Consider the following 246304-nt stretch of genomic DNA (forward strand, 5'->3'; position numbering starts at 1 on the left):
CTATGAAACCAAACTTGTTATTAGCATAACCATAGCGCAATCTAACGTTTCTAATAGAGAAGGAATTTGAGGCTTTTACATATCAACAACATCTTTTTAACCTTTTGTTACCCCCATTTAAGATGGAGATGCAACCTAGGTGTGCGCAGGAAAGAAAACCTCAGGCATGAGAATAATTAGCATAGCCATTGTGCGATCTACCATTTCTAATAGAGAAGGTAATTGAGAGTTTTACATATCAACAAGTCTATTTAACCTTTTGTTACACCCACTTGAGATGGAGACACACCTTAGGTGTGCGCAGGTCTTGTTTAGACCAACTTAGTTAAAATATATTGATTGTTAACTAATTTTTACCTCAGACTTTAAATGAAAGTTAATTTTATCTTTATGAGAATTATGTTGAAAACCTTTTTCATTTAACTTTGCCTAGTAAGAATTTAGCCTTAAAGTTATATTTTTAACCTTAAAGTTATTTTTTACCAAACTTTAAACATACACATAAACATGGTCATTAATACACAAGGAGAGAAACCTTTGTTACGAAGACATGTCATTTCAAACACGAATTTAGATATATACTGTCTTAGTTGTTGGGGGCTCACCATCTGGAGGTGGCCTCTTGCGCAGCTCCACTTTTAGGAATTGTAGGTTGTGATCTCTGGGTGAATCTCTGCGTACTCCAGCTTGTCTGCCTTCAGACCGGGGCTGAGGATCTCGTCCAGTGTGCTCAGTTTTGGCAGGGAGCCCGGGGGGTCCGGGAGGTACGGGATCTGTATAGAATTCATAGCCCGAGGGCGGGCGGGCCAGCCTTGTAGAAGGCACAGGCCAAGGTGCCCAGGGGTGGCGGCCATGATAGGCCACTGTGGCCCTGCCCCATGGCCCTGTCATATCTGCTGCCCTGCTCGCAGTGGCCGAGCACCGTGGAGGGATCCCGCATCTAGTGCCCTGTGCCACGCGGTGGAGAGCTGGCTCCTGTGGGCTGGCCTGCATGCTGGCATTGGGCTCCTGTGTGCTGGCATCGGGTTCCTGCGTGTTGGCATCAGGCTCCAGCGTGTTGGCGTCAGGCTCCTGCGTATTGGCATCGGGCTCCTGTGTGCTGGCGTCGGCCTCTTGAGGGCTGCTGGGCTGCGGGGCTGCGGGCGCGGTGTGTGGGGTTGTCCGGGTGCAGCCAGCTGGTTGGCTGCTCCACCTAGTGGAAACAGCAGCTCCGTGCCTCACCTCTCACCCGCTGGCTCTTCCTGACTCCGCTGGCTGTTCTGAGTGCACCCGAGCGAGTGGAAACCACAGAGTGGTCCAGAGATAAATGTTCCAGAAACAGCAAAACAGTCTCATGAAGAATGAGCAGAGGCCTTTGGAGATCTCTTCACAAGCAGAAGAGAAGGCCATAGTACATAGGTAGCCAAATTGTCTTCACTTATCTGAGAGATGCACAGGTCAGGTCCACATGGGCGCCATTTATTGTTTAAATTTGGAGGCTCCAGTGTGTTGGGTTAGCTTCACGGGCAGGTAACAGAGACTCAAGGACACATGGCTGGGCAGGGAAGCTGTATTTCTTTATTCAGGAACAACAATTCATAAAGTAAACCAAACTAATCACCAAACAGAACTCTGCTGCCTCTTTCCCCCGCAGCGGCAGCAAGCACTCTCCAACTCTGCCACTCTCTCACTCTCCAACTCTGGAACTCTCCAACTCTCTCTGGGTTCCTTGGGGCGGGGACAAGCGGGCCCAAGAAACTAGCAGGATTGAACCAATTTTCTTGGCATGGGGAGAGCTATAACAACCCAATGTAAAGCATACAACACATGGAGGAACTTCTCATAGCTTAATGCCTTACCATATGAGCAGATGTTTCTTCATGTGAAGGCTTTGACACTGTTGTAGTCAATTACTTGTGAGAAAAAATTTTTTGACAAGTTAGAAGCTTACTATAATTGATAATTCAATGATTATAATTGGTTTAAGTATCTTTATAATTTTGTTTAAAGGTTATCTAATGTGACCTCCTGTAGCAGTCTCTACAGCAGGATCTTCAGACCAATTTTAGTTAAAATATATATTTTGATTTTACATATATTTTTAAATGTTTATTTATTCCATTTTGTTGCCCTTGCTGTAGTTATTATTGTTGTTGATGTTGTTGTTGGATAGGACAGAGAGAAATGGAGAGAGATGGGGAAGACAGAGGGGGTAGAGAAAGACAGACACCTGCAGACCTGCTTCACCGCCTATGAAGTGAATCCCCTGCAGGTGGGGAGCCGGGGCTTGAACTGGGATCCTTACTCCAGTCCTTGCACTTTGCATGACCTGTGCTTAACCCACTGCGCTACCACCCCGATTCCCTAGTTAAAATATATATTTTGATTTTTAAACTATTTTTACTTTGGACTATAAACAGACTCAGGTTACATAGAGGGTTAACGCATGTTAGTGACAATGATTTTAACATTTATAGTGTCATATTTATGCCAGATCTGTTGTGGGTTAATTTCCACAAGATTAGCTTACAGGGCACTTTGGGGGGCTGTCCAAAAGTGTCCTGTATAGAGAATTTGTATTTTAATTTTGGGGATGTATTGTCACGTTAAATATTTAGACTTGTGTCTTAAAGAGTCAGTTACTTTTAGCAAATTAGTTTTACCTTGCCTGGTAATAATGTAGTTTCGAGGTTAAACTTTTAACCGTTAATGTTTACCAAGCTTAAAACATACCCATAAGCATTTAGTTATAACACACAGGAGGAGAAAAACTTTTGTTACGAAAACATATCATTTAAAAAACGAATTTAGATCTGTCTTTACTCACACAGTTTAAGACTAAGCACTTTACATTTATACCAAGACTTATATATAAAAAAATCAAAAGAGGAAAAAACAAATTTTCTGGATGTCTCCAGAAACCTTGGCTACATCCAGCATTTTTGTATAAAGTCAATTAAGTTTCAGAGTACTCTGAGCAAAATGGGTCATACAAAAATTTTTGGTTATTTAACACACTCACAAAACACAACTGGCCAGTCATAGCATAAGATATTTGGAGAATGGGTAAGAGAGAGGGCTCTGTGAACCTTCGAGCACCCTGCTGAGACACGGAGATAGAGTGGGGGCAGGCAAGAAGGAGGCAGATTCCACCTAGGACCCCCACCTGGGGCTGCAGGGTGTCATGGGCTCAGCCTGGACACCTGGGGAACCAGCTCTGTACCCTCAGTGCACAGGACCTACCGGGGTGAAGTGGGGTGTAGTGGGGGTGGGGGGAGCAGGAAAGACAGTGCAGCTGGGAAGGCACCTCCTGGGACACTCTGACCCAGCCCCACATGGAGGAAGCATCTGTGTTATGTATTTGTGTGGGGGTGTGTGAGAGGCAGAGGCAGAGACAGAGACAGAGACAGACACTGAGCCCAGAGCAGTGAACCCCTGGCAACAGCAAATAATAATAAGAAATGTCTGTGGATGATAATGTAGGACTCATATACGTAATAAGGACCATATGTGAAGCATCCAGAATGCTGCAAAGGCAGGGACTGCAGTTCCGACTTGTTTCAGGCCCACAACCCCCAAACCAGCCCGCAGACTCAGACAAAACTGCTCTTGGGGTGCAGGGGGACTGGAGAGACACTCACCCCTCTGTGAGGAGGTCAGCTGGCCCAGACAGAGACCTGCGAGACAAGGTGGTGAGGAGAGACGCCCTCCCCCAGGCTGCCCAGCCGCTGCTGGATAGAAATGGGCAGCCCCCCATGACTGCCTCCTCACCAGGCACTGAGCATAATCCTGGGCTCTGCACAATCTCTGTGGCCCTCAACCCCTCCCAGCAGTCCCTCAGCCTCCTCAGTGTGGAGGGACCCTGTGTCCTGAAACCCTCTAGCTGGACCCCTCCCCACTGAGACCTGGGTCTGTCCCAGAGCTGAGGGAAAAGCTGGGGAGAGGGGCATGTGGCTCAGAGTCTCTGGGCAGCAGTCAGGACCCAGCAGGGATCACCCCACCCCAGGCCAGGACTCACCGAGGACCAGGATGATGGGAGGTTGGAGGGCCATGGCCCAGTGCAGACACGGAGCCCAGGACTGTGCTGGGCTCCTCCCGGCAGGGCCTCCCCAGAAGACATGCTGCCCTGCTGCCTGACCATAGAGGGCCCTGAGAAGGTGCCCGCCTGCTGAGCTCTACCCACAGAGCACCCCAGCCCTGTGCCCTGCCCCAGCACCGGTGAGCCCTGGCAAGGGTGGGTGCCTCTGTGGCTCCTGCTGGTGGCTTCTCCTAACTGCTTGGCTTAGGATGGGAAGCGTGCGCCTGTGCAGACAGAGACAGACAGACAGACAGACAGACAGACAGATGTGCAGCTTTTGCAGGCACTGATGAAAGACCTGTGCAAGCCCCAGCCTCAGCCCAGCTTTCTGTCTGGCTGGAAGCAGCCCTGTGGGGGGTTGGGGAGGAGAGGACACCTTCAGCCTTGGGGCATCACCTGGGACATGGCTGGGTGTGGCTGACATGCTCCCCTCAGAGCACAGCAGGCCTCTCAGGACCCTTTGTGCCTGCACTATAAGGACTCCCCTGGCCTCCTCTGTGCCTGTGCCCTGTTGTGACCCTTTGCTTCATTGGAAGCACAGCCTCCCTGTCCTGAAAACCATTTCACAACCGTGAGGCAAGGAGCTTGAGCAGAGGAAACGGAGCAAACTGGATCCGTGTCCTGAGGACTCTGCTGAGTTGCCAAGCACCCCGGGCTGCCTGTGCCTGTGCTTCTAAACATGCAAGAGCAGGCGGCCTGGCTCAGCTACCAGCGTGCCAGTCTAGGTCTGTGGCACAGTCGTGGTGATGCTGCAGGCCCAGCTTACATCCCCAGAGTGTTCCAGGATGGACAGAGAGAAACTGAGAGAAAAGGGGGAGACAGAGGAGGAGATAGACACCTGTGGCCCTCTTTCTCCTATTGTGAAGCTTCCCAACTGCAGCTGGGCACTGGGAAGTGGGGACTGGGGGCCTGAACCCACTTTCTTCCACATGGTGACATGAGTGCTGAACCACATGCACCAGACCTGCCACCTCTTTTTTATTAATAAATTTTTATAGTATTTTAAAAATATTTACTTATTTATTTATTCTCTTTTATTGCTGTTTTTTATATTGTTTTGTTATTGATGTCTTTGTTGTTGGATAGGATAGAGAAATGGAAAGAGGAGGGGAAGACAGATAAGGGTAGAAAAGACAGACACCTGCAGACCTGCTTCACCGCCTGTGAAGTGACTCCTCTGCAGGTGGAGACCGGTGGCTCGAACCAGGATCCTCTCACTGGTCCTTGTGCTTTGGGCCATGTGCACTTAACCTGCTGCACTGCCACCTGACTCCATGATTATTTATTTCTTTTTTGGATACATACATCCAGAAATTGAGAAGAAAGGGGGTTATAGAGAGGGAGAGAGACAGAGACACCTGCAGCACTGCTTCACCACTTGTGAAGCTTTCCCCCTGTAGGTGGGGTCTGGGGTCTAGGAATCTGCCTCCTTGCACTCAGTCAGATGAGCTCTCAACCAGGTGTGCCTCCATCCAGCCCCGAAGCTTCCCCTTTCTTTATCCTTCTAGACATAAGGACCAAAGATGTCTATGGGGCCCAGAAGGCCAGAGGTCTCGCTTTTGTAATTGCTTCTCCACTTGACATGGGCATGGATAGGCTGATCCATAACCCCAGGCTCTCTCTTCCTTTCCTGAGTTGAGTAGATCTCTGAGGAGGTGGAGTTCCAGGGCACAGTGGTGAGGTCTTCTGACCAGGGAAGGCAGGTTGGTGTCATCGTAGCCTTTTTCACCATCTGTCTATGAGTGAAACCATCCTGTATTCCTCCTTCTCTTTCTGACTTATCTCACTCAACATGATTCCTCCAAGCTCCATCCTAGATGATGTGAAGAAAGTGAAATCACCATTCTTTTTCTATTTCTTTATGTGAGGATTTATGGTTTACAGCCAACAGTAAAATATAATAGTTGATACATGTGTGACATTTCTCAGTTCTCCACATAACAATTCAACACCCACTAGGTCCTCCTCTGCCATCTTGATCTGGGACCTGAACCCTCCCCACCCCCTCTCAACAGTCCTTTGCTTTGGTGCATGACACCAGCTCCAGTGTGACTCTGCTTTGTGTTTTCCCTTCTGTTCTTATTTTCCAACTTCTGTCCTTGAGTGAGATCATCCTTTGTTCTTTCTTCTCTTTCTGGAAGATCTCACTTCACAGGATACCTTTAAGCTCCAGCCAAGATGAGGTTAGATTGAGGATGAATTAGAGACAACTATAAAAGAAGTAAGAGATCTCAAAAAGAGATTAAGAGATGCTGAAAACAACAACAGAGACCTATGGGATGACTTCAAAAGAAACAATATACACATTATTGGCTTACCAGAGGAAGAAAGAGAAGGAGAGGAAGAAAGCATTCTTCAGGCCATAATAGCTGAAAACTTCTCTAGTCTAGACAACATCAAAGACATAAAGATTCAAGAAGCCTAGAGGGTCCCAAACAAAATTAACCCAGACTTAAAGACACCAAGACACGTCATATTTAGAATGGAAAGGAATAAGGATAAAGAAAGGATCTTTAAGGCTGCAAGAGGAAAACAAAGAGTCACCTACAAAAGAAAACCCATACGATTAGCAGCAGACTTCTTCATACAAACACTACAGGCCAGAAGAGAATGGCAAGATACCTATCAAGTGCTCAATGAGAAAGGCTTTCAACCAAGAATACTATATCCTGCTAGACTGTCATTCAGACTAGGTGGAGGCATCAAAACCTTCTCAGACAAGCAACAGTTGAAGGAATCAACTATCACCAAGCCTGCCCTGAAAGAAGTTCTGAAAGGTCTTCTATAAACAGTCAGACCATCATAAATAGGACATATATCAGAACACTCTAAAACTCTACAAGAATGGCATTAAAATATCTTCAATCTTTGATATCAATGAATGTCAATGGCCTGAAATCACCTATTAAAAGATACAGAGTAGGAAGATGGATCAGAAAACACAACCCAACAATATGCTGTCTACAGGAAAACCACCTAACTCAACAAGACAAACACAGACTTAAAGTGAAAGGATGGAAAACTATCATACAAGCCAATGGAACAAAAAAAGGGGAGGAACAGCTATTCTCATATCTGACACGATAGACTTTAAAATAGATAAGATTAAAAAAGATAGGAACGGACACTACTTAATGCTCAGAGGATCAGTCAATCAAGAGGACTTAACAATTATTAACATCTATGCACCCAATGAGAAGCCATCTAAATACATCAAACGTCTACTGAAAGAGCTACAGCAATATATTAACAGCAACACAGTCATAGTAGGGGACTTCAACACCCCACTCTCTCAACTTGACAGATCATCCAGGCAGAAAATCAATAAAGACATAAGGGAGCTAAATGAAGAGATAGATAAACTAGAACTATTGGACATTTTCAGAGTCATTCACCCCAAGAAACTAGAATACACATTTTACTCAAATCCACATGGGTCATTCTCAAGGATAGACCATATGTTAGGCCACAAAGACAGCATCAGCCAATTCCAGAGCATTGAAATCATCCCAAGCATATTCTCAGTCCACAGTGGAATTAAACAAACACTTAACAATCAACAAAAGATTAGAAATATTACTAAGCTGTGGAAGCTCAACAGTACACTTCTTAACAACTTCTGGGTCAAAGAGGAAATCAAGGAAGAAATCAAAATGTTTTGATACTTCAATGAAAATGAAGACACAAGCTATCAAAATATTTGGGACACAGCTAAGGCAGTACTGAGAGGGAATTTCATAGCTATATAAGCACCCATTAGGAAACAAGAAAAAGCACAAATAAACAGCCTGGTTGCACATCTTAACGACCTAGAAGAACAACAACAAAGGAACACTAAAGCAACCAGAAGGACAGAAGTCACTAAAGTCAGGGCCGAAATAAATAACATTGAGAATAAGAAAACCATACAAAAGATCAACGAAAGTAAATGTTGGTTCTTCAAAAGTGTGAACAAAATCGACAAACCTTTAGCCAGACTAACAAAACAAAAACAGGAGAAGACACAAATAAATCGCATACTAAATGAAAGAGGAGATATCACAACAGACATCAGAGAAATTCAACATATCATGCAAGGCTTCTATGAACAACTATATACCACCAAGCTAGAGAACCTGGAAGAAATGGACGATTTCCTAGATACCTACCAACTTCCAAAACTAAGTAAAGAGGAAGTGGATAACATGAACAGGCCCATCATAGCTAATGACATTGAAACAGTTATCAAAAATCTCCCCCAAAATAAAAGTCCTGGACCAGATGGTTTTACAAATGAATTCTACAAAACATTCAAAGAAGAACTACTACCTCTACTTTTAAAAGTCTTCCAGAAGATTGAAGACACTCGAATACTCCCTGCCAGCATCTATGAACCCAACAACACTCTGATACCAAAAGCAGACAGGGACACAACCAAAAAAGAAAACTACAGACCAATATCTCTGATGAACATAGATGCTAAAATACTCAACAAAATTCTAGCCAACTAGATACAGCAGTATATCAAATAGATTGTCCATGATGACCAAGTGGGGTTCATCCCCGGCATGCAAGGTTGGTTTAATATACTTAAATCAGTCGATGTGATCCACAACATCAACAAAAGCAAGACCAAAAACCCCATGATAATATCAGTAGATACAGAGAAAGCCTTTGACAAAATTCAACATCTCTTTATGATCAAAACACTACAAAAATGGGAATAGATGGAAAATTCCTGAAGATAGTGGAGTCTGTATATAGCAAACCTACAGCCAACATCATACTCAATGGTGAAAAACTGGAAGCATTTCCACTCAGATCAGGTACTAGACAGGGCTGCCCACTATCACCATTACTATTCACATAGTGTTGGAAGTTCTTATCATAGCAATCAGGCAGGAGCAAGGAATTAAAGGGATACAGATTGGAACAGAAGAAGTCAAACTCTCCCTATTTGCAGATGACATGATAGTATACATGGAAAAACCCAAGGAATCCAGCAAGAAGCTTTTGGAAATCATCAGGCAATACAGTAAGGTGTCAGGATACAAAATTAACATTCAAAAGTCAGTGGCATTCCTCTATGCAAACACTAAGTTAGAAGAAACTGAAATCCATAAATCAATTCCTTTTACTATAGCAACAAAAACAATAATATATCTAGGAGTAAAGCTAACCAAAGAAGTGAAAGACTTGTATACTGAAAATTATGAGTCACTACTCAAGGAAATTGAAAAAGACACAAAGAAGTGGAAAGATATTCCATGTTCATGGGTTGGAAGAATTAATATCATTAAAATGAATATATTACCCAGAGCCATCTACAAATTTAATGCTATCCCCATCAAGATCCCAAGCACATTTTTTAGGAGAATATGCTACAAATGTTTATCTGGAACCAGAAAAGACCTAGAATTGCCAAAACAATCATGAGAAAAAAAGAACAGAACTGGAGGCATCACACTCCCATATCTCAAACTGTATTATAGGGCCATTGTCATCTAAACTGCTTGGTAGTGGAACATGAATAGACACATTGACCAGTGGAATAGAATTGAGAGCCCAGAAGTGAGCCCCCACATCTATGGACATCTAATCTTTGACAAAGGGGCCCAGACTATTACATGGGGGAAAGCAGAGTCTCTTCAACAAATGGTGTTGGAAACAATGGGTTGAAACATGCAGAAGAATGAAACTGAATCACTGTATTTCACCAAATACAAAAGTAAATTCCAAGTGGATCAAGAACTTGGATGTTAGACCACAAACTATCAAATACTTAGAGGAAAATATTGGCAGAACTCTTTTCCACATACATTGTAAAGACATTTTCAATGAAACGAATCCAATTACAAGGAAGACTAAGGCAAGTATAAACCCATGGGACTACATCAAATTAAAAAGCTTCTTCACAGCAAAAGAAACCACTACCAAACCAAGAGACCCCTCACAGAATGGGAGAAGATATTTACATGCCATACATCAGATAAGAGTTTAATAACCAACATATATAAAGAGCTTGCCAGACTCAACAACAAGACAACAAATAACCGAATCCAAAAATGGGAGGAGGACTTGGACAGAATATTCACCACAGAAGAGATCCAAAAGGCAGAGAAACACATGAAAAAATGCTCCAAGTCTCTTACTGTCATAGAAATGCAAATCAAGACAACAATGAGATATCACTTCACTCCTGTGAGAATGTCATACATCAGAAAAGGTAACAGCAGCAAATGCTGGAGAGGGTGTGGGGTCAAAGGAACCCTCTTGCACGGCTGGTGGGAATGGCAATTGATCCAACCTCTGTGGAGAACTCTCAGAAGGCTAGAAATGGATCTACCCTATGACCCTGCAATTCCTCTCGTGGGTATATATCCTAAGGAACCCATCACACCCATCCAAAAAGATCTGTGTACACATATGTTCTTGGCAGCACAATTTGTAATAGCCAAAACCTGGTAGCAATCCTGATGTCCAACAACAGATAAGTGGCTGAGCAAGTTGTGGTATATATACACAATGGAATACTACTCAGCTGTAAAAAATGGTGACTTCACCGTTTTCAGCCGATCTTGGATGGACTTGAAAAAATCATGTTGAGTGAAATAAGTCAGAAACAGAAGGACGAATATGGGATGATCTCACTCTCAGGCAGAAGTTGGTAAACAAGATCAGAAAAGGAAACAGAAGTAGAACCTGAAATGGAATTGGCGTATTGCACCAAAGTAAAAGACTATGGGTTGGTTGGGTGGGGAGAATACAGGTCCATGAAGGATGATAAATGACATAGTGGGGGTTGTATTGTTAAATGGGAATCTGGGGAATGTTATGCATGTACAAACTATTGTAATTCCTGTTGAATGTAAAACATTAATTCCCCAATAAAGAAATAAATAAAAAAATAGCAGACCAACAAGAGGGCTCTGTGGATCGGCTTGCCCCTCCAAGCTTTAAACAGAAGTCAGCCGGGGCTGGCACAGCAGAGGCGTGTTTGGCTCTCGAGTGTTGGTCTCTGGTTCAGTCCCTGGCAGCACATGTGCCAGAGTGATGCTCTGCTTGTCTTTCCATCCATCCATCAATCATTAAAAAAAGACTTAAGGGGACTAGGGGTGGCACACTTAGTCACAGGGCACAAGGACTGGGGTTCGAGCCCCTGGTTCCCACCTGCAGGGGGAGCTTTGTGAGTGGTGAAGCAGGGCCGCATGTATCCCTCTGTCTCTCTCCTTTATCTCCCCTCCTGTCTCAATTTCTCTGTGTCTTACCCAAAAAACAAATAAACAAAGGGAAAAAAGGCTTAAAATAGTCTCAGGGGCTGGGAAGACAGCAATTTCCTCTTCTCTCTCTCTCATTAAAAAAAAACCAGAAAGACATGTTTCTGGACGGGGAGGCAGCACATTGGTTATGCAAAAGACTTTCACTCCTGAGATGCTTCAGGTCCCAGTTCAACCGCTCTGGGTCAGTCTGTTCTCCCACTTCTCTGAGTATCACCAAGTTCTTCCTTTTTTAATACTTATTTTTTATTATCTTTATTTATTGGATAGAGACAGCCAGAAGTTGAGAGGGAAGCAGGTGATACAGAGGGAGAGAGACAGAGAGACAGTCTGCTTCACCACTCGTGAATCTTTCTCCCTGCAGGTGGGGAATGGCGGCTTGAACCGGGGTCCTTGTGCACTGTAACATGTGCACTGAACCACCTGGACCACCTCCAGGCCCTGAGCTCTTATCTGAAACTTGATCTCTGCATCGTTGCTGTGTGGGAACGATGAAGAGGAGCCCAGATTCCCTCTTCCTCTGCACCACCGCAGAGGACGCTGGGACACACACACTCGCTTTCGTGCTTGGATTTTCAAGCTATTGAGAGACGGACGAACACAGGGATCAAGTTTCAGATAAGAGCTCAGGGCCAGGAGGTGGCCCAGCTGGACCTTCTGGTGAGACAAAGAAGAAAAAAGTCTTGCTCGTGGAACACTTTAATCACCCTGAGAAAGGCAAGAGAGGATACACGGAAGTGGAAAGACGTGCTGTGCTCCCCAAGCTCACTGAGGCACGATTTCAGGAAGCTCAGCGAATGTCACACAGGCAGAACCCAGAGACTCTCGCGCAAGATGCATGACGGTCCGTCCACAGCAGACAGACAGCAGCCGGGCAGGTGGCTGGTGGGCTCGGTGCCAGGTTCTCCGTCTCTGCAAGACTTTTTTCTTCTTTGTTAATTTCTTCCTAGATGTCAAGATTCAGCATATTGAGTAGAGAGGAGAATTCAGATTTATTTTTGCTGATGTTGTCAATGTAATCTGCATTCTCTGGCCTCCTGGTATAGACTCATTCATGAATCTCTCTCTTTCATATATATTTTTTATTTATCTTTTTTTCCCCCCAGAGCACTGCTCAGCTCTGGTTTATAGTGGTGTGAAGGGATTGAACCTCAGACTTTGGAGCCTCAGGCATGAGAGTCTCTTGCATAACCACTATGCTGTCCACCCCCTGCCCGATAATGAATCAGTCTCTTTACCCTCCAGGGTGTGTGAGTATCCGACAGCAGAGATGCGAGGCTCTGTGTTCCTGCTTGGCCCCAGCAGCTGTCTGACCCTGAGACCCATGTCTCTAGAATGTGCATCTTCCCTTCTGATCACTCTCAGCTGGTTTGCAGTTCTCTCCAAGATCCTGATGTTGCAGACTCCCTACTTCTTGACATTCCCCGCGGTGAGCTGTCGTGGGCTGAGGTTAGCTGCACGCTGCCTGCAGTCCTGTGTCTGACACACTCACTCCTGTTCTGGCTGTCACTTCACACCTTGATTGTTAAGAAACCAGCTGCTTTATTATATTTATATATATTATATTTATGTTTATTATTGTTCTCTTGGCAGGTAGAGTTGAGAGTTGGGAGATGCCCCACCCCCAGGAGCCTGGGAGTCCTCGCTGACTGTGTCCAGGTGGGGAGTGTTCAGGTGGGGAGAGAAGGCTCTGTGACTTCTGGGGTCCCTGTAGTCTAGCCCCCTGCGCTAGTGGGTGGCCAGAGCAGCGTACAGGCTGGGCTCCTCGGGGGGCTCTTCTGACCAGGAGGAAGGGGGTGCCGTCCCCTGCCTGAGGGTCAGCTGGGCGTAGGTCACTTCCTGGAGGACTGTGGAGGCAGCAGCCTATGGGGGAAGGGAAGACAGTGAGCAGGTGTGGGGCTAGGGTGGAGAGGAAGGGGTCTGCCTGACTGCCCACCTGTCTGTCCCCTTCTTTGGCTCTGTCCTGTCTGTCCCTGCCTGTTGGTGGGGAAGCAGTGGTGGCTGCTCTCCAGCTGAGTCCTTCCTGGTTCACCTGGGCATAGGTGGCTTCCTGGGGGTCTTCGTCCCCCCTGGGCTATTGAGAGACAACAGTGGGGCACAGCCTGGATGGGCCCCAGGGGCCCCGTGACGCTCTCCACGTCCACGTGCTGCCAGGCGGTTCCCTTTCCTGGGGGTCCTGGGACCATCCTCAGACAGGGGTGCTGATGCCCTGGGGTGTAGCTCAGACCCTCACCTCACCCCTCCTGCTCATCTACTCCAGCCTCCTGGCCCCTTTGGAAAGGGGTCGGCCCTCATTCAGGTGCTGGCACCTGCCGTCCCAGGCCCCACCCGCCCATCCCTCCTTTTCAGGGGATACTTTGCTCTCCTGTGTGACCCATCCCGGAGTGTGTCAGCGTGAGGTGTCAGGGGCCTTGCTGCCGGGGGAGAGGCGAGTATGGACCCCAAGATTTGGGACACAGGGACGGGCACATCACTGGGTTCAGACTGGAGATGAGAGCAGGGCTCACCAGAAGGTCCAGCTCTACCCCCTCCTCAGGCCGCGTCTCTGTCTCTGCAGCATCTGGGGGGCAGAGCAGGGAGTCATGTGTGTGGGGTCCCCTAAGGTCTCTCAAGGCTGTGACCTGAGAGCATTTTAGAAGCTGAAAAAGTCTAACAGAACCATGGACAACACCTAATATCAGAGAAAAGGAGGGTAGAAATGAAGGAAAAATTGAAAAAGACTTTGGGAAAAATTCAGTTCATTTCACCCGGACAGCCATGGGAGGAAGTCTGGGCTTCGTTATGGGAGATGAAGCCTTTACAATATATCACTGAAGCTGATAGCAAAGAGGTTTATGGGAGACATCAGGGAGAAATAGTTGCAAAAGCCAAAGGAGAGTTTCAGGAAATGCTCTCTGAGCATTCAGAACTTTTTTATGCTCTAGATCTTAATGCAACCCCTAGTTCAGATACAGTGAGTGAATTCCACACAGTTTTGAGTGAAGAGCCTAGATACAAAGCTTTACAGACTTGCGCCTGACAGGACGATTCGTTTCCTCAGTTCCCAGTTGTTCAGTGGGAAAAGCCTCACCACCCTCAACCTGGTTCTCAGTGTTCCCAGCATCTGCTCCCCAGTGGGGCCCTGGCATGCAGGTGGAGGGGTGACCAGGTCACACAGGTGGGTCTCCGTCCACACCCCACCTCCACCCTCCCAGCCCCTTCACCCAGAAACCTCTGTCCCCCTGGCTGCTCCTCCTCTTCCTCTCACTCAGGGTGTCTTCCTGGGGGGCGGCCGCAGCACTGTGGGGGGAGGGGAGACGCAGTGTCAGGGCAGGCAGGGGCTGTGAGTGGGGTGGGGGGTCCTCGGGGTGGGGGGTACCTGGTCTGCAGGCCTCTGTCCTGTGGCTCTGGGCCAGCAGCCCCTGTGGGAGTGAGAAGTGAGTCTTGCCTGGGGATGACCCCACTGCACACGGGGTTCCAGAGGATTGGGGACCCTCTGCCACTTGTGTCCCAGGAGCTCAGGAGTGGAGTCACGGACCAGCCCTCAGCTACACCTGCCATGTGCTGGCTGGGCCCCTGGCTTCTGCCCCTCTGAGCGGCCCCTTCTGCATGGCTGCTAAGGCCCCTGAAGCTCACAGGAACTGCTCACCGGCCTTCCTGTGTGCACCCCGACAACTGCGTCTCAGGAAAAGGGAGAGGAGGAGGAGGGAGAGCAGTGCTTCCAGGGCCACCAAGACGCCGATCAGAATGTTCATGTCCCATCGGTGACCTTGGGCAGGAGCTGTGTCATGAGTGAGGGGTGGTGTCACCTCACTGAGCCCCTCAGTGTCCCAGATCAGGCTGGGACTGTCGACCCTTCCCTCACACACAGGGGTCCTCCCTCCCCACACAGATGGGGAAACTGAGGCTGAGAGGGAAGTCAGGAGCCCTGGATATTGGTCTGCCATGCAGACTAGGACTGGGGCAGGGTGGGGTCCCTGAGGCCCTTGATGTCACACCCCCAGAAGACACCAGCAGGGCTGAGTGTCTGCAGGTGGACAGACACCCCAGAGTCTCCCCTGCAGTGTGGGCCCTTCCTGTCACCTGCCCCAACACCTGGGGGCATGAGGGCTCAGCACCACCCCTGGGCCCTGGGAGCCGAGGCACAGTCACTCACCAGCTTTGGAGTTGGGCCCTTTGGCCTGGGGGTTGCCACCCCCAGGCCCTGTGAGTGACACCAGAGGGGTTCTCTGTCCACAGCAGCCCCTCGAGGGTTGTGAGGGGCTGGGGGCTTCTCAGGCAGAAGCCTCGCTGTCACCCACTCTGACTCAGGGTACTTGTTCCCACCCTACCCACAGCTCCTGGGGCAGGACTGAGCTCAGAAGGTCGGGGGCCTCACCTGAGACTAGGAGCTGCAGGGGGGCACTGGGCTCAGACAGCAGGTGGGGGTCACTGTCACTGGAGCTGTAGCACCTGTAGGTGCCCCCATGGGCTGTGGTCACAGGCTGGAAGGAGAACTCAGCCTGGAACCCCTGAGCTCGGGACTCTGACCTCAGACGCTGGGGGGGCAGGAGCGCCCCCTCCTTTGACAGAAGGAAAGAGTCCCTGGGGCTCTGTGACTGACAGCGCAGGGTCACCTTCTCTCCTGGGGCCACAGAGGGGCCCGGCTGCACCGAGAGGGAGGGGGTGTCAGCCAGCTGTCCTAGAGAGAGGAAGGGGTGAGGGCTGCTGCCCGCTTGCTCTGAACCCAGTCCCCAGGGCCTGTCTCTGAAGACCCTCCTCTCTGTCTCTGCCCCATCAGTCTCTCTTCCCCTCCCCCATCTCTCCCTCCCTCCCTAGGGACCCGACATGCCTCCCCTGCCCTCACCCTGAGGCTCCCCCTTGCAGAGTCTGTCCAGACTGAGCTGCAGGCTCCTCACCTGCCACCAGGATGTCCAGGGGGCTGCTGGGTGCTGACCACAGAGGGGAGTGGCTGTGACCCCCATAGCACTGGTACCGGCCTCTGTGGGAGGTTCTCACAGGGCCCAGGGAGAACTCAGCCTGAGAGAGCCCGGCCTGGGTCTGCTGGCCAGGGAGCTGGGAGAGGCGGGGGTTGCCCTCCTGGGACAGAGCGAATCTGTCATAGCCCACAGCAGAGCCACACTGGAGGGTCAGCATCTCTCCAATGGCCACGACAGGGCCCTGCAGGCTCAGCAGGGAGGGCTTCCCAGATGCCCCTGCAGAGACCAGCGGGCACTCAGGAAGGCCCACCCTCCCCTGCCCTGACCCAGGACACTGCCCAACACCCTGTGTCTCTCAGAAGGGAAACCCAGGTCCCCTTGCACAGCCTCCTTGCTGGGGTCCCTTGAGAGCAAGACCCCAGTAACCTGTGTGGTGCCTCAGGCCATGGAGGGGGCAGGAGGGGACCCTCACCTGGGACCAGGAGCTGCAGGGGCCCACTGGGGGGTGACCACACCTGGGGCCAGTCACTGTAATAGCCATGGCATCTGAATGTCCCCCTGTGGTTGGGGCTCATGGGGCCCACAGGGAACAGGGCCTGGACCTGCCCACTGGGGTGTGGCTGTGTGTCCAGGCTCCAGGGGGACGTGTCTTCTCCTTGCTGAGTCAGAACCATCCTGTCAAATCCCTGCCCTGAGGCACACTGGAGGGTCACGGTCCCTCCTGGGCTCACCACAGGGCTCGACAAGGCTGACAGGGAGGGTTTGCTGTAGGATCCTAGGAGAGGAGGAGGCAGCATGGGAAATGGGGTCTCCCTGATCCCCAGGGCTGGTGTGATGGGGCCCCGTGAGAGCAGACCCCCTTCCTGAGGGAGAGCCTGAGCTGGGACCCCTGAGTGAGTCTCACCTGCCACCACCACCAGCTCCAGGGGGTCACTGGGCTCTGACCGGCCAGCGGGGCTGACACAGTAATAGAGGTATCTGCCTGCATGGAGATCTCGCACATTGGTGATGGAGAACTTGGTCTTATCTCCGGGCTCCCATGGCCTCAGTATTTTCCAGGGATATGAGCTTCCATCTTTATAGAGACTGCAGCTCTGAGTCCCCAGAGTCCCCTGACACCAGAGAGTCACAGGGCTCCCCCAGAGGACCACAGGGCCTGGCTCAGCCCAGAGGGTGGGTTTGGGGAGGGTTCCTGGAAGGAAATCAGAGGTGGGGTCACAGCACAGTCCCACCCCCAGACCCCAGCTCTCAACCCAGGACCCTCCCTGATGCCCCCCACCCTCACATCAGCCCAGATCTGCTCATAACCATCCCCAAGGCCAGGGTCCCCTGTCCTCAGTGAGAGTCCAGGAGCCTGAGGACAGACTCACCTGCCTGCACGTGAGTCCTGGGTCCCACACTCAGCCCTGGAAGAGAGTCCCTGTGAGAGGGGTGTCCTGAGTCCTGAGCACAAGCCTCCCCACACAGCCCCTGAGTCCTGGGGCCCTGACCCAGCAGGCCTGGCAGTGGGGTCCCTCCTAGGCTGGGGTGTCCCCCTGGTCCATCTCTCCCAGGCAGAGCAGGGCTGTGAGGGTGGGGGACATGGCGTGTCCTCTGAGGCAGCTGTGCACACGGAAGGAGCCTGGGCCCTGGCAGGTAGGACAGAGTCACAGGGTGTGGCTACTCTGTACTGACCCTTTCTGTTACGGGGATTCTCGTCAGCCCCACAGGAAGGGGAACTGCCCCCCACTGCCCCATCCTGGCTGTAGAGTTTGTGGAGCAACCAACAGACCTGCAGCCTTCCTAAACTCCCCTTCCAAGTGAGAGAGTCAGGGGTCTTTCGTCTCTCAAAGCCTTCCCCACAGGGTCCCTCCATGTCAACCTGATCCTCACACACCCTGGGCTATGGGATGAGGGTTCCCTACCCCCAGCTGTCAGGGGATGCTCAGGGCTGCTGCCCAAATGCTCCCCTGTCACTGTGTGGTCAGCTCGTGTCCTTGTGGTCTGGGTACCGAGAAGCCCGGGAAGAGAGGGCAGGAAACAGGGCCCCTCCTGACCAGAGGATGGGATTTCTCTCCATCACACACTTCTCTTTTTTTCTGAAATGGTCCAACCACTTCCTGGCACCTTCACTGAGCCCTTTTGACCTCAGGGACCCTGGTACCCTGGGCAGAGCCTTGTGCCATTCTGAGACCCCTCCTGCTCTTAGGTGATGTGAGTGGTCAGGGCTCTGGAGTGGGGGTGAAGGTGCCTCTACTCTGTTGCCTCATCTTCCTGTGTTGGGCCCTGCTGTCATGAGCTCCAGGGAAGTGCTGGTCACATTTCTGAAATCTGAAGCCGCAGAGAAAGCAGAAACGGGGGCAGGGGAGACAGCACAATGGTTCTGCAGAGAGACTGTCAGCCTGAGGCTTCTGAGTCCCACGTCAGTCCCGGTAGCGCCATCAGCCAGAGCTGAGCAGGCCGCACTCTGGAGAAGGAGCATCAGCAAGGACAGAGACATTGGCTGAGAGACCACAGTGTGGGCCACCTGGCTCAACATGAGGGGCTTCTCTGGGTGGCCAGGCAGGTGCCCAGCGGCAGCCAAAGGAGGGAAGTCTCTTCCCGAGGCTGCTGTGAGTCACTCCCCTGAGGGCCTGGCACAGATTCTGTGTGGGCATTCATGTGGGCACCTCATGTCTGTGTGCCCCTCCCCCTGGCATCGTCCCCTGGACACGGCTCCCCAGTACCAGGGGAAGCTGAGGGAGCGGCCGGCCCCAGTTGGAGCTGCTGCAGTGCTGCTCTGCTGGCCTGAGCCCAGGACAGCCCTGGGGATGCTGTGCAGTCTGAGGGGCCAGGCGTTCCCTGAGTGCAGGCAGAGGGGGTCCCGCCACACAGGGAGCCCTGCAGCACAGCTGTGCACGGGGCCTCGCCAAGTGTGGGAAGGGAGTGTCCAGTGAGGCTTGTCTGCAAGTTGTGTGGGGAGAACAGGGCCGTTTCCTCAGAACAGCGATCAGGAGACCACTGGGGGTCTCAGCACTAAGGCACAAAACTAAACCAGTGTCGGGCTGAGCTTCATTGATGGGAGACAGACGACCCAGGACTCATGGTTGAGCTGTAGGCAGTATCTCTTTATTCACACAGGACGCAGCACAATCTAAGCCAAGCTAAGCTAAACTAAAACTAAACTAAAACGAACAATCCTGTCCTTATTTATACTTGCCAAGTAGGGTGTGAACAGGATGTGACGTAGAGAGGGTGGAGAGAAAAGTGACTCGTGAGAATCAGGGTATGACAAGGAGAGGGGTTGGAGCAAAAACACATCATGAACCAGTGGGGTTTAAACCAATGCTCTGCAGTGGTTATGTAAATAGAATACAGTGTTAAGCAGGGGGGATTAAACCAAATGAAACAGAAGGGGTTTTTAGAAGCAGAATTAGAAGCATACCAACAAACCAGAGCTGCGGAACTAAAGGAGGAGACCCAGGATGGCTGGGAGGCGGCACAGTGGGCTAACCACTGGGCTTTCTCCTGTGAGGTCCCACCGTCAGTCCTTGGCACCAAGTGTGTGGGATTAGTGCCTGCGCCCCTCACTTCAACAGACGTGTGAGAAAGGGAGACGCCACTGCCGCACTGAGCTGCTGACAGGAGTGTGGAGCAGACATCGTGGCCCCCTTACCAGAACAGCCCCACCCACTGCACTTAGTGCTGGCCACCAGAACAGCCCCGCCCACCGTACTCAGCCCCAGCCACTTCGTCAGCTCTGCTAATCAGACTCTGTCCCACACACCAGGTCAGCCCCACCCATCACATTCTGCCCCACCCAGCAGGTCAGTACTGCCCAGTGCACTCTACCCCGCCCAGCAGATCAGCCACTCCCACTTCATTCTGACCCGCCCACCAGCTCAGCCCTGCCCACTGCTGGCTGCCCAACTACCAGGTCAAAGCCTCCCACCGCACTCTGCCCCATCTACCACGTCAGCCCCTCCCATCTCCCTCTGCCCTGCCCACCCTGTCAGCTCCACCCATGCACGCTTCCCCACCCACCAGTTCACCCCCCACTGCACTCTGCCCCTGCTCACCATTCCAGACCCTCCCACCGCACTGTGCCCTGCCCACCAGCTCAGAACCGCCCACTGCACTCTGCCCCGCCCACCCCTGAAGCCCCAGCCACCAGTTCAGCCCCCCACTGCACTCTGCCCCTGCTCACCATTCCAGACCCTCCCACCGCACTGTGCCCCGCCCACTCCTGAAGCCCCGCCCACCAGGTAAGCCCCGCCCACCGCACTCAGCCCCGCCACAATATGCTTACCAACAATGGACCTGATTTGCTGCCCCCTTGTGGACACCATGCGGAATGCAGCTGATAGAGAAACTTCAAGACTTTAGACATTCATAGATATGATGCCATTTCAATCAAGCAGAAGGGCAGGTGGAGGTGCACCTGGTTAGATGCACACACTGCCATGGGCAAGAACCCGTGTTCGAGCACCTGGCACCCATCGCAGGGGGAAATCTTTGTGAGAGGTGAAGTAGGGCTGCAGGTGACTCTCTCCCTCTATATAGCTCCCTTCCTCTCAATTTCTGGCTGTCTCTTTAAAATAAATAAATAAATTAATTAATTAAATAGAAAAGAAAAGAAAGGAAATTCAGTGGACAGAAACTGGGCCTATAGATCTGCACAAATGCAGAGCACCTTCCTGGGCTGGGGTTCTGCTGCCGCCTGGTGGACACGGAGAGGAATGCGCCCTGCAGGGAGCTCATCACACTCAGAGAAAGGATGGCAGTGCCCACAAGACAGGCTGACAGAATCTCGAAAAAGCAGAGTGGTTTGTGCACAACAATAAGAAAAGTGAGTCCATTTTTATTTAAATAGCATGCAATATCAGCAACCAAGTAACTTATTTTTATTTGAAAGATATTTTCTTTTATACAAAATATTTTTTAGAATCTTATTTTTAAAAGTATTTTCTTTATTTATTTTTGAGAGAGATGCAGAGAAAGACACAGAGAGAAACACCAGAGAACTGCTCAGCTCTGGTTTATGGTGGTGCGGGGGATTGAACATGGGGCTTAGGAGCCTCAGGCATGACAGTCTCTTTGCATAAACACTATGCTATCTACCCTGCCTCTTTTATGTAAATATTAAATCTTATCATTTTATTTCGTAAATATATTTCCTTAAGTGGACTGTTGCTGCGTGTGAGGGGCACTACAAACCCTCCTCTCACGGTGACCTTTCTTGTCTTTCCTTCCTTCTGTTTTATGTGACAGGACAGAGAGCCGCTGAGAGGTGAGAGAGACAGTGCACAGGAGCCAGAGGAGCAGCGCCTCCGCCCGGCCTCCCTGGGACTCAGGTCCTGAGCTGAGTGTCCGTGTGTCCTCGGCGCTCTCCAGCTCTGACGGCTCCCGGTGGAGGCTCCTCAGTCCGGTGCGGGAAGACGTGCACCTGGCGCACCTGTAACCTGCATTTGCTGTGGGTTCAGGGACCCATCGCCACAGGAAAGTACTTGCAGGGGCAGCCTCACAGGAGGGAGAGACACCTGCAGCCCTGCTCCATGGCCTGTGAAACTCCCTGCCGGTGGGGCCCAGGGGCTCGAACCCGGGTCCTCGCCACGGCACTGTAGGCACGTAACCAGGCGCCCCGGCGCCGCCCCTGCCCCTGCTTTAAAGGCTCTTGACGTGCACACAGCTGTCGGCTGCCCGTCCTCTCCCGCTGATTCTGCGGCGCTTCCACACGCGGCAGCTCCGGGTCGGGTGTCGGCAGCTGCCTGTGGCCTCCGGGGCTCCGCTCTGCCCGGGACTGCGCCGGGGAACCGCACGGACTGAGTCAGACGCTCCGGTGCTGCCGTGCGTCCAGGGACGGGCTTTTCACTCTGTTCTGCTGAGCTGTGTTCGCTCGGCGGGTCTCAGGCTCTTCGCGGGTCGGAAGATTGTGAGCAGCACATGTCTCCTTTATCCAGAGCGAGGGTGTGGATGGAGGCAGGAGGGAGGCAGAGGCAGGCAGAGGAGAGGCCTCCGGGAGCTGCCGCGCACCTGGACTCTCAGCTCAGGTGTGCGGGGCACAGGCCGAGATCTGCACCCGCGGCCTCGCGACCCTTGTGGACACGCAGCAGACAGCGAGGACGGGGCGTCAGTCCCCACGGAGTCTCAGATCAAGATGTAGAGACACAGAGCTGAAGGGCCTCCAGGCGGCGACATGCCCCCGGCTCCCTGCTGCCACCAGGGGGCGGCTGGACTCTCCTGCCAGCCCTGTGACTCCAACTGCCGCCCAAGGGTGCTGCCCTCCACCAGCTCCAGGGACTGGAGACTCGCCCATGACCTGTGCTTGACTCTCACTGGCCAGTGATCTCCAGCTCCGCCCAGTGAGGGCAGGGCTTCTTGTTCCCATTGGCCTTTCATCTGGAGGACCGCCCAGAGGGGCCTCCCCACACGCTCATTGGACAAGATCTGTAAAGTCCGCCTCTGAGCTCCCGTAGCTGATTGTCCTGTGACTGAACACGCCCCCAAAGCCAATATCAGGGCTCACATTGCTCAGGTTTCGTAAGGCCCGCCTACTGGTTGCTGTCTGTGCTCTGATGGGTCAGGACCTTATGGCAGGCCCACAATCCCTGCCAGCAATCTCACTGGCTACTGTCCTTAGGGCACACCCACAACAGCTACTGGCAATTTCACTGGCTACTACTGTCCTTAGGGCACGCCCTGGAAGGTCGTTCCTCCTGTTTTGTCATTGGTCATTCACTTGAGGACTGCCCACATGGCCTTCCACACTTGCTCATTGGACAGTGTCTCAAAGGTCCACCCACAAGGGTCTTCCCCTGGACTGGACTGTGATTGGCTAATTTCTCTAAACACACACACACACACACACACACACACACACACACACACTCACACACACACACACACACACACACACACACACACACACACACACACACACACACACACACACTTTGTGAGTCGTGTACAACTCACACATGAAAATGCGCTGTGTCCAAAGCCTGAGCGCTCCTCATTCCACAAGCTGCTAGACAACTTGGGTGCTTTGCTGCCGCCCTGTGGACACGCAGCAGAATGCAGCTGGCACAGAAATGACCAAGTCCCCTGTAGGCTTCCCCTTGTCACAGGAGAGAAAGCCTAGGAAAAGGCAAAGAGCCGGCAGCCCCGAGGGAAGAACCGGTGTTCTGTGCATCGCACGTGCAGTCCTCACATGAAAATGCGCTGTGGCGGGCAAGTTAGCTTGTTTGGATACTGAAGGTGCTTTCTCATGGACACAACCCAGGTTCAAGCCCAGCCCCACCACCTGCGGGCAGCTTCAGTGTGGCCCCGGCCCCAGTGTGTGTGTGTGTCTACCTGAGAAAACGATGCGGCCTGAAATGGGGAAGCCCCAGTGGTGGCCAAAAATAACAATGTGCTTCAAGTAGAATGGACTAGCAGATCATTCTTTAGGAACTTGGGTATCAAGTCACTAATTTTTTTTTTCTGTTTCCAGGGTTATTGCTGGGGCTCATTGTCAGCACTAGGAATCCACTGCTCCTGACAGCAATTTTCATTATTATTATTGTCGTAGTTATTACTGTTGTTGTTATTGATGCCGTCGTTGTTGGATAGGACAGAGAGAAATGGAGAGAGGATGTGAAGACAGAGACACCTGCAGACCTGCTTCACTACCTGTGAAACGACTCCCCTGCAGGTGGGGATCTGGGGGTCGAACTGGGATCCTTATGACAGTTCTTGTATTTTGCTATGTGTGTTTAACCCACTGCGCTACTGCCCGACTCCCAAATCTCATTTTTTCTATTCATTTTTTTAAACCGAACTTCCCTTCTCTCTCGTTGTATATAAAATGGCCATCAGGAGCACTGGATTTGTTATTGGCACTAGAGCCCCAGAAATTATGTTGCAGGAAAAGAAAGAAAGAAAAGAGAAGAGGAAGGGATGTCTGCCCAGTAATGCGGTGATATAAAGTTGCACTGAACGTGATGAGGGAATGCCGCTGTGACTGTAGAAGCCACAAACAGGAAGTGTCCTGTCATTTTGCCAGGGAGAAGGAGTCAGTGAGAGCCAGCAAGGTGGGAGGGGAAAACCGGTTTGTCTTGGAGCAGAGGGGCCATGTCTGCCTGGTCATCTGGTATCACACTGGCTTGCCCCCACCCCAGCAGGCAGCTCCTAATATAGTCCAGGGGCCTCAGCACCTGCGGGCTCATCTTGTATTCAGGGTCTCCCTTCAGGTCAGCACCTGGATCCCCCGGGGGTCCCTCCTGCTGGTGGTGGCACCCTGGGTGCTCCTCTGGCTGTGCCGAGCCTCCCTCAGCAGGACCCCGAGGGCCAGCAGCACCAGGGCAGCCACGCCCATCCGGATCAGGTTCTCCACCCTGTGGTCCTGGGGCTGAGGGGCTGCCACTGTGGACACAGCAATGTGGTCTTTAAGGGGAGAGACTGGATTTGTGGACACAGAGGACATGGGGGTCTGGGGAGGTCATTGTCACCCAGGCCCTGACGTCACCCAGGCGTCACCTCCCCTGACATTATGAGACCCTCTGCCCAGCCCTGGCCCTGACCATCCTCACCATTCTCAGAGCTGGGCTTGTTCTGCATGGGGCTGGGTGGCTCAGCTGCTTTTGAGGTCAGGAAATGGGTGAGAGGGAGGATCAGGGGAGCCCAGGCTGTGTTCTGGATGCTGTGCTCCCTGTGCCTCCACTTGTCCTGCCACACTGTGCACAGACCAGATGAGCCTGTAACCCCCATGCTGTTCCCTCTGTCTCCCCATCCTGGTCACCTCTGTTCCTCGTGCTGGTCCCCTCTGTCTCCCAGTGCTGGTCCCCTCTGTCCCCCCACACTGGTCCCCTCTGTTCCCTCATGCTGGTCTCAATTGTCACCCATTCTGGTACCCACTATCACCCATGATGTTTCCCTCTGTCCTCCATTATGGTCCCCTTTGTCCCCTGTGCTGGTCCCCTCTGCCCCCATGCTGGTCTCCTCTGTCCCCCAGGCTGGTCTTTCTGTCCCCTGTGCTGGCTCCCTCTGTCCCCCTGTGCTGGTCCCCTGTGTCCCCCATGCTGATCCCCTCTGTCTCTGCCATGCTGGTCCCATGTCCCCCATGATGATCCCCTCTATCTCTTCCGTGGTGGTCCACTGTGTCCCCCATGCTGGTCCCTTCTGTCCCCCATGTTGGTCCCCTCTGCTCCCTCAGGACTTCTCTGTGCTCCCTCAGCTCCTGCTCACACCTGCCTCTACCTCATTTCACAAGACATTGACTCTAAGACTCAAAAAAATCATAACAAGTTAATATTCACAATAAAGTAGTAATGTTTTCTGCTCCAGGAGGTGGTGCAGTGGATAGAGTACTGAACCCTCAGCATGAGGCCCTGAGTCCAATCCCCAGCAGCACATGTGCCAGAGTGATGTCTGGCTCTTTCTCTCTCTCCTATCTTTCTCACAAATAAATAAAATCTTTAGAAATCTGCACTTTTCATATTAATCCTCGCATAGGACTCAGTGTGGATGTGCAGCTGGTGAGAGCTGAGGACACAGGGCCCAGAGGCAGGATGTCACCATGGCAGTCTGCTGTGCTCTGGGGCTTGGTCCTCAACTACTGCTGCTCAGATACCTGGCAGAAACTGATGGCACATCAGGGGCCTCACCTGAGACCAGGAGCTACAGGGAGACACTGGCCTGGGACATCAGTTGGGGGGAACTGTCACTTGTGCTGTAGCACCTGTAGGTACCCCCATGGGCTGGGGTCACAGGCTGGAAGAAGAACTCAGCCCAGAACCCCTGAGCTCAGAACTCTGACCTCAGATGCAGGGGTGGCTGGAGCACCCCCTCCTTGGACAGGAGAGAGTCCCTGGGGCTCTGTGACTGACAGCGCAGGGTCACCTTCTCTCCTGGGGTCAGAGAGGGCAGGGCTGCATTGAGAGGGAGAGGGTGTCAGCCAGCTGTATTAAAGAGAGGAAAGGGTGAGGGCTGCTGCCCCCTTGCTCTGAACTCAGTCTCCAGGGCCTGTCTCTGAAGACCCTCCTCTCTGTCTCTGTCCCATCAGTCCTTCTCCTGCCCCATACCTGCCTCCCTCCCTGGGGAACCCACACCCCTCTCCTGCCATGACCCTGGGGCTCCCCCATTGCAGAGTCATCCAGACTGAGCCGCAGGCTCCTCATCCGCCACCATGATGTCCAAGGGCCTGCTGGGTACCAACCACAGGGAGGAGTGGCTGTGACCCCCATAGCACTGGTACCAGCCCCCATGGGAGGTTCTCACAGATCCCAGGGGGAAGTGAGTCTGAGAGAGCCCAGCCTGGGTCATCTGGCCGGGGCACAGAGGGAGGCTGGAGTCTCCCTCCTGAGAAAGGGCAAGTTTGTCATAGGCCACAGCAGAGCTACACTGGAGGGTAAGTATATGTCCAGTGGCCATGACAGGGCCCTGCAGGCTTAGGAGGGAGGGCTTCCCAGATGCCCCTACAGAGACCAGCGGGAATTCAGGTGGCCCACTCTCCCCTGCCCTGACCCAGGACACTGCCCCACACCCTGTGTCTCACAAGGGAAACTCACGTCCCCTTGCCCAGCCTCCCTCCTGGGGCTCCCTTAAGAGCAAAGATCCCTGTAACCTGTGTGGGTCTTCAGACCATGAAGGGAGCAGGAGGGAACCCTTACCTGGGACCAGGAGCTCCAGTGGCTCACTGGGGGTTGGCCACACCTGGGGTCTGCTGCTGTAATAGCCATGGCATCTCAACGTCCCCCTGTGGTTGGGGTTCACAGGACCCACAGGAACAGGGTCTGGACCTGCCCACTGGGGTGTGGCTGTGTGTCCAGGGTCCAGGGGGACTTGTCTTCTCCTTGCTGAGTCAGAACCATCTTGTCAAACCCCTGCCCTGGGACACACTGGAGGGTCACGATCCCTCCTCGGGTCACCACAGGGTTCAGCAGGGTTGACAGGGTAGATTTTCTGTAGGATGCAAGGAGAGGAGGAGGCAGCATGGGAAATGAGGTCCCCCTGCTCCCCAGGGCTGGTATGATGGGGCCCCATGAAAGTAGTGCCCCTTCCTGAGGGAGAACCTGAGCTGGGACCTGTTGTTTGCTTCACCTTGGTTTGGCCTCCCCCCCACCTCTGGGAGACTGTGGTTTAGCCCCTGCTAGTTTTGCGCTACTCCCTTCTCCCCGCCCCCTACCCATGTACTTCCTGAGTTCCTGCTGCAGCCGCTGGAGGAGAAGGATGCAGGACAGATCTGTGTGGTGATTAGTTTAGGGGTTCCTCTCTGCCGCCGAGGGAGAAAGACAAGAGAGCACATGTCTCCCCACTCGCTCGTGAATAAAGATTAAACTGCGTTCTCAGCTCAGCCGTGTGTCTCTGGTCATCTCTGTTACCCGCCCGTGAAGCCAGCCCAGATAAAACAACAGGGACCCCTGAGTGAGTCTCACCTGTCACCACCAGCAGCTCCAGGGGGTCACTGGGCTCTGACCAGCCAGCAGGGCTGACACAGTAACAGGGGTATCTGCCTGCATGGAGATGTAGCATATTGGTGATGGAGAACTTGGCCTTGTCTCCGAGTTCCCATGGCCTCTGTGTGTTCCAGGGTTCTGAGCTTCTGTCTTTATTGAGAGCACAGATCTGGGTCCCCAGAGTCCATTGACACCAGAGGGTCACAGAGCTCCCCCAGGGACCACAAGGCCTGGCTCAACCCAGAGGGTGGGTTTTGGGAGGGTCCCTGCAAAGAAATTAGAGATAGGGTCACAGCACCATCCCATTCCCAGACATCAGCTCTCAGCTCAGGACCCACCAGATTCACCCACCCAATATCTCAGATCTGCTCTCCTTATCAGGTCTGGGGTCCCCTGTCCCCAATGAGGGTCTGGTGAACCTGGGGACAGACTCACCTGCCTGCACACAGGCCCTGGGACCCAAACTCAGCCCTGGAAGAGAATCCCTGTGAGAGGGGTGTCCAGAGTCCTGAGCACCAGCCTCCCACATACAGCCCCTGAGTCCTGGGGCCCTGACCCAGCAGACCTGGCTGGGGGGTCCCTCCCAGACTGGGGTGTCCCCCCTGGTTAATCTCACCCAGGAAGATCAGGGCTGTGAGGCTGGGGGTCATGGCATGTCCTCCTCTGAGCCCAGAGGCCCCTCTGAGAGCAGCAGTATGGACAGACACACAGTGTGTTCTCTCAGAGCTGGGCCTCCCTGTGACAAGGTTGTCACATCACCACACCCACAGGAAGGGGAACTGCCTCTACAGGAGCCTCACCCTCATTTTATAAGAGAGCAGCCAGCCCCAGTGCCTCTACCACAGGGTCCAATCCCATCAGCTGACCCCCAGACCCCTGGAACCTCCCCTGGCCAGTGACCCCGGCCCCCACCATCTGTGAGGGTTCACAGGGATGCTGTCTGCAGGCTCAGATCTGCAGACTAGGCTCCAAGGTCACTGTGCTGTCAGCTCAGGTCCCTGTGGCCTGGGCACCCAGGGGAGCCAGGCAGAGAGGGAAGGAAGCAGAGCCCAGAGCGTGGGCTTTCTCCCCACCACGTCTGCATGGACTTCTCTTTTTGGGCAGCTGACTCCTCCTCCCTCTGTGAGCATCCCGGGCCCTCCTGACCCTCAGACCCTGTCTCCTGGCAGAGCTCCCACCTCCTGTGCCCCTCTGCTTCCTCTTCAAGGATAGTGAGGGGCTGGGATTTAGGGTGAAGTGGCTGATTCTCAGACAAAGTTGGGTGTGGCTGCAAATCTGAGGTGTGGGTGCAGCCTCAGGGCAGGGCAGAAGGAAGGCAGACATCACATCCAGACTGTGGGAGGGAAGAACCAGTTTAATCCAGATCTCTCACAGCCCATGTTTCCTGATTCCAACAGCCTCACTGCTTTGTGTTCTCAGTGCCAGTTCCTGGGACTTGGGAATCCAGATGATCTTCCAGAACCTTCTGAACATGAGGCTTTGGCAGCCACCCTCATGTCTCAGTGCATGAATGTCCCCTGGTGGGGTCCCAGGGGTCACCAGGGTCAGGGAAGCAAAGGCATCCTGGGGAGAGTCCATCAAATGTCCCCGGGTGGTCAGAGCCCTGAGGTGCAGGGAAAGTGCACAATCCCCGGAGTCTGTCTTCTCCCAGGATTCCTCCCAGCTGGATTCTGGGCTCTTCCTGTGCTGGTGAATCGGGCTTGAAACAGAAGGACCCCAAGCACCACCAGGACCAAGGCGACCATGGCCAAGTAGACAGCGTTCTCCACCGTGTGGTCTTGCCGGGCTAGCTTTGTGGGCGGGAGAGAGAGACGACCAGGGACTCATGGCTGAGTGGTATGCAATTTAGTCTTTATTCGTGTGGAACGCAGCACAATCTAAGCTATCTCTAATCACAATGCTGTCCTTATATATCCTGAGGCGGAAGTGTCAGGTCCGAAGAGGATGTACTAGAATAGGGGGTGGGGAGAAAGAAAAAACGCATGAACCAGTGGGGATTAAACCAATGCCCTGGAGGCAGGATGGTGCTTAGTTAACAGTGGTTTATGTAAATAGACTGCAGCTTTAAGTGGGATCAAACCAATGCCCTGCAGGCATGGTGGTGCTTAGTTAAGGAGGATTAGAGACAGAGGCTTTAAGCCGGGGGGAGCTGGCATACTACCCAACATGGTCTGATGGGGCTGGAGGTGTTGGCGAGGTCACAGGGGTCAGAACAGCAGCTCCCTGGAGCTTGAGCCCACCTGGGATGCCCACCCTGCACAGGTGTTTCTGCTGAGGCCTGCGCCCATCTGAGGGCTGCTGCTCTCTCTCCCCTGGGACACAGGACAGGGGCCTCACCTGAGACCAGGAGCTGCAGGGGGGCACTGGGGAGGGACAGAAGGTGGGGGGCACTGCTGAGGGAGCTGTAGCACCTGTAGCTGCCCCCTGTCCTGTTGTATGCTTTACATTGGGTTGTTCTAGCTCTCCCCCTGCCAAGAAAATTGGTTCAGTCCTGCTAGTTTTGCGGGCCCGCTTGTCCCCACCCCGAAGGAACCCCGAGAGAGTTCCAGAGTTGGAGAGTTCCAGAGTTAGAGAGAGTGCTTGGCGCCGTCGTGGGGGAAAGAGGCAGCAGAGTTCCGTTTGGTGATTAGCTTGTGTTAGTTTATGAATCGTTGTTCCTGAATAAAGAAATACAGCTCCCCTGCCCAGCCGTATGTCTCTGGTCATCTCTGTTACCTGCCCGTGAAGCTAGCCCGGCCAGCTAGAGCCTCTGAATTTTAACAACAAATGGCGCCCAATACTCCTGTCTTTGTGATTAAAAAGCGCTTGGGAAAATGGCGCCTCCTTCAAGATCTCCATGCAGTAAATAAAACCATGCAGGTCTGGGGCTCCCCCCAAAGGGGTTTGCCTCTTGCTTCTGCAATTCCCACGGGAATTCCAATCATAGCTATTGATATACAAGATTGTTTTTTCTCTATCCCCTTGCATCCGCAAGATTGTGAACGTTTTGCCTTCTCTGTTCCGTCTATTAATAATGCCAGCCCTGCTGATAGATTTGAATGGGTGGTGCTGCCCCAGGGTATGGCCAATAGTCCTACTATTTGTCAGGAGGCTGTTAAATCTGCCCTTGTCCCATATATTCATAAGGGCCTTAATATTTTTCATTATACAGATGATATTTTAATATGGGGAAAATCAGATACAGATCTCTATGCCTTATGTGATTTTCTCATTCCTGCATTAAAGAAAAGTGGCCTTAATGTAGCCCCTGAGAAGATACAGCTAATCCCTCCAATATCCTTCCTAGGTTCAGAGATTTCTCTAACGCAAATTCGTCCCTTAAAACCTAATGTTACCTTCCCTTCTAACCTTACTCTTGCTTCTTTACAAAGTTTTCTAGGAAATTTAAATTGGCTTAGGCAGTATCTCTATCTGCCCACAAGCTGCCTCCAACCACTGTTTGACCTGTTGAAAGGAAACAAACAGCCCTCCTCAAAACGTAAGTTAACTCCCGAGGCCTCCTTGGCACTGGAAAGGGTTAAGCAGGCCCTCCAGGACATGCACCTTGTTCGATTCTCCCCCTCCTCTCTGGTAAACCTTCTAATCTTCAACTCCACCCCCACAGTAGTAGGGGCACTGTGGCAAGACCATGGGGTTCTCGAATGGCTTCACACGCCAGTAGGAGGAGCTCCAAGACTCCTCACTGAGATAGACGCGTTAGCATTCATGGTTCGCCAAGGGAGAAATAGGTATGTGCAGGTCTTAGGGAAAGAACCGGATTTAATCATTCTGCCCTTTTCTCTCACGGATACAGAGTGGCTTATACGCCATCATTCCCGCTTTGCCATAAGCTTCGTGGGGTTTCCAGGACAAATAAATAACCATTTTCCTTCTAATAAATTGATAGCTTCTTTACCTCTTCTGCCTCTACTAGCACCTAAACTTTTCTCTCGGGATCCCATTCCCTCTGCTTCTACAATCTTTACTGATGGCGGAAAAAGGGGAGCTGCTGCCCTTATATATTACCCAGACAAACAATCTCCTAAACCTCTACTGAGCTTCCTGAGAATTTCCCTCAGTACAAAGAACTTTATGCTGTTTTCCTTGCACTAAAAGCTGTACCAGAATCCTTCAACCTTTTTTCTGACAGTGTGTATACTGTTAACTTACTTCCATGGCTTGCTCGTTCTTATGTGAAAATTGATGACAACCCACTTTCCCCTCTCTTGATTCAAATCGCCTCTATGCTCTCTTTTCGAACCCAACCACTGTATATTCAACACCTTCGTTCCCACAGCCCTCTTCCTGGTTCCCTGTCCGAAGGGAATGCTGCAGTTGACTGCCTTGCCGCCACAGGAACTTTCCCAGTCTCTGTCTCTGATGCTGCTAATTTTCATTCTCTAACCCATGTTAATCTTAAAGGCCTTCGAGCTCGATTCCCTGATGTTCCTGTACCACAGTTAAAACATATCCTCACTACATGCTCTTCTTGTGCAAGTGTCATAAAGACACCTGCTATCCAGACCCTTGGGGTTAACCCCCGAGGTTTAAAAGCTAATGCTATTTGGCAAATTGATGTCACCCACATACCAAACTTTGGCAAACAAAAATATGTGTTTGTCTCAATTGATACCTTTTCTAAATTTATGTGGGCTACAGCTCAGACAGGAGAAAGTGCTAAAAAGCTTGTAAGCCATATGCTCTCTTGTTTTGCCGTTATGGGGGTCCCATTATTTTTGAAAACAGACAATTCACCTATGTTTACAAGCAAACAATTTAAAGATTTTTGTTCCCTCTGGAATATTACTCATACCACGGGTATTCCCTACAATCCACAGGGACAAGGCATTGTCGAGAGGGCCCATCAAACTCTGAAGGCTCAACTAAATAAAGATAAAGGAGGAACATATTCCCCCAATATCCAGCTAGCAAAAGCCTTAACTACGTTAAATCTCTTTAATATTTACAATAACTCGGCCTTACCCCCTATTATTCTTCCCTGGCAAACACCATCTACCCTCCCATCTATTAAGGTCAAATGGAGAGACCCACTCGATAAAATTTGGAAAGGGCCTGACACATTATTGACCATGGGAAGGGGTTTCGCATGCATTTTCCCTCAAAATTTCTCTAAACCTGTCTGGGTTCCTGCCCGCCATGTCCGACAATACCCGCAGGATGGCGCTGTTATTCCTGAAGAACAAGAAATACTACAAGAGGACCAGATGCAGGATACATATCAGGACCCGTAATACAACATGGCAGAACCTACAAAATCTGGCTCACAGAGACCTCTCTCCTACCCTTTACCTGTATGTCTTATGTTATAACAGGCCAGTTGTTTTTGTGAGTGAGTGTGTTGAATGAAAAAAAAATTTTTTTTTTGCATGACCCATCTGCTTGGAGTACTCTAAAAGGTAATTGGCTTTATATAAAAATGCTGGACGCAGCCAAAGTTTCTGGAGACGTCCAGAAACATTACAAAAAATTTTTTCTTTCTCCCTCTTTTGATTTTTATATATAGTTTTGGTATATATGTAAGTGTTTAGTCTTAAACTGTGTGACTAATGACAGATATAAATTTGTTTTTAAATGTGTTTTATAACAAAAGTTCTTTTTCCTCCAGTTTGTTATAACTAAATGTTTATGGGTATGTCTCAAGTTTGGTAACACTAACTTAACGGTCAAAAGTGTAACCCTACAGCTACACTTTTACCAGACAAGGTAAAAATTAATTTGTTAAGGTAACTTACTATTTAGGTAAAAGTCTAAATGTTCAACGTGACTATTCATTCCCAAAACTAAACTATATAAATTTTATATACAGGACACCTTTGAAGGGCCTCCAAAGGTGCCCTGTAAACTATCTTGTGGAAATTAATCCACAACATATCTGGCATCAATCTGGCACTGTAAACGTTAAAATCATTGTCACGAATATGCGTTAACTCTCTAAGCAATTTGAGTCTGTTTAAAATACATATTTTAGCTAAAATTGGTCTCAAGATCCTGCGGTAGAGGCTGCTACAGGAGGTCACATTAGATGGCCTTTAAATAAAATCATAAAGAGATTTTAAACCAATTATAATCATCGAGGTATCAACTATAACAAACCTATAACTTGTTACAAGTTCAAATTAACCACGAGAAGCAGATTGTTTGTGTTTCTTTCACAGGAATCCCGGAAAAACCATCTGAACCCCTGCACACCCTGACGTCACCCACTAGATGGCACGACTACCGTGGCACACCCCCCGAAACCCTAGATGTCACTCAACGCGATCTGAAGAACCTGATACACAGTCTCCAAGGACAGAACTTTCTTCATGCCTGGTTGCCGTTCCTGCTTCTGACCTGCCTGTCACGTGTTGGCGGTTCCAGCTGGCTATCTACAGAAAAGCAACATTCCTGCGACTGACCTCCCTCATGCAGCGTCACATCCCCTGCCAATTCTTCCCCTAGCCATCTACTTCGGACTGAGACTTGTATCGGACTTTCTGACATACCCTATATACATTTTACACAATTTTGAAGCAGCTTATTTCCCTTCACGCTGCTGGTTTTTCATAGACTGATCCTGAGTAATTCATAGACTTTACAGACTGTTGCCTTGAGGACTATACAATGCCAAATAGCCCCTCTGTTTGGTGGGTCATGCCTCCCACCTCCCCCTCATTATGTACCCTCGCCCCTTTCACCACCCAAGCAGGGAATGTTCCTTTACACACCAATCCTTCCCTTCACACCACACTGGCTTTTACTACTCCCCTAATTGTCCCTTCCTGTTTTGTTATATCATTTAGGCTTATGCTCAAAAGGTTTCTGCCCCATGATAGTCTTTTACAGACTTTGTACATCTTATGCAATTACTAGATAGAAAGATAGAAAAGATGTAGAGATATTGTGAAGAGATGGTTGAGCAGGCTGCACTTAAACCTATGAGATGAGTCTCTCCAGGTAAGTCTTCTCTCTAAAGAGGGGTTGAGCACAAGAGGACGCATAAATCTCACAAGGTTCGCAGCCATTTAAGCCTTCCCTCCTCCACAGAAAGTCCTACATCTTCCCACCTGAGCACGGCATTCCTCTAAAACATTTAAGCCTGCTCCATTCCATTTTTCTTTACTGTGTCCATTTAGATATAAAGGGATAGGATGAGATGTTGCTGAGGAGTTATTCTGATGCAGTCTCCGCCCACAGGTTTTACTACGCCCCACGAAATCCTAGCAGTGCCCCCTTCAACCAATCCTGGCCCCACACGTCACCCCTGGTTGTCGCCCAATAAAAAGCCCCCTGACCCCCCCCTCTCTGGGCTCTCAGCTCCCCCCTCTCAGATCTCGCCCCCTGCTCTCCCCCCATGGTCAGGTAGTGGGGACGGCCATTGCCGGCTGGCTCCACGTGGTCTGAACCACCCCCCCATCCTATAATAAAGATTTGTGTACCCCTTTGCTCTGGACGTCCACTCTCTTCTCCACGGTGCAGCCCAACACCAGACCGCCACAACAACACTGTCCCTGGGTCACGGCACTGAAGGTGAAGTTGGCCTGATAGGGCACAGCTTTGTACAATAGCCACTGAAACTGAGGGGGAGCAGGGGACCCCTCCTTGGACAACCAGAAGATGTTAGCAGGGATGTCAGAGTGGCACTGCAGGGTCATGTCCCCTCTCCAGGGCACCCAGGGCCCCGGCAGGGCTGACAGGGTGGGCCTGTTGTGTGTACCTGGGGGAGGTTTGTGGGGTCACAGCAGCCCCACCACAGAGACCCTGTCGGGGGCCCCCATCCTCCAGGGACCCTGCTGTGGCCCTCCCAGACCCCACCCCTCTGGGGTCCTTCCTCTACTCCCCCTGCTCCCTGCACCAGCCTCCTCCCAGCACCCCTCTCTGCACCTTCACCCATGGGTAGGGAGCCCCAGAACCCTGGGGGGCTCCTCACCCACCACCAGGAGGTCCAGGGGGTCACTAGGGGTTGACCACATGTGGGCCAGGCTGTGTCTCCCGAGACACCGGTACCGGCCCCCATGGGAGCTGTTGACGGGGCCCAGGGGGAAGTCAGGGCTGCGCTGCCCATCCAGCCGCTCTGGGCCCCAGGGATCTTCTTCCCTGGTCAGGGAGAATGTGTCAAAGCCGGCCTGGAAGCGACACTGCAGGGTCAGGCTGTCCCCGGTCAGCACCAGCTGGCCTGGCTGGGCCACCAGGGAGGGCACCTCCAACACCCCTGGGGACAGACAGACACATGGAACTCACCTCAGGCACTAGAGGCTCAGGGTCCTCACTGCTCCCCAGGCTGCTCTGCAACTCTGAACCCCGGACATCACCCCCAACTATCCCTGAGGCCCACTGGGCACATGGTTAAGGGGTCACCCCACCATCCCTGGGCCTACTGACACATGGTTTAGGGCATCAAGGGCACCTGGAGGGACAGGACAAGCAGGGCCTCTCACCTGTAACCTCGAGATGCAGGGGGTCGCTGGGCTCTGACCACTGCTGGGGGTAGGAGCTGGAGAAGCCGTAGCACCTGTGGGTGCCCCCGTGGGACGCATTCACGGGGCCCACAGGGAAGAGGACCTGGGGTCTCCCAGGGGAGGGTCGCTGTTCCATGTGGAGGGGTGGGTCAGCGCCATCCTCCTTCAGAAGGTGGAAAGTGCCCGATGCTGTCTCTGAGCTGCAGGAGAGGGTCACCCTCCCTCCTGCCTCCACCACAGGGCTCGGGTGGGCTGAGAGGGAGGGTGGGGGGAACACTCCTGAGGGAGAAGAGGAGCTGTGTTAGGGGGCCGTCACCTCAACATCCCAGGCTGCACTGTGGGCTGAGGCCCCTGAGCCCACACTCTGCCCCTCTCCTGTGAGGAGGAGCCCCCGTGGGGAGGGTCCCAGGTTCCCTCTCACCTGTCACCACCAGTGCCAGGGGCTCACTGCACTCTGAGGAGGAGTTACAGTTGAGGGGGCCACACCAGTACAGACCCCCATAATGTGAGACTACAGGCTCAAAGACAAACCCGGTCTTGTTTGAGGATTCCTGCAGGACATCACTCTCCCAGTCCACAGAGACGTTCCCTTTATACAGACGGTGGCCACCAGCCTGCAGGGACCCCTCACACCACAGGGTCACCCGGCTCCCCTTGGGGACCATGGCGCCTGGCTCTGCCCAGATGGAGGGTTTGGGGAGGGTCCCTGTGGAGGAGTCAGAGCTGAGAGTCAGGGCTGCCTCTGCCTCAGTTTCCCCAGATGTCCTCTGGCTCCTCCCACAAGGGAACCTCCCCACCCCCACTGTGCCCATTTCCCTGGGTTTCTGGGCTGAGGCTGAGGAGTGTGGGGACTCACCTGCCTGGATCTGGTCCCACAGCTCCCAACACAGCCCTGGAAGAGAGTCCCTGTGAGACCCTCACCCACCCACCCATCACACACAGAAGCTCCAGGCCTGGTCTGGGCCCTGAGCCTGGGGTCCCCTCTGGGCTGAGCACACCCCCTCCCAGAAGGCCTGCCCCCACTGAGCCCTGAGTCAGGGGTCCCTCAGGGACAGGACCTGGGAGGGAGGGGACCCCTCCTCTGTCCCCAAGCTCACCCAGGCAGAGAAGGGCAGTGAGAGTCCAGCTGGGGCTTTCTCCCATGGTCCCCAGGGTTCAGAGCTGGGGAGTCCCAGGGCTGGCAGGGTAGCACCACAATGTGAGAAGTTCTGTGTTCATGTGGAAATCAGGTTTCTCATTCTTGTCCTCACAGGAAGGGGAAGGGCCTCTCGGGGTCCCAGTCTCTCCCCGGAGGCCCAGACTATGGACAGAGGCTCTGGGTCCTAAAAGTAGACCTGTCTGTCACTAGATCCACAGGATCACCCAGCACCTCAGGGATGTCCCGGTGTCCCTGTGAGAGGCCCTTGTCCCTGTCACTGGAACGCAACTCCCCTGTGGGGAGGGAGCCCCTCTGTCCCAGGGGGGCACGTCTTGGCCCTGCTCCCTCCTGGGGCTCTCGTGCTTCCAGCTGTGTTTCTCTGGGTCAGTCCTGCCGGGTGCATTGAGCTCTGGGATGTGCAGGTGTGTGGGTGGTGACCAGACGGGGAGACATTAGCACTGGTGTCTTCAAGGTTTATTAAGGCTGACCCTCCTCCTCCTCTCTCTCTCTCTCTCTCTCTCTCAACTTCTCTATTTCACTTTCTCTCTTTGCCCTCTAAGATTCCACCACCAAACCTGATCTCATTTAATTGTTTACTCTTTGTTTTTGAACTGTGATTAATAGTACATTAGAAATTATAGGATTTTAGCCAATGGACCACAAAAAGGGGAGCAAGAATAGCTGTGCTTATATTTGACATAATAGACTTTAAAATAAATAAAATTTTAAAAGATAGGGATAGACATTACTTAGTGCTCAGAGCATCAGTCAATCAAGAGGACTTAGTGATTATCAACATCTATGCCTCCAAGGAGAGGCCATCTACTACTACTGAATATCTACTCAAAGAGCTACAGCATCATATTATCAGCAACACAGTCAGAGTAGGGGACTTCAACACCCCACTCTCTCAACTTGACAGATCACCCAGGCAGAAAATCAGGAAAGAAACAAGGGAGCTAAATGAAGAGACAGAGAAACTAGCGCTATTGGACATTATCAGAGTAAGGATGGTGATTTTACCATTTTTGTTAACTCATGAATCCCATTTTTGCTAACTCACGAATCCCAAGAATACACCTGCCCAAAGGAAAAAATAGATGCCATGCATTTACCTGAAGCAAATTCCGATAGATAGACTGGAGACCCGGGTGAGAGCTGGCAGGCTCCAGGGGATCCAGGTGGGCTAGCACATTTGTATGTGCATGGGCACATGCCTGCACATGTCTCCCCAAAGGCTTTGTCCTTTTTATTTATTACTGACTGGATAGAGTCAGACGAAGGTTGATGGAGGAGATAGACTGGAGAGAGCAAGAGAGAGACAGCTGCAGCCCAGCCCATTGCTCATGAAGCTTTCCCCCTGAAGTTGGGGACCAGGGGCTTGAACCCTAGTCTTTCTGCATTGCATGTGTGTGTTCAACCGGGTGCACAACCACCAGCCCCCTCTTCAAGGACTGTATCAGTCATTTAGTAGTTCACCTGAGCATGTGATTTTAGAACCTCATTCCCACTGCACCCACCACCAGAGTTCTGTGCCCTCAACCCCTACCCAGTGACAACCTCCAAACTTCTCCCAAATCTTAGAGACACTTAACCTAGTCCTGTGTGTTTCTTCTCTGCGAGCTCAGATGTTCCTGCTCTCTCGGTTCCACATATGAGCAAAACCACCTGATAGTGGGCTTTCACCTTGCTGACCTCACTGCAGAATCACCTCCACTGCTGTCCATTCTATATGAAGGACTCATGATTCTATTTTCAACTTGCTGGGAAGTCTCCCACTGAGTGTGTATCCATAACTCTTTCTCCAGTCACCTGTCACTGGGCATGTAGACTGCTTGCACTTCTTGGCTGACATGAGTATCACAACTCTGAACGTGGGTTTCATGTGTCCCCTTGAATTGACATTTCCATGTCAGCTAGAGACATGAGTACCATGGTGTTGCTGGAGCTCAAGGTCTTTCCATCTGCACAGGATTAAGGATGCTCTGTGCTGTTTGCCATGGAAGCTGCACCAATGTGGACCCAGGCGTGTGGCAGGGTCTCTCTGTCCACATCCGCCAATTCCTGTTGTCTCCTGACTTGTTAGTGGTCTACCTTCTTACTGGTGTGAGGTGTAGTGGTGCTCAAGAGGTTCATAATAGCTTCTGGCCATGAACACTTTCTACATTTTATGTATTTATTGGGATGTTTGCATAAAGACATAAATTGGGGGAGATTGAGAGGGAGAGAGAAGGCAACACCTGCAGTCCTGCTTCACTACTCATTGTGGGATTATGTGAAATTTGGTAGAGCTTAGAGACGCTCCCCCCCATCCTTGGATGGAAGTCTGGAAAGACACCCCACTTGTTAGCCTCTCTCCTTATAGAGATGAGCCAAGAGGTAAAAGTCTCCCAGACTTAGTTTCTCCTTGTTAGACTCTCAAGCTTACAGAAATCCTACAGGCCTCTTATGCTTAGTTTCTCCCTGCTAGCAGGCCACATGGCTGCCTACTTTGAGGTTCACTCAAAGTTCATATAGTCACTCGAAGTTCACACATCCACTACACCTTTAGATCACATAGTAGAACACACTCTATCATACACCTCAAACACCAGTTAGAGTAACCCCAAAAAACTCCATTTCCCTATGCCCTGTGATATCTATGATTTACAAAAATCACTGTTTTTCTTTCTCTACCTCACCTTACTGGTTTAACCCCTATGCTTCTCTCAAATGCCTTTGGATAATCAACTTGCCTGCACCATGGAGATTAATTGTCTTGACCTTTATGTGTCACATCAATACTTGTCATGCCAGCCCCCACCATAGGGGAAGCTGACCTTTAAGAAACCTGTAATTTCTGATGTATTTGAAGAATGCTCTTTGTTAACTTTCTATATATACTTAAACCCACCTTCCAATAAATGAGTGTTTGTACCAAAATGCTCCCCGACTTTTTCTGAATCAGCGAGCCCTTGAGCTAGTGAGGGAAGAGCAGCAGGCTTACCTCATGACTGGAGCCACCCCACGTGAGCCCCAACAAATCATGAAGTTTTCCTCCTATAAATGGGGGCCTGCGACCTGAACCGGGAACTTTGAGCACTGGACTGTGTGTGCTGAGCTAGATGCATCACCTCCCAGCTGTCCATGAATACTCTGTCCTGCAAAGCTATCTATCAAACATGAAAGAGTATACATGTGTTTGTTTGTGTATAAATATCAGATCCACAGCAAGCTAAGGGAGTTTGCCATTACCGGACCTCCATGACAAGCACTATGGAAAGGAATGTGACAGAAAAACATGAAGGCACATTTAACTCTCAACTAAGTGAAATACAGAAACACAGAGCCACAAACAAAACCCTAGAAATGTAAGGCAATGATGAAAGAAGAAAGAAGGCAGATTTTTGAATCCCGCAGTGCATTTCGTCATCCCGGGTCTCCTGTGGATGAGGCTCCCATGTGTCAGAGTCTTGGTCTCATGTTCAGGAGCTCTCTGCTGCTCTCCCTGAGGGGGTGGCCTGTTACCTCGTCTGTGGCTGTGCCTCCTTGCAGCTTGGACGCTTTCTATTGCCAAAGGCACAGTGTTCAGCACTTAGGTTCTAAAGGGTGTCCTGGGTCAGCTCCAGTACTTGTTGCCTCTGTGGCTCTTAGTTGCAGTTGTGAGTGGAGTCCTGTCATGGCTGAGGGCTGCTGCAGTCTGGCGCTGGCTGGGGTGCTAAGTCTTAGCTGAGTCTTGCTCCCTGACCTCTTCCCTGCACCACATGCAAGTCCACCATTTTCCAGCTGTGACGCTGTTTCTTGACCAGGAGTCCAGAGTGCTGATGGAGGCTATCATGACTTGTCATTTCACTGCTTGTGGTTCAGAGGAGAACAGCTCCCCAAGTCTACTTTCCTGTGGCTTCAGCCTGAAGTATACTGCACATGCACTTCAAGACCAAAGACTTTGAAGTGTGTGTGTGTGTGTGTGTGTGTTAGAGAGAGAGAAAACAAGAGAACATTTGAAAGTTCTCAGACATATGCTAATAACTAACATCCTTTTCCTGCCTAAATGAAAAGCTGAATAAGAACAGGTCCCAAACATCTTCATTAATACTCTAAATACTCATCATTATACTATAAATACTCATCAGTAATACTCTAAATACTCATCTGCAACCACATATGAGACCAAGGAGGCTTCCTGACAGCACATGTTACCTCTTACCGGTGACGTTTTATCAGGAAACTGTCAGAAAGACAGAACACTGTCTGGATATCAGAAAAGACCTTAAGGAACTGCAGAATTGTTGGGGCTCACGTAGGGGTGTCTCTCAGCCTGGAGGTAAGCTTACCGAGGCTCTATCACCAGCTCAAGGGACTGCATGATAAAGAAAGAGACTCGGGGTGGATTCTGGTATGAACAAACTCATTCATTGGGGAGTGAGTTTTGGTTAATATAGAAAGTTAAAAAAGAGAACATTTTTCACATACGTCAGAATTCACAGGTTTCCTTGAGGTCAGCTTGCCCCTTATGGTAGGGGTTGGTATAACAAGAGTTGATGTGATACATAAAGTTCATAACAATCTGTACCCTGATGCAGGCATTTAATTATCCAAAGGCATTTGAGAGAATAATAGGGGTTGAACCAGTAAGATGAGGTAGAGAAGGAAGAACTAAGCTTTAAGGACATCAAAAGGGCTCCAGGAAATAAGATTATGGGGGCTTTTCACTTGTCCGGTGTTAGGAGTGTGTGACAGGATGTGTTCTTCCTTTGTGATCAAAAGGTGAAGTGGAATGAGTCAAGTTTTAGTGAGTGAATCCTAAAGCAGGCAACCATTTGGCTGACAGCAGAGGGAACTAAGTGGGAGAGGGTGTAGGATTTTTGTGAATTTGGGAGTCTTACATAGGGCAAGCTAAGTGTGATAGATTTTTCCCTTTTGGCTTATCTCTATGGAGAGAGGCTAACAAGAGGGGTGTCTTTTCAGACCTCCATCCATGAAGATAGGGGGAGCTTCCCTAAGCTCTACCAAACTTCCACATAGTCCCACACTGAATGTTCTTTGTGTTTTCTGAGGCTAGAGGCAGACACCATGTTGGTGCCAGGACTCTGGAGCCAGGCTGGCAGAGTCCCGGTTAATCTGTGACAGAACTTGGAGATAGAGATTACTACAGGAGCTGGGGAGCAGCACAGGGGTTATGTAAAAGATTCTCATGCTTGAGCGTCTAAGGTGGCATGTTCAATCCACCATACCACTTTTTAAAGATATTTCTTTATTTAGTTTCCCTTTTGTTGCCTTTGTTGTTTTATTGTTATAATTATTATTGTTGTTATTGATGTCATTGTTGTTGGATAGGACAGAGAGAAATGGAGAGAGGAGGAGAATACAGAGAGAGGGAGAGAAAGATAAACACCTGCAGTCATGCTTCACCACCTGTGAAATGACTGCCCTACAGGTAGGGAGCCAGAGGCTTGAACCAGGATCCTTACTCTGGCTGTTACACTTCATGCCACATTCCCTTCTTCTTCTAGCATTTGCCCTTCTTCCGTAGCCAGTCAACAGTGTCAGGTTGAGCCTGATGTAAAGTTTCGAGACCTCCTTTGAATCTGGAGAGGTGGCAGTTGTTGACTATGTGGGTCATTGTCTGTAGCCATAGGGGCAGTTCGGGTCGTCTCTGGCTCCCCAGCGATGGAATATAGCGGCGCACTGGCCATGGCCTGTTTGATAGCGATTGAGGAGGGCCCAATCATAACGTGCTAGGTCAAAGCCGGGTTGACGCTCGCAGGGGTCTGTGATGAGGTGTTTGTTCTTTACCTCAGCTGACTGCCAACTCTGTTTCCAAGAGTCTGGAACAGAGAAGTTCAGTGTAGGCGTAGGGGACCAGATTGGGTGATGAGACGTCAAGCGTTAGACAGGGTGGGTGAAGATATCCGCGTATATTGGCAGGTCCCGTCGAGCATAGATGTGGGAAATGAACTTAGATGATGCTGCATCCCGACGAATATCTGGCGGGGCGATGTTGCTAAGAACTGGCAGCCGTGGAACTGGGGTGGAACGGATGGTTCCAGAAATTATCCTCATGGAGGAATATAATTTGGAATCGACCAAGTGGACATGGGGGCTACAGAAGCATACTGGGGCACAGTATTCTGCAGTGGAGTAGCATGATGCCAGAGATGATGATTGTAGTGTGGAAGCGCTCGCGACCCATGAGGAGCTGGCCAGTCTTGCAATGATGTTATTCCTCGCGCCCACCTTTGCTGCAGTTTTTATGAGATGTTCATGAAATGACAGAGTGCGATTGAGAGTAAAACCAAGATAGACTGGCTGGGCTTCATGCCGGATTCTCGTATCACCAAGCTGCATATTAAGCTCACTCGAGGCCGAGGCATGGTGTAGATGGAAAACAGATGATACCGTTTTTGCAGTGCTAGGGATTAGTCGCCATTTTTTACAGTAATCAGATATCAGAGACATGTCTTTCATGAGTGTTTCCTCGAGGATGTCGAACTTTGATGCCTGAGTTGCACAGCAGATATCATCGGCATAGATGAACTTCCTTGAAGAAGTTTCTGGGAGGTCATTGATGTAAATATTAAATAGCATAGGAGCCAGAACAGAGCCCTGGGGGAGGCCACTTGAGACAAGTCTCCATCTGCTAGACTTGTAACTCAGATGCACCTGGAATCTTCTGTTTTGGAGAAGAAACTATATAGTGTTGGCCACCCATGGAGGCAGGCATCTTGAGATCTTGACTAGGAGACCATGGTGCCAGACCGTGTCATAGGCTGCTGTGAGATCAACAAAGACAGCACCCGTCTTTAAATTCTTCTGGAATCCATTTTCATCGTAAGTTGAGAGGGCCAGGGCTTGTTCACAGGTAGATCTTCCTGGGCGGAAACCAGCTTGGGCGGGTGATAGGAATTTCTCTGTAAGATGAGAAATACGTGACAGAAGCAGCCTCTCAAGGAGTTTGTAACACACGGAGAGGAGAGAAATTGGTTTATAGCTGGTGGCCAGTGTTGGGTCTTTCTTTGGTTTCAAAACCGCTATAATCTTTGCACGATGCCAAACTTTGGGCATAGACTCAGATTCCAAGATGTGGGACAGGAATGAAGCGGGCGGGACCCAGGTTAAGAATGAGTTCTGGGGTGATGTTATCATAGCCAGCAGCTGTTCCAGGTTTAACCCTCTTCAAAGCGTCTTCCAGTTCAGACAGTGTAAAGGGAGAGAGTTTTGGAGATGGACAAGATAACCGAAAGTGGGATGACCACTCATGGGAAATTTCTCTTTTCCAGACTGGGTCGATCTTAGCACGTCCAACTTGAGTTAGGTGACTGGCCACTGAGTTTGGAGATACGGGAGGATGGGAGACGGCAGGGGGTTGGCTACTGGCACCCAGACTGTGAAGAAGCTTCCAGGCCTTCCTACTTGAGTGGATGAAGTTCAGACTTTCTGTGAGTCGTTGCCAGTGGGCTTGGCGTGCTGCATCCAGGGAGGCAATGAGATGGTCAGCCACATCTGGGTCGCCCGACTCATCATACTGCTTTAGTAGTTGCTCGCATTCAGCATCAAGACAAGGCGTATACTTAGCACATCTCCCACGAGGAATGGCTTGGGAAGCTGCTTTGAAGATGGCTTGGCGGAAGCGCCTGTAGGAATCTTCAGAGGGGATAGAGTTAATTGGAATTGCAGGAATAGATTTGTTGGTAAGATCACTGAACAGATGCCAGTTTGCTTTCTGAAAGTTCCATCTTAGTTTCTCCGAGCACAGAATCAGTGGGAGCTGGAGACCAATGTGGATGATAGCTGGGCGGTGATGACTGTGCGGGAAGATCTTGAGAACTTGTCTCGTAGCGGGAAAGGCTTGGCCGTTGACTATGCTAATCCAGCACAGGTTAGGTGACGAGTCTTTATTCCATCTAGCACTGTGAAAAGAGCCTGGCTGTTTGGGATCGTATAATAGGGAGAGGTCATTCGCTGAAGCCCAGTCGGCTAAGATAGAGCCGTCAGCACGAGTGGAGGAATATCCCCAGTCTTGGTGATGACTATTAAAGTCTGCAACGTAAACGGCTGGGTGATTCGGGCTAGGCAGGACCTCATTATCCCATGAGGCACTGGGAGGCTTATATATGTTGATGAGCTGAATAGTTCCAATAGTAATGGAGTCGTAGAAGGTCGAAGAGGCCGTATGGTAAACATCCGCAAGACACGATTTGGCATAGATGGCTCGGCTGTGTTTAGGATGGAGACTATAGCATATTAAATTGAATCCACTGATGGTGAATCGAGCAGCTTCATCGACTGATATATGTGTTTCTTGTAGGCAGATAACATCTGCCTGATGCTGTATCGCCAATTGACCAATAAGAACGTGTTTGGCAAAGGACAGCCCCTCAACATTAAGTTGGAGGACTCGAAGAGCAGGACCAACAGCTTGAAAGTTGTCAGGAGCTGCTTGTTGCTGGCTTTGAAAGTGACTGGGATCCATGTGGATTCAGTCGGCTAGGAAGGATCGTCAGTTTCCCCAATGAATGGGTACTCACATTCGCTTAACCCACTGTGCTACTGCCCAACTCCCTCCATCATACCAGTTTAAGTGAGATTTGTGCTGTTCTCTGGAGAGAGAGTTCTGGGGCTCAAGTGGGGTGGCTCCAGTCTGGAGGCAAGCTTACTGACCCTATCTCACCAGTTCTAGTGACTGTGTGATAAAGAAAAAGGGCTTGGGGAACATTCTGGTACAAACACTCGCTTTATTTGTGGGTGGGTTTGGGTATATATAGAGATTTAAACAAAGAACATTTTTCAAATACATCAGAAATTACAGATTTATTAAAGGTCATCTTGCCCCTGATAGGGGGATGATATGACAAGAATTGATGAGATACATAAAGGTCAAAACAATTACTCTCCTGATGCAGGCATTTAATTGTACAAAGGCAGCTGAGAGAAGAATAGGGGCTAAACCAGTAAGGTGAGATAGAGAAGGAAGAACAAGGCTTGATGTAAATTAAGGACATCAAAGGGCACCAGGAAATAAGATTTTGGGGGGCTTTTCACTCTCTGGTGTTAGGAGTGTGTGACAGGATGAGTTGTTCCTTTGTGATCAAAAGGTGAAGTGGATGTGTGAACTTTGAGTGAGTGAATATTAAAGCAGGCAACCATTTGGCTGACAGCAGGGGGAACTAAGTGTGAGGGGCCTGTAAGCTTTCTGTGAGCTTGAGAGTCTATCAAGGAGAAACTGAGTCTGGGAGACTTTTCCGTCGTGGCTCATCTCTATAAGGAGAGAGGCTAACAAGTGGGGTGTCTCTCCAGACCTCCATTTGAGGATGAGGGGAGCTTCCTCAAGCTCTACTAAGCTCTCACATAGTCCCACAAGGGAGGGAGGAAGGAAAGGAGGAAGGAAGGAAGAGAGAGGGAGAGGAAGGTAAAAAGGAGGGAAAGAGGGACTATGATGCTGACTGAGAAGGTTGCACATTTCAGGCATGGTCTCAGAGAGAGGAAGGAAGCAAGGAAAGGAGAGAGGAAGAAAGGGAGGAAGAGATATAGGGGGATAAAAAGAGGAAGGAGGATGGAAGGAAGGAGGGGTGGTGAGAAAGTAAGGAAGAGAAAGAGGGGGAAGGAAGGAAAGATGGAAAAATGAAGGAAGGAAGGAAAGAAGGAAGGAGGGAGGGAGGAAGGGAAGAATAAAGGAGGGGCTGTGCTGCTGAAATGGAAGTGGGCACTTTGCAGGTGTGGCTCTCAGCAGGGCTCTGTCCAGTCTCCCCCACTCTGACCCCTCATGGCAGGACTCCCTTCTCTGCTCTCAGCACCTGCTCTTGGGCAGTTCCTCATGGGCCCAAGAGCTGGGTATGCCACGAGCCACAAGCCGGGGCTTCAGCACTTTACAGAAGGCAGGTAAGCAGCCTTCACTGACTGGCACTCTTCACAGGAGCCTGCCACCAGAAAGGGGTTTCTGAAAAAGCTTAGGCAGGTACTGGCTTGAAAGGGGGTGTCTGCATGACCAGGAGGGCTGCAGGGCTGATTCTCAGGGCTGTGCTTGGCCCTGGGTGTGGCGGTCACCACCATTCTGCTGTTTGAGGAAGATTCTGTGTCCCTCAGAGGAGCTGTTCACAGCAGGGGCAGCACTCAGTCCACCTAAGGAAACATGTGCCCTTGAGAACCAGCAGGACAGGAGGTGAGCACAGGTTGGGGGCAAAAGGGAACTGGGGGTGCAGCCTCAGGTCCCAGGAGAATGGAAGAGCCATCCAGGGACAGTCAGGATCAAGGGAGAAACAGAAACCAGCTGAGCTGCAGGTGCTCTGCAGGGAGCATTCCAGGACTGCTGGCTGCCAGGCCCCTGCCCTCCAGCTCTCAGCAGACTTGAGCCCAGGCCTGCTGGGCCTGAGTCTGTGCCTGTGTCCCCATCACTCAGGGGAGAAATTGTTGTCACTCTGCCACCCTCCTGGTGGTGGTGGCACCCTGGGTGCTCCTCTGGCTGTGCCGAGCCTCCCACAACAGGACCCCGAGGGCCAGCAGCAGCAGGGCAGCCACGCCCATCCGGATCAGGTTCTTCACCCTGTGGTCCTGGGGCTGAGGGGCTGCCACTGTGGACACAGCAGTGTGGTCTTCAAGGGGAGATACTGGAATTGTGGACACAGAGGACAGGGGGTCAGGGGAGGTCAGTGTCATCCAGGCCCTGATATCACCCAGGTTCCACTTCCCTTGACAGGATGGAACCCTCTGACCAGCCCCAACCCTCCTCACTGTTCCTAGAGCTGGGCTTTCTCTGTGTCAGCTTGCTCTGTGTGGGCTTGCTCTGTGTGGGCAGAGTCAAGGAGAGATGGTGCCTGGAAGGTGACACAGTGGAGAAGGCCCTGGAGTCTCAGCAGCAGGCCCTGCATTGGGTCCCTGGCAGTGCACAGACCAGTGGGCTGAGCTGGCTCTTTCTCTCTTTCCTGTTTCTCTCATTAATAATAAATTCTACTTCTGGGAGGTATGGCCATGTAATAACTGTCATTGAACTGTCTCTCTTCCCAAAATATCAAATAAATACAAGGAGAGACCCAACTGAAGTCATAATCTATAGCTGAGGATACTGTGGCCTCAGGTGGGAGTTCGAATGTGGGTGGGACAAAAAGGGGTGCAGGTAGAGGAAGAGCAAAGTCGGGTCAGAGCTCTGGGCACCACAGCACTGAGCTGTGACATTTTGGCAATCTCAGTTTAAGTGCAGCAATAATTAAGGTAATTTGGAGAGCCAGGAGAAAATAGAAAAGGGCTTAAACTTCTCGACCTTAAAGGCTGTATTGAGCTTTCTGAACTTAATGCAAGGACACAACATAGACCAGAGCACTTGTGACCACAGGCAGTGCAAAACACACCCCCATCCCACCTGCCAAGGATCATACAAACAAAAGAAACCTAGAGATCACAAGAGCACCACTGCTGGCCAGCGTAACCAGTACAGAGTAGCAGCTGCTGCATCTCTCCACTGTCCCTGTGTTGGTATGCTTCTAAAAACCCCTTCTGTTTCATTAGTTTAATCTTCCCTGCTTAACACTATTCTATTTACATAACCACTTCATTCTATTTACATAACCTCTGTTAACAAGCACCACCTTCCCTCCAGGGCATTGGTGGTTTAGTGGTAGAATTCTCACCTGCTCCGCCTCCTCTCCTTGTCATACCCTGATTTTCACCAGTCACTTTTCTCTCCACCCTTTCTGAATCTCATCCTGTTCCCACCCTACTGGGCTAGTATATTTATAAGGACAAGATTGTAGTTTTAGTTTAGGTTAGCTTGGTATAGATTGCGCTGCATCCTGCATGAATAAAGAGACACTGCGTACAACCCAGCCATGAGTCCCGGGTCGTCTGTCTCCCATCAATGAAGCTCAGCCCGACATCCCTGGTCAGAAACAAGTCAATTCAGGCCAGTGTGAATAGTGGATTGAATGGCACTGAGACAGGGACCTCATCACACACCATATCCCATGGTTAAATCAAGAAGAAACATTGCAGAAATTAACCAGGACAAAAGTCCAGACAGAATCTTCCTAAGTGTTTTGAGTACAGGACCCAAACACTAATTGACCTATTAGTCACAGGAGTGAGAAAAGAGTTTGAAAATAGCATCATCAGAAATGAGGAAACAGCACATGAGACTCTGAAAGAAAACACTATCTGGAGGTAATTGGAGAGTTGGAAGCTGAAATAGCTGAGCTAAGATCACAGCTAGCTGAACAAGCTAAGACAGTATCATAACAGGGTAACAAAATAACTGAGCTACAGAAAACAACAGAGGGGAGAGAGAAGAGAATAAGTGAGACAGGAAATAGAATTAGCAAGACTGAGGATGAATTAGAGAAAACTAAGAAAGGAAGAAATCTCAAAAAGAGATAGAGAGTTACTTAAAACTACAACAGAGACCTATGGGATGACTTCAGATGAAATAATATGCACATTATTGGCTGGCCAGAGGAAGAAAGAGAGGGAGGGGAAGAAAGCATTCTTCAGGACATAATAGCTGAGAACTTCTGTAGTCTAGGCAACATCAAAGACGTAAAGGTTCAAGAAGCTCAGAGAGTCCCAGAAGGAATAAACCCAGACTTAAAGACAACAAGATACCCAAAACACCAAGACACATCATATTTAGAATGGAAAGAAATAAGGATAAAAAAGGATCTGAAGGCTGCAAGAGAAAATTAGAGTCACTTATAGAGGAAAACCCATAAGATTAGCAGCAGACTTCTCCACACAGACACTACAGGCCAGAAGAGAATGGCAGCATACCTATCGAGTGCTCAATGAGAGAGGCTTTCAACCAAGACTACTGTATCCTGCTAGACTGTCATTCAGACTAGATGGAGGCATAAAAACCTTTTCAGACACGCAAAAGCTGGAAGAATCAACTATCACCAAGCCTACCCTGCAAGAAGTTCTGATATTTCTCCTATAACCAATCAGATCACAGTGGTCCGGGAGGTGGTGCAATGGATAAAGCACTGGCTTCTCAACCATGAGTTTCTGAATTCAATCCCCAGCAGCACATGTAGCAGAGTGATGCCTCGTTTTTCTCTTCCTGCCTATCTTTGTCATAAATAAATAAATTCTTAAAGAAAAGATCAATAAAGTTTGAAAAAAACCAGACCACAAATATACCATAAATCAGGACACTCTAAAATTTTGGAATAATTTTATGGAATTGATGGAAATAAATATAATGGAATGGCATTAAAGTATCTTCATTCTATAATATCAATTAATGTCAATGGCCTGAATTCACCTATTTTAAATAAGGCTTTTTATTATTTATTTTCCCTTTGGTTGCCCTTGTTGTTTCTATTATTGTTGTAGTTATTATTGTTGTTGTTGATGTCGTCACTGTTGGATAGGACAAAGAGAAATGGAGAGGGGAGGGGAAGACAGAGAGGGGGAGAGAAAGGGAAACACCTGCAGACCTGCTTCACCGCCTGTGAAGCGACTCACCTGCAGGTGGAGAGCTGGGTGTTCAAATCAGGATTCTTATTCTGGTCTTTGCGGTTTGCACCACCTTCGCTTAACCCACTGTGCTACCGCCCAGCCTCTGTATTCACCTATTAAAAGGCATAGATTAGGAAGATGAATCAGAAAACACAACCCAATCTTATGTACTCTGTAGGAATGTAACGTAACTCAACAAGACAAACACAGACTCAACGTGAAAGGATGGAAAACTACCATACAAGAGAGTGGACCACAAAAAAGGAGCAGTAACAAGTATTCTGAATCTGAAATGATAGGCCTTAAAGCAAGTACACATTTAGAACATAGGGGTGGACAACTAACTACTTAAGGCTCAGAGGGTCAATCAATCAAGATGTCTTAATGATTATTAACATGCAGAGCACCCAAGGAGAGGCCATATAAATACATCAAACATCTACTGAAAAGGCTACAACAATAAATTAACAGCAACACAGTAATAGTGGGGGATTTCGACACCCTTGGATATTAGACAAGAAACTATCAAATACTTAGAGGAAATTATTGCATAACTCTTTACCATCTAAATTTTAAAGGCACCATCAATGACATAAATCCAATTAAAAAATGAAATAAAAAAATTGAACCATAAACACAAAGCAGACTTGGACTGGGTCTGGTGTATTGCACCAAAGTAAAGGACTCTAGGGTAGGCGGTTAGGCAGGACTTGAAAAACAAGCTCAGAGGGGAAAACTCTAAGCAGAACTTGGACTGGAGTTGGTGTACTGCACCAAAGTAAGATTCTGGGGTGGGGGAGGTTTCAGGTGCTGGAACCTGATGGCAGAGGAGGATCTATGGGGGTGTATTGCTGTGTAGAAATGTTAAGAATATACAAACGATTGTATGTTCCTGTGTAAACTATTAATCCCCCAATAAAGAAATTTAAGAAACAAACAAACAAACAAGCAAACAAAAAATCCTGGGGTGTGGAAAGACAGCATAATTCTTCTGCAAAAAACTTTCATGCTTGAGGTTCTGAGGTCCCAGGCTTAATCCCCAGCACCACCATCAACCAAACTTAGAAAAATAAAATCCTTCTAAACTTTAGTATTAGAGAGACACAGATGAGGAGTTCTTGGTCCTGTCGTCTGTCCCTTGGGCAGGCTCTATAATGCCCTGCTTCTCTCAACACAGCTATCCCTGAGTGACCCTTCCTCTGCTGTGAGGGGTCAGTTCCACTGGACTCTCTTAAACTTCTGTTTTGCATTTAGACTTTGCCTCTGTGTCACTTCCACAGCAGCCCCTCCTTCACCAAGAGCTGCAAACATCTCTCTCCCGCCTGAGCTGTGAGCTCACTGGGACATCACCTGGCCTCAGCTTCCTGTGGGGACTCTGTGGGTCTCTGCGAAGGTCAGCTGTGAGCACTGCTCTGTGAGGTCACTCTTGGGGGCCACAGCCCAGCTGACTCCTAAGCACCAGGAGTCTGTCAGGAGCCCACGAGACTAAGAGGAGGCAGAGAGCATGACAGGGTCAGCTGGCCTGGGTGCTGGGGAAGGTCAGGGTCCCCTCCCAGGACAGATCAAATCTGTCAGAACCCAGAGCAGAGCCACAGAGGAAGGTCAGCATCTGTCCAGGGGCCAAACAGGGCCCTACAGGCTCAGGAGGGAGGGCTTACCAGATGCCCCTCAGTGACCAGTGGGCACTCAGGGCAGCCCACACTCTCCTTACCTGACCCAGGCATTGTGCCACACTCTGTGTCTCTCACTGGGGTACCTGAATTCTCCTCTCCCAGCCTCCCTCCTGGGGCTCCCCTGACACCAATACCTCAATAAATTTTTGGGAACCTCAGACTATGAATGGGGCAGGAGGGGACCCTCACCTGAGACCAGGAGCTCCAGGGGCTCACTGGGGGGTGACCACACCTGGGGTCTGTCACTGTAATTGCCATGGCATCTGAAGGTCCCCCTGCGGTTGGGGGTCACAGGGTCCACACGGAACAGGGCCTGGACCTGCCCACTGGGGTGTGGCTGTGTGTCCAGGGTCCAGGGGGACGTGTCTTCTCCTTGCTGAGTCAGAACCATCCTGTCAAATCTCTGCCCTGAGGCACACTGGAGGGTTACGGTCCCTCCTGGGGTCACCACAGGGCTCGGCAGAGCTGACAGGGAGGGTTTCCTGTAGGATCCTAGGAGAGGAGGTGGCAGCATTGGAAATGGGGTTCCCGCTACTCCCCAGGACTGGTGTGATGGGGACCCCTACAGGGCAGACCCCCTTCCTGGGGAAGAGCCTGAGCTGGGGTTCCTGAGTGAGTCTCACCTGAAACCACCACCAGCTCCAGGGGGTCACTGAGCTCTGACCAGTCAGAGGAGATGAGATAGAGACATCTGTATATCCCTGCTTGTTGCTCTGCCAAGTAGGTGACAGAGAACTTGGCCTTGTGACTGGGTGTCCACGTGATCTCTATGTCCCAGGGTGCTGGGCTTTGCTCTTTATTCAGATGGAACTCCTGGGCCCCCAGAGTCCCCTGACACCAGAGAGTCACAGGGCTCCCCCAGGGGACCACAGGGCCTGGCTCAGCCCAGAGGGTGGGTTTGGGGAGGGTTCCTGGAAGGAAATCAGAGGTGGGGTCACAGTACAGTTCCACCCCCAGGCCCCAGCTCTCAGGCCACCGCCCTCCCCGATATACCGCCACTAGATGTGGGCCCACTAGAGGCCTCCCAGGGCCTCTAGTCCCCAGTCCCCAATGAGGGCCCTGGGAGCCTGGGGACAGACTCACCTGCCTGAACACAGGTCCTGGGGCCCACACTCAGCCCTGGAAGAGAGTCCCTGTGAGAGGGGTGTCCTGAGTCCTGAGCACAAGTCTCTCCCCCCACAACCCCTGAGTCCTGGGGCCCTGACCCAGAAGGCCTAGATGTGGGGTCTCTTCCAGACTGGGGTGTCCCCCCTGGTCATCTCACCCAGGCAGAGCAGGGCTGTGAGGGTGGGGGTCATGGTGTGTCCTCCTCTGGGCCCAGTGGCCCCTCTGAGAGCAGCAGAATTGACAGACACACAGTGTGTTCTCTCAGGGCTGGGCCTCCCTGTCACAAGGTTGTCATGTCAGCACCCCCACAGAAAGGGGGAACTGCCCCCCACAGGAGGCTCAGTCTCATTTACTAAGAGAGCAGCCAGCCCAGTGCCTTCCTGAGGGGACCTTGATGAGCAGGGACCAGACCATGTTGTATCAGGACTCATCCACAGGGTCCATTCTCATAAGATGATCCCACACACTCTGGAATCATGGGCAGTGCTAGGTGTGAGGGGACTCAGGGCTGTTGCCTGTAGGCTCAGATCTGCAGACTTGATTCCCAGGTCACTGTGCTGTCAGCTTGGGTCCCTGTGGTCTGGGCACCCAGGGGAACCAGGCAGAGAGGGAAGGAAGCAGAGCCCAGAGTGTGGGCTTTCTCCCTACCACGCCCGCATGGACTTCTCTGTTTTGGACAGCAGTATCCTCCTCCCTCTATGAGCATCCTGGGCCATACTACCCCTCAGGCCCCGTCTCCTTGCAGAGCTTCCTTCTGTCATGTGGGAGGTAAGAACCGGTTTAATCCAGATCTCCCACAGCCCATGTTTCCCGATGCCAACAGCCTCACTGCTCTGTGTTCTCAGTGACAGTTCCCAGGACTTGGGACCCAAATGATCTTCCAGAAACGTCTGAACATGAGGCTTTGGCAACCACCCTCAGGGCTCAATGCAGGACTGTCCTGTGGTGGGGTCCTGGGGGACTCCGGGGTCAGGGAAGCAGAGGAAACCTGGGGAGAGTCCATCCAAAGTCCCCGGGTGTTCAGGGCCCTGAGGTGCAGAGCAAGTGCACAGTCCCTGGTGTTTGTCCTCCCCTGGGCCTCCCACAGCTGAGTCTTGGGTTCTTCATGGGCTGGTGAGTCAGGCCTGGAATAGAAGGACCTGGAGTGCCACCATTCTGTTCTGCTGAGCTGTGTTCACATGCGGGTCTCAGGTTCTTCTAGGGTCTGATGATGGTGAGCGGCATGTGTCTACTTTTATCCAGAGCAAGCAGGGTGCCAGAGTGCGCACGTATGGATGGAGGCAGGAGGGAGGCAGAGGCAGGCAGAGGAGAGGCCTCTGAGAGCTGCCGCCTCACCTGGACTCTCAGCTCAGGTGCGGGGGCACAGGCCGATCTCTGCACTCGTGTGGGTTCACAACCCCTTGTGGACACGCTGCAGAAGGCGCCCAAGGACGGGGCGTTAGTCCCCATGGAGTCTCAGATCAAGATGTAGAGCCACAGAGTTGAAGGGCTCCCAGGTGGTGAGATGCCCCCCGGCTCCCTGCTGCCACCAGGGGATGGCTGGACTCTCCTGCCATCCCTGTGACTCCCTTGCTGCCCTCCACCAGGTGCCAGGGAATGGAGACTCGCCCATGCCCTGTGGTATTCTCTCATTGGCCAGAGCTATCCAGCTTCACCCAGTGAGGGCAGCGCTCCTTGTTCCCACTGGCCTGCCTTCCAGAGGACATCCCAGAGGGGAACACTGGACAAGGTCTGTCTCCAAACTCCCTTGTTTATTGGCCTGTGGCTGTAAACATGCCTCAAAAGGCCATATCTCGACTCACACTTGTTGGCCTGCTTCAAATTCTGCTTCTAAGACTGCCAGGATAGCCTGAGGGTGCTTCTTCCTTAGCAAGTGCTCTCTCGGTTGGAGAGAACTCAACTGGAGCCAACCTAGGATGCTGCGTGGGAGAGGGATCAGGTACTTGTGATGAGCTAGCATCGCAGGAGAGAGACTCTGGGACTCTTGGAGCCAGAAGGCAATCCCAAGTGTGTTTACTTCAGAAGAGCAGCTGTATTTATACTCGCCAAGTAGGGTGGAAACAGGGTGTGAGGTAGAGAGGGTGGAGCGAAAAGAGAGTGGTGGAAATCAGGGTGTGACTGGGAGAGGGGGCTGAGCAAAAAGACAGTTCGAACCATGGGGGATTAAACCAATGCCCTGCAAGCAGGGCGGTTCTCTGGTTGTGTAAATAGATCGCAGAGTTAAGCAGGTGGAAGCTGGCATACTTCCCAACATCTCCCCCTTTCTTTTAAACTAATGGCCATAGTATCAGAAGTGTGGGGTGAACAGAAACCTATATCATAGAGGCATTTTCAAAAGAAATGGCACAAGACATGGAGTAAAAAGTAAGAGAGCAGCAAGAACCAGTGTGATGCCAAGGGGAGGCGTGAGGGGGGCGTTTCCTGCCTCAAAGGGCAGTGCCTATCAGGTGAAAGGGCGTTTCTCGCCTCTCTGGGCATCTCTTGCCTCTGTGAGCATTTTCTGCCTGAAAGGGCACTTCCTGACTCTGTGGGCATCTCTTGCCTCTGGAGGCGTTTCATACCTCAAAGGGCATTTCCTGCCTCTGGGGGCAGGACCTAGTAAGGAGGGGGGTTTCCTGCCTCTGTGGGCAGGGCCTGAAAGGTAGGGGGCGTTGCCTATAGAGTCCCAAGGCAGCTGGCTGCAAAGTCTACAGATTGCTGACGTCAGTCTTTGAGAAACCAAGCAGCGTAAAAGGAAGCTGCTGTAAAGCTGTATAAAGTGTCCACGAGGTGTACCAGTAAGTCCAATAGACATGTCAGTCCAAAGCAGATGACCACGGAAGAAATGCCAGGGGATGAAATTCTGCACGTCTGTCTTTATGGGGAAGGTCAACCACTGGAATTCCAATTTTCTGTCAAGAGTGAGCTTTGGAGTTTGTTAATCTGTTTCTTCAGGTCGTACCAGGTCACATCATTGATTTTTTGGGGGGCTGCTGTAGTCATGCCATCTTGTGGGTGATGTCAGAGAACAGGGGTCCAAATGGATTTCCAGGGATTCCATTTGAGCAGATGCTTTTTCATGTGAGACTTGACAGCTGTAATTCACTTACTTGTGAAGCAAAATTTGTAGCAGATTAGAAGTTTACTATAATTGATAACTCCATTATAATTGGTTTAAGTACCATTATAATTTTGGAAGTCCTTTCTAGTATGATTTCAAGGTTGTTTAAACAGTATAAGCTCAATAGAAGAACCATGGTTAGAAGCCTCAGGCATGAGAATCATTAGCATAATCATAGCACTATACATCCTGCCCATACTCATACAGTTTTCAAGATTAAACGTTTTATATTTATACCAAGATGTAAAAAAATCAAAAGAGGAAAAACAATTTTTTGGACTGTTTCTGGATGTCTCTAGAAATGATGGCTGCATCCAGCATTTTAAAAAATATTTTATTTTATTTAAATTTTCCCTTTTGTTGCCCTTGTTGTTTTATTATTGTAGTTATTATTGTTGTTGTCGTTGTTGGATAGGAGAGAGAGAAATAGAGAGAGGAGGGGAAGACAGAGAGGAGGAGAGAAAGATAGACACCTGCAGACCTGCTTCACCACCTGTGAATTGACTCCTCTGCAGGTGGGGAGCTGGGGTTCGAACCAGGATCCTTATGCCGGTCCTTGTGCTTTGCGCCACCTGTGCTTAACCCACTGTGCTACAGCCCGACTCCCCAGCATTTTTTTTAAAGTCAATTAAATTTCAGAATACTCACAGCAAAATGGGCTATACAAAAATTCAGTCATTCAAATCACTTTCTTACGAAACACAACTTGAACCAGATTATTAGATTCCACTATGTCGTATCATGAGTCCCCCGTAGGGCGTCCTAGCTTAAAAAGCTCCTCAAAATTCCATTTAGGGTGCTTCTGACGGTTCCTGCAGGATTGCAGGCATCCATCCCCAAAAACGTCTTCCCATAGAAGAAAGAATTGAATGAGGAGGGTAGAACTAACCATGTGTCTCCATTCTTGGGGATTGTCAGGGTACTTGAGAATGCTCTTCAATTTAGGGTAGTCCTTCTCCATGTGAAACATGCGAGAGGAAGTCCAGAAAGTCCCAGGGGAAATCTCCGTGCATCTCCCAAACTCTACGATCACAGTCATAAGGAACCAAAGTGTGGTCCGTAGCAAAATGTAGTCCTTCTCCTTGGGAAACATGGGAGAGGGAGTCCAGAAAGTCCCAGGGGAAATCTCCGTGCATCTCCCAAACTCTACGATCACAGTCATAAGGAACCAAAGTGTGGTCCGTAGCAAAATGTAGTCCTTCTCCTTGGGAAACATGGGAGAGGGAGTCCAGAAAGTCCCAGGGGAAATCTCTACACATCTCCCAAGCTCTAGGATCACAGTCATAAGGAACCAAATTTCCCTACAAGTAATCCCATTGGCCAGTGTCCATAGGCCCCGCCCAGGAGAGTCAAGTCCTCTCGATCAGGTGTTTTGCTGCCACCTTGTGGACTCACAGCAGAATGCAGCTAGGGATAGAAATTCATCAACTCCCAGGGGAATCTTCCCATCCAAGGAGAGAAAGTCTAGGTATTGGAGAGGCAAATGCTTGAACACAAAACAAAACCATTTTGTGAGTCGTGTGCAACTCACACATGAAAAAGCGCTGTGTCCAAAACCTGAGCTCTCCTCAGTCTATAAGCTGCTTAGACAACTTTGGTGCTTTTCTGCCCCCTTGTGGACATGCAGCAGAATGCAGCTAGGGACAGAAATTCATCAACTCCCAGGGGAGTCTTCCCATCAAAGGAGAAAAAGCCTAGGAATTGCAAAACCAGATGCTGGAAAACACACACACACACACACACACACACACACACACACACACACACACACACACACACACACACACACACACACTTTGAGAGTCGTGTACAACTCACACATGAAAATGCGCTGTGTCCAAAGCCTGAGCGCTCCTCATTCCACAAGCTGCTAGACAACTTTGGTGCTTTGCTGCCGCCTTGTGGACACACATCAGAATGCAGCTGGCTCCTAAATGACCAAGTCCCCTGGAGTCTTCCCCTTGTCACAGGAGATTAAGCCTAGGAAATGGCAAAGAGCCGGCGGCCCCGAGGGAAGAACCAGTGTTCTGTGCATCGCATGTGCAGTCCTCACATGAAAATGCGCTGTGGCTGGCAAGTTAGCTTGTTTGAATACTGAAGGTGCTTTCTCATGGACACAACCCAGGTTCAAGCCCAGCCCCACCACCTGCGGGTGGCTTCAGTGCTGTGGCCCCAACTCCAGTGTGTGTGTGTGTCTACCTGAGGAAACAATGCGGCCTGAAATGGGGAAGCCCCAGTGTAGGCCAAAAATAAAACTGTACTTCAAATAAAATGGACTAGGAGATCATTCTATAGGAACTTGGGTCTCAAGTTACTTTTTTCCCCCTTGCTGTCAGGTTACTGCTGGGGCTCAGCATTGGCACTAGGAATCCGCTGATCCTGATAGCCATTTTTAGTATTATTATTATTATTTTTAAATTGTATTCAATGGGACAGAGAGAAATTGAGAAGGGAGGGGTAGATAAATAGAGAGAGAAAGCCTAACACCTGTTGACCTGCTTCACTGCATGTGAAGAGACCCCTGGCAGGTGGTTAGAGCAGGAAGCCCAGGCCTTCACGTGGCTCCTTGCACTAAGCACTATATCAGCTTAACCGAGTGCATCACTGTCAGCCCCCTCAGTTTTACATTTGATGTAAAAATCACGAACATTCTAGGAAAATGTTTAATTTCCTAGCAATGGAAAGTTTTGGGAACTAAAAGACACTGCTAATTTTGAGACATCTGGGAAGAAGAAACTGCTCCTCATGGTATTTCTGGAGAAGCCAGATGGGCAAAATCCAGGAGACATTTTTACAAGTCACAAACAAGAAGAAAGCACAGGGAGACCCAACTTAGGCCACGTCATACAGGCAGAAGTCTATCAAGTGGAGGCTGCTCCAGGGATGCCCTGGATGTTCATGTCCACGGAAACTGAGATTTCTGTGGAGTGAAGGGAAATGCAGGAACATCAAACTCCATTAGATCAGAAGAAAGCAGGCGACCCCTTTGCCATGATGGATGAAATGAATGGTTTTATTTAAAAGATAAATGCCAGGGAAAGAATGGAGTCTGATTTTTACGCTGAGAGAACCTGCTCCATGCATATGCAAGGAGCCTGTGAAAAAGGAATCAGGAGAATGTGGTGATTCTGAATAAGATAAATCACATGCTCAGCAGTCCCCAAGTTCACCACCACAACCCACAGTGTGCTTTTGGGGAATTATGCTCAGGATCCTGCAAACAAACACCAAGTCATCCCTGTCTCTGCTGCTGGAAATGCCCCTGCTGGACCAGGAGGTGGGGTGCAGGTCCAGCTGAGTCACTGGTGGCACCTGCGGCTGCGCTGCCACCCTCTCCCCAGCCTCCTCAGGAAGTTGCCATTTGGGCTCGACATGGAGGAGAGAGAGAGGAGATCCAGAGCTGAGAGGGGACACAATTCTTTATTTGCGCGGGCACCTCAGAGTTGGGTAAGAGTGCAGTAGTTGGGGCCACGTGGAGCTAGCAGAAATGGCCGCCTCCTGCTAAGTGCAGCCTCCTTCCCTTGTGTCCAGCCACCAAGGTGAAAAGCGGGCAAGAGAGTGAAGGGCAGAATAAGAAGGGATTTTATGGGAGAAAGTTGGGACATGATTAGTTAGGAAACAAGGCACTTGGGGATAGGATAATGGGCAGGGGAGGAGTAACCAAAGCACTCCAGGGTAGGATAATAGCTCTTGCGGGAATGGGAAGGGGGAGGAGTAACCAAAGCACTCCAGGGTAGGATAATAGCTCTTGCGGGAATGGGAAGGGGGAGGAGTAATCAAAGCACTCCAACTAATGCGGGGAATTGACAATGCCCTGAGCAGACAACATGGCATATGTGACTGAATCTGCGCAATTTCCCGGCATCTCCCCCTTTCCTTTTCCCTAATGGCCACAGTATAGTAAATTTAGAGTGGATCAGGCTTAAATGTTTTTTAAGGAATGCCATGCTCAGGTGGGAAGATGTAGGATGTTTTTGTGGGGGGAGGGAAGATTTACATGGCTGACAACCTTGTGAGATTTATATGTCCCCCCTGTGCTCAACCCCTCTGTAGAGAGAGAGACTTATCTGGAGGGACTCATCTCATAGGTTAAGCTCTGCCAGGCTCCATCATCTCCCCAAATTATTTCTACATCTTTCCCTATCTTTCTATCCGGTCATTGCATTAAGATGGGTCAATGTCTATAAAAGACTCCATCTGTGACAGAGGAATAGTAGTGTAGGGGTGCACAGAAACCTACTGGGCATAAACCTGAATGCTATAACAAAACAGAAAGGAACAAGTAGGGGAGCAGTAAGAGCCAGTGTGATACCAAGGCAAGGCTGTTGGGCAGGGAGGTGTTTCCTGTCTCTGGGGGTGTCTTCTGAATCTGGTAGCGGGGCCTAGTAATGAGGGAAGGGCATTTCCCACCTCAAAGGATAGGACCTGCAAAGGGGAGGGCATGGCCTGATAAGCGGAGGGGCTATTTGGCGTTGTATAGTACTCAAGGCAACAGGCTGCAAAGTCCATGAACTACTGTGGGTCAGTCTTTGAAAAACCAGCAGCGTGAAGGGAAGGAAGCTGCTGTAAAATTGTGTAAAGTGTCCAAAGGGTATACCAGCAAGTCCATTAGACGTCTCAGTCCAAATTAGGCGACTAGAGGGAGAAATGCCAGGGGATGAAATGCTGCACGTCTATCTCTATGGGGAAGGTCAGCCATGGAATTCTGCTTTTCTGTAGAAAGTGAGCTGGAACTGCCAAAACATGATAGGCAAAGCAGAAGCAGGAAAGGCAGATAGTGAGAAAGTCCTGCCCTTGGAGTCTGTGAATCAGGTTCTTCAGATTGTGTCAGGTCATATCATGAGTATCAGGGGGTGTGCCACTGTAGTTGTGCCACCTAGTGGGTGATGTCAGAGTGTGCAGGGGTCCAGATGGTTTTTCCAGGGACTCCTGTGAAAGAATCACAAACAATCTGCTTCCCATGGTTAGCAGGGCATCTGAATCAAATTTTTTTTATAGGAAAAGAGGTTTGGTGCCTTAGCCAACTGAATAGTGGGGGGATGTATTTCCCCTTATTTCTTACTTTACTTAATTGAGCCTAGACGTTTGGCAGGCCTTCTCAACAACCATTTGTCTTTGGTGGTAGTATGGGATGTCTGTGGCACGGGTGATGTTATAAAGGGAAAAATCTTTAAATTGTTGGCTGACAAAGGCAGGCCTGTAGTGGCAAAATGAGACACACCAGTTAAGTGTAGAAAATATGTTAATGTTGTTAATTCACATAAGTTCTACATGGATGTTGTTTAAATTCGGAGGCTCCAGCGTGTTGGGCTAGCTTCACGGGCGGGTAACAGAGACTCAAGGACACACAGCTGGGCAGGGAAGCTGTATTTCTTTATTCAGGAACAATGATTCATAAAATAAACCAAACTAATCACCAAACAGAACTCTGCTGCCTCTTTTCCCCGCAGCGGCAGCAAGCACTCTCCAACTCTGCCACTCTCTCACTCTCCAACTCTAGAACTCTCAAACTCTCTCGGGGTTCCTTGGGGCAGGGACAAGCGGGCCCGCAAAACTAGCAGGACTGAACCAATTTTCTTGGCAGGGGGAGAGCTAGAACAACCCAATATACAGCATACAACAATTCCCCTTTTTCTTTTTAACTAAATGACTACTGTCTCAGGGGTGTGGGGTTAACAGAAACCTATATCATACAGGCATTTTTTAAAAAGAAACTGGCACAAACATGGAGAAACATGTAAGCAAATAACAAGAACCAGTGTACTGCCAAGGGAAGGCCTGAGGGGGCCATTTTTTTTGTCTCTGTGGGCAAAACTTTATCAGCTTAAAAAATTTCCTGCTTCTGGGGGGCGTACTTGTCTCGATGGACATTTGTATGGGGGCAGGGAACAGCCTAGAGTCCCAAAGGCAGCTGGCTGTAATTTACTTACTATGAAACAAAACTTGTTATTACCATAACCATAGCGCAATCTAACGTTTCTAATAGAGAAGGAATTTGAGGCTTTTACATATCAACAACATCTTTTTAACCTTTTGTTACCCCCATTTAAGATGGAGATGCAACCTAGGTGTGCGCAGGAAAGAAAACCTCAGGCATGAGAATAATTAGCATAGCCATTGTGCGATCTACCATTTCTAATAGAGAAGGTAATTGAGAGTTTTACATATCAACAAGTCTATTTAACCTTTTGTTACACCCACTTGAGATGGAGACACACCTTAGGTGTGCGCAGGTCTTGTTTAGACCAACTTAGTTAAAATATATTGATTGTTAACTAATTTTTACCTCAGACTTTAAATGAAAGTTAATTTTATCTTTATGAGAATTATGTTGAAAACCTTTTTCATTTAACTTTGCCTAGTAAGAATTTAGCCTTAAAGTTATATTTTTAACCTTAAAGTTATTTTTTACCAAACTTTAAACATACACATAAACATGGTCATTAATACACAAGGAGAGAAACCTTTGTTACGAAGACATGTCATTTCAAACACGAATTTAGATATATACTGTCTTAGTTGTTGGGGGGGTCACCATCTGGAGGTGGCCTCTTGCGCAGCTCCACTTTTAGGAATTGTAGGTTGTGATCTCTGGGTGAATCTCTGCGTACTCCAGCTTGTCTGCCTTCAGACCGGGGCTGAGGATCTCGTCCAGTGTGCTCAGTTTTGGCAGGGAGCCCGGGCGGTCCGGGAGGTCCGGGATCTGTATAGAATTCATAGCCCGAGGGCGGGCGGGCCAGCCTTGTAGAAGGCACAGGCCAAGGTGCCCAGGGGTGGCGGCCATGATAGGCCACCGTGGCCCTGCCCCATGGCCCTGTCATATCTGCTGCCCTGCTCGCAGTGGCCGAGCACCGTGGAGGGATCCCGCATCTAGTGCCCTGCGCCACGCGGTGGAGAGCTGGCTCCTGTGGGCTGGCCTGCATGCTGGCATTGGGCTCCTGTGTGCTGGCATCGGGTTCCTGCGTGTTGGCATCAGGCTCCAGCGTGTTGGCGTCAGGCTCCTGCGTATTGGCATCGGGCTCCTGTGTGCTGGCGTCGGCCTCTTGAGGGCTGCTGGGCTGCGGAGCTGCGGGCGCGGTGTGTGGGGTTGTCCGGGTGCAGCCAGCTGGTTGGCTGCTCCACCTAGTGGAAACGGCAGCTCCGCGCCTCACCTCTCACCCGCTGGCTCTTCCTGACTCCGCTGGCTGTTCTGAGTGCACCCGAGCGAGTGGAAACCACAGAGTGGTCCAGAGATAAATGTTCCAGAAACAGCAAAACAGTCTCATGAAGAATGAGCAGAGGCCTTTGGAGATCTCTTCACAAGCAGAAGAGAAGGCCATAGTACATAGGTAGCCAAATTGTCTTCACTTATCTGAGAGATGCACAGGTCAGGTCCACATGGGCGCCATTTTTTGTTTAAATTTGGAGGCTCCAGTGTGTTGGGTTAGCTTCACGGGCAGGTAACAGAGACTCAAGGACACATGGCTGGGCAGGGAAGCTGTATTTCTTTATTCAGGAACAACAATTCATAAAGTAAACCAAACTAATCACCAAACAGAACTCTGCTGCCTCTTTCCCCCGCAGCGGCAGCAAGCACTCTCCAACTCTGCCACTCTCTCACTCTCCAACTCTGGAACTCTCCAACTCTCTCGGGGTTCCTTGGGGCGGGGACAAGCGGGCCCAAGAAACTAGCAGGACTGAACCAATTTTCTTGGCAGGGGGAGACCTATAACAACCCAATGTAAAGCATACAACACATGGAGGAACTTCTCATAGCTTAATGCCTTACCATATGAGCAGATGTTTCTTCATGTAAAGGCTTTGACACTGTTGTAGTCAATTACTTGTGAGAAAAAAATTTTTGACAAGTTAGAAGCTTACTATAATTGATAATTCAATGATTATAATTGGTTTAAGTATCTTTATAATTTTGTTTAAAGGTTATCTATTGTGACCTCCTGTAGCAGTCTCTACAGCAGGATCTTCAGACCAATTTTAGTTAAAATATATATTTTGATTTTACATATATTTTTAAATGTTTATTTATTCCATTTTGTTGCCCTTGCTGTAGTTATTATTGTTGTTGATGTTGTTGTTGGATAAGACAGAGAGAAATGGAGAGAGATGGGGAAGACAGAGGGGGGAGAGAAAGACAGACACCTGCAGACCTGCTTCACCGCCTATGAAGCGACTCCCCTGCAGGTGGGGAGCCGGGGCTTGAACTGGGATCCTTACTCCAGTCCTTGCACTTTGCATCACCTGTGCTTAACCCACTGCGCTACCACCCCAATTTCCTAGTTAAAATATATATTTTGATTTTTAAACTATTTTTACTTTGGACTATAAGCAGACTCAGGTTACATAGAGGGTTAATGCATGTTAGTGACAATGATTTTAACATTTATAGTGTCATATTGATGCCAGATCTGTTGTGGGTTAATTTCCACAAGATTAGCTTACAGGGCACTTTGGGGGGATGTCCAAAAGTGTCCTGTATAGAGAATTTGTATTTTAATTTTGGGGATGTATTGTCACGTTAAATATTTAGACTTTTGTCTTAAAGAGTCAGTTACTTTTAGCAAATTAGTTTTACCTTGCCTGGTAATAATGTAGTTTCGAGGTTACACTTTTAACCGTTAATGTTTACCAAGCTTAAAACATACCCATAAGCATTTAGTTATAACACACAGGAGGAGAAAAACTTTTGTTACGAAAACATATCATTTAAAAAATGAATTTAGATCTGTCTTTACTCACACAGTTTAAGACTAAGCACTTTACATTTATACCAAGACTTATATATAAAGAAATCAAAAGAGGAAAAAAGAAATTTTCTGGATGTCTCCAGAAACCTTGGCTGCGTCCAGCATTTTTGTATAAAGTCAATTAAGTTTCAGAGTACTCTGAGCAAAATGGGTCATACAAAATTTTTTTGTCATTTAACACACTCACAAAACACAACTGGCCAGTCATAGCATAAGATATTTGGAGAAGGGGTAAGAGAGAGGGCTCTGTGAACCTTCGAGCACCCTGCTGAGACACGTAGATAGAGTGGGGGCAGGCAAGAAGGAGGCAGATTCCACCCAGGACCCCCACCTGGAGCTGCAGGGTGTCATGGGCTCAGCCTGGACACCTGGGGAACCAGCTCTGTACCCTCAGTGCACAGAACCTACCGGGGTGAAGTGGGGTGTAGTGGGGGTGGGAGGAGCAGGAAAGACAGTGCAGCTGGGAAGGCACCTCCTGGGACACTCTGACCCAGCCCCACATGGAGGAAGCATCTGTGTTATGTATTTGTGTGGGGGTGTGTGAGAGGCAGAGACAGAGACAGAGACAGACACTGAGCCCAGAGCAGTGAACCCCTGGCAACAGCAAATAATAATAAGAAATGTCTGTGGATGATGATGTAGGACTCATATACGTAATAAGGACCATATGTGAAGCATCCAGAATGCTGCAAAGGCAGGGACTGCAGTTCCGACTTGTTTCAGGGCCACAACCCCCAAACCAGCCCCCAGACTCAGACAAAACTGCTCTTGGGGTGCAGGGGGACTGGAGAGACACTCACCCCTCTGTGAGGAGGTCATCTGGCCCAGACAGAGACCTGCAAGACAAGGTGGTGAGGAGAGATGCCCTCCCCCAGGCTGCCCAGCCACTGCTGGATAGAAATGGGCAGCCCCCCATGACTGCCTCCTCACCAGGCACTAAGCACAGTCCTGGGCTCTGCACAGTCTCTGTGGTCCCCAGCCCCTCCCAGCAGCCCCCCAGCCTCCTCAGTGTGGAGGGACCCCATGTCCTGAAACCCTCTATCTGGACCCCTCCCCACCGAGACCTGGGTCTGTCCCAGAGCTGAGGGAAAAGCTGGGGAGAGGGGCACATGGCTCAGAGTCTCTGGGCAGCAGTCAGGACCCAGCAGGGAGCACCCCCACCCCAGGCCAGGACTCACTGAGGACCAGGATGATGGGAGGTCGGAGGGCAATGGCCCAGTGCAGACACGGAACTCAGGACTGTGCTAGGCTCCTCCCGGCAGGGCCTCCCCAGAAGACGTGCTCTCCTGCTGACTGACCAGAGACGGCCCTGAGAGGGTGCCCACCTGCTGAGCTCTACCCACAGAGCACCCCAACCCTGTGCCCTGCCCCAGCACCTGTGAACCCCGGCAAGGGTGGGTGCCTCTGTGCGTCCTGCTGGTGGCTTCTACTAACTGCTTGGCACAGGATGGGAAGCGTGCGCCTGTGCAGACAGAGACAGACAGACAGACAGATGTGCAGCTTTTGCAGGCACTGTTGAAAGACCTGTGCAAGCCCCAGCCTCAGCCCAGCTTCCTGTCTGGCTGGAAGCAGCCCTGTGGGGGGTTGGGGAGGGGAGGACACCCTCAGCCTTGGGGCAGCACCTGGGGCATGGCTGGGTGTGGCTGACATGCTCCCCTCAGAGCACAGCAGGCCTCTCAGGACCCTCTGTGCCTGCACTACAAGGACTCCCCAGGCCTCCTCTGTGCCTGTGCCCTGCTGTGCCTCTGTGCTCCGCTCGAAGCATGGCCCCACTGTCCTGAGAGCCATTTCACAACCATGAGGCAAGGAGCTTGAGCAGAGGAAACGGAGCAAACTGGATCCGTGTCCTGAGGACTCTGCTGAGTTGCCAAGCACCCCAGGCTGCCTGTGCCCATGCGTCTAAGTGAGCTAGTGCAGGCGGCCTGGCTCTGCTACCAGCGAGCCAGCCTAGGTCTGTGGCACAGTCGTGGTGATGCTGCAGCCACAGCTCACATCCCCGAGTGTTCCAGGCGTTCTCCTTTCTCTCTGAATGGACAGAGAGAAACTGAGAGAAAAGGGGGAGACAGAGGAGGAGACAGTCACCTGCCGCCCTCCTTCTATTGTGAAGCTTCCCACCTGCAGCTGGGCACTGGGAAGTGGGGACTGGGGGCCTGAACCCAGATTCTTCCACATGGTGACATGAGTGCTGAACCACGTGCACCACATCTGCCACCTCTTTTTTTATTAATAAATTTTATAGTTTTTAAAAATATTTACTTAGTTATTTATTCCCTTTTATTTTGTGTTTTTTATATTGTTTTGTTATTGATGTCTTTGTTGTTGGATAGGATAGAGAAATGGAAAGAGAGGGGAAGACAGAGAAGGGTTGTTGTATGCTTTACATTGGGTTCTAGTTCTCCCCCGCCAAGAGAATTGGATCAGTCCTGTTAATTTTGCAGGCCCGCTTGGCCCCGCCCCTAGGAACTCTGCCAGAGTTTCAGAGTTCCAGAGTTCCAGAGTAAGAGAGAGTGCTTGTGCCGCCGCAAAGAGACAGCAGAGTTCTGTTTGGTGATTAGTTTGTCTTAGTTTATGAATCGTTGTTCCTGAATAAAGAAATACAGCTTCCCTGCCCAGCCGTATGTCTCTGGTTGTCTCTGTTACCCGCCGTGAAGCCACCCGCCAGCTAGAACTTACGAATTTTAACAACAAAGAGTAGAAAAGACAGACACCTGCAGCACTGCTTCAACACTTGTGAAGCTCTCCCCCTGTATGTTGGGTCTGGGGTCTAGGAATTGGCCTCCTTGCACTCAGTCAGATGAGCCCTCAACCAGGTATGCCTCCATCCAGCCCCAAAGCTTCCCCTATCTTTATCCCTCTAGACATAGAGACCAAAGCTGTCTACGAGGTCCAGAAGGCCAGAGGTCTTGCTTCTGTAATTGCTTCTCCACTTGACATGGGTGTGGATAGGCTGATCCATAACTCCAGGCTGTCTCTTCCCTTCCCAGGTTGAGTAGGCCTCTGAGGAGGTGGAGTTCCAGGGCACAGTGGTGAGGTCTTCTGACCAGGGAAGGCAGGCTGGTGTCATGGTAGCATTCTCACCATCTGTCTATGAGTGAAACCATCCCGTATTCCTCCTTCTCTTTCTGACTTACCTCACTCAACATGATTCCTCCAAGCTCCATCCTAGATGACGTGAAGAAAGTGAAATCACCATTCTTTTTCAATTTCTTTATGGGAGGATCAATGGTTTATAGCCAACAGTAAAATATAATAGTTGGTACTTGTGTGACATTTCTCAGTTCTCCACATAACAATTCAACCCCCACTAGGTCCTCCTCTGCCATCTTGATCTGGGACCTGAGCCCTCCCCACCCTGCTCCACAGTCCTTTGCTTTGGTGCACGACACCATCTCCAGTGTGACTTCTGCTCTGTGTTTTCCCTTCTGTTCTTATTTTTCAACTTCTGTCCATAAGTGAGATCATCCTTTGTTCTTTCTTCTCTTTCTGGAAGATCTCACTTCACAAGATGCCTTCAAGCTCCAGCCAAGATGAGGTGAAGAAGGTGAAGTCACCACTTTTAATAGCTGAGTAGTATTCCACTGTGTAGCTAGCTAGACCACATCTTTCTCAGTGACTCCTCTGCTCTAGCTCTCATTCTCTCTGTGTCTCTCAGTAAGTACAGAAATAATTTTAAAATATGTATTTGTTGGGAGTCGGGCTGTAGCGCAGCGGGTTAAGCGCAGGTGGCGCAAAGCACAAGGACCGGCATAAGGATCCCGGTTCGAACCCCGGCTCCCCACCTGCAGGGGAGTCGCTTCACAGTTGGTGAATCAGGTCTGCAGGTATCTATTTTTTCTCTCCCCTTCTCTGTCAGCCCCTCCTCTCTCCATTTCTCTCTGTCCTATCCAACAATGATAACAACAATAATAACTACAACAATGAAACAACAAGGGCAACAGAAGGGAATAAATAAATAAAATAAATATTAAAAAATATATATTTGTTGTTTAGAAGTGGGTGAGGAGCTATCTGAAGGTGCAATAATACTCTAGGCTGTGGAGAGATGGCTTAGTGGTCACACACAGGGCTTGCATTCTAGAGGGCCCAGGTTCGATCCCCAGAACCGCCAAAAGTCAGAGCTGAGTGGTCCCTGGATCCTCACAGGCATACGTACATTGCAGAAGTCCACGTGCTGCGGCCTGGGTAGTGGCCCCGTGACTACAGCGTCTGTATGTGAGCACGGAGTCCAGGGATAAGCCCAGCAGTGAGTTTGCCAGTGTGACACTCTGGTTCTATCACCTCTGCTCTCTCTCACTGGGAAATAAAGAAGCCAATATACCTTAAAAACACACACATTAAGTGTGCAATTTTGTGACACCTCTCGGGTTGGGCTGGGTGGTGGTGCACCCAGGAGAGCATACACTACCAGGTGCAGGGATCTGGGTTCGAGTCCCGCTCCCCACCTGTAGTGGGAAGTTTAATGAACAGTAAAGTAGGGCTACTGGTGTTTCTCTTTCTCTCTCCCTCTCTACTCCTCCTCCCCTCTCAATTTCTTTCTGTCTTGTCAAAGAAAAGAAAGGGAAATGTCAGGAAATTGTGAGGATGTGGTAGAGCCTAGAAGGTTGTGACCTGAGGAGTGTGTCTATCTTGTCAATCTCTCTCTTTCTACCAAGAGGATGAGCAAGGGGCCAGGAATAACCCCAAAGGTTTGCCTCAAATTATCAGACTCCCTGCCTCTCAAATCACCCTGCATTCCTGATACTATGGCCTGCTCCCTTATTATCTACATAATCATTGTTTTGCCTGAAAGATTCCCCACACATTCCATTGCTTTGATCTATCTTGTTTCTATCCTCAACACCCTCTCTGTCTGCAGGATATTACTAATCCTACCGGGTAAAACCCTTGCAGCAGTTGCTAAGGAAGTTCCTACCTTTGCATCCCCTTTTGCCTTTCTCTTCCCCTTTCCTAGACATTTCTGTTTCTGGCTTGCCATTTCTGGGTCTGACCTTTAAAAGCCTTGGCTCTCTGATCAACAAAAAATGGAATTGCGTGGCCACCATGTGTCTGTTCCTGAGTCGTCTCTTTCACATTGCTGAGTGAGTAGCAGCCCAGGCTGACTCCAGTTGAGTTCTCTCCAACCCAGAGAATATGCACCCGGGAAGAGGCTCCCCCACACTATCCTAGCAGGGGGAAAATGGCCACCAGGAGTGGTAGGTTCCTCACACAGGTACCAAGCCCCAGTGATAAACCTAGTGGCAAAAGAAAGAAAAATGAACAAAAAAAAAAAGAAAGAAAGAAAGGAGGGAAGAAGGAAGAGACTTTCAAGGTGAGCACACCTAGATTTCCAGGGAATGTCAGGCATTAAGCCAGCCCCCACCCCCAACTCTGCTTCATCCTCCATTGCTGATACTATGGTCTATTTACATAATCATTGTTTTCCTGGTATATGCCTGGCCTGCAGGGTATTAATTAATCCCACCAGGTAAAACCTTCGCAACATTTGCTACAGAAGAGGGAACTCATAACATAATATATGAAATGGGTAAACCAACAAGAAGAAATATTGGAGAAACTAGCCAGGACAACAGTCCAAGTAAAAGCCCCCCAAAGGGTGAAGCACAAAATAACGAGGTAAACATCCAAACACTAGCTAAGGGAATAATCACAGGAGTTAGTAAAGAGTTTGAAAGAATTGTAATCAGAAATACAGGAACAACAAATGAGACTCTGGAAAAAAACACTAACTATCTCAAGGTTATTAGAGAGTTGAAAGCTGAAATAGCTGAGCTAAGAACACAACTAGCTGAATAAGCTAAATAGTATCAGAACAGGGCAACAAAATAGATGAACTCCAGAAAACAGTAGAGGGCAGAGAGAATAGAATCTATGAGGCTGAAGACAGAATTAGCAAGATTGAGGATGACAACTAAAAAAGAAGTAAGAGATCTCAAAAAAAGACTAAGAGATGCTGAAAACAACAACAGAGACCTATGGGATGACTTCAAAAGAAACGATATACACATTATTGGCTTACCAGAGGAAGAAAGAGAGAGAGAGGAAGAAAGCATTCTTCAGGCCATAATAGCTGAAAAATTCTCTAGTCCAGACAACATCAAAGAAATAAAGATTCAAGAAGCCTAGAGGGTCCCAAACAAAATTAACCCAGACTTAAAGACACCAAGACACGTCATATTTAGAATGGAAAGGAATAAGGATAAAGAAAGGATCCTTAAGGCAACAAAAGAAAACCCATATGATTAGCAGCAGATTTCTCCATACAAACACTACAGGCCAGAAGAGAATGGCAAGATACCTATCGAGTGCTCAATGAGAAAGGCTTTCAACCAAGAATACTATATCCTGCTAGACTGTCATTCAGACTAGATGGAGGCATCAAAACCTTCTCAGACAAGCAACAGTTGAAGGAATCAACTATCACCAAGCCTGCCCTGAAAGAAGTTCTGAAAGGTCTTCTATAAACAGTCAGACCCTCATAAATAGGACATATGTCAGAACACTCTAAAACTCAACAAGAATGGCATTTTTTTCTTCTAGCATTTGCCTTTGTTCCGTAGCCAGTCAACAGCATCAGGTTGAGCCTGACGTAAAGTTTCGAGACCTCCTTTGAATCTGGAGAGGTGGCAGTCGTTGACTATGTGAGTCATAGTCTGTCTGTAGCTGCAGGGGCAGTTCGAGTCATCTCTGGCTCCCCAGCGATGGAACATAGTGGCGCACCGGCCATGGCCTGTTCGATAGCGATTGAGGAGGGCCCAATCATAACGTGCTAGGTCAAAGCCGGGTTGATGCTTGCAGGGGTCTGTGATGAGGTGTTTGTTCTTTACCTCAGCTGACTGCCAGCTCTGTTTCCAAGAGACTGGAACAGGGAAGTTCAGTGTAGGCGTAGGGGACCAGATTGGGTGACGAGACGTCAAGCATTGAACAGGGTGGGCTAAGATATCCGAGTATATTGGCAGGTCCGGTTGAGCATCGACATGGAAAATGAACTTAGATGATGCTGCATCCCGACGAATATCTGGCGGGGCGATGTTGCTAAGAACTGGCAGCCATGGAACCGGGGTGGAACGGATGGTTCCAGAAATTATCCTCATGGAGGAATATAATTTGGAATCGACCAAGTGGACATGGGGGCTACGGAACCATACTGGGGCACAGTATTCTGCAGTGGAATAGCATAATGCCAGAGATGATGATCGTAGTGTGGAAGCGCTCGCGCCCCATGAGGAGCTGGCCAGTCTTGCAATGATGTTATTCTTCGCGCCCACCTTTGCTGCAGTTTTTATGAGATGTTTGTGAAATGACAGAGTGCGATCGAGAGTAACGCCAAGATAGACTGGCTGGGCTTCATGCCGGATTCTCGTATCGCCAAGCTGCACATTAAGCTCATGCGAGGCCGAGGCATGAAATCAGATGATACTGTTTTTGCAGTGTTAGGGATTAGTCGCCATTGAGACTTCAATGAAAATGAAGACACAAGGTATCAAAATATTTGGGACACAGCTAAGGCAGTACTGAGAGGGAATTTCATAGCTATATAAGCACATATTAGGAAACAAGAAAAAGCACAAATAAACAGCCTGATTGCACATCTTAAAGACCTAGAAGAACAACAACAAAGGAACACTAAAGCAACCAGAAGGACAGAAGTCACTAAAGTTAGGGCCGAAATAAATAACATTGAGAATAAGAAAACCATACAAAAGATCAACGAAAGTAAATGTTGGTTCTTCAAAAGTGTGAACAAAATTGACAAACCTTTAGCCAGACTCACAAAACAAAAACAAGAGAAGACCCAAATAAATCGCATACTAAATGAAAGAGGAGATATCACAACAGACATCAGAGAAATTCAACGTATCATGCAAGACTTCTATGAACAACTATATGCTACCAAGCTAGGGAACCTGGAAGAAATGGGCGATTTCCTAGATACCTACCAACTTCCAAAACTAAGTAAAGAGGAAGTGGATAACATGAACAGGCCCATCATAGCTAATGACATTGAAACAGTTATCAAAAATCTCCCCAAAAATAAAAGGCCTGGACCAGATGGTTTTACAAATGAATTCTACAAAACCTTCAAAGAAGAACTAATACCTCTACTTTTAAAAGTCTTCCAGAAGATTGAAGACACTGGAATACTCCCTGCCAGCTTCTATTAAGCCAACATCACCCTGATACCAAAAGCAGACAGGGATACAACCAAAAAAGAAAACTACAGACCAATATCTCTGATGAACATAGATGCTAACATACTGAACAAAATTCTAGCCAACTGGATACAGCAGTATATCAAATAGATTGTCCATCATGACCAAGTGGGGTTTATCCCAGGCATGCAAGGTTGGTTTAATATACTTAAATCAATCAATGTGATCCACAACATCAACAAAAGCAAGACCAAAAACCCCATGATAATATCAGCAGATACAGAGAAAGCCTTTGACAAAATACAACATCTCTTTATGATCAAAACACTACAAAAATGGGAATAGATGGAAAATTCCTGAAGATAGTGCAGTCTGTATATAGCAAACCTACAGCCAACATCATACTCAATGGTGAAAAACTGGAAGCATTTCCACTCAGATCAGGTACTAGACAGGGCTGCCCACTATCACCATTACTATTCACATAGTGTTGGAAGTTATTATCATAGCAATCAGGCAGGAGCAAGGAATTAAAGGGATACAGATTGGAAGAGAAGAAGTCAAACTGTCCTTATTTGCAGATGACATGATAGTATACATGGAAAAACCTAAGGAATCCAGCAAGAAGCTTTTGGAAATCATCAGGCAATACAGTAAGGTGTCAGGCTACGAAATTAACATTCAGAAGTCAGTGGCATTCCTCTATGCAAACACTAAGCTAGAAGAAATTGAAATCCAGAAATCAATTCCTTTTACTATAGCAACTAAAACAATAAAATATCTAGGAGTAAACCTAACCAAAGAAGTGAAAGACTTGTATACTGAAAATTATGAACTGGAAAAGACTTAGAATTGCCAAAACAATCATGAGAAAAAAGAACAGAACTGGAGGCATCACACTCCCAGATCTCAAACTGTATTATAGGGCCATTGTCATCAAAACTGCTTGGTACTGGAACATGAATAGACACATTGACCAGTGGAATAGAATTGAGATCCCAGAAGTGATCCCCCACATCTATGGACATCTAATCTTTGACAAAGGGGCCCAGACTATTACATGGGGAAAGCAGAGTCTCTTCAACAAATGGTGTTGGAAACAATGGGTTGAAACATGCAGAAGAATGAAACTGAATCACTGTAATTCACCAAATATAAAAGTAAATTGCAAGTGGATCAAGAACTTGGATGTTAGACCACAAACTATCAAATACTTAGAGGAAAATATTGGCAGAACTCTTTTCCACGTAAGTTTCAAAGACATCTTCAATGAAATGAATCCAATTACAAAGAAGACAAAGGCAAGTATAAACCTATGGGACTACATCAATTTAAGAAGCTTCTTCACAGCAAAAGAATCCACTACCCAAACCAAGAGACCCCTCACAGAATGGGAGAAGATCTTTACATGCCATACATCAGACAAGAGTTTCATAACCAACATATATAAAGAGCTTGCCAAACTCAACAACAAGTCAACAAATAACCCCATCCAAAAATGGGGGGAGGACATCGACAGAATATTCACCACAGAAGAGAGCCAAAAGGCTGAGAAACACATGAAAAAATGCTCCAAGTCTCTGATTGTCAGAGAAATGCAAATCAAGACAACAACGAGATACCACTTCACTCCTGTGAGAATGTCATACATCAGAAAAGATAACAGCAGCAAATGCTGGAGAGGGTGTGGGGTCAAAGGAACCCTCCTGCACTGCTGGTGGGAATGTCAATTGGTTCAACCTTTGTGGAGAACAGTCTGGAGAACTCTCAGAAGGCTAGAAATGGATCTACCCTATGACCCTGCAATTCCCTTCCTGGGGATATATCCTAAGGAACCCAACATATCCATTCAAAAAGATCTGTGTACACATATGTTCTTGGCAGCACAATTTGTAATAGCCAAAACCTGGAAGCAACCCAGGTGTCCAACAACAGATGAGTGGCTGAGCAAGTTGTGGTCTAGATATACAATGGAATACTACTCAGCTGTTAAAAATGGTGACTTTACCGTTTTCAGCCGATCTTGGATAGACCTTGAAAAATTCATGTTAAGTGAAATAAGTCAGAAACTGAAGGATAAATATGGGATGATCTCACTCTCAGGCAGAAGTTGAAAAACAAGATCAGAAAAGAAAACGGAAGTAGAACCTGAAATGGAATTGGCATATCTCACCAAAAAGACTCTGGGGTGTGTGTGTGTGTGTGGGGAGAGTACAGGTCCAAGAAGGATTCAGAGGACCTAGTGGGGGTTGTACTGTTATATGGGAATCTTGGGAATGTTAGGCATGTATAAACTATTGTACTTACTGTTGAATGTAAAACATTAATTCCCCAATAAAAAAACAGTACTAAAAAGGAAAAAAAATCTGCATTCTCAAAAAAAAAAAGAAAAGAAAAGAAAGGAGGGAGGAAGGAAGAAGTCTCACAAGGTGAGCACACCCAGATTTCCCGGGAACCCTCCCCAGAGGCAATGGACACCCCGCTCTAGCCCCTGTGCCCCACAGACACAGGTACACCCATGTTCTGCTGTGTGTGTGTGAGTGTGTGTGTGCGTGTGTGCATGCATGTGTGTGTCTGTGTGTGATGTGTGTGTTGTGTGTATGTGTCTGTGTTTGTGTGTGCGTGTGTGTGTGATGTGTGTGTGGTGTGTGTGTGCGCGTGTGTGTGTTGTGTGTGTGTGGTGTGTGTGTGTTGTGTGTGTATAAGTGTGTGTGACTGTGTGTGTTGTTGTGTGTGTGTGTCTGTGTGTGTGCATGTGTGTGTGTGAGTGTGTGTGTATGAGTGTGTGTGTGAGTGTGTGTATGAGTGTGTGTGACTGTGTGTCTGTGTGTGTTTGTGTGCATGTGTGTTGTGTGTGTGTGTTGTGTGTGTGTCTGTGTGTGTGTCTGTGTGTGTGTGACTGTGTGTGTGTCTGTGTGAGTGTGCGTGTGTGTGTGTGTGTGTGTGTGTGTCTGCTTTCTTTGTGAGTCACATGGAGTGGTGCTCAGTGAAGACAGCTGCCCGTCCTCCAGGCTGTGAAGCTCTGCTGGGCTCCTCCTTGGGCCATGGCGGCTGAGTGTCTCAAACTCCTTCCTGCAAGTGTGCTGACCAGCAGCATGTGTTTCTGTCTTTGGAGAGCCGAGGTGTTGGTGCTGTGGGGCCTGCTGCTCGCCCAGAACCTGTCGGCTTGTGGCAGCTTGTGTCCTGCACAGCCAGTTCTGTGGCCCTCAGCCGGGTCAGCTCCTGGCCCCTTTTCATTTTCCTGGTGACTGGAGCTGGTCCCGTCTGTCTGATACCGGGTCAGCTCATGGCCTTGCATCTCTCTGCTGACTGGAGCAGCTGGGCACATTTCCGTCCACTCCCCTCATTTGCATTTCCTTTCTCTGGTTGCACCATGTCTGTCTGGGACTTTCCTCGTTTCATCCCCCTGGACTGACTGTTCCCCTTGGTCTTCTCACCAGCCAGCAGGGGCTTGGTCCCAGGCACATGAGTCCCCAGCAGATGTGCCCCTTGGGCAGAGTTCCCGCTCTGGGCTGCTTACTTAGCCCAAACTGGCAGCGCCCCACTCCCGGGGCTGCTTTTGTGTGTGTGGGACCTGGGGGTCACATATATAGTGGGAATGATCAGTTCTATGTCACACACACTAATGTTGCAAAGGGGCAGGATTTTGAATGTTTTCACTCAATACTCAAGTGTGTGTGGGGTCCCAGAGGTGGCACAGTGGCTAAAGTCTGGACTCCCCAGCGTGAGGTCCCAGGTTCCATGCCAGAGTGACACTCTAGTCCCCTCCCTCACTATAAATAAATCAAACTCTTCTCTTTCATAACTGCAAAGTTTTCCAGTGGAACGTGGTGTTCCTTGTGACTCTGTGTTGCAGAGCTTGGAAATAGTGCAGTTGTCCCGGGACAGCGGAGTGGGTGTGGGAGTCGTGGTGTCTGTGCACAATGGAACAGCACTCAGATCTGAGAGAAGATGAGGCCTTGTCTCCCCAGCAACATGGGTGGAGCTGGAGGGGCTGCGCTGAGAATGCCAGGGATCTCACTCCTGGCTGGGGGTTAGGAAATCAAGGGGACAATTGCAGTTTGAAGTCCCCAGTTCACCTCCCAGCAACACATATGCCCTAGTGGTGTTCCAGAGCCCCCTCAAATAAATAAACAAATAAATAAATAACTCCAGACTGAGGAGATAATATAATGGCTATTCAGAAAGACATTCATGCCTGAGGCAGAAAGTTCCTGATTCAAGCCCCACAGCACAAGACCCAGAGCTTAGCAGTGATCTGGTAAAAGTAAAATAAAATAAAGCTATTTTTTAATTTACATAATGAAGGGCAGGAGTAGACAGCATAATGGTTCTGCAAAGAGATTCTGATGTCTGAGGCTCCAAAGTCCCATGTTCAATCCTCTGCACCACCATAAGCCAGAGCTGAGCACTGCTCTTGGGAAAACTAAATAAATGGATTAATTAAGTAATTAAAATAAAATTGCATAATGGGCTCAGAAGGTTGTCCAGTGACTAGAGCAATGCACCTGCAGGCACAAAGTCTCAAGGTTGATCCCCAGCAACAGATAAGCCTGACTGATTGATTCTCTGGTGTCCATCTCTGCCTCTGTCTCTGTCTCTCTAATAAGTAAAGCTTTTTAAAAAGAAATGACATAATGGCAGAGGTGATGTGTAACCTGTAGTGACACTTGAATTTTTTTCACGAGTCCAGCTCAAAAGACCCAGTTGACCACCTGGATTTTCTGTGCCACCCCGTCTCTCCAGCCAGGGGCCCAGGGAATTGCTGGAGCTCCTCCATGGATGAGCCCTGCACCCAGGGAACTCAGCCTTGGGCGCCCACAGCTGTGATGTCTTGTGGTCTTGTCGCCTGCATCAGGAAAAGATGCTTCCCCTCCGAGGAGAGGACACTCCTCCAGGAGAGCTGGAGAAGTGATAGAGTGCCCTCAGGGGTTGCTTCTAAAGAGGCTGCCTAGGGCGGGTCTCTGAACCAGAACCTGGGTGTCTTTCAGAAACTGGGAGTCACTGCAGCCATGGGCCCGGCCTCCTCAGACACTGGGGGTCACTGCAGCCATGGACCTGGACTCCTCAGACACTGGGGGTCACTGCAGCCATGGACCTGGACTCCTCAGACACTAGGGGTCACTGCAGCCATAGGTCCGTCCTCCACAGACACTGGGAGTCACTGCAGCCATGGGCCTGGCCTCTTCAGACACTGGGGGTCACTGCAGCCATGGACCTGGACTCCTAAGACACTGGGGGTCACTGCAGCCATAGGCCCAGCCTCCACAGACACTGGGAGTCACTGCAGCCATGGGAATGGCCTTGTAAGATTCTGGGGGTCACTTCAGCCATGGACCTGGATTCCTCAGACACTGGGGGTCACTGCAGCCATAGGCCCAGCCTCCACAGACACTGGGAGTCACTGCAGCTGTGAGCCCAGCCTCCACAGACACTGGAAGTCACTGCAGCCATGGGCCCGGCCTTCCCAGACACTGGGGGTCACTGCAGCCATGGGCCTGGCCTCCTCAGGCACTGGGGGTCACTGCAGTTGTCAGCCCAGCCTCCTCAGAAACTGGGGGTCACTGCAGCCAAGGAGCCGACCTCCTCAGATAGTGGGGGTCACTGCAGCTGTCAGCCCAGCCTCCTCAGACACTGGGAGTCACTGCAGCTGTGAGCCTGGCCTCGTCAGACTACTGCTAGATGCATATGCATGGTCCTTTCATGGGCACTGACCAGAGGAGGAGCTGGGATGGCAGCCAACACTTCTGTGCTCTCAGCATCTGCAGGGCCCCTGCTGTGTGCCCAGGTCAGTGCAGGCAGCCCCTGGAGGATCCTGGGAGCTGCAGCCTTAGACCAACATGGAGCTGAGTGTGGAGGCCCAGAGGCCACCTGTGATCAGCTTCTGCACCTGGTTGGCCCTGTGCCACCTGCTGCTGTATATTTGGCAGTAAAAAGAGAAAAGGGGGGAGGGGATAGTTCAACAGTGATGCAAAAAGACTTTATGTCTGAGGCACCAAAGTCCCAGGTTCAATCTCACAGCATGGTAAGCCAAAGCTAAAGAGTGCTCTTGTGGAAGGAAGGAAGGAAAGAAGGAAGGAAGAAAGGAAGGAAGGAAATAAGGAAGGAAAGGAGGAGGGGGGAGGGAAGGTGATGAGAAGAGGGAAGGGGAGGAGGGGAGGGGTGGGGAAGAAGGGAGGGGGAGGGAAGAGGAGGGGAGGAGAGGAGAAAAGAAGAGAGGAGAGGAGAGGAGAGAGAAAAAGAAGAAAAAAGGGTAGAGAAATAGCTCAGGTGACAGAGAGCAGGAGTTATATGCCTGAGGCTCTGGGTTCTGTCCTCAGGGTCACGTATACTAGATCAGGCTCTAGTGTGAAACTCTATTTCATAAGAACTAAATCAAATAGATTCCACTTCCGAGGCGGAGCTGCGAGTAGCAGATTGCTTTCTCTCCTCTCCTCTCCCAGATCAACTAGGAATACCAAAGGAGACCACCTGGGACCGAAACAAGACAGGACTAAAATGACCACAGGAACCCAGTAAATCACTGGTGAGTACAAACACATGTGGCTGGTGACACAGAGGAGAGATGGGCTTAAGGAGAGATTAAGTGACTGCTACCAGTTCAGCAGTTTATCAGTTGAGCCACCACCTCCAGTCTGCTCCACCAACAAGGGGACAGCTGAAGGGAGGAGAGGACTCCCCAGAGACTGACCAAGTGCAACTCTGAGTCTCCATTGCTACTACCCTCAGAATCTGGAGCAGCGACAGGGAGGGACACCAGGGGACAGAGATCTAACCAGGAAACTCAGGAGAAGACCTATACCTCGGTGGCATAGCTGAGGGGCTGTGAAAGTCTCTTTGCATAACCACTGGATTATCTCTGTCACACCCTGCTTTATCTCTTGGAGTCAGTGATTAAGCTAAGAAGGCTATTGATAGTTTAAGAGCCCTCTGGCTCCCATAGCCTACAGGGAAGAAAAAAAAGACGTTTTTAAACCACGGAGCTCCAACTCAGGGATTGAAACAACTGTTAATTTCCACCACTGTAAACCCTTTAACTTACTTAGACACAAGTCAATCCAGGCAATAGTGATCAGTAATTTGAAAAGTACTGATAAAGGGAACTCATAACATAATATATAAAGTGGTTAAAACAACAAGAAAAAATATTGGAGAATCGAACCAGGACAAGAATCCAGCTAAAAGTCCTCCAGAGGGTGAAGCACAAAATAACGAGTTCAACATGCAAACATTAGCTATGGAAATAATAACAGGAGTGAGTAAAGAATTTGAAAAAATTGTAATCAGAAATGCAGGAACAACAAATGAGAATATGCAAGAAAATTCTAATTATCTCATGGTTATTAGAGAGCTGAAAACTGAAATCGCTGAGCTAAGAATGCAACTAGCTGAACAAGCTAAAACAGTATCAGAGCAGGGCAACAAAATAGATGAACTCCAGAAAACAGCAGAGGGCAGAGAGAATAGAATAAATGAGGCTGAAGACAGAATTAGCAAGATTGAGGATGAATTAGAGACAACTAAAAACGAAGTAAGAGATCTCAAAAAGAGATTAAGAGATGCTGAAAACAACAACAGAATCCTATGGGATGACTTCAAAAGAAACAATATACACATTATTGGCATACCAGAGGAAGAAAGAGAAGGAGAGGAAGAAAGCATTTTCCAGGCCATAATAGCTGAAAACTTCCCTAGTCTAGACAACATCAAAGACATAAAGGTTCAAGAAGCCCAGAGGGTCCCAAACAGAATTAACCCAGACCTAAAGACACCAAGACATATCATACTTAGAATGGAAAGGAATAAGGATAAAGAAAGGATCCTGAAGGCTGCAAGAGGAAAACAGTCACCTACAAAGGAAAACCCATAAGATTAGCAGAAGACTTCTCCATACAAACACTACAGGCCAGAAGAGAATGGCAAGATATCTATCGAGTGCTCAATGAGAAAGGCTTTCAGCCAAGAATACTACATCCTGCTAGGCTGTCATTCAGACTAGATGGAGGCATCAAAACCTTCTCAGACACGCAACAGTTTAAGGAATCAACCATCACCAAGCCTGCCCTGAAAGAAGTTCTGAAAGGTCTCCTATAAACAACCAGACCACCACAAATAGGACATATATCAAAACACTCTAAAACTCTACGAGAATGGCGTTAAAATATCTTCAATCTTTGATATCAATAAATGTCAATGGCCTGAATTCACCTATTAAAAGACACAGAGTAGGAAGATGGATCAGAAAATACAACCCAACAATATGCTATCTACAGGAAACCCACCTAACTCAACAAGACAAACACAGACTTAAAGTGAAAGGATGGAAAACTATCATTCAAGCCAATGGCCCACAAAAAAGGGCAGGAACAGCTATTCTCATATCTGACATGATCGACTTTAAAATAGATAAGATTAAAAGAGATAGGAATGGACACTACTTAATGCTCAGAGGATCAGTCAATCAAGAGGACTTAACAATTATTAACATCTATGCACCCAATGAGAAGCCATCTAAATACACCAAACTTCTACTGAAAGAGCTACAGAAATATATTAACAGTAACACAATCATAGTAGGAGACTTCAACACCCCACTCTCTCAACTTGACAGATCATCCAGGAAGAAAATCAATAAAAGCATAAGGGAGCTAAATGAAGAGATAGATAAACTAGAACTATTGGACATTCATCCCAAGAAACTGGAATACACATTTTACTCAAATCCACATGGGTCATTCCCAAGGATAGACCATATGTTAGGCCACAAAGAAAGCATCAGCCAATTCAAGAGCACTGAAATAATCCCAAGCATCTTCTCAGACCACAGTGGAATTAAACTAACACTTAACAATCAACAAAAGATTAATAACAGTCCCAAAATGTGGATGCTCAACAGTACACTTTTTAATAACTTCTGGGTCAAATGGTAATCAAGGAAGAAATCAAAATGTTTCGAGAGTTCAATGAAAATGAAGACACAGGATATCAAAATATTTGGGACACAGATAAAGCAGTCCTAAGAGAAAAGTTCATAGCTATACAAGCACACATTAGGAAACAAGAAAAAGCACAAATAAAGCACAAATAAACAGCCTGATTGCACATCTTAAAGACCTAGAAGAAGAACAACAAAGGTATCCTAAAGCAACCAGAAGGACAGAAATCACTAAAATTAGGGCAGAAATAAATAACATTGAGAATAGGAAAACCATACAAGAGATCAACGAAAGTAAATGTTGGTTCTTTGAAAGAGTGAAGAAAATCGACAAACCTTTAGCCAGACTCACAAAACAAAAACAGGAGAGGACCCAAATAAATCGGATAGTAAATGAAAGAGGAGATATCACAACAGACACTGCAGAAATTCAACATATCATGCGAGGCTTCTGTGAACAACTATATGACACCAAGCTAGAGAACCTGGAAGAAATGAATAATTTCCTAGATACCTACCAACTTCCAAAACTAAGTAAGGAGGAAGTGGATTACATGAACAGGCCCATCACACCTAATGAAATTGAAACAGTTATCAATGATCTCCCCAAAAATAAAAGGTCTGGACCAGATGGTTTTACAAATGAATTCTACAAAACCTTCAAAGAAGAACTAGTACCTCTACTTTTAAAAGTCTTCCAGAAGATTGAAGACACTGGAATACTCCCTGCCAGCTTCTATGAAGCCAACATCACCCTGATACCAAAAGCAGACAGGGACACAACCAAAAAAGAAAACTACAGACCAATATCTCTGATGAACATAGATGCGAAAATATTGAACAAAATTCTAGCCAACCGGATACAGCAGTATATCAAAAAGATTGTTCATCATGACCAAGTGGGGTTTATCCCAGGCATGCAAGGTTGGTTTAATATACGTAAATCAATCAATGTGATCCACCACATCAACAAAAGCAAGACCAAAAACCACATGGTCATATCAATAGATGCAGAGAAAGCCTTTGAAAAAATACAACATCCCTTTATGATCAAAACACTACAAAAATGGGAATAGATGGAAAATTCCTGAAGATAATGGAGTCTCTATATAGCAAACCTACAGCCAACATCATACTCAATGGCGAAAAACTGGAAGCATTTCCCCTCAGATCAGGTACTAGACAGGGCTGCCCACTATCACCATTACTATTCACATAGTGTTGGAAGTTATTATCATAGCAATCAGGCAGGAGCAAGGAATTAAAGGGATACAGATTGGAACAGAAGAAGTCAAACTCTCCCTATTTGCAGATGACATGATAATATACATGGAAAAACCTAAGGAATCCAGCAAGAAGCTTTTGGAAATAATCAGGCAATACAGTAAGGTGTCTGGATACAAAATAAACATTCACAAGTCAGTGGCATTCCTCTATGCAAACACTAAGCTAGAAGAAATTGAAATCCAGAAATTAATTTCTTTTACTATAGCAACTAAAACAATAAAATCCCTAGGAGTAAAGATAACCAAAGAAGTGAAAGACTTGTATACTGAAAATTATGAGTCCCTACTCAAAGAAATTGAAAAAGACACAAAGGAGTGGAAAGATATTCCATGTTCATGGGTTGGAACAATTAACATAATCAAAATGAATATATTACCCAGAGCCATCTACAAATTTAATGCTATCCCCATCAAGATCCCAAGCACATTTTTTAGGAGAATAGAACAAATGCTACAAATGTTTATCTGGTACCAGAAAAGACCTAGAATTGCCAAAACAATCATGAGAAAAAAGAACAGAACTGGAGGCATCACACTCCCAGATCTCAAATTGTATTATAGGTCCATTGCCATCAAAACTGCTTGGTAGTGGAACATGAATAGGCACACTGACCAGTGGAATAGAATTGAGAATCCAGAAATGAGGCCCCACACCTCTGGACATCTAATCTTTGACAAAGGTGCCCAGACTATTACATGGGGAAAGCAGAGTCTCTTCAACAAATGGTGTTGGAAACAATGGGTTGAAACATGCAGAAGAATGAAACTGAACCACTGTATTTCACCAAATACAAAAGTAAATTGCAAGTGGATCAAGGACTTGGATGTTAGACCACAAACTATCAGATACTTAGAAGAAAATATTAGCAGAATTCTTTTCCGCATACATTGTAAAGACATTTTCAATGAAACGAATCCAATTACAAAGAAGACTAAGGCAAGTATAAACCTATGGGACTACATCAAATTAAAAAGCTTCTTCACAGCAAAAGAAACCACTACCCAAACCAAGAGACCCCTCACAGAATGGGAGAAGATATTTACATGCAATACATCAGATAAGAGTTTAATAACCAACATATATAAAGAGCTTGCCAGACTCAACAACAAGACAACAAATAACTGAATACAAAAATGGGAGGAGGACTTGGACAGAATATTCACCACAGAAGAGATCCAAAAGGCAGAGAAACAAATGAAAAAATGCTCCAAGTCTCTTACTGTCATAGGAATGCAAATCAAGACAACAATGAGATATCATTTCACTCCTGTGAGAATGTCATACATCAGAAAAGGTAACAGCAGCAAATGCTGGAGAGGGTGTGGGGTCAAAGGAACCCTCCTGCACGGCTGGTGGGAATGGCAATTGATCCAACCTCTGTGGAGAACTCTCAGAAGGCTAGAAATGGATCTACCCTATGACCCTGCAATTCCTCTCCTGGGGATATATCCTAAGGAACCCATCACACCCATCCAAAAAGATCTGTGTACACATATGTTCTTGGCAGCACAATTTGTAATAGCCAAAACCTGGTAGCAATCCAGATGTCCAACAACAGATGAGTGGCTGAGCAAGTTGTGGTATATATACACAATGGAATACTACTCAGCTGTAAAAAATGGTGACTTCACCGTTTTCAGCCGATCTTGGATGGACCTTGAAAAAATCATGTTGAGTGAAATAAGTCAGAAACAGAAGGATGAATATGGGATGATCTCACTCTCAGGCAGAAGTTGAAAAACAAGATCAGAAAAGGAAACACAAGTAGAACCTGAAATGGAATTGGCGTATTGCACCAAAGTAAAAGACTCTGGGTTGGGTGGGTGGGGAGACTACAGGTCCACGAAGGATGATAAATGACATAGTGGGGGTTGTATTGTTAAATGGGAAACTGGGGAATGTTATGCATGTACAAACTATTGTATTTCCTGTTGAATGTAAAATATTAATTCCCCAATAAAGAAATAAATTTTTTAAAAAAGCAGACCAACAAGAGGGCTCTGTGGATCGGCTTGCCCCTCCAAGCTTTAAACAGAAGTCAGCCGGGGCTGGCACAGCAGAGGCGTGTTTGGCTCTTGAGTGTGGGTCTCTGGTTCAGTCCCTGGCAGCACATGTGCCAGAGTGATGCTCTGCTTGTCTTTCCATCCATCCATCAATCATTAAAAAAAGACTTAAGGGGACTAGGGGGTGGCACACTTAGTTACAGGGCACGAGGACCGGGGTTCGAGCCCCTGGTTCCCACCTGCAGGGGGAGCTTTGTGAGTGGTGAAGCAGGGCCGCATGTATCCCTCTGTCTCTCTCCTTCTTTATCTCCCCTCCTGTCTCAATTTCTCTGTGTCTTACCCAAAAAAACAAATAAACAAAGGGAAAAAAGGCTTAAAATAGTCTCAGGGGCTGGGAAGACAGCAATTTCCTCTTCTCTCTCTCTCATTAAAAAAAAAAACAGAAAGACATGTTTCTGGACGGGGAGGCAGCACATTGGTTATGCAAAAGACTTTCACTCCTGAGATGCTTCAGGTCTCAGTTCAACCGCTCTGGGTCAGTCTGTTCTCCCACTTCTCTGAGTATCACCAAGTTCTTCCTTTTTTAATACTTATTTTTTATTATCTTTATTTATTGGATAGAGACAGCCAGAAGTTGAGAGGGAAGCAGGTGATACAGAGGGAGAGAGACAGAGAGACAGTCTGCTTCACCACTCGTGAATCTTTCTCCCTGCAGGTGGGGAATGTCGGCTTGAACCGGGGTCCTTGTGCACTGTAACATGTGCACTGAACCACCTGGACCACCTCCAGGCCCTGAGCTCTTATCTGAAACTTGATCTCTGCATCGTTGCTGTGTGGGAACGATGAAGAGGAGCCCAGATTCCCTCTTCCTCTGCACCACCGCAGAGGACGCTGGGCCACACACACTCGCTTTCGTGCTTGGATTTTCAAGCTATTGAGAGACGGACGAACACAGGGATCAAGTTTCAGATAAGAGCTCAGGGCCAGGAGGTGGCCCAGCTGGACCTTCTGGTGAGACAAAGAAGAAAAAAGTCTTGCTCGTGGAACACTTTAATCACTATGAGAAAGGCAAGAGAGGATACACGGAAGTGGAAAGACGTGTTGTGCTCCCCAAGCTCACTGAGGCACGATTTCAGGAAGCTCAGCGAATGTCACACAGGCAGAACCCAGAGACGCTCGCGCCAGATGCATGACGGTCCGTCCAGAGCAGACAGACAGCAGCCGGGCAGGTGGCTGGTGGGCTAGGTGCCAGGCTCTCCGTCTCTGCAAGACTTTTTTCTTCTTTGTTAATTTCTTCCTAGATGTCGAGATCCAGCATATTGAGTAGAGAGGAGAATTCAGATTTATTTTTGCTGATGTTGTCAATGTAATCTGCATTCTCTCGCCTCCTGGTATAGACTCATTCATGAATCTCTCTCTTTCATATATATTTTTTATTTATCTTTTTTTCCCCCCAGAGCACTGCTCAGCTCTGGTTTATAGTGGTGTGAAGGGATTGAACCTCAGACTTTGGAGCCTCAGGCATGAGAGTCTCTTGCATAACCACTATGCTGTCCACCCCCTGCCCGATAATGAATCAGTCTCTTTACCCTCCAGGGTGTGTGAGTATACGACAGCAGAGATGCGAGGCTCTGTGTTCCTGCTTGGCCCCAGCAGCTGTCTGACCCTGAAACCCATGTCTCTAGAATGTGCATCTTCCCTTCTGATCACTCTCAGCTGGTTTGCACTTCTCTCCAAGATCCTGATGTTGCAGACTCCCTACTTCTTGACTTTCCCCGCGGTGAGCTGTCGTGGGCTGAGGTTAGCTGCACGCTGCCTGCAGTCCTGTGTCTGACACACTCACTCCTGTTCTGGCTGTCACTTCACACCTTGATTGTTAAGAAACCAGCTGCTTTATTATATTTATATATATTATATTTATGTTTATTATTGTTCTCTTGGCAGGTAGAGTTGAGAGTTGGGAGATGCCCCACCCCCAGGAGCCTGGGAGTCCTTGCTGACTGTGTCCAGGTGGGGAGTGTTCAGGTGGGGAGAGAAGGCTCTGTGACTTCTGGGGTCCCTGTAGTCTAGCACCCTGCGCTAGTGGGTGGCCAGAGCAGCGTACAGGCTGGGCTCCTCGGGGGGCTCTTCTGACCAGGAGGAAGGGGGTGCCGTCCCCTGCCTGAGGGTCAGCTGGGCGTAGGTCACTTCCTGGAGGACTGTGGAGGCAGCAGCCTATGGGGGAAGGGAAGACAGTGAGCAGGTGTGGGGCTGGGGTGGAGAGGAAGGGGTCTGCCTGACTGCCCACCTGTCTGTCCCCTTCTTTGGCTCTGTCCTGTTTGTCCCTGCCTGTTGGTGGGGAAGCAGTGGTGGCCGCTCTCCAGCTGAGTCCTTCCTGGTTCACCTGGGCATAGGTGGCTTCCTGGGAGTCTTCGTCCCCCCTGGGCTATTGAGAGACAACAGTGGGGCACAGCCTGGATGGGCCCCAGGGGCCCCGTGACGCTCTCCACGTCCACGTGCTGCCAGGCGGGTCCCTTTCCTGGGGGTCCTGGGACCGTCCTCAGACAGGGGTGCTGATGCCCTGGGGTGTAGCTCAGACCCTCACCTCACCCCTGCTGCTCATCTACTCCAGCCTCCTGGCCCCTTTGGAAAGGGGTCGGCCCTCGTTCAGGTGCTGGCACCTGCCGTCCCAGGCCCCACCCGCCCATCCCTCCTTTTCAGGGGATACTTTGCTCTCCTGTGTGACCCATCCCGGAGTGTGTCAGCGTGAGGTGTCAGGGGCCTTGCTGCCGGGGGAGAGGCGAGTATGGACCCCAAGATTTGGGACACAGGGACGGGCACATCACTGGGTTCAGACTGGAGATGAGAGCAGGGCTCACCAGAAGGTCCAGCTCTACCCCCTCCTCAGGCCGCGTCTCTGTCTCTGCAGCATCTGGGGGGCAGAGCAGGGAGTCATGTGTGTGGGGTCCCCTAAGGTCTCTCAGGGCTGTGACCTGAGAGCATTTTAGAAGCTGAAAAAGTCTATCAGAACCATGGACAACACCTAATATCAGAGAAAAGGAGGGTAGAAATGAAGGAAAAATTGAAAAAGACTTTGGGAAAAATTCAGTTCATTTCACCCGGACAGCCATGGGAGGAAGTCTGGGCTTCGTTATGGGAGATGAAGCCTTTACAATATATCACTGAAGCTGATAGCAAAGAGGTTTATGGGAGACATCAGGGAGAAATAGTTGCAAAAAGCCAATGAAGAGTTTCAGGAAATGCTCTCTGAGCATTCAGAACTTTTTTATGCTCTAGATCTTAATGCAACCCCTAGTTCAGATACAGTGAGTGAATTCCACACAGTTTTGAGTGAAGAGCCTAGATACAAAGCTTTACAGACTTGCGCCTGACAGGACGATTCGTTTCCTCAGTTCCCAGTTGTTCAGTGGGAAAAGCCTCACCACCCTCAACCGGGTTCTCAGTGTTCCCAGCATCTGCTCCCCAGTGGGGCCCTGGCATGCAGGTGGAGGGGTGACCAGGTCACACAGGTGGGTCTCCGTCCACACCCCACCTCCACCCTCCCAGCCCCTTCACCCAGAAACCTCTGTCCCCCTGACTGCTCCTCCTCTTCCTCTCACTCAGGGTGTCTTCCTGGGGGGCGGCCGCAGCACTGTGGGGGGAGGGGAGACGCAGTGTCAGGGCAGGCAGGGGCTGTGAGTGGGGTGGGGGGTCCTCGGGGTGGGGGGTACCTGGTCTGCAGGCCTCTGTCCTGTGGCTCTGGGCCAGCAGCCCCTGTGGGAGTGAGAAGTGAGTCTTGCCTGGGGATGACCCCACTGCACACGGGGTTCCAGAGGATTGGGGACCCTCTGCCACTTGTGTCCCAGGAGCTCAGGAGTGGAGTCATGGACCAGCCCTCAGCTACACCTGCCATGTGCTGGCTGGGCCCCTGGCTTCTGCCCCTCTGAGCGGCCCCTTCTGCATGGCTGCTAAGGTCCCTGAAGCTCACAGGAACTGCTCACCGGCCTTCCTGTGTGCACCCCGACAACTGCGTCTCAGGAAAAGGGAGAGGAGGAGGAGGGAGAGCAGTGCTGCCAGGGCCACCAAGACGCCGATCAGAATGTTCCTGTCCCATCGGTGACCTTGGGCAGGAGCTGTGTCATGAGTGAGGGGTGGTGTCACCTCACTGAGCCCCTCAGTGTCCCAGATCAGGCTGGGACTGTCGACCCTTCCCTCACACACAGGGGTCCTCCCTCCCCACACAGATGGGGAAACTGAGGCTGAGAGGGAAGTCAGGAGCCCTGGATATTGGTCTGCCATGCAGACTAGGACTGGGGCAGGGTGGGGTCCCTGAGGCCCCTGATGTCACACCCCCAGAAGACACCAGCAGGGCTGAGTGTCTCCAGGTGGACAGACACCCCAGAGTCTCCCCTGCAGTGTGGGCCCTTCCTGTCACCTGCCCCAACACCTGGGGCCATGAGGGCTCAGCACCACCCCTGGGCCCTGGGAGCCGAGGCACAGTCACTCACCAGCTTTGGAGTTGGGCCCTTCGGCCTGGGGGTTGCCATCCCCAGGCCCTGTGAGTGACACCAGAGTGGGTCTCTGTCCACAGCAGCCCCTCGAGGGTTGTGAGGGGCTGGGGGCTTCTCAGGCAGAAGCCTCGCTGTCACCCACTCTGACTCAGGGTACTTGTTCCCACCCTACCCACAGCTCCTGGGGCAGGACTGAGCTCAGAAGGTCGGGGGCCTCACCTGAGACTAGGAGCTGCAGGGGGGCACTGGGCTCAGACAGCAGGTGGGGGTCACTGTCACTGGAGCTGTAGCACCTGTAGGTGCCCCCGTGGGCTGTGGTCACAGGCTGGAAGGAGAACTCAGCCTGGAACCCCTGAGCTCGGGGCTCTGACCTCAGACGCTGGGGGGGCAGGAGCACCCCCTCCTTGGACAGAAGGAAAGAGTCCCTGGGGCTCTGTGACTGACAGCGCAGGGTCACCTTCTCTCCTGGGGCCACAGAGGGGCCCGGCTGCACCGAGAGGGAGGGGGTATCAGCCAGCTGTCCTAGAGAGAGGAAGGGGTGAGGGCTGCTGCCCCCTGGCTCTGAACCCAGTCCCCAGGGCCTGTCTCTGAAGACCCTCCTCTCTGTCTCTGCCCCATCAGTCTCTCTTCCCCTCCCCCATCTCTCCCTCCCTCCCTAGGGACCCCACATACCTCCCCTGCCCTCACCCTGAGGCTCCCCCTTGCAGAGTCTGTCCAGACTGAGCTGCAGGCTCCTCACCTGCCACCAGGATGTCCAGGGGGCTGCTGGGTGCTGACCACAGAGGGGAGCGGCTGTGACCCCCATAGCACTGGTACCGGCCCCTGTGGGAGGTTCTCACAGGGCCCAGGGAGAACTCGGCCTGAGAGAGCCCAGCCTGGGTCTGCTGGACAGGGAGCTGGGAGAGTCGGGGGTCCCCCTCCCGGGACAGAACGAATCTGTCATAGCCCACAGCAGAGCCACACTGGAGGGTCAGCATCTCTCCAATGGCCATGACAGGGCCCTGCAGGCTCAGCAGGGAGGGCTTCCCAGATGCCCCTGCAGAGACCAGCGGGCACTCAGGAAGGCCCACCCTTCCCTGCCCTGACCCAGGACACTGCCCAACACCCTGTGTCTCTCAGAAGGGAAACCCAGGTCCCCTCGCACAGCCTCCTTGCTGGGGTCCCTTGAGAGCAAGACCCCAGTAACCTGTGTGGGGCCTCAGGCCATGGAGGGGGCAGGAGGGGACCCTCACCTGGGACCAGGAGCTGCAGGGGCCCACTGGGGGGTGACCACACCTGGGGCCAGTCACTGTAATAGCCATGGCATCTGAATGTCCCCCTGTGGTTGGGGCTCATGGGGCCCACAGGGAACAGGGCCTGGACCTGCCCACTGGGGTGTGGCTGTGTGTCCAGGCTCCAGGGGGACGTGTCTTCTCCTTGCTGAGTCAGAACCATCCTGTCAAATCCCTGCCCTGAGGCACACTGGAGGGTCACGGTCCCTCCTGGGCTCACCACAGGGCTCGACAAGGCTGACAGGGAGGGTTTTCTGTAGGATCCTAGGAGAGGAGGAGGCAGCATGGGAAATTGGGTCTCCCTGATCCCCAGGGCTGGTGTGATGGGGCCCCGTGAGAGCAGACCCCCTTCCTGAGGGAGAGCCTGAGCTGGGACCCCCGAGTGAGTCTCACCTGCCACCACCACCAGCTCCAGGGGGTCACTGGGCTCTGACCGGCCAGCGGGGCTGACACAGTAACAGAGGTATCTGCCTGCATGGAGATCTAGCACATTGGTGATGGAGAACTTGGTCTTATCTCCAGGCTCCCATGGCCTCAGTATTTTCCAGGGATATGAGCTTCCATCTTTATAGAGACTGCAGCTCTGAGTCCCCAGAGTCCCCTGACACCAGAGAGTCACAGGGCTCCCCCAGAGGACCACAGGGCCTGGCTCAGCCCAGAGGGTGGGTTTGGGGAGGGTTCCTGGAAGGAAATCAGAGGTGGGGTCACAGCACAGTCCCACCCCCAGACCCCAGCTCTCAACCCAGGACCCTCCCTGATGCCCCCCACCCTCACATCAGCCCAGATCTGCTCATAACCATCCCCAGGGCCAGGGTCCCCTGTCTTCAATGAGAGTCCAGGAGCCTGAGGACAGACTCACCTGCCTGTACGTGAGTCCTGGGTCCCACACTCAGCCCTGGAAGAGAGTCCCTGTGAGAGGGGTGTCCTGAGTCCTGAGCACAAGCCTCCCCACACAGCCCCTGAGTCCTGGGGCCCTGACCCAGCAGGCAGTGGGGTCCCTCCTAGGCTGGGGTGTCCCCCTGGTCCATCTCACCCAGGCAGAGCAGGGCTGTGAGGGTGGGGGACATGGCGTGTCCTCTGAGGCAGCTGTGCAAGGAGCCTGGGCCCTGGCAGGTAGGACAGAGTCACAGGGTGTGGCTACTCTGTACTGACCCTTTCTGTCACGGGGATTCTCGTCAGCCCCACAGGAAGGGGAACTGCCCCCCACTGCCCCATCCTGGCTGTAGAGTTTGTGGAGCAACCAACAGACCTGCAGCCTTCCTAAACTCCCCTTCCAAGTGAGAGAGTCAGGGGTCTTTCGTCTCTCAAAGCCTGCCCCACAGGGTCCCTCCATGTCAACCTGATCCTCACACACCCTGGGCTATGGGATGAGGGTCCCCCACCCCCAGCTGTCAGGGGATGCTCAGGGATGCTGCCCAAATGCTCCCCTGTCACTGTGTGGTCAGCTCGTGTCCTTGTGGTCTGGGTACCGAGAAGCCCGGGAAGAGAGGGCAGGAAACAGGGCCCCTCCTGACCAGAGGATGGGATTTCTCTCCATCACACACTTCTCTTTTTTTCTGAAATGGTCCAACCACTTCCTGGCACCTTCACTGTGCCCTTTTGACCTCAGGGACCCTGGTCCCCTGGATTAGAGCCTTGTGGCATTCTGAGACCCCTCCTGCTCTTAGGTGATGTGAGTGGTCAGGGCTCTGGAGTGGGGGTGAAGGTGCCTCTACTCTGTTGCCTCATCTTCCTGTGTTGGGCCCTGCTATCATGAGCTCCAGGGAAGTGCTGGTCACATTTCTGAAATCTGAAGCCGCAGAGAAAGCAGAAACGGGGGCAGGGGAGACAGCACAATGGTTCTGCAGAGAGACTGTCAGCCTGAGGCTTCTGAGTCCCACGTCAGTCCCGGTAGCGCCATCAGCCAGAGCTGAGCAGGCCGCACTCTGGAGAAGGAGCATCAGCAAGGACAGAGACATTGGCTGAGAGACCACAGTGTGGGCCACCTGGCTCACCACGAGGGGCTTCTCTGGGTGGCCAGGCGGGTGCCCAGCGGCAGCCAAAGGAGGGAAGTCTCTTCCCGTGGCTGCTGTGAGTCACTCCCCTGAGGGCCTGGCACAGATTCTGTGTGGGCATTCATGTGGGCACCTCATGTCTGTGTGCCCCTCCCCCTGGCATCGTCCCCTGGACACGGCTCCCCAGTACCAGGGGAAGCTGAGGGAGCGGCCGGCCCCAGTTGGAGCTGCTGCAGTGCTGCTCTGCTGGCCTGAGCCCAGGACAGCCCTGGGGATGCTGTGCAGTCTGAGGGGCCAGGCGTTCCCTGAGTGCAGGCAGAGGGGGTCCCGCCACACAGGGAGCCCTGCAGGGCAGCTGTGCACGGGCCTCGCCAAGTTCGGGAAGGGAGTGTCCAGTGAGGCTTGTCTGCAAGTTGTGTGGGGAGAACAGGGCCGTTTCCTCAGAACAGCGATCAGGAGACCACTGGGGGTCTCAGCACTAAGGCACAAAACTAAACCAGTGTCGGGCTGAGCTTCATTGATGGGAGACAGACGACCCAGGACTCATGGTTGAGCTGTAGGCAGTATCTCTTTATTCACACAGGACGCAGCACAATCTAAGCCAAGCTAAGCTAAACTAAAACTAAATTAAAACGAACAATCCTGTCCTTATTTATACTTGCCAAGTAGGGTGTGAACAGGATGTGACGTAGAGAGGATGGAGAGGAAAGTGACTCGTGGGAATCAGGGTGTGACAAGGAGAGGGTGTGGAGCAAAAACACATCATGAACCAGTGGGGATTAAACCAATGCTCTGCAGTGGTTATGTAAATAGAATACAGTGGTTATGTAATTAGAATACAGTGTTAAGCAGGGGGGATTAAACCAAATGAAACAGAAGGGGTTTTTAGAAGCAGAATTAGAAGCATACCAACAAACCAGAGCTGCGGAACTAAAGGAGGAGACCCAGGATGGCTGGGAGGCAGCACAGTGGGCTAACCACTGGGCTTTCTCCTGTGAGGTCCCACCGTCAGTCCTTGGCACCAAGTGTGTGGGATTAGTGCCTGGGCCCCTCACTTCAACAGACGTGTGAGAAAGGGAGACGCCACTGCCGCACTGAGCTGCTGACAGGAGTGTGGAGCAGACATCGTGGCCCCCTTACCAGAACAGCCCCACCCTCTGCACTTAGTGCTGGCCACCAGAACAGCCCCGCCCACCGTACTCAGCCCCAGCCACTTCGTCAGCTCTGCTAATCAGACTCTGTCCCACACACCAGGTCAGCCCCACCCATCACATTCTGCCCCACCCAGCAGGTCAGTACTGCCCAGTGCACTCTACCCCGCCCAGCAGATCAGCCACTCCCACTTCATTCTGACCCGCCCACCAGCTCAGCCCTGCCCACTGCTGGCTGCCCAACTACCAGGTCAAAGCCTCCCACCGCACTCTGCCCCATCTACCACGTCAGCCCCTCCCATCTCCCTCTGCCCTGCCCACCCTGTCAGCTCCACCCATGCACGCTTCCCCACCCACCAGTTCACCCCCCACTGCACTCTGCCCCTGCTCACCATTCCAGACCCTCCCACCGCACTGTGCCCTGCCCACCAGCTCAGAACCGCCCACTGCACTCTGCCCCGCCCACCCCTGAAGCCCCAGCCACCAGTTCAGCCCCCCACTGCACTCTGCCCCTGCTCACCATTCCAGACCCTCCCACCGCACTGTGCCCCGCCCACCCCTGAAGCCCCACCCACCAGGTCATCCCCGCCCACCAGGTAAGCCCTGTCCACCGCACTCAGCCCCGCCACAATATGCTTACCAACAATGGACCTGATTTGCTGCCCCCTTGTGGACACCATGCGGAATGCAGCTGATAGAGAAACTTCAAGACTTTAGACATTCATAGATATGATGCCATTTCAATCAAGCAGAAGGGCAGGTGGAGGTGCACCTGGTTAGATGCACACACTGCCATGGGCAAGAACCCGTGTTCGAGCACCTGGCACCCATCGCAGGGGGAAATCTTTGTGAGAGGTGAAGTAGGGCTGCAGGTGACTCTCTCCCTCTATATAGCTCCCTTCCTCTCAATCTCTGGCTGTCTCTTTAAAATAAATAAATAAATAAAATAGAAAAGAAAGGAAATTCAGTGGACAGAAACTGGGCATATAGATCTGCACAAATGCAGAGCACCTTCCTGGGCTGGGGTTCTGCTGCTGCCTGGTGGACACGGAGAGGAATGCGCCCTGCAGGGAGCTCATCACACTCAGAGAAAGGATGGCAGTGCCCACAAGACAGGCTGACGGAATCTCGAAATAGCGGAGTGGTTTGTGCACAACAATAAGAAAAGTGAGTCCATTTTTATTTAAATATCGTGCAATATCAGCAACCAAGTAACAACTTACTTTTATTTGAAAGATATTTTCTTTTATACAAAATATTTTTTAGAATCTTATTTTTAAAAGTATTTTCTTTATTTATTTTTGAGAGAGATGCAGAGAAAGACACAGAGAGAAACACCAGAGAACTGCTCAGCTCTGGTTTATGGTGGTGCGGGGGATTGAACATGGGGCTTAGGAGCCTCTGGCATGACAGTCTCTTTGCATAAACACTATGCTATCTACCCTGCCTCTTTTATGTAAATATTAAATCTTATCATTTTATTTCGTAAATATATTTCCTTAAGTGGACTGTTGCTGCATGTGAGGGGCACTACAAACCCTCCTCTTGTGGTGACCTTTCTTGTCTTTCCTTCCTTCTGTTTTATGTGACAGGACAGAGAGCCGCTGAGAGGGGAGGAAGACAGTGCCCAGGAGTCAGAGGAGCAGCGCCGCTGCCCGGCCTCCCTGGGACTCAGGTCCTGAGCTGAGTGTCCGTGTGTCCTTGGCGCTCTCCACCTCTGACGGCTCCCGGTGGAGGCTCCTCAGCCCGGTGCGGGGAGACGTGCACCTGGCGCACCTGTAACCTACACTTGCTGTGGGTTCAGGGACCCATCGCCACAGGACAGCACCTGCAGGGGCAGCCTCGCCAGAGGGAGAGACACCTGCAGCCCTGCTCCATGGCCTGTGAAGCTCCATGCAGGTGGGGCCCAGGGGGTCGAACCCGGGTCCTTGCCATGGCACTGCGGGCACGTAACCAGGTGCCCCAGGCCCCCCTCCCCCGGCTTTAAAGGCTGTTGAAGTGCGCACAGCTGTCGGCTGCCTGTCCTCTCCCGCTGATTCTGTGGCGCGTCCACACGCGGCAGCACCGGGTCTGGTGTCGGCAGCTGCCTGTGGCCTCCGGGGCTCCACTCTGCCTGGGGCTGCGCCTGGGAACCGCACGGACTGAGCCAGACACTCCGGTGCTGCCTTGCGTCCAGGGACGGGCTTTTCACTCTGTTCTGCTGAGCTGTGTTCGCTCGGCGGGTCTCAGGCTCTTCGCGGGTCTGAAGATGGTGAGCGGCACGTGTCTCTGTTATCCAGAGCGAGGGTGTGGATGGAGGCAGGAGGGAGGCGGAGGCAGGCAGAGAAGAGGCCTCCGGGAGCTGCTGCACACCTGGACTCTCAGCTCAGGTGTGCGGGGCATAGGCTGAGATCTGCACCCGCGGCTCGTGACCCTTGTGGACACCCGCAGAAGGTGAGGACGGGGCATCAGTCCCCGCGGAGTCTCAGATCAAGATGTAGAGACACAGAATTGAAGGGCCCCCAGACCGCGACATGCCCCCGGCTCCCTGCTGCCACCAGGGGCGCCTGGACTCTCCTGTCAGCCCTGTGACTCCGCCTGCCGCCCAAGGGTGCTGCCCTCCACCACCTCCAGGGACTGGAGACTCACCCATGCCTAGTGCTTGACTCTCATTGGCCAGAGATCTCCAGCTCCGCCCAGTGAGGGCAGGGCTCCTTGCTCCCATTGGCCTTCCATCTGGAGGACCGCCCAGAGGGGCCTCCCCACACGTTCATTGGACAAGGTCTCTAAGGTCCGCCTCTGACCTCCCGTAGCTGATTGTCCTGTGACTGAACAAGCCCCCAAAGCCAATATCAGGGCTCACATTGGTCAGGTTTCCTAAGGCCCGTCCACTGGTTGATGTCTGTGCTTTGATGGGTCAGGACCTTATGGCAGGCCCACAATCCCTGCCAGCAATCTCATTGGCTACTGTCCTTAGGGCACACCCACAACAGCTACTGGCAATTTCATTGACTACTACTGTCTTTAGGGCACGCCCTGGAAGGTCGTTCCTCCTGTTTTGTCATTGGTCATTCACTTGAGGACTGCCCACATGGCCTTCCCCACTTGCTCATTGGACAGTGTCTCAGAGGTCCACCCACAAGGCTCTTCCCCTGGATTGTGATTGGCTAATTTCTCTAAACACACACACACACACACAGACACACACACACACACACACACACACACACACACACACACAGACTGCCTGCCAGTCATCTCATTGGCCATTGTCCATAGGACCCACCTAGGAGAGTCATGTCCTCCTGCTCAGGTGTTTTGATGCCACCTTGTGGACGCGCAGCAGAATGCAGCTAGGGACAGAAATTCATCAACTCCCAGGGGAATCGTCCCATCAAAGGAGAAAAAGCCTAGGAATTGGAGAGCCAAATGCTGGAACACACAGACACACACACAGACACACACACAGACACACACACAGACACACACACAGACACACACACACACACACACACACACACACACTTTGTGAGTCGTGTACAACTCACACATAAAATTGCTCTGTGTCCAAAGCCTGAGCGCTCCTCATTCCACAGGCTGCTAGACAACTTTGGTGCTTTGCTGCCGCCTTGTGGACACGCAGCAGAATGCAGCTGGCACAGAAATGACCAAGTCCCCTGGAGTCTTCCCCTTGTCACAGGAGAGAAAGCCTAGGAAAAGGCAAAGAGCCGGTGGCCCCGAGGGATGAACCAGTGTTCTGTGCATCGCACGTGCAGTCCTCACATGAAAATGCGCTGTGGCTGGCAAGTTAGCTTGTTTGGTTACTGAAGGTGCTTTCTCATGGACACAACCCAGGTTCAAGCCCAGCCCCACCACCTGCGGGCGGCTTCAGTGCTGTGGCCCCGGCCCCAGTGTGTGTGTGTGTGTGTGTGTGTGTGTGTGTGTGTGTGTGTGTGTGTCTAGCTGAGAAAACAATGCGGCCTGAAATGGGGAAACCCCAGTGGTGGCCAAAAATAACAATGTGCTTCAAGTAGAATGGACTAGCAGATCATTCTTTAGGAACTTGGGTCTCAAGTCACTAATTCTTTTTTCTGTCTCCAGGGTTATTGCTGGGGCTCATTGTCAGCACTAGGAGTCCACTGCTCCTGACAGCAATTTCATTATTATTATTATTGTCGTAGTTATTATTGTTCTTTTTATAGATGCCGTCGTTGTTGGATAGAAGAGAGAGAAATGGAGAGAGGATGTGAAGACAGAGGGGGGAGAAAGATAGACACCTGCAGACCTGCTTCACCACCTGTGAAACGACTCCCCTGCAGGTGGGGAGCTGGGGGTCGAACAGGGATCCTTATGACAGTTCTTGTATTTTGCTATGTGTGTTTAACCCACTGCGCTACTGCCTGACTCCCAAATCTCATTTTTTCTATTCATTTTTTTAAACTGAACTTCCTTTCTCTCTCGTTATATATAAGAATAGGAAAAATGACCATCAGGAGCACTGGATTTGTTATGTTGGCAATAGAGCCCCACATATCATGTTGCAGGGACAAAAAAAGAAAGTAAAGAGAAGAGGAAGGGATGTCTGCCCAGTAATGTGGTGATATAAAATTGCACAGAAAGTGATGAGGGAATGCTGCTGTGACTGTAGAAGTCACAAACAGGAAGTGTTCCATCATGTCGCCAGGGAGAAGGAGTCAGTGAGAGCCAGCAAGGTGGGAGGGTACACCCGGGTTGTCACCGAGCAGAGGGGCCATGTCTGCCTGGTCATTTGGTATCACACTGGCTTGCCCCCAACCCAGCAGGCAGCCCCTAATATAGTCCAGGGGCCTCAGCACCGGTGGGCTCATCTTGTATTCAGGGTCTCCCTTCAGGTCAGCACCTGGGCCCCCCAGGGATCCCTCCTGCTTGTGATAGCACCCTGGGTGCTCCTCTGGCTGTGCCGAGCCTCCCACAGCAGGACCCCGAGGGCCAGCAGCACCAGGGCAGCCACGCACATCCGGATCAGGTTCTCCACCCTGTGGTCCTGGGGCTGAGGGGCTGCCACTGTGGACACAGAAGTGTGGTCTTCAAGGGGAGAGACTGGAATTGTGGACACAGAGGACACAGGGTCAGGGGAGGTCAGTGTCACCCAGGCCCTGACATCACCCAGGTGTCATCTCCCCTGACATTATGTGACCCTCTGCCCAGCCCTGGCCCTGACCATCCTCACCATTCTCAGAGCTGGGCTTGTTCTGCATGGGGCTGGGTGTCTCAGCTGCTTCTGAGGTCAGGAAATGGGTGTGAGGGAGGATCAGGGGAGCCCAGGCTGTGTCCTGGATGCTGTGCTCCCTGTGCCTCCACTTTTCCTGCCACACTGTGCACAGACCAGATGAGCCTGTCTCCCCATGCTGGTCCCTCTGTCTCCCCATACGGGTTGCCTCTGTTCCTTGTGCTGGTCCCCTCTGTCCCCCCATACTGGCCCTTTAGTACCCCTATACTGGTCCCCTCTGTCCCCCCATGCTGGTCTCAAGTGTCACCCATTCTGTTCCCCTCTATCACCCATGATGGTTCCCTCTGTCCTCCCATGATGGTCCCGTTTGTCCTCTGTGCTGGTCCCCTCTGTCCCCCCAGGCTGGTCTTTCTGTCTCCCTGCTGGTCCCCTCTGTCCCCCTGCTGGTCTCCTCTGTCCCCCATGCTGATCCCCTCTGTCTCTCCTGTGGTGGTCTCCTGTGTCCCCCATGCTGGTCCCTTCTGTCCCCCATGTTGGTCCCCTCTGCTCCCTCGGGACTTCTCTGTGCTCCCTCAGCTCCTGCTCACAGCTGCCTCTACCTCATTTCACAAGACATTGACTCTAAGACTCAAAAAATCATAACAAGTTAATATTCACAATAAAGTAGTAATGTTTTCTGCTCCAGGAGGTGGTGCAGTGGATAGAGTACTGAACCCTCAGCATGAGGCCCTGAGTCCAATCCCCAGCAGAGTGATGTCTGGCTCTTTCTCTCTCTCCTCCTATCTTTCTCATAAATAAATAAAATCTTTAGAAATCTGCACTTTTCAGATTAATCCTCATGTAGGACTTAGTGTGAACATGCAGCTGGTGAGAGCTGAGGACACAGGGCCCAGAGGCAGGGTGTCACTATGGCCATCTGCTGTGCCCTGGGGGTCGGTCCTCAACTAATGCTTCTCAGATACCTGGCAGGAACTGATGGCACATCAGGGGCCTCATCTGAGACCTGGAGCTGCAGGGGGGCACTGGACTGGGACAGCAGGTGGGGGGCACTATCATTGGAGCTGTAGCACCTTTAGGTGCCCTCGTGGGCTGGAAGGAAAACTCAGCCTGGAAACCCTGAGCTCAGGGTTCTGACCTCAGAAGCAGGAGGGCTGGACAACCCCCTTCTTGGATAGAAGGAGAGTCCCTGTGACTGACAGCGCAGGGTCACCTTCTCTCTTGGGGCCACAGAAGGGCCCAGATGCACTAAGAGGGAGTGGGTGTCAGCCAGCCATCCTAGAGAGAGGAAGGGGTGAGGAATGCTGCCCCCTTGCTCTGAACCAAGTCCCCAGGGCCTGTCTCTGAAGACCCTCCTCTCTGTCTCTACCCCACCAGTCTGTCTTCCCCTGCCCCATCTCCTTATCCCTCCCTGGAGACCCCACACTCCTCCCCTGCCATCACCTAGGGGCTCCCCCATTGCAGTCTGTCCTGACTGAGCTTCAGGCTCCTCACCTGCCACCAGGATGTCCAAGGGGCTGCTTGGGGCTGGCCACAGGGGAGAGGGGATGTGACCCCCATAGCACTGGTACCACCCCCCAAGGGAGGATCTCATAGGGCCCAGAGTAAAGTGGGCCTGAGAGAGCCCAGCCTGGGTCAGCTGACCATGGTGTTGAGGGAGGCTGGAGTACCCTCCTGGGTGAGAGTGAATCTGTCATAGCCCACAGCAAAGCCACACTGCAGCATTTGTCCAAGGGCCACGACAGGGCCCTGCAGGCTCAGGATGGAGGGCTTCCCAGATGCCCCTGCAGAGACCAATGGGCACTAAGGGAGGCCCACCCTCTCCTGCCCTGACTCAGGACACTGCCCCACACCCTGTGTCTCACAAGGGAAACCCAAGTCCCCTCACACAGCTTCTCTCTTAGGGCTCCCTTGAAAGCAAAGATCCCTGTAACCTGTGTGGGGCCTCAGACCATGGAGGGGGCAGGAGGGGACCCTCACCTGGGACCAGGAGCTGCAGGGGCTCACTGGCGGGTGACCACACCTGGGGTCTGTCACTGTAATAGCCATGGCATCTGAAGGTCCCCCTGTGGTTGGGGGTCACAGGGCCCACAGGGAACAGGGCCTGGACCTGCCCACTGGGGTGTGGCTGTGTGTCCAGGTTCCAGGGGGACGTGTCTTCTCCTTGCTGAGTCAGAACCATCCTGTCATATCCCTGCCCTGAGGCACACTGGAGGGTCACGGTCCATCCTAGGGTCACCACAGGGGTCGGCAGGGCTGACAGGGAAGGTGTGGGGTAGGATCCTAGGAGAGGAGGAGGCAGCATGGGAAATGAGGTGCCCCTGCTCCCCAGGGCTGGTGTGGTGGGGCCCCGTGAGAGCAGACCCCTTTCCTGAGGGAGAACCTGAGCTGGGACCCCTGAGTGAGTCTCACCTGTCGTCACCACCAGCTCCAGGGGGTCACTGGGCTCTGACCAGTCAGTGGGGCCGACACAGTAACAGATGTATCTGCCTACATGGAGATCTCGCACATTGGTGATGGAGAACTTGGCCTTCCTGGGCTGCCATGGCCTCTGTATTTTCCAGGACTCTGAGCTTCTGTCTGTATAGAGACCACATCTCTGGGTCCCCCTAATCCATTTACACCAGAGTGCCACAGGGCTCCCCCAGGGGACCACAGGGCCTGGCTCAGCCCAGAGGGTGGGTTTGGGGAGGGTCCCTGGAAAGAAATCAGAGGTGGGGTCACAGCACAGTCCCACGCCCGTCCACAGCTCTCAGCCCAGGACCCTCCCAGATGTCCCCCACCATCCCATCACAGCCCAGATCTGCTCATAACCATCCCCAGGGCCAGGAGACCCCTGTCCTCAATGAGAGTCCAGGGAGCTTGGGGACAGACTCACCTGCCTGCACGCAGGTCCTGGGCCCCACACTCAGCCCTGGAAAAGAGTCCCTGTGAGAGGTGTGTCCTGAGTCCTGATCACAAGCCTCCCCCCATACAGCCCCTGATTCCTGGGGCCCTGACCCAGCAGGCCTGGCTGTGGGGTCCCTCCCAAACTGGGTGTCCCCCTGGTCCATCTCACCCAGGCAGAGCAGGGCTGTGAGGGTGGGGGTATGGCTTGTCCTCCTCCAAGGCAGCTGTGCATACGGAGGGATCCTGGGGCCCAGCAGGATGGACAGACTCTCAGGGTGTGGCCACTCTGTACCGACCCTTTCTGTCACGGGGTTTTCATGTGAGCCCCACAGGAATGGGGAACGGCCCCCCACTGCCCCATTCCTGTGTTGGGCCCTGCTATCATGAGCTCCAGGGAAGTGCTGGTCACATTTCTGAAATTTGAAGACACATAGAAAGCAGAAGCAGGGGCAGGGGAGACAGCACAATGGTTCTGCTGAGAGACTGTCAGGCCTGAGGCTTCTGAGTCCCAGGTCAGTCCCCGCAGTGCCATCAGCCAGAGCTGAGCAGGCCGCACTCTGGAGAAGGAGAAACAGCAAGGACAGAGATGTTGGTTGAGAGACCACAGTGTGGGCCACCCGGCTCACCATGAAGGGGCTTCTCTGGGTGGCCAGGCGGGTGCCCAGCGGCAGCCAATGGAGGGAAGTCTCTTCCCGTGGCTGCTGTGAGTCACTCCCCTGAGGGCCTGGCACAGATTGCGTGTGGGAAGTCATGTGGGCAACCCATGTCTGTGTGCACCTCCCACTGGCATCGTCCCCTGGACACGGCCCCCTGGTACCCGGGGAAGCTGAGGGAGCGGCTGGCCCCAGTTGGAGCTGCTGCAGTGCTGCTCTGCTGGCCTGCACCCAGGACAGCCCTGGGGATGCTGTGCAGGCTGAGGGGCCGGGCGTTTCCCGGAGTGCAGGCAGAGGGGGTCCCGCCACACACGGAGCCCTGCAGTGCAGCTGTGCACGGGGCCTCACCAAGTGTGGGAAGGGAGGGTCTAGTGAGGCTTGTCTGCAAGTTGTGTGGGGAGAACAGGGCTGTTTCCTCAGAACAGCGATCAGGAAACCACTGGGGGTCTCAGCACTAAGGCACCAAACTAAACCAGAGCTGCGGAACTAAAGGAAGAGATCCAGGATGGCTGGGAGGTGGCACAGTGGGCTAACCACTGGGCTTTCTCTTGTGAGGTCCCATGATCAGTCCTTGGCACCAAGTGTGTGGGATTAGTGCCTGGGCCCCTCACTTCAACAGACGTGTGAGAAAGGGAGACGCCACTGCCAGCACTGAGCTGCTGACAGGAGTGTGGAGGAGACCTGGGCTGTGGAGAGGGTGTGTGAGAAAGCGAGACGCCACTGCCGCACTGAGCTGCTGACAGGAGTGCGGAGAGACCCGGGCTGTGGAGAGGGCGCGTGGGCACTGCAGCAGGTGGGCTGCTTGGTTGTCTGTCCCCAGGCTCACTGCTGGGATTTGCTGCCGGTACAGGGGACCCACCGCTCCCGGGGGCCATTCTTTCCTTTTGATTTGCTGAGGCAGAGAGAAGCCAAGGGGGGAGAAGGAGATACCCGCAGTCCTGCTTCAACACTCATGAAGCTTCCCCTGCAGGTGGGGAGCAGGAGCTCGAACCCTGGTCCTTGTGCCTGGTGACGTGACAGACTTCCAGGCCTGAGGCACTAGAGGTCACAGGCAGGGTCGATCCCTGGTGGCACTGTCAGGCAGATCTGAGCAGTGCTCTACTTGGAATAGTAATAATAAAAAAGGCCACAGATGAAGTTTTGCCAAGAGATTTTCCACTAGGTGGAACAGGTTCCTCGAGAGTCACAGGCTACCGACATGAATGGGGGGATAAATGCCTGCGGAAATTCACGCTCCATTTACTGTGGGGTCAGCACTTGGAGCCTCTGCGCGGAGAAAAGTAAGAGACAAAGGGGGAGGGAGGACGGGCACGAGACCAGAGCCTGCTCAACTCTAAATACTGCTGCATGGTGCTGAAGCTGGGTCTCGGGTGTGTAAGCCCTGTGTCTCTGGTACTGGGCTGTCTCCCCATCCTGATAATATTCTTAAAAAACACTCTGTCCCTTTTCAAATTATTCTTTTAATAATATCCTTTATTGGGTAATTAATGTTTTGCAGTTGACAGTAAATAGATCTGTTTGTACATGAATAACATTTCCCAGTTTCCACAGGAGAAGTCACCCCCCACTAGGTCCTCCTCTGCCAGCCTATTCCAGGACCTGAACCCTCCCCCCACCCCAGAGTCTTTAGTTTGGCACAATACAGCAACTCCAGTCCACGTTCTGGTCAGAGTTTCCCTTTTGATCTAGTTTTTCAGCCTCTGTGTATGAGTGAGATCATCCCATTTCATCCTTTCTGACTGATCTCGCTTAACATGATTTCCTCAAGCTCCATCCAGAGGAGTCAAAGAAGGTGAATTCACCATCTTTAAAAACAATTTTAGGGGGTTGGGCGGTGGCGCAGTGGGTTAAGCGCCTGTGACACAAAGCGCAAGGAACGGCATAAGGATGCTGGTTCGAGCCCCCTGGCTCCCCACCTGCAGGGGAGTCACTTCAAAGGCGGTGAAGCAGGTCTGCAGGTGTCTGTCTTTCTCTTCCCCTCTATGTCTTCCCCTCCTCTCTCCATTTCTCTCTGTCCTATCCAACAATGAACAACATTATTAATGGCAATAATAATAATAACCACTAGGCTATAACAACAAGGGCAACAAAAGGGGGAAAAATGGCCTCCGGGAGCGGTGGATTCATGGTGCAGGCACCAAGCCCAGCAATAACCCAGGAGGAAAAAAATTTATTTATTTTCCCTTTTGTTATCCTTGTTTTTTAAAATTATTGTTGTAGTTATTATTGTTGTTATTGATGACATTGTTGTTGTCATTTATAAAAAGGAAACATTGACAAAACCATAGGCTAAGAGGGGTACAGCTTTGCACAATTCCCAGCACCAGACCTACGAATACCATCCCCTCCACTGATAGCTTTCCTATTCTTTTTTTCTTTACTCTTTTTAAATATTTATCTTTATTTTTTTAAATTTATTTCTTTATTAGGGAATTAATTTTTTACATTCAACAGTAAATACAATAGTTTGTACATGCATAACATTCCCCAGTTTCCCATATAACAATACAACCCCCACAATGTCATTTATCATCCTTCATGGACCTGTATTCTCCCCACCCACCCTCCCCAGAGCCTTTTACTGTGGTGCGATATGCCAATTAAATTTCAGGTTCTACTTGTGTTTTCGTTTCTGATCTTGTCTTTCAACTTCTGCCTGAGAGTCAGATCATCCCATATTCATCCTTCTGTTTCTGACTTATTTCACATACCATGAATTTTTCAAGGTCCATCCAAGATCGGCTGCAAACAGTGAAGTCACCATTTTTTACAGCTCAGTAGTATTCCATTGTTTATATATACCACAACTTGCTCAGCCACTCATCTGTTGTTGGACACCTGGGTGCTTCCAGGTAATGGCTATTACACATTGTTCTGCCAAGAACATATGTGTACACAGATCTTTTTGGATGGATGTGTTGTGTTCCTTAGGATATATCCCCAGGAGAGGAATTGCAGGGTCATAGGGTAGGTCCATTTCTAGCCTTCTGAGAGTTCTCCAGACTGTTCTCCACAGAGGTTGGACCAATTGACATTCCCACAAGCAGTGCAGGAGGGTTCCTTTGACCCCACACCCTCTCCATCATTTGCCGCTGTTACCTTTTCTGATGTGTGACATTCTCACAGGAGTGAAGTGATATCTCATTGTTGTCTTTATTTGCATTTATCTGACAATCAGAGACTTGGAGCATTTTTTTCATGTGTTTCTCAGCCTTTTGGATCTCTTCTGTGGTGAATATTCTGTCCAAGTCCTCCCCCCATTTTGGATGGGGTTATTTGTTGTCTTGTTGTTGAGTCTGGCAAGCTCTTTATATGTGTTGGTTATTAAACTCTTATCTGATATATGGCATGTAAAGAGCTTCTCCCATTCTGTCGTTAATATTCGGGGGCTCCAGCAGGTCAGGCTAGCTTCGTGGCGGTAAACAGAGAATCGAGAACACACGGCTGGGCAGAGAAGCTTTATTCACGAGGGGGCAAACATGTGCTCTCCTGTCTTTCTCCTCTGGCGGCAGAGAGAGACCCTTAAACTAATCACCACGCAGATCTGTCCTGCATCCTTCTTCTCTGGCCGCTGTGCCAAGAACTCTGGAACTCAATTCTGCCCCTCTGTTGGGGTTCTGGGGTGGGGACAAGCAGGCCCCGTGAAACTAGCAGGGGCCAAACCAAATCTCTCAGAGGTAGGAAGAAGGGGGCCAAACCAACATGAAGAATGCCAACATATTCCCCCTTTTCTTTTTAACTAAATGACTACAGTATCAGGGGTGTGGGGTGAACAGAAACCTATATCGTACAGGCATTTTCAAAAAAAGAAACTGGCGCAAACATGGAGAAACATGTCAGCGAGCAACAAGGACCAGTGTGCTGCCAATGGAAGGCCTGAGGGGGCCATTTTTGCCTCTGTGGGCAAAGCTTTATCAGCTAAAGAACCTTTGCTGCCTCTGGGGGCTTTTGCCTTGACGGGCATTTTTTTTTCTCTGTGGGCATTACCTAGCATGGGGGCGGGGATATGGCCTAGAGTCACAAGGCAGCTGGCTGCAGTCAGTCTTTGAGAAACCCAGCAGCATACAGGGAAGCTGCAAAGTGTCCAAGAGGTGTACCAGTTGAGTCCGATTGAAATGCCAGTCCAAAGCAGATGTCCATGGAAGAATGCCAGGGGGTGGAACGTTGTATCAGGAAGGTCAGCTGCTGGAATTCTGCTTTTCTGTAGAAAGCTTAACAGCTGCAATTTACTTACTATGAAAGAAAACTTGTAGCAGGTTAGACGTTTACCACAACTGATAACTCTATTACAATTGGAAGTCCCTTCCAGCATGATTCCAAGACTGTTTAAAGTTCAAACAATAGAATGTGGAAAGGCCATAAGAACCATAAGAACCATAGAAAGAAAAAAGCCTCATGCATGATAATCATTAGCATAACCATTAGTGCAATCTAACGTTTCTGAGAAGGAATTTGAGACTTTTACATATCAACAACGTCTTTTTAACCTTTTGTTACACCCATTCAAGATGTGCACAGGTGTGCACAGGTTTTTTTTAGACTAACTTAGTTAAAATATATTGATTTTTAACTAATTTTTAACTCAGACTTTAAATGTAAGTTAATTTTACCTTTATGAGAACTATGTCGAAAACCTTTTTCATTTAACTCTGTCTGGTAAGAATATAGCCTTAAAATTATATTTTTAACCTTAAAGTTAATGTTACCAAACTTTAAACACACACATAAACATGGTCTTTAATACACAAGGAGAGAAACCTTTGTTACGAAGACATGTCATTTTAAACACGAATTTAGATCTGTACTGTCTTAGCCATTTGGGGAGTGTGTTGTCCAGTGTGGCCTCTTGCACAACTTCAGCTTCAGGAATTGTAGGTAGCGATCTCTGTACGAATCTCTGCATATTCTAGCTCGTATGCCTTCAGACCCAAGCTGGAGATCTCGGCCAGGGGGCCGGGGCCCAGTTTTGGCAGGGAGCCCGTGGTCTCCGGGTGGTCCGGGATCTGCCCAGACTTCATAGCAGGAGGGCGTGCAGGCCATCCGTGCAGAAGGAATGCGCCTAGGTGCCCTGGAGTGGCCAGGATAGGCCACCGTGGCCCTGCCCCATGGCCCTGCCATGTCTGCTGCCCTGCTCCCACAAGCCGAGCAGCGTGGAGGGAGCCCACACCCAATGCCCTGCGCCACGTGGTGGAAAACCAGCTCCTGTGGGCTGGCATTGGGCTCCTGCAGGCTGGTGTTGGGCGGAAACCACAGAGTGGTCCAGAGATAAATGTTCCAGAAACAGCGAAACAGTCTCGTGAAGAAAGCCAGAGCACTTTGGAGATCTCTTCACAAGCAGAAGAGAAGGCCATAGTGCATAGGTAGCCAAATTGTCTTCACTTCTCTGAGAGATGCGCAGGTCCGGTCCCACATTGTAGGCACCATATGTTGTTAATGTTCAGGGGCTCCAGCAGGTCAGGCTAGCTTCGTGGCGGTAAACAGAGACTCGGGAACACACGATTGGGCAGAGAAGCTTTATTCACGAGCGGGCAAACATGTGCTCTTCCGTCTTTCTCCTCTGGTGGCAGAGAGAGACCCTTAAACTAATCACCACGCAGATCTGTCCTGCATCCTTCTTCTCTGGCCGCTGTGCCAAGAACTCTGGAACTCAAGTCTGCCCCTCCGTCGGGGTTCTGGGGTGGGGACAAGCAGGCCCCGTGAAACTAGCAGGGGCCAAACCAAATCTCTCAGAGGTAGGGAGAAGGGGGCCAAACCAACACGAAGAATACCAACACCATTCTGTGAGGGGTCTCTTGGTTTGGGTAGTGGTTTCTTTTGCTGTGAAGAAGCTTTTTAATTTGATGTAGTCCCATAGGTTTATACTTGCCTTAGTCTTCTTTGTAATTGGATTCGTTTCATTGAAAATGTCTTTAAAATGTATGCGGAAAGAGTTCTGCCAATATTTTCATCTAAGTATCTGATAGTTTCTGGTCTAACATCCAAGTCCTTGATCCACTTGGAATTTACTTTTGTATTTGGTGAAATACAGTGATTCAGTTTCATTCTTCTGCATGTTTCAACCCATTGTTTCCAACACCCTTTGTTGAAGAGACTCTGCTTTCCCCATTGTTGTTAAGGTTTGGGGGCTCCAGCAGGCCGGGCTAGCTTCACGGTGTTGAACAGAGGCTGGGAAAGTTCCTGTGGAGGCAAGGTGGTCAACTGCAGCATTCCCTTCGGACAAAGAACCAGGAAGAGGGCTGTGGGAACGAAGGTGTTGAATATATAGTGGTTGCGTTTGAGAACAGAGCATAGAGGCGATTGGAATCAAGAGAGGAGAAAAGGGTTGTCATCAATTTTCACATAAGAACGAGCTAGCCATGGAAGTAAGTTAACAGTATACACACTGTCAGAAAAAAGGTTGAAGGATTCTGGTACAACTTTTAATGCAAGGAAAACAGCATAAAGTTCTTTGTACTGAGGGGAATTCTCAGGAAGCTCAGTAAAGAGAGGTTTAGGAGATTGTTTGTCTGGGTAATATATAAGGGCAGCAGCTCCCCTTTTTCTGCCAATAGTAAAGACTGTAGGAGCAGAGGGAATGGGATCCCGGGAGAATAGTTTAGGTGCTAGTAGAGGCAAAAGAGGTAAAGAAGCTATCAATTTATTAGAAGGAAATGGTTATCTTTGTCCTGGAAACCCCACGAATCTTATGGCAAAGCGGGAATTATGGGGTATAAGCCACTCTGTATCTGTGAGAGAAAAGTGCAGGATAATTAAATCCGGTTCTTTCCCTAAGACCTGCACAGACCTATTTCTCCCTTGGTGAACCATGAATGCTAATGCGTCTATCTCAGTGAGGAGTCTTGGAGGTCCTCCTACTGGCATGTGAAGCCACTCAAGAACCCCATGGTCTTGCCACAATGCCCCTACTACTGTGGGGGTGGAGTTGAATATTAGAAGGTTTACCGGAGAGGAGGGGGAGAATCGAACAAGATGCATGTCCTGGAGGGCCTGGTTAACCCTTTCCAGTGCCGAGGAGGCCTCGGGAGTTAACTTACGTTTTGAGGAGGGCTGTTTGTTTCCTTTCAACAGGTCAAACAGTGGCTGGAGGCAACTTGTAGTCAGATAGAGATACTGCCTAAGCCAATTTAAATTTCCTAGAAAACTTTGTAAAGAAGCAAGAGTAAGGTTAGAAGGAAAGGTGACATTAGGTTTTAAGGGATGAATTTGCGTTATAGAAATCTCTGGACCTAGGAAATATATTGGAGGAATTAGCTGTATCTTCTCAGGAGCTACATTAAAGCTGCTTTTCTATAATGCAGGAATGAGAAAATCACGTAAGGCATAGAGATCTGTATCTGATTTTCCCCATATTAAAATATCATCTGTATAATGAAAAACATTAAGGCCCTTATGAATATATGGGACAAGGGCAGATTTAACAGCCTCCTGACAAATTGTAGGACTATTGGCCATACCCTGGGGCAGCACCACCCATTCAAATCTATCAGCAGGGCTGGCGTTATTAATAGAAGGAACAGAGAAGGCAAAATGTTTACAATCTTGCGGATGCAAGGGAATAGATAAAAAACAATCTTGTATATCAACAGCTATGATTGGAATTCCCGTGGGAATTGCAGACGCAAGAGGCAAACCCCTTCGGGGGGAGCCCCAGACCTGCATGGTTTTATTTACCACATGGAGATCTTGGAGGAGACAGCATTTTCCCTGAGCACTTTTTAATCACAAAGACAGGAGTATTCCATGGGCTTCAAGAATGACGAATGTGTCCCAAGGACAACTGCTTTCGGACGAGCTCCTTTAAAATTTCTAGCTTATCCCTAGGTAAAGGCCACTGTTCCACCCAGACAGGCTCATTAGAAAGCCAGCCTAAGCGGGGAGTTTGGCTACGAACAGTGGCAGTTAGTATTGAGGGTGCTGATGAGATCTGGTCTCGCAGGAGCGAGTGTTACGCTCTGCAGAGGCATCTGTGGATATCCTAACATCAAGACATTCCAGAAGATCCCTGCTCAGTAGGTTGGTGCTAATATCAGCTACCAAAGGGTGGAAGTGTCCAGTAGAACCTTCCAGGTCTTCCCACACGAGTGTGAAAAATGATGTGGTCACCCTTCCTACTCCATGTATACTGGGTCCAGGGAGGAGTTCCCAATCTTGGGGAACCTCTGCTTGCCTTAAAATCGTCTTTTCTGCCCATGTGTCAGTCAAAAATTTAAAAGGAATATTGCCAATCTTTACTGTCATAGCAGGGTGACCTTGTTCTAAAATAGGAGTTGTCCACAAAATCTCAGGCCCCGAATTTGTACCATTCAGGGGCGTACCATATTTATGAAATTTGGACCAACAATCTCTCTTCTAATGAAACCCTCTACGACATCTGGGACAAATTGTTCGTGGTTTCTGGCTCCCTGACTGAAGGCGGGGTTGTCCTGATTGGAGGCGGGGTTGCCCTGACTGGAGGAGGGGTTGCTCTAACTGGAGGCGTGGTCGCAGCTTATCAGGACATTGGTTACGCCAATGCCCTTGGCGACCACATTGAAAGCAGGCCCCGTTTTGATTACGTGGGGTAACTGCATAAACCTGTGTCGTAGTGGGTGCCCCATAAGAGCCTGATGTAAGTTCCTGTGTCGCTAAAATCCAATTATCTCAGTGTAGGTGTTTAAAATTAAGGCATGCCTGACGGAATTGTGGTATCATGCCATCCCATAATAGAGCGCAGGAGCAGAGAGTGGACTTCAGGATTATAAACCTTTCTCTCTAAACTCATCCTCACCCTTGAGATGAAGTTCGCTAATGATTCATCAGTGCCTTGGCAAAGAGAGTTAATGGGAACTGAAGAATCTACATTGGTTGCGGTCACCCTTTTCCATGCTTGTGTTGCACAGATGTGTACCTGTTCAAAATAAACGGTTGGAAACCTGGCTTCTGCCTGCTGAGTTCCAGATGCAAACACTCCTGCTCCAAACAAAGCATCAAAATTCCATTCTACCTGTTTGTTACTATTTTCCTGCGATTGTTTAGAGAAATCATCATGGAAGCATGCCTTCCGTGTAGGTAGAGGGGTTCTGGGAGTGCAGCACAAGCCAGGTCTTTTCAGTCCTGGGGGGTGTTAAGGTGCTGGTAAAAACTTAAAATGGACTTGGTCCATAGTGCATGAATACCGTCCTCCCTAACCGCTTGTCTGAGTGATCTGACATCTTTGGAGGAGTATGGGTGCCACACCTGAGGGTTTTGTCTAGAGGGGTCCACGTTTACTGGGAATGTATGGATTTGGTTTGATGACACTGGGGAGAGAGCTACGGAAGTGGAAGGTGCTGTGGAAACTGCTGTAGCGGCCACAGGGGAAACTGAATGCATATCTACAGGGATGGAGCTCTCGGGGCGGACTGCAAATGGTTTAAGGTCTTTAAATGCTGAAAAAAATATCCTTTAACTCTCGTTTCTCAGCCACTAGGTCTCTTAATGATGATGTATCATCAGGGGGTGGGGTCAGAGAAGCAGAAGCCTCAGGGGAAGCCAAAACTGGGGTGGTAGGAGGAGGGGCTAGAGAACCGGAAGCAGTAACCTTTCCTGCATCTGAACACCAGAGTGAAGCGCTGGCAAGAGAGCGAGGTGCAGAAAACAAAGGGTTTTTATAGGAGTAGCTTTCACGAGAGTGGGAAGGGGGAGGAGTAACCATAGCACTCCAGGATAAGATGATAACTCTTGTGAGAATGGGAGGGGGGAGGAGTAACCAAAACACTCCAGATATCGTGGGGATATAGACAATGCCCTGAGGGCACAATATTGCTGAACAGGCACTCCGAGAATGTCCCAACTCTCACGGGAACTAGCAATAGCCTGAGGGGAAAACATGGCAGATGTGAATGCATCTGCACAATTCCCCAGAATGAGATGAGGGTGCTGCTTTCCCTGTGTGAGTCCTCACAACCTCTATGCCAATGGGGAGAGGTGCCCGAGCCCAGAGCCCCAGCAAAGCTTTCTTGTGCTGGCTCCTGTCCTCCTCCCCCTTTCACCAGGAGGTGCTGGGTCACAGCCAGTTTTCACAGGTGTGCTCTGATGTATCGCCGTCCTCCCATATCAGGGTTCCTCCCATATGTGGCTCCCACATATCAGGTCCCTCCCCCAGCTCCACCACTATTGATTGTGGGAGAATGTCCCGCTCCTGTTGGCAGTTTGCCTCTATTTCTCTCCTTCTGACAGAAACAAGATAAGCTGACAGGGAGAGGGGGGAGAGAAAGAGACACCTGCAACACTGCTTTGTACTCATGAGCGTCCCCCCTGCAGGTGAGTACAAGGTGCTTGGACCACCACCTGGCCCCAGAGTGCATGCTCTCTCTCCCTCTCTCTCTCTCTTTTATTATTTTATTTTTTGCGTCCAGGGTTATTTCTGGGGCTCTGTGCCTGCACTACAAATCCACTGCCCCTGGAGGTCATTTTTCCAATTTTTTTGCCCTTATTGTAGTAGTTATTGTTGTCATAGTTGTCATTGTTGTTGGATAGAACAGAGAGAAATGGAGAGAGGAGGGGAAGACAGAGAGGGGGAGAGAAAGACAGACACCTGCAGACCTGCTTCACCACCTGTGAAGTGACTCCCTTACAGGTGGGTAGCTGGGGCTGGAACTGGGATCCTTACACAGGTCCTTGCACTTTCTGCCACGTGCCCTTAACTTTCTGTGCTAGGACCTGAATCCCCTCCTTGTTATTTTTTACTTAAAATCTTTTTTTGATTTGCCACCAGAATTATACTTCACATTTGGTGCTGGCACTACAAATTTTCTGCTCTTAGAAGCAATATTTTCTCTTTTTAAATTAATATTTTATTTATTTATGAAGGAGAAGGATAGGAGTAGGGAGGGAGAAAAAGAACCAGACATCACTTGAGTACATGTGCTGCCAGGGTTTGAACTCAGCACCTCCTGCTTGAGAGTCCAACACTTTATCTACTGTACAGCCTCCTAGACCATGCAATTTGTTTTCTTCTCATATCTTTTCTCTTCTTTATTTCTATGCATATTTTATTTCATAGAACACAGAGAAATTGAAAGGTGAGAGGGAAACGGAGTAGGAAAAAGAGGAAGAGACACCTGCAGCCTTGCTTCCCTGCTTCTGAAGTATCCCCCATGCAGGAGAGGAGCAGAGGCTTGGGTTCTGGTCCTTATGCAGGTGACAGGTGCTCTCAGCCAGGTGTGCCACAGCCTGGCCCCTCTCTTTCTTTAAATATCTATTATTGATTTATTGATTTATTATAGGATAGACACAGAGAGAAACTGAAAAGGGAGAGAAAGATGGAAAGTGAGAAAGATAGAGAGACACCTGCAGACCTGCTTCTCCACTTGTGAAGCTTTTTTCCCCTGCAGGTGGGAACCCGGGGCTTGAACCCAGGTCCTTGGACACTGCGGTGTGTGCTTGTATCCAGGTGCACGACCATCTGCCCCCCGATTTATTCTTTAGAATCTCTTTATGGGGGATTAATGGTTCCCAGGCAGCAGCGTGCTGTACAGTACAATAGTTTGTACCTGCAGGACATTTCCCACTTTCCACATATCCGCTCACCCCCACGAGGTCCTCCGTCATGTTCCAGGGCCTGACCCCCCACCCCAGGGACTTTGACACTGGGACAAACGGCCTTTCTCCACTTGCTCCGACGTCTCCCAGCACTGGGGCCGGGGCTCCTTCAGCCTCACTTGACCTGCTGGCTTCCCGCCTGCCCCTTCAGGTCTTTGGCAGAGCCCAGCACCTTTGCTGACAGAAACCAGCTGCGAGGCCTCTCGTGGTTCATGGCGGGCCAGGGGTCTGGAGGGGCGCTGACGCTCCTTTTTCATCAGCTTCTTTCATTTTATTTTATCGTCATTATTTTCCCCAGAGCCCAGCTCAGCTCTGGCTTCTGGTGGTGCAGGGGATGGAAGCTGGGACCTGGGAGCCTCAGGCAGGAGAGTCTGTTTGCAGAAGCCCTGTGCTGCCTGCCCCACTGGCACCAGCTTCTTGTACCGCGGAATAAAGCCAAAAGCCCGGTGTGAGAGAGCAAGACGGGCAGGCAGCTCCCTGCAGACAGACGCCCCAGATGCAGGGCCTCTCCCGCTCAGATCCGACACCTGCTCCTAACATGGGACTGGGCCGGCCCCCCTTGACCTCCTGACTCAGGTTGCGACCTCCGAGCCCGCCAGCACCGGTGCCTCTGACCCGGGTGCTGCCCCCAAATCTGCACAGCTGCCTACAGGAGCCGCAGCAGAGTCGCCTGGAGGACTCGCATACTTGGGGACCAGGGGGTTGTTGTATGAGCGGCCAGGCCCGCCCCCACCTGCTCAGCCCCGCCCACTGCGCTCTGATCCGCCCACTCGGACAGTCCGGCCCACTGTGCTCTGCCCCTCCCACTCGGACAGCCCCACCCATCAATTCTGCCCTGCACACCAGGTAAGCCCCGCCCACCGCACTCCCCCCCACTCTCCGTCAGCCCCACCCATCACATCACGGCCCCCTTACCAGGACAGCCCCGCCCACTGCACTCAGTCCTGGCCACCAGAACAGCCCCGCCCACCGTACTCAGCCCCAGCCACTTCATCAGCTCTGCTAATCAGACTCTGTCCCACACACCAGGTCAGCCCCACCCATCACATTCTTCCCCACCCAGCAGGTCAGTACTGCCCAGTGCACTCTACCCCGCCCAGCAGATCAGCCGCTCCCACTTCATTCTGACCCGCCCACCAGCTCAGCCCTGCCCACTGCTGGCTGCCCAACTACCAGGTCAAAGCCTCCCACCGCACTCTGCCCCATCTACCACGTCAGCCCCTCCACCTCCCTCTGCCCTGCCCACCCTGTCAGCTCCACCCATGCATGCTTCCCCACCCACCAGTTCACCCCCCACTGCACTCTGCTCCTGCTCACCATTCCAGACCCTCCCACCGCACTGTGCCCTGCCCACCAGCTCAGAACCGCCCACTGCACTCTGCCCCGCCCACCCCTGAAGCCCCACCCACCAGGTCAGCCCCCCCTGCACTCTGCCCCTGCTCACCATTCCAGACCCTCCCACCGCAATGTGCCCCGCCCACCCCTGAAGCCCCACCCACCAGGTCATCCCCGCCCACCAGGTAAGCCCCGCCCACCGCACTGAGCCCCGCCACAATATGCTTACCAACAATGGACCTGATTTGCTGCCCCCTTGTGGACACCATGCGGAATGCAGCTGATAGAGAAACTTCAAGACTTTAGACATTTATAGATATGATGCCATTTCAATCAAGCAGAAGTGCAGGTGGAGGTGCACCTGGTTAGATGCACACACTGCCATGGGCAAGAACCCGTGTTCGAGCACCTGGCACCCATCGCAGGGGGAAATCTTTGTGAGAGGTGAAGTAGGGCTGCAGGTGACTCTCTCCTCTATATAGCTCCCTTCCTCTCAATCTCTGGCTGTCTCTTTAAAATAAATAAATAAATAAATAAAATAGAAAAGAAAAGAAAGGAAATTCAGTGGACAGAAACTGGGCCTATAGATCTGCACAAATGCAGAGCACCTTCCTGGGCTGGGGTTCTGCTGCCGCCTGGTGGACACGGAGAGGAATGCGCCCTGCAGGGAGCTCATCACACTCAGAGAAAGGATGGCAGTGCCCACAAGACAGGCTGACGGAATCTCGAAATAGCGGAGTGGTTTGTGCACAACAATAAGAAAAGTGAGTCCATTTTTATTTAAATAGCATGCAATATCAGCAACCAAGTAACAACTTACTTTTATTTGAAAGATATTTTCTTTTATACAAAATATTTTTTAGAATCTTATTTTTAAAAGTATTTTCTTTATTTATTTTTGAGAGAGATGCAGAGAAAGACACAGAGAGAAACACCAGAGAACTGCTCAGCTCTGGTTTATGGTGGTGCGGGGGATTGAACATGGGGCTTAGGAGCCTCTGGCATGACAGTCTCTTTGCATAAACACTATGCTATCTACTCTGCCTCTTTTATGTAAATATTAAATCTTATCATTTTATTTCGTAAATATATTTCCTTAAGTGGACTGTTGCTGCATGTGAGGGGCACTACAAACCCTCCTCTCACGGTGACCTTTCTTGTCTTTCCTTCCTTCTGTTTTATGTGACAGGACAGAGAGCCACTGAGAGGTGAGAGAGACAGTGCACAGGAGCCAGAGGAACAGCGCCACCGCCCGGCCTCCCTAGGACTCAGGTCCTGAGCTGAGTGTCCGTGTGTCCTCGGCGCTCTCCAGCTCTGATGGCTCCCGGTGGAGGCTCCTCAGTCCGGTGCAGGGAGACATGCACCTGGTGCACCTGTAACCTGCACTTGCTGTGGGTTCAGGGACCCATCGCCACAGGACAGTACCTGCAGGGGCAGCCTCGCCAGAGGGAGAGACACCTGCAGCCCTGCTCCATGGCCTGTGAACCTCCCTGCTGGTGGGGCCCAGGGGCTCTAACCTGCGTCCTCGCCTCGGCACTGCGGGCACGTAACCAGACGCCCCGGCGCCCCCCTCCCCGGCTTTAAAGGCTCTTGAAGTGCGCACAGCTGTCGGCTGCCCGTCCTCTCCCGCTGATTCTGTGGCGCGTCCACACGCGGCAGCAAGGGGTCGGGTGTCGGCAGCTGCCTGTGGCCTCCGGGGCTCCACTCTGCCCGGGGCTGCACCTGGGAACCGCACGGACTGAGCCAGACACTCCGGTGCTGCCGTGCGTCCAGGGACGGGCTTTTCACTCTGTTCTGCTGAGCTGTGTTCGTTCGGCAGGTCTCAGGCTCTTCGTGGGTCTGAAGATGGTGAGCGGCACGTGTCTCCTTTATCCAGAGCGAGGGTGTGGATGGAGGCAGGAGGGAGGCGGAGGCAGGCAGAGGAGAGGCCTCCGGGAGCTGCTGCGCACCTGGACTCTCAGCTCAGGTGTGCGGGGCACAGGCCGAGATCTGCACCCGCGGCTCGCGACCCTTGTGGACACCCGCAGAAGGCGAGGACGGGGCGTCAGTCCCCGCGGAGTCTCAGATCAAGATGTAGAGACACAGAATTGAAGGGCCCCCAGGCAGCGACATGCCCCCGACTCCCTGCTGCCCCCAGGGGGCGGCTGGACTCTCCTGCCAGCCCTGTGACTCCACCTGCCGCCCTGCCCTCCACCAGCTCCAGGGACTGGAGACTCGCCCATGACCTGTGCTTGACGCTCATTGGCCAGAGCTCTCCAGCTCCGCCCAGTGAGGGCAGGGCTCCTTGTTCCCATTGGCCTTTCATCTGGAGGACCGACCAGAGGGGCCTCCCCGCACGCTCATTGGACAAGATCTGTAAGGTCTGCCTCTGAGCTACTGATGCTGATTGTCCTGTGACTGAACACGCCCCCAAAGCCAATATCAGGGCTCACATTGGTCAGGTTTCGTAAGGCCCATCCACTGGTTGCTGTCTGTGCTCTGATGGGTCAGGACCTTTGGGCAGGCCCACAATCCCTGCCAGCAATCTCATTGGCTACTGTCCTTAGGGCACACCCACAACAGCTACTGGCAATTTCATTGACTACTACTGTCTTTAGGGCACGCCCTGGAAGGTCGTTCCTCCTGTTTTGTCATTGGTCATTCACTTGAGGACTGCCCACATGGCCTTCCCCACTTGCTCATTGGACAGTGTCTCAGAGGTCCACCCACAAGGCTCTTCCCCTGGATTGTGATTGGCTAATTTCTCTAAACACACACACACACACACAGACACACACACACACACACACACACACACACACAGACTGCCTGCCAGTCATCTCATTGGCCATTGTCCATAGGACCCACCTAGGAGAGTCATGTCCTCCTGCTCAGGTGTTTTGATGCCACCTTGTGGACGCGCAGCAGAATGCAGCTAGGGACAGAAATTCATCAACTCCCAGGGGAATCGTCCCATCAAAGGAGAAAAAGCCTAGGAATTGGAGAGCCAAATGCTGGAACACACAGACACACACACAGACACACACACAGACACACACACAGACACACACACAGACACACACACAGACACACACACACACACACACACACACACACACACACACACTTTGTGAGTCGTGTACAACTCACACATAAAATTGCTCTGTGTCCAAAGCCTGAGCGCTCCTCATTCCACAGGCTGCTAGACAACTTTGGTGCTTTGCTGCCGCCTTGTGGACACGCAGCAGAATGCAGCTGGCACAGAAATGACCAAGTCCCCTGGAGTCTTCCCCTTGTCACAGGAGAGAAAGCCTAGGAAAAGGCAAAGAGCCGGTGGCCCCGAGGGATGAACCAGTGTTCTGTGCATCGCACGTGCAGTCCTCACATGAAAATGCGCTGTGGCTGGCAAGTTAGCTTGTTTGGTTACTGAAGGTGCTTTCTCATGGACACAACCCAGGTTCAAGCCCAGCCCCACCACCTGCGGGCGGCTTCAGTGCTGTGGCCCCGGCCCCAGTGTGTGTGTGTGTGTGTGTGTGTGTGTGTGTGTGTGTGTGTGTGTGTCTAGCTGAGAAAACAATGCGGCCTGAAATGGGGAAACCCCAGTGGTGGCCAAAAATAACAATGTGCTTCAAGTAGAATGGACTAGCAGATCATTCTTTAGGAACTTGGGTCTCAAGTCACTAATTCTTTTTTCTGTCTCCAGGGTTATTGCTGGGGCTCATTGTCAGCACTAGGAGTCCACTGCTCCTGACAGCAATTTTCATTATTATTATTGTCGTAGTTATTATTGTTGTTGTTATTGATGCCGTCGTTGTTGGATAGGAGAGAGAAACGGAGAGAGGATGTGAAGACGGAGGGGGGAGAAAGATAGACTCCTGCAGACCTGCTTCACCACCTGTGAAACGACTCTCCTGCAGGTGGGGAGCTGGGGGTCGAACAGGGATCCTTATGACAGTTCTTGTATTTTGCACTATGTGTGTTTAACCCGGTATGCTACTGCCCGACTCCCAAATCTGATATTTTCTATTCATTTGTTTAAATTGAACTTCCTTTCTCTCTTGTTATATATAAGAATAGGAAAAATGACCATCAAGAGCACTGCATTTGTTATGTTGGCACTAGCGCCCCAGATATCATGTTGCAGGAAAAAAAAAAAGAAAGTAAAGAGAAGAGGAAGGGATGTCTGCCCAGTAATGTGGTGATATAAAATTGCACAGAAAGTGATGAGGGAATGCCGCTGTGACTGTAGAAGCCACAAACAGGAAGTGTCCCATCATGTCGCCAGGGAGAAGGAGTCAGTGAGAGCCAGCCAGGTGGGAGGGGAAACCTGGGTTGTCACGAAGCAGAGGGGCCATGTCTGCCTGGTCCTCTGGTATCTCACCGGCTTGTCGCCACCCCAGCAGGCAGCCCCTTATATAGTCCAGGGGCCTCAGCACCGGTGGGCTCATCTTGTATTCAGGGTCTCCCCTCAGGATGGTGCCTGGGCTCCCCGGGGGTCCCTCCTGCCAGTGGCGGCACCCTGGGTGCTCCTCTGGCTGTGCTGAGCCTCCCACAGCAGGACTCCAAGGGCCAGCAGCACCAGGGCAGCCACGCAATCCGGATCAGGTTCTCCACCCTGTGGTCCTAGGGCTGAGGGGCTGCCACTGTGGACACAGCAGTGTGGTCTTCAAGGGGAGAGACTGGAATTGTGGACACAGAGGACACAGGGTCAGGGGAGGTCAGTGTCACCCAGTCCCTGACATCACACAGGCGCTGCCTCACCTGACAGTATGGGACTCTCTGCCCAGCCCTGGCCCTGACCCTCCTCACCATTCTCAGAGCTGGGCTTGTTCTGCGTGGGGCTAGGTGTCTCAGCTGCTTCTGAGGTCAGGAAATGGGGTGAGAGGGAGGATCAGGGGATCCCAGGACACACTGTGCACAGACCAGATGTGCCTGTCTCCCCATGCTGTTCCCTCTGTCTCCCCATATGGGTCACCTCTGTTCCTCGTGCTGGTCCCCTCTGTCTCCCAGTGCTGGTCCCCTCTGTCCCCCCACACTGGTCCCCTCTGTTCCTTCATGCTGGTCTCAATTGTCACCCATGCTGGTCCCCACTATCACCCATGGTGTTTCCCTCTGTCCTCCCATGATGGTACCCTCTGTCCCCCCAGGCTGGTCTTTCTGTCCCCTGTGCTGGCTCCCTCTGTTCCCCTGTGCTGGTCCCATGTCTCCCATGCTGATCCCCTCTGTCTTTCCCGTGCTGGTCCCGTGTCCCCCATGATGATCCCCTCTGTCTCTCCCGTGGTGGTCCACTGTGTCCCCCATGCTGGTCCCTTCTGTCCCCCATGTTGGTCCCCTCTGCTCCCTCAGGACTTCTCTGTGCTCCCTCAGCTCCTGCTCACAGCTGTCTCTACCTCATTTCACAAGACATTGACTCTAAGACTCAAAAAATCATAACAAGTTAATATTCACAATAAAGAAGTAATATTTTCTGCTCCAGGAGGTGGTGCAGTGGATAGAGTACTGAACCCTCAGCATGAGGCCCTGAGTCCAATCCCCAGCAGCACATGTGCCAGAGTGATGTCTGGCTCTTTCTCTCTCTCCTCCTATCTTTCTCATAAATAAATAAAATCTTTAGAAATCTGCACTTTTCAGATTAATCCTCATGTAGGACTCAGTGTGGATATGCAGCTGGTGAGAGCTGAGGACACAGGGCCCAGAGGCAGGGTGTCACCAAGGCTGTCTGCTGTGCCCTGGGGTTCGGTCCTCAACTAATGCTGCTCAGACACCTTGCAGGAACTGATGGCACATCAGGGGCCTCACCTGAGACCAGGAGCTACAGGGGGACACTGGCCTGGGACATCAGTTGGGGGAACCTCTCACTTGTGCTGTAGCACCTGTAGGTACCCCCATTGGCTGGGGTCACAGGCTGGAAGAAGAACTCAGCCCAGAACCCCTGAGCTCAGAACTCTGACCTCAGATGCTGGAGGGCTGGAGTTCCCCCTCCTTGGATAGGAGAGAGTCCCTGGGGCTCTGTGACTGACAGCGCAGGGTCACTGTCTCTCCTGGGGTCAGAAAGGGCTGGGCTGCATTGAGAGGGAGGGGTGTCAGCCAGCTGTCCTAGAGAGAGGAAAGGGTGAGGGCTGCTGCCCCCTTGCTCTGAACTCAGTCTCCAGGGCCTGTCTCTGAAGACCCTCCTCTCTGTCTCTGTCCCATCAGTCCTTCTCCTACCCCATACCTGCCTCCCTTCCCTGGGGAACCCACGCCCCTCTCCTGCCATCACCCTGGGGCTCCCCCATTGCAGAGTCATCCAGACTGAGCTGCAGGCTCCTCACCTGCCACCAGGATGTCCAAGGGCCTGCTGGGTGCCAACCACAGGGAGGAGTGGCTGTGACCCCCATAGCACTGGTACCAGCCCCCATGGGAGGTTCTCACAGAGCCCAGGGGGAAGTGAGTCTGAGAGAGCCCAGCCTGGGTCATCTGGCCGGGGCACAGAGGGAGGCTGGAGTCTCCCTCCTGAGAAAGAGCGAGTTTGTCATAGGCCACAGCAGCGCTACACTGGAGGGTAAGTATATGTCCAGTGACCATGACAGGGCCCTGCAGGCTCAGGAGGGAGAGCTTCCCAGATGCCCCTACAGAGACCAGCGGGCATTCAGGGTCGCCCACACTCTCCTGCCCTGACCCAGGACACTGCCCCACACCCTGTGTCTCACAAGGGAAACGCTCGTCCCCTTGCCCAACCTCCCTCCTGGGGCTCCCTTAAGAGCAAAGATCCCTGTAACCTGTGTGGGTCTTCAGACCATGAAGGGAGCAGGAGGGAACCCTTACCGGGGACCAGAAGCTCCAGTGGCTCACTGGGGGTTGGCCACACCTGGGGTCTGCTGCTGTAATAGCCATGGCATCTCAATGTCCCCCTGTGGTTGGGGTCACAGGACCCACAGGGAAAAGGGCCTGGACACACTGGGGTGTGGCTGTGTGTCCAGGGTCCAGGGGGATGTGTCTTCTCCTTGCTGAGTCAGAACCATCTTGTCAAACCCCTGCCCTGAGACACACTGGAGGGTCTCGATCCCTCCTCGGGTCACCACAGGGTTCAGTAGGGCTGACAGGGTAGATTTTCTAGGATCCTAGGAGAGGAGGAGGCAGCATGTGAAATGAGGTCCCCCTACTCCCCAGGGCTGGTTTTATGGGGCCCCATGAAAGTAGTGCCCCTTCCTGAGGGAGAACCTGAGCTGGGACCTGTTGTTTGCTTCACATTGTTTTGGCCTCCCTCCCACCTCTGGGAGACTGTGGTTTAGCCCCTGCTAGTTTCGTGCTACTCCCTTCTCCCCACCTCCTACCCATGTACTTCCTGAGTTCCTGCCGCAGCCGCTGGAGGAGAAGGATGCAGGACAGATCTGTGTGGTGATTAGTTTAGGAGTTCCTCTCTGCCGCTGAGGGAGAAAGACAAGAGAGCACATGTCTGCCCACTCGTGAATAAAGATTAAACTGCGTTCTCAGCTCAGCCGTGTGTCTCTGGTCATCTCTGTTACCCGCCCGTGAAGCCAGCCCAGATAAAACAACAGGGACCCCTGAGTGAGTCTCATCTGTCACCACCAGCAGCTCCAGGGGCTCACTGGGCTCTGACCAGCCAGCAGGGCTGACACAGTAACAGCGGTATCTGCCTGCATGGAGATCTAGCACATTGATGATGGAGAACTTGGCCTTGTCTCCAGGCTCCCGTGGCCTCTGTGTGTTCCAGGGTTCTGAGCTTCTGTCTTTATTGAGAGCACAGATCTGGGTCCCCAGAGTCCATTGACACCAGAGGGTCACAGAGCTCCCCCAGGGACCACAAGGCCTGGCTCAACCCAGGAGGTGGGTTTTGGGTGGGTCCTTGCAAAGAAATTAGAGGTAGGGTCACAGCACCATCCCATTCCCAGACCTCAGCTCTCAGCTCAGGACCCACCAGATTCACCCACCCAATATCCCAGATCTGCTCTCCTTATCAGGTCTGGGGTCTCCTGTCCCCAATGAGGGTCTGGTGAACCTGAGGACAGACTCACCTGCCTGCACACAGGTCCTGGGACCCAAACTCAGCCCTGGAAGAGAATACCTGTCAGAGGGGTGTCCAGAGTTCTGGGCACCAGCCTCCCACACACAGCCCCTGAGTCCTGGGGCCCTGACCCAGCAGACCTGGCTGGGGGGTCCCTCCCAAACTGGGTGTCCCCACTGGTTCATCTCACCCAGGCAGAGCAGGGCTGTGAGGGTGGGGGTCATGGAATGTCCTCCTCTGAGCCCAGAGGCCCCTCTGAGAGCAGCAGGATGGTCAGACACACAGTGAGTTCTCTCAGAGCTGGGCCTCCCTGTCACAAGGTTGTCACATCAGCACCCCAACAGGAAGGGGAAGTGCCCCCCACAGGAGCCTCACCCTCATTTGATAAGAGAGCAGCCAGCCCCAGTGCCTCTACCACAGGGTCCAATCCCATCAGCTGACCCCCAGGCCCCTGGAACCTCCCCTGGCCAGTGACCCCGGCCCCCACCATCTGTGAGGTTTCACAGGGATGCTGCCTGCAGGCTCAGATCTGCAGAATAGGCTCCAAGGTCACTGTGCTGTCAGCTCAGGTCCCTGTGGCCTGGGCACCCAGGGGAGCCAGGCAGAGAGGGAAGGAAGCAGAGCCCAGAGCATGGGCTTTCTCCCCACCACGCCCACATGGACTTCTCTGTTTGGGCAGCTGACTCCTCCTCCCTTTGTGAGCAGCCCGTGCCCTCCTGCCCCTCAGACCCTGTCTCCTGGCAGAGCTCTCCCTCCTGTGTCCCTATGCCTCCTCTGCAGGGACAGTGAGGGGCTGAGATTTAGGGTGAAGTGAGTGGCTGATTCTCAGATAAAGTTGGGTGTGGCTGCAAATCTGAGGTTTGGGTGCAGCCTCAGGGCAGGGCAGAAGGGAGGTAGGACATCACATCCAGACTGTGGGAGGGAAGAACCAGTTTAATCCAGATCTCCCACAGCCCATGTTTCCTGATTCCAACAACCTCACTGCTCTGTGTTCTCAGTGACAGTTCCTGGGACTGGGGACCCCGATGATTTTCCAGAACCTTCTGAACACGAGGCTTTGGCAGCCACACTCATGGCTCAGTGCAGGACTGTCCTCTGGTGGGGTCCCAGGGGGCACCAGGGTCAGGTAAGCAAAGGCATCCTGGGGAGAGTCCATCCAATGTCCCCGGTGGTCAGAGCCCTGAGATGCAGGGCAAGTGCACAGTCCTGGGAGTCTGTCCTCCTGCGGGACTCCTCCCAGCTGGATCCTGGGCTCTTCATGTGCTGGTGAATCGGGCTCAAAACAGCAGGACCCCGAGCACCACCAGGACCAAGGTGGCCATGGCCAAGCAGACAGTGTTCTCCACCGTGTGGTCTTGCCGGGCTAGCTTTGTACAATAGCCACTGGAACTGAGGGGGAGCAGGGGACCCCTCCTTGGACAACCAGAAGATGTTAGCAGGGATGTCAGAGTGGCACTGCAGGGTCACATCCCCTCTCCAGGGCACCCGGGGTCCCAGCAGGGCTGACAGGGTGGGCCTGCTGTTTGTGCCTGGGGGAGGTTTGTGGGGTCACAGCAGCCCCCACCTCAGAGACCCTGTCTGGGGCCCCCATCCTCCAGGGATCCTTCTGTGGCCCTCCCAGACCCCACCCCTCTGGGGTCCCTCCTCTCCTCCCCCTACTCCTTGCCCCAGCCTCCTCCCAGCACCCCTCCCTGCACCATCACCCAGGGGTAGGGAGGCACAGCACCCTGGGGGGCTCCTCACCCACCACCAGGAGGTCCAGGGGGTCACTAGGGGCTGACCACATGTGGGCCAGGCTGTGTCTCCTGAGACACCAGTACTGGCCCCCATGGGAGCTGTTCACGGGGCCCAGGGGGAAGTCAGGGCTGTGCTGCCCATCCAGCCACCATGGGCCCTAGGGACCTTCTTCCCTGGTCAGGGTGAATGTGTCGAAGCTGGCCTGGGAGCGACACTGCAGGGTCAGGCTGTCCCCAGTCAGCACCAGCTGGTCTGGCTGGGCCACCAGGGAGGGTGCCTCCAACACCCCTGGGGATAAACAGATACATGGACACTCACCTCAGGCACTAGAGACTCAGGGTCCTCACTGCTCCCCCAGGCTGCTCCTCCAACTATCCCTGAGCCACACTGGGCACATGGTTTAAGGGGTCACCCCACCATCCCTGGGCCTACTGACACATGGTTTAGGGCATCAAGGGCACCTTGAGAGACAGGACAATCAGGGCCACTCACCTGTGACCTCGAGATGCAGGGGGTACCTGGGCTCTGACCACTGCTGGGGGTAGGAGCTGGAGGAGCCGTAGCACCTGTAGGTGCCCCTGTGGGAGGCATTCACGGGGCCCAAAGGGAAGAGGACCTGGGGTCTCCCAGGGGAGAGTCGATGTTCCATGAAGAGGGGTGGGCCAGCGCCCCCCTCCTTCAGAAGGTGGAAAGTGCCCCTTGCTGTCTCTGAGCTGCAGGAGAGGGTCAGCTTCACTCCTGCCTCCACCACAGGGCTCGGGTGGGCTGAGAGGGAGGGTGGGGGAAAACTCCTGAGGGAGAAGAGGAGCTGTGTTAGGGGGCTGTCACCCCAACACCCCAGGCTGCACTGTGGGCTGAGGCCCCTGAGCCCACACTCTGCCCCTCTCCTGTGAGAAGGAGCCCCCGTGGGGAGGGTCCCAGGTTCCCTCTCACCTGTCACCACCAGGGTCAGGGGCTCACAGCACTCTGAGGAGGAGCTGGGGCTGAGGGGGCCACACTGGTACAGCCCCTCATAATGTGAGGCTACAGGCTCAAAGACGAACCCGGTCTTGTTTGAAGATTCCTGCAGGACATCATTCTCCCAGTCCACAGAGACATTCCCTTTATACAGACGGAGGCCACCAGCCTGCAGGGACTCCTCACACCACAGGGTCATCCGGCTCCCCTTGGGGACCATGGCGCCTGGCTCTTCCCAGGTGGAGGGTCTGGGGAAGAGTCAGAGCTGAGAGTCAGGGCTGCCTCTGCCTCAGTTTCCCCAGCTGTCCTCTGGCTCCTCCCAAACAGGGAACCTCCCCACAACCACTGTGCCCATCTCCCAGGGTTTCTGGGCTGAGGCTGAGGAGTGGGGGAACTCACCTGGCTGGACCTGGTCCCACAGCCCCCAACACAGCCCTGGAAGAGAGTCCCTGTGAGACCCTCACCCACCCACCCATCACACACAGCAGCTCCAGGCCTAGTCTGGGCCCTGAGCCTGGGGTCCCCTCTGGGCTGAGCACACCCCCTCCCAGAAGGCCTGCCCCCACTGAGCCCTGAGTCAGGGGTCCCTCAGGGACAGGACCTTGGAAGGAGGGGACCCCTCCTCTGTCCCCAAGCTCACCCAGGCAGAGAAGGGCAGTGAGGGTCCAGCTGGGGCTGCCTTCCATTGCCCCCAGGGTGCAGAGCTGGGGAGTCCCAGGGCCGGCAGGGCAGCACCACAGGGTGAGAAGTTCTGTGTTCATGTGACAATCAGGGTTCCTCATTCTTGTCCTCACAGGAAGGGGAAGGGCCTTTCAGGGTCCAAGTCTCTCCCTGGAGGTCCAGACTATGGACAGAGGCTCTGGGTCCTAAAAGTAGACCATTAGATCCACAGGATCACCCAGCACCTCAGGGATGTCCCGGTGTCCCTGTGAGAGGCCCTAGTCCCTGTCACTGGAACAGCAGTTACCCTGCGGAGAGGGAGCCCCTCTGTCCCAGGGGGCCACATCCTGGCCCTGCTCCCTCATGGGGCTCTAGTGCTTCCAGCTGTGTTTCTCTGGGTCAGTCCTGCTGGATGCATTGAGCTCTGGGATGTGCAGGTGTGTGGGTGTTGACCAGACAGGGAGACATCAGCACTGGTGTCTTCAAGGTTTATTCAGGGTGATCCTCTTCCTCCTCCTCCTCCTCTGTCTCTCTCTCTCAACTTCTCTAATTCACTTTCTTTCTTTGCCTTCTAAGATTCCACCAACAAACCTGATCTCATTTAATTGTTTATTTTTTATTTTTGAATTGTGATTAATAGTACATTAGAAATTATAGGATTTTAGCCAATGGACCACAAAAGGGGAGCAAGAATAGCTGTGCTTATATCTGACATGATAGACTTTAAAATAAATAAAAATTTAAAAGATAGGGATAGACATTACTTAGTGCTCAGAGGATCGGTCAATCAAGAGGACTTAGTGATTATCAATATCTATGCCCCCAAGGAGAGGCCATATACTACTACTAAACATCTACTCAAAGAGCTACAGCATCATATTATCAGCAACACAGTCAGAGTAGGGGACTTCAACACCCCACTCTCTCAACTTGACAGATCACCCAGGCAGAAAATCAGGAAAGAAACAAGGGGGCTAAATGAAGAGACAGAGAAACTAGCGCTATTGGACATTATCAGAGTAAGGATGGTGATTTTACCATTTTTGTTAACTCATGAATCCCATTTTTGTTAACTCACGAATTCCAAGAATACACCTGCCCAAAGGAAAAAATAAATGCCATGCATTTACCTGAAGCAAATTCCGATAGACTGGAGACCATGGTGTGAGCTGGCAGGCTCCAGGTGATCCAGGTGGGCTAGCACATTTGTATGTGCATGGGCACATGCCTGCACATGTCTCCCCAAAGGCTTTGTCCTTTTTATTTATTACTGACTGGATAGAGTCAAACGAAGGTTGATGGAGGAGATTGACTGGAGAGAGCAAGAGAGAGACAGCTGCAGCCCAACCTCATTGCTCATGAAACTTTTCCCCTGAAGCTGGGGACCAGGGGCTTGAACCCTAGTCTTTCTGCATTGCATGTGTGTGTTCAACTGGGTGCACAACCACCAGCCCCCTCTTCAAGGACTGTATTAGTCATTTAGTAGTTCACCTGAGCATGTGATTTTAGGATCTCATTCCCATTGAACCCACCACCAGAGTTATGTGCCCTCAACCCCCACCCAGTGACAACCTCCAAACTTCTCCCAAATCTTAGAGACACTTAACCTAGTCCTGTGTGTTTCTTCTCTGCGAGCTCAGGTGTTCCTGTTCTCTTGGTTCCACATATGAGCAAAACCACCTAATAGTGGGCTTTCACCTTGCTGACCTCACTTCAGAATCACCTCCACTGCTGTCCATTCTATATGAAGGACTCATGATTCTATTTTCTACTTGCTGGGAAGTCTCAAGGCTTGATGTAAATTAAGAACAAGGCTTGATGTAAATTAAGAACAAGGCTTGATGTAAATTAAGGACATCAAAGGGCACCAGGAAATAAGATTTTGGGGGCTTTTCACTGTCTGGTGTTAGGAGTGTGTGACAGGATGTGTTCTTCCTTTGTGATCAAAAGGTAAAGTGGATGTGTGCACTTTGAGTGAGTGAATCTTAAATCAGGCAAGCATTTGGCTGACAGCAGGGGGATATAAGTGTGAGGGGCCTGTAGGCTTTCTGTGAGCTTGAGAGTCTATCAAGGAGAAACTGAGTCTGGGAGACTTTTCCGTCGTGGCTCATCTCTATAAGGAGAGAGGCTAACAAGTGGGGTGTCTTTCCAGACCTCCATTCGAGGATGAGGGGAGCTTCCCCAAGCTCTACTAAGCTCTCAAATAGTCCCACAAGGGAGGGAGGAAGGAAAGGAGGAAGGAAGGAAGAGAGAGGGAGAGGAAGGTAAAAAGGAGGGAAAGAGGGACTATGATGCTGACTGAGAAGGTTGCACATTGCAGGCATGGTGTCAGAGAGAGGAAGGAAGCAGGGAAAGGAGGGAGGAAGAAAGGGAGGAAGAGATATGGGGGAGAGAAAAAGAGGAAGGAGGATGGAAGGAAGGAGGGGAGGTGAGAAAGTAAGGAAGAGAAAGAGGGGGAAGGAAGGAAAGATGTAAAAATGTAGGAAGGAAGGAAAGAAGGGAGGGAGGGAGGAAGGGAAGAATAAAGGAGGGGCTGTGCTGCTGAAACAGAAGTGGGCACTTTGCAGGTGTGGCTCTCAGCAGGGCTCTGCCCAGTCTCCCCACTCTGACCCCTAATGGCAGGACTCCCTTCTCTGCTCTCAGCACCTGCTCTCGGGCAGTTCCTTGTGGGCCTAAGAGCTGATTATGCCATGAGCCACAAGCCGGGGCTTCAGCACTTTACAGAAGGCAGGTAAGCAGCCTTCTGACTGGCACTCCTCACAGGAGCCTGCCACCAGAAAGGGGTTTCTGAAAAAACTTAGGCAGGTACTGGCTTGAAAGGGGGTGTCTGCATGACCAGGAGGGCTGCAGGGCTGATTCTCAGGGCTGTGCTTGGCCCTGGGTGTGGCGGTCACCACCATTCTGCTGTTTGAGGAAGATTCTGTGTCCCTCAGAGGAGCTGTTCACAGCAGGGGCAGCACTCAGTCCACCTAAGGAAACATGTGCCCTGAAAACCAGCAGGACAGGAGGTGAGCACAGGTTGGGGGCAAAATGGTACTGGGGGTGCAGCTTCAGGTCCCAGGAGAATGGAAGAGCCATCCAGGGACAGTCAGGATCAAGGGAGAAACAGAAACCAGCTGAGCTGCAGGTGCTCTGCAGGGAGCATTCCAGGACTGCTGGCTGCCAGGCCCCTGCCCTCCAGCTCTCAGCAGACTTGAGCCCAGGCCTGCTGGGCCTGAGTCTGTGCCTGTGTCCCCATCACTCAGGGGAGAAATTATTGTCACTCTGCCACTCCCCTGGTGGTGTCAGCACCCTGGGTGCTACTCTGGCTGTGCCGAGCCTCCCACAGCAGGACCCCGAGGGCCAGCAGCACCAGGGCAGCCACGCCCATCCGGATCAGGTTCTTCACCCTGTGGTCCTGGGGCTGAGGGGCTGCCACTGTGTACACAGCAGTGTGGTCTTCAAGGGGAGAGACTGGAATTTTGGACACAAAGGACAGGGAGGTCAGTGTCACCCAGGCCCTGATATCACCCAGGTTCCACTTTCCTTGACAGGATGGGACCCTTTGACCAGCCCCAGCCTCGACCCTCCTCACTGTTCCTAGAGCTGGGCTCGCTCTGTGTGGGCTTGCTCTGTGTGGGCAGAGTCAAGGAGAGATGGTGCCTGGAAGGTGACACAGTGGAGAAGGCCCTGCAGTCTCAGCGGCAGGCCCTGCATTGGGTCCCTGGCAGTGCACACACCAGTGGGCTGAGCTGCTTCTTTCTCTCTTTCTTGTTTCTCTCATTAAAAATAAATTCTACTTCCAGGAGGTATGGCCATGTAATAACTGGAATCGAACTGTCTCTCCTCCCAAAATATCAAATAAATACAAGGAGAGACCCAACTGAAGTCATAATCTATAGCTGAGGGTTCTGTGGCCTCAGGTGGGAGTTTGAATGTGGGTGGGGAAAAAAGGGGTGCAGGTAGAGGAACAGCAAAGTTGGGTCAGAGCTCTGGGCACCACAGCACTGAGCTGTGACATTTTGGCAATCTCAGTTTAAGTGCAGCAATAATGAAGGTAATTTGGAGAGCCAGCAGAAAAATAGAAAAGGACTTAAACTTCTCGACCTTAAAGGCTGTATTGAGCTTTCTGAACTTAATGCAAGGACACAACATAGACCAGAGCACTTGTGACCACTGGCAGTGCAAAACACACCCCCATCCCACCTGCCAAGGATCATACAAACAAAAGAAACCTATAGATCACAAGAGCACCACTGCTGGCCAGCAATAACCAGTACAGAGTAGCAACTGCAGCATCTCTCCACTGTCCCTGGTCAGAAACAAGTCAATCCAGGCCAGTGTGAATAGTGGATTGAATGGCACTGAGACAGGGACTTTATCACACACCATATACCATGGTTAAATCAAGAAGAAACATTGCAGAAATTAACCAGGTCAAAAGTCCAGACAGAATCTTCCTAAGTGTTTTGAGTACAGGACCCAAACACTAATTGACCTATTAGTCACAGGATTGAGAAAAGAGTTTGAAAATAACATCATCAGAAATGAGGAAATAGCACATGAGACTCTGAAAGAAAACACTATCTGGAGGTAATTGGAGAGTTGGAAGCTGAAATAGCTGAGCTAAGAGCACATCTAGCTGAACAAGTTAAGACAGTATCATAACAGTGTAACAAAATAACTGAGCTACAGAAAACAACAGAGGGGAGAGAGAAGAGATTAAGTGAGATAGGAAATAGAATTAGCAAGACTGAGGATGAATTAGAGAAAACTAAGAAAGGAAGAAATCTCAAAAAGAGATTGAGAGTTACTTAAAACTACAACAGAGACCTATGGGATTACTTCATATGAAATAATATGCACATTATTGGCTTCCCAGAGGAAGAAAGAGAGGGAGGGGAAGAAAGCATTCATCAGGACATAATAGCTGAGAACTTCTGTAGTCTAGATAACATCAAAGACATAAAGGTTCAAGAAGCTCAGAGAGTCCCAGACGGAATAAACCCAGATTTAAAGACTGTTGTATGTTTCATATTGGTTTGGCCCCCCCACCTCTGGGAGAAATTGGTTTTGCCCCTGCTAGTTTCGCGGGTGCCCTTATCCCTGCCCCCAGGACCCCTACAGAGTTCCAGAGTTCTTGGCAGGGCCACGTGAGGAGAAGGATGCAGGCGAGAGCTGTGTGGTGATTAGTTTGGGTTAGTTTATGAATCGTTGTTTGTGAATAAAGAAATACAGCTTCCCAGCCCAGCCGTGTGTCGCTGAGTCTCTGTCTCTGTCTACCGCCGCGAAGCTAGCCCGGCCTGCTGGAGCCTCCAAACCTTAACGACAAATGGCGCCCAACGTGGGGCTGACCTGCACATCTCTCAGATAAGTGAAGACAATTTGGCTACCTATGCACTATGGCCTTCTCTTCTGCTTGTGAAGAGATCTCCAAAGGCCTCTGCCCTTTCTTCACGAGACTGTCTAGCTGTTTTTGGAACATTTATCTCTGGACCACTCTGTGGTTTCTGCCCAACACCAGCCTGCAAGAGCCCAACACCAGCCCGCAGGAGCCCAACGCCAGCCCACAGGAGCCCAACGCCAGCCCGCATGAGCCGGCTTTCCGCCACATGGCGTGGGGCATTGGGCGAGCTCCCTCCACGCTGCTTGGCCCCTGGGAGCAGGGCAGCAGGCATGATGGCACATTGTGGCCGCCACCTCGGTGCACCTCGGCGCACGCCTTCTGCACGGCTGGCCTGCCCGCCCTCCTGCTATGAAGTCTGGGCAGATCCTGGACCACCCAGAGACCTCGTACTCCCTGCCGAAACTGGGCCCCCTGGCCGAGATCTCCAGCTTGGGTCTGAAGGCAGACGAGCTAGATTATGCAGAGATTCATCCAGAGATAGCTACCTACAATTCCTAAAGCTGAAGTTGCCCAAGAGGCCACCGCTGGACAACACACTCCCCAAATGTCTAAGACAGTACAGATCTGAATTCCTGTTTGAAATGACATGTCTTCGTAACAAAAGTTTCTCTCCTTGTGTATTGAAGACCATGTGTATGTGTGTGTTTAGTTTGGTAACATTAACTTTAAGGTTAAAAATGTAACTTTAAGGCTAAATTCTTACCAGAAAAAGTTCAATGAAAAAGGTTTTCAACATAATTCTCATAAAGATTAAATTAACTTACATTTAAAGTCTGAGGTAAAAATTAGTTAAAAATCAACATATTTTAACTAAGTTGGTCTAAGAAAAAAACCTGCGCACACCTAGGGTGTGTCTCCATCTTGAATGGGTGTAAAAAAAGGTTAAAAAGACGCTGTTGATATGTAAAACTCTCAAATTCCTTCTCAATTATAAATGTTAGATTGCGCTATGGTGATTCTAATGATTCTCATGCATGAGGCTTTTTTCTTTCATGCTTCTAATATTTACCCTTCCACATTCTATTGTTTAAACTTTAAACAACCTTAAAATCATACTAAAAAAGACTTCCAGTTATAGTAGAGTTATCAATTGTAATAAATTTCTAACATGCTACAAGTTTTGTTTCATAGTAAGTAAATTGCAGCTGTCAATTTCTCTACAGAAAAGTGGAATTCCGATAGCTGACATTCCCCATCGAGACAGATGTACAACAATTCACCCCCTGGCAATTCTTCGGTGGACATCTGCTTTGGGCTTCTATTGGACTCAACTGGTACACCTCTTGGACACTTTGCAGCTTCACTTTATGCTGCTGGGTTTCTCAAAGACTGACTGCAGCCATGCCTTGGGATTCTAGGCCAAATCCCCGCCCCCATGCTAGGTAATGCCCACAGAGAAAAAAAATGCCTTTCGAGGCAAGTAACGCCCCCCGGAGGCAAAAGAAGGTCCCCCTCAGGCCTTCCCTTGGCAACACACTGGTTCTTATCTTACATGTTCCTCCATGTTTGTGCCACTTTCTTTATTTAAAAATGCCTGTACGATATAGGTTTCTGTTCACCACACACCCCTGATACTGTGGTCATTTAATTAAAAAGAAAAGGGGTAATTGTTGTATGTTTCATATTGGTTTGGCCCCCCCACCTCTGGGAGAAATTGGTTTGGCCCTTGCTAGTTTTGCGGACGCCCTTCTCCCCACCCCCGGGATCCCTACAGAGTTCCAGAGTTTTTGGTGAGGCTGCATGAGGAGAAGGATGCAGGAGAGAGCTGTGTGGTGATTAGTTTGGGTTAGTTTATGAATCGTTGTTCGAAAATAAAGAAATATAGCTTCACGGGCCAGCTGTGTGTCCAGGAGTCTCTGCCTCTGTCTACTGCCGCGAAGCTAGCCCAGCCTGCTGGAGCCTCCAAACCATAACGACAAAAGACAACAAGATACCCAAAAACACCAAGACACATCATATTTAGAATGGAAAGAAATAAGGATAAAAAAGGATCTGAAGGCTGCAAGAAAAAATTAAAGAGTCACCTATAGAGGAAAACCCATAAGATTAGCAGCAGACTTCTCCACACAGACACTACAGGCCAGAAGAGAATGGCAGCATACCTATCGAGTGCTCAATGAGAAAGGCTTTCAACCAAGACTACTGTATCCTGCTAGACTGTCATTCAGACTAGATGGAGGCATAAAAACCTTTTCAGACACGCAACAACTGAAAGAATCAACTATCACCAAGCCTACCCTGCAAGAAGTTCTGAAAGTTCTCCTATAAACAATCAGATCACAGTGGTCTGGGAGGTGGTACAATGGATAAAGCACTGGCTTCTCAACCATGAGTTTCTGAATTCAATCCCCAGCAGCACATGTACCAGAGTGATGTCTCATTTTTCTCTTCCTGCCTATCTTTGTCATAAATAAATTCTTTTAAGAAAATATTAATAAAGTTTGAAAAAAAACCAGACCACAAATATGCCATATATCAGGACACTCTAAAATTTTGGAATAATTTTATGGAATTAATGGAAATAAAAATAATGGAAGGCATTAAAGTATTTTCATTCTATAATATCAATTAATGTCAATCGCCTGAATTCACCTATTTTAAGGCTTTTTATTATTTATTTTCCCTTTGGTTGCCCTTGTTTCTATTATTGTTGTAGTTATTATTGTTGTTGTTGATGTCATCACTGTTGGATAGGAAAAAGAGAAATGGAGAGAGGAGGGGAAGACAGAGAGGGGGAGAGAAAGGGAAACACCTGCAGACCTGCTTCACCGCCTGTGAAGCGACTCACCTGCAGGTGGAGAGCTGGGTGTTCAAATCAGGATTCTTATTCTGGTCTTTGCGGTTTGCACCACCTTCGCTTAACCCACTGTGCTACCGCCCAGCCTCTGTATTCACCTATTAAAAGGCATAGATTAGGAAGATGAATCAGAAAACACAACCCAATCATATGTACTCTGTAGGAATGTCACTTAAATCAACAAGACAAACACAGACTCAGCGTGAAAGGATGGAAAACTACCATACAAGACAATGGACCACAAAAAAGGAGCAGGAACAAGTATTCTGAATCTGACATGATAGGCCTTAAAGCAAGTACACATTTAGAACATAGGGGTGGACAACTACTTAAAGCTCAGATGGTCAATCAATCAAGAGGTCTAAATGATTATTAACATGCAGAGCACCCAAGGAGAGGCCATATAAATACATCAAACACCTACTGAAAAGGCTACAACAATAAATTAACAGCAACACAGTAATAGTGGGGGATGTTAACACCCTTGGATATTAGACAAGAAACTATCAAATACTTAGAGGAAAATATTGCATAACTCTTTACCATCTAAATTTTAAAGGCACCCTCAATGACATAAATCCAATTAAAAAATAAAATTAAAAAGTTGAACCATAAACACAATGCAGACTTGGACTGGGTCTGGTGTATTGCACCAAAGTAAAGGACTCTACGGTAGGGGGTTAGGCAGAAGTTGAAAAACAAGATGAGAAGGGAAAACTCTGAGCAGAACTTGGACTGGAGTTGGTGTATTGCACCAAAGTAAGATTCTGGGGTGGGGGAGGTTTCAGGTCCTGGAACGTGATGGCAGAGGAGGACCTATGGAGGTGGTATTACTGTGTAGCAATGTTAAGCATATACAAACGATTGTATGTTCCTGTGTAAACTATTAATCCCCCCATAAAGAAATTTAAAAAACTAACAAAGAAACAAACAAACAAGCAAACAAAAAATCCTGGGGTGTGGAAAGAAAGCATAATGGTTCTGCAAAAGGCTTTCATGCTTGAGGTTCTGAGGTCCCAGGCTTAATCCCTAGCACCACCATCAACCAAACTTAGAAAAATAAAATCCTTCTAAACTTCTTTATTAGAGAGACACAGATGAGGAGTTCTTGGTCCTGTCGTCTGTCCCTTGGGCAGGTTCTATAATGCCCTGCTTCTCTCAACACAGCTATCCCTGAGTGACCCTTCCTCTGCTTGAGGGGTCAGTTCCACTGGACTCTCTCAAACTTCTGTTTTGCCCTTAGACTTTGCCTCTGTGTCACTTCCACAGCAGCCCCTCCTTCACCAAGTGCTGCAAACATCTCTCTTCCCCCTGAGCTGTGAGCTCACTGGGACATCACCTGGCCTCTGCTTCCTGTGGGGACTCTGGGTCTCTCTGAAGGTCAGCTGTGAGCACTGCTCTGTGAGGTCACTCTTGGGGGCCACAGCCCAGCTGAATCCTGAGCACCAGGAGTCTGTCAGGAGCCCATGAGACTAAGAGGAGGCAGAGAGCCTGACAGGGTCAGCTGACCTGTGTGCTGGGGGAGGCCAGGGTCTCCTCCTGGGACAGAGCAAATCTGTCAGGGCCCACAGCAGAGCCACAGAGGAGGGTCAGCATCTGTCCAGGGTCCAAACAGAGCCCTACAGGCTCAGGAGTGAGGGCTTATCAGATGCCCCTGCAGTGACCAGTGGGCACTAAGGGCAGCCCACACTCTCCTTCCCTGACCCAGGCATTGTGCTACACTCTGTGTCTCTCACTGGGGTACCTGAATTCTCTCCCAGCCTCCCTCCTGGGGCTCCCCTGAAACCAATACTCCAAAAAATTTTTGGGAACCTCAGACTATGAATGGGGCAGGAGGGGACCCTCACCTGAGACCAGGAGATGCAGGGGCTTACTGGGGGGTGACCACACCTGGGGTCTGCTCCTGTAATTTCCATGGCATCTGAACATCTGCCTGTGGTTGGCGGTCACAGGGTCAACACGGAACAGGGCCTGGACCTGACCACTGGGGTGTGGCTGTGTGTCCAGGGTCCAGGGGGACTTGTCTTCTCCTTGCTGAGTCAGAACCATCCTGTCAAATCTCTGCCCTGAGGCACACTGGAGGGTCACGGTCCCTCCTGGGGTCACCACAGGGCTCGGCAGAGCTGACAGGGCTCGGCAGAGCTCGGCAGAGCTGACAGGGAGGGTTTCCTGTAGGATCCTAGGAAAGGAGGTGGCAGCATTGGAAATGGGGTTCCTGCTACTCCCCAGGGCTGGTGTGATGGGAACCCCTACAGGGCAGACCCCCTTCCTGGGGAAGAGCCTGAGCTGGGGCTCCTGAGTGAGTCTCATCTGAAACCACCACCAGCTCCAGGGGGTCACTGGGCTCTGACCAGTCAGAGGAGGTGAGATAGAGACACCTGTATATCCCTGCTTGCTGCTCTGCCATGTAGGTGACAGAGAACTTGGCCTTGTGACTGGGCGTCTGCGTGATCTCTATGTCCCAGGGTGCTGGGCTCTGCTCTTTATTCAGATGGAACTCCTGAGCCCTCAGGGTCCCCTGACACCAGAGGGTCACAGAGCTCCCCCAGGGGACCACAGTGCCTGGTTCAACCCAGAATGTCGGATTGGGAAGGGTTCCTGGAAGGAAATCAGAGGTGGGGTCACAGTACAGTTCCACCCCCAGGCCCCAGCTCTCAGGCCACTGCCCTCCCCGATGCACCCCCACTTTATGTGGGCCCAATAGAGGCCTCCCAGGGCCTCTAGTCCCCAGTCCCCGATGAGGGTCCTGAGAGCCTGGGGACAGACTCACCTGCCTGAACGCAGGTCCTGGGGCCCACACTCAGCCCTGGAAGAGAGTCCCTGTGAGAGGGGTGTTCTGAGTCCTGAGCACAAGTCTCTCCCCCCACAACCCCTGAGTCCTGGGGTCCTGACCCAGCAGGCCTAGATGTGGGGTCTCTCCCAGACTGGGGTGTCCCCTCTGGTCATCTCACCAAGGCATAGCAAGGTTGTGAGGATGGGGGTCATGATGTGTCCTCCTCTGGGCCCAGTGGCCCCTCTGAGAGCAGCAGAATGGACAGACACACAGTGTTCTCTCAGGGCTGGGCCTCCCTGTCACAAGGTTGTCACGTCAGCACCCCCACAGTAAGGGGGAACTGCCCCCCACAGGAGGCTCAGTCTCATTTACTAAGAGAGCAGCCAGCCCAGTGCCTTCCTGAGGGGACCTTGATGAGCAGGGACCAGACCATGTCCTATCAGGACTCTCCCAAAGGGTCCATTCTCATAAGATGATCCCGCACACTCTGGACTCATGGGCAATGCCAGGTGTGAGGGGACTCAGGGCTGTTGTCTGTAGGCTCAGATCTGCAGACTTGATTCCCAGGTCACTGTGCTGTCAGCTCAGGTCTCTGTGGTCTGGGCACCCAGGGGAACCAGGCAGAGAGGGAAGGAATCAGAGCCCAGAGTGTGGGCTTTCTCCCTACCACGCCCGCATGGACTTCTCTGTTTTGGACAGCAGTCTCCTCCTCCCTCTCTGAGCATCCTGGGCCATACTGCTCCTCAGGCTCCGTCTCCTGGCAGAGCTTCCTTCTGTCATGTGGGAGGTAAGCACCTGTTTAATCCAGATCTCCCACAGCCCATGTTTCCCGATAAAATCAGCCTCACTGCTCCGTGTTCTCAGTGACAGTTCCCAGGACTTGGGACCCAAATGATCTTCCAGAAACGTCTGAACATGAGGTTTTTGCAACCATCCTCAGGGCTCAGTGCAGGACTGTCCTGTGGTGGGGTCCTGGGGGCCTCCAGGGTCAGGGAAGCTGAGGCAACCTGGGGAGAGTCCATCCAAAGTCCCTGGGTGTTCAGAACCCTGAGGTGCAGAGCAAGTGCACAGTCCTCGGTGTCTTCCTCCCCTGGGCCTCCCACAGCTGAGTCTTGGGTTCTTCATGGGCTGGTGAGTCAGGCCTGGAATAGAAGCACCTGGAGCACCACCACTCTGTTCTGCTGAGGTGTGTTCACATGGCGGGTCTCAGGTTCTTCTCAGGTCTGAAGATGGTGAGCAGCACGTGTCTACTTTTATCCAGAGCAAGCAGGGTGCCAGAGTGCGCAGGTATGGATGGAAGCAGGAGGGAGGCAGAGGCAGGCAGAGGAGAGGCCTCTGAGAGCTGCCGCCTCACCTGGACTCTCAGCTCAATTGCAGGGGGCACAGGCCGATCTCTGCACTCGTGTGGGTTCACAACCCCTTGTGGACATGCTGCAGAAGGCTCCTGAGGATGGGGCATCAGTCCCCATGGAGTCTCAGATCAAGATGTAGAGCCACAGAGTTGAAGGGTTCCCAGGTGGTGAGATGCCCCCCGGCTCCCTGCTGCCACCAGGGGATGGCTGGACTCTCCTTCCAGCCCTGTGACTCCCTTGCTGCCCTCCACCAGGCGCCAGGGACTGGAGACTCGCCAGTGCCCTGTGGTTTGCTCTCATTGGCCAGAGGTATCCAGCTTCACCCACTGAGGGCAGTGCTCCTTGTTCCCATTGGCCTGCCTTCGAGAGGACATACCAGAGGGGCCTCCCCACATGCACACTGGATAAGGTCTGTAAGGTCTGCCTCCAAACTCCCTTGCTGATTGGCCTGTGACTGTAAACATCCCTTAAAAGGCCATATCTCGGCTTACATTCGTTGGTCTGCTTCTAAATTCTGCTTCTAAGACTGTCAAGATAGACTGAGGGTGCTTCTTCCTTAGCAAGTGCTCTCTGGGTTAGAGAGAACTCAACTGGAGCCAACCTTGGATGCTGCGTGGGAGAGGGATCAGGAACTTGTGCTGAGCTAGCATCGCAGGAGAGAGACTCTGCGACTCTTGGAGCTGGAAGGCAATCCCAAGTGTGTTCACTTGAGAAGAGCAGCTGTATTTATACTCTCCAAGTAGGGTGGTGCCCCGACCAGCAGAGCGGTGAGCAGGGGCTAGGAACCCAAAAAGACCTGGAATGAAAGGGACACGAGACACGAAGAATGACAGCAAGACAGGTTTCTGATCAAGCTGAAAAATTTTATTGTGTTCACAGGCATTATAAGGCTTTGGGGAAGGAGAGGGAATGCTGGAGGAGGGGGAGGGGGAGCAATCTTCAAAGCAGAATGTTCCTTGCAACAAATGGTGGAAACCAAACTGTGTGTTGACTCACTTGTGTTGACTCACTTGATTACTGATAAATGGTTTACCTGAGGGGAAATGGCCTGCCCAGGGGGGAATTAACACTTGTCTTGAGGGGTTCCATTGTCTCAAAGCTTATCATCTATCAATCAGAGAAATGGCTCCTGGCATATCCTCCCTTTGTTATAATTTAAATTGAGGCGGCAATTGGGGGGTGAGGGCGGAGACCCTAACAGCAGGTTTGGTGGACATAACCAGAGGAGGGAAGTATTGACCCGATTCCTCCTGCTGGGTGAGTGCAAAACCAATCTTCCAGCATCTTATAAGGCTCTCGGTGTCTTTTTGGGGAGGGGAGGCAGAGCCACAGTTTCTAGGGAAACAATTTTTGTTGCTGACACCAACCTCCATGGAAATCAGGTTTGCTTCACGGGGGACTCAGAGGCGGACGATAGGGTCCTCCCCCTGCAGTGCTTTGCCTTGCACCCCTTACTGGTGTCCTTGCCCTGCCAAGGTTGGATGTCTCGATGCATAATTCTGAGTTTTATGCCATCCAAAAAGGGGGTCTGTCATCCTCAGGTTCAGCCAAGCCTCTGTCAGCCAAATCAAGTCTGTGATAATGTATTTGCAAAGGTTTTGATGCCAAGGAGTCAATCTGCCATTTTATAAAATCAGTAATCTTATTAAAAATAAAGGGTCTTAAGGTAATCATTAACAAAAGACTAATAAGGGTCCCATAAGGGGCTCTGTAGTGACTCAAGACTATTTGTGGTGGAGTCTATAACCTGTTGTAATTTGTCAGAAAATTCATGGGAGGAATATGTAGAGTGTCCTAGCATGCCACCAGCAAGTCTAAGGGAAGCAGTCAGTGGATGTGATGTCCAGGGGAAGAAACACAGCATGTCTGGTCTTCTTGTCAGCGCCAACTGATGAAATTTTTCTTCTTCATAGAGGGTCATCTGTGGAACAAGCAAAATTAGGAGGCAAGGACCAGGTAGAGAAGAATTGACATGAAAATATAGGATGGTGTTTACCAAAACACAGAGGAGGTACATACACATTAGAAGTTAAGGTGAGGTTCCTTGAACATCGAGGAATATTTTGAGAAAAGTGAGCAGTCAATAAGCATGCAAAGATGAAGTCAGCAGTGTTAGGTCAGCAGAAAGAGAAGACTTGGATAGTCTGGTGAGGTTAGCTGGAGTATCTACTGCCATGGTGTCCTTTGTGGTAAGGACTTGCCAACAGGGACTCTGTGGATTTTGCAAGAGCAATAATGTCATCCACCATAATAAAAGGAAAACAAACATGGACATCCAGTGTTGAAAAAAGAGAAAAAGAATATGAGAAAAAAAGAGAAAAAGATGACCAGAGGGTTCTGGACCCCAGTACCACTGGGACCTGAAACATTTGTCACCAGGAATCTTTGTTTTTATAACATAATTGAAAAGGCAGCGAATCTGGAAACACCAGAGGAAGTGAGGCACTATTTCACTAATATGAGGAAATGGGAGAAACTGACGATCCTTCCTAGCCGACTGAATCCACATGGATCCCAGTCACTTTCAAAGCCAGCAACAAGCAGCTCCTGCCAGCTTTCAACCTGACGCTGTTGACTGGCTACGGCAGAAGGTCAAACGCTAGAAGAAGAAGAAGAAGAAGAAGAAGAAGAAGAAGAAGAAGAAGAAGAAGAAGAAGAAGAAGAAGAAGGAGAAGGAGAAGAAGGAAGGAAGGACACTGGCAAGCAGTAATAAGTGTAAGTGTGAGCTAGAAAGGAAGTGAACACAGGACCATAGGAAAAAAATAGGGGTAAAATATATATAGTCAACCCATATCTGTGACCTTGGGAAAACTGTTGAAATGTCCACTGGAAGGGGGATGGGGACAGAGAACTCAGATGGTGGGAACAGTCTGGAATTATATCCCTATTATAATTTGGTAAATCACTAATGAAAAATAAATAATAATAAAAAAGAAACATGGGCAAGCAACTCAAACTTTCCTTTCAAAAGGCTATTATTAGTAAAGTATGCAAACAGACTTTCATGCCTGAGGCTCCAAAGTCGCAGGTTCAGTACCCCCGCCCCACCACAAGACAGAGCTGAGCAGTGCTCTGGCAAAAAAAAAAAAAGAAAAGAAAAATCACTTTGTCAGATAATAGTTTTCATGTGTTTGCTTCAACTGGGTGCCTTTATATTTTTAAAGATTTATTTTTTTTCATGAACTACAAATAGACAGGTCAGAACATCACTCTGGCAATGATATCAAATTCAGGACTTCATACCTGTATGCCCAAAGCTCTACCACTATGCTGTATAGCATAGCATAGCATAGCATAGCATAATATAGTATAATATTTTCAAACTGCAACCAGATGACAGCTCATCAATCCCCCTGGGGGGTCTTGCTTTGCCAGTCACATCTGCATTAATTCCTCAGGTGTAGAAATGTCTGCAGTCGCTCACTTCCACTCTCATATTTTGAAATGTAACTTAATTTAAAAAAAGTTATGTGAAGGAAGCCAGAGAGAATAAGTGTGAAAGACACCAAAGTCCTGCTCCATCATCCATGGAATTCCACCTGTTTCTGTCCCTGGTGGTTTTATGTGGTGCTGGGGATCAAATCGAGGCTCTTATGCATGTAACATATGCACTCTGTCAGTTGAGTCATTTCCCAGTCCTCCATCCTCTTTAATAAACAAAATATTTTGGGACTGGGTGGTGGTGCACCTGTTTGAATGCACATGTTAGTGTGGAAGGACCCAAGTTCAAGTCCCTGGTCCCCCACCTGTAGGAGGGAAGCTTCATAAGTGGTAAAGCAGTGCTATAGGTGTCTGTCACTCTCCCTCTCTATCTCCCCCTCCCTTCTTGATTTCTGGCTGTCTTTATCAAATAAATAAAGACAATAAAAAATTATAAACAACAACAACAACAAAACCCACAAAATATCGGGAGTCAGGCAGTAACAGCGGGTTAAGCTCATGTGGTGCAAAGCGCAAGGACCAGCGTAGGGATCCTGGTTCGAGCCCCCAGCTTTCCACCTGCAGGGGAGTCGCTTCATAGGCGATGAAGTAGGTCTGCAGGTGTCTTTCTATCCTCCTCTCTGTCTTCCGTTCCTCTCTCCATTCCTCTCTGTCTTCCACTCCTCTCTCCATTCCTCTCTGTCCTATCTAACAACGACATCAATAACAGCAATAATAAAAATTTTAAAAAAGGGCAACAAAAGGGAAAATAAATATTAAAAAAAAACACCCAAAATATCAAAACCTGCATTATTTAAAAAAAAAAAGAAACAATTATTTCAATGGGAAAACCTGTACGGGTCCTGCCACATCTGCTGTTTTGATGAGGAATAACACAGTAGTCTAAGATGATGACTAACCTTGGCAAGTGTGCCTTCAACGCAATACCCTGCTATAATGACACCATTCCTCTTGTCAGTACACCAGCTTTCGAAGAGCTCTCTGGATAAGCCACTTTGCATCATGCTGGGGAGGCCATTACAACACTGGGACCAATGTCATCAAAATGATCCATGCTCTGAGAAGAGTAGAAAAGCAATGTTAACCACCTGAGTCTGACAAAGCATTCATTATTTAAAAGAGGGGGGGGAGAGGAAGCAAAAATATAAAAGGATTCAACACAGTACTGAAAGGGCCTTGACAAAACTAGTAAGCATTTTAAGTCCTATTTCCAAGTTTCTAAATAGTTTAGATGGGGAATGCAAGGAAAAGAAAACTATAAAGAATAGCAGACTCTCCCAGACCCTGAGCGATTAGAACCAATTTCAGTGTCTAGCAGCCACAGTACAAGAGTCACGTGGGTTTCTATGCAGTCATAACAGAACTCTGAAACAATTTCCCTAAGGACCCACAATGGTTCTGCATCCTTCAGGAATAGATTGGGCTGTCCTAGAAATTTGAACCAAAAAACATAGTTCTAGAGAAAATATGGTTTGAGTGCTCAGGCAATTAACTTCAAAAAAGAATACTTTGTGTACCTTGTGAACAGTCTATTTATTTCTGGAAGACCACTTATAAATGAAATTATTCCGGACATTATTTTAGTATTACTATTTGGTTGTTGGGGGCACACATTTGTATGACTTCAGTGCTCCCGGCTGACTTTTCTTTTTAGATAGAGAGAATGACATCACAGCAAGGGACTTTTGCCCAGGGCCATGACACTCGCATGTGGTGTCAGGGCCAAACATGAACTGTGCTATGGCAAAGCATATACCCTGCCCAGAGAACTAACTTCCCAGTCTTTATTTTGTCATAATTAAAGCATTAGTTTTTTTTCTTTAAAAAAAATTTTTTTATATTTATTTTCCATTTTGTTGCCCTTGTTGTTTTTCATTGTTGTTGTTATTGATGTCGTCGTTGTTAGATAGGACAGAGAGATAGGAGAGAGGAGGGGAAGACAGAGGGGGAGAGAAAGATAGACACCTGCAGACCTGCTTCACCGCTTGTGAAGCGACTCCCTGAAGGTGGGGAGGCGGGGGCTCGAACCCGGATCCTTACACTGGTCCTTGCACTTTGTGCCACATGCACTTAACCCGCTGCACTACCGCCTGACTCCCAGCATTAGTTTTTTTCTTCTCCTTCCCCTCTCCCTCCCTCCCTTCTTTCCATTTTAATGTGACCCAGGAATGAAGCCAGTGTCTCATGCACATGCAGTGCCGATTCTGAGTACTCCCTGGTCAATATTTTCATTCAAGAGAGAGGGAGAGACAGAGAAGAGAGACATCATAGTACTGTTCAACCATCCATGCCAAGCCCTGTACTAGGCTTCACACACGGTAAAGAGACAGAGAGGAGGAGAGAAAGACAGACACCTGCAACCCTGCTTCACCGCTTGTGAAGTGACCCCCCTGCAGGTGGGGAGCCAGGGGTTGGAACTCAGATCTTTCTGCCAGTCCTTGTGCTTCACACCATCTGCACTTAACCCGCTATGCTACCACCTAGCACCGCTCTGTGTCTTAATCTCTATGTCCTCTTTCCTTCTCAATTTCTGTCTCTGTCCAATAATAAAAAAAAATTAAAATAGGAGGGAGCCGGGTGGTGGTGCAGCGGGTTAAGCACACATGGCACATAGCACAAAGACCGACATAAGGATCCTGGTTTGAGTCCCTGGCTCCCCACCTGCAAGGGGGGTCGCTTCACAAGTGGTGAAACAGGTTTGCAAGTGTCTGTCTTTCTCTCCCCCTCTGTCTTCCTCTCCTCTCTTGATTTCTCTCTATCCAACAACAATGACAGCAATAACAACAACAGTAATAACAACAACAATAAACAACAAGGGCAACAAAAGAGAAAAAATAGCCTCTAGGAGCAGTGGATTTGTAGTGCCTGCACTATAGATCCACTCTGTTCTATTAAATAAAGAATACAATTAAAAAAAAGACTTGGGGGGGGTCAGGCGGTGGCGCAGTGGGTTAAGCACATGTGGCGCAAAGCACAAGGACCGGCGTACGGATCCCGGTTCGAGCCCCGGCTCCCCACCTGCAGAGGAGTCGCTTCACAGGCGGTGAAGCAGGTCTGCAGGTGTCTGTCTTTCCTCCTCTCTGTCTTCCCCTCCTCTCTCCATTTCTCTTTGTCCTATCCAACAACGAATAGCATCAACAATGGCAATAATAATAACCACAACAAGGCTACAACAACAAGGGCAACAAAAGGGGGAAAAATGCCCTCCAAGAGCGGTGGATTCATGGTGCAGGCACTGAGCCCAGCAATAACCCTGGAGGAAAAAAAAGACTTGGAATACGTAGGAGAAGTTTTGTTTAAGTGAAAAAGAAAAGAAGCTGCAAAATTTCTATTTCTGGCAGAAGTATGATGCCAGCAGATTCTGGGGTTGGGGTGATAGCATACTGGTTATACAAAAAGACTTTCTTGGCTGAGGCTTCAAAGTCCCAGGTTCAATTCCCAGCACAACCATAAACTGCAGTTAAGCAGAACTCTGGTAAAACAAACAATAACAACAACAACAAAAAAGAGAACAAGTCTGCGTATCATCCATCCTTGTTTTCTTTCCCATAGGCACTCACTCACCTTGAGGTTACTAATGTGCTTGAAAACAAAGGGATTGTTAATGTTGATCTGTTTGCGGATTTTGTCATTCATGGCATTCACGTATGTCTGGTACACTGCCATACACTTCTTGGCCAAAGATGATGCATAATATATTGGAATATCATGGAGTTCTGGGTGATTCTGCCAGTACTCATCTAGAGAAAAGTCATAAAAATTAAATTACTATTTTGTTATGTGGAATAGTTTAAATGATAAATAATATATACAATTAATTTAAAAGTTCAGACAACAAAGAAATAAAAGCACACATACGGGGGCTGGGTGGTAGTGCCGTAGGTTAAGGGCATATGGTACAAAGCACAAGGGTGGGTATAAGGATCCTGGTTCCAGCCCCCAGCTCCCCATCTGTAGGGGCTCGCTTCCGCAAGTGGGGAAGCAGGTCTGCATGTGTCTATCTTTTTCTCCTCCTCTCTGTCTTCTCCTTCCCTCTCAATTTCTCTCTGTCTTATCCAACAACAACAGCTATGACAACAATAACAACCACAAGGGCAACAAAATGGGAAAAATAGCTTCCAGGAACAGTGGATTCGTAAAGAGCCCTAGTGATAACCCTGGAGGCAAAAAAAAAAAAGAAAAGAAAAAAGAAAAAGCATGCAAACTTTTTTTGGTTTACTATTTTTTAAATTTAATTTTTCCCCCCAGGGTTATTGCTGGGCTCGGTGCCTGCACCATGAATCCACCGCTCCTGGAGGCCATTTTTTCCCCCTTTTGTTGCCCTTGTTGTAGCTTCGTTGTGGTTATTATTATTGCCCTTGTTGATGCAATTCGTTGTTGGATAGGACAGAGAGAAATGGAGAGAGGGAGGGGAAGACAGAGAGGAGGAGAGAAAGATAGACACCTGCAGACCTGCTTCACCGCCTGTGAAGCGACTCCCCTGCAGGTGGGGAGGCGGGGGCTCGAACCGGGATCCTTACGCCGGTTCCTGCGCTTTGCGCCACATGCGCTTAACCCACTGCGTCACCGCGCGACCCCCTTAAATTTAATTTTTTAAAATTTCTTTATTGGGAGATTAATGTTTTACAATCCACAGTAAAATACAGTACTTTGTACATATGTAACATTTCCCAGTTTTTCACATAACAATTCAACCCCCACTAGGTCCTCTGCCATCCTGTTCCAGGACCTGAATCCTCCAAGTCTTTTACTCTGGTGCAATACATTCTTTCAAGATTAAAAAAAAATTAGCCTAGTTCTTACAGCTTAACAAAACCAAAGCATCTTCAAAAACTAGTGTATGCACTTCAATGATGGCCCTTTTGGTCACTACCAAGCCATCATTGAAGTGCATACCATCATCCAGTACCATAGTTATGGAATCCTGGAACTCCCACATAGATGATGGACTTAGAGCTCTAACAGATCCTTCTCTCCATCATGACTGGTCATCTCCATCAGAAACAATATCGAATTAAACCCTCCTGTGGACCTCTACAGGACTTTGTCCTGAATGTAAGGATCAGGGTTCAAGCCTCCACTCACCACCTGCAGGGGGTCTGCTTCATGTGCGGTGGTGTAGTCGGTCTCCCTCTCTGTCTTTTCCTCCCTTCTCGATTTCTCTTAGATCTATCCAATAATAGAATGAAAAAAATGGCTGACAGGAGCAGTGGAGTCATAGTGCCAGCAGAGCCCCAGTCATAACCCTGGAGGCAAAACAATAAAATAAATAATGTGGAATAGTGTGGGTATATTATTTGATTTAAAAGTGAAAACTCGGGAGTCGGGCTGTAGTGCAGCGGGCTAAGTGCAGGTGGCGCAAAGCACAAAGACCAGCATAAGGATCCTGGTTCGAACCCCGGCTCCCCACCTGCAGGGGAGTCGCTTCACAGGCGGTGAAGCAGGTCTGTAGGTGTCTATCTTTCTCTCCTCCTCTCTGTCTTCCCCTCCCTCTCTCCATTTCTCTCTGTCCTATCAAACAATGACAACAACAGTAATAACTACAACAATAAAACAAGGGCAACAAAAGGGAATAAATAAAATAAATATAAAAAATTAAAAAAAATTGAAAACTCTTGATAAAGGCATAATTTTCCTTGTGATACATGCTACAAATTTCCTGCACTTTTCCGATGTATCATTCTGTTCCTTTTTAAAATTTTTTTAAAGAGCTAATTAAAATAATTAAAAATTTGGGGCCAGTTAGTGGTGCACCTGATTGAACACACATTACAATGTGCAAGAACCTGGATTCAAGCCTCCAGCTCCCAACTGCAGAGGGGAAGCTTCATGAATGATGAAATAGTACTGTAGGTCTCTCTCTCCCTCCCCTCTCAATTTCTGTCTTTATCCAAAATACATCTTTTAAAAATTTAATGGAGGGAGTTGGGCAGTAGTGCAGCAGGTTAAGTGCAGGTGGTGCAAAGTGAAAGGACCAGCATAAGGATCCTGGTTCTAGCCCCCGGCTCCTCACCTTCAGGGGAGTTGCTCCACAGGCAGTGAAGCAGGTCTGCAGGTGTCTATCTTTCTCTCCCCCTGTCCGTCTTCCCCTCCTCTTTCCATTTCTCTGTCCTATCCAACGACGACATCAATAACAACAACAACAATAATAACTACAACAATAAAAAATAAGGGCAACAAAAAGGGAATATTAAAAAAAAATTTAATGGAATGTGGTCAGGAGGTTGGCTTCTCAAGTATGAGGTCCTGAGTTCCATACCTGGAGCACATGTACCAGAGTAATGTCTTTTTTTTTCTTCTCCTACCCCTATCATTAATTAATAAATAAAAATATTGGGAGTTGAGTGGTAGCTCAGCATGTGGCTTTGCCCAAGGACTGGCAGAAGGATCCCGGCTGGAGCCACTGACTTTTGAATGTTAATTTTGTAGCCTGACACCTAACTGTATTGCCTGATGATTTCCAAAAGCTTCTTGCTGGATTCCTTAGGTTTGTCCATGTATACTATCATGTCATCTGCAAATAAGGACAGTTTGACTTCTTCTCTTCCAATCTGTATGCCTTTAATTCCTTGCTCCTGCCTGATTGCTATGGCAAGAACTTCCAACACTATGTTGAATAGTAATGGTGATAGTGGGCATCCCTGTCTAGTACCTGATCTGAGGGGAAATGCTTCCAGTTTTTCACCACTGAGTATGATGTTGGCTGTAGGTTTGCTATATATAGACTCCACTATCTTCAGGAATTTTCCATCTATTCCTATTTTTTTGTAGTGTTTTGATCATAAACGGATGTTGTATTTTGTCAAAGGCTTTCTCTGCATCTATTGATATGACCATGTGGTCTTTGGTCTTGCTTTTGTTGATGTGGTGAATCAAATTGATTGATTTACATATATTAAACCAACCTTGCATGCCTGGGATAAACCCCACTTGGTCATGATGGACAATCTTTTTGATATACTGCTGTATCAGGTTGGCTAGAATTTTGTTCAATATTTTTGCATCTATGTTCATCAGAGATATTGGTCTGTAGTTTTCTTTTTTGGTTGTGTCCCTGTCTGCTTTTGGTATCAGAGTGATGTTGGCTTCATAGAAGCTGGCAGGGAGTATTCCAGTGTCTTCAATCTTCTGGAAGACTTTTAATAGTAGAGGTATTAGTCCTTCTTTGAAGGTTTTGTAGAATTCATTTGTAAAACCATCTGGTCCAGGACTTTTATTTTTGGGAAGATGTTTGATAACTGTTTCAATTTCATTAGCTGTGATGGGCCGGTTCATGTTATCCACTTCCTCTTTACTTAGTTTTGGAAGTTGGTAGGTATCTAGGAAATCATTCATTTCTTCCAGGTTCTCTAGCTTGGTGGCATATAGTTGTTCATAGAAGCCTCGCATGATATGTTGAATTTCTGCAGTGTCTGTTGTGATATCTCCTCTTTCATTTGCTATCCGATTTATTTGGGTCTTCTCCCTTTTTTTGTGAGTGTGGCTAAAAGCTTGTCGATTTTGTTTACTCTTTCGAAGAACCAACATTTACTTTCGTTGATCTTTTGTATGGTTTTCCTATTCTCAATGTTATTTATTTCTGCCCTAACTTTAGTAATTTCTGTCCTTCTAGTTGCTTTAGGATTCCTTTGTTGTTCTTCTTCTAGGTCTTTAAGATGTGCAATCAGGATGTTTATTTGTGCCTTTTCTTGTTTCCTAATGTGTGCTTGTATAGCTATGAACTTCCCTCTTAGGACTGCTTTAGCTGTGTCCCAAATATTTTGATAGCTTGTGTCTTCATTTTCATTGAACTCTCGAAACATTTTGATTTCTTCCTTGATTTCCTCTTTGACCCAGAAGTTGTTAAGAAGTGTACTGTTGAGCTTCCACATTTTGGCACTGTTACTAATCTTTTGTTGATTGATAAGTGTTAGTTTAATTCCACTGTGGTCTGAGAAGATGCTTGGGATGATTTTAGTGCTCTTGAATTGGCTGATGCTGTCTTTGTGACTTAACATATGGTCTATCCTTGGGAATGATCTATGTGGATTTGAGTAAAATGTGTATTCCAGTTTCTTGGGATGAATGACTCTGAAAATGTCCAATAGTTCTAGTTTATCTATCTCTTCATTTAGCTCCCTTATGTCTTTATTGATTTTCTGACTGGATGATCTGTCAAGTTGAGATAGTGGGGTGTTGAAGTCCCCTACTATGATTGTGTTACTGTTAATATATTGCTGTAGCTCTTTCAGTAGAAGTTTGATGTATTTAGATGGCTTCTAATTGTGTGCATAGATATTAATAATTGTTAAGTCCTCTTGATTGACTGATCCTCTGAGCATTAAGTAGTGTCCATGCCTATCTTTATAAATCTTATCTATTTTAATGTCTATCATGTCCGATATGAGAATAGCTGTTCCTGCCCTTTTTTTGTGGGCCATTGGCTTGTATGATAGTTTTCCATCCTTTCACTTTAAGTCTGTGTTTGTCTTGTAGAGTTAGCTGAGTTTCCTGTAGACAACGTATTGTTGGGTTGTGTTTTCTGATCCATCTTCCTACTCTGTGTCTTTTAATAGGTGAATTCAGGCCATTGACATTTATTGATATCAAAGATTGAAGATATTTTAATGCCATTCTTGAAGAGTTTTAGAGTGTTTTGATATATGTCCTATTTGTGGTGGTCTGGTTGTTTATAGGAGACCTTTCAGAACTTCTTTCAGGGAAGGCTTGGTGATGGTTGCTTCCTTCAACTGTTGCTTGTCTGAGAAGGTGTTGATGCTTCCATCTAGTCTGAATGACAGTCTAGCAGGATATAGTATTCTTGGCTGAAAGCCTTTCTCATTGAGCACTCGATAGATATCTTGCCATTCTCTTCTGGCCTGTAGTGTTTGTATGGAGAAGTCTGCTGCTAATTGTATGGGTTTTCCTTTGTAGGTGACTGTTTGTTTTTCTCTTGCAGCCTTGAGGATCCTTTCTTTATCCTTATTCCTTTCAATTCTAAGTATGACATGTCTTGGTGTCTTTAGGTCTGGGTTAATTCTGTTTGGGACCCTCTGGGCTTCTTGAATATTTATGTCTTTGATGTTGTCTAGACTAGAGAAATTTTCAGCTATTATGGCCTGGAGAATGCTTTCTTCCTCTCCTTCTCTTTCTTTCTCTGGTAAGCCAATAATGCGTATATTGTTTCTTTTGAAGTCATCCCATAGGACTCTGTTGTTGTTTTCAGCATCTGTTAATCTCTTTTTGAGATCTCTTACTTCTTTTTTAGTTGTCTCTAATTCATCCTCAATCTTGCCAATTCTGTCTTCAGCCTCATAGATTCTATTCTCTCTGCCCTCTACTGCTTTCTGGAGTTCATCTATTTTGTTGCCCTGCTCTGATACTGTTTTAGCTTGTTCAGCTAGTTGCATTCTTAGCTCAGCAATTTCAGCTTTCAGCTCTCTAATAACCATGAGATAATTAGAATTTTCTTCCATATTCTCATTTGTTGTTCCTGCATTTCTGATTACAATATTTTCAAATTCTTTACTCACTCCTGTTATTATTTCCTTAGCTAATGTTTGGATGTTGAACTTGTTGTTTTGTGCTTCACCCTCTGGAGGACTTTTAGCTGGACTCTTGTCCTGGTTCGAGTCTCCAATATTTTTTCTTGTTGTTTTAACCATTTTATATATTATGTTATGAGTTCCCTTTATCAGTACTTTTCAAATTATTGATCACTATTGCCTGGATTGACTTGTGTCTAAGTAAGTTAATTAAAGGGTTTACCGTGGTGGAAGTTAACAGTTTTTTCAATCCCTGAGTTGGAGCTCAGTGGTGTAAAAGCCTCTTTTTTTTTCTTTTTTCTTCCCTGTAGGCTATGGGAGCCTGAGGGCTTTTAAACTATCAATAGGCTTCTTAGCTTAATCACTGACTCCTGACCAAGAGATAAAGCAGGGTGTGGCAGAGATAATCCAGTGGTTATGCAAAGAGAATTTCACAGCCCCTCAGCTATGCCACCGAGGTATAGGTCTTCTCCTGAGTTTCCTGGTTAGATCTCTGTCCCTGGTGTCCCTCCCTGTTGCTGCTCCATATTCTGAGGGTAGTAGCAATGGAGACTCAGAGTTGCACTTGGTGAGTCTCTGGGGAGTCCTCTCCTCCCTTCAGCTGTCCCCTTGTTGGTGGAGCAGACTGGAGGTGGTGTCTCCACTGATAAACTGTTGAACTGTTAGCAGTCACTTAATCTCTCCTTAGGCCCCTCTCTCCTCTCTGTCACCAGCCACGCATGTTTGTACTCATGGGTGATTTACTGGGTTCCTATGGTCATTCTAGTCCTGTCTTGTTTTGGTCCGGTGGTCTCCTTTGGTATTCCTAGTTGATCAGGGAGAGGAGAGGAGAGGAGAGAAAGCGATCTGCTCGTAGCTCCACCTCCGGAAGTTGAATTCCAGCATTTTTTTAAGTCAATTAAATGTCAGAATACTCACAGTGAAATGGGCCATACAAAAATTCAGTCATTCAAATCACTTTCTTAGGAAACACAACTTGAACCAGATTATTAGATTCCACTATGTAGTATCACGAGTCCCCCATAAGGCGTCCTAGTTTAAAAAGCTCCTCAAAATTCCATTTAGGGTGCTTCTGACAGTTCCTCCAAGATTGCAGGCATCCATACCCAAAAACGTCTTTCCATAGAAGAAAGAATTGAATGAGGAGCGTAGAACTAACCACATGTTTCCATTCTTGGGGATTGTCAGGGTATTCGAGAATGCTCTTCAAGTTAGGGTAGTCCTTCTCCATGTGAAACATGCGAGAGGAAGTCCAGAAAGTCCCAGGGGAAATCTCCGTGCATCTCCCAAGCTCTACGATCACAGTCATAAGGAACCAAAGTGTGGCCTGTAGCAAAATGTAGTCCTTTTCCTCGGGAAACATGGGGGAGGGAGTCCAGAAAGTCCCAGGGGAAATCTCCACACATCTCCCAAGCTCTATGATTACGGTCTTAAGGAACCAAAGTTCCTTACAAGTAATCCCATTGGCCAGTGTCCATAGGCCCCGCCCAGGAGAGTCAAGTCCTCTCGATCAGGTGTTTTGCTGCCACCTTGTGGACTCACAGCAGAATGCAGCTAGGGATAGAAATTCATCAACTCCCAGGGGAATCTTCCCTTCAAAGGAGATAAAGTCTAGGTATTGGAGAGGCAAATGCTTGAACACAAAACAAAACCATTTTGTGAGTCGTGTGCAACTCACACATGAAAAAGCGCCATGTCCAAAACCTGAGCTCTCCTCAGTCTATAAGCTGCTTAGACAACTTTGGTGCTTTTCTGCCCCCTTGTGGACATGCAGCAGAATGCAGCTAGGAACAGAAATTCATCAACTCCCAGGGGAGTCTTCCCATCAAAGGAGAAAAAGTGTAGGAATTGCAAAACCAAAGGCTGGAAAACACACACACACACACACACACACACACACACACACACACACACACTTTGTGAGTCGTGTACAACTCACACATGAAAATGCGCTGTGTCCAAAACCTGAGCGCTCCTCATTCCACAAGCTGCTAGACAACTTTGGTGCTTTGCTGCCGCCTTGTGGACACGCAGCAGAATGCAGCTGGCACAGAAATGACTAAGTCCCCTGGAGTCTTCCCCTTGTCACAGGAGAGAAAGCCTAGGAAAAGGCAAAGAGCTGGCGGCCCCAAGGGAAGAACCAGTGTTCTGTGCATCGCATGTGCAGTCCACACAGAAAATGCGCTGTGGCTGGCAAGTTAGCTTGTTTTGATACTGAAGGTGCTTTCTCATGGACACAACCCAGGTTCAAGCCCAGCCCCACCATCTGCGGGCGGCTTCAGTGCTGTGGCCCCAACTCCAGTGTGTGTGTGTGTCTACCTGAGAAAACAATGTGGCCTGAAATGGGGAAGTCCCAGTGTAGGCCAAAAATAAAACTGTACTTCAAATAAAATGGACTAGGAGATCATTCTATAGGAACTTGGGTCTCAAGTTACTTTTTTTTCCCCCTTGCTGCCAGGTTACTGCTGGGGCTCAGCGTCGGCACTAGGAATCCGCTTATCCTGATAGCCATTTTCAGCATTATTATTATTATTATTTTTAAATTGTATTCAATGGGACAGAGAGAAATTGAGAAGGGAGGGGTAGATAAATAGAGAGAGAACGCCTAACACCTGTTGACCTGCTTCACTGCATGTGAAGAGACCCCTGGCAGGTGGTTAGAGCAGGAAGCCCAGGTCTTCACGTGGATCCTTGCACTTAGCACTATGTCAGCTTAGCCATTTCTCTGCTTTATAGATGATAAGCTTTGAGACAACGGAACCCCTCAAGACAAGTGCTAATTCCCCCCTGGGCAGGCCATTTCCCCTTAGGTAAACCATTTATCAGTAATCAAGTGAGTCAACACAAGTGAGTCAACACACAGCTTGGTTTTCGCCATTTGTTGCAAGGAACATTCCGCTTTGAAGTTTGCTCCCTCCAACCCTCCTCCATCATTCCCTCTCCTTCCCCAAAGCCTTAAAATGCCTGTGAATACAATAAAATTTTGCAGCTTGATCAGAAACCTGTCTTGCTGTCATTCTTCGTGTCTCGTGTCCCTATCATTTCAGGTCTCATTGGGTTCCTGTTCACCGCCCTGTTGGTCGGGGCATTCTGGCGCCCGGAACGTCGGGCGAAGAAGCCTTCTGGACCTAGAAACTCCGCTGATAGAGAGGGTAGGCCTACCCGAATTCACAGAGTCACCGTGGCCCGAGGGGGGTAACGCAAAGACTCGCAGAGATCGCCACGGAGATACCCGACCCTGAGTCGCATCTGGAGGAGAGTGTCACAGCGGCTGAGGTAAGCAAAACCATGGGACATGAATTTAGCAAACAAGATTTATTTATTAAAGGACTCAAGGAGTCACTCAAGACATGAGGCACTAGGGTTTAAAAGAAAGAATTAAAGAAGTTTTTAGATTATATTGGAAATATTTGCCTCTGGTTTCCCCAGGAAGGCACTATAGATGAGAAGCGTTGGAGAAGAATTGGTGACTGTCTTAATGATCACTATCAGTCTTTTGGTCCTGAACGTGTACCTGTTTCTGCCTTTTGTTACTGAAATTTAATTAATGATATCTTAAAAATTTATAATAATCACCCTGATATTAAAAACCTTATTACAGAGGGTGAAAAGGTCCTCCGGCATCTTTCTAGTCTGCTGTCCAGGACAAAGTCCCCATCCCCATGCCCTTCTGTGATTATTGATCTTGACCCCCCAGTACCCAGTCAAAATAAAAGCCTCCCAGCACCTGATGAAAGTAAAAGCCCTGTTCCCCTCCCTACAGGTTCCACCTCACTCACTAAAGTTCCCTCCATTGACCCTCCTATTGCTAACTTACATGAGGATAAAACCCAGCATTCTTTCCCCCCGCCTCTATCCAGTTTTACAAAACCCTCCCTCTCCTGAAGCACTTCCCGTGGAGAATGAGGCTTTGCTAGAAAAAGAGGCTGCCAGATACTACAATCCTGATTGGTGTCCTCCTCCCTTTAATTCCCCTCCCTATATCCATGCCCCTGCTCTCCAGCCTGACCCTCTCCTTGACAATCCCTCTGTCAGTTGGGCACGCTCAGGAGCCCTTACAGGAATTTCCACCCTCCGCAAGGTCCTTGCTGACCGGAGAGAGCAGCTTCAATTAATGAAAGAAATAGCTGCAGTTACAGAAGAGCTTACATTTTTAGTCTCACCAAAAAACCCAATCCCTAAAGCTAAAACTAAACCATCCAAATCAAAACCGGTTTTTGTCTTTCCCTGTTACTTGGAGCCAGGCTCAAACTGGCTAACCCTAACCCCTACACTCTTCCTTGTCCAGACTGCCTCCCTACACCACCGCCCCTCCGTTTTGTGTTCTGGTCCTTGACATGGCCAATAATACTGATTAGACCACTTTCTTTAAAACTGTAAAATGTACCTTAGCCCAGAAAAAGAATTTCAAAGATTTTTCTCTGCGCGGTGGCGGTAAGCTAAGCCCACCTGTTCCACCCGCACAGCCAATCATGGCACAGAGCTCCTGTTCCACAGATTGGCAAAGACTGCAGTCAATAATTCCCTAGCCACTAACGCCCCTCATGGGTAGATAGTCTGTGAGTTAGGAATCCAAAAACCAAAACAGTTTTTCAAAGGGAAAATTTTCCTTTCACCAAGAATGTATGTTTTAAGTCTGTGCTAACCTTGTTTTCATTAATGTGTGTTAACCCCTAAGTAACTAAAGTTTGTTTTAAGTTTTAAATAAGATTTAGTTAAGCTAAACGTGGTTTTGAAGATCCCGACTCATAGAGTTGGCACACCTTTACCAAAGTAAAATATAGAACAGTTTCGTCCTTCTGATAGCTAATATCAGCATCAATTCATTAGTTAAAAGATTTTCTGAGATATCTAGGCATGGTAAAATGCCTCTACAGTCTCTCTCACTCTTGTGAGAATTGTAAATATTACCAGCACCCCAATACCAACTGCCACTGTTTGTTAATTTGTTAATTCCATCCTTGAACTGACTTTCTAATAACCCAGTCAGTGTAGAGCAGTGGCCTTGCCAGGAAAAAAGGGGGTTAAACATATTCCCGGCCTGATAAACAATTTTTATTCAACAGATGTGATTCAACAAAATTATTTAGTGTAAAATGGTCATCTAAAAGAAATGTTAACAGTAAAAATTTATTTTAACATTTCAGCTATAAGGTTTATGTTAGCTTTTTAAGTTACCTATCCAAATCAAAGTGAAAGATCAATTAAGTTTTGTACCCACCCTTGTTCATAGCTGCTCTAAGGGTGTGATAGCTTTGTGATAAATAAAGATCCTAACAAACAAAGTTTAACATTTTACTTAAAATTGTTTTTAAGACTGGCTTGGGTTAGTAAAAGATAACACAATAATTATGTTAATTATTTACATGCCAGAGGCTTTTGCTCTGGTTTTCCTCTTTATATCTTTCTGCTTTTAAAAATTATCTGGTTTGTTTTAAGACACTGCCAGAGGTTTATTCTTGATAAATTAAGGTAATACATTGTACTTCTGGTCTGATAGAAGATTTGTTTTGGCAAATCCTGATTTAACAAAATTAATATTTTGAACATTTAAGCTATGAGGTTTTATTTTAGCCTTTTAAGTTGCCATATTAGAGTTCTAAGGAACAAAATCTATTAAGAGTTTTATATCTATGCTTACTCTTGATAGCTTTGTGATGAGTAAAGATCTTAGTAAACTAAAGTTATAGTATTGTACTTAAACTGCCTAATCAGTTTAAAATAATGCCAAAAAATGGTAAACATTTTATCATGTCAACACATTAGTTATTGACTTTCTATAACATATTGGTATATTCTAATAAAGAGCCTTCTAAAATCATAGAAAAACCTCAAGCCAATTCTAACCATTAGATCATCAATTAACTTGGTACAAGTTCTCTCCCTAAGTAAATAATTATAGGTACATCTGCCCATGAAAAACTGACTGCTCATATGGTAAGATTTAAAACTAAACATTTTTAATTTTTTATTTATGGGTGTGTGATGACTCCTAAAGTCACTCATATCCTAAAATTTTTCTCATTTTTTACAAGTCTCTTAAAAATTGTAACGCTTGACCTGCCATAGTGAGAGCACTTTACTGGCTCCTGCATTGTTTAATTAAGATCCTGCTATTCAGACTTTTAAGATTAATCTACATTGATAAAAGCCAATGCTCTCTGACAGATTGATGTAATTCACCTGCCCATGTTTAGTAAACAAATCATTTTTTTTCTCTCAGTTGATATTTTTTCTAAATTTATGTGGGATATAGCTCAAACAAGAAAAACTAAAACCCTTAAGCTTAATTAATAAAAAAAGAAGGGGAATGCACCCCCAGTATTCAGTTGGCTAAAGTGTCAATGAAGTTAACATAGTAAACCTTTTTAATATTTACAAAAATTTGAATTGTCCATTTATTGTATCTCATTGACAAAGCCACCCACTTTTCCAGTTAGAGACATATTTTCTTTTTCTCTTTTTTCAACACTGGATGTCCATGTTTGTTTTTCTTTTATTATGGTGGATGACATTGTTGCTCTTGCAAAATCCACAGAGTCCCTGTTGGCAAGTCCTTACCACAAAGGACGCCATGGCAGTAGATACTCCAGTTAACCTCACCAGACTATCCAAGTCTTCTCTTTCTGCTGACCTAACACTGCTGACTTCATCATTGCATGCTTATTGACTGCTCACTTTTCTCAAAATATTCCTCATGTTGAAGGAACCTCACCTTGACTTCTAATGTGTATGCACCTCCTCTGTGTTTTGGTAAACACCATCCTATATTTTCATGTCAGTTCTTCTCTACCTGGTCCTTGCCTCCTAGTTTTGCTTGTTCCACAGCTGACCCTCTATGAAGAAGAAAAATTTCATCAGTTGGCGCTGACCAGAAGACTAGACGTGCTGTGTTTCTTCCCCTGGACATCACATCCACTGACTGCTTCCCTTAGACTTGCTGGTGGCATGCTAGGACACTCTATATATTCCTCCCATGAATTTTCTGACAAATTACAACAGGTTATAGACTCCACCACAAATAGTCTTGAGTCACTACAGTGCCCCTTATGAGACCCTGATTAGTCTTTTGTTAATGATTACCCTAAGACCCTTTATTTTTAATAAGATTACTGATTTTATAAAACGGCAGATTGACTCCTTGGCATCAAAACCTTTGCAAATACATTATCACAGACTTGATTTGGCTGACAGAGGCCTGGCTGAACCTGAGGATGACAGACGCCCTTTTCGGATGGCATAAAACTCAGAATTATGCATCGAGACATCCAACCTTGGCAGGGCAAGGACACCAGTAAGGGTTGTAAGGCAAAGCACTGCAGGGGGAGGACCCTATCATCTGCCTCTGAGTCTCCCATGAAGCAAACCTGATTTGGATGGAGGTTGGTGTCAGCAACAAAAATCGTTTCCCTAGAAACTGTGGCTCTGCCTCCCCTCTCCAAAAAGACACCAAGAGCCTTATAAGATGCTGGAAGGTTGGTTTTGCACTCACCCCACAGGAGGAATCGGGTCAACACTTCCCTCCTCTGGTTACGCCCACCAAACCTGCTGTTAGGGTCTCTGCTCCTCACCCCCATTGCCTGCCTCAATTTAAAATTATAACAAAGGGAGGATATGCCAGGAGCCATTTCTCTGCTTGATAGATGATAAGCTTTGAGACAACGGAACCCCTCAAGACAAGTGTTAATTCCCCCCTGGGCAGGCCATTTCCCCTTAGGTAAACCATTTATCAGTAATCAAGTGAGTCAACACAAGTGAGTCAACACACAGTTTGGTTCCTGCCATTTGTTGCAAGGAACATTCTGCTTTGAAGTTTGCTCCCTCCAACCCTCCTCCAGCATTCCCTCTCCTTCCCCAAAGCCTTATAATGCCTGTGTTCACAATAAAATTTTGCAACTTGATCAGAAACCTGTCTTGCTGTCATTCTTCGTGTCTCGTGTCCCTATCATTTCAGATCTCATTGGGTTCCTAGCCCCTGTTCACCATCCTGCTGGTAGGGGCACCCAGGTCTTCACGTGGATCCTTGCACTTAGCACTATGTCAGCTTAACTGAGTGCATCACTGTCAGCCCCCTCCGTTTTACATTTGATGTAAAAATCATGAACATTCTAGGAAAATGTTTAATTTCCTAGCAATGGAAAGTTTTGGGAACTAAAAGACACTGCTAATTTTGAGACATCTGGGAAGAAGAAACTGCTCCTCATGGTATTTCTGGAGAAGCCAGATGGGTAAAGTCCAGGAGACATTTTTACAAGTCACAAACAAGAAGAAAGTACAGGGAGACCCAACTTAGGCCACGTCATACAGGCAGAAGTCTATCAAGTGGAGGCTGCTCCAGGGATGCCCTGGATATCCATGTCCACGGAAATTGAGATTTCTGTGGAGTGAAGGGAAATGCAGGAACATCAAACTCCATTAGATCAGAAGAAATCAGGCGACCCCTTTGCCATGATGGGTGAAATGAATGGTTTTATTTAAAAGATAAATGCCAGGGAAAGAATGGAGTCTGATTTTTACGCTGAAAGAACCTGCTCCATGCATATGCAAGGATCCTGTGAAAAAGGAATCAGGAGAATGTAGTGATTCTGAATAAGATCAATCACATGCTCAGCAGTCCCCAAGTTCACCACCACAACCCACAGTGGGGAATTATGCTCAGGATCCTGCTAACAAACACCAAGTCATCCCTGTCTCTGCTGCTGGAAATGCCCCTGCTGGACCAGGAGGGGGGTGCAGGTCCGGCTGAGTCACTGGTGGCACCTGTGGCTGTGCTGCCACCCTCTCCTCATCCTCCTCAGGAGGTTGCCATTTGGGCTTGATATGGAGGAGAGAGAGAGGAGATCCAGAGCTGAGAAGGGACACAATTCTTTATTCACGTGGGCATCTCAGAGTTGGGTGAGAGCGAAGTAGTTGGGGCCACGAGGAGCAGAAAAAATGGCCGCCTCCTGCTAAGTGCAGCCTCCTTCCCTTGTGTCCAGTCACCGAGGTGAAAAGCAGGCAAGAGAGTGAAGGGCGGAATAAGAAGGGATTTTATGGGAGAAAGTCGGGACATGATTGGTTAGGAAACAAGGCACTTGGGGATAGGATAATGGGAAGTGGAGGAGTAACCAAAGCACTCCAGGGTAGGATAATAGCTCTTGCGGGAATGGGAAGGGGGAGGAGTAACCAAAGCACTCCAACTATTGCGGGGAATTGATAATGCCCTGAGCGGACAACATGGCATATGTGACTGCATCTGCACAATTTCCCAGCATCTCCCCCTTTCCTTTTCCCTAATGGCCACAGTATAGTAAATTTAGAGTGGATCAGGCTTAAATGTTTTTTAAGGAATGCCATGCTCAGGTGGGAAGATGTAGGATGTTTTTGTGGGGGGAGGGAAGACTTACATGGCTGACAACCTTGTGAGATTTATATGTCCCCCCTGTGCTCAACCCCTCTGTAGAGAGAGAGACTTATCTGGAGGGACTCATCCCATAGGTTAAGCTCTGCCAGGCTCCATCATCTCCCCACAATATTTCTACATCTTTCCCTATCTTTCTATCTGGTCATTGCATTAAGATGGGTCAATGTCTATAAAAGACTCCATCTGTGAAAGAGGAATAGTAGTGTAGGGGTGCACAGAAACCTATTGGGCATAAATCTGAATGCTATAACAAAACAGAAAGGAACAAGTAGGGGAGTAGTAAGAGCCAGTGTGATACCAGGGAAGGCTGTTGGGCAGGGGGATGTTTCCTGTCTCTGGGGCTATCTCCTGCATCTGGTAGCAGGGCCTAGTAATGAGGGAAGGGCATTTCCCACCTCAAAGGATAAAACCTGCAAAGGGGAGGGCATGGCCTGATAAGCAGAGGGGCTATTTGGCATTGTATAGTACTCAAGGCAATAGGCTGTAAAGTCCATGAACTACTGTGGGTCAGTCTTTGAAAAACCAGCAGCATGAAGGGAAGGAAGCTGATGTAAAATTGTGTAAAGTGTCCAAAGGGTATACCAGCAAGTCCATTAGAAGTCTCAGTCCAAAGTAGGCGACTAGAGGGAGAAATGCCACGGGATGAAAAGCTGCACGTCTATCTCTATGGGCAAGGTCAGCCACTGGAATTCCGCTTTTCTGTAGAAAGTGATCTGGAACTGCCAAAACATGATAGGCAAAGCAGAAGCAGGAAAGGCAGATAGTGAGAAAGTCCTGTCCTTGGAGTCTGTGAATCAGGATCTTTAGATTGTGTCAGGTCATATCATGAGTATCGGGGGGTGTGCCACTGTAGTTGTGCCACCTAGTGGGTGATGTCAGAGTGTGCAGGGGTCCAGATGGTTTTTCCAGGGACTCCTGTGAAAGAATCACAAACAATCTGCTTCCCATGGTTAGCAGGGCATCTGAATCAATTTTTTTTTATAGGAAAAGAGGTTTGGTGCCTTAGCCAACTGAATAGTGGGGGGATGTATTTCCCCTTATTTCTTACTTTACTTAATTGAGCCTAGGCGTTTGGCAGGCCTTCTCAACAGCCATTTGTCTTTGGTGGTAGTGTGGGATCTCTGTGGCACGGGTGATGTTATAAAGGGAAAAATTTTTAAATTGTTGGCTGACAAAGGCAGGCCTATAGTGGCAAAATGAGACACACCAGTTAAGTGTAGAATAATATGTTAATGTTGTTAATTCACATAAGTTCTACGTGGATGTTGTTTAAATTCTGAGGCTCCAGCGTGTTGGGCTAGCTTCATGGGCGGGTAACAGAGACTCAAGGACACACAGCTGGGCAGGGAAGCTGTATTTCTTTATTCAGGAACAACGATTCATAAAATAAAGCAAACTAATCACCAAACAGAACTCTGCTGCCTCTTTCCCCCCGCAGCGGCGCCAAGCACTCTCCAGCTCTGCCACTCTCTCACTCTCTAACTCTGGAACTCTCTAACTCTCTCAGGGTTCCTTGGGGCGGGACAAGCAGGCCCGCAAAACTAGCAGGACTGAACCAATTTTTTGGCAGGGGGAGAGCTAGGACAACCCAATATAAAGCATACAACAATTCCCCCTTTTCTTTTTAACTAAATGTCTACAGTATCAGGGGTGTGGGGTTAACAGAAACCTATATCGTACAGGCATTTTAAAAAAAGAAACTGGCACAAACATGGAGAAACATGTAAGCAAATAACAAGAACCAGTGTGCTGCCAAGGGAAGGCCTGACGGGGCCATTTTTTGTCTCTGTGGGCAAAACTTTATCAGCTTAAAAAACATTTTCTGCCTATGGGGGGCGTACTTGTCTCGACGGACATTTGCATGGGGGTGGGGAACAGCCTAGAGTGCCAAAGGCAGCTGGCTGTAATTTACTTACTATGAAACAAAACTTGTTATTAGCATAACCATAGCGCAATCTAACGTTTCTAATAGAGAAGGAATTTGAGGCTTTTACATATCAACAACGTCTTTTTAACGTTTTGTTACCCCCATTTAAGATGGAGATGCAACCTAGGTGTGCGCAGGAAAGAAAACCTCAGGCATGAGAATAATTAGCATAGCCATTGTGCGATCTACCATTTCTAATAGAGAAGGTAATCGAGAGTTTTACATATCAACAAGTCTATTTAACCTTTTGTTACACCCACTTGAGATGGAGACACACCTTAGGTGTGCGCAGGTCTTGTTTAGACCAACTTAGTTAAAATATATTGATTGTTAACTAATTTTTACCTCAGACTTTAAATGTAAGTAATTTTATCTTTATGAGAATTATGTTGAAAACCTTTTCCATTTAACTTTGCCTAGTAAGAATTTAGCCTTAAAGTTACATTTTTACCTTAAAGTTATTGTTTACCAAACTTTAAACATAAACATAAACATGGTAATTAATACACAAGGAGAGAAACCTTTGTTATGAAGACATGTCATTTCAAACACGAATTTAGATATGTACTGTCTTAGTTGTTGGGGGGGTCACCATCTGGAGGTGGCCTCCCACGCAGGGGTCACCATCTGGAGGTAGCCTCTTGCGCAGCTCCACTGTTAGGGATTTTAGGTTGTGATCTCTGGATGAATCTCTGCATACTCCAGCTGTCTGCCTTCAGACCAAAGCTGAGGATCTCGTCCAGGATGGTCAGTTTTGGCAGGGAGCCTGAAGAGTCCGGGAGGTCCGGGATCTGTATAGAATTCATAGCCCGAGGGCGGGCGGGCCAGCCTTGTAGAAGGCGGGGGCCGAGGTGCCCAGGGGTGGCGGCCATGATAGGCCACCGTGGCCCTGCCCCATGGCCTTGTCATATCTGCTGCCCTGCTCACGGTGGCCAAGCAGCATGGAGGGATCCCGCGTCTAGTGCCCTGTGCCACGCAATGGAGAGCTGGCTCCTGTGGGCTGGCCTGCGTGCTGGCATTGGGCTCCTGTGTGCTAGCATTGGGCTCCTGTGTGCCGGTGTCAGCCTCTTGCGGGCTGCGGGGCTGCGGGCGCAGTGCACGGGGTTGTCCGGGTGCAGCCAGCTGGTTGGCTGCTCCACCAGGTGGAAACGGCAGCTCTGCACCTCGCCTCTCGCCCACTGGCTCTTCCCGACTCCTCTGGCTGTTCTGAGTGCACCTGAGTGAGTGGAAACCAGAGTGGTCCAGAGATAAATGTTCCAGAAACAGCAAAACAGTATCGTGAAGAAAGAGCAGAGGCCTTTGGAGATCTCTTCACAAGCAGAAGAGAAGGCCATAGTACATAGGTAGCCAAATTGTCTTCACTTATCTGAGAGATGGGCGGGTCAGTCAGGTCCATGTGGGCTCCATTTGTTGTTTAAATTCGGAGGCTCCAGCGTGTTGGGTTAGCTTCACGGGCGGGTAACAGAAACTCAAGGACACACGGCTGGGCAGGGAAGCTGTATTTCTTTATTCAGGAACAACGATTCATAAAGTAAACCAAACTAATCACCAAACAGAACTCTGCTGCCTCTTTCCCCCGCAGTGGCGCTAAGCACTCTCCAACTCTTCCACTCTCTCACTCTCCAACTGTAGAACTCTCCAACTCTCTCGGGGATCCTTGGAGCGGGGACAAGCGGGCCCGTGAAACTAGCAGGACTGAACCAATTTTCTTGACGGGGGAGAGCTATAACAACCCAATGTAAAGCATAGAACACATGGAGGAACTTCTTATAGCTTAATGCCTTACCATATGAGCAGATGTTTCTTCATGTGAAGGCTTTGACATAGTTGTAGTCAATTACTTGTGAGAAAAAAACTTTTGACAAGTTAGAAGCTTACTATAATTGATAATTCAATGATTATAATTGGTTTAAGTATCTTTATAATTTTGTTTAAAGGTCATCTAATGTGACCTCCTATAGCAGTCTCTACAGCAGGATCTTCAGACCAATTTTAGTTAAAATATATATTTTGATTTTACATATATTTAAAATGTTTATTTATTCCATTTTGTTGCCCTTGCTGTAGTTATTATTGTTGTTGATGTTGTTGTTGGATAGGACAGAGAGAAATGGAGAGAGATGTGGAAGACAGAGGGGGGAGAGAAAGACAGACACCTGCAGACCTGCTTCACCGCCTGTGAAGCGACTCCCCTGCAGGTGGGGAGCCGGGGCTTGAACCGGGATCCTTACTCCAGTCCTTGCACTTTGCATCACCTGTGCTTAACCCACTGCGCTACCACCCCAATTCCCTAGTTAAAATATATATTTTGATTTTAAAACTATTTTTACTTTGGTCTATAAACAGACTCAGGTTACATAGAGGGTTAACACATGTTAGTGACAATGATTTTAACATTTATAGTGTCATATTTATGCCAGATCTGTTGTGGGTTAATTTCCACAAGATTAGCTTACAGGGCACTTTAGAGGGCCGTCCAAAAGTGTCCTGTATAAAGAATTTGTATTTTAATTTTGGGGATGTATTGTCACGTTAAATATTTAGACTTTTGTCTTAAAGAGTCAGTTACTTCTAGCAAATTAGTTTTACCTTGCCTGGTAAGAATGTAGTTTCGAGGTTGCACTTTTAACAGTTAATGTTTACCAAGCTTAAAACATACCTATAAGCATTTAGTTATAACACACAGGAGGAGAAAAACTTTTCTTATGAAAACATATCATTTTAAAAACGAATTTAGATCTGTCTTTACTCACACAGTTTAAGACTAAGCACTTTACATTTATACCAAGACTTATATATAAAAAATCAAAAGAGGAAAAAACAAATTTTCTGGATGTCTCCCGAAACCTTGGCTGTGTCCAGCATTTTTGTATCAAGTCAATTAAGTTTCAGAGTACTCTGAGCAAAATGGGTCATACAAAAATTTTTGGTCATTTAACACACTCACAAAACACAACTGGCCAGTCATAGCATAAGATATTCGGAGAAGGGATACGAGAGAGGGCTCTGTGAACCAGATTTTTCAGATTCTGCCATGTCGTATTATGGGTCCTGGGGTTCATCCTGCATGTAGTCCTCTTGCAGTATGTCTTGTTCCTCAGGGATAGCAGCTCCATTGTGTGGATATTGGTGGACAGGAACCCAGACAGGTTTGGAGTAATTCTGTGGGAAAACGCATGTGAAACCTCACCCCACCATCAATAGGGGGTCAGGCCCTTTCCAAATTTTAGCTAGTGGGTCTTTCCATTTGACCTTAATAGCTGGGAGGGTGGATGGTGTTTGCCAATGAAGAATAATAGGAGGTAGGTTTTTGTAAATATTAAAGAGATTTAATGTCATTAAGGGTTTTGCTAGCTGTATATCAGGGGGTACATTCCCCCGTTATCTTTATTTAATTGATCCTTAAGGGTTTGATGGGCCCTCTCAACAATGCCTTGTCCCTGTGGATTATAGGGAATGCCTGTGGTATGAGTAATGTTCCAGAGGAAACAAAAATCTTTAAATTGTTTGCTGGTAAATGTAGGCTCATTGTCAGTTTTCAGTTGAAGACGTAAGCCCACTATAGCAAAACAGGAGAGCAAAAGGCTTATAAGCTTTTTTGAACTTTCTCCTGTCTGAGCTGTCACCCACATAAATTTAGAAAAGGTATCAATTGAGACGAACACATATTTTTGTTTGCCAAAGCTGGGTATGTGGGTGACATCAATTTGCCAAAGAGTGTTGGGTTTTAAGCCTCTGGGGTTAACCTCAAGAGTTTGAATTGCAGGTGTTTTTATGAGACTTGCACAGGAAGAACATGTAGCAAGAATGTGTGGAGGGAGCCCGCGCCCAGTTCCCTGCATCCCGCGGCAGCAAGCAGGCTCTGGCGGGCAGGTGGCAGGTGGAAACCAAAGTGTGGCCCAGAAAGAAATGTTCTAGAGACAGAGAAACTGTCTCATGAAGAAAGGGTAGAGGCTTTTGGAAACCTCTCCATGAGTAGAAAGGCAGGCCATGGCAGCTTTACTTATCTGGTCTTCTTTGGTCTGCTGCATGTGTGTGGAGCTGAGTTTCTTGTCCCTGTTCGGGTGCCATTTTGCTGGATTTGCTTTGCAGGCGGGAGAGAGAGATGACCAGGGACTCATGGCTGAGGTGGGAAGCAATATCCTTTATTGACGAGCTGGGATGTGGCTCAACAATCTAATCTCTTCTAATCACAACACAACTCTGTCTTGCATGTCTCCTGATGCGGAAGAATCAGGAACAAGGAAATATATAGGATAGGGGGTGGGGAGAAGGAAAAAGCACGAACCAGTGAGGACTAAACCAAATGTCCCAGAGGCAGGGGAGCGAGGGCCAAACCAATATCCTGGAGGCAGGGGAGTGCACAGCCAACAGTGGACATGCAAACAGAACACATCGCAAGCAACACAAAGCGAACCCAATGTGATGATGAAAACAGAAGACTTCACAAGCAGAATCCAGAAGCATACCAACAGTGAGGGGCTGGAACTTAGGGTGAAGTGGTTGCTTCTCAGATGTGTTCAGTGTGGGTGCAATTCTGAGGTTTGCTGCAGCCTAAGGGGGAAGGGGGAGCATCTGTACCGTTCTGAAGGTCTGTCATGCAGTTTTCTCAATGAATTGATGGAAAAGTATGATATCCATGTAAATTGAACCTTCCTGAAAAACATATACATGCCAGGACATGAGAGATAGATAGATAAATACAGAGAGAGAGAATAGAGGAAAAAGTGAAAAGACTTACCTTTTGATGGTCACATGGTAAAAGTAGAAAAAGAGCAAGTCCCCAAAGCCTAAGCCTTTAAAAGCCAAAGCCCCACCTACAGCTTACCCACTTCTATTTTCTTGGTGGAACCTTCTCCATCACCAGGACATCACATCCAGACTGTGGGAGGGAAGAACCAGTTTAATCCAGATCTCCCACAGCCCATGTTTCCCGATGCCAACAGCCTCACTACTCTGTGTTCTCAGTGACAGTTTCTGAGACTTGGGACCCAGATGATCTTCCAGAACCTTATGATCATCAGGCTTTGGCAACCACCCTCATGGCTCAGTGCAGGACTGTCCCATGGTGGGACCCCAGGGGCCACCAGGGTCAGGGAAGCAAAGGCATCCTGGGGAGAGTCCATCCAAAGTCCCTGGGTGATCAGAGCCCTGAGGTGCAGGGCAACTGCACAGTCCCTGGCATCTGTCCTCCCACAGGCCTCCTCCCAGTTGCATCCTGGGCTCTTAATGGGCTGGTAAGTCAGCTTGGAAAAGCAGGATCCTGAGTACCACCAGGACCAAGGCAGCTATGGCCATGTAGACCCCGTTCTCCACTGTGTGGTCTGAGGGACTGGGAGTGTGGGCAAAGTCACAGGAGTCAGAGAAGGAGCTCCCTGGAGTCTGGGCCCAACCCAGGACACCCACCCTGTGCAGGTGTTTCTGCTGAGGCCTGGGCACAGCTGAAGGCTGCTGCTCTCTCTCCCCTCAGAGTCTGACTTGTCTGTGTGGCTTCAAGGAAGCAGCTTCTCTTGAGCATGGCAAGGAAAGTGCTTTTTCTGTTCTTCCCTCAGCTCCACAAGCCCTGAGCCCACCCAGCACCTCTCAGTGCCTGAGGCCAGTGCCCTAGAGTTCCTCTCTTTCTCCTGAGGTCAAGATGGCCTGGGGGTCCTGCTGACCCACCAGTAAGGAGCAGGAGCACTGAATGGTGGCACCCTTCCCCTCCTGTGCCCCGGGCAGCTCCTTGTCTAAGGCTGAGGTTGATGCAAGCCCAGGTCCCTGTACCCTGTTCCACCTCACCAGCCCCTTAGAAACAGCAAGTGTTGCCAAACTGCAGCCCTGAGGTAATTCTGGGAGTGAGGTGAACCTGAGTCCCAATAACTCAGTAGCTCTACTCCTGTGCCTCCCTCCTGGCTCAGGCACAACAGCTGTCCCTGGATGAGGCCTGGCTGCCCACAGGGAGCAACTGAGGCAGGAGGCCTGGGCCCAAGGCCTCGGTATCAGCACCATGGCCAGCGGCCAGCCTGCCCTGCCCTCCGCTCCCTTCACAGAGCCCCTCCTGTGAGGAGTGTCCTCCCCAAGGCCCCAGAGCATCAGGACCTACAGAGCCTGAGGCCTAGCCCCCTAAACTCCTCCTGCACCTGCTGTGGGTTTGGAAAGGGATTAGGGGAGGGGGAGCTGGGGGACTACTTTTGCTGAGATACCCCTGTTGACCTGCAGACATGCCCTCTGTCCATGGGCTGAGGGACAGAACAGGGGAGGCTGAGGGCTGTCCCTGCCCATCCCCTTGAGCCACCAGCCCTCAGTGCTCACTGTCCCCCTGATCTGAATCTGGGATGGGGAGCAAGCTGGGGGACCCTTCATCTCCATCCTCCATGGGGTGGGGCCCTGGGGCTGGTCTCTGCAGTCTCCCTCCTGACACCCTAGCACTGAGCACTGGGCAGGGCAGTGTCTGAGGGTCTTCACCCCCATGGTGCAGGGGCATGGTCCAGGGACCATCACCTGAGACCAGGAGCTGCAGGGAGGCACTGGGGATGGACAGCAGTGGGGGCAATGGCTGAGGGAGCTGTAGCACTTGTAGCTGTACCCCTGTTCCTGGGTCATGGCACTGAAGGGGAAGTTGGCCTGAGAGGAGGCAGCCTGCCGGGCTAGCGTGGGGGTGCTTCTTCCCTGGCAGCATGCTCTCTGGGTTAGAGAGAACGCGACCAGACTCAGCCTGGGCTGCTACTCACTCAGTGACAAGGGAGGTAGATGGCTCAGGAACACGTGGCAGTGTGGTAATGCAAAAGCATCTATTGATCAGAGAGCTAATGCTTTTTATAGGATAAAACCGGAAGTGGAAAGTCAGAAATTGAAATGGCTAGAAAAGGGGGTGGAGAAAGACAAAAGCACGCTGGGAAAGTAGAAACTTTTTTAGCAACTGTTGGGAAGGTGGGATTAATGTTACCCTGCAGGCAGGGTGGGTCTCGAGGTAGAAAGAAGATAGATCAATGGGATGGGTGGGGATTTTTCAGGCAAAACAATGATTATGTAAATAGGCCATAGAATCAGCAATGCAGGATGGAGCAGGGGGAGGCTGGCTTAATGCCCGACATCAAGTCCCACAGATGCAAGAGCTGTGGGGACCTCTCCTTGGATAGCTGGAAGGTGTCAGCGGGGATGTCAGAGTGGCACTGCAGGGTCACATCCCCTATCCAGGGGACTGGGGTACTGGCAGGGCTGTGGCCACCATCCCCCAGGGACTCTGCTGTGATCCTCCCAGCCCCAGGGAGGCCAGGCTGTCTACCCTGAGACATTGTTACCGGCCTCCATGGGAGCTGTTTATGGGGCCCAAGGGGAAGTCAGGGCTGCACCACCCATCCAGCCACTGGGGCCCTGAGACCCCTCACTGTGGCCAGGGCAAATGTGTCAAAGCTGGCCCAGGAGCAACACTGCAGGGTCAGGCCATCCCCAAACAGCACCAGTTGGCCTGTGTGGGCCACCAGGTAGGGCACCTGGAACGCACCTGGGCACAGACAGACACACAGACGCCTCAGGCACTAGGGGCTTGGGTTCCTCACTGCTCCCCCAAATTTCTCTGCAGCTCTGACCCCAGGAGGTCACCCCCAACTATCTCTAGGCCCACTGGATGCATGGTTGAAGATCACCCCACCATCCCTGGACATACTGACACGTGGTTTGGGGCAATGCGAGGGACAGGGCAAGCAGGGACCCTCACTTGTGGCCTTCACAGGCAGCGGGTCGCTGGGCTCTGACCATTGCTGGGGGTAGGAGCTGGAGGAGCCTTAGCACCTGTAGGTGCCCCCATGGGAGGCGTTCATGGGGCCCACAGGGAAGAGGACCTGTGGTCTCTCAGGGGAGGGTCGCTGTTCCATGTGGAGGGGTGGGTCAGCGCCCCCCTCCTTCAGAAGGTGGAAAGTGCCTGATGCTGTCTCTGAGCTGCAGGAGAGGGTCACCCTCCCTCCTGCCTCCACCACAGGACTCGGGTGGGCTGAGAGGGAGGGTGGGGGGAGCACTCCTGAGGGAGAAGAGGAGCTGTGTTAGGGGGCCATCACCCCAACACCCCAGGCTGCACTGTGGGCTGAGGCCCCTGAGGCCACACTCTGCCCCACTCCTGTGAGGAGGAGCCCCCGTGGGGAGGGTCCTGGTCCCCTTTCACCTATCACCACCAAGGCCAGAGGAAGAGCTGGGGCTGAGGGGTCCACACTGGTACAGCCCCCCATAATGTGAGACTACAGACTCAAAGATGAACCCGGTCTTGTCTGAGGATTCCTGCAGGACGTCACTCTCCCAGTCCAGAGAGACGTTCCCTTTATACAGACAGAGGCCACCAGCCTGCAGGGACCCCTCACACCACAGGGTCACCCGGCTCCCCTTGGGGATCATGGCGCCTGACTCTGCCCTGGTGGAGAGTTTGGGGAGGGTCCCTGGGGAGGAGTCAGAACTGAGAGTCAGGGCTGCCTCTGCCTCAGTTTCCCCAGCTGTCCTCTGGCTCCTCCCACATAGGGAACCTCCCCCCACCCACTGTGCCCACTTTCTGGGGACCCTGGGCTGAGGCTGAGGAGTGGGGGACTCACTTGCCTGGATGGTCCCAGGAGCCCCTACAAAGCCCTGGAAGAGAGTCCCTGTGAGACCCTCCTCACACACAGCAGCTCCACGCCTGGTCTGGGCCCTGAACCTGGGCCCCCTCTGGGCTGAGCACACCCTCTCCCAGAAGGCCTGCCCCTACTGAGCCCTGTCCCATAAGCTCATCCCCTCACCCATGGATCCTGCCATAGGCAGTGTTCCGCCCCCCCCCCCCCCCAGAAGCTGCTGCCTGCAGGCTCAGATCTGCAAACTAGGCTCCAAGGTCACTGTGCTGTCAGCTCAGATCCCTGTGGTCTGGGCACCCAGGGGAGCCAGGCAGAGAGGGAAGGAAGCAGAGCCCAGAGTGTGGGCTTTCTCCCCACCACGCCCGCATGGACTTCTCTGTTTGGGCATCTGACTCATCCTCCGTCTGTGAGCAGCCCGGGCCCTCCTGCCCCTCAGGCCCCATCTCCAGGCAGTGCTCCCCCTCCTGTGCCCCTCTGCCATCTCTGTAGGGAGAGTGAGGGGCTGAGATTTAGGGTGAAGTGGCTGATTCTCAGACAAAGGCAGATGTGGGTGCAAATCTGAGGTGTGCTGCAGCCTCAGTTCAGGGCAGAAGGAAGGCAGACATCACATCCAGACTGCGGGAGGGAAGAACCAGTTTAATCCAGATCTCCCACAGCCCATGTTTCCCGATGCCAACAGCCTCACTACTCTGTGTTCTCAGTGACAGTTCCAGGGACTTGGAACCCAGATGATCTTCCAGAACCTTCTGAACATGAGGCTTCTGCAACCACCCTCATGCCTCAGAGCAGGACTGTCCCATGGTGGGGTCCCAGAGGCCACCAGGGTCAGGGAAGCAAAGGCATCCTGGGGAGAGTCCATCCAAAGTCCCTGGGTGGTCAGAGCCCTGAGGTGCAGGGCAAGTGCACAGTCCCCGGTGTCTGTTCTCCCTCAGGCCTCCTTGTCAGCTGCATCCTGGGCTCTTCATGGCTGGTGAATCGGGCTTGGAACAGCAGGACCCCGAGTACCACCAGGACCAAGGCAGCCATGGCCATGCGGACGGCATTCTCTACAGTGTGGTCTGATGGGGCTGGAGGTGTTGGCGAGGTCACAGGGGTCAGAACAGCAGCTCCCCGGAGCTTGAGCCCACCCGGGATACCCACCCTGCACAGGTGTTTCTACTGAGGCCTGGGCCCAGCTGAGGGCTACTGCTCTCTCTCCTCTCGGGACATAAGACATGGTCCTCACCTGAGACCAGGAGCTGCAGGGGGGCACTGGGGAGGGACAGCAGGTGGGGGGCACTGCTGAGGGAGCTGTAGCACCTGTAGCTGCCCCCCTGTTCCTGGGTCATGGCACTGAAGGTGAAGTTGGCCTGATAGGGTGAAGCTTTGTACAATAACCACTGGAACTGAGGGGGAGCAGAGGACCCCTCCTTGGACAACCAGAAGATCTCAGCAGGGATGTCAGAGTGGCACTGCAGGGTCACATTCCCTCTCCAGGGCACCTGGGCTCCCAGCAGGGCTGACAGGGTGGGCCTGCTGTATGTGCCTGTAGGAGGTTTGCGGGGGTCACAGCAGCCCCACCCCAGAGACCCTGGCTCGGGGCCCCATTCTCCAGGGACCCTGTCGCTGTCCTCATAGCCCCTCTGTGGTTTCTCCTCTCTGCGCCCTACCCTCTGCCTCCTCCCAGCACCATTCCCTGTACCATCACCCAGGGATGGGGAGGCCTAGCCCTTTGGGGGGCTCCTCACCCACCACCAGGAGGTCCAGGTAGTTGCTGGGGGCCGACCATATGTGGGATCGGCTGTGTCCACCGAAACACCAGTACCGGCCCCCATGGGAGCTGTTCATGGGGCCCAGAAGGAAGTCAGGGATATGCTGCCCATCCAGCCTCTGTGGGCCCTGAGGCCCCTCTTCCCTGGCCAGGGCAAATCTGTCAAAGCCAGCATGGGAGTGACATTGCAGGGTCAGGCTGTCCCCAGTCAGCACCAGCTGGCCTGGCTGGGCCACAAGAAAGGGTGCCTGGAACACACCTAGGGACAGACAGACACACAGACACTCACCTCATGCCCAAGAGGCTTGGGATCCTCACTGCTCCTTCAGGTTCATCTTGGCCTCTGACCCTAGGAGGTTATCCCCAACTATCCCCAGGGCCCACTGGTCACATGGTTTACGGAGTCATCCCACCACCCCCAGGACCCACTTAGTGCAGAGTTTAGGGCACCTGGAGGGACAGGACAAGCAGGGCCCCTCACCTGTAACCTCGAGATTCAGGGGGTTGCTGGGCTCTGACCACTGCTGGGGGTAGGAGCTGGAGGAGCCGTAGCACCTGTAGGTGCCCCCGTGGGAGGCGTTCATGGGGCCCACGTGAAAGAGGACCTGGGGTCTCCCAGGGAAGGGTCGCTGTTCCATGTGGAGGGGCAGGTCAGCGCCCCCTTCCTTCAGAAGGTGGAAAGTGCCCCTTGCTGTCTCTGAGCTGCAGGAGAGGGTCACCCTCCCTCCTGCCTCCACCACAGGGCTCGGGTGGGCTGAGAGAGAGGGTGGGGGGAACACTCCTGAGGGAGAAGAGGAGCTGTGTTAGGGGGCCATCACCCCAACACCCCAGGCTGCACTGTGGGCTGAGGCCCCTGAGCCAAAACTCTGGTCCCCCTTCCATGAGAAGGAGTCCCTGTGGGGAGGGTCCCATGTTCCCTCTCACCTGTCACCACCAGGGCCAGGGGCTCACTGCGCTCTGAGGAGGAGGTGGGGCTGAGGGGGCCACACTGGTACAGCCCCTCATAATGTGAGGCTACAGGCTCAAAGACGAACCCGGTCTTGTTTGAGGATTCCTGCAGGACGTCACTCTCCCAGTCCACAGAGACGTCCCCTTTATACAGACGGAAGCCACCAGCATGCAGGGACCCCTCACACCACAGGGTCACCCGGCTCCCCTTGGGGACCATAGCACCTGGCTCTGCCGAGATGTTGGGTTTGGGGAGGGTCCCTGTGACAGAGTCAGAGCTGAGAGTCAGGGCTGCCTCTGCCTCAGTTTCCCTGATGTTCCCTGGCTCCTCCCACACAGGGCACCTCCTAACACCCACTGTTCCCACATCCCGTGAACACTGGGCTGAGGCTGATGATTGAGGGCACTCACCTGCCTGGACCTGGTCCCACAGCCCCCTACACAGCCCTGGAATAGAGTTCCTGTGAGACACTCACCCACCCACCCATCACACACAGCAACTCCAGGCCTGGTCTGGGCCCTGAGCCTGGGGTCCCCTCTGGTCTGAGCACACCCCCTCCCAGAAGGCCTGTCCCCACTGAGTCCTGGGTCCCTCAGGACAGGATCTGGGAGGGAGGCCACCCCTCCTCTGTCCTCAAGCTCACCCAGGCAGAGAAGGGCAGTGAGGGTCCAACTGGGCCTGCCTCCCATGGTCCTCAGGGTGCAGAGCTGGGGAATCCCAGGGCAGCCAGGACAGAGCACCCCAGGGTGAAACGTTCTGTGTTCATGTGGAAATCAGGGTTCCTCATTCTTGTCCTCATAGGAAGGGGAAGGGCTTCTTGGGGCCCCAGTCTCTCCCTGGAGGCCCAGACTATGGACAGAGGCTCTGGGTCCTAAAAGTAGACCTGTGTATCACTAGATCCACAGGATCACCCAGCACCTCAGGGATGTCCCAGTGTCCCTGTGAGAGGCCCTTGTCCCTGTCACTGGAACGCAGCTCCCCTGCAGGGAGGGAGCCCCTCTGTCCCAGGAGGCCACGTCTTGGCCCTGCTCCCTCCCGGGGCTCTAGTGCTTCCAGCTGTGTTTCTCTCGGTAAGTCCTGCCGGGTGCATTGAGCTCTGGGATGTGCATGTGTGTGGGTGCTGACCAGATGGGGAGACATCATCACTGGTGTCTTCAAGGTTTATTCAGGCTGATCCTCCTCCTCCTCCTCCTCTCTCTCTCTCTCAACTTCTCTATCTCACTTTCTCTCTTTGCCTTCTAAGATTCCACCACCAAACCTGATCTCATTTAATTGTATAAATCTCATTTAATTGTATCTCATTTAATTGTATTTTTAATAGTGTATTAGAAATTATAGGATTTTAGCCAGTGGACCACAAAAAAGGGGAGCAGGAATAGCTATGCTTATATCTGACATGGTAGACTTTAGAATAAATAAAAATTTAAAAGATATGGATGGACATTACTTAGTGCTCAGAGGATCAGCCAATCAAGAGGACTTAGTGATTATCAACATCTATGCCCCCAAGGAGAGGCCATCTAATTACATCAAACATCTACTCAAAGAGCTACAGCATCATATTATCAGCAAAACAGTCAGAGTAGGGGACTTCAACACCCCACTCTCTCAACTTGACAGATCACCCAGGTAGAAAATCAAGAAAGAAACAAGGGAGCTAAATGAAGAGACAGAGAAACTATCACTATTGGACATTATCAGAGTAAGGATGGTGATTTTACCATTTTCAGCCCATCTTGGATGGAACTTGAAGAAATCACGTGATGTAAGGTAAGTCAGAAACAGGATGAATATGGGATAATCTCATTCACAAGCAGAAGCTGAAAAACAAAATCAGAAAAGAAAACACAGGTAGAACCTGAACTGGAGTTTTTTTTTTTATTTTGCATCAAAATAAGACTCCAGGGTGAGTGGATGTGTGGTGGGAGAGTTCAGGTTCTTGAACAGGATGGAAAAGGACCTATTAGGGGTTGTATTGTGTGGAAAACTGAGAAATGTCATGCATGTTCAAACTATTGTATTTACTGTTGACTGTAAGACATTAATTCCCCAATAAAGAAATGAAAAAAAAAAGAAATTGTAGGACTATGATGTGTATATACCCCCACACCACACCAACCAGCAGAGATCCGTGTCCCACCTCTCCCACCACCCAAAGAAACCGCCAGAACTCTCACAAATTTTATAAACAATGTGGTCACTTCAGTTTTTTTCAAGTTCATGATGATCAGGTCTCTAGATTTCACACTGAGTGAAAACACCTGGTGTTTTTCTTTCATTTCTTTATTTGATTACAAATAGTCTCATTCATTTGTGCCCAAATGTTGGGGCTAAGTGTAAGCTTGATAGAGCTTAGGGAGAACTCCCCCATCCTTGGATGGAGGTCTGAGAAGATACCCTCTTGTCAGTCTCTCTCAACCGAGGTGAGAAAAGGGGAGAAACTGTCTCTCAGACTAAGTTATTCCCTTCTTGACTCTTAAGCCCACAGAAACCTCAATACTTCTCCCCATTAACTGCAGGCCACATGGCCGCCTACTTCAAGATTCACTTACTCAGAGTTCACATCACCTTCTGATCACAGAGGAGAACACACCTTATCACACACTCCTAGCAGTGCCCTTTGATATCCTCAATTTGCATCAAACCTTGCTTATCTTCTCCCTATCTTGCTTTAACGGGTTCAACCGCTATTATTTCCTCAAATGCCTTTGGGTAATTAAATGCCTGCATCGGGAGACTAATTTTCTTGACCTTTATGTATCTGCATCAATTCCTGTCATACCAGCCCTCTACCATAGGGGCAAGCTGACCTTTAAGAAACCTGTAATTTCTGATATATTTGAATAATGTTCTTTGTTTGGTTTTTCTATTTAAACCTTTGCCCACCTGATAATAAACAAGATCTGAGATTTGAGAGCACATCACTTCTCCCTGGTGTCTTTGCTTTGTGTCGTCTCTTGAGTGAGCGAAAAAGAGCCGGCCAGGGGTCCTTCCTGTTGGAGATCACCCCACCAGAAAGCCTACATCTGGCACCGATAGTGTGGGGCTGAATTACCCGACCCCAATAGAAAAAAAATCGGCCCAGGAGGCTTTGTACTTCACCCAGTTGAAAACGTCAGCCAACCGGAAGGGAACGGGACCATGGCTCCAGAAAATCAAAGCACATCAGAAGGTAACCCCAGGGCTCCCATTTTGAGTCCTCTCCCTACCTTTTCATGCTCCAGGGAAGCTCGTGGAGGGGACACAGGGAAGGAACCTCAGCAGATCAGAACCCTGGCTAGGCTCTGAGAAACTGAGTGTCCTTCCCCCATTGAATCTCAATGAGTCTGACCTAATTTTTCCTCCTCTCCCACTTTTGTGGTGTTTGTTCTAGGACTCTTACCTAATTTCTGACTTAAACTGACATGACAAAACTTCCTTCCAAGGAGAAGGAGCAGAGGAATTACCTATACAGTTCTTTAATTGCTGCATTAAAGCAGTGTGCCAAGAAAGCTGCCCTAAGAGGTAGCACTATTCCACAGATTCAGTGGAGGGTGGGACCCCTTCGGTCCCCTGATACAGATCCCCATAAAGGGAGATTGGTCAGACATATAAAGTGGACCTAGGCATAGTCTCTCAACTGCTATTCCCTGCCTAAAAGCACAAAACCCAAAAGATCCGACTTTTTTCTCTGCTCAGGCGCCAGCCAGAGCCCTCAGAACACGTCAAACCAATTCTGAGCAAGATCTTATCTGGCTAGCCACCTATTCTTTAAAGAAATTAATCAAACAAGACATTCCTTCTAACTTAAAGCTATTAATCAGAGAACCAGCACACACTTTTGATAGAAATTTAATGATTTAAAAAAAAATCTAAAATGTACCTTAGCCCAGCAAAGAACTTCCAAAGATTTTTCTCCACTCAGCAGTAAACTAAGCCTGCCTGTTCTGTCTGCGCAGCCAATCACGTCATAGAGCTACTGCTCCAGGGATTGGCGGAGACTTCAGTCAATCATTCCCCTAGCCACGCCCGCTCCTCCTTGCACGGAGTTGCTGTGAGCTAAAAATCCAAACTGCGTTTCAAAGGGAAATTTTTTCCTCTTCACCAAGACTGTCTTATTTAAGTGTAAATCTCTGTGCTAACCTTGTTTTCATTAATGTGTGTTAGCCCCTAAGTAACTAAAGTTTGTTTTAAGTATTAAGTAAGATTTAGTTAAGCTGAATGTGGTTTTAAAGATCCCGACTCATAGAGTTGGCATACCTTTACCCGATCTTGACAAAGATTTAAACTAGATTTGGGGTGGCTCTCAGCCCCTGAAAGAGGGAAAGATATGGGAATAATAAAATGCTCTGTAGATATCACACCTCCATCCAGCCAGGGAACCTGTCCACCGCCCCCTGCTGTGCATAGGGGGAAGCACCCAGTGCACAAGAGGACCCAGAGTAAAAATAGCCAGCTGGAAAGAGTAGGGGCAGATCCAGAAGCAGAAATAATGTGGACCACCCCTGTTATTGAGCGGGGTCACCCAACTATGACACTCTTGATTGACAAAATACCTTTTAAATGTCTGATTGATACTGGAGCTGACAGAACTATTTTAAGACAAAAAGAGGTGTCCAGGAGCTGGGATCTCATCCTTGGACCTAGACTTCATTAAATTCCCCTTGTGTGGGAACAACTGGACTGGAATATAGGGCAGTTTCATCCTTATGATAGGTAATATCAGCATCAATTTATTGGTTAGAAATTTTCTGAGATCTCTAGGTGTGGTAAGACACCTCTGCAGTCTCTCTCACTCTTGTGAGAATTCTAAATCTTACCAGCACCCTGATACCAAGTGATCTTTGTCCCTGGGCTCTGGCGGCCTCTGTCTGACCCAGGGGGCTGTATCACCTTCTTTATAGAGATGGAACTCCTGGGCCCCGGGATCCCCTGACACCAGAGGGTCACAGGGCTCCCCCTGAATAGTACAGGGCCTGGCGCAGCCCAGAGGGTGTGTTTAGGGAGGGTCCCTGGAAGGAAGTAAGAAGTGGAGTCACAGCACAGTCCCACCCCAGGCCCCAGCTCTCAGCCCTGGACACTCCGACATCCCTCCCTTGCAGTCAGTCCAGATCTGCCCTTCCCTATTCCCAGGGCCTAGGGGCCACTGTCTGCAATGAAGGTCCTGATAGCCTGAGGACAGATTCACTGGCCTACACAAGGGTCCTGTGGCCCACATTCAGTCCTGGAAGAGAGTGCCTGTGAGAGGGGTATCCTGAGTCCTGACACAAGCCTCCCCCCACACATCTCCTGAATCCTGGCACGCTGACCCAGCAGGCCTGTCTTTGGGGTCCCTCTCAGACTGGGGTGTCCCCACTGGCTCATCTCACCAAGGCAGAACAGGGAAACCCAGGTCTTCTCACCCAGCCTCCTTCCTGGGGCGCCTCTGAGAGCAAAGACCCCAGTAAACTGTGTGGGGCCTCAGACCATGGAGGGAGCAGGAAGGGACCCTCACCTGGGACCAGGAGCTGCAGGGGCTTACTGGGGGGTGACCACACCTGGGGTCTGTCACTGTAATATCCATGGCATCTGAAGGTCCCCCTGTGGATGGGGGTCACAGGGCCCTCATGTAACAGGGCCTGGACCTACCCACTGGGGTGTGACTGTGTGTCTAGGGTCCAGGGGGACTTGTCCTCCTTGCTGAGTCAGAACCATCCTGTCAAATCCCTGCCCTGAGGCACAATGGAGGGTCACGGTCTCTCCTGGGGTCACCACTGGGCTCGGCAGGGCTGACAGGGAGGGTGTGAGGTAAGATCCTAGGAGAGGAGGAGGCAGCATGAGAAATGAGGTCCCCCTGCTCTCCAGGGCTGGTATTATGGGTCCCCGTGAGAGCAGACCCTCTTCCTGAGGGAGAACCTGAGCTGGGACCGCTGATTGAGTCTCATCTGTCACCACTACCAGCTCCAGGGCGTCACTGGGCTCTGACAGGCCAGTGGGGCTGACACAGTAACAGAGGTATCTGCCTGCCTGGAGATCTAGCACATTGGTGACGGAGAACTTGGCCTTGTCTCTGGGCTCCCATGGCATCTGTGTGTTCCAGGATTCTTAGCTTCCATCTTTATAGAGAGCAAACTCTTGGGTCCCCAGAGTCCCCTGACACCAGAGGGTCACAGGGCTCCCCAAAGGGACCACAGGGCCTGGCTCAGCCCAGAGGGTGGGTTTGGGGAGGGTTCCTGGAAAGAAATCAGAGGTGGGGTCACAGCACAGTCCCACCCCCAGACCCCAGCTGTCAGCCCAGGACCCTCCCAGATGCCACCCACCCTCCCATCAGCTCAAATCTGCTCCTCTCCATCCCCAGGGCCAGGAGTCCCCTGTCCTCAATGAGGGTCCAGGGAGCCTGGAGACAGACTCACCTGCCTGCACACATGTCCTGGGCCCCACACTCAGCCCTGGAAGAGAGTCCCTGTGAGAAGGGTGTCCTGAGTCCTGAGGAACAGCCTCTCCCCACACAGCCACTGAGACCTGGGGCCCTGACCCAGCAGGCCTGGCTGTGGGGTCCATCCCAGACTTAGGTGTCCCCCTTGGTCCATCTCACCCAGACAGACAGGACTGTGAACGGTGAGGTCATAGCGTGTCCTCCTCTGAGGTGGCTGTGCAGATGGAGGGAGCCTGGGACCCACCAGGATGGACAGACTGTCAGGGTGTGCCCATGTGGGACTGACCATTTCTATCATGGGTCTGTCATGTCAGCAGAGCCCAGAGGCTGGCTTTATATCCACCACACCCTCAGGACTTCTGTTTTTTGCAGCAGTTCCCACTACCTCCTGGGACCAGCCCCAGAGCCCCTCCTGCCCACTAAGGGCCTGGCTGCTTCTGGCACAATCTCCCAGTCTCATCCTTTCCTCCCCTCAGAGCACAGGTGGGTCAGGACTGGCACTCAGGAACAAAGCAGTTTCTGTTCTCTGACCCTTGGTTAGTTCTCATTGTGATCATGGTGAGGGCAGCATCCATCCTTACTGCTCCCTGGACAGGATGACACCAAGTTCCCATTTCCAGGTCTTTTAGTCCTGTGGTAACAGGTATGAGAGGGTGCAACTTAGCGTCCACTCCTTCCTGGTCCAGAGGTGGAGGACTGTCAGGTCCACGCAGCATCCCCATCTCCCCTGGGGCGAGTGACCACCCCAGTCATGTCCTGAAGCATAATGCCTCCATCCTCTGAGTGAAAGGAGAAATGAAAGTTTCTAAAACAGGAGGTAGCCTCTGAGATCAATGTCCAAGTGCAGTGACACACGTCCTGTCCCCCCCGGGAGTGATCAGCTCAGAGAATCCACTCAGACAGACAGGACAGAGACCCCCATCCCTGCACAGGGAGGGGGCCAGGTCCCAGCTCAACTGTGGCACAGGTGCACCGGCTGGGGAGCTTCTGTAGAATGTAACGGGGGTCGGGCTGATAGCAGAAGCTTGAGGCAGGAGAACAGAAGCACAGGGACACCTTAGTCTATGCACTTCCGGAGGGGGCAGGCCGATGGCTGCTCACCCTGTGTCCATAGTCCCTACAGCAGGTGACGTGTGCAGTTACAGCATCCACGAGAGGCCAGGAGGGAAGCGGCTGCAGCCCACTGGTGGACAGCTGGTTGCAGAAGTTATGGGAGGCTGTGGAGATGGCATGATGATTCTGCTGAAGAAATTCATCGTTAGGCTCTGAGATCCTGGGTTCAGTCGCCAGCACCACCCACAGTCAGTGCTCTGGTTCAAAGGTAAAGTTATGAGATATGTACCTGGCAGCATACTTCTCAGTAGTTAAGATAAAATTGTGTCCCATGAGACAAAATGGGTAGAACCGGAGAGGACTGTGTTTGATGAAGTGCTAAGGATGGAAAAGAAAACTCGCTGGTGCTTTTCAGGCATACGTGACACACAGAGAACAAGACACACAGATAAAAACACACAGGATGGGTAACTTGCAGATAAAAACACACAGGATGGGGCAACAGCAGCTGCAGTGTCTCTCAGACTTTGTGCTGAGTGTGGTGGCCGTGGGATTCAGTACTTGACACAGTGTGACACTACCCCACTGTTTTAAAGTCCTGTGACATTATTAGCTCATGAATCCCAATTAGAGACAAGAACACACCTGGTCAAAGGAAAAAATTAAAACGATGCATGTAACTGGAGCAAATACTGATAGATAGACCTGAGAGCCTAGTGGGAGCTGGCAGGCTCCAGGCAATCCAGGTGGGATAGCACATTCGTGTGTGAGTGGGCACATGCCTGCACACATCTCCCCAAAGGCTTTGTCCTTTTTATTTATTACCGACTGGATAGAGTCAGACGAAGATTGACAGGGGAGATAGACTGGAGAGAGCAAGAGAGAGACTGCTGCAGCATGGCCTCATTGCTCATGAAGCTTTCCCCCTGCTTCTGGGGACCAGGGGCTTGAACCCTAGTCTTTCTGCTTTGTATGTGTGTGTTCAACCAGGTGCATCACCACCAGCCCCATCTTCAAAGGCTGTATTATCATTTGGTAGTTTACAGGAGTATGTGATTCCAGGATCTCCTTCCCACTGCACCCACAACCAGAGTCCTGTGCCCTCAACCCCCACCCAGTGACAACCTCCAAACTTCTCCCAAATATTAGAGACACTTGACCTAGTCCTGTATGTTTCTTCTCTGTGAGCTCAGGTGTTCCCGTTCTCCCAGTTCCACTTATGAGCAAAAACCACCTGGTAGTGGTCTTTCACCTCCTTGCTAACCTCACTGCGGAATCACCTCCACTGCTGTCCATTCTATACCAAGGACTCATGATTCTATTTTCAACTTGCTGAGAAGACTTCTACCCAGTGTGTATCCATAACCCTTTCTCCAGGCACCTGTCACTGGGCATGAAGGCTGCTTGCACTTCTTGGCTGCTGTGAGTAGCACAGCTCTGAACGTGGGTTTCATGTGTCCCCTTGAATTGACTTTTCCATGTCAGCTAGAGACATGAATACCTGTGGTACTGCTGGAGCTCAAGGTCTTTCCATCTGCACAGGATTAAGGATGCTCTGTGCTGTTTGCCATGGAAGCTGCACCAGTGTGGACCCAGGCGTGTGGCAGGGTCCCTCTGTCCACATCTGCCAACTCCTGTCATCTCCTGACTTGGTGGTGGTCTACCTTCTCACTGGTGTGAGGTGGAGTGGAGCTCAAGGCATTAATAATAATAGCTGCAGGCCTTGAACACTTTTTACATTTTATTAGTTTATTATTGGGATGGTTGGATGGAGACAGAAATTGGGGGAGGTTGAGAGGGAGAGAGAAGGCAACACCTGCAGACCTGCTTCACTCCTCATGAAATGGGGGCCTGTGGCCTGAACCTGGGACCTTGAGCACTGGACTGTGTGTGCTGAGCTAGATGCATCACCTCCCAGCTGTCCATGAATACTCTGTCCTACAAAGCCATCATTCACACATGAGAGAGTATACATATGTGTTTGTTTGTGTATAAATATCAGATCCACAAAAGCTAAGGGAGTTTACCAGACATCCATGACAAGCACTATGGAAAGGAATGTAACTGAAAAACATGAAGGCACATTTAACTCTCAACTGGGTGAAGTACAGAGCCACAAACAAAACCCAGGAATGTGAGGCAACAACAAAAGTAGTAAGAATACAAATGGCTGGCAGTGTTTGGATCCCACAGTGCATTTCTCCATCCTGGGTCTCCTGTGGATGAGGCTCCCAGGAGTCAGGGTCTTGATCCCATGTGCAGGAGCTCTCTGCTGCTCTCCCTGAGGGGGTTGGCCCATTACACCTGGTCTGTGGCTGTGCCTCCTCAGTTTTGTCGCTTTCTATTGCCAAAGGCACAGTGTTCAGCACTTAGGTTCTAGGGGGTGTCCTGGGTCAGCTCCAGATCTTATGGCCTCTGTGGTTCTGAGTCTCAGTTGTGAGTGGGGTCCTGTCATGGCTGAGGGCAACTAAAGTCTGGCACTGGCTGTGGCACCAAGTCTCAGCTGAGTCTTGCTCCTTGACCTCCTCCCCGCACCACACGCAAGTCCACCGCCTTCCAGCCATGATGCTCTTTCTTGACCAGGAGTCCACAGTGCTGATGGAGGCTATCACGACTTGTCATTTCACTGTTTGTGGTTCAGGGGAGAGCAGCTCCCTGTGTCTACTTCCCCATGGCTTCAGCCTGAAGTGTACTGCACATGCATTTCAGGAAGCCAGAGACTTGGGAGTGTGTGTGTGTGTGTGTGCTAGAGAGAGAGGAAACAAGAGAACATTTGAAATTGCTCAGATATCTGCTGATAACTAACATCCTTTTCCTGCCTAAATGAAAAGCTGAATAAGAACACATCCCAAACACCTTCAGTAATACTGAAAATACTCTAAATACTCATCACTATACTCTAAATACTCATCAGTAATACTCTAAATACTCATCTGCAACCACAGATGAGACCAAGGAGTCTTCCTGACAGCGCATGTTACCTCTCACAGGTGACTTTGTATCCAAAATCTTCAGAAAGACAGAACGCTGTCTGGATATCAGAAAAGGACTTAAGGGACTGCAGAATGTTCCCTGTGTTCTCTGAGGTCAGAGGCAGACACTATGTCGGCGCCTGGACTCTGGAGCCGGGCTGGCAGAGTCCCAGAGAACCTGTGACAGAACCTGGAGATGGAGATCACTGTGGGGGTTGGGGAGCAGCACCAGGGTTCTGCTAAAGACTCATGCCTGAGAGTCTACGGTGGCATGTTCCATACACCATACTACTTTTAAAAGATATTTCTTTATTTAGTTTCCCTTTTGTTGCCCTTGTTGTTTTATCATTATAGTTATTATTGTTGCTATTGATGTCATTGTTGTTGGATAGGACAGAAAGAAATGGAGAGAGGAGAAGAATACAGAGAGGGTGAGAGAAAGATAAACATCTGCAGACCTGCCTCACCAGCTGTGAAGTGACTCCCCTGCAGGAAGGGAGCCGAGGGCTTAAACCCAAATACTTACTCTGGTTGTTGCACTTCATGCCACATGCATTTAACCCACTGTGCAACTGCCTGACTCCCTCCATCATACCACTTTAAGTGAGAGTTGTGAAGTTCTCTGGAAAGAGAGAGAGAGAGGGAAGAAGGGATGGAGGGAGGAAGGAAAGGAGGAAGGAAGGGTGAGAGAGAAGAAGGTAAAAAGGAGGGAGGGAGGTACTGTGATGCTGACAGAGAAGGTTCACATTGCAGGCATGGTCTCAGAGACAGGAAGGAAGGAAGGGAGGGAGGAAGGGAGGGAGGATGGAAAGGAGGAAGAGAGATGGGGAGAGAAAAGGAGGAAGGAAGATGAAACTAAGAAGGGGAGGTGAAAATTAAGGAACAGAAAGAGGGGGGAGGGAGAAAAGATGGAAGGAAGGGAGGGAGGGAGGGATGAAGGGAGGAAGGAAGGAGGGCTGTGCTGCTGACCCAGAAGTGGGCACTTTGCAGATGTGGCTCTCAGCAGGGCTCTGCCCAGTCTCTTCACTCTGACCCCTCATGGCAGGACTCCCAGCTCTGCTCTCAGCACCTGCTCACGGGCGGCCCAAGAGCTGGACATGCCACCTGTCACAAGCCGGGGCTTCAACACTTTACAGAAGGCTGGTAAGCAGCCTTCACTGACTGGCACTCCCACGGAAGCCTGCCGCTAGAAAGGGGTTTCTAAAAAAAACTGAGGCAGGTACTGGCTTGAAAGGGGGTGTCTGCATGACCAGGAGGGCTGCAGGGCTGATTCTCAGGGCTGTGCTTGGCCCTGAGCCTGAAGGTTGTCATCATTCTGTTGTTTGAGGAAGATTCTGTGTCCCTCTGAGGAGAGGCTCACAGCAGTGGCAGCACTCAGTCCACTAAGGAGATGTGTGTACTGAGAACCAGCAGGACAGGAAATGAGCACATGTTGGGGACAAAACAGAGCTTGGGGTGCCACCTCAGGTCCCAGGAGAATGGAAGAGCCATCCAGGGACAGTCAGGATCCAGGGAGAAACAGAAACCAGCTGAGCTGCAGGTGCTCTGCAGGGAGCATTCCAGGACTGCTGGCTGCCAGGCCCCTGCCCTCCAGCTCTCAGCAGACTTGAGCCCAGGCCTACTGGGCCTGAGTATGTGCCTCTGTCTCTATCACTCAGGGGAGAAATTGTTGTTATTCTGCCACCCTACTGGTGGTGGTGGCACCCTGGGTGCTTTTCTGGCTGTGCTGAGCCTCCAACAGCAGGACCCCGAGGGCCAGAAGCACTAGGGCAGCCACGCCCATCCAGATCAGGTTCTCCACCCTGTGGTCCTGGGGCTGAGGGGCTGCCACTGTGGACACAGCAGTGTGGTCTTCAAGGGTAGGGACTGGAATTGTGGACATAGAGGACACGGGATCGGAGGAGGTCAGTGTCACCCAGTCCCTGACATCACCCAGGAGTAGCCCCAGCCCTGACCCTCCTCACCGTTCTCAGAGCTGGGCTTGTTCCTTGTAGAGCTGGGGGACTCAGTTGGTCCTGCAATCACAGGCAAGGAGAGATGGCATCTGGGAGGTGACACAGTGGACAATGCCCTGGACTCTCAGCAGCAGGCCCTCCCTAGCAGTGCACAGACCAGTTGGCAGAGCTGGTTCTTTCTCTCTTTCCTGTTTTTCTCATTAATAAATAAACAAATTAAACTTCCAGGAGGTGTGACCATGCAATATCCGGGATTGAACTATCTCTCCTCCCAAAACATCAAATACATATGAGAGATCCAACTGAAGCCATAACCTATAGCTGAGGGTTCTGTGGAATCAGGTGGGAGTTTCATTGTGGGTGGGGCAGAAAGGATTGCAGGTAGAGAAATATCGAAGTTGTGTCAGAGCTCTGGGCATTAGGGCGCTGAGCTGTGACATTTTGGCAATCTCACTTTAAGTGCAGCAATAATGAAGGTCATTAGGAGGGCCAGGAGAAAAGAGAAAAAGGCTTAAAACTTCTTGATATTAAAGGCTGTATTGAGCCTTCTGAACTTAATGTGAGGACACAACTTAAACCCGAGCACTTGTGACCACAAGGCAGTGCCAAGCACATCCCCCATCGTTCCTGCCAAAAATCATACAAACAAGAGAAACCTAGAGATCACTAGAGCACCACTGCTGTCCAGCAATAACCAGTACAAAGTAGCAGCTGCTGCATCTCTCCACTATCCCTGGTCAGAAACAAGTCAATCCTGGCAAGTGTGAATAGTGGATTGAATGGCACTGAGACAGGGACCTCATCACACACCATATACAATGGTTAAACCAAAAAAAAAATTGCAGAAATTAAGCAAGACAAAAGTCCAGTTAAAATCTTCCCAAAGGGCTTTGAGGACAGGATCCAAACACTAATTGAGCTATTGGTCACAGGAGTGAGAAAAGAGTTTGAAAATGATATCATCAGAAATGGGGAAACAGCAAATGAGACTCTGAAAGAAAACATCATCTGGAGGTAATTAGAGAGTTGGAAGCTGAAATAGCTGAGCTAAGAACACAACTAGCTGAACAAGCTAAGACAGTATCATAACAGGGTAACAAAATAACCGAGCTATAGAAAACAACAGAGGGGAGAGAAAATAGAATAAGCAAGATAGGAAACAAAATTAGCAAGACTGAGGATGAATTAGGGAAAACTAAGAAATAAGTAAGAAATCTCAAAAAGAGATTAAGAGATACTGAAAATAACAACAGAGACATATGGGATAACTTCAAAAAGAAATAATATGTGCATTATTGGCTTGCCAGAGGAAGAAAGAGATGGAGGGGAAGAAAGCATTGTTCAGGACACAACAGCTGAGAACTTCTGTAGTCTAGACAACATCAAAGACATAAAGGTTCAAGAAGGTCAGAGGGTCCCATACGGAATTAACCAAGACTTAAAGACACCAAGATACATCATATTTAGAATGGAAAGGAATAAGGGTAAAGAAAGTATCTTGAAGGCTGCAAGAGAAAAACAAAGAGTCACCTACAGAGGAAAACCCATAAGATTAACCTCAGACTTCTCCACACAAACACTACTGGCCAGAAGAGAATGGCAAGATACCTATCGAATGCTAAATGAGAAAGGCTTTCAACCAAGACTACTGTGTCCTGCTAGACTGTCATTCAGACTAGATGGAGGCATCAAAACCTTCTCAGACAAGCAACAGTTGAAGGAAACAACTATCATAAAGCCTGCCCTGAAATAAGTTCTGAAAGGTCTCCTATAAACAATCAGATCACAAACATGCCATAAATCAGGACACTCTAAAATTTTAAAATAATTTTATGGAATTAATGGAAATACAAATAATGGAATGGCATTAAAGTATCTTCATTCTATAATATAAAATAATGTGAATGGCCTGAATTCACCTATTTTTTAAGTAAGATTTTTTATTATTCATTTTCCCTTTGGTTGCTCTTGTTGTTTCTATTGTTGTTGTAGTTATTATTTGCCCCGACCAGCAGGGCGGTGAACAGGGGCTAGGAACCCAATGAAACCTGAAATGAAGGAACATGAGACACGAAGAATGACAGCAAGCCAAGTTTCTGATCAAGCTGTAAATTTTATTGAGAACACAGGCATTATAAGGCTTTGGGGAAGGAGAGAGAATGCTGGAGGAGGGGAAGGGGGAGAAAACTTCAAAGCGGAATGTTCCTTGCAACAAATGGCAGGAACCAAACTGTGTGTTGACTCACTTGTGTTGACTCACTTGATTACTGATAAATGGTTTACCTAAGGGGAAATGGCCTGCCCATGGGGGAATTAACATTTGTCTTGAGGGGTTCCGTTGTCTCAAAGCTTATCATCTATAAAGCAGAGAAATGGCTCCTGCAATTATTGTTGTTACTGATGTCGTCACTGTTGGATAAGATGGAGAGAAATGGAGAGGGGAGGGGAAGACAGAGAGGGGGAGATAAAGGGAGACACCTGCAGACCTGCTTCACCACCTGTGAAGCAACTCCCTTGCAGGTGGAGAGCTGGGGGTTCAAACCGAGATCCTTATGCTGGTCTTGCACTTTGCGCCACCTTCGCTTAACCCTCTGTGCTAGTGCCTGCCCCCCATATTCACCTATTAAAAGGCATAGAGTAGGAAGATGGATCAGAAAACACAACCCACTCATATGTTCTCTGTAGGAATCCTACCTAACTCAACAAGACAAACACAGACTCAAAGTGAAAGGATGGAAAACTATCATACAAGACAATGGACCACAAAAAAGGAGCAGGAACAAGTATTCTGAATCTGACACGATAGGCCTTAAAGCAAGTACACATTTAGAACATAGGGGTGGACTGTTACTTAAAGCTCAGAGGATCAATCAATCAAGAGGTCTTAATGATTATTAACATGCAGAGCACCCAAAAAGAGGCTATATAAATACATAAAATACCTACTGAAAAGGCTACAACAATAAATTAACAGCAACACAATAATAGTATGGGATTTCAATACCCTTGGATATTAGAGAAGAAACTGTCAAATACGGGGGATGGGCGTTAGCACAGTCAGTTAAGCGCATTTGGAGCAAAGTGCAAGGACTGGTGCAAGGATCCCAGTTCAAGCATCCGGCTCCTCAACTGCAGGTGAGTCGCTTAACAGGCAGTGAAGCAGGTCTGCAGGTGTCTGTCTTTCTCTCATCCTCTCTGTCTTCCCCTCCTCTTTCCATTTCTCTCTGTCCTATACAACAATGATGACATCAACAATAATAACTACAACAACAATAAAAACAAGGGCAACAAAAAGAAATAAATAAAAATTTAAAAAATTTAAAAAAAGAAACTATCAAATACTTAGAGGAAACTATTGCAGAACTCTTTCCATCTAAATTTTAAAGGCACCCTCAATGAAATAAATCCAATTAAAAAAATAAAATTAAAAAGTTGAACCATAAACACAAAGCAGACTTGGCCTGGGTCTGGTGTATTGCACCAAGGTAAAGGACTCTAGGGTAGGGGGTTAGACAGAAGTTGAAAAACAAGATGAGAAGGGAAAACTCTGAGCAGAACTTGGACTGGAGTTGGTGTATTGCACCAAAGTAAGATTCTGGGGTGGGGGAGGGTTCATGTCCTGGAACATGATGGCAGAGGAGGACCTATGGGGATTGTATTGTTGTGTGGAGATGTTAAGCATGTACAAACTATTGTATGTTACTGTGGACTGTAAGCTATTAATCCTCCAATATAGAAATTTAAAAAATAAACAAAGAAACAAAAAAAATTTCGGGGAGACAGCATAATGCTTCTGCAATAGACTTTCATGCTTGAGGTGCTGAGGTCCCAGGCTTAAACCCCAGCACCACCATCCACAAACTGAGAAGAATAAAATCCTTCTAAACTTCTTTATTAGAGAGACACAGATGAGGAGTTCTTGGTCCTGTCGTCTGTCCCCTGGGCAGGCTCTATAATGCCCTACTTCTCTCAACACAGCCATCCCTGAGTGACCCTTCCTCTGCTGTGAGGGGTCAATCCCACGGGACCCTCTCAAACTTCTGTTTTGCATTTAACTTTGCCTCTGTGTCACTTCCACAGCAGCCCCTCCTTCATCAAGAGCTGCACACATCTGTCTCCTGCCTGAGCTGTGAGCTCACTGGGACATCACCTGGCCTCTGCTCCCTGTGGGGACTCTGTGGGTCTCTGTGCAGGTCAGCTGTGAGCACTGCCCCGTGAGCTCCCACTTGGGGACCACAGCCTAGCTGACTTCTGAGAACCAGGAGCCTGGAAGGAACCCACAAGGTCAAGAGGAGGCAGAGAGCCTGACAGGGTCAGCTGGCCTGGGTGCTATGGGAGGTCCTGTTCCCCTCCCAGGACAGAGCAAATTTGTCAGTGTCCACAGCAGAGCCACATAGTAGGGTCAGCATCTGTCCAGGGGCCAAACAGAGCTCTGCAGGCTCAGGAGGGAGGGCTTCCCAGATGCCCCTGTAGTGACCAGTGGGCATTTAGGGCAGCGGACACTTTCTTGCCCTGACACAGGCATTGTGCCGCACTCTGTGTCTCTCACTGGGGAACCTGAATTCTCCTCGACCAGCCTCCCTCCTGGGGCTCCCCTGAGACCAAATACCCCAATAACTTGTTGGGAACCTCAGACTATGAATGGGGCAGGAGGGGACCCTCACCTGAGACCAGGAGCTCCAGGGGCTCACTGGAGGGTGACCACACCTGGGGTCTGTCACTGTAATATCCATGGCATCTGAACGTCCCCCTGTGGTTGGGGGTCACAGGGTACACACAGAACAGGGCCTGGACCTGCCCACTGGGGTGTGGCTGTGTGTTCAGGGTCCAGGGGGACGTGTCTTCTCCTTGCTGAGTCAGAACCATCCTGTCAAATCCCTGCCCTGAGGCACACTGGAGGGTCACAGTTCCTCCTGGGGTCATGATAGGGCTCGCCAGAGCTGACAGGGAGGGTTTACTGTAGAATCCTAGGAGAGCAGGAGGTGGTGTCAGAAATGGGGCTCCCCCTGCTACCCAGGGCTGATGTGAAGGGAATCCCTACAGGGAAGACCCCCTTCCTGGGGAAGAACCTGATCAGGGGGCCCCTGAGTGAGTCTCACCTGAAACCATCACCAGCTCCAGGGGGTCACTGGGCTCTGACCAGTCAGAGGAGATGAGATAGAGGCACCTGTATACCCCTGCTTGCTGCTCTGCCATATAGCTGATGAGGAACTTGGCCTTGTCCCCATGTTCCACTGGGGTCTTTATGTCCCAGGGTGCTGCGCTCTTCTCTTTAAGAAGATGGAACTCCTGGGCCCCTGGGATTCCCCAACACCACAGGGTCACAGAGCTCACGCAGGGGGCCACAGGACCTGGCTCAGCCCAGAGGGTGGGTTTGGGGAGGGTTCCTGGAAGGAAATCGGAGGTGGGGTCACAGCACAGTCCCAGCCCCAGGCCCCAGCACTCAGGACAGCGCCCTCACTGATGTCCCCCACTCCCGCATTAGCCCAGATCTGCTCTGCCCCCCCCAAGGGCTTCTAGTCCCCAGTACCCACTGAGGGTCTTGGAAGCCTGGGGACAGACTCACCTGCCTGCACACAGGTCCTGGGGCCCACACTCAGCCCTGGAAGAGAGTCCCTGTGAGAGGGGTGTCCTGAGTCCTGAGCACAAGCCTCTCCCCACACAGCCCCTGATTCCTGGGGTCCCGACCCAGCAGGCCTGGCTGTGGGGTCCCTCCCACACTGGGGTGTTCCCCTGGTTCATCTCACCCAGGCAGAGCAGGGCTGTGAGGGTGGGGGTCATGGTGTGTCCTCCTCTGAGCCCAGAGGCCCCTCTGAGAGCAGCACGATGGACAGACACACAGTGTGTTCTCTCAGGGCTGGGCCTCCCTGTCACAAGGTTGTCACGTCAGCACCCCCACACGAAGGGGAACTTCCCCCCACAGGAGCCTCACCCTCATTTACTAAGAGAGCAGTCAGCCCCAGTGCCAGGGCTCTTGATGAGCTGGACCTGCTCACTGGGGAGTGGCTGTGTGTCCAGGGTCCAGGGGAACTTGTCTTCTCCTTGCTGAGTCAGAACCATCCTGTCAAATCTCTGCCCTGAGGCACACTGGAGGGTCATGGTTCCTCCTGGGTTCACCACAAGGTTTGGCAGGGCTGACAGGGAGGGTTTGCTGTAGGATTTTAGGAGAGGAGGAGGCAGCATCAGAAATGGGGTTCCCGCTACACCCCAGGGCTCATACGATGGGGACCCCTACAGGGCAGACCCCCTTCCTGAGGAAGAACCTGATCTGGGGCCCCTGAGTGAGTCTCACCTGAAACCACCACCAGATCCAGGGGGTTACTGAGCTCTGACCAGTCAGAGGAGATGAGATAGAGACACCTGTATATCCCTGCTTGCTGCTCTGCCATGTAGGTGATGGGAAACTTGGCCTTGTCCCTGGGCTCCAGTGGGATCTGTATGTCCCAGGGTGCTGGGCTCTGCTCTTTATTCAGATGGAGCTCCTTTGCCCCTTGGATCCCCTGACACCAGGTCTGCCCCAGAGGGTCACAGGGCTGCCCCAGAGGACAATAGGGCCTGGCTCAGCCAGAATGGTTGGTTTGGGGAGTGTTCCTGGAAGGAAATCAGAGGTGTATTCACAGCACAGCTCAACCCCCAGGCCTTAGCTCTCATGCTAGCACCCTCCCTGAGGCACCCCCACTCCCGCATTAGCCCAGATATGCTCCTCCTCCAAGAATGTCTAGTCCCCAGTCCCCAGTGAGGGTCCAGGGATCCTGAGGACAGACTCACCTGCCTGCACACAGGTCCTGGGGCCCACACTCAGCCCTGGAAGAGAGTTTCTGTGAGAGGGGTGTTCTGAATCCTGTGCACAAGCCCCCCCCACAGCTCATGACTCCTGGGGTCCTGACCCAGAAGGCCTGGCTGTGGGGTCCCTCCAAGACTGGGTGTCCCCCCTGGTCCATCTCACTCAGGCAGAGCAGGGCTGTGAGGGTGGGAGTCATGGCGTGTCCTCCTCTGAGCCTGGAGTCCCCTCTGATTGTGGGAGGATGGACAGATACACAGTGTGTTCTTTCAGGGCTGGGACTCCCTGTCACAAGGTTGTCACATCAGCACCCCCACAGGAAGGGGAAGTGCCCCCCACAGGAGCCTCACCCTCATTTGCTAAGTGAGCAGCCAGCCCCAGTGCCCTCCTGAGGGGCCCTTGATGGGCAGGAACCAGGCCATGTCCTGTCAGGGCCTCTCCAGGAGGGTCCCTTCCCATCAGCTGACCCCTACACCCCTGGACCCTCCCATGGCCAATGACCCCCCCCCAGCTGTGAGGGGACTCAGGGCTGCTGCCTGCAGGCTCAGGTCTGCAGACTCGGCTCGCAGGTCACTATGCTGTCAGCTCAGGTCCCTGTGGTCTGGGCACCCAGGGGAGCCAGGCAGAGAGGGAAGGAAGCAGAGCCCAGAGTGTGGGCTTTCTCCCCACCACGCCTGCAAGAACTTCTCTGTTTGGGCAGCAGTCTCCTCCTCCCTCTGTGAGCAGCCCCGGCCCTCCTGCCCCCTCAGGATCCATCTCCCAGCAGAGCTCCCCCTCCTGTGCCCCTCTGCCTCCTCTGCATGGACAGTGAGGGGCTGGAATTTAGGGTGAAGTGGCTGATTCTCACACAAAGTCGGGTGTGGGTGCAAATCTGAGGTGTGGTGCAGCCTAATGTGGATGGGGGAGCATCTGTGCCCGTTCTTAAGGTCTGTCATGCAATTTTCTCAATGAATTGATGGAAAAGCATGATATCCATGTAAATTAAACCTTCTTGAAAAACATATACATGTCAGGACATGAGAGATAGATAGATATAGAGAGAGTAGAGGAAAAAGAGCGAAAAGACTTATGTTTGATGGTCACATGGTAAAAGCAGAAAAAAGAGCGAGCCCTCAAAGGCTAAACCTTTAAAAGCCACGGCCCCACCTACAGCTTAACCACTTCTATTTTCTGGGTGGAACCTTCTCCCTCACCAGAACATCACATCCAGACTGTGGGAGGGAAGAACCAGTTTAATCCAGATCTCCCACAGCCCATATTTCCCGATGCCAACAGCTTGACTGCTCCGTGTTCTCAGTGACAGTTTCTGGGACTTGGGACCCAGATGATCTTCCAGAACCTTCTGAACATGAGGCTTTGGCAACCACCTTAATGTCTCAGTGCAGGACTGCCCTGTGGTGGGGTCCCAGGGGCCACCAGGGTCAGGGAAGCAAAGGCATCCTGGGGAGAGTCCATCCAAAGTCCCTGGGTGGTCAGAGCCTGTAGGAGACCACCAGAAGGCAAACCTCTCCCAGGCCCTCTGTAAATGAGGATGCCGAGAGGAAAACACGGATAAAGAAAACCATGGCCTCTGAGTGAACACCTGCAACTCCCCCTTTTTGTGCTCTGCTGATTTTGGCAGGACAAATTAATCTTAAGAAACAACAGTCAGCTGCTGAATAATCATATCATAGTGTGTGAAAGTAGGCAAACGCCAGTAACCTCTTGATCTTTATAATAACTGATTGATCTTTACAGTAATCGATTGATCTTTAACTAACTGCCAGTAAATCATGATACCTTGTGTAATCTTGTATTGTGTAGAACTGTTTGCTTTCTGTATAAATATTAGAAACTCAGAAATAAAGTCACTTGTGTCCTTGGCACAAGCCCTCCCTAGCCCTCAGCTCTAGCTCCTCCTCTCAGGACCCCCGTTCGACTCTACAAGAGCCCTAAGGGTGCAGGGCAAGTGCACAGTCCCTGGAGTCTGCCCTTCCCTGGGCCTCCTCCCAATTGCTTCCTGGGCAATTCACGGGCTGGTGAGTCAAGCCTGGAAAAGCAGGATCCTGAGCACCACCAGGACCAAGGCAGCCATGGCCATGCAGATGGCATTTACCACTGTGTGGTCTGAGGGGACTAGTGTGTTGGTGAGGTCACAGAGGTCAGAGCAGGAGCTTCCTGTAGCCTGGGACCACCTGGTATGCCCACCCTGTACAGGTGTTTCTGCTGAGCCCTGGACCCAGCTGAGGGCTGCTGCTCTCTCTCTGCTCAGAGTCTGACTTGTCTGTATAGCTTCAAGGAAGCAGCTTCTCCTGAGCACGGCAAGGAAAGTGCTTTATCTGCTCTTCCCTGAGGTCCACAAGCCCTGAGCCCACCCAGCTCCTCTCAGTGCCTGAGGCCAGTGACCTGGAGTTCTGGAGTTCCTCTCATTATCCTGAGGGCAAGATGTCCTGGGGGTCTGCTGGAGCTCACGTGGGTTGTCTCTCAGTCAGTAAGGTAAACTTTACCGAGTTCTCAACACTAGTTCAAGAGACTACGTGAAAAGAAAGAAACTTAGGGAGGATTTTGATATGAACACACTCGTTTATTGGGGGTGGGTTTGGGTTAATATAGAAGGCTAGACAAAGAACAGTTTTCACATACGTCAGAATTCACAGGTTTCTTAAAGGTCAGCATGCCCCTATGGCAGGGGCTGGTATTGACAAGAGTTGATACCAGCAGCTCCAGGGGGGCACTGGGGATGGACAGCAGGTGGGGGGCATGGCTGAGTGAGCTGTAGCACCTGTAGCTGCTCCCCTGTTCCCAGATCACAGCAGTGAAGGTGAAACTGGCCTGAGAGGAGGCAGCCTGCTGAGCTAGCTTGGGGGTGCTTCTTCCCTGGCAGCATGCTCTCTGGGTTGGAGAGAACTCTACCAGACTCAGCCTGGGCTGCTACTCACTCAGCAACATGAGAGGTAGATGACTCAGGAACACGTGGCAGTGTGGTAATGCAAAAGGATCTATTGATCAGAGAGCTAATGCTTTTATAGGATAAAACCGGAAATGGCAAGTCAGAAATGGAAATCGCTAGAAAAGGGGGTGAAGAAAGGTAAAAGCATGCTGGGAAGGTAAAAGCTTTTTTAAGCAACTGTTGGGAAGGTTTTAACAGGTGGGATTAATGTTACCTTGCAGGCAGGGTGGGTCTCGAGGTAGAAAGAAGATAGATCAATGGGATGGGTGGGGATCTGTAAGGCAAAACAATGATTATGTAAATAGGCCATAGTGTCAGCAATGCAGGATGGAGCAGGGGGGAGGCTGGCTTAATGCCCGACATCAAGTCCCACAGATGCAAGAGCTGCAGGGACTCCTCCTTGGACAGCTGGAAGGTGTCAGTGGGGTTGTCAGAGTGGCACTGCAGGGTCACATACCCTCTCCAGGGCACCGGGGTGTGGCAGGGCTGGGGCCCCACCATCCTCCAGGGACTCTGCTGTGATCCTCCCAGCCCCATGGAGGCCAGGCTGTGTCCCCCAAGACACCGTTACTGGCCTCCATGGGAGCTTTTTATGGGGCCCAGGGGAAAGTCAGGGCTGTGCTGCCCATCCAGCTACTGGGACCCTGAGGCTCATCACTGTGGCCAGGGCAAATGTGTCAAAGCCGGCCCAGGAGCAACACTGCAGGGTCAGGCCATCCCCAAACAGCACCAGTTGGCCTGTGTGGGCCACCAAGTAGGGCGCCTGGAACACCTGGGCACAGACAGACACAGAAGACACTCACATCAGGCACTAGGGGCTTGGGTTCCTCACTGCTCCCCCAAACTGCTCTGCAACTCTGACCCTAGGAGGTCACCCCCAACTATCCTTGAGGCCCACTGGGCACATGATTTAGGGGATCACCCCACCATCCCTGAGCCTACTGATACATGGTTTGGAGCATCATAGGCACCTGGAGAGACAGGACAAGCAGGGCCCCTCAACTGTGACCTCGAGATGCAGGGGGTCGCTGGGCTCTGACCACTGCTGGGGGTAGGAGCTGGAGGAGCCGTAACACCTGTAGGTGCCCCCATGGGAGGTGTTCAAGGGGCCCATGTGGAAGAGGACCTGGGGTCTCCCAGGGGAGGGTCGCTGTTCCACGTGGAGGGGCGGGTCAGCGCCTCCCTCCTTCAGAAGGTGGAAAGTGCCCGATGCTGTCTCTGAGCTGCAGGAGAGGGTCAGCTTCACTCCTGCCTCCACCACAGGGCTCGGGTGGGCTGAGAGGGAGGGTGTTGGAACACTTCTGAGGGAGAAGAGGAACTGTATTAGTAGGGCCATCACCCAGGCTCCACTGAGGCTGAGACCCCCTGATCCCACACTCTGGACGCCTCTCCCGTGAGGAGGAGCCCCCATGGGGAGTGTCCCAGGTCCCCTCTCATCTGTCACCACCAGGGCCAGGGGCTCACTGCGCTCTGAGGAGGAACTGGGGCTTAGGGGACCACACTGGTACAGCCTCTCATAAATTGAGTCGACAGAGTCAAAGACGAACCCAGTATTTTTTGAGGATTCCTGCAGGACGTCACTCTCCCGGTCCACAGAGACATTCCCTTTATACAGACGGAGGTCCCAGCCTGCAGGGACCCCTCACACCACAGGGTCACCTGGCTCCCCTTGGGGACCATAGCGCCTGGCTCTGCCCGATGGAGGGTTTGGGGAGGGTCCCTGGGGAGGAGTCAGAGCTGAGAGTCAGGGCTGCCTCTGCCTCAGTTTCCCTGATGTTCCCAAGCCACTCCAAACTGGGCACCTCCCCACACCCACTGTGCCCACTTCCCAGGGCCCCTGGGATGAGGCTGAGGAGTGAGGGGACTCACCTGCCTGGACCTGGTCCCACAGCCCCCTACACAGGCCTGGAAGAGAGTTCCTGTGAGATGCTCACCCACCCACCCCACACAGCAGCTCCAGGACTGGTCTGGGCCCTGACCCTGTGGTCCCCTCTGGGCTGAGCACACACTTGCCGGGATAGCCTGAGGGTACTTCTTCCCGAGCTAGTGCTCTCTGGGTTGGAGAGAACTCAACTGGAGCTGATCTAGGCTGCAGTGTGGGAGAGGGATCAGGAACTCGTGCTGCACCAACTTCCGCAGGAGATACACTCTGGAACTCTCGGAGCCGGAAAGCAATTTCCAAGTGTCTTTAATCAGAAGAGCAGCTGTTTTTATACTCTCCAAGTAGGGTGGAAACAGGATGTGATATAGAGAGGGTGGAGAGAAAAGTGACTGGTGAAAATCAGAGTGTGACAAAGAAGGGATCAGTGTGTGACAAGGAGGGGGTGGAGCAGGAGAGAATCCTATCATAGAACCACCAATGCCCTGGAGTGCTTTATGTAAAAGTGATTTATGTAAATAGACCAAAGCTTTGGATCAGTAAAATCCCTATATAGGCATATGGTTAAGCAGAAGCCAGGGGGAGATGGCAACTACCCAACACATCCTCTCCCAGAAGACCTGTCCCCACTGAGTCCAGAGTCTTTCTGGGACAGGACCTGGGGATATAGGACCCCTCCTCTATCCCCAAGCTCACCCAGGCAGACAATGGCAGTGAAGGTCCAGCTAGGGCTGCTACCCATGGTCCCCAGGGTGCAGAGCTAGAGAGTCCCAGGGCTGGGAGGACAGCACACCAGGGTGAGAAGTTCTGTGTTCATGTAATAATCAGGGTTCCTCATTCTTGTCCTCACAGGAAGGGGAAAGGCTTCTCGGGGCCCCAGTCTCTCCCTGGAGCCCCAGACCATGGACAGAGGCTCTGGGTTCTAAGAGTGGACCTGTGTGTCACTAAATCCACTGGATCACCCAGCACCTCAGGGATGTCCCAGTGTCCCTGTAAGAGGCCCTTATCCCTGTCACTGGAGCAGCAGCTCCCCTGTGGGGAGGTAGCTCCTTTGTCCCAGGAGGCCATGTCTTGGGCCTGCTCCCTCACAGGGTTCTGGTGCTTCCAGCTGCGTTTCTCTGGGTCAGTTCTGCCGGGTGCATTGAGCTCCGTGATGTGCAAGTGTGTGGGCAGTGACCAGATGGGGAGACGTCAGCACTGGTGACTTCAAGTTTTATTCAGGCTGCTCCTCTTTCTTTCTCTCTCACTCTCTCTCTCTCTCAACCTTTCTCTCTCTTTCTATCAACTTCTCTATCTCACTTTCTGTCTTTGCCTTCTAAGATTCCACCACCAAACCTGATCTCATGCTGGGATAGCCTGTGGGTGCTTATTCCCAAGCAAGTGCTCTCTGGGTTGGAGAGAACCCAACTGGAGCCAACCTAGGCTGCTGCGTGGGAGAGGGATCAGGAACTTATGCTGGGATAGCATCGCAGGAGAGAGACTCTGGGACTCTCGGAGCTAGAAGGCAATCACCATATGTGTTTAATCAGAAGGGCATCTGTATTTATACTCACCAAGTAGGATGGAAACAGGATGTGATGTAGAGAGGGTGGAGCAAAAAGAGAGTGGTGGAAATCATGGTGTGACTATGAGAGGAGGCAGAGCAAAAAGACATCGTGAACCAGTGGGTATTAAACCAATGCCCTGCAGGCAGGGTGGTTCCTAGGTAACTGGTTATGTAAGTAGACCACAGAATTAAGAAGGGGGAAGCTGGCGTACTGCCCAACATCTCCCCCTTTATTTTTAACTAATGGCCGTAGTATCAGAAGTGCGGGGAACTTTGTGGACAGAGACTGAAAGAATGGGGTTCTACTGTCCCTTCTTGCTCAACCTCTCGGTAGAGAGAGAGAGACTAACAGGATTGACACACCCCTCAGGCTCAAACCCTTCCAAGCTCAACCACATCCTCACAATTTCCCATCTCCCTCTTACTTAATGGCCATATATAAATGGGTCAATGTCTGTAAACGGCTCCATCTCATTCAGGGGAACAGCACTGTAGGGGTGAACAGAAACCTGTTGGGAAGAAACCTGAATGATATCGTGTAGCCGTCTTCAAAAAGAACTAGCACAAGACAGGGAGGGATAAGTAAGAGTAGCAAGGGACAAAGTGAGACTGAAGAGAGGCTTAGTAGGTGGAGAGGGGGGCTGCCTGATGGGTGGAGGAGTGGGGGCCTGGTAGGCTAAGGGGCGAGAGGATGATCTGGCATTGCAAAGTAACAAGACAGATGGCAGAAAGGTCCATGGACTGCTACAGTTAGTCCTCGAGAAGTCCAGCAGTGTAAAGGGAGTGTCCAAAGGCGTACCAGCAAGTCTGATAGAAGTATCAGTCCAATGTCAATGACCAGGGGAAAAATGCTGCACGTCTATCTCGATGGGGGAAGACAGCCACTGGAACTTTTCTTCTCTGTAGAGAGTGAGCTGGAACCACCAAAACGTGACAGGTGAAGCAGAAGCAAGAAGAGCAGACAGCAATGGGTGAGAGAAAGGAGGTAGGAAAGTCTTGTCCTTTGGAGTCCGTGAATCAAGTTCTCCAGATCGTGTCAGGTCATATCATGGGTTTGGGGGGGGGTAGCTGTAATTGTGGGCAATGTCAGAGGACAGGGGTCCAAAATGGATTTCTGGGGATTCCATATGAGCAGATGCTTCTTCATGTGAAGGCTTGACATAGCTGTAGTCAATTACTTGTGAAGAAAAAACTTGTAACTAATTAGACGTTTACTATAATTGATAACTCAATGATTATAACTGGTTTAGGTATCTTTATAATTTCATTTAAAGGTCAACTTGTACGACCTCATGTAGCAGTCTCTGTACAGCAGAATATTCAGACCAAATTTAGGTAAAATATATATTGATTTTTAACTATTTTTCACATTGGACTTTTAAACAAACTCACGTTACTTAGAGATTTAACACGTTAGTGATAATGTTTTTTAACATATATAATGTCAGATTGATGCCAAATTTGTTGTGGATTAATATCCACAAGATTAGCTAACAGGGCATTTTGGGGGGCCCTCCAGAAATGTCCTGTACAGAGAATTTGCATTTTAACTTTGCAGATGATGAATTGTCACGTTGAACATTTAGACTTTTACCTTAAATACTCAGTTACTTTAGTGAATTAATTTTATCTTTCCTGATAAGAATGTAGCTTCAAAATTACACTGTTAACTGTTAAGTTAATGTTTACCAAACTTGAAACACACACATTAAATATGTAGTTTATAACATACAGGAGGAGAAAAACTTTTGTTATGAAGACATATAATTTAAAACTCTAAGTGAGATCTGTACTGTCATAGTTGAACCATCTTTACTCACACAGTTTAAGACTAAACATTTCATATTTTTACCAAGATTTAAAAAGAAACCAAAAAGAGGGAAAAACAATTTTTGGACTGTTTCTGGACATCTCCAGAAACCATGGCTGCATCCAGAATTTTTATATAAAGTCAATTAAGTTTCAGAGTACTCTGAGCAAAATGGGTCGTACAAAAAGTTTTGGTCACTCAACTCACTTAAAATTTTTTTTCAGCTCACTCATTCATAAAACACAACTGGCCAGGCATAGCATAAAGCATTCGTGGGGGGGAGAGCTCAGATTCTGTCATGTCGTATTATGGATCCTGGGGTGTGTCCTGCAACCAATACTCTTGCAGTGTTTCTTGTTCCTCATGGATATCAGCGCCATCATGTGGATATTGCCAGACATGGTGGGCAGGAACCCAGACGGGTTTGGAGTAATTCTGTGGAAAAGAGCATGCAAAACCCCTCCCCATCGTCAATAGGGAGTCAGGCACTTTCCAAATTTTATTGAGTGGGTCTTTTCATTTGACCTTAATAGCTGGGAAGGTGGATGGTGTTTGCCAATGACGAATAATAGATGGTAGGTCGGAGTTTTTGTAAATATTAATGAGATTTAATGAGTTAAGGCTTTTGCCAGTTGGATATTTGGGGGTTACATTTCCCCTTTTTCTTTATTTAATTGAGCCTTAAGGGTTTGATGGGCCCTCTTGACAATGCCTTGTCCCTGTGGATAATACGGTATGTCTGTAGTATGAGTAATGTTCCAGAGGGAACAAAAATCTTTAAATTGTTTTCTGGTAAAATCATTCCAATTGTCAGTTTTAAGTTGAAGGGGTATGCCCATCACAGCAAAACAAGAGAGCATATGGCTTACAAGCTATTTTGAGCTTTCTCCTTCTGAGCTGTAGCCCATATAAACTTAGAGAAGGTATCAATAGAGACAAACATATTTTTGTTTGCCAAAGTTGGGTATGTGGGTGACATCAATTTTCCAATGTATGTTGTCTTTTAACCCTTGGGGGTTAACCCCAAAAGTTTGAATAGCAGATGTTTTGATTAGACCTGCAAAGGAGGAACATGTAGCAAGAATACGTTTTAACTGTGCCAGAGGAATATCAGGAAATTGAGCTCGAAGGCCTTTAAGATTAACATGGGTTAGAGAATGAAAGTCAGCAGGATTAGAGACTGAGGATAGGAGAATTCCTGTGAAGGTGAGGCAATCGGATCCAGCATTCCTTTATGACAAGGGACCAGGAACTATGGGAACGAAGGTGTTGAACCAGGGCTATGAGAATGAAGGTGCTGAACATACAGTGGTTAGGTTCGAGAACAGAGCATAGAGGCAATTTGAATCAAGAGAGGAGAAAGTGGGTTGCCATCAACTCTCACATAAGAATGAGCAAGCCATGGAAGTAAGTTAACAGTATACAGACTGTCAGAAAAAAGGTTGAAGAATTCTGGTACAGCTTTTAATGCAAGGAAAACTGCATAAAGTTCTTTGTGCTGGTGGTAATTATCAGGAAGCTCATTAAAGAGAGGTTTGGGGTATTGGTAGTCTGGATAACATATAAGGGCAGCAGCTCCCTTTTTTTCACCATCAGTGAAGACTGTAGGAGAAGATGGGATGGGATCTTGAGAGAAAAGTTTAGGTACGAGTAGAGGCAAAAGAGCTAAAGAAGCTATCAAATTATTAGAAGGAAAATGATTATCTAATTATCCTGGAAAACCCATTAATCTTATGGCAAAACGAAAATGGTGGCATATGAGCCACTCTGTATCTGTGAGAGAAAAGGGAAGAATAATTGAATCTGGTTCCTTTCTTAAGTCCTGTATCAATCTGTTTCTTCCTTGGTGAACCATAAATGCTAAGGCATCAATCTTTGTAAGAAGTCTTGGAGCTCCCCCTACTGGGGTATGAAGCCATTCAAGAATCCCATGCTTCTGCCACAGTGCCCCCACTACCGTGGGGGTGGAATTAAAGATTAGAAGATTTACTGGAGAGGAGGGGAGAACCGAACGAGGTGCATGTCCTGGAGAGCCTGGTTAAGTCTTTCAGGTGCCATGGAGGCTTCGAGGGTTAACATACGCTTTGAGGACGGCTGTTTATTTCCTTTTAACAGATCAAACAGCAGTTGCAGGCAGCTAGTAGGGAGATAAAGATACTACCTAAGCCAATTTAAATATCCAAGAATACTTTGTAAATAAGCAAGAGTGAGATTAGAAGGAAAAGTAACAGAAGGTTTTAAAGGATGAATCTACGTTAGTGAAATCTCTGAGCCTAAGGAAGATATTGGAGTAATTAGCTGTATCTTCTCAGGAGCTATATTAAGGCCACTTCTCTTTAAGGCAGAGATAAGAAAATCACGTAGGGCAGAGATCTGTATCTAATTCTTCCCATATAAACACATCATCCATATAATGATAAACCTTAAGGCCCTTATGAATATACTGAAAAAGGGCAGATTTAACAGCCTCTTGACAAATATTGGCTATGCCCTGGGGCAATACCATCCATTCATATCTATCAGCAGGGCTGGCGTTATTAACAGAAGGAACAGAGAAGGCAAAACATTTATAATATTGTGGGTACAAGGGAATAGAGAAAAAACAATCATGTGTATCAATAGCTATGATTGGAAATCCAGTGGGAATCACAGAAGCAAGAGGAAAACCCCTTTGGGGGGAGCCCCAGACCTGCATGGTTTTATTAACTGCATGGAGATCTTGGAGGAGGTGCCATTTTCCCGAGCGCTTTTTAATCACAAAGACTGGAGTATTCCATGGGCTCAGGGAATGACGAATGTGTCCCAAGGACAACTGCTCTCGGACGAGTTCTTTTAAAATTTCTAGGTTATCCCTAGGCAAAGGCCACTGTTCCACCAAGACAGGCTTGTTAGAAAGTCAGTCTAAACAGGGAGTTTGGTTACAAACAGTGGCAGTTAGTATTGGGGGTGCTGGTCAGGTCTAGTAGTCTCACAGGAGTGAGTGTGGTGCCCTGCAGAGGTGTCTGAGGATATTACTACATCCAGAGATTCCAGAAAGTCTCTCCCCAATAAATTGGTGCTTATATCAGCTACTAAAGGACGAAAGCATCCGGTAGTCCCTTCTGGATCTTCCCACACAAGGGTATCTCATGTGAGGAATGCTTGAGTCAACCCTCCAACACCATGTAAATATGGTCCTGGGAGGAGTTCCCAACTCTGGGGAACCTTTTCTTGTCTTAAGATTGTCCTATCTGCCCCCGTGCCAATCAAACACTTAAAAGGTATATTACCAATCCTTACTGTCATAATCGGGTGACCCCTTTCTAAAAAAGGGGTGGTCCACAAAATCTCAGGCTCTGAATCTGAACCGTTCTATTGCTCCAGCCGGTTATTTCTACGCTGGAATTTCACACATGCCAAGCACTCCTCCTTCCACTCACCCAGTGCTATTGTTACTTGAAGTGGTGGACTGGCAACAGGTTGGGTCCCAAGCTGGGCTTTTGTTTATGGAAGAAGGGTGCAGCACTGAATGGGCAACCTGCTTCATTCCTTCTTGAAGGCAGGGCTAAGGGATGCCCCACACCTAGTTTAAATCCATGTTTACATTTGGCAGGGGCGTGCCATTCCTATAGAACCTTAACAATCTCTTCTCCAATGAAACCCTTTATAGCATCTGGGACAAGGCATTCAGAGTCTTTGGCTCCCTGACTGGAGGCAGGGTTGCTCTGTCTGGAGGCAGGGTCGTGGTTTATATTCTGGATATTAGATATGCCAATGCCCTTGGCAATGGCAGTGAAAGCAAGCCCATTTTTGCTTATGTAGGGTAGCTGCATAGGCCTGCATAGTAGGTACCCAACAGAGCTTGATCTAAGATCCTGTGTAGCTAAAATCCAGCTATCTGGGAACTCTTGCAGGGCTAGCATCGCAGGAGATAGACTCTGGGACTCTCAGAGCCATAAGGCAATCCCAAGTGTGTTTACTCAGAAAAGCAGTTGTATATATACTCACCAAGTAGGGTGGAAACAGGATGTGATGTAGAGAGGGTGGAGCGAAAAGAGACTGATGGAAATCAGGGTGTACTAGGAGAGGGGGTGGAGCAAAAAGACAGCTTGAACCAGTGGCGATTAAACCAATGCCCTGTAGGCAGGGCGGTTCTTAGTTAACAGTGGTTATGTAAATAGACTGCAGCATTAAGTACGGGAATCTGGCGTACTGCCCAAAATTCACCTGGGCTGTTGGATGGGGAGGGGAGTCAGCCCTGAGCCTGGCAGGCCAGGGGGTGAGGTGCAGGCGGGGCCAGTTTTGCCACCTTCTTAGCCCTGGAGACTCCTGTCCTCGTGCTGATGCCAAGCACAGGAGTCTGCTCACACATCCCACTGACTGAGTGTTGTTTTCGACGGGGTATGTTGCTTTTGCTGAGCTGGCTTCATGGGTGGGTAACAGATGACCAGGGACTCATGGTTGAGCTGTAGGCAGTATCTCTTTATTCATGCAGGATGCAGCACAATCTAAGCCAAGCTAAGCTAAACTAACTACTACAATCTTTTCCTTATAAATATAGTAGCCCAGTAGGGTGGGAACAGGATGCGACACAGAGAGGGTGGAGAGAAAAGTGACTGGTGAAAATCAGGGTATGACAAGGAGAGGGGGCGGAGCAGGTGAGAATTCTACCACTGAACCACCAATGCCCTGGAGGGAAGGTGGTGCTTGTTAACAGAGGTTATGTAAATAGAATACAGTGTTATGTAAATAGAATGGTGTTAAGCAGGGGGGATTAAACTAATGAAACAGAAGGGGTTTTTAGAAGCATACCAACAACTGAGGGCAGGGCCTCTGGGTCCTGGGTGCCCCCCTGCAGGCTGAGTCACCCATAAGCCCCACCTCTCAGAGCTTCTGTGCTGTTGACCCATCCTCAGCTGAGGCCTCTTCAGATCCAGGCAGGTGGCCCCATCAGAGCACGTCTGAGGCTGAACACAAGTACAAGTACACAGGAGATACTCAGGGCAGAGCCACTGTGGGAGGGAGCGTGGAGGGAGAGACACTTCCCCTATCAGCATCCTTCCTGACCCTGCAAATCATGGTTGTTGGTATGCATGAGACCCCTTCTGTTTCATTTGGTTTAAATCCCCCCCTGCTTAACACTATTCTATTTACATAACCACTTCATTCTATTTACATAACCGCTGTTAACAAGACCTCCCTCCAGGGCATTGGTTCAATCCCCACTGTTTCATGATATGTTTTTGCTCCACCCCCCCTCCTTGTCACACCCTGATCCCTTCTTTATCACACCCTGATTTTCACCAGTCACTTTTCTCTCCACCCTCTCTATGTCACATCCTGTTTCCACCCTACTTGGGAAGTATATATAAAGACAGCATTGTGAGTTTTAGAGTACTGTACTGTACCTTGAGTTTAGCTTAGCTTGTCTTAGATTGTGCTGTGTCCTGCATGAATAAAGAGATACTGCATACAACCCAGACATGAGTCCCTGGTCGTCTGTTACCTGCCTGTGAAGCTGCCGGGCGAAAACAACCTAACCCATCGAAAACAACATATGGCGCCACAACGTGGGACCAGACCTGCGCAACTCCCAGATAAGTGAAGACTTTGCCTACCTATGCACTATGGTCTTCTCTTCTACTTATGAAGAGGTTTGCCAAAGCCTCTACTGTTTCATCATGAGACAGTCTGTCTCTGGAACATTTTACTCTGGGCCACATTTCGGTTCCCTGACCAGGAACTTTGGTTTCTTATGACCAGGATCATAGAGGTTGGGAGATGCACGGAGATTTCTCCTTGGACTTTCTGGATTCCCTCTCCCATGTTTCCTGAGGAAAAGGACTACATTTTGCTCCGGGCCACAGTTTGGTTCTTTATGACTGTGATCGTAGACCTTGGGATATGCATGGGGATTTCCCTTGGGACTTTCTGGACTTCTTCTCGAATGTTTCCCATGGAGAAGGACTACTCTAATTTGAAGAACATTCTCGAGTACTCTGGCAGTTCCCAAGTTTCGAGACATGTGGTTAGTTCTACTCTCCTGATTGGATTCTTTCTTCGATGGGAAGACGCTTTTAAAAATGGGTGCCTGAAGCAATCCAGCAGGAACAGTGAGAAGCACCCTAAATGGAATTTCGAGGAGCTTTTTGGGCTAGGACACCCTCCGGGGACTCTTAATCCTACATGGTGAGATCTTGATAATCTGGTTCAAGTTGCATTTCATAAGAGAATGATTTGAATGACTGAATTTTTGTTTGACATTGACTTAAAAAAAATGCTGGACGCGGCCATGGTTTCTAGAGACATCCAGAAACAGTCCAAAAAGTTGTTTTTTCCCTCCTTTGATTTCTCTTTTACGTCTTGACATGAATCTGAAATGTTTAATCCTGAAAACCATATGAGTTATGGGTGGGGCAGATAGTGCAATGATTATGTTAATTATTCTCATGCCTGAGGCTTTTAACCATGGTTCTTCTGTTTACCTTTCGACATTTTATTGAGTTTAAACTGTTTAAACAACCTTAAAATCATACTAGAAAGGACTTCCAATTATAATGGAGTTATCAATTATAGTAAACTTCTAATCTGCTACAAGTTTTGTTTGACAAGTAAGTGAATTTCAGCTGTCAAAGTCTTCACATGAAAAAGCATCTACTCAAATGGAATTCCTGGAAATCCATTTGGATCCGGTTCTCTGACATCGCCCCCGGAAAACAATGATGAGACCTGGTACGACCTGAAGAAACAGATTCACAGACTCCAAAGCTTACTCTCTACAGAAAAGCAGAATTCTGGTGGCTGACATTCCCCATCAAGACAGACGTGCAGCGTTTCATCCTCTGGAATTTTCTTCTGTGGTCAGCTACTTTGGACTGACACCTCCATCAGACTTACTGGTACACGCTGCTGTGTTTCTCAAAGACTAATTTCAGCCAATTGCCTTGAGACTTTATAGACCATGTCCCCTCGCCTGCAGGCTCTGCCCCAGATGCAGAAAACTCCCCCTCCTTATTAGGTTATGCCCACAGAGGCATGAAATGCCCTTTGAGGCAAGAGATGCTCCCAGAGGCATGAAGCATTCCCAGAGGCAAGAAATGCCATTTCACCTGATAGGCCTTGCCCTTTGAGGCAAGAAACATTCCCCTTGACATTACATTGGTTATTGCTGCTCGCCTATTTTGTTTTCCATGTCTTATGCCAGTTCTTTTGAAAACGCCTGTACGATATGTGTTTCTGTTCACCCCACAATGGCCATTAGTTAAAAAGAAAGGGGGAATTGTTGGTATGCATGAGACCCCTTCTGTTTCATTTGGTTTAAATCCCCCCTGCTTAACACTATTCTATTTACATAACCACTTCATTCTATTTACATAACCGCTGTTAACAAGCACCTCCCTCCAGGGCATTGGTTCAGTCCCCACTGTTTCATGATATGTTTTTGCTCCACCCCCCCTCCTTGTCACACCCTGATCCCTTCTTTATCACACCCTGATTTTCACCAGTCACTTTTCTCTCCACCCTCTCTATGTCACATCCTGTTTCCACCCTACTTGGGAAGTATATATAAAGACAGCATTGTGAGTTTTAGAGTACTGTACTGTACCTTGAGTTTAGCTTAGCTCGTCTTAGATTGTGCTGTGTCCTGCATGAATAAAGAGATACTGCATACAACCCAGCCATGAGTCCCTGGTCGTCTGTTACCCGCCTGTGAAGCTGCCCGGCGAAAACAACCTAACCCATCGAAAACAATACATGGTGACAACACTCTGAGTTGTGAGAGGAGGTGTGTTTCCTGAGAAAAGAAGACATGGTCCCAGAATTAGCTCTCTGGAGGCAGTGAAGTCAGGGGGAGGGACACCTAGTGCAAGAGGGTGAGAGGAAGCGTCGGGCTGAAGTGCAGTGGACAGACTCCTTTGCTGAGAAGGGGTCTTGGTGTAGGGAGGAGACTCCAGGCTGTCAACCACCCAGGGCTGGGTGCCACCTGACAGGGCACTGCGTCTCGGCCTGTTGGTGTTCACGTGAGGTGAGGTCCAGCAGGAAGGCAAAACTGACCGGCTCTCTCTCACTTGTTCAAGGGATGATGCAAAGACAGCAAGAGACACGGGAAGAAATGAAGTGCTCTCAAATCTCATTTATTGGCAGGTGGACATGAGTTTAAATAGAAAACCAAACAAAGGACATTATTCAAATATGTCAGAAATTACAGGTTTCTTAAAGGTCAGCTTTCCCCTATGGTAGGGGGCTGGTTATGACAGGAATTTGATGAGATACATAAAGGATAAGATAATTAGTCTCTTGATGTAGGCATTTAATTGCCCAAAGGTGTTTAAGGGTGAATAGGGGTTGAACCAGTTAAGGCAAGATAGAGAGAAGATAAGCAAGTTTTGATGCAAATTAAGGACATCAAAGGGCACTGCTAGGAGTGTGTGATAAGGTGTGTTCTCCTCTGTGATCAGAAGGTGAGGTGAACTTTGATTAAAATAATCTTAAAGCAGGCAGCCATGTGGCCTGCTGTTAGTGGAGAGAGGCAGTGAGGTTTCTGTGGGCTTGACAGACTAACAAGGCAAGCTTAGTCTGGGAGACTTTTCCCTCTTGGCTCACCTCTATGACGAGAGAGACTAACAAGCGGGGTGTCTATCCAGACCTCCATCCAAGGATGGGAGAGCTCCCCTATGCTCTACCAAGCTATCACATAGTCCCACATCTCCCCCTCACCAGGACCAACAGCAAGGCCGAGGGTTTGCCTGCCAGCAGAGGAATGCCAGACCCACTGCCCTGTCTTCTCCAGAGCCAGCTGACACAGACCAAGACATGACTCCCCTTCCCTTCCCTTCCCTTCCCTTCCCTTCCCTTCCCTTCCCTTCCCTTCCCTTCCCTTCCCTTTCCATCCCTTTCCTTCTCTTTCCTTCCCTTCCCTTCCCTTCGCTTCCCTTCTCTTCTCTTCCCTTCCCTTCCCTTCGCTTCCCTTCTCTTTCCTTCCCTTTCCTTCTCTTCCCTTCCCTTCTCTTTCCTTCCCTTTCCTTCTCTTCTCTTCTCTTCTCTTCTCTTCTCTTCTCTTCTCTTCTCTTCCCTTCCCTTCCCTTCCCTTCCCTTCCCTTCCCATCCCTTTCCTTCTTTTTCCTTCCCTTCTCTTCCCTTTCCTTCCCTTCCCTTTCCTTCCCTTCCCTTTCTTCACCTTTTCTTTGTCCATAGGGTTGTTATTATGGTCAGGCAGTGGTGCACCTGGTTACCTGCACATAATACTATGCACAAACCCATGAGTTCCTGGGTCTAGTCCCTGGTCCTCACCTGCAGTGAGGTTACATCAAAAGTAGTGAAGCCGGTCTACAGGTGTCTATCTTTGTCCTTCTCTCTCCATCTCTCTCTACCCCCTCTTCTTTGTATTCCTTTCTGTCGTATTGAATCAAATGAAAAAGGATGGAAAAAAGAGGAAAATTTGGCCACTATTTTTCCTGTGGATTCCCAGTGTGGACACTGAGCACAAGTGACAACCCTGAAGGCAAAAACAAACAGACAAAGTCTCACAGCTGCTGCAAGTGACACAGGACAGTGCAAAGGGAGGAGTTTCTGGTCCCTGTTCCTGGAACTTCCCGGCATCCACAGTGAGATAAGCAGGGAAACACACCCAGGTGTGGAGGCAGAAAGGCCCTGTGGCACCTGAGGCTCCCCCACCCCCCTTGAGGTGGCCCCATGCCTGCATTACATGACTCGAGGTAATTCTTTTTAATATTGTATTTGTTAATTAGGATAGACAGAGAGGACTTGAGAGGGGAAGGGAAGGTAGGCAGAGAGAGACACCTGCAGCCCTGCTTCAGCTCGTATGAATTTCCCTGCCGCAGGTGTAGGCCAGGGGCTTGAACCCGGGTCCCTGGGCACTGTAATGAGTGCACTCTACCAGGTGTACCTCACTGGGCCCAAGTCAGTGACTTCAGCATGAGGTGTGAAGAGAGCAGGAGGTGCACAGACCTGGGGTCCTCAGGCTCTTCCATCTCACATATGCTGGTCCCTGCCCAGCCGGGGGCACCATGCCCAGGAAGCCACCTGACCCTGAGGTTGACAGGTGCTGCTCTCACCCTGGCTCTTTCCTGTGTCTCCACTCCACACCACAGCCTTGCTCACAGACCCCTGTGTCAGCTTGGGGAAGGAAGGAGAAGGTGGCCATCCCTCCCTGGCTGTGTCCTCTAGCCTGGTCCTCACACAGGGCTCTGAGCCTACATGAGTCCACCGCTACCTGCAGCCTTTTCCTTCTTTCTTTCCTCTGTATAGACAGTGAGAGACAGAATGAGAGAGGGGGAGAGAGGAGGAGAGACATCAGACAGTGCCCGTCTCTGCGCAGGCTTCCCCCCTGCAGGCTCTGATTCATAGTGGCCATGCTGGGCCGGGTCTGCTGCAGGGTCACGTGCAGCTCCAAGGGTCACTGGATGTTGGCCCCTGTGGTCCATTTCCACTGTCACGTCCTGAAAGGATCATGTGTTCTAGGATTCTCCACACTGGATGGCACCTGGGCCCCCCGGGGGTCCCTCCTGCTGGTGGCGGCACCCTGGGTGCTCCTCTGGCTGTGCCAAGCCTCCCACAGCAGGACCCAGAGGGCCAGCAGCACCAGGGCAGCCACGCCCATCCGGATCAGGTTCTCCACCCTGTGGTCCTGGGGCTGAGGGGCTGCCACTGTGGACAAAGAGGACAAGGGGTGAGGAGAGATGAGTGTCACTCAGGCCCTAATGTCACCCAGGTGTCACCTCCCCTGACAGGATGGGACCCTCTGTCCAGCCCTGGCCCTGACCCTCCTCACCATTCTCAGAGCTGGGCTTGTTTTGTATGGGGCTGGGGGACTCAGCTGCTCCTGGGATCACAGACAAGGAAAGACAGAGGGGGTTCATGTTCCTGACATCTGTCCTGGACCCTGTTCTACTCCTGCACTTCTCTGGATACAGCCATCCCTGGTGACCCTCCTCTGCTCCAAGAGGACCCCTCAGTAATTCTCAGTCCTCCCTGGATTCAATTCTAGAGCTTGCTTCTGAGCACATCCTAGAGGATGAACTGTCCCTCAGCAGAGAAATGTCTGCGCCCTGGCTGTGCTCTTCCGGGCACATGGGGCAGTGAGCTGACTCTCAGGACAGGAGTCTGATGCTGATTCCTGGCTGAGCACTCGGTTCAGGGGGAGGGCTGGGCTGAGGGGCCCAGTGTCAGGAGCACAGGGGCTGAAGTCACACTGGGCCCCTTCTCTCCACTCCAGACAGCTCCCTCCCTCTCTTCCTCAGCTCTGCATGTTCATCACCTGGGGTCAAGCATTCATTCATTCATTCATTCATTGGTTTCTTCACTGATTCATGCAACAAGACAGACACAGACTCAACGTGAAAGGATGGAAAACTACCATACAAGACAATGGACCACAAAAAAGGAGCAGGAACAAGTATTCTGAATCTGACATGATAGGCCTTAAAGCAAGTACACATTTAGAACATAGGGGTGGACAACTACTTAAGGCTCAGAGGGTCAATCAGTCAAGAGGTCTAAATGATTATTAACATGCAGAGCACCCAAGGAGAGGCCATATAAATACATCAAACACCTACTGAAAAGGCTACAACAATAAATTCACAGCAACACAGTAATAGTGGGGGATTTCAACACCCTTGGATATTAGACAAGAAACTATCAAATACTTAGAGGAAAATATTTCAGGACTCTTTACCATCCAAATTTTAAAGGCACCCTCAATGACATAAATCCAATTAAAAAATGAAATAAAAAAGTTGAACCATAAACACAAAGCAGACTTGGACTGGGTCTGGTGTATTGCACCAAAGTAAAGGACTCTAGGGTAGGCGATTAGGCAGAAGTTGAAAAACAAGATGAGAAGGGAAAACTCTGAGCAGAACTTGGACTGGAGTTAGTGTATTGCACCAAAGTAAGATTCAGGGGTGGGGGAGGGTTCATGTCCTGGAACATGATGGCAGAGGAGGGCCTATGTGGGGTATATTGTTGTGTGGAAATGTTAAGCATGTACAAATGATTGTATGTTACTGTGGACTGTAAACTAATAATCCCCCAATAAAGAAATTTAAAAAAAGAAAGAAAGAAACAAAAAAAACCCTGGGGTGTGGGGAGACAGCATAATGCTTCTGCAAAATGCTTCTGCAAAAGACTTTCATGCTTGAGGTGCTGAGGTCCCAGGCTTAATCCCCAGCACCACCATCAGTCTAACTGAGAAGAATAAAATCCTCCTAAACTTTTGTATTAGAGAGACACAGAGTTCTTGGTCCTGTCGTCTGTCCCCCAGGCAGGCTCTATAATGCCCCGCTTCTCTCAACACAGCTATCCCTGAGTGACCCTTCCTCTGCTGTGAGGGGTCAATCCCACGGGACTCTCTCAGACTTCTGTTTTGCATTTAGACGTTGCCTCTGTGTCACTTCCGCAGCAGCCCCTCCTTCACCAAGAGCTGCACACATCTTTCTCCTGCCCGAGCTGTGAGCTCACCTGGACATCACCTGGCCTCTGCTCCCTGTGGGGACTCTGTGGGTCTCTGTGCAGGTCAGCTGTGAGCACTGCCCCATGAGCTCCCACCTGGGGCCCACAGTCCAGCTGACTTCTGAGCACCAGGAACATGGCAGGAACCCGGGAGGCCAAGAGGAGGCAGAGAGCCTGACAGGGTCAGCTGGCCTGAGTGCTAGGGGAGGCCGGGGTTCTCTCTCAGGACAGAGCAAATCTGTCAGCACCCATGGCAGAGCCACACAGGAGGTCAGCCACACAGGAGGGTCACTGTCCTCGCCCCCACACAGGAGGGCCAGGACAGTGCCGCGCAGGCTCAGGAGGGAGGGCTTACCAGATGCCCCTGCAGTGACCAGCGGGCACTCAGGGCAGCCCACACTCTCCTGCCTTGACCCAGGCATTGTGCCGCACCCTGTGTCTCTCACTGGGTACCTGAATTCTCCTCACCCAGCCTCCCTCCTGGGGCTCCCCTGAGATCAAATACCCCAATAAACTGTTGGGAACCTCAGACTATGAATGGGGCAGGAGGGGACCCTCACCTGAGACCAGGAGCTCCAGGGGCTCACTGGGGGGTGACCACACCTGGGGTCTGCTCCTGTAATAGCCATGGCATCTGAACGCCCACCTGTGGCTGGGGCTCATGGGGCCCACATGGAACAGGGCCTGGACCTGCCCAGGGTGTGGCTGTGTGTCCAGGGTCCAGGGGGACGTGTCTTCTCCTTGCTGAGTCAGAACCATCCTGTCAAATCTCTGCTCTGAGGCACACTGGAGGGTCACCGTCCCTCCTGTGGTCACCACAGGGCTTGGCAGGGCTGACAGGGAGGGTTTGCTGTAGAATCCTAGGAGGGGAGGAGGCAGCATCGGAAATGGGGTTCCCGCTACTCCCCAGGACTGGTGTGATGGGGACCCCTACAGGGCAGACCCCCTTCCTGAGGAAGAACCTGATCTGGGGCCCCTGAGTGAGTCTCACCTGAAACCACCACCAGCTCCAGGGGGTCACTGAGCTCTGACCAGTCAGAGGAGATGAGATAGAGGCACCTGTATATTCCTGCTTGCTGCTCTGCCATGTAGGTGATGGGAAACTTGGCCTTGTCCCCGGACTCCAGTGGGATCTGTCTGTCCCAGGGTGCTGGACTCTGCTCTTTATGAAGGTGGAACTCCTGGGCCCCCAGAGTCCCCTGACACCAGAGAGTCACAGGGCTCCTCCAGGGGACCACAGGGCCTGGCTCAGCCCAGAGGGTGGGTTTGGGGAGGGTTCCTGGAAGGAAATCAGAGGTAGGGTCACAGCACAGTCCCACCCCCAGACCCCAGCTCTCAGGTCAGCACCCTCCCTGATGTCCCCCATTCCTGCATTAGCCCTGATCTGCTCCCCCCCTCCCAGGACCTCTAGTCCCCAGTCCCCAATGAGGGTCTGGTGAACCTGGGGACAGACTCACCTGCCTGCACACAGGTCCTGGGCCCCATACTCAGCCCTGGAAGAGAGTCCCTATGAGAGGGGTGTCCTGAGTCCTGAGCACAAGCCTCTCTCCACACAGCCTGTGAGTTTTGGGGTCCTGACCCAGCAGGCCTGGCTAAGGGGTCCCTCCCAGACTGGGATGTCCCCTGAGGTCCATCTCACCCAGGCAGAGCAGGACTGTGAGGGTGGGGGTCATGGAATGTCCTCCTCTGAGCCCAGAGGCCCCTCTGAGAGCGGCAGGATGGACAGACACACAGTGTGTTCTCTCAGGGCTGGACCTCCCTGTCACAAGGTTGTCACATCAGCACCCCCACAGGAAGGGGAACTGCCCCCCACAGGAGCCTCACCCTCATTTGCTAAGTGAGCAGCCAGCCCCAGTGCCCTCCTTAGGGGCCCTTGAGGGGCAGGGACCAAGCCATGTCCTGTCAGGGCCTCTCCAGGAGGGTCCATTCCCATCAGCTGACCCCTACACCCCTGGACCCTCCCATAGCCAATGATCCCACCAGTTGTGAGGGGACTCAGGGATGCTGCCTGCAGGCTCAGGTCTGCATACTCGGCTCCCAGGTCACTGTGCTGTCAGCTCAGATCCCTGTGGTCTGGGCACCCAGGGGAGCCAGGCAGAGAAGGAAGGAGGCAGAGCCCAGAATGTGGGCTTTCTCCCCACCACACCCGCATGGACTTCTCTGTTTGGGCAGCTGACTCCTCCTCCCTCTGTGAGCAGCCCGGGCCCTCCTGCCCCTCAGGCCCCGTCTCCCGGCAGAGCTCCCCGTCCTGTGCCCCTCTGCCTCCTCTGCAGGGACAGTGAGGGGCTGGGATTTAGGGTGAAGTGGCTGATTCTCACACAAAGTCGGGTGTGGGTGCAAATCTGAGGTGTGGGTGCAGCCTAAGGGGGACGGGGGAGCATCTGTGCCCGTTCTGAAGGTCTGTCACGCAGTTTTCTCAATGAATTGATGGAAAAGCATGATATCCATGTAAATTAAACCTTCTTGAAAAACATATACATGTCAGGATATGAGAGATAGATAGATAGATACAGAGAGAATAGAGGAAAAAAGTGAAAAGGCTTACGTTTGATGGTCACATGGTAAAAGCAGAAAAAGAGCGAGCCTCCAAAGGCTAAGCCTTTAAAAGCCAAAGCCCCACCTACAGCTAAACCACTTCTATTTTCTGGTGGAACCTTCTCCCTCACCAGGACATCACATCCAGACTGTGGGAGGGAAGAACCGGTTTAATCCAGATCTCCCACAGCCCATGTTTCCCGATGCCAACAGCCTGACTGCTCCGTGTTCTCAGTGACAGTTTCCGGGACTTGAGACCCAGAGGATCTTCCAGAACCTTCTGAACACGAGGCTTTGGCAGCCACCCTCACAGCTCAGTGCAGGACTGTCCCATGGTGGGGTCCCGGGGGCCACCAGGGTCAGGGAAGCAAAGGCATCCTGGGGAGAGTCCATCCAAAGTCCCCGGGAGGTCAGAGCCCTGAGGTGCAGGGCAAGTGCACAGTCCCCGGCGTCTGTCCTCCCTCGGGCCTCCTCACAGCTGCGTCCTGGGCTCTTCATGGCTGGTGAATTGGGCCTGGGACAGTAGGACCCTGAGCACCCCCAGGACCAAGACGGCAACGGGGGTGGGGTGGGGAGGAAAGGAAGGTTCTAGAGCATCCATCAGTCAGGTTCTTGCTGGCAGGAGCCACAGGGTGTGTGCCGAGTGATGCCTGTGTCAGCGAGTCGTCAGTTGGGTCCCTTCCCTGAGGTCCTGTGAGCCAAGGGTCACGGCAGCCTCTGTACCCTGTCAGCTGGAGTGGCCTCCCAGAGCCACGGGACAGGTGCTGGGAGGACTGAGGGCCAGGCTGCTGGACTCTGCTAACTGGGCTTGTGGCCGGGTCACAGCAGGCTGCGTCCACAGGGCCCTCTTGGACCTTCATGCCTGAGCTGGGATGGGGCTCTGTGTCCACTCCTGCCATTCTGCCCATGTGCCCCCTTCCCGGCCACTCTGTGCCCCCCAGTTAAGTCTGTTCCTCTGGCCGAGTCCTGCAGGGAGGGCTCTTCCTGCCTTCTTCTGTCTGTATTCACCTTGACCTGCACCCTCCATCTTTCTGCAGAAGGGCCATGACCCCATGACACCCCAGGTCTTCCCAGGGAGGGCTGGGTCCATCCTGAGTATCTCAGAGTCCCCCACCCTGAGGTTTTTTGGCTGTCCAACAGCCAGAAAACTAGGCCCCAGAGGTGACCTGTCCACAGGCTCTGCCAGCTGAAGGGTGGTCCATAGTGTGTGAGGGGCAGCGAGTGGGCTCCTGAGTGTCACTCAGTGTGGCTGCTCATGGCCCCTGCCCGTCCAGGGCTTCCTCTCTCCATCCTCACCTGTGGCCTGGTGGTTTGAGAGCACCCAGCACCTCAGGGATGTCCTGGTGTTCCTGTGAGAGGCCCTTGTCCCCGTCACTGGAGCAGCAGCTCCCCTATGGGGAGGGAGCCCCTCTGTCTCAGGAGGCCATGTCTTGGCGCTGCTCCCTCACGGGGCTCTAGTGCTTCCAGCTGCGTTTCTCTGGGTCAGTCCTGCAAGGTGTATTGCGCTCTGGCATGTGCAGGTGTGTGGGCAATGACCAGACAGGGAGACGTCAGCACTGGTGTCTTCAAGGTTTGTTCAGGCTGATCTCTCTCTCTCTCTCTTCTCTCTCGCAACTTCTCTCACTTTCTCTCTTTGCCTTCTAAGATTCCACCACCAAACCTGATCTCATTTAATTGTTTACTTTTTATTTTTGAATTGTGATTAATAGTATATTAGAAATGATAGGATCTTAGCCAATAGATCACAAAAAGGGGGCAGGAATAAATAGCTGTGCTTATATCTGACATGACAGACTTTAAAGTAAATAAAATTTTGAAAGATAGGGATGGACATTACCTAGTGCTCAGAGGATCAGTCAATCAAGAGGACTTTGTGATTATTAACATCTATGCACCCAACGAGAGGTCATCTAAGTACATCAAACATCTACTGAAAGAGCTGCAGCATCATATTATCAACAACACAGTCATAGCAGGGAACTTCAACACCCCACTCTCTCAACTGGACACATCACCCAGGAAGAAAGTCAAGAAAGAAAGAAGGGAGCTAAAGGAAGAGACAGAGAAACTAGCATTATTGGACATTATCGCAGTAAGGTTGGTGATTTCACCATTTTCAGCCCATCTTGGATGGAGCTTGAAGAAATCATGTGAAGTGAGATAGTCAGAAACAGAAGGATGAAGATGGGATGATCTCATTCACAAGCAGAAGTTGAGAAACAAAATCAGAAAAGAAAACACAGGTAGAACCTGAACTGGAGAGGACGCCCGGGTGAGTGGGTGTGTGGTGGGAGAGTTCAGGTCCTGGAACAAGATGGCAGAGGGCCTAGTGGGGGCTGTATTGTGTGGAAAACCGAGAAATGTTATGCATGTCCAAACTATTGTATTTACTGTTGACTGTAAAACATTGATTCCCCAAGAAAGAAATGAAAAAAAAAAAGAAATTGTAGGGCTATGTTGTATATATACCCCCACACCACACCGACCACCAGAGATCTCTGTCCTACCCCTCCCACTACCCAAAGACACCACCAGCCCTCTCACACATTTATAAACAATGTGGTCACTTGAGTTTTTTTTCAAGTTCATGATGATCAGGTCTCTAGATTCCACACTGAGTGAAAACACCTGGTAGTTTTCTTTCCTCTCTTTATTTGATTACAAAGAGTCTCATTCATTTGTGCCCAAGGACACAAAATCATCATTTTTGACTGCAGAGTAGTATTCTATGGAATACGCATCCTGTCACGTGTGTGACCAGTCACCTGATGATGGGCCTTTGGGCTGTGTCCCCTCTCTGCTGCTGTTGTGAACAGGGAGCTCCTGTCCCTTTGAATCAGCTCATGGGGACCCTGTGTGAGGCCCTGGCCTGGGCTCTGCCCCTTCCCTCCTCCAGGTTATTGGCTCCCTCTGCTGGTGCTGAGTCATGTCAGGACCCCCATCCTCAGAGACCCCGGACTCCACCGAGTGTCCTGGGAGTTTTCAGGCGACACTCCCCACTGTGCCCTTCCTCACTGTCCTGCTGCGGCAGAGTTTGTTTCTGGTGTCTATGGGGCTTGTGTGTGGACACTCAGGAAGCAGTTTGCTGTGGCCGCAGACACCTGAGAGCCCAGAACCTCTGCCTGTCAGGGGCCCACACCCCTGGGCTAGTGGGCGGCCAGAGCAGCGTACAGGCTGGGCTCCTTGGGGGGCACATCTGACCGGGAGGAAGGGGGTGCTGTCCACTGCCTGAGGGTCAGCTGGGCGTAGGTCACATCCTGGGGGGCTGTGGAGGCAGCAGCCTGTGGGGAAGGGATGACAGTGAGCAGGTGTGGGACTGGGGTGGAGAGGAAGGGGCCTGACTGGCTGCCCACCTGTCTGTCCCCTTCTCCTGCTCTGTCCTGTCTGTCCCTGCCAGGTGGGGGGGGCAGAGGTGGTTGCTCCCCAGCTGAGTCCCTCCCAGTTCACCTGGGCATAGGTGGCTTTCTGGGGGTCTTCACCCAACCCCCAGGCTGCTGAGAGACAACAGTGAGGGGCAGCCAGGCCTCAGCCCCCCCTAATGCCCCCAGGTGACTCAGGACAGAGACACGGCTCAGTGCTGGCCCTGCAGCCTGAGTGGCCCAGGTGAGCTCTGAGCTTATCCAGGTGTCCCTGAGCCTGGGGCTGCCTCCCAACACCCAGAACCTCAGCAGAGGTGGGGAGGTGTGAAGGGGACCCCCAGAGGCCTGGGAAGTCCCAGGGACTAAGAGGGCGAGGTCTCCACTGCTGGAGGAGAGGGGGCAGAGGAGTCCTTGCCTTCAGGTTGGGCACAGGAGGGTCCTTGTTCTGATGGGAGCAGGGGCTCACCTGAGGGTCCAGCTGTGCCCCATCCTCAGGCCGTGGGTCTGACTCTGCAGCATTGAGGGGGGCAGAGCAGGGGTGTCAGTCAGTGTGTTCCCTGCTGTCTCCCAGGGCAGTGTCCCCCTTGGGCCCCTGGGATGCAGGCTGGGGGCTGGGGTCCTCTCAGGACTTCAGTCCCCATCCAGGTCCTTGCCCAGCCAGCCCCACCCCCACTGTGTCTCTCCCACAGGCTGTGGCCTCCCTGAGACCTTGTCCACTCAGCAGCCATGGGGGAGCCAACACCCCACTGGCAGGACCCCCCATTCCCACACACCCGCTTTGCTGAGCTTCCTCTGACACCAGCCTCGGAGGAGGAGGCAAAGGAAGAGAGAGAGCAGCAGCACGAGGGCCACCGGGACGCCGATCAGAGCAGGGTGGGGGATGGGGGGCCCTTGGTGTCCTGTGCCATCTGGAGGGGGCGAGAATAGGCTGCGGCCTACTGTGTGCAGCACTGCTGGGGCTGTGCTTTACCCGCACAGCAGGCACACAGGCCCCCAGCATGGGCCAGATGGGGAAACTGAGGCTGGGAGGGACAGCCAGCTCAGGTCACCCCGCCTGGCATGCAGGATGGGACTGGGGCAGGGTGGGACTGGCAGGGTGGGACTGGGCAGGCTGAGACTGGGCAGGGTGGGAGTGGGGAAGAATGGGACTGGGCAGAGTGGGACTGGGGAAGGGTGGGACTGGGCATGTTGGGACTGGGCAGGGTGGGATCCCTGAGCCCCTAATGTCACACCCATCACGCACACCTGCTGTCTTCTGATCTCCTCACCTGCAAGGACACAGGAGTCCCGGAGTCTCACCTTTAACTGAGGGTCCATCCTCGTCCCCTGGCCGCCCCGTCTCTCCCTCCCTGTGCACTGTCACTGTCACTGTCACAGGTGCTGTGGGAACAGACCCACATCATCATGTGATGTGCTGAAGTCTCTGGGGGGGCCAGAGCCACAGGACTGAAAGGAAGTCTGGGATCTGGGCCTTTCACACTTGGGGAAACTGAGGCCTGGTCTGGGGAAGGGCAGGTCCAGTGGGCATCTGCAGAGGGTCAGCACAGCTCAGCCCCTGCCCACACCACCATCCGTCCCAGAGCCTCCGGGTCAGACAGGGAGGTGGGGGCTGCCTTCTCCCAACCCAGCTTGACCTCAGGGGTGCCGGCATTTCCTTCTACTGGGAACCCCTTCCCATCACCCCCAGTCTCAGAGCCTGGAGCCCCGTGGAACCCCACTCACTTCCCCAACCCCCAGCTATGTGAACACATGAAGCAAGACTGGCTGGCTGAGGGTCCAGCCAGTGACCCAGGGTGACACCTGTCACTCACCAGCTGCTGAGCTGGGTCCTGGGGGTGGGCTGCTGGGGTCTGCATTGGGTCCGGGGAAGACCATGGGGTGGGGGCTGACTTTCCCTGGCACCCCACTTCTGCTCACCTCATTTTTCTTCATGGAAATGAGAAGGTGCAGGGAGAGGTTCTGAATCCTTCTGGTACGCAGGGAGTGCACCCCTGTGGGACCCACCTAGGTCTCCCCACTCCCCTCCCCACAGAGTCCTCAGGGACAGGACTGAGCTGACAGAACTCAGAAAGTGCAGGTCAGGGGCCTCACCTGAGACCAGGAGCTCCAGGGGCTCACTGGGGGGTGACCACACCTGGGGTCTGCTCCGGTAATAGCCATGGCATCTGAATGTCCCCCTGTGACTGGGGGTCACAGGGCCCACATGGAACAGGGCCTGGACCTGCCCACTGGGGTGTGGCTGTGTGTCCAGGGTCCAGGGGGACGTGTCTTCTCCTTGCTGAGTCAGACCCATCCTCTCAAATCTCTGCCCTGAGGCACACTGGAGGGTCATGGTCCCTCCTGGGGTCACCACAGGGCTCGGCAGGGCTGACAGGGAGGGTTTGCTGTAGGATCCTAGGAGGGGAGGAGGCAGCATCGGAAATGGGGTTCCTGCTACTCCCCAGGGCTGGTGTGATGGGGACCCCTACAGGGAAGACCCCCTTCCTGAGGAAGAACCTGATCTGGGGCCCCTGGGTAAGGCTCACCTGAAACCACCACCAGCTCCAGGGGGTCACTGAGCTGTGACCAGTCAGAGGAGATGAGATAGAGGCACCTGTATATTCCTGCTTGCTGATCTGCCATGTAGGAGACAGAGAACTTGGCCTTGTCCCCGGACTCCAGTGGGATCTGTCTGTCCCAGGGTGCTGGACTTTGTTCTTTATGAATGTGGAACTCCTGGGCCCCCAGAGTCCCCTGACACCAGAGAGTCACAGGGCTCCTCCAGGGGACCACAGGGCCTGGCTCAGCCCAGAGGATGGGTTTGGGGAGGGTTCCTGGAAGGAAATCAGAGGTGGGGTCACAGCACAGTCCCACCCCCAGACCCTATTTCTCAGCCTGGGATCCACCCAGATGCCCCCACCCTCCCATCAGCCCAGATCTGCTCCTCTCCATCCCCAGGGCCAGGTGTCCCCTATCCTCAGTGAGGGTCCTGGGAGCCCGGGGACAGACTCACCTGCCTGCACGCAGGTCCTAGGCCCCACACTCAGCCCTGGAAGAGAGTCCCTGTGAGAGGGGTGTCCTGAGTCCTGAGCACAAGCCTCCCCCACACAGCCCCTGAGTCCTGGGGCCCTGGCCCAGCAGGCCTGGCTGTGGGGTCCCTCCCAGACTGGGGTGTCCCCCTGGTCCATCTCACCGAGGTAGAGCAGAATTGTGAGGGTGGGGGTCATGGCTTGTCCTCCTCTGTGGAGGCTGTGCACATGGAGGGAGCCTGGGGCCAGGCAGGATGGATAGAGTGTCAGAGTGTGGCCACTAGTGGCTTGCACTTCCTGTCATGGGGGTGTCACGTCAACACTCGCTCAAGAAGGGGAACTGTCCCTCCACCCCAGGAATCTGGCTCTTGGTCACCCTGGGCTGAGGTGGCCGGGCAGTTGTCCTCTCTAGATGTGAGTAAACACACCTGGGCTTCCTTGGCTTCTCAGAGGATCTGCCCACCCTGAAATCCTTCTGTGGTAACTCAACACCTTTTATTGTGTCTACCATGTGCCTGGCTGGGAGTTCTTATGAAAGAAGATAGAGGTTATGAAAGAAGATAGAGGTTAACTTTAGCGAAACCAAAAAACAAGAAGGAGAAAATAAAGGAGAGGAAGGGAGGGGAGGATAAGTGGGAGGTGTGTGGAGGAGAGGAAGGGAGGATGGGGGGAGGGGAGGGGAAGATGGGGGAGGGGAGAAGGGGAGGGGTTGAGAGGAGAGGAGAAGAGGGGAGAGGAGAGGAGAGGAGGGGAGGGAAGGGGAGGGGGAGGGGAGGGAAGGGGAGGGGATAGGAGAGGAGGGGAGGGGAGGGGAGAGGAGAGGAGGGGAGGGGAGGGGAGGGGAGGGGAGAGGAGAGGAGAGGAGAGGAGGGGAAGGGAGAGGAGAGGAGGGGAATGGAGGGGAGGGGAGAGGAGGGGAGGGGTGGGGAAAGGAGAGGAGGGGAGCGGAGAGGAGGGGAGGGGAGGGGAGAGGAGAGGAGGGGAGGGGAAGGGAGAGGAGAGGAGGGGAGGGGAGGGGAGAGGAGAGGAGGGGAGGGGAGAGGAGGGGAGGGGAGGGGAAAGGAGAGGAGGGGAGGGGAGAGGAGGGGAGGGGAGGGGAGAGGAGAGGAGGGGAGAGGAGGGGAGGGGTGGGGAAAGGAGAGGAGGGGAGGGGAGGGGAGACGAGGGGAGGGGAGGGGAAGGAAGAGGAGAGGAGGGGAGGGGAGGGGTGGGGAAAGGAGAGGAGGGGAGGGGAGGGGAGGGGAGAGGAGGGGAGGGGAGGGGAGAGGAGGGGAGGGGAGGGGTGGGGAAAGGAGAGGAGGGGAGGGGAGGGGAAGGGAGAGGAGAGGAGGGGAGGGGAGAGGAGGGGAGGGGAGGGGTGGAGAGTGGAGGGGAGGTGAGAGGATAGGAGAGGAGGGGAGGGGAGCGGAGAGGAGGGGAGGGGAGGGGAGTGGAGGGGAGAGGAGGGGAGGGGAGGGGTGGGGAAAGGAGAGGAGGGGAGGGGAGAGGAGAGGAGAAGAGAGGAGAGGAGAGGAGAAAGGGAGCATGGGAAGTGGAAGCAGAAAGAATTGAGACCAGAAACAGACAGCACCTCAGGCAACATCATCCTGCCCTGCATGGCGTCCTGGCTCTGTCCATGGTCATGGGTCTCATTGTTCTGGGAAAAGACACCCAGAGCTCACAGTTCTGGAGGTCAGAAGTGAAAGCAAACCTCTGAGGTAAAGTCCAGCCATCCGCAGGCTGTGTCCCGAGAAGCTTGGGAGGAACCCCTGGCCTTTCCCTGCTCCTTCCAGCTGCCCCCCACTATCCCCTCCCCTGAGAATCAGGACGGCCTCCCTGCACCCCAACTTCAGCTCACACGCTGAGCGTGGTTCTTGCCCCTTTCACTTGGGGACTCGGCACCATCTCTGGGGTCACGTGGGCAGCCCAGACATCTCTCCTCCGAGCATCCACCAGTGTGGACAGGTGTCATGAGTGCAGAAACACCCCTGCAGGGGGTCACTGTGAACCTGCCCCTGCCCCGTCCCCACAGCTCACGCAGGCCAGCACTGGGCTTGGTGACGGGGTGCCACACACCCCCATTCAGGGTGGTTTTGACCAACTCTAAGTCCGTGGGGACAGCTCACATCACGTGGACCACAGCCACCGGAGACTCCAGTTTTCCATTCACTACTTCACCCTTTTGACTTCTCTTGCCAAGCAAAAGCCACTTTCCTGCGACTGCATCCGGATCTGTCACGGATTGCATTTCAAAGTCACATCTGCTTACTTTCCCCATGTGAGCTATTCACCACTCCATTGACTTTTAGATCTCCGCCTCACTGGCATATAAGTATTGAGTCATCTGATGGCCCTGGGGGACACCCCAAGGCAGAGAAAGGGAGCCCTGAGATGACCCCCAGTCTCATCTCTTGGGAGGAAGGCTCTGGAAGGTGCTGTGTAACTCTGAGAGATCCATACGCCTCCTGCCACACCTCAGAGCCTCATCCTGCTTGCAGAGGTTGCTCGTTCTCTCCCCCGCCCTCTGCTGCCTCCCTCTTCTCAGATGGGCTGCTTGCACTCACACCCTTGTCTTAACCCTGCCCTGGAGTAACAGCAACTCAGGACTTCAGGTGTCACGGGGCCCCCACCCCGGTGGCTCCATCCCTTCAGCAACGGCCCAGCACTTCCCTTCTGAACCAGCCCCCAACTTCCTTGGACTCACTCACCCACCAGCCGCTTGGTGTTTCATATCCCCACCATTCAGGAAGTATTGCGGCACATCAACCCGTGGCCATCCCAGGGAGTGAGAGGCACCGTTTAGCAATTCAAAGCTATTCTTGGCCATCTTGGGGGACTCGGAGTGACAGAAGACAAATGAATGCCAGGACGCACCGTTAGGCCTAAGGTGGGACGTGCTCCTGGAGGGTCCGTATTTTCCCCCTCTCAGTATCAGAGTCAGGGGCAAAGAGGAGACAGACACCAGCCCGCTGCTTCACAACTTGTGAAGCTTCCTCTGTGCGTGGTACTCCTGTATACGGTGCCGGCTGCTTGAACCCAAACTGCTTGGCCGTTTGTTTTATTTGAAGAAGACAGACAGACAGACAGACAGACAGACACACACACACACACACCCTTCAAAAGAGTCTGTGTAGACCTGGCTTCTTCACAGCACAGTTTCTAAGAGCCTAAATAGGGAAGCAGCCTAGAGGCCCGACGTCCAATGACAGACAGTGACTGAGCACGTGGCAGTGTATCTGTACACTGGGATACCACTCGACTGGGAGAAACGATGAAACACTCTCTGCTCCATCTCTTGGACGCAAGTTGAGGAATCATGTCAAGTAAGTAGGATGGCTACCAGAGAATCTCACATGGAGGGATGAGACTTAAGAAGCAAGGGAAGAAAAGAGAAATGCAGGGTGAAAACATGAAGTGAAGGGGGAGACATACAACAAAGCAAGCTCCTCCAGACTTGACAGAGGTGGGAGGCAGGCACTGGGTATCCAGACAGTGAAGAGGGGCTTGGGCTGGTGGTGGGAGTGGGGTGCAGGTGACTGTCACCAGAGGGAAGATACAGCATCTGGTGTCAACTACTGTCACATAGTCATTATTTCCCCAGTGAAATGAATAAAAAAGAAGAAAGAGGGCAGAGGTAGATAGCATGATGGTTATGCAAACATACTCTCTTGCCTGAGGCTCTAAAGTTCCAGGTTCAGTCCCCTGCACCACCATTAGCTAGGGCTGAGTAGTGCTCTGGTTAAAAAAGATGAATGAATGAAAGAAAGAAAGAAAGAAAGAAAGAAGAGAAGGAAAAAAGAGAAAGAAATGTACGGAAATGAGTGAGAAAATGAAGAATAAATTTTGACATAGTATGTGGAGCATGTACATGGAACATAAGCCCCCTCTCCCCTGCAGCACACCCTGTTGAGTGCACATGCCACCGTGAGTTCAAGCCCCAAGCCCCCATGTGCAGGAGGGAAGTTTCTTGAGTGATGAAGCAGGGTTCCAGGTCTCTTTCCTTCTCTTTACCTCACTCCCTTTATCCTCTCAATTTTTCACTGTCCTGTCAAATAAATATTTTTAAAAGAAAAGTCAGAACTGTGGTAGGGTGGTGGCGCACCTGGTTGAGCACACACATTTCAGTATGCAAGTACCTGGGTTCGAGCCCACGCTCCCCACCTGCAGGGGGAAAGCTTTGTGAATGGTGAAGCCATGCTGCAGGTGTCTCTCTTTCTCTAACTTCCCCTTCTTTCTTGATTCCTGTCTCTATCCAATAAATAATGATAATAAAAAAATTTTAGGGGATCAGGAGGTAGTGCAGTGGGTTAAGTGCACATAGCATCGGGAGACAGGCTGTAACGCAGAGGGTTAAGCACAGGTGGCACAAAGCACAAGGACCGGATTAAGGATCCCGGTTCGAGCCCTGGCTTCCCACCTGCAGGGGAGTCGCTTCACTCAGGTCTGCTGGTGTCTATCTTTCTCTCCCCCCTCTGTCTTCCCCTCCTTTCTCCATTTCTCACTGTCCTATCCAACAACAATGACAACAATAATAATAACTACAACAATAAAATAACAAGGGCAACAAAAGGGAATAGATAAATAAATATAAAATTTTTTTTGAAAAGTGCACATAGCATCAAGCGCACAGACCCATGTCAGGATCCCGGTTTGAACCCCCGGCTCTCTACCTTCAGAGGGTTGATTCACAAGTGGTGAAGCAAGTCTGCAGACGTCTATCTCTTTCTTTCTCCCCTCTCTGTCTTCTCCTCTCTTGATTTCTCTCTGTCCTATCCAACATCAACAACAGCAATAATAATAACAACAACGATAAAAACCTAGAGCAACAAAAGGGAAAAAAATAGCCTCCAGGAGCAGTGGATTCTTAGTGCAGGCACCGAGACCCAGCAATAACCCCGGAGCCACAAAAAAGGGGGGTTAAAGAAAAGTAAAAACTTAGACCTTTTTAAATATTTAAAAACAAAACTGCCATTGTTGATCCATGTTGAGGGCAAGGTTCTATGGGGGTCAACAGAGGGGGCCTATTGTGTTGTTCCTAATGGAGATGACCAGTAACATTGGAGAGAGGGATTTATTCGAGGTCTGTTTGGGAATCTCAGGACTCCCTGACTAGGGCCTCAGCTGATGGGGTGGCCTGATAGTGACTAAAGAGTCTTCATTAAAGTATGCCAGTCTCTTGCCCTTATTCAGCTTTTGCAGTCCTTGCTTTGATAAGTCCAACTCTTCATCTGAACTATTCCAGCCTTTAGGTTCATGATTAATCAACAATTTTTTTGGCTCTATATATCTTTTTAACTCTTTTTTCAGCCACCAGGTTCCAGATGCTAACATGATGCCAACTGGACTTCCCTGGGCAGAGGACTCCACCAATGTGTCCTGAAGCCCTGATTCCCCAGAACCCCACCCCACCAGGGAAAGAGAGAGACAAGTTGGGAGTATGGATCAACCTGTCAACACCCATGTCCACCGGGGAAGCAATTACAGAAGCCAGACCTTCCACCTTCTGCATCCCACAATGACCCTGGGTCCATGCTTCCAGAGGGATAGAGAATAGGAAAGCTATCAGGGGAGGGGATGGCATACAGAGTTCTGGTGTGGGAATTGTGTGGAGTTATCCTCGTATCCCTCTTATCCTATGGTTTTTGTCAGTGTTTCCTTTTTATAAATAAAAATTAAAAAAATAAATAAGTAAACTGTCTACCAATTGAGAGAAGATATTCACAACTCACATATCTGACAAAGGGTGAACATTCAAAATATGGAAGCAAGTCTTACAACTCAGCAACAACAAAAGTAAAGAGCCCAGTTGAATGATGGGGAGAGGACCTGAGTGGAGACTTCCCCAAATAAGGCACAGAGGGCTGACAGGCACACAAAAGAATGTCTGCTGTGGATTACTAGGCAGATAATGCAAATAACAATGACACAGCACACAGCACCTCAGACCTATGAGAAGGGTATTTATCACAAAGCTAAAACCACATGTTGGGGAGGATGTGCAGAAAAGGGGGACTCCTGGACACTGTTGGTGGGTTGTAAACTGATGGGTCCACAGTGTGGTAGTCCCTCAAAATACCTCAAGTGTAACTACCATGTTGTTACAGGGGGACCACATGTCCCCAAACTAATGAGAGGTTCATGCCTATATTAGTGTAGAAATCACTCATTTGAGGTCATTGCCTTTTAGGGGTATTATAAAACCAACCAGCATATTAATAAATTGAATGAAAATGGGATCTTATTGCTTTGAATTTGAGACAGTGAAAAACAGTCAGGAAAGAAACGTCCATGGTGACCCCCAGTCCCCCAATCACTGCCACTGTCTCTCTCCTTGCTGGCCCAGCTCCCAGGAGCCCTCTGCTCAGCTCAGCTCAGCTCAGCTTGGCTCCCCTCTCCCCCCTGCACCTCCTCCTCCAGCCCTTCCTCCTGCTGCTTCCTCCCTGCTCCTTTTCCTCTGCTCCTGGTGTTGGTCAGAGGTCAAGTTTCAAGGTCCTCTCCTGTCCAGTCACTTGCCTCTCACATTCTCCCTGGGTACCTTTTCCTTTCTTTGTTTCTCCTTGCTCAGCATCAGGAATTCTAGGAAATGTAGTTTTTCTGTATTGAGTTAGTTGTTGTTATTTTGTTTGTTTGTTTGTTTTTTACTTGTGATTAATTGTGGGTTACACGATTCTAAGATTGTGGTGTATAAGTTCCACATTGCACCCACCACCAAAGTCTGTGTCCCCAACTTCTCAAAGATAACTACTGTAGTTCTCACAAAGTCTCAGAAACAGTCTGCTTGCTTCTGTTTTTTGTTTTGCTTTTGTGAGTGCATGTGTATTAGTTCCCTAGATTCCACGTAAGAGTGAGCCCACCTGGTAGTTGTTTTTCATCCTTTACTTATGTCACTAAGCATAATCACCTCCAGTTCCATCCATTTTCTCCCAAAGGACGCAATATTGTCTTTTTTTATTACAGAGTCACTTTCCATGGACTATATATTCTACAACTTCTTGTTAAAAAAGATTTACTATTATTTATTTATTCCCTTTTGTTGCCCTTGTTGTTTTATTGTTGTAGTTATTATTGTTGTCATTGTTGGATAGGACAGAGAGAAATGGAGAGAGGAGGGGAAGACAGAGAGGAGGAGAGAAAGACAGACACCTGCAGACCTGCTTCACTGCCTGTGAAGTGACTCCCCTGCAGGTGGGGAGCCGGGGGCTTGAACCTGGATCCTGATGCCAGCCCTTTCGCTTTGGCACTTAACCGTTGTGCTACCACCTGAATCCCTCTAAAACTTCTTATAACATCTTGTCTCCTTGGTTTTTGTTTGTCTGCAGAGCTCAGCTCTGGTTTATGGTAGTGCTGAGGTTGAACCTGGTACCTCAAGCATGCAGTATTTTTTGCTCGACCATTATGTTATCTCCACACTCCTCCTATAACTTCTTTAGCCAGTCATCTGTCAATGGACATCTAGGCTGCTTCCACTCTGGCTCTTGTGAATAATGCAGCTATGAACACAGGGTACATACGTCCCTTCTAACTAATGCTTGCATGTCATTTGGATAAATGCCTAAGAGTGGTATCGCTGGACCATGAGGTGACTCCATTTTTATTTGTCTGAGGACTCTCCACACAGTCTTCCAGAGGGGCTGCGCCAGTTTGCATTCCCACGAGCATCGGAGCAGAGTCCCTTTTCTCCACAAACTCACCAACCCCTGTCATTTCCTGTTTGTTGATGGAAGCCATTCATTCTGTCAGGATACAGCTTAATTCCTTAGGGCCATGAGACACAGGTGACGGCCTAGTAGCAACCTGCAACAATCTCATGAATCCTGCTTCTGTGTCCTTGACCGGCTGTGGCCTTCAGTTGTTCTTGCCCAGATGATCATGCTGTCCAGAGCGTCACCCACCCTGACTCGAGTCAGACATGAAAAGCATCACGTGCTCCGCAGCCCAGAGCTAAAGGAGACAAAGACCCGGAAGGTCAGGAGGAGATGACAGAGCGGCTTGGGGTCAGGGCAGCCCTGCTCTAAGGAGACAAAAGCTAAGGACTGTAGCAGCAGAAAACAGGTGAGAGGCAGAGAGATACAATCACCTACAGCAGAACGAGGGCCCAGCAGCCTGGGGGGCTGTGCTGGCAACCAACAAATCAAAACTCTAACATCTCTGAGGCATTATTCTTACAAGTCCATGGGAAATACAACAACTAAACTATTTTTCTCTGTCTCACCAGAGCTTTGCTACTTCTTTTCAGATATATAGACAGACAGACAGACAGACAAACACACACACACACACACACACGTGTCTTTTGGCAAAAGGTTATTGATGGTAAAGATCACCATTGACATAGACAAACATTTTTCTTTTTTTTAATAATTTATTTCTTTATTGGGAATTAATGCTTTACATTCAACAGTAAATACAATAGTTTGAACATGCATAACATTCCCCAGATTCCCATTTAACAATACAACCCCCACTATTTCATTCATCATTTTTCATGGACCTGTATTCTCCCCACCCACCCACCCACCCCAGAGTCTTTTACTTTGGTGTAATACTCCAATTCCATTTCAGGTTCGACTTGTGTTTTCTTTTCTGGTCTTGTTTTCAACTTTGGCCTGAGAGTGAGATAATCCCATATTCATCCTTCTGTTTCTGACTTATTTCACTCAATATGATTTTTTCAAGGTCCATCCAAGATCGGCTGAAAACGGTGAAGTCACCATTTTTTACAGCTGAGTAGTATTCCATTGTGACAAACATTTTTCTTAAGGGTGTCTCTGCATGACCTAAGTGGGGTCATTTGAATTAAAAAAAATTACTTCCAGTGGAGGGAACTCTGGTGGTGGAAATTGTTTGGAATTGTACCCTTCTTATACCACAACCTTGTCAGTCATTATTAAATCACTAATAAAATTTTTAAAAAGAAAGAAAAGTCCTAGGTTCAATCTCCTACACCACCCTCAGCAGAGGTGAGCAGGGCTATGATAAAAAAAAAAATCATATTCAGGGTGTGTGTGTACTGCACAAGTTAAAAAATAAATGCAGATAGGCATTATACAGTGAAAATAAATCAGATATTATTTGAATCAGATTATTAGAGTCTCCTGGCACAGAAATGATTTGGTTGCGATCAACTCTGTTTGCCCTGATTCTCAAATGATGTTTTCCCTGAGAGAACTCTGTCGTTCGTGTAACATTGGGGATCATAAGTGGGGCCTCTGGTGGGGACCTGTGAAGTCTGACCCAAAGTCTGACCCCACCTTGTCCGGCGCTTGAACCTGCAGCCTCAGAGCTGCTAACCTGGAGCCCTAGCACAGAGCTGTGGCCCTGACCCTTCTGGCAGGCTCCTCTGCTCCCTCTAGTGACCGGCTGGAGGAAGGACAGCTGTGGACCTGCAGCTCCCCTTCACTCTCAGCCTCAGAGGCAGAGCCGGCTGTCTGTCCTAAGGTCTCCAGGCCCACAGTGCTAGGAGCTCCCCCATCAGGACACACTGATGAGGGCAGCACACGGCCTCTGCAGGCTGCAGTGTTGTTGTTGTTGTTATGCCCAGGACAACACTCTCCAGTCCTCCAGAAACGTGCTTCCCCTTTGACTCTGCTGTATCTGGACTTACTAGGAAAATACTCCCTCAACCCAGTCACCTATAAAACGGCGTTCGAGTTTCAGCCCAAACATGCGAGCTTTGCAAGGAACTTTGTTCAGAAGACATATGTTGATGATTTTAGCTTTTTATTTTTAAAAAATATTTATTCATTTTCCCTTTTTGTTGCCCTTGTTTTTATTGTTGTAGTTATTATTGTTGTTATTGATGTCGTCGTTGTTGGATAGGACAGAGAGAAATGGAGAGAGGAGGGGAAGACAGAGAGGGGCAGAGAAAGACAGACACCTGCAGACCTGCTTCACGACTTGTGAAGCGACTCCCCTGCAGGTGGGGAGCTGGGGGCTCGAACCCGGATCCTTAAACCGGTCCTTGTGCTTTGCGCCACCTGGGCTTAACCACTGTGCTACCACCTGACTCCCAATTTTTGCTTTTTAAAAGTTCACTATAGGGGGCTAGGCGATGTCATACCTGGTTTAAGCGCTCACATTACAGTGTCCAAGGACCCAGCTTCAAGCCCAAGTCCCTGGTTCCCACCTGCAGGGGGAAAACTTCTCGAGTGGTGAAGCAGGGCTGCAGGTGTCTCTCTGTTTCTCTCCCTCTCTATCTCTCCTTCCTCTCTTGATTTCTTTCTGTCTCTGTCCAATAATAAACAAATAAAAATATTTTAAGTTCACTATAGCATTTATCCTTTTTTATCTTTCTTTCTATTTTATTTGATAGGGCAGAGAGAAATTGAGAGGGGAGGAGAACGTAGAGAGAGAGAAACAGAGAGACAGCAGCAGTACTTGCTTCACTGCTGTGAAAGTTTGGTCCCCCTGCCCCCACAGGTGGGGAACAGGCACTTGAACCCGGGTTCCAGCTCATGGGATAGTGTGCGCCACCACCCGGCCCCCAGCATGTCTGTTTTAGCTTAACACAATGAAATCAGCTTCCCTTCTCTCCGTGAGACTTGAGCCTGGCCCGTCCTGGCTGCCAGCCCAGTGCCCTGCTACAGAGCTCCAGCCCCAGCCCTGATGGCCCACATCCTCAGCACCGGTGCTCTCTGAAAAGTTAGAGGCAATGAGCAGGAGCCTCCAGCCTCTGGGGACTGGATGGGAGCCACTGCTGAAAGCGCCGAACCAGAGTGCCTGCTGGCCAGGTGCCTGGTGCTCCTTGATCACAGCACGCTGTCTACGACATGAGCATGGATGTTGACTGGTCAGTTCATACTCCCAGTCTGCCTCTCTCTTTCCCTAGTAGGGTGGGTCTCTGGGGAAGCAGAGCTCCAGGACATATTGGTGGGGTTGTCTGTCCAAGGAAGTCTGGGTGGCATCATGCTGTCATGTGGAACCTGGTGGCTGCAAAAAGAGTTAACATACAAAGTCAAACAAACTGTTCAACAATTATGGACCTAAAGGCTGGAATAGTGAAGATGAAGTGTTGGAGGGTACTCATTGCATACTGTTGTGTACTTCTGCTTTCATGTCGGGCTGGCTTCGTGAGAGGAGACAGATGACCCGGGACTCATGGCTGGGTTGTACGCAGTATCTCTTTATTCATGCAGGACGCAGCACAATCTAAGCCAAGCTAAGCTAAACCTAACACTACAACTTCAACTTACCACCACCAAAATGAACAATGTTGTTCTTATGTACTTTCCAAGTAGGGTGTAAACAGGATGTGATGTAGAGAGGGTGGAGAGAAAAGTGACTGGTGAAAATCAGGGTGTGACAAGGAGAGGGGGTGGAGCAGGCGAGAATTCTACCACTGAACCACTAATGCCCTGGAGGGAGTGTGGTGCTTTATGTAAATGTAAAAGTGATTTATGTAAATAGACCGCCTTGAATGGGATCAAACCAATCCCTATACAGGCATACCGGTGCTTTGTTAAGCAGAAGCCAGGGGGAGCTGGCATACTACCCAACACTTTCAGGTATAAATTTTTCCCTGGTTTATGGACACGTGTGAACATTTGCTCTATCTCAGGGGACCTGGTCTATATCTAGGTTTTGGGACTTTGTTAAGAAGTGAACCACCTGGAATGGAATTAGAGAATAACTATGAAAGGAAAGGTCTCACCCGAGTGATGAAGCTGAAGGGTTGTCATTCCACACCTGAAGTCTCTGGACACAGTCTGAAGTGAAGCAGGCTGAGATAGTACTCATTGTGTTGATTAGGTTGTGATTGGCAGATGCAATATTATTTGATATGAATTGAGAGGAGCATGCAGGAAAGTGCCCCCCACCCTAAGGTTCCAGGGCTGGGGGAAATATAGGCTCTATAATGGGAATGTGAGGTTCCTGCTATCTTAGGGTTTAAGAAGACAATGGATAGTTATTGTTATCATCACTTTATTTGGCAATTGGGTTAACTTTGAAAAGTCCCTTTGTTAGGATTTGCTGTATAATACCCAACATCTTGTATATAGTTGTGGCACCAGTTGCTTCTGATCTCCCTGGTCTAGGCTTTTAAGAGAGTCAACATATCAAAGACTCAGCCTATGTATTAAAAATATTCAGTTTGTGCTTTAAAAAGTTTGAGGCATTCAATCAATTTTCCCTTCTCATATTAAATAGTGATTTATATGACTACAAATTAGTAGGAGTGTACATAAACACCATTCCTACCACCAAAAGACTGTGTTCCATCCCACCCCCATTCCCCCACTGCTGTAGGAAGCCAAATGTCCACCCTTACCCTCACCCCAGGGTTTTTACTTTGGTTCCCTACTCCAGATTCTTTCAGAGCCTGCTTTTAGTTTCCCTTTCAGATCTTCTTTCTCAACTTCTGTTGATGAGTGGGATCATCCCATACTCATCTTTATCTTTCTGACTTAGCTCACTTAACATAATTCCTTCTAGATCCATACAAGATGGGTCAGAGAAGGTGGGTTCATTGTTCTTGATAGCTGCATAGTATTCCATTGTGTAACTATACCACAGCTTTCTCAGCCTCTTATCTGTTGTTGGACACCTGGGTTGCTTCCAGGTTTTAGCTATTATGAATTGTGCTGCTATGAACATAGATGTACACATATTTTTTTGGTTGGGTATTATGGAATCCTTGGGGGTATATCCCCAGGAAAGGAATTGCTGGGTCATATGGAAGGTCTATGTCTAGCTTTGTGAGAGTTCTCCAGACTGCTCTCCACAGAGGTTGGGACAATCTTCATTCCCACCAGCAGTGCAGAAGGGTTCCTCTGTCCCCACAGCCTCTCCAGCATTTGTTGCTGTTGTCCTTTTTGATGTATGCCATTCTCACAGGAGTGAGGTGGTATATAAATGTTGTCTTTATTTGCATTTTTCTGACAATCAGTGACGTGTAGCAGTTTTTCATATGTTTGTTAGCCTTTTGGATCTCCTCTGAAGTGAATGTTTTGTTCATATCCTCTGCCCATTTTTGGATGTGATCATTCACTTTTTTGGTGCTAAGTTTGCTGAGCTCTTTGTATATTTTGGTTTTAGTCTCTTGTCTGATGCATGGCATGTAATCTCCCATTCTGTGAGAGGTCTCTTTGTGTGATGGTTTCTTTTTCTGTGCCACCGAGGTGTAGCTCTTCTCCTGAGTTTCTTAGACAGTTCTCTGTTCCCTGATGTCAGCACAGGGCCTCCCTGCCACTGCTCCAGCTTCTGAGGGCAGTAGCAATGGAGGCATCACAGCTGCATTTGGTGAGTCTTAGGGGAGTCCTCTCCTCCCTTCAGCCACCTTTTGTTGGTGAATCAGACTGGAGGTGGTGCCTCAACTGGAAAACTGCCAGACTGCTACCAGCCGCTCAATCTCTCCTTAGGCTACTCTGTCCACGAGCCACACATGTTTGCACTTGCCAATAATTTGGTGGGTTCCTGAAGTCGTTCTTGTCCTGCCTTGTTGCAGTCCCAGGTGGTCTCCTTTGGTGTTCCTAGTTGACCTGGGAGAGGAGAAGAGAGAAACACAGCTGCTGCTGCTCTGTACCCCTGCCTCCCGTATCTGGAGTCTCACTAGGGAAACAGTCCTTCACATTGCTCCCAAGCCAATCGACTATAGAAAGACGTTAAGAGGGGAAAGGTGGCAACCCACCTGGTTGAGTGCTCAAGGACCCATGTTCAAGCCCCCAGATCCCACCTGCAACAGAGAAGCTTCATAAGTGGTGTGACACAGGGCTGCAGGTGTCTCTCTGTCTTTCTCCCTCTCTGTCTGCCTATTCCCTCTCAACATTTCTCCATCTCTGTCTATCCAAAGTAAATAAATGCATATATTTAAAAAGGAGCCAGTTGGTGGTGCACCTGGTTAAGTGCACAAGGACCCAGGTTCAAGCCCCTGGTCCCCCCCTCCAGGGGGGAAGCTTCATGAGTGGTGAAGCAGGGATGCAGGTGTCTCTCTGCCTCTCTCTCTGTCTCCCCTTCACTTCTCACTTTCTTGCTGTCTCTATCCAATAAATGGCTAAAGGTAATAAAAAACTTCAATATTAAAAAATAAGGAGAAAGAGGTTGAAGGCTTTGGCTCCAGCATGGGCGGCTTGGAGGAGATTTTGTTCAAGAGCAGCTCTGCATGTTTATTATTTTGCTTTTTAAAGTGCACTGCAACACCACAACACTGCATCACTACACCACTGCATCATCACACCACTGAATAGCTACATCTCTGCATCTCTGCATCACTGCATCTATGCATCACTACATTACTGCATGACTGCATCTCTACATCACCACACCATGGCATCACTGCATCTCTGCATCACAGCATCTCTGCATCACTACATCTCTGCATCACTGCATTTCTGCACCACTACATCTCTGCATCACCACAACACTGAATCACTACATCTCTGCATCACTGCATCTCTGCAACACTGCATCTCTGCACCACTGCATATCTGCACCACCACATCTCTGCATCACTACACCTCTGCACCTCTGTACCACTACATCTTTGCATCAGTGAATCTCTGCATCACTGCATCTCTGCATCACTACATCTCTGCATCACTGCCTCTCTGCATCATTACATCCCTGCAGCACTGCATCTCTGCATCACTACATCTCTGCATCACTACATCTTTGCATCACTGCATTGCTACATCAATGCATCACCACACTGCCAAATCATAGCACCACTGCATCACTGCAACGCAGCACCACTCACAGTGTAGAAGGTCCCCTGCTCTCCATGGGACTGGAACCTGGACCCTCTGAATCAGCAGCCCAGTGGCAGACTGAAGAGCTCAACAGGCCTCTTCTCCTTCCCTAATACTCTCCTGTGGGTGAGTGACCGCTGTGTGCAGGTGCTGGCTCCTCCCTTCCGCTTCAGAAGACCCACCTGTAAGGCACCATCCCAGCACTCTCACAGTGGCTGCATGCTGACTTGAGTTCTGACCAGTCTGCTTCTGTGCTTGGTACAGAGATAGACAATCCCTGATAAAACTTCTATTTTTTAAATTTCTTTATTGGGGGATTAATGGTTTACAGTTGACAGAAAAACACTATAGTTTATACATGAATAACATTTCCCAGTTTTCCACATAACATTTCAACCCCCACTAGGTCCTCCTCTGCCATCATGTTCCAGGACCCGAACCCTCTCCCACTCCAGTGTCTTTTGATGCAGTGCAACAAGACTTATTTCTAGCGGAGCTCAGTTGTCTCAGGACATTAATGGCAAATAGTCCTATAAATGGAGCATGCTTGGAGGTTTAACGCAAGTCCACCAGTAGGCGTCACTGTCTGCTAGCAGACAGCATTATGGATGAGAAGGGCCACAGTTTGCAGATTTTCACCTCCAGATTCCATGAGCTTGTTCTGCAGAGCCAAGCAGGTGGGGTTGGGAACTGGCACCCCAGAGCCAGAACCCCAAGCTGAACTTGCCTGCCCCCCCTCATGGGGACAAATAGAGAAGCGACTTAAAAAATGGCATATCCCTGTATCCCAAGGAGTCAGTCGAAAAGATGATGCTGTGTCCTTTGGGACAAAGTGGATGGAACAGGAGGTGATGATGCTTAGTGAAATAAGAGATGCAAGATAGCTACCAGATGGTTCCACTCATGAAGAATCTGGAGATCTGATACACATGTACTAGGTGAAAAAAAAAGGGGCTGGTGGTTTGCACCTGCTTGAGCTCACATGTTACATTTTTTTAAGGACCTGGGTTCGAGCTTCCCAGTCCCCATCTGGGGGGGGGGTTGCCAATAGTGAAGCAGTGTGTTAGGTGTATCTCTGTCTCTCTCCCTCTCTATCTCCCCATTCCTTTCAATTCCTAGTTGTCTCTATCCAATAAATAAAGATAATAAAAATAAGCACAAAGCGCAAGGACAGGCATAAGGATCCTGGTTTGAGCTCCCGGCTCCCCACCTGCAGGGGAGTCGCTTCACAGGTGGTGAAGCAGGTCTGCAGGTGTCTGTCTTTTTCTCCCCCTCTCTGTCTCCACCCCCTCTCCATTTCTCTCTGTCGTAACCAATAATGACAACAACAATAAAACAACAAGGGCAACAAAAAGGGGAAATGAATAAATAAATATTAAAAAATAAAAATAAAAGGATAGAAGCAAGAAAACTGTAAGACTTGTGAGAACTTTGGTGGTTGTCTTTGGGAGGTGGGGGTGGCGAGACAGAGCTCTGATGGAGGCATGGTATGGGGCTATATACTGCAATCTTAAATTGTGTAGCACACCATTAATAAAAAGTAAAAAGAAGAAGGTCCATCCCTGAAATGGAATGTCGTCAGCCACTGCAGGAGCTCAAATGACTGACACAGCAGGCTGGCCAGTGTGCTTGAAGCACTAAGGTGTTTTCTGAAGCCTCACCATGTCACCTGTCATCTGTTCATGCAGAACTCCTGCTCTTCCTCATCTTCCTCCTCTTTGCACTCCTGGATTGGGAATCCTGGGTGCAGACTCAGACCCAGAGGAGGGTGGGAAAATTTCGTCCTGAAATTGACACTGTCTAGGGATGTCTTCCTGCGTGAGCAAGTGCCAGAAGCCATTTCTCTGCTTGATAAGCTTTGAAACAATGGAAGCCCTCGAGACAAGTTTTATTTCCCCCCTGGGCAAGCCATTTCCCCTCAGGTAAACCATTTATCAGAAATCAAGTGACACAACACATCGTTGTGGTAACAAACATGGTTTCGGCCATTGTTTGTTGCAAGGAACATTCCACTTTGAAGATTGCTCCACCTCCTCCTCCTCCAGCACTTCCCCCTCCTTCCCCAAAGCCTTATAATACCTGTGAACACAATAAAATTTTGCAGCTTGATTAGAAACCTGTCTTGCTGTCGTTCTTTTGTGTTTCTTGTCCCTGTCATTCCTAGGCCGGTTCACCGCCCCGCTGGTCAGGGCATCTGGCGCCCAAACATGGTGCGAAGAAGCCTTCTGGACCTAGGAACTCCGCTGATCGAGAGGATAGGTCTATCCGATTTCACCGAGTCACTGCAGCCGAGGTGGTAACGCAAAGATTCGCATAGATTGCCACGGAGCTACCCAACCGTGAGTCGCATCTGGAGGGGTGTCACAGCGGCTGAGGTAAGCAAAACCATGGGACATGAATTTAGCAAACAAGATTTATTCATTAAAGGACTCAAGGAGTCACTCAAGACACAAGGAACTAGGGTTAAAAAGAAAGAATTAAAGAAGTTTTTAGACTATATTGGAAATATTTGCCCCTGGTTCCCCCAGGAAGGCACTATAGATGAGAAGCGTTGGAGGAGAATTGGTGACTGTCTTAATGATTACTATCAGTCTTTTGGTCCTGAACGTGTACCTGTTTCTGCCTTTTGCTACTGGAATTTAATTAATGATATCTTAAAAATTTATAATAACCACCCTGATATTAAAAACCTTATTACAGAGGGTGAAAAGGTCCTCTGGCAACTTTCTAGTCTGCCGTCCAGGACAAAGACCCCATCCCCATGCCCTTCTGTGATTATTGATCTTGATCCCCCAGTACCCAGTCAAAATAAAAGCCTCCCAGCATCCGATGAAAGTAAAAGCCCTGTCCCCTTCCCTACAGGTTCCACCTCACTCACTAAAGTTCCCTCCATTGACCCTCCTATTGCTAATTTACATGAGGATAAAACCCAACATTCTTTCCCCCGCCTCTATCCAGTTTTACAAAACCCCTCGGCCCCTGACGCACATCCCGTGGAGGACGAGGCTTTGCTAGAAAAAGAGACTGCCAAATACCACAGTCTTGACTGGTTCCTCCCTCCCTTTAATACCCCTCCCTACATCCATGCCCCCACTCTCCAGCCTGACCCTCTCCTTGACGATCCTTCTGTCAGGAAGGCACGCTCAGGAGCCCTTATAGGAATTTTCACCCTCCGCAAGGTCCTTGCTGACCGGAAAGAGCAGCTTCAATTAATTAAATAAATAGCTGCAGTTACATAAGAACTTACATTTTTAGCCTCACCAGAAAACCTAAGCCCAATCCCTAAAACTAAAACTAAACCATCCAAATCAAAACCAGTTTTGGCTTTCCCTGTTACTCAGAGTCAGACTCAAACTGACCCTGCACATGAAGCTTCTATAGAAATAGAAAACCCTGAATACCCCCCGCAACTAGCACAAAAAACAGCTTCCCTTATAAAATTAATAGGAAAAAAAAAAGCATTTACAATTAGTTAAAGAACTGTGGGCTCTTGATTTGGCATTATCTTAAAACTCGTCAGCCAAAAACGATCCAGCTTTTTCCCTCTGGCTTCCCCCCAGAGATCTCAGAAAGTGTTAAACCAGTTCTGAGTGAGATCTTATCTGGCTAGCAAGCTATTTAGAGAAAGAATGAAATCAATCAAACAAGACGTTCTCTTTAACTTAAAAGCTATTAATCAGAGAACCAGTACACACTTTTGATAGAAATTTAATGATTTTTTTTCTTTAAAACTGTAAAATGTACCTTAGCCCAGAAAAAGAACTTTCAAAGATTTTTCTCCGCGCTTCTCCTTGCGTGGTGGTAAACTAAGCCCACCTGTTCCGTCCACACAGCTAATCATGGCACAGAGCTACTGCTCCACAGATTGGCAAAGACTGCAGTCACTCATTCCCTATCCACAAACGCCCCTCCTGGGGGGGGGGTGTGTGGAGAGTCGGTGAGTTAGGAATCCAAAAACCAGAGCGGTTTTTCAAAGGGAAAATTTTTCTTTTCACCAAGAATGTCTGTTTTAAGTCTGTACCTTGTTTTCATTAATGTGTGTTAACCCCTAAGTAACTAAAGTTTGTTTTAAGTTTTAAATAAGATTTAGTTAAGCTAAATGTGGCTTTAAAGATCCCGACTCATAGAGTTGGCACACCTTTACCAGAGTAAAATATAGGACAGTTTCGTCCTTCTGATAGCTAATATCAACATCAATTCATTAGTTAAAAGATTTTATGAGATCCCTAGGCGTGGCAAAACGCCTCTGCAGTCTCTCTCACTCTTGTAAAACTTCTAAATATTACCAGCACCCCAATACCAACTGCCACTGTTTGTTAATTTGTTAATTCCATGCTTGAACTAGCTTTCTAATAACCCAGTCAGTGTAGAGGAGTGGCCTTGCCAGGAAAAAAAGGGTTAAACATGATATTCCTGGCTGATAAAAAATTTTTTATTCAACAGATGTGATTCAACAAAATTATTTAGTGTATAAATGGTCATCTAAAAGAAATGTTAACAGTAAAAATTTATTTTGAACATTTCAGCTATGAGGTTTATCTTAGCCTTTTAAGTTACCTATCCAAATCAAAGCAAAAGATAAATTAAGTTGTGTACCCACCCTTGTTCATAACTGCCCTAAGGGTGTGATAGCTTTGTGATAAGCAAAGATCCTAACAAACAAAGTTTAACGTTTTACTTAAAATTGTTTAAGTGACTAAAAAAAAAAGGTTTTAAAATACTTTCTCAACTAATCAGGCAAAACTGGCTTGGGTTAGTAAAAGATAACACAATGGTTATGTTAATTATTTACATGCAAGTGGCTTTTGCTCTGGTTTTCCTCTTTATATCTTTCTGCTTTTAAAAATTATCTGGTTTGTTTTAAGACACTGCCAGAGGTTTATTCTTGATAAATTAAGGTAATACATGGTGCTTCTGGTCTGATAGATTTGTTTTGACAAATCCTGATTTAACAAAATTAACATTTTAAACATTTAAGCTATGAGGTTTTATTTTAGCCTTTTAAGTTTCCATATTAGAGTTCTAAAGAGCAGAATCTATTAAGAGTTTTATATCTATATTACTCATGATAGCCTTGTGATGAGTAAAGATCTTAGTAAACTAAAGTTATAATAGTGTGCTTAAACTGTCTAATCAGTTTAAAATAATGCTAAAAAATGATAAACATTTTATCATGTCAACACATTAGGTATTGACTTTCTATAATATATTGGTATTTTCTAATAAAGAGCTTTCTAAAATCATATGAAAGAACTCAAGCCAATTCTAACCATTAGATCATCAATTAAGTTGGTACAAGTTCTCTCCCTAAGTAAATAAATATAGGTACATCTGCACATGAAGAACTGACTGCTCATATGGTAAGATTTAAAACTAGACATTTTTCATTTTTTATTTATGGGTGTGTGATGACTCCTAAAGTCACTCATATCCTAAAATTTTTCTCATTTTTTTACAAGCCTCTTAAAATTGTAACGCTTGAGTATTCAGTTGGCTAAAGTGTCAATGAAGTAACTATACTAAACCTTCTTAATATTTACAAAAATTCGAATTGTCCATTTACTGTATCTCATTGACAAAGCCACCCACTCTCCCAGCCATAGAGACATATATATTTTTTCTTTTTTCTCTTTTTCAACACTGGATGTCCATGTTTGTTTTCCTTTTATTATGGTGGATGACATTATTGCTCTTGCAAAATCCAAAGAGTCCCTGTTGGCAAGTCCTTACCACAAAGGACGCCATGGCAGTATATACTCCAGCTAATCTCACCAGCCTATCCAAGTCTTCTCTTTCTGCTGACCTAACACTGCTGACTTCATCTTTGCATGTTTATTGACTGCTCACTTTTCTCAAAATATTCCTCATGTTCAAGGAACCTCACCTTGACTTCTAATGTGTATGTACCTCCTCTGTCTTTTGGTACAACACCATCCTATATTTTCATGTCAATTCTTCTCTACCTGGTCCTTGCCTCCTAGTTTTGCTTGTTCCACAACTGACCCTCTATGAAGAAGAAAAATTTCACCACCAGAAGACCAGACATGCTGTGTTTCTTCCCCTGGACATTACATCCACTGACTGCTTCCCCTAGAATTGCTGGTGGCACGCTAGTACACTCTATATTCCTCCCATAAATTTTCTGACAAATTACAACAGGTTATAGACTCCACCACAAATAGTCTTGAGTCACTACAGAGCCCTTTATGAGACCCTTGATTAGTCTTTTGTTAATGATTACCTTAGGACCCTTTATTTTCAATAAGATTACTGATTTTATAAAATGGCAGATTGATTCCTTGGCATCAAAACCTTTGCAAATACATTATCACAGACTTGATTTGGCTGATAGAGGCTTGGCTGAACCTGAGGATGACAGACCTCCTTTTCGGATGGCATAAAACTCAGAATTATGCACTGAGACATCCAACCTTGGCAGGGCAAGGACACCAGTAAGGGGTGCAAGGCAAAGCACTGCAGGTGGAGGACCCTATAGCCTGCCTCTGAGTCCCCAGTGAAGCAAACCTGATTTGCATGGAGGTTGGTGTCAGCAACAAAAATTGTTTCCCTGGAAACCATGGCTCTGCCTCCCCTCCCCAAAAAGACACTGAGAGCCTTATATGATGCGGGACGATTGGTTTTACATTCACCCCACGGGAGGTCAATACTTCACCCCTCTGGTTAACGCCCACCAAACCTGCTGTTAAGGTCTCTGCTCCTCACCCCTGATTGCCTGCCTCAAGTTAAATTATAACGAAGGGAGGAGATGCCAGAAGCCATTTCTCTGCTTGATAAGCTTTGAAACAATGGAAGCCCTCGAGACAAGTTTTATTTCCCCCCTGGGCAGGCCATTTCCCCTCAGGTAAACCATTTATTAGTAATCAAGTGAGTCAACACACAGTTGTGGTAACAAACATGGTTTCGGCCATTGTTTGTTGCAAGGAACATTCCACTTTGAAGTTTGCTCCCCCTCCTCCTCCTCCAGCATCTCCCCCCCTTCCCAAAGCCTTATAATGCCTGTGAACACAATAAAATTTTGCAGCTTGATCAGAAACCTGTCTTGCTGTCGTTCTTTCGTGTCTCTTGTCCCTGTCATTCCTAGCCCCTGTTCACCGCCCCGCTGGTCGGGGCAGGCAAGAAAGCATGTCATGCTGCCCACTATGAGGCCTGTGCTGGTCAGGTTCGGGGAAGGTTGCCTGCTGGGGTGGTCAGTGACAGGGTCAGGAGCTGAAGAGTCCCTGTGAGGGTGTCTCTGTTGGGTGCTGCTGGTCTCAGGCTCTGCCCACTCTGTGGGGTAGCACTATCATGTGGACCCCCTGACTATTTCTTGCCTGCCCAAGGCTCTCTTGTCTGTTGGGTAGTATGCCAGCTCCCCCAGCTTAAAGCTTCTGTCTCTAATCCTGCTTAACTAAGCACTGGGATGCCTGCAGGGCATTGGTTTGATCCCACTCAAAGCTGCGGTCTATTTACATAAACCACTGTTAACTAAGCACCTCCCTCCCTCCAGGGCATTGGTGGATCAGTGGTAGAATTCTTTCCTGCTCTGTCCCCTCTCCTTGTCACACCCTGATTTTCACCAATCTCTTTTTTCACTCCACTTTCTCTATATCACACCCTGTTTTCACC

At 49.8% G+C, this 246304-nt stretch overlaps 4 protein-coding genes and 2 pseudogenes across 4 annotated transcripts; all 6 read right to left on the reverse strand.

Moving 5' to 3' along the window:
• Positions 1 to 12863: 12863 nt before the first annotated feature.
• LOC103128202 (leukocyte immunoglobulin-like receptor subfamily A member 6) lies at positions 12864 to 193561 on the reverse strand. The gene is made up of 12 exons (XM_060173025.1): positions 193463 to 193561; positions 102571 to 102606; positions 52899 to 53186; positions 16684 to 16986; positions 16191 to 16487; positions 15671 to 15973; positions 14942 to 15073; positions 14672 to 14714; positions 14525 to 14592; positions 13821 to 13873; positions 13250 to 13387; positions 12864 to 13176 (listed from the first exon to the last, which is right to left on the reverse strand). Exons 1-12 carry the CDS (start codon positions 193494 to 193496, stop codon positions 13042 to 13044), a joined length of 1830 nt encoding a protein of 609 aa, XP_060029008.1. The 5' UTR covers positions 193497 to 193561; the 3' UTR covers positions 12864 to 13041.
• LOC132533107 (leukocyte immunoglobulin-like receptor subfamily A member 5) lies at positions 26879 to 28254 on the reverse strand (annotated as a pseudogene).
• LOC132533104 (leukocyte immunoglobulin-like receptor subfamily A member 6) lies at positions 87627 to 124513 on the reverse strand. The gene is made up of 12 exons (XM_060173017.1): positions 124306 to 124513; positions 124126 to 124161; positions 91756 to 92043; positions 91324 to 91626; positions 90831 to 91127; positions 90311 to 90613; positions 89582 to 89713; positions 89312 to 89354; positions 89201 to 89232; positions 88460 to 88512; positions 87889 to 88026; positions 87627 to 87815 (listed from the first exon to the last, which is right to left on the reverse strand). Exons 1-12 carry the CDS (start codon positions 124337 to 124339, stop codon positions 87681 to 87683), a joined length of 1794 nt encoding a protein of 597 aa, XP_060029000.1. The 5' UTR covers positions 124340 to 124513; the 3' UTR covers positions 87627 to 87680.
• On the reverse strand, positions 173192 to 176108 carry LOC103127636 (leukocyte immunoglobulin-like receptor subfamily A member 6). The gene is made up of 7 exons (XM_060173102.1): positions 175985 to 176108; positions 175752 to 175787; positions 175317 to 175601; positions 174874 to 175173; positions 174370 to 174651; positions 173868 to 174167; positions 173192 to 173709 (listed from the first exon to the last, which is right to left on the reverse strand). The coding sequence occupies exons 1-7, from the start codon at positions 176028 to 176030 to the stop codon at positions 173519 to 173521; spliced, it is 1440 nt and encodes a 479-aa protein (XP_060029085.1). The 5' UTR covers positions 176031 to 176108; the 3' UTR covers positions 173192 to 173518.
• An 88-nt stretch (positions 193562 to 193649) lies between the features above and the next one.
• LOC132537069 (leukocyte immunoglobulin-like receptor subfamily A member 5) lies at positions 193650 to 194695 on the reverse strand (annotated as a pseudogene).
• Positions 194696 to 198035: 3340 nt separating this feature from the next.
• On the reverse strand, positions 198036 to 224437 carry LOC103127638 (leukocyte immunoglobulin-like receptor subfamily A member 6). Its single transcript, XM_060186510.1, has 14 exons — positions 223533 to 224437; positions 223099 to 223401; positions 222307 to 222387; positions 221781 to 221915; positions 221423 to 221517; positions 220820 to 220929; positions 217260 to 217380; positions 217094 to 217163; positions 216105 to 216392; positions 215674 to 215973; positions 213432 to 213482; positions 213097 to 213307; positions 198435 to 198726; positions 198036 to 198197 (listed from the first exon to the last, which is right to left on the reverse strand). The coding sequence occupies exons 1-14, from the start codon at positions 223627 to 223629 to the stop codon at positions 198036 to 198038; spliced, it is 2316 nt and encodes a 771-aa protein (XP_060042493.1). The 5' UTR covers positions 223630 to 224437.
• Positions 224438 to 246304: the final 21867 nt, after the last annotated feature.

Source organism: Erinaceus europaeus, chromosome 2 (assembly GCF_950295315.1).
Source record: "Erinaceus europaeus chromosome 2, mEriEur2.1, whole genome shotgun sequence".
Classification (NCBI taxonomy): Eukaryota; Metazoa; Chordata; class Mammalia; order Eulipotyphla; family Erinaceidae; genus Erinaceus; species Erinaceus europaeus.

Excerpts from the sequence above, each read along its gene's own strand:
- LOC132533104 (XM_060173017.1), bottom strand. The coding sequence starts at position 124,339 with ATGACCCCCACCCTCACAGCCCTGCTCTGCCTGG. Across the intron at positions 92,044-124,125 it reads CAGGACCTGTGTGCAGGCAG|GAACCCTCCCCAAACCCACC; the intron begins GTGAGTCTGTCC and ends ATTTCCTTCCAG. Across the intron at positions 87,816-87,888 it reads CCAAAGAAGGGGACAGACAG|GCTGCTGCCTCCACAGTCCT; the intron begins GTGGGCAGTCAG and ends CTTCCCCCATAG.
- LOC103127636 (XM_060173102.1), bottom strand. The coding sequence starts at position 176,030 with ATGGGAGGCAGGCCCAGTTGGACCCTCACTGCCCTTCTCTGCCTGG. Across the intron at positions 175,788-175,984 it reads CACTGCCCTTCTCTGCCTGG|GGCTGTGTAGGGGGCTGTGG; the intron begins GTGAGCTTGAGG and ends ACTCTATTCCAG. Across the intron at positions 174,652-174,873 it reads CCTGAATCTCGAGGTTACAG|GTGTGTTCCAGGCACCCTTT; the intron begins GTGAGGGGCCCT and ends GTCTGTCCCTAG.
- LOC103128202 (XM_060173025.1), bottom strand. The coding sequence starts at position 193,496 with ATGACCCCCACCCTCACAGCCCTGCTCTGCCTGG. Across the intron at positions 16,488-16,683 it reads CCTGCAGCTCCTGGTCCCAG|GGGCATCTGGGAAGCCCTCC; the intron begins GTGAGGGTCCCC and ends TGGTCTCTGCAG. Across the intron at positions 15,974-16,190 it reads CCTGGACATCCTGGTGGCAG|GACAGCTGGCTGACACCCCC; the intron begins GTGAGGAGCCTG and ends TCCTCTCTCTAG.
- LOC103127638 (XM_060186510.1), bottom strand. The coding sequence starts at position 223,629 with ATGGCAGATCAGCAAGCAGGAATATACAGGTGCCTCTATCTCATCTCC. Across the intron at positions 221,916-222,306 it reads GGATGGACCCTCAGTTAAAG|ATGGCACAGGACACCAAGGG; the intron begins GTGAGACTCCGG and ends CGCCCCCTCCAG. Across the intron at positions 198,198-198,434 it reads GCGACCCCCTGCATCTCGAG|GTGTTCCAGGCGCCCTACTT; the intron begins GTCACAGTTGAG and ends GTCTGTGCCCAG.